Source organism: Thermobia domestica, chromosome 2, assembly GCF_964235325.1.
Source record: "Thermobia domestica chromosome 2, izTheDome1.hap1.1, whole genome shotgun sequence".
In the NCBI taxonomy this organism is placed as follows: Eukaryota; Metazoa; Arthropoda; class Insecta; order Zygentoma; family Lepismatidae; genus Thermobia; species Thermobia domestica.
In genome coordinates this window covers 333,716,688-333,978,006 of record NC_137455.1, presented here as the reverse complement: position 1 = coordinate 333,978,006, position 261,319 = coordinate 333,716,688, and the positions used below count along the sequence as shown (strand labels likewise).

Genomic DNA, 261,319 nt, shown 5'->3' with positions numbered 1-261,319 from the left:
TATATATAAGGTTATGTTCTTCCAGTTTATGTTAAGATCATGATTACTTCATGTATTGGTATCATCTTAGTAAAATCAAGAATAGGTTACAGTTTACTATCCACACACTTGTAAAAATAATTCAGTACGTTCCCCTTCTTTTATCTCATAATAAATATTATCGTAACAATCAAGTCAGATATTTACTTACATTTTATACTTAGATTATGCTGCAAACTTTCGTTGAAGCACCTTGGAGATATCTGCTGGACACAGACACGTAGGACGATGTTGAAAAATTTACAATTGACTATGAATTTGAAATATTTATTACGTTTTACCTAATTTTCCATCGGAAAGAAATACGATATAATTCTACTATAGTATTAGCATTTACCGGGGAGGCGGTAATGTCCAAAGATAAGAAATATATCAATGGACAGAACAAAGTGATATGAGTGAGTGTAAAAGCTCATGCATAATTTGAGAAAAAGTAATTTCTTTGTAAATCTAAAAATTAATGCTGTACAAGATCCATGATTACTTGATATGGAAAAGGAAATATACTCTCATTAAGGTCTTCATTATAGCACTAGAAAGATGACAGTTCACCTATAATTGAAATATAGTCTAACATTAGCGTAGCATTAACTCAAACTTTGATTTTTTACTTAATTGTATTGCTATGCAAAATGACTGACTAATACAAAAGGTACTAGGAAAATTTTGCAATGCAGTTTTATTCATTTAATTTTTTCAAAATAATTTCCACCACATTCAACACACTTCTCTATCCTCCGAAACCAATCGTTAAATTAGATCTGCCAAGTTTCACTAGGGAGTAATGCACACTCGTTGTCCCAAGCCCTGAGATCCTCATAACTGGAAAAACTGCATCCATTTCATCTTCATTTTCACATACAGGAACAGTGCAAAGTCCCAGGAAGCAAGGTCTGGATTGTAAAGAGGGTGCTCAAGAAGTTTCAGTCCTCTAGTGATCAAATATTCGGCGAAGGTTTTCGCGCGGTGAGCTGGAACATTGTCATGATGGAGGAAACAGGTGTCCATTCTGAAATTTGGTCGTAGATTCTTCATAGATTCGATGACTTGTCTTTTGTGTATTTAAAACGGCACACTCCACAATTGCATTTAATTTTAAAAAAATACAACTATCATTTTCTTCTTTAGTGATTGGGATTATCTGACAGCTACATGTGTATCCTCATCATCGAAGACAAACTTTGTTCCAAGTCTTGGTCAGCATATCATAATAGTGCAACCAAATCTCGTCACCTGTCATGATGTTCCCATATCGAAATTGTCCCTTATCAAACATTTGCAGCGTCTCCCGGCATCATGTCACACATCATGTCATATGCTCTTGTCAGACTAAGCGGTACCCAGACACAACAAAGTTTCTTTGTGTGCATCAAAATCCAAACGAAAACGTCATACAAAATCGAATGATCTGCTAATGCATTTAGGCCTAAGGTATCCTCAGTCTTCTGGTAGGTCACTCGCTTGTTTTAATCAAGCATTTTCTTAACATCGGTAATGTTTTCCTTCGTAACTGATGTTCGTGGTCTTCCTGCCCTCTCAGCACCCTCCAGAATAAAATTTCCCCTTTGAAATTTTCTGTTACCACCTGAATATAGTCGTACGATATGGACAGACATTACCCAATGCAAGAGTCATTTCTTCTAAGCACTGCTCTACGTTTAAACCGAATTCGCAAAGTTATACCATAAAATTGCTCGTATCTCATTTCGTGACCAAGGTACCATAGCAAGCACTTTAGACTATCACTGCTAATGAATAACTTAGCCCATCGACTTGGCGCAGCGATTACTGTGCAAGTATGAACATGTCTCAGCATTACACAAAGAAGCAACTCCTGCGACATGTTTGCGTCGTATTCCAAAACTTTCCTAGTACCCTTTGTAAAATAACACCTAAAAAGTAAATTCTAACGCATCATTACCGAGGAAATCGTTAAAAACTCATTTTTATGGTGCTAAAAGTCGTTAGTAACCAACAGCTTTTATTCCGCTGAAAAAGATTGTTCATTTGTGTACTGTATAGGCCCTATATGAAATAAAATATGCTGTTAACTAGAACAATGCATCTATAGTTTGTGTTCTCTTAACTGACACATGTACTCCGAACAATGATACAGATGTTCCTAAAATATTACTTGTAAAGTTAGAAACAGGATTTGCGACTATGAACATATTTAATCCGTTAATATGGAGAATAACATTTTATTGCATTTTTCAGCAAAAACAAAGTTTTCACATACGCGGATTGATAAAATTATACTACAGATCTATATTATACTACAGAATTTCTTACTTCAGAATTCGACATTTTCTTTTAGGGCCAAAGCTAACGTGGTACTTGAAATTGCAACTTAACGTGACAATTCGCACCCTATGCTCTCCCCACAAAGGATTACTCACAAATTCAACGTGGACTAACTCACTCACTCACTCACTCTATGGCCTATAAAACCCGGAGGTTCAATGCCGCGTTCACAAAACCTCTCCAATGACTTCTATCCTTAGCCAACTCGATCCAGTTTCTACTTTGTATTCATATTTCTGCGAGATCCATCTCAATATTGTCCTCCCATCTGCACCTAGGTCTTCCTAATGGTCGTTTTCCGGTTGGTTTTCCAGTTAAGACTTTTAAAAGCTTTCCTACTTTCTTTCATCCTGGCTATATGGCCTACCCACCTGAGCCTCCTAGACTTGATAACTAACAATGTTTGGTAAACCATATAAATTGTGTAGTTCCTCGTTATGAAATTTCCGCATTCCCGTTCCTCTTGGGTCCGAATATTATTCTCAGGATCTTGTTAAATACTTTCAATCTATGTTCTTCCCTTAGAGTAAGCGACCATGTTTTGCAACCATACAGAACAACAAGCATGATTAACAGGCAACGTGGACTAACATTAAAAAAAAAAATAAATAAATAAATAAATAAATAAACATATTAATATTGTTTTCTTATTTATTTCTTTACAAAGTTACATTCGTTTCGATTTACAAAGTTCTTTTACATCCACATTTTCAACTTTTCTTTTTGTATTGTCAACAATATTTTTGCACTTAGTACATCCCTCAACAGAAACGAAGCCAATATAAAGTGCCAACATAAATAAAACATCCTCAAAATCACAACACAATGGATTCACATTCTCTAAAAAATAATTTACTTCTGAATAAATAGCTAACCTGATCTAATGTCATGTATACAAAATCAACAGATCTAATGTCATGTATACAAATCAATAAAACTTGTTTCATAAAAAGATCTAATTCGAATCTACACTTATATATACACAACATTTTCATGATTGACAACCGTGAGCAGTAACGACGATTAAACTCTTAGATCTCATATTTACGTTTCAATAACATAACTTCATTGATGAATATAATTTAGCATTTTACTAATTTACAATTTCATACAACATAAAAAGAATAAAAATCAAAACGATACCACACTCACATGTTGAAAACTACAATCTCTATTTTAAATAACTTTAGTTTTCGTTAAGGTAGCTCAATATTAGAAAAAAATGAAATCTTTTAAGTTTTACGTCCCACTGTTATGTCGGCTAGGCTAAAGGAGACGGTGATTATTGGAAATGAATGAAATGGTGGAATGAAGAAAGTGGGAGGAAACGGGAAAACCCCGAGAAAATCCACGCACACGGTGTTTGTCCACCACAAAGTTCATTTAGCGTGAGCTGGGATTGAACCAAGGACACCATGCATCAGAGGTGAACACTACCACTGAGCCATCACGTCCCCGGCTCAATATTAGAGTATCCTCCTATAATTTCACCACATGGGTGTAATGCGCCGCTATTATATAGTTGAGCGACACATCACAAAACACCCCTGAGGATGTTTTAAAAGGACACCGGTCCGTATCAGATGATCTGGAAATCACAAAATCTAAAAGAAATTAAATTTTTCGAATCGTTTTTTGGATAAACAAACTGATATAAATTTTATAGTAAAGAAGACATTTTCTGAGTTAGTTAACATGCATTGTGTAGAAATGTATCTTTAAAATTTGTAAGCCTCGGATCGATCATCGACGCTATCCCAACTGTAGTTCGTATATAATATTGTGATTTAATTTGAACTATCGGATAGTGCAATGAGTAATTTTAATAACGCGGTGTGATGGATAATTAGCTGGATGATGATGATGCCTACTTGTATATGTTGATATGTGATCCTAGTGTATTATTACTAAATTGGGCCTTCAACAGAATATAATTTTATCTATCTATCTATATATATATGGAAAATAAATATGATAAGTGACAAGTGTATATTAATAATAATAATAATAATAATGTTGAAATTGATGAAGAGGCTGATAAAGGAGTAACTGAATTAATATCCAATAAAATATATCTACACATATGTATACCAGTACGTCATTTATTAATATCATTCAGTAAATATTACCAGGAATCATAGGCTGAATGTACATCTGATATGGAGAGTAGAAATGATATACTGTGGAAGTCTCCATCAATACCAGAACCTAAAATATGACAAACTACGAAGTGTAATAACCCTTCTGCACTGTGGTGAAAGTAGGGCAGTACATGACATAGCAGATGAAAGCTGTTTTTTTTTTTTTTTTTTTTATAGGTACTCCCATTTCCTTCCAATACATCAACCATATAATTTATTAACCTTTATCATGCTCCTCTTTAGCACAAACAGAACCACAGCGGACGTTAAAGATTTGATTTAAACGTTCATTTCTTGATAGTTTTACACAATATCTAAAACCTCAATCAGAAGTCATAATCCAGAGAAAAATATTCCGAGTGTTGTTGCTTGAAGTTTAATAACCAGCCTTAGCATTAAGACTGTATTAGGATGACTAGACACCCCGTTTTTAACGGGATTGTCCCTTTTCATACAGTCGTCCGGACTCTTGAGAAAAATGCAAATGAAACGCAGAATATTAAAAATGAGTCCTATTTTTTTACTCTTAGTTACGTAATGTAATTTTTACATGTTCTTAAATCCTCAAGTTGAGTCTTAGGTTGGAAAGATTTCAAAAATGTTAGGAAAGCTTCATATTTTTCCAACAGATGGCTCCGTGCTTTGATATTCAATAACCTTCCGTGTGTCGATAATCGAAGTTACGCATAAACTCGCTAGGTGGATTATCAAACTACGCCTGCCAGTTTTGCCGATTATCCCCTTTCTCTTTTTATTTTTTAATTTATTTTTTATTTTTAATTTTCTAAATCTGGTCTCCCTAAACTGTTAGACTGACTTAAGTGCAAAATTAGAACACGTGCTTCTGTCGCAAGTCAAATAAGAGATCAGATGTACAAAAAGCACATCTCCTAACCCTTCACTGTTCCACATAACTTAACCAACAATGACGATGAAGTACTTTTATCATTTCACAGCCATATCGCACGGACGGATATCACAACCACTCAAGATTCCATTGTACAATATTTCGCTGTCGTAGTTACTCATCGTATACAGTTGGTTTTCTGTGGAAAGATCACGTTTGTAAAGAAAAGAGTTGATGTACGATACAAGTCTTAGTTAGCATCGAAAATGAATCGAAAGCGGTATCTTTAGATGCTCTAACCGAAGGTCAAATAGGAGGAATCTGGTCACATGCAGGTGCAGACAGTTGATCCAGATAGCAATGAAGTGTGTATATATTATGATACGCATCCATCATGGTTCTCCGGTTTGGTGTAACATCAAGCCGGTTCGAAAACGGCTTGACGGTAACAAGTTTGTCATGCCATTTTTCTCGTGCTACAGAAACGCAGTAACTGAATAATGCGGGACTATACGCCAACAAACCGTGGTATATTTACTTCAAGGCTCGACACAAATATGAGCGCTACAGATGGTGTGCAATTCGACAAAAGCAAATGCTGTCAGTACTGCCGTGAGATTAATATCACCTAAATCTTTCGTCACATTCTGGACAGCAGCTCATTTGGATAAAGCAAAAAATTTGAATATAACCCCAACTTCATTGGAGAGAGACTATTCTGCAGAGGTGATTCAATATAATTTGGATCTGTTAGATAGGAAAACTGATTTCCATATTGTTAACTTAAAAACACTGATGCCGTGACGTTACTTAACTTATTGCGTCAATATGTACGATATCCGTAAAACATTTGGCTCCGAGTTTCTATACTATTATAGTTAGCGACAATACCATGTGTGTAATTTCGAATTTTAGAAGACACTATCGTATTCAGGGACCTGCATGACCTGCATGTTCGACAGAACTTAATGCTATCAAGCGTACCTGGTATACTCTTGACTGATCAACTATTCAGTTTACTCCACCCTCCGAGGAATTTTTAAACCTAGAAAGCAGTCTTAAAGGAGAGGTTCCGTATTCCTCAAGATTTAGATTAACCTTCTTCAGAGTTTGAAAGCAAAATATTACATATATTTCTTAGGGATGGTTACACTCCACTGATTGTTTCACGTAATCTTTGCGCTGTTATACTCATTTTTATCAAATTTCTTTTTTCCTTTTGCACACGTTTGTTATTGGCATACTTCATTCTGATACATAAGTGTTGCTTAATTTATTTATATTTTAGTTTTACATCCCATAGTTCTACTCTTTACGCTAAAAGAGACTATGAGAACATGAATGAGACAGGACAATGAATTACACCTATACCAGAGCAGTTTCGAACACGCAACAGGCAGCTATAGCAATGCTTGAAGACCTTAAGACCCCTCAATCATGCTAGCCAACTAATGTTTCTTAAGTTTTGTGACGTACTGTCTTCGGGGATTCTGCATTAAATGCGACGCAACGTAGTTATATTCAGAAAATTCTGGTTTCGATAGCAATGTCGTCCTTGCCTAACGATGCTTTCTTACATACAATCAGAAAAAAATCTCGGATAAAGTATGTCCAATCTTTCTATAAACAAAATCAATGAACTGGTAACATGCCTCCGCTTGCGCCTGTGCAAACTAATGGTCAACACAATATTTTTGATACGTGTAATCCCGGTTAGGATACAGAATTTTAGGAGCTTACTTATGATCGTGCGGTACTTTGGCAGGTACTTGACTTAGAGATGATAAACTCAGTTTTACAAATTTAAAACTACCAATGAAAGGAGCTGAAGTGCTGACTATACTCATCTAACAAATCAACAGTTGCTCAGCCAGGTATCTTAATGATCAACAGGTTATATTATAGCGTTTAGATACATAACAACGCTCTCACAATGCAAGTGTTCAGTAATGTCGTGTAGCCCATTGCAAGTAAGTTACGAAGACACGAAGGCATGTAACGAAACAGAAGAAAAGCTACGACACAAAACGACTTCAATTAAGTTTTATACCCCTAATAATTAGCTTAAATAAGAAAACTATTTTAAGAATCTAATTTCTTGAACGACGCTCGAGTAATAAATAACATTATGCCAACAACCCGAATATTATCCCGTACATATAGAGATATTTTGCAAACTGAGAAACTGACCTCCCTATTCAGTGGTAACAAACTTAATGATAAAAATTTTACATAATGATATGTTCAATATTAATTACAATTTGTTAAATCGTATCGATCAGAAACGGAAATCAATTATAAGAATGAAATCGAACCTATTACAGGAATGGTATGATACAAAATTGATTATTTCCTCATTTTATTCAACTGAATCAAATCAAACTGACCTTACCAACAAACCTTAATTCATATATTGCATTTCTGAATATCACAACGCAAATTCACAACCATAGCCCATACATGGGTTATAAGCAATGAGTTTATCCAACGAAAGATTTTAACCTCGTTGGTGCACACGGAAATGACAATCAAATATACTTTTTCTCCTGTAACATATATTCAGAAACTATCAACTCAATTTGATATCCTGTGTTACTAACAACCTTTATCTATTATTTTTTTTTAAGTTTGCTTTAAACATTATGTAAAGCAAAGAAAAAGAAACTGTTAAAATCATTATACACACACTCTACTCGCTCACCGCAAAATACAAAGTACAAGTAAGAACTCCCATTATTTTTGACGTTAAGTATAAGCAACAGTTAGCAACAATACGTATAAAACGCCAACAGTGAAGTACTCAACGAAACTAGCTGCTTCTGTCCATGGTCCATTATACCGTGGAATAGTTTTCTGAAGAATCTCACAAGTATGATATCTCTAATTACGTTGTCAATCTTCTTTGGCAGACAAGAATAATTTTTGAACTCCAAACGTAAGGTTACCTGGAAAAGTAAAGATTCGCAATTAAGTACTATAAATACATCTACATTTATGCTATTTACGAAACTCTGGTTCAATGTCACACGAACAAGCTTACCTTGGAGATTATGCTGTGCTAAATCAGCTTCATTACTCATTTCTAAGAACCATTTCTATATTATCCTCGTATCTTAGCTTACCTGAAACTCTTTTCCAAAGGCTTTGCCATTAAAAGCCACACATCCCACGATTATTCCCAATGCGAACATGTTCTAACAATCTCACGAGGAGGTGTCGTAAGAAATGTCAATCTGGAGTCGACATATCGAATAGGTTTAGCACACAACACTAATATATTATTATTATTATTATTATTATTATTATTATTGAAACATCTTCGATGTCCCACATTTGACGAGTCTATACACGTTCCGTCTAGTAATTATTATTTACTATCTTACACTTATCGGATAATAATGGTACAATACATAGGTACATTCATAAAAACCTATACGTAACAAATAAAAAGGAAAATACGTCCCCAAAACAACGTAACATTTTATACTTTGTACTTAATTATATTTTAAGTTAACATACAAACAAATTTAAAGTACGAAATTTAGTTTTTCTGAAGTATCTTTTGCTAAATTTTGGGTCTACAGTAGTTATCAATAAGGACATTTTAAATCTAATTCCATTTTTAAAAAAGCAATTTTTGGACTCTTTTTTTCATACACATCGATCAGTTTGTTTACGAATTCTTCCTTGTTTGATTCAATATTTGCTCAAATGTATGCAAAATATCAAGTATTTTATAAACAAAAAGTAAAATACATTAGAAATTCCCAGGAAATCAGCAATAGTTCTTATTGCCGCCTTTGCTGGCGTCCAATGTCAGGAAACATCTATTCACCGTTTACCTCTGCTGACTGAAGTGATCTCAAAACTAAGTCAGTAGCCTAGAATCTCAGAGAGAATCACAATATTCACTTCCTACGATTCCTAATACGCCGCATCTACTTACCAAGCATTTTCTGAAACCATTGGGGCTTGTTCTGCCAATGTACGCCTAACAGATAGACAGGAACACCAGTGACTGTTATTAGCACTCCCATACCAACTTCTACGGGCCGTACACTAATAGGAAGAATTACTAGGAAGGCACATATGATGATGAAAGTAATTGGAATCCATAAAGATACCTGGGAAGGTAAAATAAACGCACTTCTATACTACATAAATTATGTCTTGTCAAGTATATTAAGTATAGTATTTAATTTAGATGTAAAAGAAAAAAGCTATATAATATTTATGATTTAATTTCATACATTTACCTAAAATCTAGAGCCTATAAAAAAATGTACACACAACATAGTAGGTGTTATTGTTTTCGAAGTTCAATTAACATTACACGTGGTGTGGCCTTACCTCAAATGTCGGTATTTTCATTGTAACATATGGTGAAACAAAGTGGCTAGTATATGCTTGACACTTGAACAGAAGTCCATTTCAAATATGAAATGTCGCTACAGTTTAACGTCAGGAGAAGCATAAAGACGTCGTGTACCGCAGGAAACTGGCTACGCTGGTAAACCTTCGTGAAGAAATTACAGCCATATGAAGCAATCGGCGCGATAACTCGCCGTTGTGACATGTGTCTGGCCTAGGGTTACTAGATCTTACGTTTTTCTGGCAAGTTTTACGTTATAATGTTTTAATTTTCCCATAAAACGATTTCATATAAGTTAGATCTAGGTATTTTAAAAATGTTTTTATAAGTTAGTACAAAAAGTAATTAGAGGAACTAATTTCTCATACATCTTAAACAACGCAGCTCAACTTGTAACTTACTATTCAGAGAGAAAATGCCACATTTTGAGTTTTTATCTCCTGCATAACTGGCACCGCATAAATAGCACTGCACAACAATCGCCGCTGCCTTTGAAAACCTAATTTTTAATCAGTAAATCCGAATTATATGCTGAAATAATTTTTCATCATCTTACAATTTTTTTTTTTTTTTTTTTTTTTTTTTTTTTTTTTTTTTTTTTTTTTTTACATGAAAATGGACGATTTAGTAGTGAAAGTCCAATAGGAAGAAGTTTAAACGAGGAGCTCGCTCATGGCTAGTGTACGCGCTTTTGGCATGGGAGACCCGGTTTGATATCTGGGATAATTTTGTTTGAATCCCACATTAAGCTGTAGATCAACATCTCATAGCCTCCGAAAAAAGCCGGTTTTTTCCGAACCCTTGCATCTCTACCTATAAGGTAACAAATGTGGAAAGTTAAAGTCTTAAAATGATTAAAATTTCAAGAATATATCTTACAAACTGTAGTAGATGAACTAAATGTGTCCTTATCTTTATCTTAAAAACTCAAATACAGTTTACAAGTTCTTTTGCTGAAGTTCGAAGAAAGAACGAAATGACAGTTTAGTAGTTAAGTAATGTTCATCTCCAAATTCTGTATTTTAGTCCCTTTTTAGAAGTTGATTTGGTTTGTTTTGAATTTAATGTCCCACGATTATGCCTGGGCGGCTTAGGGAGGCGTGGATCTACTGATTATAGTAGAATCCGAACCACATTTTTCATTCAACTGTACCCCTCCCCCCTGGGAATCTAGCCCGAGACCACGCACACCAAAGGCAAGCGGGGGTCCATGTTAGAAGTTGAATCTGACCTTAAACCTATCATCTCGACTCTGAAGGGAAAAAAAAAAAATGTCAGTGAGAACGATTGATACATAGAAAAATCTCAGAACGTCGCTATACACAGTTTTCGTTACTCCATCGAGATATAAAACATTGTATTTTTAGTTAATGCAATTAATTTTCTGACCCACATTTTTAATATACTTCATTGTAGAATTAAATAACACTATCTTATTAACTTCCATACGGAATGACGATATGTACTCGTATTGCTGGTTGCACTTACCTTAATTGGCCTCTGCATGTCAGGCCTTTTCCACCGAAGCCACAGAATTCCCGCAACAGACATCATAATGAAAAATGATTCCACGAAGCTTGAGTAATCTATAAGTGCATAGATATCACTCGTGCACAGCATGATAAGAGACAAAAGATTCTGGAGGAAAAAGAAAAGTAAAAACTGTGACATAAAATATACGATTCTGTTAAAAACAAAGTAAAAACCGACATAAAACATGTTAACAGATATAATCGATTAGAATAAAAACCGTAACATTAACCAGAAGATTCAGAAGAAAAAATACAAAATTCTTATTTTAAGAAGTATATATTATTTGTGCAATTCTATAATTTTTAAAGTCAGAAAAGAGAACTCCGATCATACAGTGGGAAGTGTATCAGGATCAAGGCAATATAGCGTAGTCGGGAACACCACAAAAGTTTGGGAAATGAATCCTTACATGAAAATAAAATAATTACAGATTAACATGAGTGCATAAATGCGTCATTTTGGAGTGATAGCCACTTGAAAATTGTTCGGTATAATACAAAATGGGTCGGATAAGAGAATGTAGTAATTTTGTGCCTAGATAAAATTGTACCAACGGATCTACAATGAGCGGCAGTTTTCAGTTCCTGATTTATCATTTTTCCTTTCTAGAACACCTTATAAATCTCTATGTTTTGATGCAAACTCTTCGCCGTTCCAGTTCCACATTCACTGGTTTACTAATGGAATCTAGGCTTGAAATAAGCACTGCGTTCTTTACTCAAACTTGATCCGACATTTCTTTCCTGAGTTATGATCCTTTATTTTATCGTTCCGACCAATTTTCGACGAGCTATAGCTCCGAAAATATGCATTTATGGACCCATTTTGTTTCACAAAGTTTGTTGGTATTGTTTCCGGATACCTTGTACATTTATGTTGGTCGTGCAGATCGAGTGGACAAACGATACGAAGTATGTACACAAAACTAGAGGAATGATCAGCACCAATGACGTATGAGACATGCAACCACAAACAACCCACCAGAAATCAAACCAGCGTACAATGTTGTCTATCTCGAAGTCCACATAGTGAAAAACTCCGTAAGTATACTACCAGTGAGTCGGTGTGTTCCTCACCCAACAAATCACGTATACTCGCTCAAAATATTTTTTCTCGGTGTCATCCTTTAAAAAGGTTGATGCTTCACATGAAAATAACAAAAGTGATATAGTAACACTGGGGACATGTAAAGAGGAATTAGTTTCATTATTATTATTATTTTTTAAATCTTTTTTCCTTCTTGGTTTTAATGACTAGCATGTCGTCATGGGTTTGATTTCCGGTGACATTTAACACGCACTACGGTAGTTCGGATTCCATCTTAAACCGTAGGTCCACGTCTCATGTAGCGTCGGTGCTGGAAAGGAAAGCTAAACTTCAATAAATAAGAAAAAAATCTTATTGCGAATGTGATAGAAGATACGAGGATCAGTCAAAAAGTTATTTGCACTGCTTAAGAAAATACAACAGCATAGAAATTTTACAATAACTTTATTTGTACCGTAAAGTTCCATTCACAATCTACTTTTCAACGTTAATTATCTCCGTTATTTAAGCATTTGTCGTGGCGTGGTACAAGTTTTTCTATGCCTTCTGCAAAGAAATCCCGTCCAATGCCCGATAACCATTTTGGATTGCAGCTTTCGCCTAGTCATCCGAGTGGTATCATTCATTTGCGATTTCGTCTACTGTTGTGTGTCTGTTTGCAAGAATGCATTCATTCACGCGAGCAGTGATTTCCGGATTTGTCGCAGTTGATGGTCTTCCCTCGCGCTCGGCATCGTCAATATCTGTATGTCCGTTCTCAAACATGTTGCAACACTTCCCGATAGCTTGACATGACCTTGCATTTTCCCCATACACTTCATGAAACTGCCGATAAATTTCAGTGCAGTTACACCTTATTTTTGTTCGCAAAAAACGAATCAATGCACGCATTTCCAATTTGGAGGCCACTTGCAGCTGTCGAGACATGTTTACGACTGGTTATCAGAACACCTATACCTGCCTCGTGAAAGCCGCTACGTCACACGATACAGCTACATGTCTGCAGTGTTGCCATACAATTTCATCAAAATAACCTTTGCCCGAAAATATTTACGAGGGAATGCAACTAACTTTCTGACTGACCCATGTAAAATAAGAAAGGGAAGAAAGCAATGGCTGTTGGTTTAGAGTTAGCGTCTCTTCAACACCGAGACCACATGAGACGTGGACATACAGCTTAGCGTGATATCCCAACCATGAGCTTTCACTTGGAATAGAACATGGGTCTCCCGCACCGAACGAGCGTATGGTGGCTATATAGCCATGGAGCTCAAGAAAAAAAGCAATTGACGGGCAATATTCAAGAAGATATTCTCGTAACATCAAAATGAGGAGAAATCTCGGTGGACTGTAATGTATGGAAGTTTTACAATTCGCGGCATGCAACCTGTTACTTGAGGCACAATACTTATGAGAAGTAGTATCCTTTTTCAATGGTGTAAATACGCCATCAGTAGGGAGCAGTATCGACATATCTTCCACTTCTGAATGTAATACAATTATGAGTTAGAGATGGGAATATTAATTTCATACAGACTCGATATTTCTGTTTATAGTAAAACTATTTTTACACAAATCTAGTTTTATATGATTAGAAATGTTCTTATGATCACAGATTACATAGATTTCTTGCTTAAGTAAATGAATTAGCTACAAGGTGTTCAACTACACAATACTTTCTTCTACTTAAAACAAACAGGCAAATTACTCATATACGGGTTACAGAAATGAATCTCGGCGAAAACCTAGAAAAGAAAGAAGAATGTATTTGCATGTTACTACTTTCCACAATTGGCAACACACTCCTCCCTCCCTCCCTCTCTTCCTCTGATACTACGCAACGGAAGCTGTAGTTTAAGAATTATTGTGGGTGTCAGGTAAAGCCAGTCCTGCACCCTCCGCGACAAAACGAAGTCACTTCAAACTTTTCTACTTCCCAAGCACATAAAAATGGATGGATTGGATGTAACTTCCAAAGAGCTTGATATTACCTATGTGAGTCTTAATGTTATCGTCTTCGTTAGGAATCTACATTTTTGGTTCATTATTATGTAAGTTGTTTGAGAAACTCAAACTGTACTCACCTTGCTTCTCTGCATTCTGTAGTTCACGTAAACATGTTAAATGTCGAATTCTCGCTGACTGCTGTCAGCATTGTAAAGACATAGCTAACAAAACGTTTCAATAAGAATACGATGTATGGGTTTTATATTATATATATATATATATATATATATATATATATATATATATAATTTTACAGGAGAACAATTACATACATGTTAATGATGCAAGACGCTGATGATCGTACCTCACGCCAAGTCTTCTCTATCCACAGCGATACAACAATAGCGCAATTTTCCCAGTTTTAGCCGAGTTTCATTTGCCTGTTTCTTCCATATTTCAATGCAAATATGTACAAAGAAAATATTAAAAGCAACTTACGAGGAAAACTAGTGATGGTGTTGGTGTAAACCTATTAATATTGATAAAGGAAAGCATAGCCGGCAGATGACCTTGTCTGGCACCAACGAAACACAATCTGGAACACACAAACAAAAAAACAAAAAAAGTTTTATTTACCATACAATTCCCAGCAATCTTACTAGTAAAATGAAAAACAATTTTTACAAAATTGTGAAATGAGAAATTTTCTCTACTTCAATCATGACTTCCCTTATTAGAATCAACATCAAATAATACTATCTTACAGCGTTATTGACCCTTTGTGTCCCAGTGATTACACCATGAAACCACCATTTTGAATGTTCCTTCTCCGCTTCCAGTATTTCCTGTTGACTACACAGTAAAACCACGATACACGACTGATTACTATTGCCATTTGCTGTACGAAATGCAATTAACTCTTGCCCGGACCAGTAAGAGCAACCACGTAGTAGAACAATAGTGAAGATTTATAAATAAATAATAAAAAAAATGAAATAATAATAATTTCCTATGTAGGAATAGTCTAAGTATCAATTTAGTTACTAGATATATGTTAAAAATTGTTTTTTTCAGAATACTATATTTATGCATGACCCTCAAAGTGTTATATTCCATTGAATGAATTTACATTGTCTCGATCACACATCAAGCGAAGTGAGTTGCACGCGAAGTGTTGTAGTTAGCCTCTCTGATGTTCTGCTTTCTTTAGGTTACGAAGGAAAAGATAACTTCACTGACAACATATGATGTACAACGAGCAAATCCCCTTTTCCATTCGGAGAATTACTTGTCAATGTGTAAGCACTCCAAGCAGTGAACAATTACTAATTCCACACAACTAGGACCCTAATATTGCATTAGGAGAATAACGGGAAATGAATCAATGTCTCTGGAAGAAACTAATGCAAAGAAATTTCAAAGGAATAAAATATTATTCTCCCGGAGACCTCAGGCGTCCCACCAACGTGAAAATCCCAGTTGGATACACGTGAGAGTTATGGTTAGCCATCTCTTCCTAAATCTTAACTTCGTTATAATTTTGAGAGTTATATTGTTCAATCTGAAGGATCTTTCGCCGATCAGAAACTTTCCTAGCTTGCACCATCAAATGAACAAGTTAATGTTTTATAAGTAAACTGGAAACTGTTTTTCGATACGGGAAACAATATAAATTTATTAGCTCTATCAATACATTCTAATCCTTTTGATTCGTACGATTATTCGTAAAGAAATTTTGTAAAGATCTTTGTTAATACCTTAGGCACTTTAAACAGAATTTTACTCTTACATTACATTTTGGTGTTGCGACATGGACTATATTATACTACTAACTTACTATCTAGATTGTTACTACTAAGTTGATGTTTCATTGATCACTTTAAGAAATCTCCCAATCGATCCTGATAACATGTCACTACAAAAATATATTTATTTATTATGGTTTCTCCTATATTGTTAGTTCAATAAAAATTAACGGTAACAACAGTATATTACAAAATTAATACTGATTTCACATGCTTCCAATTAGAATTCCGCTGTGTAATCCAACATCATATATTCGTTAATACAATTTACAATATAATTTATCAATGATGCCTTCATAATCATTCTACCGTATTACAATACTTCTCTGTTGTCCTCTTGACAATTATCTACACTTTTACCTTGACAAATCAATTTTTCTGACAACCCGGCGGAGTTTCTTTACGAACATGATATTTATGTAGCAACTAATTTTATCTTTGATTATACAGCAAAATTATTTAGCATTGAGTATCGCGTCTGTACTACGCAACCCTAATATATTTTGTTATTTTTACGTTTTATTTCAATTACAATTTCTATGAATTCAAAATTTCGAACATTTGTGTCAAACAATAAAAAAATGGAATATTCATACAATAAAAAAATGGAATATTCATAATAGATATTTTTTTCAAAGGATCCCACGATTATAAACTGAGACTACGGGAGACTAATTAATGATTGGATGACTGGTGGAATAAAGAAAGTGGGAGGAAACGGTAGAACTTCGAGAAAACCCACACACAAGGAATGTGTACACCACAAAGTCCACTTGGCGGAAGCTGGAATCGGACCAGGCACCACATGCATCACAGGTGAGCGTTCTACCACTGAGCCACCGTGGCCCCGTATCCATTTTCATATTAATGACATAGCTTATTGTATTAAGTTATTCTTACGCTTTTGAAATTTCCTCAAACTTTTACTAGTCTTGGAAATGTGACTAATATAATGTTAATTATCGACTTTAGGAAGTTACTATTTTAATTATTATGTAGAATAAATGCTCACGTTCAGAGTCACATATGCCTTCTTTATGACAAACGTATAGTTTGGACAATAATTTCGTGCATGAATTGGCATTTTTAAAGACTCCTTTCGTTACAAACACAAATAGTTGTCATAAGGATTGAAAAATTAAATTTGATTTATGCATTGTTTTTGAATTATTCTGATATACTGTTGTATTACATTGTTTTCTTTGCATTCATACGCAATACCACTTAAATAATATTGGATGTATTATATACGATAAACTGAGGATTTCATCTCACATCAGTTCCTCTATAGGTGTGAATTCGATTACATTCAAAGTGAAAAGTGAATGACTGGACAGATTCTAACCTGGGTCTCTGGCCTACCGTGCCGATACGTTAGCCAGTACGTTACCCAGTTCGGTCCTTGAACACGCCATACCATACATTCTATCATTCTTAAAATGGTGATGACACTCAGACCATTACGTAATAGAATGTGCAACATCGACATGGTAAGCCAGAGACTCAGGTTCAAATTTCGATCCAGTCGTACGTTTTTCATTCTTCGAATATCAATTCTAAATGTATCCAAATGCAATCTTTGGAACTAGCTCTTGGGGAAGCAGAGGTAATAGGAAACAATTAGGGTTATGTTAACTGAATTATTTAAATTCGTTAATTGGTATGAAAATCGTCAGAATAAAAGTATCATTGTTTCGTACACCTAATCCTACGGATTATATCATATTTAAAGACATTTGTAAATTAACACTAAAAAGACAAATTAACAAACATTTCTTATACAATCTAACTTCTACATTGAAGATGTGCTTGTCATCGTAATAGTAATCTTTGTCTCAGCTTTTCCCATTTTTATAAGATGTTGGCGTTCGTCTTTTCCTCCACTCTCCTCTATCCTGGGCCCCTCTCCATCAGTTCATCTTGTATCTTGTCCTTCCATATCATCTTGGTTCTTTCCCTCTTTCTTTTACCTTTACTTCCAGCTTCCCAATTCTCTTTCCAATATAGTCGTCGTCTCTTCGTTCCACATGTCCAAGTAATCTCAGCCTTAGAACTTGGTACTCATAGGTTCCACTTGAACAGTACATAATCATACCTTATTCTATTTTTCCAAGTCTACCACAAATCCATCTTAACATTCTCATCTCCGCCAATTACAACTTTTCATGGACCCTTGTGATTGCCCAAGTTTCACTACAGTACATCATGATCAGTCTTCTTACTGTTTTACGAATATATACTCAGCCTTTTAACCTACAATTTACTTTCCTGTCGCATAGCACTCCACTCATCCTTCCTCAGTTTAGCCAGCGAGATTGTATTATGTTGGGGTTTTGTACGTAATCCTCCATTCTGGTCGAAGTATAATTTAAGATACTTCGATTTCGAGGTAGGCAGTAGCCTCTCTCCTTGTAGCCATAGGAAGCTCCTTGCTATATTCTGTCTTTGTTTTACTTATCATTTGCCTCTCTCTCTCTCTTTTACAATACCCTTCTCCATTCTTGTATTTTCTTCTCTGTCTTACCTTTGGATGTACAAAAGTATAAAAACCACCACACGAACGACATTTCTCGTACAATCCAACTTCTATATTGAAATATGTTTCCTTATGATTTTGCATAAAAAGAAGTTCTTGTTAAAACCGTAATACAGTAATTGATTTTTTTTTTTTTTTTTTTTTTTAAGTATACGGAAATGAGAATCTATGATACAATACAAGAAGAAAAGTAACTAGGTTGATTTAAAAAGCCAGTATCTCAAATCCTCATGACATATCCGAAGTTCAATAATAACCGATTTTGTACTTAAAATTATACTAAACCTAAACAGACACGGAATTCATATTAAAAAGTAGAAGGAAGCATGTAACTCACCTGGATGATGTCATAATATGGACACTAAGGCCACCGAAAGCAGACATAGCCACAAACAGAGGCATGATCCACGACATTACGCCAAGTAGCTGGTTACCGAAAGTCTAAAACAAAATTATTTAAAAATAATAATAATAATAATTACAAAAAATAAAATTGACACAATAATGACTATAGTGTTATATACCACTTAAGTATAAAATTCATTAGCTGGTACCATTTATTAATCTCTTCTCCACCAAACAAAAAAGAAATTAAATGTTTAGTTTAACCTCTCATGGATATAAACAGTTCGGTACTTTGAAATCGAGACTGAAGATGTAGGAAAAAAAGTGTAAACATAGATTTTTTTTTTTTAACCTTGGATTATTCAAGTATCCTGCATCCATATATCGCTGTGTCCTAGAAGTCAGTGCATAGAAGGATTGCTGAAGTCCTTTTGTGTAATACTGTTCACAAACCTTGTTGTAGTCTTGTTGATGGCCGTTACATCATCGAAGTACGAACTTTTGAGTGCAGATTTGAGTTTAGCAAATATAAAACAATAGTATGGAGCAAGATCTGGTAACACAACACAATCTCCTTTTGAGACAAACGATCTTCCACAATCACTGCCTTGTGACCTGGGGCATTGTCATGGAGAAGACGCCACTGAACATCACCCCGATATTCGGGCCTCACACGTGTGATATGTTAACAGTAACCGCTTCAGTTACTCAAGGTAAAGTAAAGCATTAACTATCTGTCCTGTAGACAAAATTTCTCATGCACGATGCCCTTACTACCGTAAAAAAACCATGAGCAAAAGTTTGATTTTGGATTTGACTGTCGTAATTTTCTGGCTAGTGGAGAGATTTCCAGTCTGCACTCTGATGTTTTGTCATACTGAAAAACCCATGTCTCATTCCCGGTACCGATATTCAGGAGGAGGTTAGGGTTTTTATTGACGATAACAATCAGTCCTTTGCAGTGATCAACTATGCCATTTTGTTGATATTTGTTAAGGAATCACGCACGAAACAGATGTTCATCGTTTTCAATTGAAATGAAATGAAGTCTAAGTTTTACGTCCCACGATTATACCGGTTAGGCTAAAGGAGACGGCGATGAGAAATGAACGGAATGGTGGAACGAAGAAAGTGGGAGGAAACGGGAGAACCCCGAGAAAACCCACGCACACGCTTCCTTCCCACCACAAAGCTCACTTGGCGCGCGCTGGATCAAACGAAGGACCCCATGCACCAGAGGTGAAAGCTCTACCACTGAGCCACCGCGTCCCCTTGTTTTTAACTGACTCCCGTCCCTCCCTAAAATTGCTATGCCATGCAAATAGACGCGCACGAGATAAACAAGTGGGCCCCATACACTTGTTGCAACATTTGATAAGTTAACGTAGAAGTCTTAGCCAGACGCGCATAAAACTTTATGTTCGTTCTTTGTTCCATGTTGAACTCACGACGTAGCTTAGGAACACTTGTCTACCTCACCACGCCTACACAAGTAACTGTCAACAAGATCAATGCACCTAGTATCAGTAACTCATGAAGCATTTCTCTTATGTTTGCACCACAGTTCATTTGCACAACTGCACCACATGTTGAGAAAAAAAATCAGTCTCAATTTCAAATTACCGTACTGTGTAGGTTGACATACACAAAAGATCAATAAACGTGAATAATCATGAAAGAATTAAGTGATATGAAAATAGTGAGTAGAAACAGACTTCTGGAGAAGTCCACGTAAATTAAGACTTCCATAGTATGACGTGAACTCAAGCGTTCTATTTGTATGCCACCACGTCAAAAATAATGTTTTAAGACATACATAAGAAGTGAAATAATATTGTATCTATTTATCGCAGACGTAAATATTTTTTTAAGATTAAAAATATTACAAAAACAGTATAGGTAGGCAAATTAATGAAACTGTAATACTCTGAAAAAAGAATTTCAACAAATGACGGGATAATTTTCTCAATTACCATGCAAATTGGTCGATGAGAAACAAAAACAAAATAAGGCAGTCTACCGAAAGCTTATAGAAGCTACGAAACGGCGAATACCGCATTGTCCCGAATACAGTAGGATAGTTATTACAAAACAGTATCGTAGAAAACATACTAGTATTAAATTGCAGCCTAGTCCTTTACACTTGAGAGAAACAAAGAAAAAAGAAGAAAAGAAAAAGAAAAGAAAAAAACAGAAAAAGGAAAACAAAAAAACAAAAAGGAAATCAGAAAAGGAAAGAAAAAAGGAGAGAGAAAAAAAGAAAATTATTTCATATTACGCAGAACTGTACCATCTATATCACTCTCCTACGACTCGTGAAAGTTAGACGTATATAGGAAAGATATAATGGTATTGGGCCTTCAATAAACCCTTTAAGGACAATCTACGCTTGGATATACTGACTTGATTCCTGAAACAGAAAATTCACCGACTCCACCAGGAAAACTGAAATCACTGCTCAGTGGATCATTACAGCACGGGCCAAGATTAGCAGTTAGTTTATTGTTAAGAGTTCAAACAATGCTGTTTCTAACGATATGGATGATGGTGAAGATGGACATTTTAAGGGGTGATTATCGATATGGAGAAGAATCCAGTTGTATTTCTGATGATGATGATGATGATGATGATGACAGTAAAAGAACGAAGAAAATTGGAAGCCACCAGAAGGCGCAATAAAGAATGGGATTTAAATCTTAAAAATAGTTTTACCTTGGTAAGTTTTCCATTATCTATCTTAAAAGTGTGTGTGTGTGTGCAATATTTTACGCTAGGTACTTTTTTCTAATTTATTTTTTCATTAAAATCGTGTCAAAAACATGGGGCCGTATTATAGTCTGGGCTGCACTATATATCCGGGATAATATGGTATATTCTTTTTTCAATTATCTGTTTAAAGATCTAGCGTAACCACAGTGTCAGCGAATATTAATATGTCCTGGATAAATTTAAACAATACGTTAAAAATTACATCCTCAACTTCATTACTTTCGATTAAGTACAAATCAAGTAGATACGTTACACAATACAAACATATAAGCAAACTAAAGAAAGTCACAGAACGATGGAAATGCTGACTCACCACAGCAATAGCATCGGAAGCTCCCATTTCCAAAGGAGATAACACAGCAAGGTAGGCAACGTTGGCAAGAACATAGATCAATGTTACTAGAGGAAGGGAGATATAAATGGCTCTTGGAAGATTCCTATAACAAATAAGTTAATTGATAGTTATCAGAAAAAAAAACAAACGAGATTCATTCAATTTAAAACTTTCATTTGCGTTATTTTAATAATTCTCATTTAAGATTTAATAACTAACACATTAGGAATGAATCTGAATTTATCTTCCCTGCAATTGTAACAACAAAACTTCACACGACTAACAGGTTATAGAACGTAAAAAACACATTTTAGCATGATAGCTATTTATGGTATTGTTACTGCATAAGTGTACTGGTATCTTGAAGTTCAAAGAATTTCATTTTATCCAGAAGAGTTACATCGTTATAGAATGTGATCGACTTATTGCATAGAACGATATAATTTCCACTCCTGATGAAGGACAATCGGAGAAATTTGTCCGAAATATTTAATCGTGAAGGTTAGGACTTTATGTTTAAAAAACTCACTTCATGTTTATTAGGTACCAATTTAAAATTATAATCTCTCTTGAAAATTTGACAAAGGTTTCCATTAATATGAAATTCGTGTTGGCAATTTTGTTGTTCATTTTTATTGTTTCTGAGCAAGTACCTAAACGTGTTGTAATAACTTAAAATACTTAAGTTTTCAGTATGTAAGAATGAAAAAGCAAGCACTTAGAATTTAAATAGAAACTTCAGTTCTCCAACAGATGTAAAAGTTGCTAACTTAGTGAAAGAACGAAACTGCATCGTATAAAAAACAAACTAATCTACTACCCTTTTCTACTAGATTTTACATTCAAGTAAGAAATTTTAGCTACTAACTTGATCTAAAAGTAGAACTAAACAGTAATACACTAAATCCTTACCTTACAGTATCTATCTATGTTAAAATAAAGGAACTCAGAAATGCAAATGCAACACATTCAAGAAGTAAAAAATAAACTGGTATTGCGTAGGATTGGTACACTAGCAACAGACAACTCCACACCGTTGCTGAAAGGTTGATAAGGAAAAAAAAAAAAAAAATAATTAAAATTTCTCAAGAAGCAACTACAAAAAGCAAGAAATACAGTATGGTAGAAATCGAGCAGGCTAGTTTAAAGTAAAGCATAACACAAAACAGCGAGTAAACAGATTAGAACTGGAAATGCAGATAGAATATTTCACGTCAGGCGTAAAGTACTGTATTTTTACAATACAAATATTGTATTCAGTAATTACCATATAAATGAGTAGATATATGTCAAGCGTATTTACAGCTGAAGCATAATGTACCTGAAGCACACAAAATGAAGGATAGAACAGAATGAGGAAGCTACTAAAGGATGTGTCTATGGCATTCTGATTCAATATTCTCATACACAGCTACTCACCTGATCTTTAGAAACCATTTGAGATGGATATAAATAGTTTTGTTTTAGTTATGAAAAAACAAAAATTAACGCAAAACTACATTACGCATTTTTGACCATTTCCATCAGTGCTATGATCCGAAGTACTCAACCTGCTTGATATTCGAGCTAATAACATGGATGTAAAATCAGGCAAGATTGCACAAACCTCTCCAGCAATTTGTCAAATGTATTGCCTGAACAAAATTAATAAAAATAAACGAGATTGTGTAAGAATTCAGAAAAATATCCACACAATTAAAAGAAATAAACAATATTAGTTTAAAATTTCTTTGAGATCAGTGGCGTAATTAGGAGGGAGGATATCGGGCTCAAGCCTCCCACCCCACCCTCAACCGAAATAAGTGTTTTTCGCATTCCACGTACAACAATGATCCTTCTTACCATTTCTAAGAATTTCATTGACTTTATATTTTTTTACGCTCTTTGTTCAGAAATAATATTGTATCTGTCAAATTTCATTCCATGTAAGAACTGCGTTCCTTTTTTCCCCTTTCTTTCTTTCATTCATTCTACTCTTCTGTTTCTTTTTCTTAGTTGTGATTTAATTCGGCCGTCGTCAGTAACATTAAAACTAAGGAAGTATGTATCTTAATATAGGCCCTAATCGCCATACTATTCACAAGGAGCTGTTTTAAACAAATATAAAATTATTAAATTAGTTGTGAAAAATTATGTAAGAACAAAATGTTGTATGTTATTTAATAAAATATAGTGTAGTAATATTAATATCCTTCTATTGTTCATAACTGTTTTGTTGTTTGATTATTTCATTCAAATTACACCTTTTCCTTTAAATGGCTTACATTTATTTTCCTTATCGTGGGATCTGTATTTAATTTTAAACGATAGGTTACTTATTTTTCTAAAATGTGCCGGCACCTAATTTCATACCTCTCCCCCTGTCCATTTCCTTCTTGACAATTTAGGTATTATCTTACCTTTCAGTTATTTCTGCCCGCTCCCCACTCTCACTCAATGTTTTCATTCCTCATACCTGGAAGTGTCATTATATAAATATTAAAGGAAGGAAAATTAACTTCATTAAAATTTGTCAACACCCAAAAGGAAAAATACAAGTGCTTAGTCACGTGTTGTTCATAGCCCCCCAAAAAAAATCCTATATACGCCACTGCTTGAGATAAAAGTATTCTCCAAACAATATATTATTCCTTGGTCTTTACAAAGCAACTGATGAGTTTAAAAGACTTGAAAATCAAATTAACTTCCTTTTTATTTCACGGAACACTGAATTTTCACTAGATTTTTTTTCTACACTGATGCTACTTGCTACTTCTAAAAAGAAAAAAAAATCTTTTAGTTTTACGTCCCACGGTTATGCCGGTTAGGCTAAAGGAGACGGTGATGATGAGAGATGAGTGAAATGGTGGAATGAAGAAAGTGGGAGGAAACGGGAGAACCCCGAGAAAACCCACGAACACGGTGTTTGTCCACCACAAAGTTCACTTGGCGGGGGCTGGGATCGAACCCGGGACCCCAAGCACCAGAGGTGAACGCTCTACCACTGAGCCACCGCGCCCCCTACTTCTAAAAAGAAATGAACCCGAAAATCCAATAACATATTAGTCTACTGTGTATGAAATGGTCAATCCATTACAATTATACGTCAACGAAGAGGATATAATTAAGTCAAATATATCGATATGGAATGAAAAACCAAACTTACGTTACTTTTTGCAACGAATTCTCGCTATAAAAGTAATCTTCAACTAAACTCATTAAAAATTTGGGAATAGGCCTATTCTCTTTCATGCATTAAAATTGACAACACGACTTCAAATTAGCATTACTATTCTGCAATTCAAAATGGCTGCCACGTGCGTAATGAACTTGATAGTTGCATATCTCGTATTCAGATGATCCGATGCCTACTCAGGGTGTCTACTGGAATACCAGAAAGTAAATTCATGACTTTTTCATGACTTTTCATGACCTTTTTGTTCAAATTTTCATGACCATGGCGATAAAAATTTACCATTAGTAATAATAAACCCCTACCATCAGTGGTGCATCGGTTAAGATGAAGATCACGTTATGTTCTTATTTGTCTAATGTACATAATGTCGATTAGCTGACAACTAATTTTAAAATGCAAGAGCAATTTAAAAGGCAGTAAACAAATTTTTAATTGCGGTTTAAAAAGACAAAACAAATTATAAAAGAAATTCGTTTTAAAAAAATTGATAATCAAATTTAAAATCTGCAAACTCAAACGAATAATATTATTTGCATACGTCTAAAGGCCCAAAAATACACAATTTACATTTCTTAGAAGTAAAGAAATAGCAGATCTGAAAGTTGGACAGTAAAAAGTTGTTACTATATTACAGAGACTAGAAGATGAAATGGGGAGCAGCTAGGAAGACAGTAAAGTACCAGTTAGCCAGCACTAACTGGTGGGGGATATTCTCACAATTACTGACCTGATACAACTGTTTCAGTACATGCAGTATGAGGTATAAAAGTATGAAGTATAAAAATATACACTCTGAGATTTCAGATTTTCATGACCAGTTGGGTAAATAAAGGACTTTTTCATGGATTTCATGACCACTAAGCAAAATATATGACTTTTTCATGACTTTCATGACCAGTAGACACCCTGCTACTATTCACTCGGTACGTTTCTCTCCACCCAACCAAAGGGTGGAAGAATGGTAATTTTCATTACGATTAGGACTGGATCTTTTCTCTTGCTCAGAGGTGAAGCAAATAAAATTAAAAGTAGCTCAAAAGACATCAGAAATATATACGAAAGCAAGTTTTAAAAATATTTAGAACTATCTATTCTACTAAAAAGCTACGTTTATATGTTTGTGGTTAAAAAAGTTTATATGCTTGTGGTCAATTCTTTTGACAACGATATCTCGGAAACCACAATCCCTAGAAAGATTCAGTTTTCACCGATTGATTGCAAATTTTGTGTAGATTGTTCAGTTCTAATTGAATATTTAAAAAAAAAAACATGGCTGTTACTGTTTTCTTACATTTTTAGGAGTACACTGGAAATATTGAAATTTTAAAAAGTAAAGCATCATATCCAACGAGTTATACATTCCAACACCACACATTTGTATACAGGGTTAGTATATCCCGCCGACGGTTTTTTTTTTTAATGGCAAATGATAATGAAAAACGAAGAATAACCATTTCTTTAGTCTAAAATGAATATAGTAAGACTATTCATGGCTTTGGATTGATTATTTTAACAAAAAAGACTGACCAAAGCTTAAAACCCACTTTATTTTAAATTATAATTTGTAACTGTTTCGGATATCTAGCATTTCCTTCTTCAGACACTATCGAAAATAAATAAAAAACGAAAACAGGCAAGGAAGTTTGAATAGCATAGAGAAAAAGAAAATAATAATAATAATAAAAAAAGCCCTTATAAGAACCAAAAATGAAGGAACGTGATTAATTGGAAAGTGAACACGAAGACTTATGGGATTGGCTGAGGGCCTCAGTAAATAGAAAAAAAAATAAATAAATAAAAAGTACAACAATGACTATATATGTCTGGTAAAAAAAAAAAATTAAACTTTTTCATAACAATGACTATATATATGACGATTAAAAAATTTAAACTTTGTCATAACAATATTTATATGTATGTCTGTATTTTCATTTATTTTCGATAGGACTGAAGAAGGATATGCTAGATATCCGAAACAGTTACAAATCATAATTTAAAATAAAGTGGGTTTTTTTAAGTTTTGGCCAGTGTTTCTTTTGCTAAAATGAATCTTTATTGTTTGGAGTGTTTTGCCCAACGAACACCATATATCACTGTCACTAATTAATTGTGTGTGTAATGTATTTGCAATCACATATTGTATGAAAGAAGAAAGAAAACCCTGATCATACATAAATTAGAAACTCCAACCGGAAGTAGGCTCAAATCTTGCAAATGATGCGAGATACTGAAAAAATAATCGAAAAAATCTCCCCTTTATGATACCCCTTGCCGATTCTTATAAAGACGTCCTTCACTTGTGTCTGTAAAGGTACATATACAGATGATGCGAAGAATAACAAGATTCATGCTCACATGTGAATGATGCGCTGTGTAGAGAGCGCAAGTTCAGCTAGTTAAATCACATAGTTAAAAAATAAAAATAAAAAAAAAAAAACGACAATACGAAATAATCCATTTCATATACAACAGTCTAATACTAAAGAATTTAAGCCACAATACTAAAAAACTTCCTCTCTTTATATTTCTTGCAAAAATGATCCATTACTTACCCGTATTTTTTTCTCTTCAGAACAGAACAAATACTAATAAATTTCTGCAAGAATTCTGTGCAAAGCTGAAGCTAATCTACACTACCATTTTCATCGTTAAGATGTGAGTAATGTCGTTACTCACTAGATAAATCCTCCTTCCTTCGGCAATGTACAGTAAGCAGGCGCAATGGCGTGTGATAATGTCCTCTTCATCTAGTACGTAATGCAGTGTAAGTCATACCGTGCGCTATGCACTCAACATTCACAAATAAAGATGGCGTGAACTGTAACATCTGTGAAAACATTTGGTGTGTCAACAACATTAAAGGCTAAAAAAAGTTTAATATAAACCCACAACCACTACACTTGCTATATGTAAAGCACAAATAAGTATACAAATATTTTCTAAGCAAAGGATAAAAAAAGGTACAAAATTACTTCACCATACATGTGATTAGTTATTCTATAAAATATTAACCACACTACATTTTAGCTCAATCATGCTTTCCTACCGTCATAAATACTACCTCATGTTACTTACACGTAGGGATTTTTCAGCTCTTCGGTCATGAAGTTGAGGTAATTCCTAAAAACAAGAAAGAAAATCACATTTATTTATTTTCTTTAACACTTCTGCGCGACATATCAAAATATTCAATATTTTGCCCATTACTACAATGATTTATCGTTACACAGAACCACAAGGACCTATCCGGTTGCAAAGATGTGAACAGACTTTGGGGGAGATGGCTGCAATTTACCTCAAATGTAGAAGAGATTACGTAGATTTTATATTCTAAAAGCAAATTGACCTAAAATAGATGGAACGTAGTCAAAAAGCACGAAACATTAACATTAATGTCAAGATTTGAGCATTAATATTCGTGTAGCCGCATGTTTAGCCACCTAATAACGTAACTGCATGTATTTGGTACATATTTGGTTTAGTTAGTACAACCACTATCATTCTGTTCATCGACGCGCAGGGCAAAAGTAATGTTTAATGTATTCTTTGGGCTCCACCTATTTTAATATGTCGTTCTTTGATGATGCAGCGGGCCACAGGCTCGGGCTGAACACCTAGTTCTACATTAAGTTGTTTATTGAATGGAAAATATTTCCCTTAGTTTCCTATTATAGCTTTATTTCCTCGTAAATTGCATTAACATTTGCACTCGGGCTGAACAACTAGTTGTACATTAAGTTGTTTATTGAATGGAAAATATTTCCCTTAGTTTCCTATTATAGCTTTATTTCCTCGTAAATTGCATTAACATTTGCAGACATTTCCGGAAGTAGTGAGTACTTAATTCTAAAAAGAAAGAGATCAGTTATTACTTACATTTTTTAGATCAAAAGATCCAATATATTTCAATCAAAAATTTTCTTGTAGGCTTTGTATCTGGAGAACTAGATATGGTGTAGCCAAACCCAAACTATCACTTAACTCAGTATGATATGCTTATTCCGTAGGAAATACGAAAACTCGATTTAGGGACCGTTCAAAAATTTTGTGGCTCCTGATCCAAAAACTAATTATTAGCCAAGATCGCAATCTTTTGATCCATTTTTATCCCCCCCCCCTCAGGAAATTAACTGCTTTCTTTTCAAAAAGTTGTAAATGTGCGATTTTTCCCATCAGGCCCCTCCATGAAATCAAATAAACGTGTACCTTTTTTCAACTGAGATCCTTAATTTCAATCCAAAGCATGTTTCCTACTTATTGTGAAATATGGCTTTTAAAAGAGAAGGTGGCCACGATTCTTTGAGCAAGACTTTACTATGTTTAACTGTTTAAAGTTATATTTCCCATTTCTACACTACACACCACGTTTCAATGATTTCTGTCACGAATTGCATTATTTACAACTCACGAACTTGGCTGCTCTTTAGAATGGAGGAATACAACTATATTAACGGAACTTCATTGTGTTGTAAATTCGCAAATCATGGTCATCCTCTAACAAGTTTTACACTTAAAATATACTCACCATCCGGCATAAGAAAATATTCCTGAATAAAAGGACACCGCTATCTGTCCTGGATCAGTACTGGTCCCGAAAAATGGATCATCAAAATTTTCTGTGTGTCCTATAAAATTAAAAATTCATTGACAGAACTAAGTGGACAATATAGATATATATATTAACATTTTAAGTTTTTTAACGGGACTTTTCCTTTATACCAAGGTCTTAGTAGGAACCTTTTCCTAGGTATCACACAATGCCAAAATTTGCAGAGAGAAGAAATTTAGATCAAACACATACAGTAATAAAATATCTTAAAAAATAATTCACGAACTTACCAAGGCTAGGAATTTTCAATTTTTTTTTTTTTTTTTTTTTTTTTTTTTTTTTTTTTTTTTTTTTTTTTTACGAATCCGCAAATGACCCTCTAATAAAATTCCAATCAGGAAAATTCAATTAGCTATCAAACATCGTCATGAACCTAACAGTGACACAGTTCACGATATTAACTAACCCATACTCTACGAACTCTTTCTCTCCCCAAAGCTGAGAAAAAAAAAAAAAAAAAAAAAAACTTGCCTCACTAATTTTTCTATTTACTCAAACTGACAGATGCACAGGGCAAGATCTATTGATAACTTTCCCCTGCAATAATAAATCTAAAGTTTAAAGTTAAAACAGTACATATGTAATGCACAATTACATAATTGACTCATTCTTCAATATTCAACAGAAAACACTTAAAGATGGATGAACAATAAATATGACAGACAATAAGTAACTAAAAATAAAATTGCACACTACTAATATAGAGCAAATAAGGGTAAACAGTGCCAATTATCACGTACAGTAAGCATAGCATATATTAAAACTTTAAAAAATCCAAAAGAAACAGCAGTTTCTACTGTCAAAGAAACTTTCTGATATTATATATATAATTTTTTTAACTGCAACACCAAGAAAGAATACCATGAAACGTACGGCACACATTCATTACACGACTATAAAGAAATAACTATGATTTCAGAACTGCACAACACGTCCAAATTTGATAAACTAGTATAGTGTGAAACCTATACGTACTGAAACCAGAACCTCTATAAATCGTGATAGCGAATGAAACAGATGTTGGATATGTTTATGAGGAATTGCCTGATAAGATATGGTCAACTGTCTGCTGAAATACAATGACGAACATGATGCCAACTAGCTATACACTGTGCATGTACAACGACGGAAATGTCACGCGACAGGTAGAGCAGGAAAGCAACGGTACCCGCCGTTCCTCAATGATGATTTGCACATTCCGGGATACATGTGGATGAGCACTGTCCTCACAAAAATATGACTGATCCATTAATACTAAACGCCCCTTTCCAGCACTGAGGCTATATGAGACGGGACCTACTATTTCAAGTGGAACCTGAACCACTAGTTAGAACCCAACGGAATCGAACTCGAAACTACATGTACAGACACCACACGCGTAAGTTATGTCCGGAGTTATCTAAAAGCAGGGACTCTTAATTTCCTCGATGAAAATTAAATCTTTCAGTTTTACGTCCCACGGTTATGCCATATAGGCTAAAGGAGACTGTAATGATAATGAATGAAATTATGGAAAGAAAGAAAGAAGCTGGAAACGGGAGAACTCCGAGAAAACCCATGCACACTGTTCTCCACAAAGCCCATTTGGCGCAAAAAGTTTCCTGATGTAGTGATCACTGGTGACGTTGTCCACAATGCGTAGCAGCCGAGATGTGTTGTACCATCACATTTGCAGTTCGGCTCCTACGACGTTCGATAATGCACATTGTCGACTGCTTTCACCACAATAACATCTAACGCGTATATTAATGTTCCTGTGCGAGAGCTTGAAGTAAGATTCGTTCGGAAGCACGAATGTCAGCCACTCAGCATGCAAGCGACGGTATTCATTCGCCCTGAGACGTCGCCATTGTACCCTGAGGTGTTTGTGTTGTTCGTGAATGGAAGCCTAGGCAAAGACACGTAGACACCCAGTCCAACGCTCAGTAGATGCCATCGACTTAGACAAGTCCGCATTTATGCCGTGCTCCAGCGTTGAATGAACTCTGCAGGCAACACTGTGTGATCACAACTAAGCGGACAAGATGTCCATCATCCCATGATGTAACTTATTGCATGATCGTTGCTCTGTATGTTTCTCTTCTGTCCACTCTTTCCCGAAATTCACTGCAATAGCATAACGCTTGTGCGTGCTATTTTCATGGTAGAAGCTGCCTTCCGTTGAGCTGATTATTAGCCCCGTTTCAACGCTGTAGTCTGTTTATATTGCGTCTTTCGATGCCCATGCCGTAGTAACACTTGTTCGTACGTTTCCCCATTCACATTTTCTGAGTGGTGTATAAATCACTCTCCATCCATACTATGCGTACATAATCAAGGACGCTGCTCAGCACACGTTATGTGTCAACTCGTTGAAATCTGAATAGTTCGTACATCATACCCTGTCATACAAACCCTGAGTCTGGATGCATTTCCGTCTTTCTTTCTTGGTGCTGCAGTTTTCATAAATAGCAGTGCATTTAATATGCCATTTCTTGTGATCGTAAGTCTTGAGGCAGGACTTAAAAAAAGAAGAAAGCTACAGTGTTTTTCTATTGTACGTTATCTTAATGTGCTGATAAAGAACAAGCCACACTTACCCAAAAACAACCAACTTAAACCAGCGATAATAATTATGACAAGGGCTGCAATTTTGGCGAACATGAACACATCTTGCAATCTTGTTGTCGCCTTCACGTTGAAGCAATTCATGAAGGTGACGAAACCTAAAACGAGGAATACCATGATAATAAAAATTTGTTTATAATAACCAGTATGACTGTAATTACAAACTCACTGTAATTGACGAGTAGTCACACACTTATCTTAAATGTTTATTTCAAACTCTCAGCGGATATCTCTGGTATAGTAAGGTGAGTTTATAAAAAGAAACTAACTGTGCCCTACTTTATTTGGATAATGGACCCATTTCTGCTTAAAACAGGTTACATGGAACTTAAACAATTATCTTAAAAGACTATAGTTATCACCTATGCTATTGCATTAAGTATATTCTATTACTTTACATGTCACCCCTTCCCTTCCTAGGAACGGTTTCAGTGTCTTACCCCATCCCCCATAGTATATTTTTCTGATGGTAATTTATACATATACTAAATTCGTTTGAAATTCCTCCTAGAGACCATGTTGCATCGTACGGTCCATTATATGCTTTTCTTCTTCCTGACAAGGGATGTACGTGACCCATGACAACTGGATATTTATGAAAATTGGTACCCTGATTAATTGTAGGTCGCTAATCATCTGGGTGATAGTCACTCGGTGCGGAAATGCCTTGTTTACCCGCTACATATAATGTATAATATATGGGCCCTATACATGAAGCAGTGATCGGGTGAGACTGTTCCGAGTTATACCCCAAAAAATGCCGGAAAAAAACAGAAAATGAAAAATGTGTGCAGGTAACATGATACCTACGGGAGGGGGACACGTGACCAAGAACACGGCAGTAGTGCCACACAAGCAGTGTTGCCATCCCAACACAAACTTATAGTTTTGCAAATAGAACTATACCATTTTATGGCATTAAAACAATTAGCATAAAACGTGAAAGAAAATAAGCAAAAGGTGAGTTATTATTGTTGCCAAATAAGGGAGGCATGAGGCTTTTAAGTTGATAAATTATAGGGTCCGTACAGAGAAACGAAGAAATGTACAACAACAAGACTGCAGAAGGAACAAGTGTACAGTAGGGAGTAAAATATGCCCCTGGAACATTTGCTTGCAAATACTCCAAATAAAATGAAATGAAAAATCATTGAATAACATTCATTTCTGTCAGTAATTTTCAGAACTCTGCGCACGCATTACAGACTTTGCGAAGTACAAAACCTATTGCCGTGGTTGACAATTTCCATAGCATTTACAAGGAGCATCTTTCTAGCTTGATGTGGTATGCATTTTTTAAACAAGGGAAAGAATGCAAAAAGGCATTTGTGAAGGTATGGGAACATTGTGACATTTTTTTCTTTATTCAGGCTCAAAAAAGGCATTTCAGAAGAAACGAATGAAAGAGGGTTTTAGAGCTATAAAGCTTGTAAATATGGTTCCTGTTTTCACTGTCTGAATGGAAAGAGTATATTACGTCACATAGACTGCTTTAGACAAGAAGAAGTAAGAGAGAGGAGGGCGGGTTAGTTTGAATACCAGGAGTAGATAGTAGATCAAGACGTGTGTTTCTGAATGCATAAGCACACCGCGCAAGAGTTTGTTAGTAATTTGGACTTAACTTTCTTGTATCATTTTGAAAGTCGCGAATAGTACTTTACAATTACTGTTGAAACTGTCTCCTACCAAGAGGCACAACTCTTCGGCACTGATTTGCCAGTATCACGACAACCGAAGATTGGCATTATTCGATTAATTGTTTGAAGTGTTCCAAATCATCCGGTTGCCCGGAAACACCTCATCTTAACAATATAGAAATGAAGAAGTCACATGAACGGGGTGGTCAATCTGCCGTACCACGACGACCAATTCATTAATCGAAATGTTGATCCAATAAATTACTTACAACACCAAAATGAGGCGGTGCTCCATCGTGTTGCCACGTGAACTGAATAATTTTGTAACGAGTGTTGTTTTCAAGTTCTGGAATTAAAACTTCTTGCAACATCTTATAGTTTGAAGGAATTGTTTACAGTGATACACAAAAGAATGATCCTATGACATCATACTCCAAATACCACCCCACTTAGTGACACCAAGGACGTATAACTCTTCTGTCACAATCACTGCAATAAACATAATTGTCTGTTTACGCGACGGTTCACCTGAAATGAGGCCTTGTCTGTTCATACAATTCGTTTCCATAAATGTTACCGTTCTGAATAAGAAACCACTCGCAGAACTCAACACACTGGTTCGGATCACATTCGTGCTTTGGCTGTTGAGGTTTCATCTTCAAATCCTTTAATATGTTCGTTAACGAGGTACGCGTTAATCCCAGGTCACGTGTGTTCCTTTTGGTAGACTTCTTCGGGCTAGATACAAACCTATGAACAATATATTCAGAATTTCTCTTATTTCGTACACTTTGTGGTCATCCGTTTCGCGGTAGATCAGAGAATCTATAACCTCAAATCGTTGGTTCAGATTTCTCATGGCTTGACATGGTGTTTCCACATCTAGAAATCTGATGTCTGTCACCATATTTGTATTTTTGTTGTGTTTCCATCAAGCTTCTGGCACGAAAACACATTGTCACTTTGTTAATTCGCGATTCATCTCAACACCTGTACTATTTGGAAGAACACTCAAACTTCTAAACAAACAAACAAACAAACAAACAAACAAACAAAAAAAACCGTTCCAAAACACTGGTACCACTTCTAGTGTGTATTATATATATAAGGTGTGTGAGAAAAGTAATGAGACTGGCAACACTGCGGGCGATCTGACAACGTTGTGTCTACCGGTTTGTTTATCCCTTCCAGTTCCTCAGTCCGAATTACAGCTCCATACAGCTAACACATTATTTTTGACAGAGCCATCAGTGAAGTTGTGTTACTGAAATGGAGCATCGGAATTTAGAGCAACGTTGTGCAATAAAGTTTTGTGTTAATCCATGAGTGTGACTTTTGAAAAGTTGAAACAGGGCTATGGGGAACACTGCTTATCAAGAGTACAAGTTTTCCGCTGGTACAAATGATTTTTGGGAGGCCGAGAACATGTTAAAGATGAAACTCGCTCAGGGAGACTTTCAACTTCAAAAACTGACGAAAACGTTGAATGTGTGAGAGCTCTTGTAAGATCAGACCGTCGTTTAACAATAAGAATGAGTGAACAGTTAAATTTAAACACTTTCACCGTACATCAAATTTTGACAGACGATTTGAACATGCGAAAGATTTGCGCCAAAATGGTGCCGAAAAACCTTACAACTAAACAAGGACAATCGAAAAAAATATGTGCGTTGATCTTCTTGAGAGGACTGCCAATGGCCAAGAATTAAATTGTGTGATCACAGGTGATGAATCCTGAATATTTAAGTATGATCCTGAAACAAAGCAGCAAAGCGAAGAGTGGCACACTCCGTCATCTTCTCGGCCGAAGAAATGTCGAATGAGCAAATCAAAGATCAAGACAATGCTGATTTGTTTTTTGACACTAAGGGTATCGTGCACCAAGAATTTGTTCCAGCAGGACAAACTGTCAACTAAGTGTTTTATAAAAGTGTCCTTGAAAGGCTCAGGGAAACAGTGATTCGTGTGAGACCAGACATTGTAGACAGTGAATGCTTCATTACAATGCCCCGTGTCACACGGCCATTTCCATCAGTGAATTTTTGGCCTCAAAACTCATTACTGTTGTTCCTCAACCCCTCTATTCACTGATTTGAGTTCTTGTGACATTTCCCTTTTCCTGAAGTTGAAACATGTCCTAAAAGGACGTAATTTTGGAACTCTAGAGAACTTCAAAAGACTGTGACCGACCAGTTAAAAGCCATACCATTTGAAGACTTCTAGCGCTGCTACCAAGAGTGGGAACAACGATTCCGCCAGTGTATAGCTGCCCAAGAAAACTACTTTGAAGGGACAACATTGTTGTTTGAAAAACAAGGACTTTAGTTAGTACGAAATCAGTCTCATTACTTTTCTAATACACCTTGTATATATAAAAGTCTCGCTCATTTCTTTACTTTGTTCACCTGCTTTAGAGAAAGTGACTTTGTGCCCATCCAATATGTGCGGGCAGTAGTATTAAGCTTTCTTCTTTCAGCAACTCAATATTCATTTTACTGTTCTCAGAATGTAATCGACAAAACATCAGATAATCTTACAGTAATCAGATTATTGTGAAACATATAAACGATCACGAGATACTATTATAAAAGAACACAAACTAAATTATTGTTACTTACATATGGCAGCCGCAGCAAGCATCCTTTTTGCAGCATCTGGAGGTTCACATGTTGGGAAGAATGGCTGAATTACATAATTTGCGAACGTCAAACCCATAATCGCATTGGTTGTAGGCCTGTAGAACAGTGAACAAAATGCACCTATAATTCGGTAGAAACAATTCTACACCAAACGTAACAACAATGACCGAATATTACCAGATAAATTAGGGTTATATTGAAAAGAAAATTAAAAAAGGCTTTTGAAACTCAAATTTATCTTTACCACCAATATTTCTCCTTGTAGCACAAAAGATCTGCATTAACAGGCCTGCAGTAAGCACTAAAATTATGGCTCTTGTTCAAATGCCTGATATGCAATTTTTGATACCTTTACGAAGCAAACTAGGCGAAAGTAGGTAGATAGCTCTCACTTGACTATCCAGTAGTTTTGGATACGAATCTCGCAGCCAACTCTCCCGACTGGGTTTCTCTTCAGCAATTGCGCTATGCAAGTGCTGGTAGATAAACCCAAATCTTGACCTAGTTTCTCTGGAATATTCTTTTCCATCTTCAATTGGTTTAAGAAAATGTAATTCCGCTATACTTATTTTATGAATACGTACGTACGTATCCCATCACTGTAATGTTTTGCAATTACCGTAACATGAATTTTAAAATTAATGAGGAAAATACTATATTGCATCTATGGCAACCTGCCATACCATAGTTACGCCACTACGTACAATTACTTCAAATTATTTATGTCTATTTATATGGCTCGTAATACATTGGCAAACTTCTTATCTGTGAAAGTCATTGTCACATGACCTCATAAAACTGTTTCAAACTCATGCTTTTGAGTACTTTGACTTCCAAACCTACTTTAACTAAAACAATACTTTATAAGCACTACAAAGGAAAACTTACACAAATATCAAGTTAGCATCCCATAAATACAAAAACGCAGGCAACCCGCCGAATGCTTCATGGATATAAGCATAATCTCCACCAGATTTCAAAATCGATGTTCCCAATTCAGCATAACACAGGGCGCCGATCATGGAGAGTAATCCACACATCACCCATACACCAATCGTAAGACCAACAGAGCCAGCCTCTTTTATAACTCCCTTTGGAGATATGAAGATTCCTACAAAGAAATACTTCTGAAATCATATGTAACATATTTCGAATATAAACAAGTTGAGTACCATTCTAATTTTGTCGCCTGCTTAATTTTGCTGCATATGTAAATGAAATCACATACTAGTACTACTCCGTAAGATCCCTTCTGTAACATCTGGGTATTTTGTAAAACAACCACACAGTGCCTACGTTACGCAGTATCATGTATTTTTATTATTACTACAAAAAAAGGTGAATATCAGCAAAGGGCAAATTTCTTTGCAGAGATGTAATATTTATTAATAGTCTACACATGTTTTGTCTCCTACATAATTTTACATGATTTCGTTGTATTTTCACACAAGCAATCCGGCTTTGCTATCAAAATGCTGTAATCACATGTAGTTTTATAGATACAAAACTGTTTTTATCGAATTTTGTGTGACAATTGTTTCTTTATAATTACCGATTTGGCCTACTATTAATTTTTATTACAATTTATAGTGGCATACTGACCTGTGATGAGTTTAATTAGTGGAGAGATGCTATAGTCTTGCCAGGACTTGTTGCGACCTAAACGTTTAATGGTTGATCATTGCATTACTTAACTGTCTCAGCTCTTTTTAGATCCCGAAGTGATCGCAGGGCTATCCTTTATTAGTAGCTATGGTTTGTATATGAGAGCTTATGTATGCTATATATGTGCCTAAACATCCGGATAGTTTCTGTTTTGTGTGGGTGGTGAGTTTACTTTTAAACCTCAAAGAAAGAACTTCATTCTATTAATTCGAAAACGGTATCTTTATTTAAGTTGCAAGGTAGATCGGAACAAGATTGAGCCCCTCATATTTATTGTGTTACTTTCTCAAAGCTTTTAATTCATTCACGATCAGTAGTTAGACGAGGTATTTAAATGCGCAGGTTATCCGTGTTTAAATGTCTATGCGAGTCACTCCTACATACAACCTCCCTTAACTGAAATTAGTTTTACTTCTACACTATAAATCAGAAAGATCTAAAATATTGTGATAATGATTAATATGATTTGATTTTAGTCGGATGAGGTAGGATATATACCAGGGATGTAATGGAGGGTATACGGCGTATACTCACCTCTAATTTTTGGAAACTATCGTATAGCTTCCTAAAATTTAGAAAGTACGCGGGTATACGCTACATTCGATCCATAGTATACTTACTTCATTGGAACAATCAACAAATGCTTTTCATGCACTGTATTTCAAAACAAAAAAATCTCACTAAACAGCTAGTCGTCAGGCTGTTCCTGCGAATGATGTCTAGATTCTTTTAAAATGTTTGCGTTTTCGTGGTGTAGGAATAGAGTTTTCCGAGAATCTCTTCTATAATGGAAAACAGCTCTCTGAACCTGTGTTTTTTCTTCAAGATGTAACATGTCCTGTCCTTACCTTGTGAAAGCTGACCTCTGATATTATAATAAAACAAATCCAAGCTGTTTCCAAATGTTTTTCTTTGAAACTCTTGTTTCTAAAGATTAGTGGGAGATAGAGTTTAGTGGTGAGGAGGGTGAAGAGTAAGGCCTATGATCATGTGGTGACATTGAAGTTGTTCTGTTTTGACATAGTAATGACCAGTTTTCATGCCCTCTTTGATCCAGATTCAAAGTCTGCCAGTTGGATACAATTTGAGTAAGGCAATAAGGGATGGAACCAGTTCCTTTCTAATTGCGGAAGGAGGTTTCGAGAAAACGTGATCTTTACTTTAGTTCAAGGGTTAAGAGGAAATTAAATAAATACATTTGCGCCAAGAAATCGTTGACTTCCACAAAAATAACGAAACATGACCTATCGTAAGTTTAATTTGAAGCATTCACCATCGTTTCCAATACCATCAACCACAACAGCGAACCTCGGATTTGCACTGCCCATTTGTAACGGCAATTGATATCAAAGAAAGCAACGACTGATTTCGATAAATAGCAGCTAGTACTAGTAGTACTTTTTCGCAACCTATTGGTCAAAAAAAAAGGGGGGAGGGGCTAAAAAATAAATATTTTTCTTTGTTTCGTTTGCGTTCAGATAAAAATAATTGAAGAAAATCTGTTAACAGGAAAGGGTAGAAAACAAAAGTCAGGAAAAACTTGTAGCGTATGAGCATGTAACAGCAATCTTTGACCATTTCAGTATAGCCATCACTTCGAAACTGTTTGTTTGGTAGTGTTTAAACTTTATTTGTGGGTTTAGAATTAAGAGTTGTTTCGCAATTTGCAAGATCTCGATGATAATGTTAGAAAATTGGTTAAAAAGGAAAAAAAAAAAGACAACATTTTCCGTCGACGAAAATGTAAAAGCAAAGACATCGAAAAATAGCAACGAAAAATCCAAAGAACATGTTAATTTGCCAGCTCTACTTCAGAGAAAGATGTAAGTATATTTATTTATTTCACATTATAAAAGTTGATAAGGCATCTCCGGCTAGATGACTAAGATGTCAGAAGAATAACATCCTTTGTTAAAGGGATTGGAAAGGAGACTACTTCGGGCTTAAAAGTTAAGTACCATTCCGACACTTACCTCGTGCGAATAATAATAAAAAAAACTCTTATGATATGTAAAGGTTTTTTCACACCTTCTTGAACGATTTATAATTATTATTGTTGGAATTTACATGTGTGAACAGCCTCAGGTTCAAATTTCGCTGGAAACAGCTGTTCGAGTAATTCTATATTTAAAAAATCGATTGCGAGTCACCCTCACTGGTCCAAGCTGTTCTTTGACACATTAAGTGAATGCTGGAATGGTACACACATATCCAAAATGATTGTCGCATATCTATAACTGTCTTCTTGTAAGAAAATAATTTGATCATGATTTTGCAGGCTACTTTTACTACTGATACTGTGTGTAAAATCGGGAATTGTATATTTATGGTAAATTTCATAGGAAAAGAATTATAAACACTAAAATTAGAATGAGTAAAACAAAATATTGCTAAATGGACAAAAAGCTTTATATCCGTTTTATTGTTCTTATTTACTGCTCTTTTGACATGAAGTTTGCCACATACATGTCTTTGCCGATTATACACATACTAACATTATAAGAAATACCGGGCGAATTAGTTATCAAATTACATTACTACAACATATTTATAGACATGCGACAATAATTTTGGACATGAGTGTACATCAGCTTATAAATCCAGGCAGCGTCCTTTTCAAATCCTTTTTTCTGACAGTGTGCTCAAAGTTTAATAATTTAATAAGCAGTGAAAAAACACCTTTCAACTGCTGAGAAAATGTCTGATCACGGAAACTGTAATCTATCTAGAAGATCTAAATATTCGGGTTTTCTTATTTGCTTCCTCAGTTTTAATAATAATAATAATAATAATAATAATAAAAATTAAAAGTTCAAATTTGAATCTTAAAAATGGAAAACTTTCCATTTTTTGTTTATAATTTTTCTTTCTTTTACAAGATCATCGTATGTCTTTATCTCTTTTTCCTTTTTTCCAGAGTGCGTATTTATTTTATTTTATTTAACAATCACCACATACTGCTCAGAGGCTATTTTATACTGGATATCAAGCAAGAACAACATCAATGGAAAAGATTTGGGAAGGTATCGGCCAGGGCTATTATAGTAGGTACCATCCCTGCATTTTCCTGGTAAGACTGGAAAACCCGTCAGGATGGTCGTCAGCGGGAGTCGAATCCACGACCTCCCGAATGCTAAGCCAACGTTCTACTACTTTAGTTACGGTACTTCACTCGGTAAGATTTTGGATTGTGATTTTTTTTTTTCTTTTTGAATCGTTTCTGATAGGAAAACTAAGCCTCAAGTCGAAATAAATTAGTGGATTAAAAATGAAAAATAAAATGAAATGAAATCTTTCAGTTTTACGTCCCACGGTTATGCCAGTTAGGCTAAAGGAGACGATGATTATGAGAAATGAATGAAATGGTGGAATGAAGAAAGTGAGAGGAAATGGGAGAACCCCGAGAAAACCCACGAGCACGGTGTTTTTCCACAAAATCCACACGGCGCGAGGTGGAATCAAACCAAGGACCCCAAGCACGGGAGGTGAACGCTCTACCACTGAGCCACCGCGCCCCCACATTATTGGACTCAAGTTTTAATGGGTACAGATACTACTCGACTCTCACTCCGGCGCTGTTGTCAGAAAATAGCAAGTTCCAGAGTGTGGGGAAAGTAGATACAAAATTTCACAAATTAAGTCAAACTCTCATTTGTGGATTGAATGGGGCAAGATTTAATGAAATATTGCGTAATTTCCTGAACATTTTTCGAAAATAGAAAAGGTTTCCTCTGAAATTCACCATACTGCCCCGCTGTTAATGTTCGAAGTTCAATTTTCAGCATCTTCCCGCGCTCATAACTCGGAAGGGCGCCGCTTTTGACTTCATTGTAATAAACTTTTTTTGCTTGTTTTCATGCCTACTTTCAACCCCCAAGCGCTGTAAAAGGAATTATCAAAAACCCTATATGTATGTATAGGTCCATATTATTATATATATATATATATATATATATATATATATATATATATATATATATATATATAAAGAGTGTGTGTGTGTGTGTGTGTTTGTGTGTAACAAGGAATGGAGCGTATACCCTCCTAATAAATTAGCATTACATCACTGCTATATACTTCAATTCACATTCGACCGAGTTCGGATATGGGTGTAGACCTGTTAACAGAGTGGACAAACTGTTCTTGTCATATCCCATTTACCGTTCCCATGATTTGGGGACATCCGAACTCTGACCAAAAAAAAAATGTAACTACTATAGGGATCTAGTAAAGCTGTAGAAGGCTACGCAAATTTCGACTGTAATATATGTGTGAAGATTTACTTCCTCCACTGTCACTAATTTCTTTCCGGTAAACTTCGGGGCTATAAATAGCGAACACAGTGAAAGCTACTATCAGGATATTTCAATCATGAAAAATAGGTACCAAGGGCACTGGAGCTGAAGTATGTTGGCAGATTACTGCCGAACTCTGAAAAGGGACATCCCATAGGAAAAATATCAGCACTTTAGATACGATTAACTTTATCTTTACTGTAAATCCTATAAGTGTTGAACATTTACCTTACTGACCCAAAATCCTTACGTGATAGGGGAAAACTGCTGTTAGTTCTTTTTAATCAACGCAAATTTTCCTATAAAAAACAGTCAATTTTTTTGGGACAGAAAAAAAGTTTCATTCTGTAAACAAAATAATCTTTCCTGATCTATTTGGTCTAGGAATTAATTCGTGCGGGTGGACAAGAGATGGCGCAACGAACGGAGCGTCCCACAGTTCCGTGTATCCACACATGTGCTGCAAACCCCTGTCATCGCGTATCGTTCGTAGTATAGGGCAGTGGATTAAAGCGTCAACAACACCAGTTTGTAGTTAAGTGAACATGGCGCAATTTGTGCCTGATAAAGTGTTTTTGCGGGGTGTCCTGCTGCATTACTTTAACATGCAGAAAAGTGCGACTGAAAGTCATCGTATTTTGGTGGAAGTGTATGGTGACCATGCTCTAGCTGAGCGAACGTGTCAGAAGTGGTTTGCACGGTTTAGAAGTGGTGATTTCGGCTTGGCAGACCAAGAGCGAGCTGGACAAACAAAAAAATTTCAAGACGAAGAATTGACAGCATTGCTCGAGCAGGATTCGTGTCAAACGCAGGAACAACTTGCAGCAGCATTAGGCGTTGATCAAACAACAGTCTCCAAACGCTTGAAAGCCATGGGAATGATTCAAAAGATGTCACATTGGGTTCCACATGAATTGAAAGACAGAGACGTTGAAAGACGAAAAACCATTTGCGAATTGCTGCTTCAACGACAGAGCAGAAAGGGGTTTCTGCATCGAATTATTACGGGTGATGAGAAGTGGATCCAATACGAGAACCCTAAACGAAAAAAGGCCTGGGTGAAACCAGGTGAACCAGGTCCATCACAACCAAAACGAGATCTTCACTGTGCAAAGGTTATGCTGTGCATATGGTGGGATATGAAAGGTGTGGTGTACTATGAGCTGCTGCAACCGGGTGAAACTATGAATGGAGAACGTTATCGACGACAATTAATGCGTTTGAAGCAAGCTCTGGCCAGAACACGACCAGAATGGGAGAACAGACATGATAAACTTATTGTTCAACATGATAACGCTCGCCCACATGTCGCAAAACCGGTCAAAACCTATTTAGAAAATATCGGATGGGAAGTTTTACCCCACCCGCCGTATTCACCAGACGTTGCTCCTTCGGACTACTACTTGTTCGATTGCATGAACAACGATTTGATTGGACAGCGGTTTACTTCTTCAGAAGATATCGAAACATGGGTCTCTGACTGGATCGCTTCCAAGGATGAGGACTTCTTTCGCCACGGAATCCGTACATTGCCTGACAGATGGGCGAAAGTGGTGGCTAGCGATGGACAATATTTTTCTTAAGGTATTTATGTATTTTGTGTTTGTACTACAGCTTCAATGTGTGCGTACCAACCGCACGAATTAATTCCTAGACCAAATATAATACTATATAACATTTCTATTACTTGACAACTAACCCTATGCCGCCGTATTGTATTATAAATTTGAAATTAAAGTTTTCACACAATATTGAAACCGTACATCACACTGGTGGAAACTGTAAAACTATACAAAAGTGGATTAAACTGAAATTTAAAAGCACTGCTTATGAAACTAAAGGAAACAACTCAAAACAAAAAGTGAATTTGATTCTATCAATCACAATTGACGTTCATGGATATCACTATAAGAAATACGAAGAACACCCTTCGAATGAACTATGTAAATAGATTATTCATTTTACACCCGCTGTGAAAATCTTAGTTTGGGAAATTCTAGCATCTTCAGTTATTTTATCTGGGCAATTTTAAAACCATAACCTATAAAGATATCAACAACTTCAAATTGAAACGTTACATGTAATTATACTTAAAAGTGACCACCAAGAGCGTATCTCAATGTTCATCTTCCCTGCTTAGAAAATGAAGATTTCAAAATTTCCGGTTAATAAAAACGATTTCTAAATTTCTTGATTTCCATTTTACTAATTCAGCTGCTTTTGTTTTGTTAAAAACTCGCCATGAAATCAGAACAAGAAAAAAAATAACTGAAGTATATAGAATAATACTAAGTTTAGAAGATTCCCAACGTCTGGAACTTACCTGAACCAAAGATGATTCCCAGAATTATAGCCACGCCCTCTAGAAGTCCTAGCTCTTTTTTCAGCTTCACCTGCTGCTCTGGTTCCTCATCCGGACTGGAGGGAGCCATCAACTGGGTCTCAGTGGGTGAACCCAACTCCTGTGTCGTGGTTTTGCCCATTGTCCTGCAAATGAAACTCCTATCATTATTTCTGTAAAATTGAAATGACAGAAAAACTAGTATCTTTTTTAATAAGAAAACACGACAAATACGAATTTTGTGTTTAAGAAAAAGAACCTCAATCCTCTCAATTACCAATATATCATGAGTAGAGACAGGATGTTTAGGTACTAAAAACCTGGAAAATAGGCAGGCATATAGGCACTAAAATATTAAAAAATAGGCACTAAAATGTAACTCGAAATAATGAAGATAAATACTCAATACCATTACAAAATAGATTCCAGTCATAGATGTTCAAAGAATATAGAAACATACTTGTTTGTTAATACCCTCATTTATTGTATATACACCCTCCATTCCAAAAGAAACCGAACTTTTGAAAACAAATAGTACCACTAGTGCCATCTGTTGTAATATTTTACCGGTAGATGGCGTAGTCCCTCATTGACAACTGGTATAAATGTCATGACATTTGGATGCACGGCAACAAAGTTATTGCGTTTCAACTGTCAGTGTGTTGTGTACATCGGTCGGAAAATGAGTTTCAAACAACGAGCTGCAATTGAGTTTTGTGTTAAACTGGGTAAAACTTTTAGTGAAACGCACCGAATGCTACAAAATGCATATGGTGATGAGTGTCTATCCCGTACGCAAGTTTACGAGTGGTTCAGGCGATTCAAATCGGGTAGAGAGACGCCGGATGATGACGAAAGATCAGGCCGTCCCAGAACCGGATTATCGGAAGAAAACATCGAAAAAGTGCGTGAATTCATCAAACATAACAAAAAATCGTCGGTGAAAGTTATTGAAATGGAATTAGGCATTCCTCAAACAACCGCATACCGCATTTTGACCGAAGTTTTGGGCCTTAAGAAGGTTAATTCGCGGTTTGTACCACACAAACTCACCGAGGACCAAAAAGTTGATCGAATTGCGCATTGCAAAGACATCGTTAAAAGTGCTCGGCAGGATCGAAACTTCTTGAAATCGATTGTAACTGGTGACGAGACGTGGTGTTTTGAATATGAGCCCGAAACAAAGCGGCAAAGTGCTGAATGGAGAGCGCCGGATGAAGGAACACCCAAAAAAAAGTCGCTTGGTGAAGTCAAAAGTTAAGGTGATGCTGATTTGTTTTTACGATTCAAAAGGAATTATCCACAAAGAATTTGTTCAGCCCGGCCAGACAGAAACTGGAAAGTTTTACTTCGGCGTCATGAAGCGTTTGCTGGCAAGAATTCGTCGTATTCGGCCCGAATATCGCGAAATCGGCAGTTGGGCTCTTTTGGACGATAATGCACCATCACATCGTTCGCGACTTGTAACTGAATTTTTGGTCAAAAATCACATTATTCGGTTGCATCATCCGCCCTATTCACCAGATCTCGCTCTGTGCGATTTCTATCTGTTCCCGAAACTGCATTTGGCGATGAAAGGAAAGTGGCACGCATCGATTGATGCCATTGAGAAGGCGACGACCGCCGTCCTAAAGACCATTCCAATAAAGGACATGGAGAAGTCGTTTGACAACTTGTTGGAGCGTGCAAATATGTGTATCGATGCAGAAGGGGAATACATTGATTAATAAAAATGATTTGTTTCAAAATGTACATTGCTTTTTTGTTTTTTTAAAACGTTCGGTTTCTTTTGGAATGGAGGGTGTATAAAAAGGAAGCTTGTTATGCATTCCATACATACAGGGTGAACCTGAAAGATGTGCACATACTTTGGAAGATGATTCGTGATATTCAAGAGGACTTTTTGTCTTCTTTTCATGTCACGAATCACTTCCCAACGTACGTGCACATCTATCTGTTTCATTCCAATTGTCAAGATTCGATTTTCGATTCCTAGTGGACACCACTGTCAATCGTACACGACACGGAATTCGACAAAATACAAGAGAACTTTTTGTCTCCTTTTCATATTAATCACCTCCCGAAGTATGTGCACATCTTTAAAGTTCACCCTGTATATATATTGTAACGCACCACGTGCTTGTGTTTACAAAGACCTAATATGCGTATATATGTGTGTATTATTTGTGTTATATAAATTATATATTTTCCCAATGAACGCTTATTTTGAAGAAAATGCATAGAATAGGCAACATTAGGCACTAAAGGTCGAAATAGGCAAAATAAAATTTGCTTAAATCGAAACTACATCCCTACATATAAACTGTAAAACGTTATTTTTGAGCATATCTAAAATACACCACATTTTACAAAATTTACAGGTGAAATTTAATACTCTGTATGGAAAGACATGTTTATAAGGAATAAATTACTGCAGGTGGGACAATTCAGTACTAAATAATACAGCTTTATTTTAGGTTTATAATTGTAGGGTTACTAGTGTAAAATTATGACAAGCGTTTTACGACAGTTACAGTGAGTGAGTGCATATGAAAGATAACTGTATTAGATACTATTTTCCACCAGTAGAGTATATCTGCATAGTGTACAAAAATTATAGCATATGTTTACAAATGCTATTGGAAATCGTACTACTGCGAAATACAACATGTTTATCGTAGCGTAGCTTATATATACCCACCATCGTTGACGCGCCCGCTTCTTTAAGATACACTCTACATGGGTCATCTACTTCGCCCTCCCCTGGTTCGATTAAATAGCATTCGTATTTCTTAGTGGCCACCTAGCACTTGTTGATATGCGTTTTCTACACTCTGTCTTAATGCCACACATCCTGACTCTGCATTTATACATAAACCGTGGAAGAATTATAACGTTTCAATGATTATTTTGAGTGGTGTGTCTCAAGTTGATCCGCATGATTAAAATAACAATTGCTAATACAACGTTGAAAACAGGTTTATGCATGTATCATCCGGGACCACTATCAGCGGAACCTTTGCCACTATTTCCTCTATTTCTCGTGTTTACACTTCTTAATACTAGTTTGGAATATCGACGTAAGAATTAGTGGACAATGTTTAGCAGAAGGGGTTCAGGTATTTTTTTTCTAAAAATATGTTACAATTTCGGAAGTTTCTGTTCACATTAGGTTAGTTTAGGTTACTTTATGTTAGATTATATTAGTGTAGGGATCCAGCGTGGTAATAGTTAAGAACAGCTACTTCTCATCTCCCGTGCACGAGGATACATCTTACTGTTGCACTACCTAAACACCCTAAGTACAAGGGCAAGAACTCAGTCTATTACCTACTTTTTAATATCCTAGATAGTCATTGAATAATTTCTGAAAGTATGGCGTTTCTCGTCCTTCCCTAAATGGGAAGTACGGCTCCTTAACTATAACCGGGTATGTTAAGTCTACGTATTTATATCTTCCTCTTTTCCCGTAAATTTTGTCTTTTTTATGTACTTCTGGACCCCTTCTGCCAAACATTTACCGAATTAGCTACAGAACAGTTATCTGAAACAAATCAATGCGAAGGTTACTCAACCTAACGCTTCCTGGGTGCAAAAATCTTCCGAATCTGAATTACAGGTACTTAAGAAATGTTTGTGAACACTTTCATAAGCAAGCTATACAATTGGAAGATGCCGCCTTATTACGCCATGGGGATAAAATCTCAATATTTCTGAGCAAGTGTTTCTAATGGTTCCGCTAATGTACCTCTGTAGCGATTGATCAGGCATGAATTGGTACACCGTATCTTAGAGTACTAATGTGAATTAAAAGAATGACGCAATCTTTCATCATCGTTTTAAGATACCATTCTCAGCGTAAATTTAAAATGTTTACTGGAAGTACATACGTAGAATTAATATGTATTCATTATTAAAACTGCCAAAAAAACATTGTAGGATTGATTTGGATCATATTAAGACAAAACTCGAGTTATCTTATTCAATGATATGTGTCAGTAATGTGTTGTATTAACTAAAGACAAAATTAAATACATCAATTGCCTACCGCTAAAATTTACATTATATTCGCTCTTGCAACAAAAATAGAAACAAATGTTATCAGTCGGTTTTTTTTAACGTACTGCGAAAATATTTGTAAATTATATGAAACTACTCTGAAACTTATATACACTATTCTACTTACTTATTTATAGCTTGAGATACCTTTTCTTTCCATACACAGCTTCAATGAAGATTTTTCACTATATCCCACCTTCCCTCCAGCGTAGGTGTACAATAAGGCCAAGGCCTGCCGCTGCCGCAAGTATCAAATAGAACACACTTCTGCAGAAACACACGTGAGCGTGTTAATTCTCGGGAGCCAAAGATTTTATATTTCGTAAGCGTCACTCTCGCGTAACAGTTTTCTCATTTTAGGACCAACTGAGCACAAAGACTATTGCGTTTTACTATTTTTCAAGAGAATACATTGATCATTTGTGTATATTAATCATTTGTGTAATAATGCTTTTTCTAAGATAACTACGTGCAAAACAGTTACTACCGTTAGCAAGAAATGAAGGCAGCAATATTTATCCGATGTAAGTTGGTATGTTTGGTTATGGAAAGCTGATCTTAGTACTGGAGACAACATCTTCAAAACTGAAACTCTGGAAAACGAATTCTTCTTCTATGGCAGCAGTTTATGACGCAAGAACTACTAAGAATTACCCTATTCAAAGTGTTACTGGAATGAAGATCATATGTTATGATGGTTTTTCTTATAGAATATATGATAAGATCATATTCGGAGAACATTTGGCAGTTAGAAGTTTACCAGCAAATAAATTCACCTTTTATGTATTCTTTTTGTTTTTCTTGCGTTCTTAGAAATACAAAAACTGATTATTTAAATGATAAAAATAACAGAAAAGCAGAAAGAAAAGAATATCAATCAAAACAATTAATTAGTAATAATCATTAATATTGGGAGTAATAGGAAGTATTTGTCGATATCAATAATAAACCAAAATCGAAACTGTCTCCTTAGTACTGCCCTCCCTGCTGATCTAGTGTCTAGCGCGTGAGCATTCCAACGCATTGTGGTGGTTCGGATTCCATAGATTAGATGGTGGACCTACGTTCAGGGCTGGATTAACTATGATGATTGTATCTTCATGATTCTTTTTAGTTAGCCAGTTGAGATTTTGATCAGAGTGGAGGCTTCTGTCCACCTGGAGCAAGGTGACCAGAACTTTTACTTTTAAAAACGGGACGCATACGAATCGGCGACGGAGGGGGGAGGGGTGTGACTTCTACATTGCATTTTGGGACTCAGCAGTGTTTTCAATTTACAAAATACACAAGAATGATAACACAGCGTTTCTAACTTAAGTACTACCCAAAAATACTTTTAACTACTTGAACGCTCAGAATTCCCACTCAATTCCCACTTGAACACAGAACACTCAATTCTCATTTGAATATTCAGAAGTTCTAGGCACGGCTGAACCTTCCCAATGAGTGTTGGTACGGAAGAGCGTAAAATTTGCATTGACCATTTATATTTTGAATAATAATTACGGGACACCTGGGTCATGTTTGCTTAAAAGCGGTACATTTAGGCGTCCCGTTTGAGAATCAGAAAAAACGGGACAACGGTTGCAAATAAGGGACTGTCCCGGCTAAAACGGGACGTCTGGTCAGCTTGACCTGGAGGCCCGGGACCATATCACTCCTAAGCCCCTCCCTCCTTAATCTGGCTCTGCCCACGTCTCATATTATGCTAAAAAGTGTTATAATTATTTTATTAAAATATTAAAAAACTTTTTTTTATATAAATATACAAACACAAACTTTTTAATAGTGTAATACTAAAAAAAAATAACAAAATACGTTAGGAGACAAATAACAAAATACGTCATGAGATAAATAAGTTGTTTGTCACGTAGTTTACTCTCTTCAACCAGTATATAAATTTTAAAAAATTAAAACTTTAAAATTACACATCAACTCAAATCTTACATCATACTTTACATCTATAACCTGCGTTTCGCATTTGGACTAGAAGCCACAACAAAAATGGTTAACATTAAGTTGAGAGAGAGACCTCCAAACTACACATATAAATTTTATCCTTTTAAATAATTTTAATTTCTAAAAAAAAAAGAAAGAAAAGAAAAGAAAAAAGAAAGAAAGAAAAGAAAAAAATTTATGGCAGTCTTCTGCTAAAAACCTTATAAATAACAAATTTTTAAATTTTACTTTATTATTAATTTCACTATTGTAAATCACTGCAAACAAACTTAAACTCAATTAAATATTAACATTTAATTTATTATATTTGCATATTGTAAAATAACATTTATTCTTTGTAATAAATTTATATTTTAAAAATTCCTTCTTTTTCACACATACTACTAAATTTAATAATTTTACTGGCTAACCACTATACTAAAAATAAATCAAACTTATTAAATTAAACAAAAGGGACGCTAAATTTCGGTAAATACTGTAAAGGCAATCACCGAGATTTGCATATATGGGATAGTCTATGGATAGCCACTGTTAAAATAATCGTAACTGTGAATATGTTAACAAATTGCTTGCATTTAGAACAGGGACGTCATTTCAGACCGCTTGGGGGGGCAAGAGTACCATCGACATAAGACTTTCACGTTTTGTACTAATAATATTAGTAGACAATCGATTAAAGTATATGTATTCCTCAAAATCTTGGGGAGACAATTGCCCCTTCCTGCCCCCCTTGATTTAGGAACTCGACTGAGATAATTAACTATCTATTGCGTAAAACAATATAAAAATCCAGTCTCGTTCAAGAGTTATCGTGTAATGACGGACGGCGTTAACGTTAAAATCCCCATTCGCAAGACACCTGGCGTGTCTCCAACGAAATTATACTTATGCCGCAGCGATCCGCCGCAATAATCAATCCTCTTTGATCCGTTGTTTCGTGTGCGCCAATCTCTGGTGACTATTTCACTAATCTCTCTCTGAGTAATATACAGTGTTGCTAAAAAGTTCACACAAAAGTCAGTAAATTGGTGGTGAAATGACTCCAATATGGGTGAAGAGTCGCTATAGTGCTGCCAAAATAACTTGAGCCGTGGAAAAATGCGAACTAAAGCTCACACCCACGCATTGAGCCAATAAGGGTTTAGCTGTTACTAAGCGAGAGAGCCTTAGCGAAAGGGAGTGAAATTCCTTCAGCCGATAGGACGCTTGGAACGGAAGACTAAACGTCAAGTCAAAGCAATGTGGTATATCTATAAAAAATAATATTCGTGATATATGTATATATAGGCGCGGATCCAAAAGGGCTATAGTAAAAGAAGGGTGTTAGGGCACCGTTAGGGCTCCGACCTCATGACCCGTAACACCCTTCTTTTACTTACCATTTTTTACCAATACTATTTTCACAGTACACCTTTAATGTGAACGATGTATTTGTAGTATAAAAAATTAAATTTTATCATGAGTAGAAATATTCTAAGTGAAAATTTCTTATCATAAGTAGCAATATTCTAAGTAGAAATTTCTTATCATAAGTAGAAATATTATAAGTTACTACACGGATTTAAAATTCATATAATTTATATATTGTAGATTATGTCCCAGTCTCTTACTAAAATCCAGTTTAATATTTTCCCTTATCACTCCAACTATAAACAAAAGAATCAAAATTCCACTGAGTCCGAATTCAAAGTAACACACTTAAATGTAGCAGCACGTAGCAACAGCTACATCCTACGGAACTAACTTACACAAACTTTCATGCCAGAAATAATATACAGGGTGGCCAGAAAGTTCCTTTACACCAGAAGTTAATGCGTGTAACAATGTAAGATGTTAAAATATAGATTTGAGCCTCCCAGCCTGATCATTGATACGTCAACGGTATTCCTCACTTAAATTACAACGCGACTGCCGGTGAAGGGAGGAGAATGAAGTCCGTGAAATGACCAGTTCATTGTCATGCCTTTCCGTGTTTGATGAACAACAATGGCAGACACCAGTGACTTCACTTTCGAGAAGTGCTTACTGGCTAGTGTTTAGATCTATGAACGGAAGCACAACAACGAAAATATGCCGCAGATGATGGATAAGTCTCGTGAACAGTTTGGTAATTAGATACCAAGTTTTGAGACTTTGATCACATGGGAGAAGAAAGCTTTCCGCCTGGAAAGTGTTTTGGACACCTCTCATGACGCCACTACTACTAAACTACTAAAGCGGATAAGTAGTAGGATATGGAGGCGTATCAAGCTGTGCAGGGATAATGGAGGTGAACATATGGATGTTTTGGAGACAAAATTTTAAGTATTATTAAGTAATTAATGTAGGAATGAAATAAGTGCAGGTGTAAAGGGATTTTCTGGCCACCCTGTATATATACGCGGAGACATGTCAAAAACAATTGATACAGGCAAAGTGGACTTTGGCAACGGTAGCTTTAATAAGAATTTGGTAAACGAAGTTACGATCCACCTGCCTTCTGGTCGCTAAAGGCTAATCTCAATCTATCCGGCTTCGGTTCGAATACAAAATCAAGCTGCACTAGCGATAGCAGCCCAAGAATCGAACCTGTTCCGAATGTGCTTTACACATTCGAACGGTTCTGGCGCCGTTGTAGGGCGCCATTTGCTAATGGAGATGTTAACGAATTGACTCATATAACAATCTGGCAGATATAATCCCTCTACCTATCTATCGTAAAATAACAGAAAAACTGAAATGAAATCTTTGAGTTTTACGTCCAATAATTATGCCGGCTAGGCTAAAGAAGACGGTGATGATGAAAAATGAATGAAATGGTGGAATGAAGAAAGTGGGAAGAAACATGAGAATCCCGAGGCAACCCACGAACACGGTGTTTGTCCACCACAAAGACCACTGAACCACCGCAGCCCCCTCGTAAAAAACAGAATTCATAAAGTATTAGCTTTTAGAGTGCCAGATGGCGTTACTCGATAAGATGTTAACGAATTGACGCAACGAGCTCGACGTAGATAACCGTTCTAGTTATCTATTGCAAAAAAGAAAATAACTTCCATTCAAAAGTTATTATTACTTGTATAGGATATGAATAGTCACCGTCACGCGTTAAGATATTATAGTCCGGAGGATAACGGAAAAATCGTGCATTTTGGTATACCAACATGAAATTTGGTACAAACGTTCTTTGTGATCATTTGGTTAATTTAAGATATGGAGGCATTTTCAAAATCACGTTAATCCAAATTGGCGACCAATTTTCAAAATGGCTGAACCCGAACGTAATTATTATGAAACAACACAAATGTCATGTTTTTAATACTAATTCAGTGAAATTTACTACATATGTTCTTTGTGTTCCACTTCTAATTTTTACATGCGAAAGAATAATTAGTTTTAAAGCTCCTTATGAAAAATGGAGGGCGGTTTTCAAAATGGCGGATGGTAATTACAGAAAATAGACGGGAAAATTGATAACTTGAAATTTAGATGAAGTATTTTGTGATTGCTGCTGGTCAGTATAAAGAATAAACTATTTTCAAACCATGGCGATCTAAAATGGCGGATTGTAATTTGAAGAAACTAACTGAAATATTGCTCTTTTCGTTTCGAAATATGTTCTACATGTTTCATTTGCAGTTTCACAGTATGAAGATATTTGGAAACAGCTTCCATGTCATCTCAATATCACCGTTAGTACTTTCAAGATATTTTTCTATTATCATTTACTCTGCTTATCTTGTTTATGTATTTATGCACAACAGTTCTGTAATATGAGTCATGCACTAACTCTTGTTCTTATCGGGGCCGCGGAGACTCAGTGGTAGAGCGTTCACCTCTGGTGTATAGGGTCCTGGGTTCGATCCCAGCACGCACCAAGTGAACTTTGTGGTGGACAAACACCGTGTGCGTGGGTTTTCTCGGGTTCTTCCGTTTCCTCCCACTTTCTTCATTCCACCATTTCATTCATTTCTCATAATCACCGTCTCCTTAAGCCTAGCCGCCATAATCATGGGACGTAAAACTTAAAGATTTCATTTCATTTATTGTTCTTATCGCTGCAGGAAATGGGTTACTCCCTGAAATCTTGTCTGGAGAAGTCACTTTTGTGCTTGTATACGTGTGAACTTATGTCGTGAGTGACTGAAATAAATATCTGTGTATTGGTAGTGTGTGAATCTTTGACAATAAAAAGAACATTCCAGTTAATAGATTCACTATACAGTGACTCAAGTAGTGATACTAATTGGGACAAGTGATTCTTTTGTCAGAAGGAGACCATCGAACATTTAGTATGTCCTAGTAATCCTACAAATACGAGAAAATTTTCCGTGAGCAGAAACAGCAACTATGTTTTCTGAAGCAAGACCGTAATATTTCTCTACGCATGTACATCTCTTGTCAAGCGCGTGATGGAAATCTTTCAGAATTCTTCCGACATGAAAATCAACGGTTTCCTCCATCGTTGACAGAAAAAGATGGTTTGATGCGATCCGGTGGAAAGTCTGATCTGCTGAAATGTTTAGAAGATTACCTAAGAAAGAACGAGCAAATCATAGGAGAAAAGGTCGGTCAGTCTGCAAATATGATCATCATTGATGGCGCAGCTTTAGTCAACATGATGGAGCCAACTTTGGCAGACACTTTCGAAAACTATGCAGATAAATTCATCATTTACTTGATCCAAAAAGTCAGCCATCCAAATATTCTCAGAATTGATGTGATTGGACTGACAGCGTAAAAGCAGAGACGCATGAAGTACAACCTTGGGATAAAGTTCCAAGCAAATGGGACGAACTTCTTTGCGTAAAAGCAAACAAAGAAGAGCTTTTCTTACTTTTGGCAGACAGAATACCAAAATCTTCGTTCCGTAGCACAGTTGTAACTTCAGGACAATCTGATTTCAGCTCGAATTTGATCGACGTAAGTGGATTTATGCTCTGCAACCACGAAGAAGCAGAAATTAGGATATATCTTCAGGCTGCGCATGGTCTTTCCAGTGGATGTCGCTGTGTCTTGGTATGAACTGTTTAGTGATGAGTGCAAGAGTCTTGGTCTTGCAGTTTTTGCAAGAGTCTTCCATGCAAGACCAAGACCAAGACCAGGAATACCGATGCAAGACCAAGACCAAGACTCTTGCGCAAGTCTTGCACAAGTACTGATACTACTTGAATTTTTTTAGGGAATGTAAAAAAGGAGAAAAATCATTACATCTTTTACTTGATTTTTTTGGCTTCAGTAAAAATGCCACTGGAGTGAATGTGTTCCCCGCAATCCGTGTGAGTCGATCTGCCCGTGTAGCTTATAGCTACAATATATCGTTTCCTGAATTGGTTGTTCGCGTTTTCTGTAGATATTGCTCGTTTTCAAGCTACACAGGTTTCATCTGCGCCATGTAAGCTATTTTGGTGGACATCGTGTGCGTGGGTTTTCTCAGGTTTTTTCCGTTTTCTCCTACTTTCTTCATTCCATCATTTCAGTCATTTTTCATCATCACCGTCTCCCTTAGTCTTGGTGCATATCTGTGGGACGTTAAACTAGATACTTCATTTCATTCCAAGCATACAAGTGGTGTTCTTCTTCCAAAACTGAAGAGAAATGTAGTATTGAACATCGGTAATTCTACACCATAGGTGCTGATTACATGAGTATGGCCTTGGCTCCGAGACTCAAGCACCCCTTGGAAATTTTTAATGTGTGCTCATAAAATTAATATCGAAATAACATTTTCATGACATTGACAAAAACTTAGTGCATCTGACCGCAAGTTTGATTTCATGGGCGGATACTTATACATTGAATAATTGTTTATCAATATAACTTTTAGTCTCCTTAAGTATACGGCACATCGAGGATTGAGCGATATAACATTATACTACAACAGTAAATCTATATTATAAAATTGAAAGTGACTATGTTTGTGACTCTTAATCTCTTGAATCACCTGCTCGAGATCGATCAAATTTTCAATATAGATCAGGTTTGGGCCTGGAATGTTATTTGTCAGTTTACTTCGAAGGAGCAACGCATGGGAGGAGGAGAAGAGGTAGGTATACAAAAATCAAAATAAATAAAAATAAAAGTGATTAAGTTAGTGACTTAATAATTCTTCAACCACCAGACCGATCTTAATCAAATTTTTACCATGTATGAGTTTCAAAGTTGGAAAGTTTTTTATAGTTTCATTTTGATGATAGAACGTAGGAGAGGGGGAGGGTACGGGGAGGTATATATAAAAATAAATAAAACTTAATAACTCTTGAAACACCCGACCGATCTCGGTCAAATTTTCAACATAGATGAAGCTCAGGCCTGGCACGATTTTTATCATTTTACTTTGACGATGCAACATAGGAGATGGGGAGGAGGGAGATATATGTAAAAAATAAAAGTATAAGTGACTGTCTTTGTGAGTTCATCACTCTTGAACCAGCCAATCGATCTTAATGAAATTTTCAACATAGATGAGGTTCGGACCTGAGATGGTTTCTGCCATATCACTTTGACAGTGGAGCTTAGGGGACGGGGAGAGGAGAGATATTTAAAAATGATCGAAAATGACGAATATTAGAGTGGAGTCTATACTTTTGGGGGTCACTGAGATAAACAGTGACACTTCCGATGCTGTTTAAATCCAAATTCAGCCTCGTAGCTTGGCGGTGGGAGGGGAGATATCTATAAATGAACAAAAATTAATATTAGTGTCAAATTCATAGTTTTTGGGGTCGCTCTTATCAATATCTAAAATTCTTCTTTTTTCTCCTACTGCTAATATTTCCAACACCTCATTCATTTTCCGTTCAACACAGCTAATTCTCTCCTTTTTTCTCCACGCCCATGTTTCGAAAGTCTGCAATTTTTTCCATCGCTTTTGCATAATGTCCATGTTTCTGCCCCATTGGAATCAGTAAAACAAAATCTCAATATTTAATTATAAGTTTGTTTAATACAAAGATTTGCTAATCATGATTGAAAAGAAAAATCTGACGCCTTTAGAGTGTAAAAATAATTTTGCAGTTCATGGTATTTCAATAATCTGTACCATTTTGATTTTCTTTCATTCGTCTCAGGGGTAGCCTCCCCATTTTGGGAAGCAGTGGAGTGTTGGATCTGTCAAAAATATAAAAAGATTACGAAACGTCGTGATTTATCTTATAAGCAGCGAAGCGTGGGCACCCAATAAAAAATAAAGGTCATCACTTATGTTGTACACTATTATCATACTTACACGAAGATAAACTATGTTACATTTAGAAACATACATTGTATTTCCATTACTGTTGGAGCATTGTAGAATTTATTATCCCTTATACCCAGAGTAAAATTTACCTATGAAAAGCATAAGATTTCTTAAAAGCAAAACTTGCAAGACTCTTGCAAGCAAGACCAGGACCAAGACCAAGACTGGGTGTGCAAGACCAAGACCAAGACCAAGACCACCCCGGTCTTGGTCTTGGTCTTGCATTTGCTCATCACTAGAACTGTTGATATGGATGTCGTAGTTTTTGGTATTTGCATCGCTACTAAACTTCAGTTTGAACAGCTATTTGTATCTTTCGGAACCAATACACAGTCATCGACGTGAGTTGCATTGCTGCATCTTTAGGCAGCTAACGTTGTGAGGGTTTACCAGCGCTTCACGCCCTAACAGGTTGTGACACCATATCTAGATTCATAGGCAAAGGGAAAGTATCTGCATGGTCGGCATAGTACTCATTCGAAGCCGTGACTCCAGCAGTAGCAACACTTTGTCGTTTACCAAGCAAGGAAGATATTGTCAAAATATTTCCTGTTTTAGAAATATTTGTGGTTGTGCTTTATGATAGATGCAGTCAAGAACAACACATCAACAGCGCAAGACAAAAACTCTTTGCCAAAAAATAGAGACATTGAAAACCTTCCGAGAACGCAGGATTCTTTGCAACAGCACGTTCTTCGTATGGCCTACCAAGCAGAATATGTGTGGGGACAAACTCTTCAACCAATACAACACCTTTCTTCTCCTAGTGATTTTGGATGGATGTGATCCTCATATTCAAAGGCTTGGATGTCAAGATTCTGAATCTTACTTCTATGCTATTGTTTATTCGTGCGATTGTTTTTTTTTTTTTTTTTTTTTTTTTTTCAGATGGATAACTTTGTTTGCAGCTGCAGAAGCTTGGAGACAGATCCTCAAATGTGCTTGCCTAAAGTGATGTACTGCTCTTTGCAAATGTGTAAAGGCTGATTTAGCATGCACAACACTCAGCCACTACGGAGCTTGTTCTACAGATGACTAAAATGAAAACGGATCACTATGAACTTTTATTATAGCAGGGGTGCCCACAAGGGGGGGGGCTATGACGCAAACTGCGTCATTGAAATATTTGGGGGGGTTAAAATCTATATAAATATGTTTGAGAGGGTGTAAAAATTAATCGAAAATATTTGTTTTCATGGAAGAACACCTACGGATAGGCAATTGAGGGAGGGGGTGAGTCATGGACATGAGGGGGGTGGGCACCACTGATTATAGGCCTACATTTTAAGTGTTAACTGTAATGGACATGTTTTTAACATATGCATTTCCTTATGATGCAATTTTTATTTTTAAACGAAAGATATGATCCACGTGAATTTCCCTTTCTTAAACGCTTATATACTTTTAGTTTTATTTCTAGATATGTTAGAAATGTGTATTGCTTTGGAAGTTGAAATCTTCAGAACACTCAAAGATGCTTAATTAATTTTGCGCCATTTTATGAAACAAACAAATGAATAGATAAAAATACATACAGGATGTCGCAAAAGTAATGGCGAAAAATGAAACCACAAATTCCAGGCACCAAAACAAGAAAAAAAATGTTTATATGACATATAGTTCGGAAATGGACAGGGGCGGAGCTAGACAGCTTCGAATGTGGGGGAAAGAAACTTCACACATGCCAGCGGGATAATGAAAGGAGCTAGGAAGGGGGTTCAGAAAGACATAAAAATTATATCGGCTTGACATGTTAAATGCATGTTATGTAACTGCACCAGAGATTCTCCATACGTTATTTAGAGATTCACAGAATGTCTGTACGGCAGGGGTAATGAAATGGTGCAGTAAAGATGGAAACCACACACATGTACAATTGGAGTCAAAGCAAAAATCACTGAGATGGTTGCATAATCTCAGGGGGCAATGGAAAGTGGTATACCAGATAGAAACTTGCAGAAAGGGGGTAGAAATAAGAACAAGTGTAACTAGTCTTGTCATATAATGAAATAACAGGAAGAATCCACAACGGCCTACTGTATTTGTAACGTAGTTCTTTTACAGAGTAGCAGTAGCAACTACTAGGTCATGTTCTAACAATAAAGGTACCTAATAAAGATGTTCGAAGTGCTGTCCTCTCACATCTATGCAACGTGCTAATCGTGAGTTTCGAATGCATTTCATCACTCCCAGTGTGTGACGTAACTGTTTCCACGTATCTTCAATGTGGTTTTGTAAATTGGCAAGTTCCTTCCCTAAGTGTGAATTTCTTCCCCCCCACACACACACACACATTCGAAACTAGCTCCGACCATGTCCTCTTCCGACCATGTCATATAAACTCTTTCTTGTTTTGGTGCCAGGAATCTGCGGTTTCATTTTCCGCCATTACTTTTGGAACACCCTGTATGTTATATTTCTATTGTAGTTTATTTACGTTTTACGTTTAAAACATTTAAAAGGCATTCACTTTGTAACAACAAATTCTAGATAATCCATATGTGAAAAATGAAAACTTTCTTAAAACAGATGTCCGCCATTTTGAAAATTATGAGCCATTTTCGATTAAGGGGATTCCTAGAGGGTCCTATATATCATATAAATGACAAGAAGTGTACAAAACTTTTCTGTATCAAATTTCAGCCAGTTACCTCGAAAATTATTATTTCCACTTAGTTCTCCTGAATTTACTTTCGGTCATTTTGAAAATTGGTCCCCATCTTGAATATAAGCGATTCTCGAAATGCCTCCATATCTTAAAATTAACAAATTGAGACACAGAACCTGTGTCAAGTTTCATGTTAGTATACCAAAGTGCACAATTCTCTCGAAATCATTCATTTATCCTCCAGACTATTAATGGATTGACTCATTAACAAATTTGGCCTAGATAATCGTTCTAGCTATCTATCACAAAAAATTCAAAAATTCGCTTTCGTTCAATAGTATCGTGTGGAGTAACGAACGTGCATAAATCTTATAAGACACATTAGCGTGATGCTAATAAACGGACAGAATGTGTCAAGTAACATAAAACAACTCCAGTTCACAATGGGTTATGGCCAGCTGTATGTTTATATATATATATATATATATATATATATATATATATATATATATATATATATATATATATATATATATATATAAACACATATATATACAAGTCCCATGGTTCAATTCCAGATATGGTTGTCATAATTTTCTTTTTTTTAAAAAAAGGGAGAAGATATAGGGAATTGTTTACAAAAGGCATATTGAAAGTGATTAGCAACATTAAAGAAAAAAAAAAAAAGAAAAGAAAAATCAGAATCTAGCGATATTCACACACAAAGCAGGATCATTAGACTCCACAAACTTGATTCAACGCGTCAGTATATTTATTATTTAATGCTACGTCATTAGAAGGGGCGTAGTGTGAGTAGTATACATGTATTCCTTGCCACACAGAATATAACTTCTTGAAATGAAATGAAATGAAATCTGAGTTTTACGTCCCACGATTATAGTGGCTAGGCTAAAGGAGACGGTCCCCATCAGGAAGTCGCGGTCAGAAAGAGAGATTACCGCCGTCGATGTTGGCGGGCCGCCGGAGGCAGCCGGCACCCGTCCCCTGCGGCATGACAACGATCTACTTGTTCAAAGTTGCCGACCTTTTGCCGAGGCGTCAAGCGGTCGAAAATCGTAAAATAAAATGCCCTTTGCCGATTGTTGCCGACCGTCAGAGTCGACAAAACAGTCGGAAAGGCCTCCTTCCGACCCTCGCCGACTCCTTATCCCGGCCTCTTTTCGACTGCGGCGTCTGCGCATTTACTGAGCCTTTACGGCTGTTTGCCGACTGGTCGGCAAGAGAACTTTCCAACGGCGGCGCCGGCGCATTTAATGCTCATTTCCGGCTGTTTGCCGACTGCTCAGCAAGGCAACTATTCATCGCTGCCGAAAATCGCGCGGAAAGACGCCGGTGTCCGGCGCCGGCAAGCCGACCGCGGCATCTGGTCGGCATGGACAAATAGTCCGACTATAGGCGGTAGATTTCCGATTGGGATGATGGTGAGAAATGAATGAAATGGTGCAACGAGAAAACTGAGAGGAAACGGGACAACCTTGAGGAAACTCACGCACGCGGTGTTTGTCCACCGCAAAGTTCACTTGGCGCGAGCTGGGATCGATCCAGGGACTCATGCACCAGAGTTGAACGCTCTACCACTGAGCGACCGCAACCCCGAATACAACTTCTTGTTGTAACCAGAAAGTAAAATAATAATAGTAGTAGTCCGACAATGTACACCACGTGAAGGAGTTTGGTTTGTCAGTGTACACAACGTGAAAATTGAAGTTTGAATTTTTGCATTTCTCCTCACTCTCCAATCCCCACTTTAAAATCTCTAGTAAGAAAAATCAATATTTGAAAATATTTAAGCTTTGAACTTGTCGAGTAGAAAGTAGAAAATCATTTAGCTTCATTTTAGCATTGTATTCCACGGATACGTTAGTGTTTTGCATATAAGCATTATACTAACCCGCTAACCTCAATGTCACAGTGGGTAGTGTATAAAGTACGATATCCATAATTCCTATCATAGGAATATACAAAGAATCGATTTTTGATTGTTTATTTCTTGGAATCTACTAAATATATCACTTTCATCAGCGAGTTCTATTTCCAACTTTTGACCCAGTACATCAGCCATGTGCAACAGCGGGCCCCTGAATCGATTACGACCTGCTGAACTCTATCATCCGGCCCACCTGACTCGTTATTGAAAATGTATTTCTTACGCAATCTCTTAAATTGAATTTGGATAATTTTTTCCCGGGTAACTGGTATTTACCTTGAAAATATACTCCTCATTATACCACCGAACATGAACGGTTAAGTTTTACACTAAAATGATAAACAGATATTTATTTTTTTTCCCCTTTACTAAGTAAACATTTTGGATACCGTTATGACGGCTTTTGTGTTCCTGTATTGATAGTATTGATGAACAAATTTCTCCATTGAATATGGCTACTGAAGTTTTGTGAAAATGTTATACATTATCTCATACGACCCTCGACTCCAGTAAGTCCTCTTTATGATTGGCCCACCCATTGTTTTGTATTACAGAAACTCATTTATTGTGTAAGATGTTCCTTCTATCTGTAATTTCATTTCATTTCTTTCAATATTTGAATAGTTTTGTATGAAGTGGTAAATAATTACTTAATAGTTTTACATATTTGTTGAACAATTTATCTACATTCTCAGTCTATGGTGTTCTAAGTATTTCTAAGTTTCTAAGTTTATGAGTTGATTGAATGCCAATATATATTATTGTTTTCATCACTCGTTCTCCATTTATTAATTCCTAGTTTTTGTCGTACTTTCCAAGTTTTCTTTGCATGTTTTGAATCAGTATAATTCTGCGATAAGAGGTCTTCCAAAAACATAGCTTTTTACATCTGGGTTTCGACGCTTGCATTGATGGCAGCCATTCATCAATATGGAGTTTGCTGGACGTCCTGCAAAAGGAGCAGCGTTAGCGATTAGCTCCAAATTGAACGGTTACATGCAGTTTACTCCCATAAAGGTAAGAAGAAATAATTCACCATTTTCAGATGCAGTTGCTTGCAACTACTTTTGAAAATGGAAACATTGTTCAATATTTGAGAGGAGTGGCCTACAATTCGTCATTTTGACAAATAATTCTGAATCTCGCATTTGTTACGTATATATTATCCATAGTGTATGTTGTAGGTATTTTTAGGACGTAATAAATATTTTACTGAACTTATTATTTTTATTTATTATTTTAGTCTTTGTTTCTATTTATATCTCAATACCATTTCTACAACTATTATCTAAAAAAAAAAATCCCACTTTATATTACCCATTACTAACTTGTAAGACATTTTAAATCAATATACAGTACTTTTGCGTTCTATGGTGTACTGTGGAATGACCTTTTAGGTGTTTCTATAACTATTCTCTGAACTTATAGTTGTGATTGTTTTGTTTCCGACAAAAAGTGTCAGATTGATTGTTTGATGAAAACAAATTATAGTAATCCCCCACAAAAGACAGGTAAGCGATATCGGACCCAATGTAACAAATAAATTTTCTTTTCTTGAAACTACGTAACAACATTTTAGACGATTTTAGACCACGCAAATTTTAGACGATTATGTCCAGATTTTCCCGGGAAAATGCAAATGCATAGGTTAGTAACGAGTTTAGTATACCAGCAACTTCTGCACGCTTTGTTGTACTTTTACTTCACGTGATTATTATTTCGCCTTAGTTTTGAGTGACTAGAATAATACTTACGTTAGATCTTTGGAGAGTAGTTTGTAAAATGATAGTGCGAATAAACTACTGTGCTACAATTTTTACTTTTCTTCGAAATGTGCTTTTTTAGAAGAATAGCAGATACGTGAACTCCGGCAGGAATTGTTATCCGTGAAGATGACAAAAGTGAAAATGAGTCATTGTTCTATGACGTATATACTCCAGATGAATATCACCCATCAAGTAAGGATTTTGATGAAGACATACAGCCTAGTAAAAAGAAATCTAAGAGCACTATTCGTACTAAGAAAGCAAAAAAGAACTACCATAATACTGCTTCACCACTATCTATTCCAGTAGTATGGACCAGGTTGGACTCAATTCCACAGGGGGGGCGGTGGCTCAGTGGTAGAGCGTTCACCTCCGGTGCTTGGGGCCCTGGGTTCGATCCAAGCTCGCGCCGTGTGGACTTTGTGGTGGACAAACACCGTGCTCGTGGGTTTTTTCGGGGTTCTCCCGTTTCCTCCCACTTTCATCATTCCACCATTTCATTCATCTTTCACCATCACCGTCTTCTTTAGCCTAACCGGCATAATCGTGGGACGTAAAACTTACAGATTTCATTTCATTTCAATTCCACAGGCCAAGACTGCTTCTCCTATTATCACGCTGACTACTATACACTGCAATAGGTATAATGTAATAAAATGAGATAAGTGAGTCACAACGGGCCAGAAGCTAAGAAGAGGTTGTGTGAGACCAACCTGGCATCACGTGGCCGTAAGGAAATATTTTATGAGACCAATGTGGTCTCAGGTAACACTTAACCTGTTAAAGGTCATCGGAACTCCTACCAATCAACTCAGGAATCCAGAAACCTATGGATTCAACATTAATATCGGTCATTTTCAATTATTTTCATATGTCACAATTTCACACATCTCTTCAGGGTGTTAATGGGAATGAACCTGAACTTAAATGGCATCTGGAATAATTCTTTATCTAAGCGACCACAAAAGTCATGGACTCGATACTAATATCAGTCAATCTTGATGTTTTCACGTCACTACTTCCTTCTGGAGCTTAAAAATGGAGCTTAAATCGGAGTTAAACGGCATTGGGAGTGTCAGTATCTATCTAAGCGATCTCGAAAACTATGAATTCGGCATTAATATAAATCACTTTCGATCATTTTTATATGTATTCCATTCCCATTCCCAAGTAATATACGTAGGATCTTTAGTTAAAATTGCTCCAGGGTTCCAAACTTATGTCGGAACACACACACACATATCTTCATTTGTATACAGATAAGAGAAAAAAAGAGAGAGGGCAACCAAACCATCATCACTTCAATGTACAAAAGCATTTCAGAGTATTGAACTGAAAACCTATCGAAAGACATTCTGTTCTGCCTTCCTTACTAAAGAACAATTTAGTCTCTTAAATGGACTAGTGGGATGTGTGAATTTCCTGTGGACATGGTTTTGGGGATTGAGTTTTCTCTCTGGAACCACGATAAGATTTTGTATATTTTACTTACGATTGGGAGTTCAAGGATTTATCACTGAGCTAACATGAATACTCATTCGCAGCTTCTTCTGACGAAATATAACAGAATTTCCAAGACGATGACATTCATATCCGTTGCAAATGCATTGTTCTTTCTTCTTCGTCTTTTTTTATTCTACTATGGATGCGTAAACGATGATCGCTATCTTTTCTTTCATTGGAAATGTTCTTTTAAGTATGAAAACGTAATGACAAAACCAGCATGTGCTCATATGTACACATATTTCGAAATACTGCATCATTAATTATTTCAATGAATGTTACTTTCTTTTCTTGACTTAATAACATTTCATCATGTCTTATCACACTTAAAAAAAGAAAACATATCTGCACATTTTTTCCCGAACGCGAAAGTTGGCTTGGAGGTTCGAACCTGGCATCTTTGGTTTACTGATTCCTAATGATACCCGAAACTGTACTTAGAAAATTTTTGCCTCAAAACAGTCAGAATCAGTGTATTCATTCTTTTTGTAATTGTGTGTACAAGGGATGTCAGTACAACAAAGATTTTTTGTGTCTCCTGTCCTCGAATAATGGAGAGGATTAACTTACGACCCGCTCGGGAGAGTAATACTCTCGGAAGTACGTTTTTTTCCGCGCGCTACTCTAGCCAGCTGTTTTACGCGCTATCCTAGCCAGTTGTTTTAAGTTGGTCACAAAATTTATATCATGGAGTACAAGGGGAACAAAACTAGCCCTGCAGGGCTTCTAACCCGTCCCTACTACTACTACTACTACTTATCTGCACAGAAGTAAATAAATCACTTTTTTGAGTATTGTTTTCATATTATTTTAATTTAATAAGTGTTATAAAAATGTTAAAAAAAGCAAAAAAAGTTTCCTCGGGCCGGGTTTGAACTCACTCCAAAAGAGACTTTTGCTACTAGCATATAGCGCTAGCCCACTCGGCCACGAAGACCGACCACAGGAAACCTTTGATTTCTGCTATTTAAATGCAACGTGGCAAGAAATGGATAACGCCAACCAATCGCAGAACTGTGTTTCTTGTTCCTACTTCCGGGAGCATTACTCTCCTGAGCTAGTCCTATTAACTTAGTCGAGGAGAAAATGTATTAGAGGATGTTAGAAATGGCGGAAAGAAAAGAACAAGTCTGGATATAATTGAAAAGAGGAAGTGAAACTCGTTGGGATGTTGGCTGAGAACAAACTGTCTAAATAGCCTTTGTATTTCAATTGTAAACCGCATTTAAAGGCAGTAAGAAAGATACACAATAGATAGAAACAGGATAATAGGGCTTTGTGATTCACTACCCAATGGACGAAAATAAAGCAATAGATGAATCCTTTATATTCTTTTCAAACGCGGTTTGCAATTGAAGTACAAGGACTATTACTATATCTTACACTAGCCACAAGAGAGAGAAAATTATCATGTGTATTTGTACTACAAAGAATAAAATAATGTCTCCACGTAAATCGTGTAATTGTTTACAATTAAACAAACTGTAAATGAAAAATCGGAAAATGAAAATCAGGAATAGCTCAATAATAATATAATTGAGGATAATTTTATTATTAATCGTTTGTATTTTACGTGGATTGAAATAAGTAATCATGAACCAAACGAGCTACTCTACTTTGGATCGTTTCTCAATGATTGTGATTATTGAGCTGTATGATGCTAGAGTGAACTATTTGGGATTTCGCCGATTTCTGAGTTGACGAACTCACTTTCGCCGTCTGAATTACGTGTATCCTATACTGAATCTTATGCCACAACAAAGTGTGGAAACTGACGCAACTGTAACGTGAAGCCCATTTCCCAATCGCAGCAGTTCGTGTCAAGTTGTCACTGTTTTCATCTATATATTAAAATGCTGGAAAAGTTTATGGGCCTTATGCAGAGTTGTTTTGACGTATGATTAGCGTCATACTAAAGGCCTGAAACATATGCTGCAGGAAACATATGTTAATCGAACTCTTTAGTATGTCACTAATTACGCAGTAGAACGACTCTGCATAAGGACCTATATAAGAAAAGTTTATATGTTTGTCTCTAATCCTTTCGACAATGAGATCTCGAAAACCACAAGTGCTAGAAACGTGCTGTTTTCGCTAGTCGATTCCAAACTTTGTGTAGATTGTTCAGTTCTAATTGAATATTTAAAAAAAATGTGGGAGTTATTTCTTTTTTACATTTTTTTAAGGTACACAAGAAGTGTTGAAATTTTAAAAAAGTAAAGCATCATATCCTATGAGTTATATATCCCAACACAACATAGTTATATACAGTGGTTGTATATCACTTAGGCGTTTATTTCATGGCCAAATGATAATGAAAAACGAAGGATAACCATTTCTCCAGGCTTTATTGTTATGAATCTTTACTATTTGGAATGTTTTGCCCAATGAGCACCATATATAACTGATATTATAATCAGAGACGTCATTTAGGGGGCAGGAGGGGGCAATTGCCCCCTAAGGGTTTGAGGAATACATATACTTTAATCGATTGTCTACTAATATACTAGTACAAAAGTAGTAGTGGTCCCCGTATGCGCGAATGACTCATCCTCACTCTCTTTTATGACCGGGGTGAAAGGTCAATGACCTGGCCCAGGGTCAATGACCTAGGGGTACCTAGGACCACCCCTCTAAATTTTGGCAGGGGTACCTTGGCCCACCCCCTAAATTTTGGCAGGGGTACATAGGACCACCCCCTTAAATTTTGGAAATTGCCAAATCTAAAAATTTGGTATGGTAGCCTAGGACCATAGTATGTACCTCTATCAGTATTGGGTGTCTATGTCGTTCCCTTTTATGGGTAAAAAATTGCCAAAAATTCAAATTTCGGGGTTTTTTGACCTAATTTATCCCCTTTGATGAGGTGTTATTACCCTATATAGTTATATGGGCGTATACAGGGGTCCATTACCTTTCATAACATATGGGTATATTAATGCACCCCTTTAAATTTTGGGAGGGGTACCTTGGCCCACCCCTTAAATTTTGGAAATTGCCCAATTTCAACATTGGGTATTATACTATAGGACCCTAATATGTATTAGGTTAAATTTGGGCGGTCCACCTCATTCCCTTTTAGGGGTACAAAATTGCCAAAATATAAACGTAAGCAATACGTTATACCACGTGTTTGGTTTTTGGTCGATTTTATCCCCTTTGATGAGGTGTTATTATCCTATATAGTTATATGGTCATGTATAGGGGTCCATTACCTTTCATAAGATATGGGTATATTTGTGCACTCCTTTAAAAATTTGGGAGGGGTACTTTGACCCACCCCTTAAATTTTGGAAATTGCCCAATTTAAACATTTGGTATTATAGTACCGGATCCTAACATGTATTATGATAAATTTGGGTGGTCCACCTCGTTCCCTTCTAGGGGTACAAAATTGCCAAAATTTTAGTACAACCACGTGTTTGGTTTTTGGTCGATTTTATCCCTTTGATGAGGTGTTATTATCCTATATAGTTATATGGGCGTATACAGGGGTCCATTACCTTTCATAAGACATGGGTATATTAATGCACCCCTTGAAAAATTTGGGAGGGGTACTTTGACCCACCCCTTAAATTTTGGAAATTGCCCAATTTAAACATTTGGTATTATAGTACTGGACCCTAACATGTATTATGATAAATTTGGGTGGTCCACCTCGTTCCCTTCTAGGGGTACAAAATTGTCAAAATATAAACGTAAGCATTACGTTGTACCACGTGTTTGGTCTTTTGGCCCAATTTATCCTCTTGGATGAGGGCCTATTACCTTATATGGTTATATGATTATGTATAGGGGTCTATTCCCTATCATAAGACATAGGTACATTTGTGCACCGGGAGGGATACTTTGGCCCACCCCTTAAATTTTGGAAATTGCCCAATTTAAACATTTGGTATTATAGTACTGGACCCTAACATGTATTATGATAAATTTGGGTGGTCCACCTCGTTCCCTTCTAGGGGTACAAAATTGTCAAAATATAAACGTAAGCAATACGTAGTACCACGTGTTTGGTTTTTTTGTCGATTTTATTTCCTTTGATGAGGTGTTATTATCCTATATAGTTATATGGTCATATATAGGAGTCCATTACCTTTTATAAGATATGGGTATGTTTGTACACTCCTTTAAAAATTTGGGAGGGGTACTTTGGCCCACCCCTTAAATTTTGGAAATTGCCCAATTTAAACATTTGGTATTATAGTACAAGATCCTAACATGTATTATGATAAATTTGGGTGGTCCACCTCGTTCCCTTCTAGGGGTACAAAATTGCCAAAATTTTAGTACAACCACGTGTTTGGTTTTTGACCTAATTTATTCCTTTGGATGAGGTCCTATTACCTTATATGGTAATGTATAGGTGTTCATTCCCTATCATAAGACATAGGTACATTGATGCACCCCGGGAGGGGATTCGGTATCATAGTACATGACTCAACATGTATTATGATAAATTTGGGTGGTCCACATCGTTCTCTTTTAGGGGTACAAAATTCCTAAAATATAAACATAAGCAATATGTTGTACCATGTGTTTGGTTTTTGGCCCAATTTCTCCCCTTTGAGGAGGTTCTATTACCTTATATGGTTATATGGTAATGTATATAGGTTCATTTCCTATCATAAGATATGGGTACATTGATGCATCCTTTAAAAATTTGGGAGGGGTATTTTGGCTCATCCACTCGGTTTTAGAAATTGTTTAATATAAACATTTGGTATCATAGTACAGGTCTCCAATATGTACCACTATAAATTTGGATGGTCCACATCGTTCCCTTTTCATAGGTAAAGAACTACCAAAAATCAAATTTCGGAGGTTATTGACCTCTATTTAGCATGTTATATGGATATGTACAGAGGTTTATTACCTTTATATGTTTATGTTCCCTTTTAAATTTGGGAATTATCAAATAACAAAATTCGGTAAACGTTTTCTAAGCCCCATTGTAGATGTTGATGTTCCTCTTATGGCCAAATATTCAAAATTTAAATGTTATTGACCGGCTTTATTATTATTGAATAAGTACAGGATTTATTACTTTTTCATAAGACACAGGTGTATTTGTGTACCAATCTTAAATTTTGGAAGGGGTACATTTCTTATTGTCGTATCAATAATTGGTAATTGGATAGTATTTCATTCATTGGGTAAATCATTAGGATCACGTGATCGGTTATTGACCTATGATGGGATTAGGAGTCCAGGACATTGGTACATTGAAACTTTGTAGGATAATTTGATAATGCGTCATTGGTTTTGATTATTCCCGCCAAATATAAACGTAAGCAAGACGTTGTACCACGTGATTGTCCTTGATGAGGTAGTGTACAGGGATTCATTTCCTTTGTTGTGGTACTTCTTAAGTTTGAGTACACACACACACTTCTAGAAAACAGTTGGTTCTACTCAGGTAAACAATTGACGGACATTATTGACCTTATTGAACATATAATGATATGATTAACTCTAAGACTTAGGTATATCAAGAGAAGTATTCTTTAAATTTGGGAATGGTGATAAACAGAATTTTAACATAAGGTGTGAAATTTGAAACAATACATTGAACTTTAGTCACAGCTCATAGTCTAAGATCATTGGTGGTGATTGATTTGAAATCTGATAGCTAACCTTATTGAATCTTATGATTCATAGACGAAAGGCAATACATGCTACAACAGTTTAAAATTTAATCATAAGGTGATGTAATCTGACACTAGCAAAGTTATTGTTAATGCAATTTGATTGGATGATCACTATCTTTCCTGCAATCTGATTGGTTGATCACTATCTTTCGTGCAATCTGATAGGTTGATGAGTTTTAAATCTTTTTCTGCATTCAGTTTTAAGTTTTGCTTAACATTTAAAAATCTTGGTTTCGTTCAACATTTTGCACTCACTGATAAATATGATCAAAACCGTTTATTTGTTAATCGAATAGTTAAAAACCGGATAAAGTTTGACGGTTAACCGTGAAACGTAAAATTTTTTTAGTTTGAAATTTTTTTTGCTTGAAATTTTTTTGTTTGAAACTTTTCGTTTGAAATTTTTGTTTGAAAAAATTTTTGTTTGAAAATTTTGTTTGAAATTTTTTTGTTTGTAAATTTTTGTTTCAAAATTTTTTTTGTTTAAAATTTTTTCGTTTGAAATTTTTCGTTTCCAAAATTTTTTCTGTTTAAAAAATTTTTGTTTGAACAGTTTTGTTTGGAAAATTTTGTTTCAAATTTTTTTTGAAAATTTTTGTTTGAATTTTTTTTTGAAATTTTTGTTTGACATTTTAAAAGTTTGTGCACTCATTAGTAAAGAACTGGAACTGTTTAGAACTAAAACCTCTGGCAACATTGTGGTGCACGTCAGAACATGATAATGCAACGTCATCAGTTTTGCATCATATATAAGTATCGTTCGAGTTAGTATTCATGATAACGTCATCATGGCTACTTGTCTGCAGTTTCTAAACACGCGTGATGTGATGAAATCATTTACCAAAATTACCGATTTACAACAGAATGTACCTTATAGAATCTTAGCTAGCCAAATGATCCCTACAAAGTTTGGATTAAGAATCGTAGTGAAGCTTGAAAATGATAAGAATATAATTTTACCAGCAAGATATTTACCCATGGAAGCATCAAAACAAGAAGAACTGCTGCGTTTCTTAAATACTGGATCTGTATCTTTATGTTACAAAGGATTCTTGGGTCGAAGTCATCAACTTGAATTTAGTACACAGCCAGATTCGTCAGCAAAATCATGAATCAGCACATTTCTTTCCAATGACGTCAGCCGTAGTTGTATGAATTGGGTTGGTCGGCATGACGTCAGCAACTGTGATGAAATCATGAATCAGCACATTCGACATCAGCAATAACTATAAACCAGCAAATACAGTGTCATCCCACGAAATCATTTGAGCAAGTGCTTTTCAGGAGGAAAGATGTGTACTTCTAACGATAAAGAGTTCATCTTCGCAAGCTATTATCCAATAAACAAAACATGAGATGATTGGTATCAGTGCTAAAACATTTGACCCAGTGATTCGATTGGGCAAAGCAGAACAATTTGGTGTACAACTGACCTTTGAAGAATGGCACGAATCGACCAAATGAACGATTATTTTCATGATGAGCTAAATGTGACCATAGTCAAATCATTAGGCTCAAATCATGAAGTGGTCCTCGAAGAGAAGATGGTGCTGTTACGTAAAAAGAGTACATTTCATGTCCCTCGCAACATGGTGTATCTAACACAAACGGAATGGAACAAATTTATCAGCGTATTTCAGTGTGTGAAACATGCAGTGGAAGTGTGCAACAAAACTAGTATATTCCTGAAAAAGTACTATTTTGAAAAATGTGTTATGCATATTGTACAACATGTATCTAGATATTGTGATGGTTGTCAACATCGTTCTTGGGTGCATAACTGTATTGATAAACAGTTTATTTGTGATCAAATGGACATTGAGTTTCCACCAATTGATATTGCATTAGACCTTAAAAGACTTCAACTGGAATTAAAATTATATGCTAAAGACAAACTAGTGCAAGAAGTTCAAAATACATTGTATCGACAATATCCAGAACCACTATCTGGTATGGATGTATGTGGAGTGTAATAAAATGATCCATTTCAATGAATTGTGTTTTTTCATTTCAAGTACAACCCCAGGTTCTGACGTGTACTATTGCACCACAATGTTGTAAAAGGTTTTTGTTCTAAACAGTTCCAGTTCTTTACTAATAAGTGCACAAACTTTGAAAACAAAAATTTAGAACAAAAATCTTTGAAACAAAATTTTGAAACGAAAAAAAATTCAAACAAAAAATTTCAAACAAAAAAATTGAAGCGAAAAAATTTCAAACAAAATTTTGAAACAAAAAATTTCAAACAAAAAATTTGGAAACGAAAAATTTCAAACAAAAAATTTTAAACAAAATTTTACAAACAAAAAAATTTCAAACAAAATTTTCAAACAAAAATTTTTTCAAACAAAAATTTCAAACGAAAAGTTTCAAACAAAAAAATTTCAAGCAAAAAAAATTTCAAACTAAAAAATTTTACGTTTCACGGTTAACCGTCAAACTTTATCCGGTTTTTAACTATTCGATTAACAAATAAACGGTTTTGATCATATTTATCAGTGAGTGCAAAATGTTGAACGAAACCAAGATTTTTAAATGTTAAACAAAACTTAAAACTGAATGCAGAAAAAGATTTAAAACTCATCAACCTATCAGATTGCACGAAAGATAGTGATCAACCAATCAGATTGCAGGAAAGATAGTGATCATCCAATCAAATTGCATTAACAATAACTTTGCTAGTGTCAGATTACATCACCTTATGATTAAATTTTAAACTGTTGTAGCATGTATTGCCTTTCGTCTATGAATCATAAGATTCAATAAGGTTAGCTATCAGATTTCAAATCAATCACCACCAATGATCTTAGACTATGAGCTGTGACTAAAGTTCAATGTATTGTTTCAAATTTCACACCTTATGTTAAAATTCTGTTTATCACCATTCCCAAATTTAAAGAATACTTCTCTTGATATACCTAAGTCTTAGAGTTAATCATATCATTATATGTTCAATAAGGTCAATAATGTCCGTCAATTGTTTACCTGAGTAGAACCAACTGTTTTCTAGAAGTGTGTGTGTGTACTCAAACTTAAGAAGTACCACAACAAAGGAAATGAATCCCTGTACACTACCTCATCAAGGACAATCACGTGGTACAACGTCTTGCTTACGTTTATATTTGGCGGGAATAATCAAAACCAATGACGCATTATCAAATTATCCTACAAAGTTTCAATGTACCAATGTCCTGGACTCCTAATCCCATCATAGGTCAATAACCGATCACGTGATCCTAATGATTTACCCAATGAATGAAATACTATCCAATTACCAATTATTGATACGACAATAAGAAATGTACCCCTTCCAAAATTTAAGATTGGTACACAAATACACCTGTGTCTTATGAAAAAGTAATAAATCCTGTACTTATTCAATAATAATAAAGCCGGTCAATAACATTTAAATTTTGAATATTTGGCCATAAGAGGAACATCAACATCTACAATGGGGCTTAGAAAACGTTTACCGAATTTTGTTATTTGATAATTCCCAAATTTAAAAGGGAACATAAACATATAAAGGTAATAAACCTCTGTACATATCCATATAACATGCTAAATAGAGGTCAATAACCTCCGAAATTTGATTTTTGGTAGTTCTTTACCTATGAAAAGGGAACGATGTGGACCATCCAAATTTATAGTGGTACATATTGGAGACCTGTACTATGATACCAAATGTTTATATTAAACAATTTCTAAAACCGAGTGGATGAGCCAAAATACCCCTCCCAAATTTTTAAAGGATGCATCAATGTACCCATATCTTATGATAGGAAATGAACCTATATACATTACCATATAACCATATAAGGTAATAGAACCTCCTCAAAGGGGAGAAATTGGGCCAAAAACCAAACACATGGTACAACATATTGCTTATGTTTATATTTTAGGAATTTTGTACCCCTAAAAGAGAACGATGTGGACCACCCAAATTTATCATAATACATGTTGAGTCATGTACTATGATACCGAATCCCCTCCCGGGGTGCATCAATGTACCTATGTCTTATGATAGGGAATGAACACCTATACATTACCATATAAGGTAATAGGACCTCATCCAAAGGAATAAATTAGGTCAAAAACCAAACACGTGGTTGTACTAAAATTTTGGCAATTTTGTACCCCTAGAAGGGAACGAGGTGGACCACCCAAATTTATCATAATACATGTTAGGATCTTGTACTATAATACCAAATGTTTAAATTGGGCAATTTCCAAAATTTAAGGGGTGGGCCAAAGTACCCCTCCCAAATTTTTAAAGGAGTGTACAAACATACCCATATCTTATAAAAGGTAATGGACTCCTATATATGACCATATAACTATATAGGATAATAACACCTCATCAAAGGAAATAAAATCGACAAAAAAACCAAACACGTGGTACTACGTATTGCTTACGTTTATATTTTGACAATTTTGTACCCCTAGAAGGGAACGAGGTGGACCACCCAAATTTATCATAATACATGTTAGGGTCCAGTACTATAATACCAAATGTTTAAATTGGGCAATTTCCAAAATTTAAGGGGTGGGCCAAAGTATCCCTCCCGGTGCACAAATGTACCTATGTCTTATGATAGGGAATAGACCCCTATACATAATCATATAACCATATAAGGTAATAGGCCCTCATCCAAGAGGATAAATTGGGCCAAAAGACCAAACACGTGGTACAACGTAATGCTTACGTTTATATTTTGACAATTTTGTACCCCTAGAAGGGAACGAGGTGGACCACCCAAATTTATCATAATACATGTTAGGGTCCAGTACTATAATACCAAATGTTTAAATTGGGCAATTTCCAAAATTTAAGGGGTGGGCCAAAGTATCCCTCCCGGTGCACAAATGTACCTATGTCTTATGATAGGGAATAGACCCCTATACATAATCATATAACCATATAAGGTAATAGGCCCTCATCCAAGAGGATAAATTGGGCCAAAAGACCAAACACGTGGTACAACGTAATGCTTACGTTTATATTTTGACAATTTTGTACCCCTAGAAGGGAACGAGGTGGACCACCCAAATTTATCATAATACATGTTAGGGTCCAGTACTATAATACCAAATGTTTAAATTGGGCAATTTCCAAAATTTAAGGGGTGGGTCAAAGTACCCCTCCCAAATTTTTCAAGGGGTGCATTAATATACCCATGTCTTATGAAAGGTAATGGACCCCTGTATACGCCCATATAACTATATAGGATAATAACACCTCATCAAAGGGATAAAATCGACCAAAAACCAAACACGTGGTTGTACTAAAATTTTGGCAATTTTGTACCCCTAGAAGGGAACGAGGTGGACCACCCAAATTTATCATAATACATGTTAGGATCCGGTACTATAATACCAAATTTTTAAATTGGGCAATTTCCAAAATTTAAGGGGTGGGTCAAAGTACCCCTCCCAAATTTTTCAAGGGGTGCATTAATATACCCATGTCTTATGAAAGGTAATGGACCCCTGTATACGCCCATATAACTATATAGGATAATAACACCTCATCAAAGGGATAAAATCGACCAAAAACCAAACACGTGGTTGTACTAAAATTTTGGCAATTTTGTACCCCTAGAAGGGAACGAGGTGGACCACCCAAATTTATCATAATACATGTTAGGGTCCAGTACTATAATACCAAATGTTTAAATTGGGCAATTTCCAAAATTTAAGGGGTGGGTCAAAGTACCCCTCCCAAATTTTTCAAGGGGTGCATTAATATACCCATGTCTTATGAAAGGTAATGGACCCCTGTATACGTCCATATAACTATATAGGATAATAACACCTCATCAAAGGGATAAAATCGACCAAAAACCAAACACGTGGTTGTACTAAAATTTTGGCAATTTTGTACCCCTAGAAGGGAACGAGGTGGACCACCCAAATTTATCATAATACATGTTAGGATCCGGTACTATAATACCAAATGTTTAAATTGGGCAATTTCCAAAATTTAAGGGGTGGGCCAAAGTACCCCTCACAAATTTTTAAAGGAGTGCACAAATATATCCATATCTTATGAAAGGTAATGGACCCCTATACATGACCATATAACTATATAGGATAATAACACCTCATCAAAGGGGATAAAATCGACCAAAAACCAAACACGTGGTATAACGTATTGCTTACGTTTATATTTTGGCAATTTTGTACCCCTAAAAGGGAATGAGGTGGACCGCCCAAATTTAACCTAATACATATTAGGGTCCTATACTATAATACCCAATGTTGAAATTGGGCAATTTCCAAAATTTAAGGGGTGGGCCAAGGTACCCCTCCCAAAATTTAAAGGGGTGCATTAATATACCCATATGTTATGAAAGGTAATGGACCCCTGTATACGCCCATATAACTATATAGGGTAATAACACCTCATCAAAGGGGATAAATTAGGTCAAAAAACCCCGAAATTTGAATTTTTGGCAATTTTTTACCCATAAAAGGGAACGACATAGACACCCAATACTGATAGAGGTACATACTATGGTCCTAGGCTACCATACCAAATTTTTAGATTTGGCAATTTCCAAAATTTAAGGGGGGTGGTCCTATGTACCCCTGCCAAAATTTAGGGGGTGGGCCAAGGTACCCCTGCCAAAATTTAGAGGGGGTGGTCCTAAGTACCCCTAGGTCATTGACCCTGGGCCAGGTCATTGACCTTTCACCCCGGTCATAAAAGAGAGTGAGGATGAGTCATTCGCGCATACGGGGACCACTACTACTACAAAACGTGAAAGCCCTATCTCGGTGATGCTCTTACCGCCCTCAAGTGAAGTCTGAAATGATGCCCCTGATTATTATTAATTGTGTACTAATGTATTTGCTTACTACATATTGCAAGCAAAAAGAAAGAAAACATTGATCATACATGAATTGGAAACTCCAACCGGAAGTAGGCTCAATCTTGCAAACGGTGCGATATATTGAAAAAATCTCCCCTTTATGGTACCTCTTGCCATTTTTTTTTTTTTTTTTTTAATCAAGATGTCTTTCACTTGTGTCTGTAAACGGACATGTACAGATGTTGTGAGAAATTATAAGATGATTGATGCTCATATGTGAATGATGCGCTGTGTAGAGAGCGCAGGTTCAGCTAGTAAATACTTATTTTCGAAAGCTCGAAAATGTAGTTAGTTGCTGGTTTCAATCAGCTCATACTTCCCTAATTAACTGAAAAATTAATTTCCGAATGAATCTTAACCTACATCTTCTAATTTAGTACCCAATTAAGGAGTAAATCACAACTTACTTCTACAAACTATTATTATTATTATTATTATTATTATTATTATTATTATTATTATTATTATTATTATTATTATTATTATTATTATTATTATTATTATTATACAATTTTAAGGCCACCCAATTGATAGATGTATGCATCCTCTAGTTCTGTTTCCCGAACACCTAACATTCAATTTACTGTAAACTATAACTTCCAAATTAATCGGCGAATCATAACATACCCCTTCCAAATATTATTTTTGGCAATTCTTTATATATCGAAGGGAACAAATGGACTAGCCAAAATTACAGAGATATGTACGATAGTCATGCGCGACATTTAGTAAAGTTTATTTTTGGCAATTTCAAAATTTAAGAAGTGGTCTACAAGTCCTGCTAAAAATTAAGGGAGTGAACAAACAAACACCGATTGGTCCATTGGAATACATATACTTTAAAATTTAGAGGGATTGTCCTAATAATCTTTGGACCATTGTCCCTTTAGGCAAGAGCCATGGCTCCTGAGCCAGGGACAGGCCTACAAAAATTAGACAAAATACCGCATATAAAACCGCATCAAATTGAGCACCCTGCTTGTCCCACAGGACCCTGGGGGTCAAATGAAAATTTTAAAAAGCAAAGCAAAATTTTAAAACACGATCAAAAACCTATTTTTTTAAAAAATAAGAAAAACCATTGCAGGAAAAACGTTTTACGTATATGGCACCATTGCCACTGGTTAAGCTGTAAATCCGCGTCTCATAAAGCGGTGCTGCTAAATGGACACTAAACTCAAATCCAACAAACAAAATGGCCTCAATTGAATTATGAGTTCATGCAGTCAGATAAAACACCCAAATTATAAATCATTAACAGCTGGAGATAAAATTATGAAACAAAAAGTGAGATAGAAAAGTGTTAGAATGAGACGTGAAATAGCATACTGCTTTTATCTGACTGTGCAAATATTCACGGTTGAATTGTGGCCATTTTGTAAAATGTCTCACATGAAATTTTTTCCTGCAAAAATTGTTTAGAGCTTCCTCGTTGTTATATAGTCGTCGCGAAAGACCAGGGTTCGATTCCCGGCAGGAGCTCATGTGTTTCGGATTCCATGTTAAACTGTAGCTCCACATCTCATATAGCCTCCACGCTGAAAGGGATATTAAATCCCAATTCAATCAAACAAACAATCAAAAGTTGTTTTTCCACGGTCCTTTCAAAGAATTGCGTATTTTGCTATTTAAAATTTTCGGGTGATATCCCAGGGTCCCATGATAAGAGATTCTATGAACAGTGCCGTGTCATGGAAAATCAGCGGCCGGGGCGAGAATACACATCGGCACCCCGTACATATGAGTGATGTCGACAGACCAGCCACGAAGCGCCAACATGATTGGCACGAAGCATAAGAAAATTTTCAAACATAAATCCTGTTTTTCCTTGATTTTGAGCATTTTTATTTTTTTCCTTCCATTTTATATATTTTTTTCATTTTTCCTCCTGAATTTTGCGCCCCTTATTTCAGCGCCGGGGCATCGCCCCCCGCAACACGGCACTGTCTGTGAGACAATGAAATGAAATAAAATCTTTGATTTTTCCGTCCCACGATTGTGCCGGCTAGACTAGAGGAGACGGTGATGAGATGAATGAAATGGTGGAATGAAGAAAGTGGGAGAACCCCAAGGAAATCCACGCACACGGTGTTTATCCACCACAAAGTTCACTTAGCACGAGCTGGGATCGAACCAGGAACCCCATGCACCAGATGTAAACGCTCTATTACTGAGCCACCTCAGCCCTATCTGTGAGACAAACAGAACACTTCATTCAATTCATCCTCTGACATTTTTCTGTCAGTTTTTGCTTTATCCTTTTAACAATTTTTGATTACTAAGCACTGAACATTTTATCTCAAACTCCCTGCGTGCGTATCCCTTTCTTCGACATGGTAATTATTATTCCCCTTCACGATTTTTTTTAAAAATCTATGACATAAAGACATGGCTGGCTCTACCGTATATGGATCAACGCAAAAATTTGGCATAAACTTTACAAAATTGAAATATATATGAAAATGAACATGAAATCGTGGAAAAAATTTGTTTTGCGAATAGGAAAGCACATAGATTATATACATGTATATACAGCAATGATCCACTTTAAGAATGAGAGTCTAGTTAAATGTTTGTGCTTTTATAGTTCTTCATTGCACAAGATGAGGAATCAACACGAGTCTGTTGTTTTCAATCGACAGCGACGACAACTTGATGAGACCTTTGACGTTGGCATTATTCTCATAAAGCTTTTTATTTAGCTTTCTATCGAATGAATGAAGATACATAGGCTTATGTTATTAAACAAAACACTCCGGCTGTTATGTAACTTCGTGCGTTCTTACCAATAGCACAATTCTTCTTATTAACAGCTTATTATTAGAGACCAGATTTCAAGCAAACTGCTTGTTGCTATGTGTTAGAGCAGTGGCTCTCAAACCTGTTTTTACTGCGACACACATGAAATAATAAAAAAGTATTTTGTAGCCCACCTACTTTTGTTCAAATACACAATTACATTCTATGTAATGGTGGTGAATTTGAAGGCAATTACATTTTGTAAATCATGTCTCTAATTCCATTTCGTTCAATAACAGTTCGTTTGAGTAATTGTCATGAAATTTATTTGGGGATGTTGTGAATACCCCGAGGACTACGAATGTTACAAAGTAGAGTTTGAAAATTTAATAAACCAAAATTTGGTTGGTTTCTTTTATGTCTCTCGTAAATATCTCACTTTCAAACTAAATTGTAATGTAAAATGAATATAGTGGTCCCGTCGGTACAAGGGTATCAATCGGTGACGATCGAGCAAATGAAACTTAAATTTCCTTGTCAATATCATAATGAAATTGTATGCACGTGCAGAAAGGGTTAAAGTGTTTCCATAGAAAGGTATTGACACTACTCCAGACGCAGTGCCCTACCCCGTGACAGATTTTGACTCACCCACTCTTTTTCGATCCTAACCCAGCATCTCGGCTGACTGTACAACAGAGCAGAGTTCTGAGTAACTACTTACTCTTTACCTCATTAACAAACACTTCTAATTTTCATTTTCTGAATAGTATTTTACAACATATGTTTCTGTATCAAAATAAAATTTTCATAATTAAAAGGAAAAGCTTCTTGCGATCCACCTAAAAACGGTCTGTGACCCACACTTTGAGAAACAGTGTGTTTAGAGTGTATGATAGAAATGAACGTACTGAAATTCATTTAGGGAGTTCTTGTTTCAATTTCTGCAACATTTACTTTCCTGTTTCACTCTTTGTTGGTTATTATTTCTTAAGCACTCAATATTGACTATTTTAAACATTTCTCTAAAATTAGTATCTCATTGAGATAGGGCTAGATTTCTATCAGATCCAAGAAACTTTAAAATAACAGAGGGTACGTAACGAGGTGTTAAGCTTGTTGGATTAACACACCCATTTTTTTTTTTTTTTTACTATGAACTATTTAATGTAATATATGAATCACTTGTGCTCCTACCGGGAATCGAACACAGGTATTCAATGCCGATTACGCATTTGCTAACCATATATCAATGAAGAAGTTTCAAAATCCGCAAGATTAGCAGAGACCGATCTTAATAATAGTTCCCCGACATAAGCCTACACTGGGCGACTTTACAATTGACTATTCCCTACTTATTGACTTTTTCTTAATTATTTATTTGAATTACAAGTGCTGCACTTATATTTCTCTGTGGATTCGCATGCGTGTTTTCACAGTAACATTTCCGAGGTAAATCAATTTAAAATAACTAACTAACTAACTCTATGGCCTATGGAACCCGGAGGTTCAATGCCGCGTTCACAAAAGTTCTCCACTGACTTCTATCCTTAGCTAACTGCATCCAGTTTCTACTTTGTATTCCAATCTCTGCGAGATGCATCTTAATATTGTTCTCCCATCTGCGCCTAGGTCTTCCTAATGGTCGTTTTCCGATTGGTCTTCCTATCAAGACTTTGAAAGCGTTTCTACTTTCTTCCATTCTAGCTACATGACCCGCCCACCTAAGTCTCCTAGACTTCACGACCCTAACAATGTTAGGTAAACCATATAAATTATGTAATTCCTCGTTATGAAGTTTCCGCCATTCCCCATTCCCGTTCCTCTTGGGTCCGAATATTCAATTTAAAATGTAGTTGAAAAATATTTCTACTTTTTCTAAATGATTGCCGAAAAAATCCATTAAGAATTATATTTTTCCTCTTTATAATAATTTGTATGAGTTCCGCAAAGCAAACGGAAGCAAGGAGGTACAGTAGAGATGAGAAGTTTCCAGTAACGATAAAAACGTGATTACTTTGTATCTAATACGTACGGGCAGGAATTTAAAGGACTTTTGTATGAGAATGGCGAACGTCAGAAAAAGCTAAGCCAAAACACATGAACAGGGTGTAACATTAAGCATCGTGTCTTGCGCTATGATGCCAAATCTCTTCATGAACATCAATCAATGTTGCAGACTTCATAGTAAAATAACTAAAAATTTTGTTCCATTTCTTATCCTTATACAGGAATAAATTTGTTTAATATATTTTTATCAGTATTCATTAGGAAGACACGTCACTTCGTAACTTCATTTTGGAGCCTTCTCTGAAAATGGCGTAGCCAAGGTGCAGACCCGGCTCAGTGCATAACAATGAAAGTGTAATTGGATGAATACGCAATGCCAAGTGTTCTCGGGACCCGTAGCCCCGTATGGATTGACCCTATATGAAGTTGCTTGGCATTAATGATGGTTGCTTCATCATTTTTAATATACTATTACCATATCCATTGGCAACTTTTTTTTTTTTTTTTTTTTTTTTAGTAGTTTTATTCCCAGCTAGTTTGTAAGTGGCGGTCATTTTTATTGAGCACTGCGTGTTAATAAGTGACTTTGCAGACGTTAGCGTAAACTTTTATATCTTAGTGCTGGGTTATTAAAAAAACATCGCAACACAATTTTCTTCAGCATTTCCGTATCTTTAATTTTTGACTTTCAGCAGGAAGACCTCTAATTGAATCCTAATAGGTGAAAATTACTAGCTAAATTTAATATCGAAATATAAATTCTACTTTTTAGAGCTGAGGTTTGTAATGAAGAGGTGAAATATCAAAGTTTATTTTTTACGATAATTTCATATGGTACTATAGTTACTATAGCTAAAGTACACTGATACATTTTTTTTAAAAAATACATTTTGTAATTTTTGCAATCTTTGTTGTATGAGACCTCTTGTGGGACATTGAATTAACAGATATATATGAGAAAACTACAGTAGGAATTTCAACTGTGATAGGGCCTATTTGATCGTAAACGAAGTTGCGAATTTTCAAAAATTGCACGGAAAACATATATATGCTACTCTCAATCATTTGTTTCTGAACTACATATTTATTCAACTTGAATCACAAAACACATTGATTTAATTCATTATTTCTATTTTAATGTGGAATGACTTACACCTTAGAATAACCTATTTTCTTTAATGATTTATATATCTCTATAAGTGCGAATTCAATCATTATTATAAGAAAATTTCTGAAAACTGATCGCATTTTCTAGGAACTATTTTTTTAAAATCTAAATTTCTTATATTCACTATTTTTATCTTATTCATAAAATTAAAAAGAAAAAGAGAAGCTTAAGACGATCATCAAAATGAACAAAATCACTGATACCAATATGAAATAGACAATGTACTCGACCCAATTTAAATACACAATAGCCCATGGATGCTATGTAACAGAAAACAGAACATGGTCAATGAAGGAGAAATAATATTTCAACATATCAAAAAATAAATCGTTTATTCAATTACGTTCACATCTCTCACATACATTACAATGCAATAAATTAACAAATGAATACATAATTATTACTTTCATTTGCAATAGTTGCTGACAGACAAGTGTCTATGTAATATCTTCTTGTTTGAAAAGAAAGCGATTTCATTGAACCAAGTTACATAAAGAACATGAATTATTGTTCAATTAAAAATATTCCGGTATCGTCTTCCACCTAAAGACCGATCAACTGCATCGTTATCGCAAGTTCATCACGGAATCAATCAATAATGCCATACGTAAGATTTTCTATATCGGCACAAGTGCACTGATGTTACCTACTTTTATATACACAAACTTTATAAATAATTTCAGAAGGAATGAGAATAAGCTCCGTTACTAGTGACTGAACTGTACATTTGTGAAAAACGGAGATAAGATTGTAAGCTTAATATTACAAAACGCTCTAATAACATATTACTTTCAGCTGATGTCCGAAGAGTAATTTATTAGCACAAAATATTTGCTCGAAAGTAAAACATTCACTCAAAACAACATACCGAACAAAGGACAAATATTTTCGGATAATGGAGATCAAACACCACGTCATTATGGTATAGGTGATCAAGAACAGTAAAAGGCCTAGCCGGTTTGCCATAAGCACCAGACTGTCACGTGATCAGGTCAAAGGTCACCTTGCGTTATGAATCAAGTCTGGAAATTCCAAATCAAGATGTGAGATATTTCAAGCACGTAACCACCGCGTGGGGCGCCTTGGGTAATTCGAAGAAGATACATATACTTTATAATTATTACTGGCTTCATTCAAACAACCTGACTTTTGACAATGTTCTATCCACATTTACCCTACGTGCTGTACATCATTTCTAAGCTCTTCACTATGTCTTTGCAATAAGCTTTCTATTAGCCACCACCTTATTACAGCTTTTGAGATATGTGGACGATTTCATTTTTTAAATTGATTTTCATTGACTTTAATGTCAATGTTTCGTGCTTTTTGCAATGTTCCATCCATTTCAGGACAATTTGCTTTTAGAATATAGAATCTGCATAGTCTCTTGTACATTTAAGCTGAATTTTAGCCATCTCCTCCAAAGACTGTTACATCATTGAAACCGGATAGGCCCTTTTACACTATGGTAAGTTAGTATTTCAATAATAACTCTTTTAATGTAGACCTTGTTGAACTAGAGTTAGAGCCACGAAAGTAGGAGACTGCATCATCATGAATGAAATTGAATATCGAATCATAAGATTGTGCATCTCCACAAACAATCCATGAAGAGATGTCAGCTGTGTATAGTAAAGGATGTCGATCATATGATATTGCAGAGAATTCAAACATGAACTGATTGATGTGTGTTTACAAGGAGGCTACATAGGACAGTGGGGTCTGAACCAACTGTAGAAGGGACATTCAAACGTAGACACGCAGGAGAACTTCCACAAATACAGCCACAGAACAAAGCATAGTGGCAAAACTGGAGAAGATACTTCAAAATTCACGTGCGACGAGTAGGTTGGTAGTAGGGGGTCTGTGTACAACATATTCCCGTTACAGTTTGCTGAGTAGCAAGGTGACTGCAAGCACATTTCCAGATTCCTGTACCGATACCACAAAGATGAAATCTATGGTAAAGCCATAGCAAGTGAGCATCAATGGAACTTGGGAGTATCTATTTGATCCTGAAATGAAGGGAGTATGGTTTTATCCCTCATCACCTAAGATTCATCACCCACAGGGTTCCTATAGTTTCTGATAGATTAAAAAAATCCCTAACCTTTCTTAATAATTTCATGACCACATGAAATTCTTGTAAAATCATCCTCCACCTTCTCTACAGCCAATCGTTCTTCACCAATTTGACAATTTTTCCTTGGCAAGTTTTTTATACTGACTTTTCTTTTATTTTCATATATATATTGTCACTATGTTTTCGTTTTTTAGAGTTCACAACTGTCTACAAACAAATACAACCAAAATTTTTACATAGAAATGGAAAAGCAGTTTATTTTAGACAAATAATTAGACTATAATCAAAAACAAAATCGTAATCAAACACTGACCTTCGTCCCAAGGAGTTACTGAAATTTCATTCAAAGAAGCCCCTTTTCTTCTTGATCTCATTCATTCGGTATCAATGGTCATTTTCCATTGATCACTCACTCGTTTCAGACGTATCCTCTATTGCTGGACGTTTCTCAGTTGTGCATCGAACATTCTCTTCCCAAGCTTTCTCTGTGTTGTGCTCATTAATCTCTTTCTTCTGCTTTAGGAGTACTCTTCGTAGCGTATCCTGGAACCTTTCACGTAACGCATCATCCTTTTGGTGAACTGCACGTGTTCAATACCTCCTGCCTCTTGTACCTGGTTATGAATATGTCTTTGCGGTACAATAGTCTTTTCATGCATATTCTCATGATTTATTGACAGCAAAATCCTCCATCGACTGCTGCATTTCCAAGCAAGAAATAACTCATTAATATGCAAAGACTACGTTCTATAGTTATTTGGAGCTGAATTCAGTGTTTCGTAGAATTATTTATGGAAATACTGGCGGCAAGCCAGAGCAGACCAGGTGTTTAAACGACTCACCAGCGCCAACCATATCACTCAGTCCGTTTTTATCTCTACGTTCTCACAACCAAATTATCGTGTTTTCTGCATTGTGGCCAGTGAACTGTGAATTTACGCAAATTCTTTTAACATTTAATTTGCATATCCATACAGGTGGCTTAACCTGATTACATTTTAAAATGGACTGTCAACATTGACCAATCAGTCAACCCAGCTCATACCTAGAACACTTCAACTCTAGGAGCTTTCTCTGTATGTCAAGATAGCCAACACGTTGGTTTAATTCACTATAGAATTAAGTAAACAGGCATACGTCTCATAGCCGACCAAAGACTTCTACAACGGCTAGCCCCCCTTTAGTAAAGTCCCAGGTCGGCAGACCCAGTGTGTATAAGTAGTAAACGGGCCTACCAATGTCCTAATTATGGAGTGTGACTGCCTGTTTTCATTCTGCCGGATACTACCGTCAACTTTTTATGGATTCTTCTCGCAGCAGCCAGGAACTTACATCATGGGATTACTTTAATGTTACCTCACAGTGTTAACCCCCACGTGCATTAGTGAATGTGTGAGAAAAGTGTTTGTGGTGAATCCCCTCAAATAGAATATTTCTTTTATATACTGTATATATGTGATACAAAAGTAAAGGGCTATAACGTCGTGAAATGTGAAATGTAATTTTATATTAGTGGAAATAATTGAGTGTTTACGTCTATATCAGTGTTTAGTGTTGTCATTGTTTTACTTTCTTTTCTTTTCTTTTTTTTTAACGCATAGTGCATTCAATAAAGAAGCATAGTATTATTCTATTTAATGTGTTTTCGTTGCATGTGTGAATGATATTTTTGTGTGTCGTGGTCTGGGTCCAAATTTAAGACCCACAGCCGGAAATCGTTTGATATGCTCTGCAATATCACCAGATTAACAGCGTTGCAACCCAACATAAAGTTTTTTTTTTTTTTTCAAAAGATACTACTTAACAATCCACAGGTTAAACGAAAACTACGATATAGTCTGTGCTGGATCATCTAGATGTGAGGGTTTCGAGACGAGACACCCGAACCTATCGGTACCTGATGCTCATCCCATTGTTGAGACCTGGGAAAAGTTCTGTAATCCCTTTTTGGAAACGTTCTTTGATGTCTTAACGAGGTAAGTTGAGATCTCCTGAAAGTACTCGTTGGTGGGACAGCAGGGGGACAGATCCGGAAAGCCGTTACAGAAGTATGACTTAGTTTACAGCAGAGAATATGTTTTCATTATTTAATTTAATCGGCAGAATTGATCTTTGATAAAGTAAAATAACCACATACATTCCGCATTACTAGATTACAAGTCACGTAAGGCTGATCATTCTGACTTAATACTTCTACAGTAGAATTTGTAGAAGTTGCCCCTGAAAGTTTTTTTTTTTTTTAATAATTCCTTTATCAGCTTTTCTTTACTTAAGTTGTTCTTACAACCATTAATATTTTAAACAAGCATTACAAATTAACTTATATCGTATTTCACTACTTTTCGGAGTCCATCATTTACAACTGTACAGAAATACCAACATGTATTATTTATTATTTGATTCACGATATACAATTGCCACAAATGAGACCAGTTTAGAGTATGAACACAAACTGATAACCAGTATAAATTATTTAGCAGTGCTGTCTGTATCACAAAACACTAATGTCATTTTCAATCGTCATCTGGTATTTGATTTGATTTAGCTCCGATATTAACACTAGTAGCCAAATCTTCCTGTCCCTTTTTCAATCTCTCTCGAATTAATTCAGCAATGGCCTTTTGCGTTCTCCTTTCCAGGCGTTCCAATTTCTTAGCTACATCTCGCTTCAAATCCCAGTCGGGTTTCCGAGGAGCCAAATTAGCAAGATCCTAACAAATTAACAAACAAAATAATATTAGGTACAATTAACTTCTGGTACATGAAGTGAACACAGAAAATTAGACCAAAAATTATTTTCATTGACATTTACAATTCTACTATCCCCAGGAAAGTTGTGTAGCAGTTTGGAGACCTTGAGCAAATGACAAGTTGATCCACATAATTACTAGAAAATGATTATCATTCTCTAATTTTGCCCTTACGGACAGGGTCGATAAGATCTTAAAACAACAAGCTCGTAGGATATGAAAACTCTTTCCGCTCTAACTCTTTTCTTCCGATTTGTGCAGTTAACTAAGCCTACGACGATAATCATTATACCTTACATATTCCCATGTTCGTGGTCATTTCTAAAATATAAAGCAGAACAATTTCAAAAATTATATAGAGTACAGGGTGGAAAATATCTTGAAACGCTTAAATTTTAAACTAATAGATAAGAATTGCTGAAATTTTCCAAAATTTAAGATCGACAGTCGGAAATCGTTTGATATGCTCTGCAATATCACCAGATTAACAGCGTTGCATCCCAACATAAAGTTATCTTTTTTTTCAAAAGATACTACGTAACAATCCACAGGTTAAACGAAAACTACGATATAGTCTGTGCTGGATCATGATGGCCACATTGTGTGGTCTTCGCAGCTGACCTAACAGTTGTGTCCGCTTATTAGGAACAGTGTAACTTAATTTGCGGTCCAGAGACGTTGCCATATTTTTGCTCTCCTGTGATGAAAAACGACTGGAATCTTTTAAAATATGGGTGTGGAGAAAAATGGAGATAATTAACTGGATCGAGCGGAAAGCCAATGAGACGGTATTAGAAATAGTGGTGGAGAAAAGAACAATCTTAGACATTATTGAAAAGATGAAGAGAAACTGATTGGGACATTGGGTAAGAAAGAACTGTATCATGAGGGACGTGCTGTAAGGTATGGTGGCACGAAAGAGAGGGAGAGGGCGAAGGAAGCTACAACTGATGGACGGTATTACAACAGAAAAATTCTATGTGAAGTCGAAGATGTTAGCTGAAGACCGTGGAACATGGAAGCTTCTCAGTTGTGACAAATTACCTGCCAATAATGGCAGAATACCTATGATGATGATGATAATGATGATGATTTAACTGTGATGAATGACTTACATACATAGTCTTTCTTTATTTTCTCTTAGTCCGATCAGTGGATCTTCACACCCTTTTGTGTTAATACCAGAAAAAACCTCCTACCGTAGACTATCATACCAATATTTCAGAGCCGTGGACTACATTTTTATTGCTCTATCCTGTCAATAGCAAATAAATTATGTAAATAATTAATGTGTACACTAATTTTCTTACAAATGTCTTAACTTTACACGGAACCCAATGTCAATTTATATCAAATCAATTGGTTGTTGATTGATTGATTTTGAGTTTTACGTCCCGTTCAGCAGCGAGACTATATGAGACGTGGACCTACTGATTAACGTGGAATCCGAACCACATGAGCTCACGCCGGGAATCGAACCCGGGTCTCCCGCGCCAAAGGCGTGTACGCTAACCGCTTAGCCACGGAGGAGCTCATCAAATCAATTGGAAGGCAAGGACAAAAGTCTCAAACTTAAAGAAATCAAAACTGTGAAGAACTGACTTGACTTGCTGTTTAAACGATTTTTAAAAAAAAGGTAAAATTGTACCACATTAAATAGTTAAGAAAGAAGAATTAGCCGTCATTCTGTTTTCTATGTTTTTCGGTTGTTTCAGCATTGTTTCAATAATCTATAAAAATGGTTCTATAACGACCTTATTATTTTTTTCCCTGAAATCACTGCAGTATACACTATAATCTATTAGCTATAATTAATATGAAATTTTATGATTGGTAGTAGTAAAGTAATAAGATTTTGGGTTTAGAGCCTACGAACAAGTGTAACAGGCAAGGCTGCTTTTAGCTATGTAATGTGGGGTCAGCACACTGCTTCGACTGGCGTTACTCTAGACCATAGTTTCTCGGAGGTATGGTGGTTCCGTGGTAGAAGGCTCACCTCTTGTGTCATCGGGTCCCTGACTCGATCCCAGGCTAGCTTAGTTTGTGGTGGATTTTCCCAGGTGGATTTTTCCCAGGTTCTTCCACATTCTCATTCCACCAACTCTTTCACATTTTTTTTATTGCGTAATTGGAAATTACAGACTAATAGTCCATTTACAATTCCAAATACAGTACATAAACAAAAAACAATCATACATACAATAATATTAAATAAAGAAATAAAGATTACATACAATAGCAGCAGACAAATATATCACATGAACACAACTAAAATTACAATAAATTATTATTTAAAAAAGGCATGCACAGACAGTGTTGAAATTAATATTATCTTTTTTTTTTAAATATACATCTTGACCTTTATACCTATTTTAAAAGATATACAAGATAAACAACAAATTTTGAATAGTTAGTTATAAAAGAAAAACTTCTTCTAATAATTTTCCAGGAGGTAATGTACCTAAAATGGAAGCCACATTTCCTTGCTGAACTGCTATGCTGATACGTTGTATCAGGAAAGTAGTAGCTCGCTTGTCACCAGTAACGTGTGCTATACGTTGGCCTACTTCTTTGATGAAATTGAGCCCTTCGAGGCTCCAAATGCCGCTCGATTCAATGGCTACGGGCACGAACATGTATCTATTGAGCAGATATTTATATTTTCTTCTTTTCTCGCATTCTCTGCGGGCTGCAATAGCTCCTTCTCGAGATGAAGAAAGAGTGAGATTAGATGACGCGAAAGTGTCAGAGCAGGTGAAATCCCAGAGAAGAATCCTTCCCCTCTTCCATGGTACCAGCGTCATGCCATCTGGTCATTTGCCATCAGATCTGTTACTTCCCACAGGTTCACGAAGAGATGGAACTTCCGCCGATGTGAGTGCTCTCCAGATAATGTCATTCACGTTCGAATGCCTTACATGTCTTCCGGAGCTAATTATACAAGACAGACCGTGTAGACCATTCTGCTTGACTGATGCACCACATTTAGAGCAGTTGTGTGATTCACAGATGTCTACTCCTAGGCGAAGTGCAACTGCAATACGAAAACTTTCGTTTGGAAGGTGCAGTCCTAGGGTGTGTGAAGGTTATGCCTGTAGCCAAGCACCTGAAATTGCTGATGAGGAGGCGAGAAGTCTAGCCTTATCCTCTTGACTGTGTGCTTCTTGTAATAACACTGACTGATGTAATTTGATGATTGGCTTGTCCCAAATTGATTGCGAACTTCTGCCCGTTATTTCAGGAGGGCTTAAACTAACTAGGTTAGACCAGTCAGATATGCAGTCTTGGACATCAGATTCTATGTGAGGCTCATTCAGTTGGTTGAGGAGTATCTCAATGGTATGCCGGGAGCCATAGAACGACGCTAAAAATGAAGGATACGCCAAATCGACAGCCCGACGAATACCAAGACCTCCAGAATCAACTGGAAGGGAGGCCTGTATCCATGCGTTGCTATTTAGGTTACAGTTGAGTAACGATTCCAGTCCACATTTCAGAACGGTGTCAAACTTCTCTAGTAAATCTACTTCACGCCAAGAAGTAGAGCAGCGTAAAAAATAGATTATTCTTGGTATGGATAACGACGCACGAAGGAGATAAAAAGCTGAATGTGCGGAGACTAGGGCCAGACGTGACAAGAAAAAATCTAACTTTTTAGTTTTCTCGACTAACAAATTACGTGTTGCCTCAGGTGAAAGGGCTGCACCAAGTAGAAAGGCTGACGAGGTTGTGATAAGTTGTATTCCCGGTGCTGAATTTTAAAATTGTGAATATAATACTTCTATTTGATCTTGTGAAATTCCTAAAAATCCTACTTCACACATCAGAAAATTTAAGTGTAGTCCGATGTCTGCTGCCATAGTTCGAATATTGTGTAGTTCACTTATAACTGTGTCAGGATCTCCTGCTATAGTGCCATCATCTAAGTACCATATATTTAATTCAGTGTTAATCCTAGACACTATGGACTGAATTGTCATGGCGAACAAAGCGGGACCTAAAGGATCGCCTTGTTGTACTCCACGTTGCGAGAGTATAATCTTATCACCTAGAAATAGGTTACTTGGTTGCGCATAACATTGATATACATAGTGATAAATCGATGGAAAATTAGTTTTAACTGTGAGTAGCATAGCGTCTCGGTTCAGTTCATTAAAAGCGTTACGAAAGTCTAATTTCAGAAAAGCCTTTTGTTGTGAATGGGCAGTAGAAAAGTAAATGCGAGCTGCATGTGCTGCGGCTTCGGCTCCATTGGGAACGCATACTCCCAATTGGTGAGGGTAAAGGAAACTTAGAACGGATTCTTTAACTCTGGAACATATAACTTTTGTTGATATTCTTCTCCAAATGTTCCCCACTGCAATTGGTCGAATTCCACCGCTCTTCTTATTAAGCGCAATAAGTGATGCTCCAAAAAAGATTGGTCTTATTTCCTGAGGTATATTACCTGAAAGGATTAAATGAAGTAATTCTAGAATCATCATAGTTAATCTTTCTTTTGAATCTGACTCATGATGTAAAAGTAGATCCTTAAGAATCGAGGGACGGAGACCATCAATACCTCCAGCTGATCCAGATGGGAAGGATTTTACAGCGTATCGTAATTCAGAAACTGAAACTTTTGGTATATTAGGGTGATCTTTAGGAGGGTCTGGTAAGAAAAGGTGTCTGAATGTGAAGGATGCTTCTCCTTAAGTGCTTCTAAAACAGATGCATTAGGTGTGGCGATGATATCTTCAGAAATTAGTAATCTGACTGCACCTCTTATGTCTCCATCGTTGAGTTTGTTATCTTGTAATTTAGCACAATTACTAGCATAATTTATAGCACGGTAAATTTTCAAGTCATCAGCATACATGAGAAATTGACAATTGATATTTTCTTTAAGGTCATTGACAAACAAAAGAAACAAAAGTGGACCTAAATTAGATCCGTGAGGAATTCCAGAAAAAAAATATGTATATCAAAAATATGACTTTATATTTTACAACAAATCTTCTACAAGTTAAGTATGAGATAAAGCATCTAATAAAGATTGGTGATAGGTCACATGAATAAAGTTTCTTGATTAATAATATATCATGAGGAAGTTTGTCGAAGGCCTTAGAAAAATCAAAATATGTTACATCTATTTGTCCTTGAGGTTTTACAGGAGGAATACTATCATACATAAAGCATGTTAGATTGGACAAAGTAGATCTATTTTTCATAAAGCCATGCTGTTGATCATAATTTCTGGAGAAACATGAATTTAGAGATAATTGTATACAAGCTTATCAAACATTTTAGGTAATATTCCCATAATAGAAATTGGTCTATAATCCGTATAATCTTTCCCATTAACCTTAGGAATAGGAGAAACAAGAACAATTTTCCAACTCTCAGAATAAGTAGAGGTATGTATACTACAATTAAATAATGACGCAAGAATAGGGGCTATACTATACACAATTCCTTTAATTATAAAAGTTGGTATACCATCAATTCCACAAACATTAATAACCTGATCAACTGTAAAACTAGGAAAAATGTACTATTTCCAGAATTACATAATAATTCAGTTTCATCATAAGACGAATGTCTTTGATATATAGATTCAAATAGCTTAGCCCATGCATTGACAAGTTTATTAGTGTCATCTACATATTCATTATCGATCATAATACCATTACAATCGTTCGTAAAAACGGCCAATAAGGATACATCTAGGCCAAATTTCTGGAACATTAATAATACTATAATCACAACTGTTGACTTCTATATGAAAGGATGCATACGAATCATATTTAGTTCTTAATTTAGTACATTTAAAGTTATTCAAATGTTCTTTTACTATATCTTCAACATCAGCAACGGAGGCAGTTGGACTAAATCTAGTGACAAATAGAGCTTTTTTCTTCATACTAGACACCAAGTCAGTTTTATTGTTGTTACAGCCAATATTCAATTTACGCGCAATCTTTTTAACATCTCTTCCCAAATTTTGATTAACAACTATAGTTGTTTTTTTATCATTAATTTTCTTTTTATTCCTTGATAAAACTTCTGTCCATAATCCCTCACTTACTTCTTCAATATCTTTATTATTATCTAACTTAAGTTCATGTGAACCATCATCGACCTTTGACTGAGATACATGATTAAACTTATCATGAGACACATTTAAATCTTTACCTAATACCAATCCTGAATTCTTTACATCAGCTATGTTAAACTGCTTGTCTCTAAAGAGAGCTCTAAGTTCCTTATTCTCTTCTCTTAGACTGGCTATTTCAGATTTCAATGCTTTGATTTCATTAAGGAAAATATGCTTCATATTAACAAAGGACAATTCAATTTGTTTTTAGAATAGCTACCAAGGATATCATTTCATGTTTTTGATATTTATTTTGGTTACCAAGTTGAGGTACCACTGAATTTTGGCTATCAATAGTCTGAGTACTATTGTCCTGATTATTGAAACTAAATGCCTCACACCCATTTTTAAGTTCAAAGTTTCCTGATTTTCACATTTTGTACATTTAAAATTCATATATAGTATTTCTTTTGTTCCTTCGCCTAAATTCCGTAAACATTCCAAATGATATTTGCCAGAACAAACATTGCATTTAACAGCTCTTTGCCTTCCATAAATTGGGGCATTACAAATAGGACAATTACCTGATGCCGGCATGCTTAAATAAAACCCAAGTAACTAAAATACACGGAAACAAACTAAAAGAAAGAAAACACATAAACACTTATACACATCCTCTCCACTCTAGCTCAAATAGAGAAGGAAAAACAACAAAAAAAGAAAAGAAAAAGAAACAAAGGAATCGCTTCTCGACACTGCTAGAGGATCACTAAAATAATGAAAACCATACGACCCTTCCAAAACCACCAGAGCCTGGACAAGATGGAAAGTGTTCCTGATTAGCCACCACGAGCCCTTCAGCAACACACAATCATTGTTATAATAACAGCAACCGGTTGACTAACGCTCGCAGTGTTACAGGCCCCACCAGCTAAGAGGAAAGGAGGAGGAGGAGGAGGAGTAGGAGTAGGAGTAGGAGGTGGTGGTGATAATAATAATAATAATAATAATAATAATAATAATAATAATAATAATAATAATAATAACTATACCAGGCGGGCACCCAGAGATTTTTGTCGGAGGGTCCGAAATCGAAAGATCGGAAAAGGATCGTACCAAGTGTGTCCCTGGTGTAAACAAAACACAAGTGTATTATTAAAAGTTTTTCGGTTGAGGGTTCGGACCGGTCGACTCCCTTTTGGGTGCATCCCTGGCAATCACTAACGGAAGTCAACTGCCACAAAATGTGATACTTCAATACGCTGTGATCTGCTAATCTTTTAGCACTGAAATAAAATTTAACCTGTTTAATAACGTATATCAATTGTAATTTCTCCTTCTCTTCTTCCTTTTGTTATATCCTCTATCGCATTCATCACGATACAATTTCTTCAGAACCGTCTCCACATTCATTCTTCTTCTTTCTCTTCTCTACTTTTGCCAACATACACACGAGGGTCTAGGACGGCATGCTCTACATTTCTCTCTTTCATGCAACTTTGGTTTACGCAATACTATGCATCTTTCTTGCATTTATAGAATAACGAAGAGAAAGACAAAAATTTAATCAACTGTTAATGCACTCTACCAATGTTCTCCTGGTATCACGAGGCAAGATGAGTGAAAGAAAATTTAATAACGACCTATGTGCTGGTGCAGTTTTTTACAAAAACAATTTATGTGAAATGTAATGTAATTAAAACACATTATTGGTAGATATTTTGGTCTTTTGCCGCCTTATCTGTTATGTAAATGAGAAAAATAGTTATTCCTTCATCATACATTTCAGGTATTATTATTTGATTTGAATTGAAGAGTTCTTTGTATATGTAGATTAAAATCTCATTTTTGTACTTCAATAAATGCATTCATGTTTATAGCTTTTAGAAAGATGTCCACACCATAGCAGATTTCTTGCCTTACTTCTTTCCTTGATGAAATGAAATATTTCAATGTAACGTCCCACGATTATGTTCGTTAGGCTAAGGGAAACGGATGATTAAGGGAAATGAATGATGGAATTATAATGTGGGAGGAAACGGGAGCACTCCGAAAAATCCACGGACACAATGTTGTCAACCATAAATTTACTTGGAGATCGAACTAGGAACCTCACGCACCAGTAATAAGCGCTCTACTACTGAGCCACCCTGTTCCATTCTCTCATTGATGAAACCTTATATAAGGAGGGAGGAAATGAAACACACTGGCTAACTTGCCTGCATACGGTTCGTTTCTTCTCAATGTAAGAAGAAAGATTATCTATTGACAGTATCATATAACAAAACAGGACGAAACGTTCGGAATTAATAGGCTATGTTCTTTGCCAAAACATTTAAGATATTCCATTTCTTACTCAAGTAACACACAAACACAGCTTTTACTCATCCCCTATTCTGGCAGAAAACTGAAACCCAGTTAGAATTTGTTAGAACACCGAATTTCGAAATACACACACACATATATATATATATATATATATATATATGTTTCACTATCATATAGTGGACAGAGAAGACTAGTCGGTCAATTTTCTGGATCACACAATAAGAATGTTAAGATCTTATTATAAAAGCCTACCGTATGTATTATTAAATGTTACGAACTAAGGACACTACAGTATCACAAACTTTTTTTTTTTTTTTTGAGAGAGAGAGAGAGAGAGGCTTCTGCAAACAGAAATAACGCAAGTGAGACTATCGAGGTAATGCATACAAGAAGTACCTTACTGCCAAATACGCATGATATGATTATTTCGCATAAATAGCAACGAAATTATAAGGAATTAAAAATCTGACTTTTCTCGAAAGATTTTGAATCGAAAAATTGTCAGAGAAATATTACATCCAACGTTGTATAGACGTAAAGATGTAATGCCGTTTACTGCAATATGATAAAACATTGGTAAAGCATGCAATACTACTTAAAACTGCTTACCATGATGCATTTCCGAGAGCTTGTTTTAATTATAACTGAAAAAAAAAAAACTACTGTAATTATATTACAGAAAGGATGTGGTCTGAGTGAAGAGAACACCGACTTCCAGTGAGAAAGTGTATAGTTGTTCTGGGAGCGGAGTGGATAGAGTAGTGATTAACGCATCCGTACGGTACGCCGAAGACCCTGGGTTCGAGTCCCGGTCCATACATGCACTTTTTCATTCTTCGTGTATTATTACTTAATGTTATAAAGACAGAGGACAGTTATCATTTTTAAGAATTCCCACAAATTCGTCATTTTACCAGTATAGCACTCGCTGCCATGTGTTTTGTATGTCATAAACGGTTTGAAGCATCACATGGCTGTAAACGACATTACACCTGCTGAAAATAATCTAAGTGATTGGACGTTATACTTATCTAAGTATATTTTCAAAATGAAACACACACACACACAAAAAAAAAAAAAAAAAAAAAAAAAAGTTAAATTTTCAATCTCTTGAAAGAATGGTCCTAGCATTCGACACTAAGATACTTTGGACGTGTACTGCTCCATTCGTCTCACTTACGTTATTATGCACTTTGAGGCGCTGTTGTAAATGCCTCCAAAGTTTAGATATTTGCGATATTGTAGTCTTTAGTTTGTATCGCTGAATAATAAATGTGATATTTTACGTTTTTATTTAACATGAATACTTTAAATGTGATAATAATCTGTCGTAGTGCAACTTAAGAGATACAACTTTATGTTGGGTTGTTTCTCTGTTATTGTTATTCTGGTGCTACTTCAGAGTATGTCCAATGATTTCTCCCCATTGATATTTAAATTGCACAAAATTTAAGCGTTTTATACCTATTAGTTCAAAATTTATGAGGGCGTTTCAAAGATAAATGTCTACTATGTATATCTGCTATTAACGTAAAACTGTATACTTCAAACTACTCAATATCACAACTACCTTCTTCTTTCTCTAAAAACTTGGATTTTGCACATTTCCCATTTAAGCCCTTCCCTGTGATCTAGCGACTACCGTGCGCCTTTGGTGTGCGGGGTAACAGGTTAGATTCCCAGTGGAAAATATACTGAACGCATTAGTTTGGATTTCAACTTAAACTGTAGGTCTATGTCTCATATAGCCTCAGTGATCACAAGGGACGATAAACTTCAACAAACAAGCGAATACAAATTTAAGTTCGATTTCTTGTTATTTGTAACTATATAAAAATTTGGCATTGATGTTTATCGAATGTTGAATTGTGACCGCACAACTAAGGATTAACAGAATTAAGTTAAACAAAACTGAATCATTACAAGCTTTCACGAAACAAGTACAATTGTGAAGCCTTGCAAGACATATGAATGACGAGAATTATGAATGGCTGAACATTATTTTTAATATTACGCCAAATTTAACAATAATGCTACTATCCTTCTCATAAAACAATCAAGTCACTTTTAAAGATATTCTAGTTCCGTATATTTATATACAAATTTTAATCTACCTTGTTCTTTGTTTTAGACGTGCAAAGTAGTAGAATCTACCAAGGTTACTTGCAAACACTAACAAAAATCATTTACTTATTGAAGCTACAGGATATATATTCATAAGAAATGTAGATTTATCTTATACCTTTGTCTTCTTCCAATAATTGGATATTTCGACCTACGTAGATATATTTTTCGGTACCAGTTTATGCTGCGTTACCGGACTCTTCTTTTATATCTTCTAATGTGATTTTGAACTTATTTTAAAAATACAATTTTACTAGAAGTAGTAGAATCTACCAAGGTTACTTGCAAACACTAACAAAAATAATTTACTTATTGAAGCTACAGGGTATATATTCATAAGAAATGTAGATTTATCTTGTACCTTTGTCTTCTTCCAATAATTGGATATTTCGACCTACGTAGATATATTTTTCGGTACCAGTTTATGCTGCGTTACCGGACTCTTCTTTTATATCTTCTAATGTGATTTTGAACTTATTTTAAAAATACAATTTTACTCAAAGTATTCTGTAAACTTTGCTGCAGTTTATACTTATCATCTATTCACTGACACTATAATTTTGCCTATCCACTCAGTCACTTCACGTACAAAACTGATCGATTGAATTAAAGATTTGTGAAAGTCCACACTTGTCTTTTTCTTTATGTTATTGATGAAACTGTCTTCACTTAAATTAGCTTTGGTGCTTTTGTGATTAATGTGAACACTTATGAATATATACACTTGTATTACTATACAATTACACTATTCTAATTGTTTTTGTTAATTCGGTGCAGGTTAAATGTATTTTAAGTCTTGATGATTTTCCAGAACGTTTTGGTGTGGTCTGGTGTTCGCTGAAGTGAATGGATAGCCTAAACTTATAGTGTCAGTGAATAGGTGATAAGTATAAACCACAACAAAGTTTATGAAGTATTTTGCGTCAAATTGTATTTTACAAGTTAGCTCAAAACCACATACAAGAAAAAGTCCGGTGACGACACAGTATAAACTTATGCTAAAGAAGATTTCACGTACGTCGAAATACCTAATTAATGGAAGAAAACATAGGTACAAGCCAAAGCCACGTTTGTCACTAACAAAGAACGTTACAGAGAAGAAGTAAAAGTTCCTGCTTACGCAAAGATCCAGCTAGAAAAATGAGATCAAAACACAATGAACAGGAACACCAAAGTATTAAAGGAAAATCAGGACTTTAGGAATTCGATTTCTGGGCTTTCGGCATCTATGGTCATGTTAGCCCATCAAATATGAGGGATGACGTCTCTCGGCGATTACACTATACGAGGAAAAGGAAGGAAGGAAGTGGCCTGGGACCTATGTTAGGTACTATTCCGGCATTTGCCTGATGTGAATGTGGAAAATACAGGGAAAACCTCACTCAGAATAGATGGCCTGAAAAACTTTTTACACTTTTTCGACCGAGTGTCCCCATCGAGAATCGAACCTGGGACCGTTCGCACCAACGACGAGAGCGTTAACGACTACGCTACGCGGGGGTCACTCTTAAGGAAAATTCTACTGACTTCCATTATCATCAGGATAGCAAGTTGGTGAAGTATCTCGAAAGCAAAACTCAACTAGATTTTGAAAATTAGATGGATATTTCTCGATATATACGGAGTCTAACTAGACAAATTCTACAGTGTAACTTTGGTGTAAAAAACTGATTGGATACCAAAGATTGGGGTTTTGATCACGTCCGGACGCTGGAAGTGATCAATCTTTAGTCCATCGAGTGAGATCCGATCAGAAATCTTCAGTTCAAATGCTTTTGTATTCTAAAAAATGCGTCAAGTGCCAAGATTAAGACTATAGTAGAATGAGAAAATAGTTTCACGATGCAAAATTGCAACTGAGGATGTCACTAATCTCCATATCTGCAAAAATCTAACAACAATAGTGAATTAATTCTGTTTAGTATTAGGAAACTATATCTTCTGAAACCAACAGACAGACAAACCAGAAACATTTCCGGGATTTCCAACTCGAGTATTGCCACATAAAGTTGGCCGTGTGAGAAGTAAGGGATTCTCTCCCCCAAACTGCGGGGCTGAATTTAGATTTAAACATTGGAAGTGTCACTGTTCATCTCAGCGACCCCCAAAACCATGAATTCGACACGAATATCGGTCATTTTCGATTATATATATATATATATATATATATATATATATATCCTCCACCTCTACGTTGCATCGTCAAAGTGAAATGACAAAAAACATTCCAGTCCCGAACCTTATTTATGTTGAAAATTTGATCGAGATCGGTCGGGTGGTTCAAGAGTTATTAAGTCACAAACATACTCACTTTCGTTTATATATATATATATATATATATATATATACTAGCCTTGGCTAGCTGGGGGCTCCCCCCCCCCATTTGCTCAGCTTACGACCTCGCATGTCTTATGTATCAACCTTTGCATTAACAGTGAATTTCATGCATTTGCTCTTCATATTTCCTGAATTTGCACATTCCCACCTTTGCTCGGCCTACGACCTCGCACCTCTTAAACCTACAATTCTACCGAATTTCAAATTTCTTTTTGTATTTCAACTATCTAAAAAAAGATTTTCTATCCCAAGAAAACGCGTATTTAAATAACATGGGAATTTCTTCATCCCTCTTTAGACCCCTTAAAAATTAAAAATATTTACTTTTTGCAATAGTTTCGGAAGGCTGCAATCATGCAAAATTTCATCATTCTAATCTTGCCGGAGGTGCCTAAACATTTTGGGGTGTAGAAAATGTCCTATTAAATAACACGGAGAAGATTTTTCAGTTCTCCATAAAACCACTCTAAAGTTGGAAATTTTTATTCTTATTGATTTACTTTGGTAATGGCAACGAAAACGTACGAGCATACCGAATTTTAAGTTTTTATTCAAATTCCAAGTACCTAAAACATGAGAAAATAGGTCCAAAAAAGAAAAAAAGTCCATTTAAATAACATGGGGAAATTCTTCATCCCCCTTTAGAACCCTCTAAAAATTAAAAATATTCACTTTTGGCAATTTTCCTTTCGGTTAGTCCCGGATAGCTAGTCATGCCAAATTTCAACTTTCCACGACAACCGGAAGTACTCCTGTAATTTATGTCAGTTCATGTAGTTTTATATATAGTTAAGATTAAGATAAGATTTTAGGAAATGGAATGGTGGCGGAATTCCCTGTTGTCTTTGATTAAACATCTCACCACTGGAAGTAAAATCCGAATAACAACCAGAGCACATTTTACTGGTTCTACCTCGCTTTATATAAACATGATAATGAGAAGCATAATAATATTTTGTTTCCACAACAATGCTTACCAACTCCTCTATAACAACTTTTGCCTGTGCTGATCCCAACTGTTCTTGAACCTCTGCCTCCACGTCCCCTGGCTTGGCATCCGGCAATTTGCTTTCTTTTAAAGTTTCATCCTGCGGGTTGTAGCTCCGGAACTTTGGCCTAGAAAAAATAGTGATAATACAAAAATCAATGAAAGACTTACTGTAGAAACAAAAATATTATCCAAATAAACATCACATCGAATAATGTCTTTTATTTCATAACTAGCTGAAGTTTTCAACGCTGGCATAGGAAGAATAGCGTTTATGCAAAATCCTTGAAAGTAATGTGTGAAATACAGTACTGCTCCTATTGATTCTCGGGCTAGCAACCTGCACCGCCGTAGAGTAATATGTAATAAACCCTATGGTTCACTTCACGTTTTGGACATACATGTACTATATATTTTGACATCCCCAATGCCCCCTTGAGTAGAAAACGAAAAAACGACTTCGTACGAGATTAGACCTCTTGAAGTGTTACGTGTATAAAAAATATGGTGGCTCTAGTTAACTCCCTTCTATGATAACACCTAATGCTAGACATATATACACTATCATTTTACTTATTAGTAAGATCTTAAAAATTAACAAAATACTACATTACATTTAACATAATCAGAAAACAGAGAATGTAAATGGCATTACACTTAATTTTTGGTCTATTGCATTAATAATTTTCCAATAAACTTACAGCTCATCTATGATTTACAGAAATAGCAAGTTCAACACAGAAGAAGTTCACTGTTTACGTCAATACATTCTAAGGAGGAATGTTATTAACTTGTGTAACATTTAGCAAAGAACACTATTTGCAACTATTTAAATCTTGTTCCGTTGCTATCATGTTCACTGTATTAAACTGCTAAATTTGCAGTATGCGATGTTGTACCGTCCTGAGATAATACAGCTAGGGAAGATTTGCGATTTGGTGAGCTTTAGTGTTTTAAGGAAGCTTAATCCATATACACTAGAACAGACACTTCTTTTCAAATTGTAATTGTGAATTCTTCGTCCTTTTTCTTCTTTTAAAATCGGACAATCGATAAGAACAAATCAGATAGACGTGTAACATGACCAAATATTGTTTTTTTGTTCTGGTACTGAGATAGGGGGGGGGAGGGGCGAAAGAAGGGAAAGTTAACATAATGCAATTTTTTTTTTCTTTCTTTAATTTTAGAGTTTAACCCCCTGAATATTAACGGAACGTGTGTACCCTTCAAGAAATTTGCATGCATTGGGATAATAATTATTAGAAATATCATTCGTCTTAAGTTTTATACGCTGAACATCACTACAGGGTTCCCACTTATTTGGCGAGCACGAATTCCCTGGCTTTTCCAGGTTTTCCACGTCAGAATTTACAAATTTCCAGATATGTAATGGAAAAACAGAATCTATATATTTTCCAACCAGAGTCCCTAACCTATTATGCATGTATCTTCATGTGCAAAATGATTCTTGCATATTTATAACTGTCTCCTTGTAAGAATATAATTTGATAATGATTTTGCAGGGTACTTTTAATATTGACACTATGTCTATAATCGGGAAAATGTATATTTGTGGTAAATTTCATCGGAAAAGAATTATAAATACGAAAATTAGAATGAGTAAAACAAAATGTTGCTAGATGGACAAGAAAGTTTTATTTTCGTTTTATTGTTCTTATTTACTGCTCTTTTGACATGAAATTTGCCACATACATGTCTTTGCCGATTATACACATAATAACATTATAAAAACTACCGGGCGAATTTGTTATCAAATTATATTCCTACAACAACATATTTATAGACATGCGACAATAATTTTGGACATGAGTGTACATGGATATAGTGTGTATATATAAGTAGAGACGTTTTGCAAAACAAACTAATTTGTGTTATAAAATATCCCCTTTAAATAGCCGGGTAAGGTAAAAAGAAAAATGTGCTCTGAGAAGTAAAAAAAAAAAAATTCCTTGACTTTTCAAGATTTTTTTAGAAATGAAAAAAAAAAAATGAAATCTTTGTTTTACGTTCCACGCTTATGCCGGTTAGCCTAAAGGAGACGGTGATTATGAGAAATTAATGAAGTGGTGGAATGAAGAAAGTGGGAGGAAACGGGAGAACCCCGAGGAAACCCACGAGCACGGAGTTTGTCCACACAGCGCGATCTGGGCTCGAACCAGAGACCCCAAGCACCGGAGGTAAACGATCTACCACTGAGCCAACGCTCTACCACTTTTGCACAGATAGGTCTGCACCATATCTAATCGGATACAACGCGTTTTTTTTTTTTTTTTTTTTTTTTTTTTTAATTCGATTTTCGATGGATTGGAGGAGGTCAACATTTAATGTATCGGTATGTTATTGTACAATGGACCATACTGCCTGTCAGATACGCAAAGAGTTTTCCCTATCGTCCCGGTTCCGTAACTTGTATTTTTCTATCGTCCAGGTTCCATGCCTTCAAAATTCTTTGAATTGTTTTCATTAACCTTATTAACAGTTGTGAGTTATCAGTTAAAAATAAATATATAAATAAATAAATAAATAAATAATAATTAAAAAAAGTCATTGAGGAAAGTGTGCAGTACTTATTGACCAAATCTTGCATTAACAAAACTATGGAGCTTAGGCTCCGCAGACGAAAGCAAAATAGTACGTTAGAAATATGTTAGGTAGCTTTAATACATTTTAATAAACTTCTATGTTTTCGTAGCATATACGCGTTCTCATGCATATATTTCCTTATCTAAAAACGGGGTCTACAACTCCGTCAGGCTATCTCCTACACCATTACATACTACGACCATCCTATACATCTGTAAATAGTTCCACATTACTACTCGATTTTCTGCATTCCACGTCACCTATTTCCTACGGCACATTTTCCTCCCTCCTTACAATTATACAACTGCTTATACAGATTATGATTATACGCTTTTCTGTTATACAGATTGCTTCTCTGTAAATTTTAGTTATCACGGTTCCAACTGTGGAAGTTAACTCACTCTTGCAGATTAGTTCCAAATAATGATGTATTGCGAAGAAAATCTTACGCAATATAAGATAGTGTGTTGTAAGTAAAGGAAACTGTAATTCTGACTGACCCCGCGCCTTCGGCGTCCTAATCCTCTATACTATTCGCCTACCATTCCTCCCAGAGGTCCTACACTCCCCAGTGAATTTGGAAATAAATCCCTTTGTGCAGCCACTACTGTGTAAGTTTGTAAGGTTTAAGTACCGAAGAACAGATCTGAATAAGAGGCCTAATAATCTGACCCAGATCTTACTCTGCGGCACAAACACCCAGCTTTCCACTCTCTCAAGACTCTTCATTCCAAAGTGGGTCACGAGGCACGCCCCCTTGTGGAAGTAAGTAGATGACAGTTATTTAGGTTCTAGATTACTGGTCCCCCTTACTTTTGTGTGGTACAGCCAGGTATTATATGTTGGGTTTATAGAATTTGTGCACCCTTCTTGATTGTGTTTATGCTTTCGGTTGGTGCATTTACAGTATATCGGTAACGTAGCGTTACAGTTTTGTCTTTTACAGATTTCATTAGGTTTATGCACTTTTCACATTCAAAAGTTTGATTTTCACTAGGTATTAATCCTGTTTTGAAAGAACTCTATGCATTCGCTATCTGTTCCGAGTTTTTTTCCCGAAGTTCACACATGTTAGATCTTCGATGTAATCTATTGTGTTTTAGCACTGACTATTTTGTGAATGAGTTGGGTATGTTTTAAGTTTTTGTGTGGGTAATTGTGTTAGGGGGGTTCGTAATATTGTTATTGGTTGAGTATATATATCATTGTCATGTGATTTTTTAAAAGTATTTTTTGTTTGGTTTTTCTAATGAGTATTTAGGTTAACTGCTGTATCGCCGGACCAATTATAGGAAATTTACCGGGTTAATTGGAAAATTTATTTAAGTTTGTGAGGAAGAATGAGTGAAAGTCAGGTAAGGGGAATAGTATAAATTAAGAAAATCGTTGTATTATTTGGTTGTTTTTGATTTTATAAGCGGCTCTGTATGTGGAGGCAGATGGACTATTTCGCGGAGAAGTACACTTGTTTTACTATACGGATCCATAGATTGTAAAAGGGGCAAGAAAAATTTGGGCTTCTTTAATTTGCCCATTTCATGTCGAGAACAGAACCCAACTAACCCCTGTGGGACCTCTAACCCGTTCCTACTACTACTACTATTATTATTATAGATCCGTTGAGTTGATTTTAGTTTAGCGTCCCTTTCAGCAGCGAGGCTATGAGACGTGGACCTACTGATTAACGTGGAATCCGAACCACATGAGCTCCGCCGGGAATCGAACCCGGGTCTCCCACGCCAAAGGCGTGTATGAACCGCTTAGCCACAAGGGAGCTCTATTATGGATCCGTATAGTAAAACTATACGCCTAATAACGCAATTTAACGTAACGTAATGTAATCCAACCAAATATAACCGAATGCAGTACATTTTAGTACTTTTTTCAATTTTCAAATTGGTCCGGCGATACAGCAGTAATGCCGAGTATTTTATTATTGTGAGAGGTTAGGGGGGCTTGCCTCCGTATATTTTTGAAGAATACTGTTACTCCCTTTTTGGAGAGTATATTACGATTTTAAAATAACAATATGTTAGTCTTTAAGGTTAAAGGGTTTTGCGCCATACGTGTGTAGGCGCAAAAATACTTTAGGTTTTTTGAAATAGTCGAAGGTTGTCCTGCTATACTTGTAGAGAAAATTGTGTTAGTGTAGGGGGTTAGGGAGATGCGAGTCAGTGGTATAGGTGACCCGGAAGATCCGAAAAAAATGTATTATTTTCTTCTTGTCATCTAATAATACAGTTTTACGGCTCTTCTCGATCATCTATATCACTGACCTGCATCCAGGGAAGGGGGACCAGTAATTTAGAACCTTGCCGCAGTAATAGTAATAGACGAATTTTGCAATTTATAGCTACTATGATATGCCGTCCTAAAGTCAATCTAAATCAAATATTGTAACTAAGCAAATAAACTACGATTTTGTGAGTACTACTGTTGCTTGTAAGAAAAACCAATGTGTAAAGCCTACAGTAACTGTGTATTAGTAGTTTTATTCTTTAATCAGCACCGGATTCTTCATTGTTACTTAGCTTTCGAAATGTTTTGTTAAAAATTTGGCTTTTATCTTCATGAAAAGATACTTATAAGTTTTATATACATGTGAACTACTTACCGTGGCAAGGTCTGTTTGTTCTCAGTTTGTTTACTTCCTCCCTCACCTGATCCTGACTTTTCTTCATGTTTCTGCTTCAAAGCTTTCAGACGCTCTTTTCGTTTTAATGCTTCCAACTCCAAATTTCCGATAGAATTTTCACTTCCAACCATTATTTCTATCTTAATAATCACTTCCAACTATAAACGCTAACATATCAAGTTTGAAAATATTCTCTCTCCGACAATATTTACTTTCTACTTTTCTAAGCGCATATCGTGCTTCATATGTCATTTTCGTCAGTGTTGTTGCCAGGTCGAGGAACAGAATTTAATCATTCTATTATATTGGGATTTTTTTTTATTTATTATTATTATTTTTTTTTATCATTCTCGATATCTTAATTGAGGAGTTTGATGCAATAACGGCGTAAATCTGAATGAAAATTTAAGTAGTGTTTTTTCTTACATAAAACAATGTAATACGCAGCATTTTATTCCGATATTGAATTGAAATGTTACCAGGAGGCTAAACAAACATGGCAAAAGCGACAAATGTGTTTGATGCAAAAAGGGCGTAAACTCGCTTACGTTCTTATTACATCAAACTCCTCAATTTCCGGAGGACACTAAAACGATACTATACGATGTTAATGAACTATACCGACAAAGTGTAGGAGATGATTCCTCACATCAAAATAAGAGAAAATACTCATATGTACGTACCTATGCGGAAAAAGTTAATAGTTTCTGGGCTGCCCAAAATCGTCAAAAAGCTAAATTTCAACACGTACTATTTAAAATTCGAGAAACCGCGAAGTGGTGGTCCATATTAGTGTCAAGGAAGTCATACATACGCAAATCAAAACATATATTTCATCAACGTGCAATGGATGTGCAAGGGATTCTCTACAGGGTATAATTCCATGATATGTTCTCAACAGAATTCTCAGTTAGGTCAATACTACATTATGAGATAAATTCTAGAAAATATCTTTCGATTTTTCATAGAATAAAAATTTCAACGTATATGTTATCAGACCGCATGTCATTTCCTATGTTCTGAACGATCCTATGAGATTTCTCTTGTTTAGAGCACGCTCTATTTGGGAAAGAAAATTCGTAAGATTTCGATTTAACCCTCTTAGGATTTCCAGTTTTTAAGGTAAATTTTAGACCTTCACTCAAACAGCTACTGCTTCCTGACTATTTATCGTAGGATCGTGGTTCATGCCTCGTTTTTTTCTTTCTTTTTCAAGACAGAACACACTTTCCAACGGTACCACTCAATTGTCCGTACTATACACCAGAAACAGGAAAATCGGGTAAAACCGGGAGACTTTTCGAAAAAAAAAAAACATCGAAATTTTGAGCCCCTCTGGCCCGGGCCTGCGATGTAGGGATCCGATATTTTAATAATAATAATAATAATAATAATAATAATAATAATAATAATAATAATAATAATAATAATAATAATAATACGTTGTTGTGTACAAGGGTTTGACTTTTAGTAATGGCAACACTGCTATATTATACTCGGGAACAAAGCAATCCATTATAATTCATACCAGCGGTAGGTTAGATGGCGACCCTCCCTCAGAGCACATGTACTCGCCTGCTGTCCCCTCCATGCGCGCGCAGCGCCAGCAGTTAGAAAGCAGTTCTGAGTAATGGGGCGTTTACACTTGGTCGATTTAGTCACACGACTAAATCGACTCGCTGCATTTGTCACTAAATCGAAGCAACTAGGCCGAATCAGATCGATGGATGTGTTCAATTATTTCAACCACAGAAAATAGAACGTCTTTCAATTCAGTTGCCAGTCGATTAGTCGCCTTCGATCAACAAGCGATTAAGTTGAATTCCTGTTTACACGGTCGATTAAGTTGAAAGTGACGTCAATTCAACTGAATCGAACGCAAATCGACTACTATCCATTTCATAAAGATAGGCCCCTGACTTCGCGGTGCTGCCGTGACGTCCAGTCATAACTTATATTACATTGTCGTACCTCGTTGGAATTGTTGGAATGTTGTCTTTTCAATACTTAAGACATACAAATTTTCTTTGTACTGTGTAGTGAGAAAAAAATAGAAATTAATGAAAAAGAGTGTATTTTTTCGTACTTTTATGGTAAATCAATGTTTATAGGACTATATCTCGGAAAGGAGATAACATAAAATAATTTCCTGTGCACCATATGTAGATGCATATGTTACCTGTAAGTTCTGAAAATTTCATTACTGAACTGTACTGAACTGTAGTAGTTTTCTTGTTATTCAGTAAAAAGTGAGACATCATTATCTCTGAATTGCTGCGGTGTATTAACAATCTTAAAAAACTTTTAGAAAGATCTTAAAGTAGCTTTTTCAACCAAACTGTTTTGACTTGTTTTAAAAGATAAACAATCACAAATATGACATTATGATTTTCTCAGCTTTGCGCCCTTCGCTATCGCAGTTTATACGGAGTGCTACGTTGCCACATTTTCCTGGCGCGTATACACTCTCAGACAGACGGGTAGCTATTTAAACTTGTCACGCACACTGTCCGGCACTTTTTAGATATATTTTTAAAATTTTATGTCTCCACAGATTTTAAACCAATTTCTTAGAAATTAACAGGATATACAGAAAATGTGCCAAATGTTCAAAATTAGAAAAGCGAACTCTTATTTTGTTTGGATTTGCATGTGATGGTCTTCGAAACTTTGTTGCTTTTTGTCAGTTTTTCAGTTACTGCACGCAGTACAAAATACACTTGCACAGAAACAAATACAAGCATAAACTTTATTATATGATACAACCTTAGTTGATATGTAATATTGAGTTTACACTTCACAGAAGATCTGTTCCACCACTTGACAGACATACTAATAGCTCTTGCGTAGTTGATTTGTAAAAATCGCGTAAAGCTGGCTTCCGTGCAAGGCTTATGTGAATAACTAGTGTAAAAAGTTCCTGGTTTTTAATTAAAGTAACACGCTTTCATTTAGAAAACAAAGATTTTTGTTTTAGTATTTTTTCTTTTTCTCAATCTGCTGCTTTGCGTATTGATTCATAACTTTTACTACTATTCCTGGGAGAGCTCATGTAGTTTGGATTTCACGTTAATCAGTAGGTCGACGTCTCATATAGCCTCACTGCTGAACAGGACGTTCAACTCAAAATCAATTCAACTTTTTTTTTTTTACTATAAAACTTCATCGGTAAAAACAGCTGAAACACTTTATATGCGGAATACTCTGTAGATAACCCAGCATTTTGATCAATTCCCGGGATACCACTAAACAGGGGTTTTGCATTTACTTGAATTTTATTGCTCCAAGCTACATCAGAATCTGTCTTTGAATAGGAACGACACGTTTTTTTTTTTTTTCTCTTTCCCGGCGCAGCCGCAGGTTCACTTGAAACAGAGTTACTATCTTGTTCACTCCCGAATACGCCACTGAGCACAGAATAATCAATGTCATTACTATTCATTACTAACTCATAACCGTCTGAATCGGAGTCATTCATCAGTTCTGCAATTTCATTATCGCTAAAAATTTTACATCTTCTTTTTGTAATACCGCCGCTCGTAAAGGAATATCCATATATATATATATATATATATATATATATATATATATATATATATATATATTAATCAAAAACCACGACATATACTAAGGAAAATATAAATGCCCATTCGTCCGTCTCATTGCAATGAACCCATATGGTGTGAGTGATAGTCTAAGTTTTTGACGCCTACGAACCGAAGGGAAGTGTTGAAGGCGTAATCAGTGCAACGTGATTAGACGCAAATACAGCCCTCGTCACCTACACATTGCATAGTTTTCTTTCGTTGAAGGAAAACAAAAGACCCATTCTGTGTTATTGTATACATTCGGCAGGGGAATTGATCGCAGAACTTGGGTGAACACGTGATTGCCAAGGATACATTTCTTTTTAACCTTTAACATGTTCGTAAGCTGGAAAGTGTGTATACTGATAGATCTTGAGGTAAAAATGGAGCCATTGTTAATAAGTGTACAGGAAGGTAACAGGAGCAGCGATGAGTCAACAAACCCATTACGAAAGTGAATGAAGTAAATAGATTAAGAGATGAGTTTTTGGATGTTTTACTTCAACGTTTTATTTCGATTAAATTGAGATGTGTAATGCATTATTATTATTTTTATGATGTTGTGAAAGGTTATAATAAATACTTTTTCCTATTACATTCTTATGAAGTAAGCTTCGCGCTACAAGCTTCCTGAACGCGACAACACTGCACGACAGCGTTGCCGCACTTCCACTTACTGTATGCTGTTTCTTCATATAAGCGCGGGGAATTTAAAGATTGGGTTGCAACATGGCTCACCGGTTAACGCAGAGAACATGTTGAAGTAAAAGATTTTTTTTTAAAAACAAATACTCTACAACTAAACCCTTTTTTGTTAATAGTTCCAAATATTTGGAACACTAGACTTCCAAATTTTCGAGCAGTGTTTTGTACGTTTCTCTAACTACCATGGTAAAGGAGATCAGAGCGTCGCACATTTGTTTTAATTACACAAAAAGTATCAAGTGATGAAAATTGAAATTCTCACAACTTACAGTTAATGGATGCATCTACATATTGTACACAGGAAATTATTTCACGTGATCTCTTTTCTGAGATATAGTACTATAAACATTGACCTACCAAAAAAGTACGAAAAAATACGCACTTTTTCATTAATTTCTATTTTTTTCTCACTACATAGTACAAAGAAAATTTTTATGTCTTAAGTATTGAAAAGACAACATTTCAGGAATTCCAACGAGGTACGACAATGTAATATAAGTTTTGACTGAACGTCACGGCAGCACCACGAAGTCAGGGGCCTATCTTTATGAAATGGATAGTAAGTGTAAACGCCCCATAAGGCACTATCGAATACTTGTTCCTATCGAATGATCATTCGATAGTTGCTTGTAACTATCGATAGTTTTTATTCGATAGTCCGATAGTTTTTTATTCATTCAAATATTGTGTTCCTACATGTTCTATGTTAACTAAACGTTCATTCGATAGTCTGACTGAAAAGCCTACACTCCCCTCCCCTCTCTCTTGTGGTGACACGATAACGTTCCAAAATGAACATACGTATGCAGTCACTTCTTTCCTCAATTCTCCATTGCCTACTATTGGCTGAAATTCATTCGATAGTTTTTAACAGTCTACTATTGGTTAAAATTCATTCGGTAGCGAAGAACTAGCAGTGATATTAAGCATTCTTAAGGGCCTCATAGCAAGACACTACGGCTCCTGAAGTCTTAATATAACTGTCGATAGAACCAAACATTTCAATAGAGTGGAATTCCTCGCTGCTGTTCAAAAACATTCATTTACGCGGCTCGTTCTACTAGGCCCGGAAGAGGGCGTAATAACACTGCTGGTTTCTCCCTTTCAACATACAGTAAGGCGGCAGGGCCACTGAGACGGTAAACTATCGATAGTCTGGTTTGGAGAAGGAAAGCAGTCTCTCAGATAATTAAGCTTGTTTCCCTCTACAAAGAAAAAAATCATTCGATAGTCTGCCGGGCCTATCGAATACATTCGATAGTACAAAACTATCGAATAATTCTATAATATTCATTCAATAGCACCCATCACTAGTTCTGAATGAGTGCTCGTGGACTACAGTCACACTACGTAAGTGCTCGCAAAATACAGTCATGTTTACGAAGCAAGATCAGAGGAGCTGGTTGAAAATTGAATGTGCTAGAGGTAGGAATGCAAACCAGTGCTACGAAGTATTGCAAGATGTTTGCGGTACAAGTGCATTACCATACCGTACAGTAGCAAGGTGGGTCAAAGCCTTTAATGACAGACGACAAAGTGTCACAAGACATGCCTCGCTCCGGCTATCCTCCTGTAAGTGAAGATGATGTGTAGAGCGTGAACGCGTTAGTGCTAGCGGATCGGAACGCCACGATTCGTCAATTAGCCAACGATACAGGACGAGAGCATTCGACTGTACTGAAAATCCCGAAGGAGAACCTGGGATTGCGTAAAATCGCCTCAAGGTGGGTTCCACATGATTTGACTAAACAACAGAAGTGTTTGTGATATGATGCCGCTCGAACACACTTGGAGCGGTATCAACATGAAGGTGAGGCCTTCTTACGGCGGATCATTGTTATTGATGAGACCTGGGCCAGAGTGTATGTACCACCGCTGAAACGGCAATCAAACGAGTGGCGTCATCCTGTGTTACCGAGAAAAACAACAGTTCGGAATACCCCAACCAATGTAAAAACTATGTTCATCGTTGCGTACGACTGGGATGGTGTAATCATAAAACATACCATTCCCCAAGGACACACTGTTAGTGCAGAGTACTACTGCAATTTTTTGCAAAACAATCTGCGAGCAGCTATAAGACGAAAACGACGCCACTCTCTAACGAACCCACCCATCATTCTGCATGACAATGCAAGGGCACATTCAGCAGGTGCGGTCACTGATTTCTTGCAACGTTAGGGCTGGGAAGTGCTGTATCACGCCCGTATTCTCCAGATTTGTCCCTGCGACTATGACCAGAAGTCTGCGCGGATGTGGATATCCGCATCAAAATGGGTACTTGCGCATATATATTTCTTTTCTGTGCGGATAGCGGATAAAGTTGCGGATATGGTTTCCTACATCTTTTCCCTACCTAAAAAAACGCTATGAAATTTGTGATGTTGGTGGAAAGAGCACTAAGAAACGTTTGTTTTGAATTGAAAGTTTTAAAACCGGTTGAAAAATAACTAAAACCAAAATATAACTGTTTGGAGCTTATGATTCAGTGACAGCAAAAGAACAAGAAATGACACGAGAAAATTGTCCTTTTATTGCTGTTTTCAATATTTTTAGCAGCCGTTTTGTAGGTGAATGAAACGACAGGCCCCTTCACTATTCCTCAAGTACCGCTATTTACTGAAAAAACAAAAATACCCCCAAAGCCCTTCTGATAAAGCCAAAAATTTTCAGATCATTGGCCTTGAAGATGAAGAAATGTCTTCAAAATAAGTTGTTCTAGTCTGAGAAGTCAGGAACCAAAACTCTAATACACCACATACCCTTCCATAAACTGAAAACTAGTCAGCAGAATTATCTTTGCCTTTTGTGACAAACTAAAGAAGCGCGTAGATCACCGAAATATTAAACAAATTACATCATTCTTCAGCAGCTAAAATTTAGAAAAATACGCTCATCTTTCTCTCTCTCTCTCTCTTAAAAAAAAAGAAAAAACTTCTTTACTGTTTTCCTTGAAGTACAGCAGATACTGAATGCACATTTACGACTCCGCAGATTTCTCTCTTCGGAGAGGTACCACGGACCTCAATGAACATCCCGACTTACTGGAGTTTTATTACAATAATTTTTTTCTCTCTTTTCGTGTGTGTATGTATTAGAGACTTGCACGGGACGAACTTTTCGGCCCGAGCCCAATCCAGCCTGAATGTACCTAGGCCTGGCCCGAAAAGTTTTGGAGATTTTCGGCCCGAGCCCGTCCCGTCGCGATAAGTTTACTTTAAATTCTTGGCCCAAGCCCGGCCCGAAAAATTTTAAGTTTCTGGCCCGACCCCGGCCCGATATATTTTTTAAATTTAGCTCGAGCCCCAATCTTTCTCAAAATTTAGTATTAAACTTGACCTAACCCTCAGAAACATTTTCTAAACTCTGGTTCACAACCTGACGTTTGCCTCCCGAATGGTACCATTGCCTGCTAGAACTTTGCCTGGCATCGACAGAACAAAAACTCCATTTCCTGTAGCAAAAATCTAACTTAACCCTTTCACTGCTAAATCTGTTCTCGTGGCCCCAAAAAATATTTATTGTTGTTTCTGGATTGTTTGTTAGTCATACGAACATAATATGGAAAAATATCCTGAAAAAAATTATATTTTGCGTAATAAGCTATACCCTCACATTTGTGAGGGTAGCCACTTACAGTACACAAATGTCTATTATTTCTAAGAAAATACTTTTTATTGCAATTTTTTTTCTGTTGATACTTTAACTCTTTTGAATTGTGTATTTGTAAATAAATAAATTTTCAGCAGTTTTGGCTTACTTCAGTACACTTTATTCAAAAATTGTTTCATAATATCGATGTTTGGACTATTTTCTACCTCTAAGATATCACATATGTGATTGCAATGCAGAAGGTGCACATATTTTGAAGAAAACGGATTTATCTCTTAGCATGGCTCTAGAGTGGAAAATTATTTATAGACAACTAGAGTGTGCTCACACTTTGAAAAATTGTATCTCGAATTGTACGTGGTAGATACTCCATATCACTCCAGAGGCATGCTATTGTAACAGTTTTTTCAAACCTGTTTGTTCTGAAATCGTTGGAAACAGTTAGTTGCTGTCTTTTGTCAAACATAAGAATACATTGCACTTACTGCACAAAACCCCAGATCTCTTTTTGTATCCTTCTATCGTGCAGCAAAGAGAGTTTTTGAGTTTCTGTGGTATTGCCAAGTGAGAGACACAACCGTACCGCACATCATGCACTGATAGTGCTAAAGGTCTTTCTGCTGAATTATTTGACTCAGTTTCTTCTTGCCCTTCGTCGGTACTAGGTCTTCCTCTTTTTCTTGGTGGCAAGTGAGAAAGCATTAAAACTTCGACCAAACACATCCTGAAGTGAAAAAAGACCCATGACTTTGTTTTCTGGAACGTGGCAAGCCAAGGAGTCCCTCTTGTATTCTAACCATGAGTTACACACTGCCATATCAATAAAATGGAAAATGACACACAGGTACCACTTTTTAGATTTCAAATGAATTTTGTAATAGGACATGAGCTGATCTATCTTGGCAACTCCCCTCATACTTCTGTTGTGCAGATTCACAACGTCTGGCCGAGTTACTTTGTCGTACTTTCCTCTTTCTTGCTGTATCTTTCCCTACTGTCTAGTCTACTTCCCCAAAACCCACAAAACTAGATAACATTGTGACTGCTTTGTTGTCAAACCATCTAGTAACCACTAAGTTCCCTTCTTGTGTTACTATTACGATGGCTACAGTTTCAACTTACAATAGTCGTATGAATGAGGAAATATTCACTATATACCTATCAAAAGCAACTAGGTAAGAAGACCTCAAATACTACTACTACTACGAAGAAATATTAATATATTTCAATACACTGTGCTAATACCCTGTCTAACATTATTTGTATTACCTTTTGCCTGACTGTCCAAAACAAATACAAATAAGATTTTACAGGAAATTACTGAATTTGTACTAGAAGCATAATTTAAAGAAAAATCCTCCAAAGAACTTTTTTAAAAAAATGATTCTATTGTTTTCAAAAGACACCAAAATTTGCTTTCTTATAAACAAAGAAAAAAGAAATTTCTAGATTTCTGAAACAAAAAAAAAGTACTTTTACTGGCTACTCTCACAATTGTGATGGCCGAAATTTACGACGTTCCCGCCAATTTGATAATTACCGTGTAGACGTAACGAATAGCCCTAATGAAGAAATACATCTTAATTCACAATAAAAGCATATATACTTATCAAATACACTTCAGACGATGAGTAATAGACTTCCAAAACTATGATTCTCGAGGGTTTTCTTCAACTATGCAGAATACACTACTCATAAACGTTGTAATTTCCAATATACTCAACAGATAGCAATTCAATACCTGACTGCAATATGTTATGTGCTTGTAGCTAATTTGTGTACTAAAATCCTTTGATTGGCATTTTTTTGTCAGTGAAAGTAGCACTCACAATTGTGAGGGTATCTGCTGAAAGGGTTAATTGATTTTTAGTATAAAGTGAAGATGGCAATATTGTTTAGCGACAGGCAAGACTTTCCCACCCCTTCTTGTCATATTTTGGGTTCAGTGAAGATCTAGATCAGAGCTCACTTTACCGCGCAATGCCTGCAATCCTCTATAGTGAAAGTGGAGCCGCTAAGCAACACAAACTGTAAATAGCTATTGCATCCTTTGTAACATTTTTCACGGGCACACTTCTTCAACGTTTGGCTTTATTCCAATTATCGTTTAACGAAAGTCAATAATTATTAAAGAATTGCAATTAATCGGCCCCAGCCCGGCCCGACCTGAAGAGAAATTAGTGTCGGCCCGTGCAGGTCTCTAGTATGTATGTTCTGGGCCTCTGGTAAAGAAAGAAAGAGCAACCAATGCGTTGTTTCTCCAACCCTTAGTATGTCCAACACTGAGTGGGCGCTGCAAAGAAAAGCAGTAAATTTTAAACTTCTCTATTGCCTCTTCCCAAAATTAAAGGCATAGATCTCCTATTTCTATTCAAAGTTATTTTCACTTCTAGTTTCAGTAAAAGCGTGGTCGTGAAGCAAGCAAATTGTATTGCGTTAGTTTCGTCACTTTATTTTATTTACGAGTATTTATTTATTTTAATTTAGTGCAATTGCTGCTTGCTGGTGCTAGTGTCAGTTCGAGATCCATGTGTTTGCAGTGCTGTGATTAATTTTTATTTCTTAATAACGATTCTTTTTCTATTTCGCCTTTGTGTTTTGAACAGATGTTCCTTTTTTATGAGTAATGATGAAGTTTAAAAACTTAGTGACGTGCTCTAAAATTACTTGATATAGGGAAAATCACCTATTTGCAGTAACGTAGCGTGAAGTTTTGAAATACGTAGTCTGAAATTGGATTCCTAGCTAGAGGGTGGCTAGGAGGGGCCCAGTCCCCTGAAACTTGCAATTGTTTGTTGTATGTATATATGAGTGTAAAGTAAATTCAAGTTGCGCCCCCCCCTTCCCCCCCAAAAAAATTATCCCGCCCTTATTTAAACGATCACGTCTTAGTGTTCTGACTACGTACCTGGCTGTAATGTTTGACAGAAAAATACTAATTCATGCAATAGATCAGCGTTTCCCAACCGGTGTGCCGCGGCACACTGGTGTGCCGCGAATGGGCCGCTGGTGTGCCGCGAGGAAATCGAAACAAAATTATTAATTCTATATCAACCAAATTGCAAGCTGACATACAATCATAGTCAACGTCTTGCGAATAAAATCAGAGAAATAAACACATTGCTGAACAAGACTGCACTTATTTAATATAAAAACACATTTACACGTGACGTTTGGATCTTCTAGCCAAGATCCTCATCATGTCTGGAGTGTACGTCCTCATCATGTCGGACTGTACGTCTGGTGAGGATCTTGGCTAGAAGATCGAAACGTCACGTGTAAATGTGTTTTTATATTAAATAAGTGCAGTCTTGTTCAGCAGTGTGTTTATTTTTCAAATTGCAAGACATAGGAAAAAATGTATATTTTTGTATTTCTCATTACTATGAATTTCTACCACGGAAAAATTACTGTAATTGTAATATATTATTCTACATCTATTACTGAGTAGCAGACAGTATTTCGGCTCGTACACATTTCCACGGTTAGCTGCTATGTTACACTTCAATTGAGAGTCATACTAATATCGAGAAATGGAATCACTTGTACGGTACGCGTCAAGTGAACGTTCGTAGAACACTCATTCGCACGTGAATGACAGAACAACACTTTGTTCAACAGGTGTGTTTTGACTTCGACGCATCGCAAGCTGTGTGATTGCAATAACGTGCACCGGTTTTGTTTAAAACAGCAAAGTTAAAAGTACAAGACATTTGTTTGTTCGTTCGTTATTTAGTGATCTTCGTTTTTAGTGAAAGGTTGAATAGTTTTCGAAAAAGAAAGCGTATTTTTAAAAATCTGAGTCCTATATTTCATTGCAATTGTTTTCTATTTTAAAATTAGAATAAAAAATAAGCATAATGAATTAGCATAAGGAAAAACCAGTGATCGAGCTTTCATCTCTGTGAGAAGGAGATCAGTAATCACAGAAAAAAATTACCATGGTATTTTATATTTGCAAATAATAATAATGATATCTATGAGTGTGCCGCGAGAATTTAAGTTACACCCGTAGTGTGCCGCAAGCTGAAAAAGGTTGGGAAACGCTGCAATAGATTTTTCACACAATGCAAGAAAAAGTATAAGAGTAGTTCTGCTTCATATTTCCCTTACATATGCGATACTCGCACATCACACATACACTGTATTACTATTTCAAAGAAACAAATAAAAACGGATATAGGGCTATCTTAATTTTAAATTGTCCAAATCATAGACACAAACTTAAGAACTTCACCCACTACAACACCTATCAGCATACTAATGGAAAACAGTAGTGCTGCAGCTCACAGTTTGATGCTTTTTACAGAAAAAGCTAGTTTTAGAGGAACTTTTTACAGAAAAAGCTAGTACAAAATAAGGCACTATACCTCATTTGAGGCCTCATTCATATCGCTCTTCGCAAAACTTGCGGATCAAAACACAACAAGCAATTATAACTGCTGTCAATTATCGCCAACTAAAGTGCAAATTTTACGCTGTGATAGCGGAAACCGATACGCAATAAGATCCCTAATGTATTAGTACTATTCATAGTAAGATTTTTAATCTCCCTCTCTTTTTTTCTCTTTCTCAGAACTTATTACTGAATGCGAGCTCCTACATTTTTCATAATATCTCTGTTTTATACTTTCTTACAAGACCGTGTCCTGTCGGTTTTGTTTCCCCAAACACCTGAAAGGCTAGCCTTTCGTCAACATTCGTCCACGTTCGTTGCATCGTGTTGAATTTGTGTATTGCTCATGGTTTTCATCTGATGAGGGTGACGGGAAAGCGGTTGTCACCGCCCCATTCTCAAGATTACATGAGAAAGGCGGAAGGCTAGCGGCTCATAGCCTACAATGCGTTCTTGCAGAAGCTTCAATCTATTCTCGCGTGATATTTAAACAGCGCATCATAAAATAAATCCATTTTAATAAAATTAATTGTATCAATGTCCAAAAGCAACATTTCAGGCTGATGTATAAATAAATGGATAGGCTAAGCCTTATAGCCTCAATGGACACTACGTCCCTGCCTATCTGGCATTATTTTGGTGCAATATCTGTATTTGAAGACCTTGGCTAAGTACATAGATCGTTCATTAATTTCTATTTCTAATTCTAATTATATTGCATTTTATTTAGCGTAGTTGGTATTTGATCACGAGGAAACTGATATATACTGTATTGTTTCGTTTGATTCAGAAAACTACAAGAAATAGCTATTAAAAATGTGTTTACAAATATTTTCGAAATCATGACCATTATAGAATATGTAAGTTGTATATATTTGCTACCTCATTATCTGCGGATGCGGATGAGTATGCAATATTTTGTATCCGCGCAGACCTCTATGATCACTCCCCAAAGATGAAGGAACCACTTCGTGGGACACGCTTCCGTACAATTGATGGATGATCTCCGGGCGACCGATCGCTCTATCCGCACTATCCAGAGATTAGGCACTGCCAACGGCATCCAGCAACTTCCACACACACACATATATATTATTATTTTATATATATATATATATATATGGCAGATCCGCAGTGATGTAATGCTAATTTGTTTAGGAGGGTATACGCTCCATTCCTTGTTAAAAAAAATATATATATATATATATATATATATATATATATATATATATATATATATATATATATATATATATATATATATATATATATATATATATATATAATTACTAATTTCGTAATTACTATTACAGCGCTTGAGGATTGAAAGTGGACAGGAAAACATACCAAAAATTATTACACCGAAGTCGAAAGCGACATCCTTTCCGAGATATGAGTGCGGGAAAGTACTGAAAATTGAACTTTGAGCATTAATAGCGCAAAGACTAATAGTGTTAGAAGCAGTATGGTGAATTTCAGAGGAAACCTGGCTTGTATTTTCGAAAAATGCCACATTCAAGATGTTCGGGAAATTACTCAAGATTTCATTCAAGCTTGTCCCATTCTATCATGGGCGGCGATTAGGGGGGGCAAAGGGGGGCAGTTGCCCCCCCACTTTTTTTAAATGACCCATTAATGTATATAGTTTCATTTGGAAATATTAAGTTTTTGTATGTATTAATGGTTCATAGAATAACAATTGTGCCATAAATAGTTGCCGTCCCGTGAGTACGTATTGGTTGTCTTCCAGTTCAGTTAAAAAAGCTATAGGAATTGCGTTTTAATTACCACGAAAAATGGCCCAATAAATTAACCTATTGGAGCGCCATAATTCAAGTGTACTTTCATTCTTCTTACAAGGGCTCAATATGTTAGTCAGCCGCTTTGGTACAAATTAAGATAACATTTCGTAAGAAAAAAAATCATTCACAACTTGTGAATCACAAGTTATTCTTTAATTGCACAAAAATCGAAAGTTCCTAAAATGTCTTTTCATCTTTCTAATACTAAGGAATATTTTGATTTCATTTTTTTTAGTTTAACATCCCGTTCAGCAGTGAGGCTATATGAAACGAAGGCCTACTGATTAACGTGGAATACGAATCACATGAGCTCCCGCCAGGAATCGAACCCGGGTTAAATTTAGTGAATTCAACATAATTCTAGGTTTTAGGATTATTTTGTATAACTTGAGTGATTCTAAGTATTGTTGAGTTTTGATGTACGTATTCCAAGAAAGTGAAAACTGTACAAGCAACGAACATGCTTCGGGAAGCTGCAAAAGTACTTCTTTAAATGTCGCAGCATATGCTTCTAGTATTTACTATCTTTCTAAGAGTAATAACATACATTTAATAGCATGCGTGAAATTAAAAATTTAAGTTGTTCGTTAATCCCCGGTTTCAATGTAACTTTAGCGAAACAAGCCTCATTTTTCATTACTATTCGATTAATATTATTTTTTCTGTTTATCTGTTTTGCAAATTTGTTATTAAATAAGCCTCTAATCTGATCACACAATTTTCCAGACAGAATTTTAAGATGTTCTTGAGCAAGGAATCAAATCTCTTCTTACACCTTCGTTGTTTAAGAGTGAAAGGGCTAGTATCTACTTGCGTTGCCCTTGTCAATTTACTTAATAAGATATGAAACATGATATTCGGTATTTTAACTGAAAAAGACAGTATCCTATTAGTTATACAACCTTTCGTCAAACAAAGTGTTACAAGCAACCAGGAAAACTAACATTGATATACAAATATTGAGATCATGTCTTGCCCCCTCACTTTTAACGTCCAATCGCCGCCACTGCATTCTATCCACAATAAATCAATCAAGAAGGTGTAAAAAGCCTTTGCAGACCAGCTGTCCTAAGAGAGGTTTTTCTTCACTTGCGCCAGGCAAATGTCAGAATGGTACCTAACTTGCAGACCCCACGTAGTCTCCTTTCCAATGCCTTTAACGAAGGATGTTATTCCTCTGACTTCTTCACCAAGCTGGAGATGCCATAACAACCTTCATAATTCTAGTAAATCTTCTCGAGCTATCAGCCAGATGAAGATATTGACATCCGTTTCGAATGTAGTCATTGCATTCATCTACAAGGATTGTGATGAAGAGACCGGAGTCAAGTGAAGTCTGTTTTCCCCCCGAAGGGGGAGAGACATCTAGCCTTTAAACGTCTACCTTGTCCAATGTGTATATTTTCTGTTGATATGTTTATTGCGGTCAAAATGTTCTGGGAGTTAAGATATATTTTATTTTGTGTAGATACAATTTGATACTGGAGACAAGGTTGATCATGTTAGGTAGTTCTGAATCATATTCTTAAGACCATCGAGATTGAACGCCCGTACACACGGAGAACAGGCAAAGCCCAACACGGATTCTCGGGCTAAAGTCTAAAATCCCTATATATGGCATGTGTTGGAGTTTTTGTTGTTTCAGCATAGCTGTTGATAGAGTTTGGCGAATCTGAGTTAAGTGAAAATGAAGCGTCCAGTGGCATCTCTTCATCATAAGAAGGTACTCTGTCAGGTGTGGTTGATGTCCTCTCAGGAGATAACTGTAGTGGTCTCCGTTGTTTTAGGAAGGGTCTCCTGAGTGGTTCCTCTTGGTTTGTCTATTGTATGAGATTTCTTCTCCTAATACTTCGTGTAATCTTCATGTTTCTTGGTGAATGCTTCTTGATAGCTTATCTTTCAGTATTAGGGGAAGGTTATACTGTATGTGATTTGTATATGTAAGCAACTCCTTGGTATCTGGAGTTGCGATGTTGGATATATGTGTGTTCTTGTGTGCAATTCAGATGAATCGTCCCGTTGGGATATGTTTATCCTACTTGCACTCCGACTGTCAGCAATACCTGTACATACATTAGTGCTTACTCTGTGTTCGGTCACGCAAGAGGGACAAGACTGCAAATAGTTTAAACTCCTCCTTTCGGTTTGTCAAACGTCAACACTGTCGGGGAGGGAAGAAATACGTTGGCTCTTGCCTCTGAAAAGAGCCGGATAAGTATTGTTCTTACAAGGACAGAACGATTCTTTGTTCGAGTCTAAGTATGATCTTAATAAAGATTGACAAAGCCTATAATCTTAGTCATATAAGCTAACCAAACGTTCGTAATTCACATTGGTTGTTGGCTCGGGTGATTTCTCACTAACGAAAGTGTGCTGACTCGGTTCAATCCGCGCTGGGGTTTCAGTGCGAAACGGCCTATACACACGGAGCAGCTTCTGTAATACTATTATAACCTGCAATAGATAATAAGGAAGAGTAAATACGGTGTTCCCAAAATGAAAATAAATCTGAGTATTAATTTGTTGAACCCGTTGTTCCAAAATTGGAACATTTTTTACTTTACTTTTATTTTTCATATTACGTGAATAATGGTAACAATTTTTGTATGAACCTCTTCATTTGGCACCAATGGTTTAGTAAATGACGTATCTTTGTCTTCAATTGGCGCGAACGATGTGTATTGTCGATATTAGTTGCGTTGAATAAGAACAAATTATGGCGACTCAAAGGAGGTAAGTAAATTTTGTTCGTTTATGAATTTTCTACCTATATAATACTATTTGGGTAGAAGTAATATTAAGTTTTCAGTGCATGTGAAATACAACAATTGATTATGATTGTTATCAATAAAAACTGGTTATAATTTTGAATGTTCCAATATTGGAACAACGGGCTCGAACGGGTACATGAAGTTTGTATTTTGTTTGTTCCATTATTGGAACAACAGGTGTAAATGTATCCATAAAGCTATAGAATATGGTAATTTTATTGAATGAATTAGTAATTGTTTCGTACATTTTATGAGAATATTTTTATTTGATTTTATTTGTGCCGCTTTTGAGAACATTTTGCGCTTGCATTCGGAATTTATTGGTCTCATAGAGGAGGGGAAATTTATACACAAAAATTGATTTAATTGTTACACCCATGCAGTACACTTTTCAGTTGAGTTGATTATGAATTTAACGTTCCTTTCAGCAGCGAGGCTATATGAAACGTGGCCTACTCATTAAAGTGGAATCCGAACCACATGAACTCCCGTCGAGGATCGAATCCGGTCTCCCATGCCAAAGGTGTGTATGCTAACCGCTTAGCCACGGAGGAGCTCTTTTTCAGTTGAAAGATGACAGCCAAATAGAGTTGCAGATGTCTTGATCGCTCATTTACTGGATCGTACATTTATTTACCTATATATAGGAGTTGTTAGGAATGCCTGATTACATTTTGTAACATTTATTATCGATTTCACCTTACTGCAATGAGATAAAAATAAAGCATTTTGGACATAGATAAAGGCAAAATATATAGTTATATTTTACATGTACCGAAGGGGAATCATCAGCAGCCTACACAATTTTACAGGCCCTAGCCGCCTTCCTTTCACTTCCTTCCCCAATGTTATCATTATGTTGATCACTCCAGTGTAAAATGGCCTTTGAGCTGTATCTGGTAGCTTTTAAATAAATAAGTATATTATGTTGTTTTATATTTTACATGTGTATTTCACAACTTCATATGGGTTTTATTTATTTCTAGAAATACTGTTTTATTTCAGATTGAGTGCGAGCGGTCCCGGGTTCGATTCCCGGTGCGGGCTCTCGGTCGAAAAAGTGTAAGAAGCTTTTTAGGCCAGCCATCCTGAATGAGGTTTTCCTGGCTTTTCCTCGTTCACACCAAGCACATGCAGGGGTGGTACCTAACATATATGTCCCAGGCCGCTTCCTTCCTTCCCCAACACCTGCTTCCTTCCCTTTCCCTAGAGTGTGTTCTCGCCAAGGGACGTCATCCGTCAAACGTGAAGGGACTAACATGCCACAGATGCCGAAAGCCCAGAAATCTAAATCCTCCCTCCCTATTTCAGATTGACTGTTGACGAAATTATCAATATACTTGCTAACGGAGAAGATATTCTTGCTGCAGATATTGTCATTGCACCACCAAAAAATGAAGAGTTCTTGGAAGATGATAGTGCGGAAAAAGATGAAGCAGATATAGAGAGGTTATCTAGAAATCAGTTGATCGATAAGGGAGAAGCTTCTTTTACAGTAATGCAAAGCGGCCAGCTGAGAAATGAATTTATAGGCAGGAGTTTGTTTGATGATGAAGTTCCAAAACCTAGTACATGTAATGAAAGTCAGCCTTCTGCAAAGTCACATAAGAAATGTAATCCCAACAACGTGCAATTGTTGGGAGACCTATTTCGAACGAATTGCGACCAGTCAACAAAGAAGCAATAAATGAAGTGGGATATGACAAAGAATTACATTTCATTCTCAGAAAGACAATCAAGATGTGGACAGTGAAAGTAACACTACATGGAAGTGCTTCTTTTACTTCCATCAGTAGTAAGAATGTGATGTATGGGAAAATAAGTATAATGTAAAAAATCTATTATATAGATATGCATAATATTAACATGTTTCAATATTTGTATACTTTGTATGTAATGAATATTGCAAATTATTGTAAAATCTGTATCTTAAAATTTTAACGAAATAGGGTTATGGCACTATATATCGAACTCTTAAGGACATTCTTATGAATATTTAATCATTATTTTCTATCAATGAGGAACAGGGCACTGTTTTAGCGATAAAACTGTAAAGGTGTTATTTATTGGCGGAATCCAACTCTTTATGACCATTATAATTAACAATTTTGAAATCTGAAGAACATTTAAATAGCAAAGTTGTATTACTTCATATATCGAACGGGTTGTGTTATATATCGATCAATGATGTTTTAATTATCGAACAGGCTGTTTTATATATTGAAGAGCGGGGTTTTAATATAGAAACAATATTTTATTTTTAAACAAGTTCACTTTAAGGACAATACGGATGTAGTTTCATTGTCAACACATTGCAATAATTCTAAAATATAAACTAAGATAGCAAACGCAAAGAGAAATACATATTAAAATATTCTAAGCTACAAAATGTTTGTTTCATATCGTCACTATTCAGCACAGAGAGGAGCATCTTGCGTTAATCTTTTTGGTTGCCTTTCTTCTTCGATTCTTTCCGGTATTCCTCGGAAGATATTGCATACACTTTCTTCAGCTTAAATTGTTGGGGTTTCTCCGTGGCTTCAGGAAGTTTGAGAAACTTTTAAAAAATCTTCACTACTACTCGAGGAAGACGAGCACAATAATTCCGAAGCAATCTCATCTTGATGCAATATTTTGACTTGTGAACTTTTACTCCAGTTTTCGAAATGATGGCACCTAGAAGATCCTTCTTGGGTGAAGGTGCGTACATATTTAAGCGTTCATTATGCCATGTGAATTCACGATTATCACTTTCTTACTCTTCGTTTTCTTCTTCTGAGCTTCAATCATTTGTTGTTTAGTTTTTATCAGCCAATTTAGTTTCATGTGTCACACTGTACCGGGTTTTAACACTTTTCCAATAAGCATCCAAATCTGAATAACCATCACTCTGTTCCTCTTCGTCACGTCTTAATTTGTCACGGAACATATTAAGAACACGAGGAAGCATGAATTCTTCCAGATCATCAAGCACGAACTTAAATTTTTGATGAAGAGTAGGCAACTTTTATTGAGAAGATGAAGGGGTACTCTAGTCACTCTCTTGCTGTGGTTTTCCCACTGGGATCTTCCGAATATCGTCAACACACTTGGTATAGTCCACAGCAGCAGGACTCAATGGATAAAGACCACACTTACGAAATTCGCTTTTCACAATTTCTGGTTTGACGGCATCATTACAAACTTTCTTCAATTGGGGTGCAAAATTTACCTTCCTTACCGAGAGTTTTGATTTTCTCGTCCTAAAGGGCATTCTTCAATGCTCGTTTCAAGGGTGAAAATACACCTACACCTGCTGGTTACAGAAGATGAGTGGCATTGGGGAAAAGACAATACACCAGTATTCGATAATCGTGATAATATCCACTGATTTGAAGTGATAGATGATTCCTGAGCCCTTCAAGAAAGATAAAAGGAAGTGTGATTTTCTAGTTTCCAGCCAAAACCGTTGGAGGTAAGTAAAAAATGTTGTAGTCTTCATTCAGCCACTTTCTGTTTTCTCATAGATCCATAGCTCAGGTACATTCTTCTTCATAATTTGTTTAAGTCGTATTTTGCTGTAGATAATCGTGGTTTGGGCGCAAAGCTCGTCAGCACAGAAATTGGCAAGTACTGTTATGCCCTCTTTTTCTTTAGATGTTGCTGTAATTTGACGCTGTACCTCTCTCGCACCAAGGCACTTTCCTGAAACCATGTGGAACAGAAAGTTTATTTTGTCTGCGTTGAGGATTCTTCTTGGGTCTTCCATTATTGCACTTAATCCCTGATTCAAGATAGCTCTAAAGTTCAGCAAACCAGCCGCGCATTCTCTCTTCCAAAACCGCAGCCCTGCCCTTGCTAGTAGTTTCAACCTTCTTCTGAGATAGACAAGGATGTCTTCCCATAAAACACCTGCATCAAATTTTCCCTGGTCTTCCATGTTTGAACGATGTGCTTCTTCCTAAAGACTGTACAATTTCCTGAACAGTGTCCAGTAAATTACTTTTCTCAAACGGAAATCCTCTCTTTGCCATGTTCATTACCCATTCAGAAATTCACTCTTCTTCTTGTGGGCTCAGGAACGTCTTCCGGCCAAGAGCAATCTCAGTCTTCTGACGTCCAGATAATTTATCGTTTAAAGTTGTGATAGGAACCTGGAAGGTTCTCGATGCCTGCCTTTGGGACACCATACCGGGCCTTACCTGCTGAACAGCTTGTCAGGGCAGATAACGAATAAAGGAATAGTTTCATTTTCTGACAGGTTTGATTCTGATTTTCGGGACACCTTCCTTGTTGGGTTTCTTAATTTTGCCCATTGTCAAATCAGTAGCACTAGTTAAGGATACTTTGCCCATTGTCAATCCTGAGCAGTAGTTAAGAATACTCAACAAAAATGTAAACAATTATTTATGATTAACTTCAATTGGGCTACTCGTCTATACATTGAGATGATGATCCCGGGTCAGAAGTGTGAAATAATGCGATCAGCACGACGTAAGACCTCGATTAGATAGGCTCTCTTTGACGAAACATTACTAAAAATTGTAAATCTAAATATTTTTATAACGGTTTGAACCCATAAACTATCAGATACAAGCTGGATGGCTTAAAATTCAGTGTAAAACTCGGTATTCAGTGCAAAAGAAATCAACAACTTAGTTAAATTAATATTTAAATCACCAATAGCCCTTCCTATTACAATAATGTTCGATACTAAAGAACACTTTTCCTTAAAGGAACCTCTTTCATCGAACGGCATTTCGATATTACGAAATGGGTCTCGAATATCGAACATTATTTTATTTTCCCTTCAAATAAGATGATAGCTGAAAAGAAACATTTTAACAAATAAGTATACATATATTGATATTAACACATCGTATTATTAAAAGGATGCCTTGTAATGACACCATCACACAAGGGAAAAAGGATTATTACTGCGGAGCTGCCCCTTACAAAAAATATAGGGATTCCTACAATCTCCCACCAAAACCAAAGGCTAGGAAACTTTCCCGCGTTCGCTAATTTCGAAACGTATCGACCTATTGTTTTTTATAAGGCCAGGTTTGGAAGGGTGTGTTCACAAATTTCAGATAGTACGCAACGTTTTTGGTTTTCTTATTTCTTAACGAAATGACCAAGGTGTTCGATATTTAGTGGGCGTTTGATATTTACTGCCATTACCCTAGTACTTTAGCCTGGCTAAATTGAAATATTTTGTTTCAGAAACCTGTACCCTTTCAGGCCCGTTGTTCCAAAAATGGAACATTATCAAATTAGGGGTCCATGACATTTTCGTGAACCATAATGTATTTAAATATGTTATTTAACTTTATTTCTACCAATCTGGTAGGAACCAAGATTAAATTCGACAAAAAATAATTTGGGTTTAAATGGGTAAACAATCAAGGAAAGTTTTGTCGAAATAAGAATACGAAAATGAAACTTACACACTGAGGAGGGTCGAAATTCAGTTCTTTCTCGGCGGCCCCATCATTTCGTAGACTGACCGCGATCCACGCTGACCGACTGTTTTCATGAAAATATCTGAATGAGAGAATTTACATAGCAAAATACTAACGATATAAGATTTGAAACTTTTTTTTTTTTTTTTTTTTTTTTTTAACGAAGCGATTCAGCTAGCAACAGCGGACGTACTGGTAACGCAATTCCGGTTCCAAGCCTGATTTTCTGCGTAAAGAGCAGATCTTTCTATAGGAAAGGACTAGGCTTTTAAATAACAAAACCCATTCAGGCTGATTAACATTAAATACCATTCAGAAAGATAGCGAACTGGAACACGGTTAACAAAGCACTTCGATTTGTTTGCTTCGAACAATTTCTTAATTCTCACAATTACACTGAATTTAACCACTGAGCCAACTCCAAGAACTAACAGAACCTCAAGGAAAGGGCAGTATTCAATAATTGAATACATAGGAGATTAAAATACTCCAATTATAAGCGGGCTTAAAAAGCAAGTCCCACTTTGTCCCCTTGGCTCCGGCTCCGGCTCTTTTTCCACGACTTTAAGAAAGCACTCCAAAATGGGTTAAATTCACTAAAGACACTTATAAGTTCGAAGCTAATATAATTATCGAAACACAACACGTGATAGTAGTTACTTTTTTCTTCTTGGCACACACTTCCAGTCTGTTCGACGCAGACCACTTTAACAGCGACGCAACTGTACAACCAAGGAACACAATAGACAGCAGCGAAACATGAGATCCGTGCCTCACTAACATCGAAGAAAGAGTCAGGGACCAGAACAAGTCTTCCTGACACGAAGCCTCGCGCTCTAAGCCACGTCCCCTTTAATTCGAATGATTTCCGTATTCTCTCTAGTAAAGGCGCTATTCATATTTTCCTCTCATTTTTTTCTTTTTTTTAATATAACAAATTTTTGTTAAACATTTTAACATTAAATTACACTTCCTTTTTTTTTTACAGACTCTAATGTTAAATTAAGACATAAATATATCATATATCTATTCCCTCATGAAAATTAATTTATACAGTTTATTGTATTCAATTAAGACATTCTGGAACGAGTCCATTGTTCCAACGGGGTATAAGCGATGATCCAGAGGCGATTTCATCCGTAATGGTCGAGTGGTGACTCGGTTGATAATGGTTGGGTGGCGACTCGTTACATAAGGAAGTTCCAAACGTACAGCGCTGAGTTCAGTGTTGTATTCACTTCTTTCTAACAGTTAACACAGTTATTAAACTTATTGAGAAAAGTATATATAGTAAAATATATTACTATCAAATTAAAGCAAAGGACAACTGTCTATAGTACAGTCATAAAAGTTCCAGATTTTGTTGCCACGCAAACCCGATAAGATGATGATGATGGCTTCGAGTTTTTGCAAACAAACTAATTTGTTTTTCTCTCCTCTTTCCTCTCTCAAATTTCAGTGACCGAACTCTAAAAACAATTCTGTCGAGATAACAAAAGAATTTGCTATCTGTTGTACTCTACTGGAAACATTTGACTACCACTGCAAGGGGTAAGACAAGATTAGTAGACATAAATAAACTCTTCAAAAGAAATATTTAATTGTTTACCTCTCCCAGAAGAAATTATCATTCACACACACAAATACAAGATTACCCCTCTATTTCGAAGAGTTGAAGAAATAACCACAGAGGAAACAAGAAAGTATATACACACAGAACTTGAAGCATGCACTCGCCTATACCTATTTTCTTTCGCAAATTTAAGATAAGTACGCTGAACTAGAAAACTATTAGGTAGGTATATGCCGTATAATCTACATTTCTAGGGGACCTTCACAAAGTTTGACTTGGGGTCCGTAAATTTTATAGGCAGTCCTGGAGAGGGGCAAACATGTTTCGTACATGAGGGCCAAAAAGGGTGAAAATTGTACTTCTACTAAATTACAGAAGAGATGCAGAATTGAAAATTATTTGAGTGGCTCAAAGTAGGTTAAGTGTCGAATTTGGGGTTACTTAAGGTTAAATGGGCCTAAGAGTCCCAACTTCAAACCTCTGCAGCGTCGATTTATTTGCTTCCAATTTGAACGAAAACACGTTGCTTTTTTTGAGTTGAACTTACTTAGCCGAACAGAATGAATCACACAATATACGAAAAGTGTCCGGATAGATGGATTAAAATACGTGAACGAACTGCAATAAGTAAATTTATATTATATCCATGCAATGTTGTTTCAATATATATACAAATCATGTGCATTTAACCTACATTACAACAAATTATCTCACAATACTGTTTGAACACAATTTTCTTTACATTTATTCACAAGTGGAATGGAATATAATACATATCTCTCCCACACTAACGGAGATCCTCTGGATTGAACATACCCTGTAAAGTAAAGAATACAGAGATTAATTTATTGAAAAAGAGAAGATAAAGGACCAAAGTTTCACTCACAAAACAAACAAGAACAAAAGTGTAAAATACATTATATAGTATTACATAAATACTAAAGGTAACGGTAAGTTGTGGTCCATATATAAACATTTACAAATCGACTGAACTGTTTTGAACACATAAGCTAACATTTAAGCCAAGAATTGGACTGAAATGAGAGTACTGTAATTATACTTAACTAGTTCCAATTGTCTTATTACTGAATAAGTACAAATGTTTGTGTCATATCACGACACGTAATACATGCAATATTGTGTTTTAACGAATGTAGCAGTAAACGAGAAATTAACCCAAAGGTAACAAAAAACCCTTTTGAAAGAGTTGCATTTTATGGTCATATGTTTCTTGCGAAAACTCAGGAAACACATGAAGCAAAATATTATCGTAGTGTAACCATTCGCAAATGAACAACAAAGTACAAACATTATCCAACCTAACTTTCATATTCAGAACTGTGACGAGAAAATATTGAAAATATGCTATTTAAATACATAAGCATGCTCTAAGCAATATTTCGTGTTGGGTTGTTGAAAAGAAATAGTTTGAAGTCCTAAATCAGTCACACTTAATGTAGTATTTCTAATAAGTCAGAACTCTGTCCATGTTCTTTCGTTTCCTTAATACGAAGATGACAAGTGTCCGTTTCTTTAGGTCCTTTGTTATTATTTGGCAAACAGTTTCCTTTTTCACTTCCAAGAGGTTTGGTATTACCTTCAGACTTGTATTTTGGTCATTCAAAATATCCTGAACTTTTATTAATCATTTAATTTGTTCTGACAGATCTGTTTGGATCTCGGCGCTCATCATTTTCCACTGATTCTCTTCCAACACTTAACTTATGTCATTCGAAAATATGGCAACTGTCCCCACAAACCTTCCTCAACGTTTCAAATGTTTCCGGAGTCTTCCATAAGCGCGCAGCGGACTTGATATTCACTCTTTGTTGTATTTTAGAAATACTGATAAAGCATCACAACATTAAGTCTATACTTAGTCGCGTCATATACCACAAGGTTGACCGCCTGAGTTGAAAATTTCTAAATGTCTTTTCAAAGTCACACCCAAGATTCACCACTATAAAAATCTTCCGTACGAAAACTAACTTCACAGGAAGAAGAAAAAAAAAAGTCTCGTTACCGAATTGCTGCGCTGTGTACTTTCATCCCTTTTCATGTGCCGTATTCTCATTGCACTTTCTAATATACTATACTTTGTATTACATACATTAACAGCTTTATATGTAATCCTAATGTATAGTATGTTTGAATATTTGTTGAGTGCAGCACGTCATGACATACTGTTCATTTATTATCTTTGGTACTAAGGTAGTTGTTACTTCCCTAATCATCATAACTGATATTCCCACAGGAATTATATTAAAATATCTCTTTTGCTGGTTACGTATTTTCTACTGATAGGAGGAATGAAAGCAAACTTCCCAGCAAGGTGTCCTGTAGTTTGTACATGATAACCTTATTTATAACCATAAAACTACTCAAAACATAAAATTTTATGGAAATAAGTGTATGTCCGCTTTTCTCTGTATCGCATACTAATGAATAAGGAATTTGAAGATTCAATCTAACTTGACCTGCAATAGGAAATTTTGCAAATTTTGCAACTCACATATTTAATTATAAGAATACTATTGTTAATATTTGCCAGCAACAATAAACTAGCTGCTAAGTATATCTTAACGATATCAACAATCACACAGTTGCTAAGAGTTCAGTTTTTTATTTATCATATTGAACATGAGGATCAAGATGGCTGACGGACAGATAAGTATGTGAGTATCATGCTTTCATTTTTTCTCAATTTTAATCTCAATCAATTTCTATTGTAGATAAATTTACTGTTTAATACATTTATTAAGATATTTAGCATAATATAACTATGTACGGCGCCACTTATCCCCCTTAATTTTACATTTATTAGTGATCACAAGTTTACTTATAACCGGCCAATCGTTCTCATGGACGGGTCATTTTAGAAATATTTAAATCAACTTTATACTAAAACAATATCAGCGACTTGGCTCATATAGCAGCGACCTTATATCTATTAAAATACCCGCAAGGGTTTAAAGGAAAGGAACATAACGCGGAGTGTGATCTGTCTTTCTTTTATTCAATCCAGTAATATGATGTTAGAATGTTACTACCAATGAGTGTTGAGCTAACTAGAACTACATCAAATAAGATTATAGTACATAAACAACTTAAAGATTATTTAGGAGCAAGAACCCTCGGCACGTAATTTCTGACGGTTATTTACCTAAAAGGTATCTTCTTCAGACTGCTTTTCCTTTGTAATGGCCTACAGGCGCTGAAAGCCTATATACAATTAACTGGCATCTTTTCAGGTTCGGAAATTTCCGAAAGATGTCTATGTAGAGGACAAGGTGGTAATACAGGAGAGGATTCTAATACAGGAATCTCTACTACTTAACGCCGATAAGCCCTGGTGAAGCATTGTTATTGTGTAAAACAACAACGTATGATTCTGTATTTAACGCTAAAGGCGCTGCTATAACTTGTTATAAAAACGTGGACGTGAGTGAGTATATATTGTTTCCGGTGTCATCAAAACTTTTGCAAGGAGAGAGACTGCTTCATTTTTCTTTATATTGTGAAGCAGATAAGATAGATCATAATGCTGCATGTTATAAATTACAGATTGGTGTAAAAATATCAATAGCATTAATACACAATAACATTTCGAGGGACAATTTAGGAAGGTTGGTCAAAAACATGGCGCGGGTAGTAATATGGGAATAAGCGAAATTATGATTTCCGTATTAAGCCTTTTTCCTTTACAGGTCGTCGTTACCTGAAAGATGGCCAGGAAGAAGCTAGAACCGACTCCTCAAGGAAGAAAAAAATCATGGAATGAGAATGGTATGAAAGAGGCAGTAACTGCGATTAACTCTTTGCGGCACGGGAGCCAACGTTATTTTGTACCCCTTGCTGCACGAAAAAATTTTCTTTTGACTTTTTTAAAATTTTCATGAAAATTATACATATAGACAATCTCAAAACACACCAAATAAATTTAATTTTATTTTTCAGTTAAAAGTTGGACGAAAAAAATGAATATCAAAGGTGATAAGCAGAACTTCCGACCGTGCCTCAAAGAGTTAAAAAAGGAATTAATGGAAGCATCCAAATATTTCAAAATGCCGAAATCAACTCTTTTTACGCTTGCGTCTACAGCGAATATCATCCCTCACGAGTAGTTTCTACAAAACTGGGAGTGCAGTATCATTTTCACCTCAATAATTAGTATGATTGAATTTTTCCTTGTGACGTGATTTTAGTAAGTGTTCTCGGGCTTTTAGCCAGAAGAAGATATTAACATCCGATGTTTTGAATGTAGACATTGCATTTATCTTCAAGAGTTGTGATGAGGAGACCGAAGATATGTGGCTTTTCGGGACAGGACTAGCAAAGCATAGCTTAGAGTTGGGACACAGAATCGATTTTACAAATACCAGCATTAAATTCATTTCTCATAGCCAATCAGGAGCCAATATTTCCCTTAGTCAATCATAGCTCCCTCCTTAAATAGTCAAAACAAAACAAACAAAAGCAACTCTCTCTCTCTCTCTCTCTCTCTCACACACACACACAAACACACATATTATACATCTGGTATCTTCATCACAATTCCTGAAGATAAATGTACTATTTGCATTTGAAACGTCGGATGTTCACCTTCCTGATAGCCCGAGAATACTTAATAAGAAAAGTGGTATGGCTCTCGTACAGCACCAACTTTTAGATTGATGCAGAAATTATTTGTTTCTCTCTCTATTTTCTCGGTTAAGTACGCATGAAATTTTTAGCTCAACAAGGTTTATGGATTGATATTTCTCATCTTCAGACATTTTTTTCTTCCTTTAGACGTTAATTATGTACTTTTTTTTAAATGAATATCACTATTGGTAAGCTAATTCACTTGCTTTTCCCGCTTTGGGATTCCTTTATTCCAAACTCATAGAACGTAAGGGATATATTTTTATATTTTCACTACTCCCTCATATGCTCCCTCTTGACAGATTTATTGTGAATTACTATCTGTGACATACAAAGTGTGATCAAAACGCACGGTGAATGCCATTTATCAATGTTGTATCCATTTCAACTAGTAAGCCCGGTAGCCTAAACATTAGATACAGCCACTGTCGAGTTTGAACAAGTTGTGACATGTTAGTTGGCTTCCAGAGGCAGAAGAGTGAGGACATATTAAGAGTGTCTGTTGCGCTCCAACATTAAGTTTTGTCCTAAGCTGCAAAAAAGTGCCAAAGATCACGACATGTCAAAATCAGTGTATGCTGATGAAGTAGTGGCACTGAAGACTGTTTACAAGTAGTGATACAAAAGCGACAGGGAGTCGGTTGAAAACCAGCAATAATCGAGACGTCCTTCGACGTTAACAACAGATGAAAATGTGCAGAAAGTGGCACAAACGATTTGTTCAAACAAGCGAATGACTATTCGAGAGCTTTCCGAAAAACTAAACATCTCGTATGGGTCCGTGAAAAATATTTTAATTGCAGATTAAATGGGCAAACGGCTTCCTTCTTCACTATGAAAACGCGCCGTGCCACACCTTGCTTTTGGTCCGCGAGTTTTTGGTAAAAAAAAAAAAATACTCCTGTCTGTCCACATTTGCTGTGCTCTCCAGATATAGCACCATGCAACTTCTGGTTCTTCCCAAAAATTAAAACCGTGCTTAAAGGAAAACGTTTTAACACCATTCCCGACATTGAGAGGGCAACAACAGAGCAGCTGAATTGCCCTTCCAACCTAAGCTTAGTTAAGTAATTAGATAAATTCCGCAAATTCCAATGCAAAGACTCAATAGTGAAATATATGGCATCCCTAATTGCAGAAAATAATAATAATGATACTAAATAATAATAACAATATATAGTAACTGAGCTTTTCGACCCATTAATTAAAATTTTATACAAAAATAACAAAATATTGTTAAAATACAGAATAAGCTTTAAAATAGTAACAACAATATGATATTTTAATTTTGAATATTTCCTAACAAAACAGAATAATACCTTGGCCCTTCTTAAAATGGAATCTTTGGATGCATCGTAAGGATGATCTTTTGATGGAATCTCCAAAACTGCAGGAATGGGTTGAGCGTGACTGTCCACTACATGTCGAATCATCTCACAAATCTAAAACACATAAGATATTTTATTTAACGATATTTATAGTATACGTGTGTGACTGTTAAGGAACTACAATGCCTGTTTTAATTAGTAAATTTCACTGTATTCAATAACAAACATTTCATCTGCTGTAATGGGGTTAAGTTTAACCCCCCCCCCCCTTAAAAAAAATATTGTAAACTAACTTCTTTGGAAGCTTCTCTCTGTATCTTCATTATATTTTATTCATAGTTCGTATGTTATGAGCTACATAATTTACAAGCTTAAATCAGAATTTTCTCGAAATTTTTACGAAAAGAATTTAAAACCTTCTGGCCGCAACTAGTAGGGCCCAGAGTTCTGGTATGTGAAAAAGTAACACATATCATTATGTAGTAACGTTGTTCCGCTGTTCAAATTATTCGTACTCTGATCATTTAGATTCATGGGATTTGTATGTATTGAGAATGAAGAAGGATTACGAATGATACAACTAAGGCCCATAAATTCGAGAATTTTCCCTTTTTAATTCGTTCCAACGGTCAGGCATCCCCAAAAATACTACGTCCTAGAATATAATATTTGCCACATTCAATCGAAATATGATTAGGTGTACGAAGATACAGAAGTTTAAAATAGTTCGCAGAAACAGTACTCAGCAATGTAATTAAGTATACATCGGGACAACTTTAAAGGGCTCTTTCCCCAACCACTGCTTCTATTCACCCCCACAACCCTCGGTTAGTCCTCGCGAGCGTTTAAGCTGTCACTGCTCTCAGTGTTACCGTACCTCCGATCAACTTGTGTAGTTAAAAGTCCGGCAAAATAACGAGAAAGCTTTCCTTCCTATTCTGTTAACAACAAAAATTAAAAATCAACTACGAAAAAGGAATTGAGGCAACATTGGTTTTTAGCCAGAAGGGATCATAAATCTCTACCACGTGTCGCGGAGACTAGTTAGCGGAAGGTTTAGAGGGGTGGACAGGGTTTTCAGAATTCCTGGAAAAAGAGCCTCTCTTTCTGTCCCAATGTATACCTCATTAATTGTCATTCATAATCCCAATTGATGCATTGATTTTAAAAGGGTTAAATGCTCTTCAAGATTGTGAATCTCATATTTTCATCATTTTATTATTTAATGTACAATTAATTTTTCATCCTTATCCTTCCCTGGACCTGAACGCAGAAGGGTTGATTGGAAGACAATTATCTGGATATATATATATATGTCGTAACATAGTTGCATGACAACATAAAGCTAGACACACTTTCTATGTAGCGTAATCTACGACACTTGTAAATTCCTTCACATACTTTCCCTTTCACTTCTGGAATTTATTTGTCGAACGTGTTCATTTTAAATGCTAGTAATCTTTTGATTTCAGTTTAATAAATGAAGCAACAAATAAGTAATTTTGAGAAAAATAAAATTTTAATTTTTATCTGCTGCTCTTTACTTTATGTTTTTCACTTTTAAACTCTTACTGCAAACATTCAACTAATTTTGATACAAGTTATGTCAACTGCACCACTCGGGTTTTAATCTGAGATTAGCAAATTCAGTCAGGAATCGAATCTAGGGACCACACACGCTAGCTACTTACAGGGGCAGTATTGTAAGAGTCAGCATTTTTTGAACCACTATAAGTCAAACTGATAAGTGCAATGCGTTCGCCTAGTTATTTTTGGTTTGATTACAAGAAGCAGTTCCACGCACTAGAGGCTAGTGCTCTATTACTGAGCCATTGTAGTGTAGGTGATTGTCAGGGAGGTCTTGGTTCATATTCCAAATATTTTCAGCTCTATTAAGCTAATGCCAGGATGAAAACTTTTACAAATTAATTTCCACCACTTCTTTTTAGACCTTTATACCAATGGAATCAGAGCTCCCTCGTGGCTAAGCGCTTAGCGTACGCGCTTCTGCGTGGGAGACACTGGTCCTGTTTCCGGCGGGAGCTCATGTGGTTCGGATCCCACGTTAGGCTGTTGGCTCACGTCTCATAGTCTTGCTGCAGAAAGGGACGCTGAACTCAAATCAACGAGTCTGAAATTTTGTTCATAAATACATTCCAGAAAGGAATGATCATACTTATATTTTTGATCTTCAAAAAAACACTGATTACGGTTGATTTGGCGTGATGCAAGGAATCCTTGAAAGATACTGAAAGATGTGCAGTGATTTCCTTTCTGGATAAAGAACAGAATTTTCGAAGATGATCCACGACCATAGGCAGTTGGAAAACTACTTGAGTTAACAGTTGGGCTCATATATTTTCGAAAACAAAATACGCGACACTTTTCCATGACAGTTAGATGGCACAATAGAGAAGCAATTAGTCCTCAGATTTTCTGTGAAAACACATTTTCTTCGGCATTTTCAAGGCACCTGAAATAAGAAAATTAATTTCAACTCACAGTAGATCGCAACAGTGACCGCTAGTGGCACTATACTCTCAATATAAAATTATTGCCAACTGGACTATAACCAGGGTGGAAAAAAATCATGATTTTTTTTAAAAAAATCATTTTTGTTGATTTTTTTGATTTAAATCGATTTTTTTGATTTAAATCAAATATTTCTCCTCGTATAATACAACTCAAGAACTGAAGAAAAACATTAAAACTTAGTATTAAATGTTAATTATGCCATTTAAGTGAAAGTATTGGGGTTTATTTTTGAATTTATCTCCAATTGTTAACCTATTTCAATCCCAATGTTTCTTATGCATTATGGAGAAGTACAGCAACGTTTATCAACATTAATTTTGTTTCTTTTTACAAAGGTTACTGATATTTGGCAGGGGCATATATTTATAATAGATCAGAACTAGCTAGCGGCATGAAATACATATAAAGTACATAAATTTCGACTAAAATTAACTAACTAACTCCATAGCCTATAGAACCCGGAGGTTCAATGCCGCGCTCACAAAAGCTTTCCATTGACTTCTATCCCTAGCTAACTGGATCCAGTTTCTATTCTGTATTCCTATTTCTACGAGATGCATTTTAATATTGTTCTCCCATTTGCACCTAGGTTTTCCTAATGGTCGTTTTCCGATTGGTCTTTCAGTTAAGACTTTGAAAGCGTTCCTAATTTCTTCCATCCTGGCTACATGACCTGCCCACCTGAGTCTTCTAGACTTGATGACCCTAACAATGTTTGGTAAACCTTATAAATTATATAGTTCCTCGTTATGAAGTTTCCGCCATTCCCCATTCTCGTTCCTCTTGGGTCCGAATATTCGCCTTAGGATCTTGTTCTCAAATACATTCAGTCTATGTTCTTCCCTCAGAGTAAGCGACCATGTTTCGCAACCATACAGGACAACAGCACGATTATCGTTTTATATATTTTAAGCTTCAAATTCCTCGACATAATTCACGACGAGAAGAGATTTTGAACTGAATAATTAGAGGAATTCCCTGCTTTTAGTGGACATTTAATTTCTTCGTGAATATCGTCTTCGTCTGTTAATATTGATCCTAGATATTTGAAAGTATCCACTTTATCAAAAGTATTATTCGACATTTTAACGCATCCAAAATTTCCTGTATTACAATTCCGAGGAACTTCTATGTAGGGGAGAGTTCCCGATATCGCACCTGGTTCTAAATCGCACCACCCCTAGTTTAGAAAGAACCGTAGTACTAACAAGCCATCTAATAGTTAAATAAAGTACTTAAGCATATTTCCATAATTACAGAGTAAAGTGAAGACGTTCAGTAAGTTATGTGTGTGTGCAGTTGCAGTATAATATAATTGGAGTATTCCTTACTAATTTTCGGGATATTTCACAGTAGAATACAGATTAAGGTAAGAGAATTAGCTTATGTTTCAATAAGTAATAAAAAAAAAACTAATATTATAGTGACAAACTCAAGTTATTATTTTTTAATTTGTGAAGTATGTAAAGAATATTTTTTTTTTTTAAAAATGATGTAGTTTCCCAAATCGCACTACTACCGTGTGTCGAAATCGCATCAGTGCGATTTTGGATCTCATGATGAATTGTTTTTCGGTTACAATTCACACAAGGTGGGCACATGGCAATATGGAAAATGGTCTCCGGAATCTATGAATCGTGCTTTGAAAAAAATATATAGAAAATAAAGTGACGCTGCCCAGCCCAATAATAGGAGGAAATAGAACTACCAACATGCAACCACAAAAAACAGAAATACTCTCATTAAGTCCTTACAAAAAACGGCAAAGGCAATCAAGAGTCCCCAAACATGTGGAGAGATCTAATCCTTCTGAACCATCAGCTAGGTCTGTATGTGCTTCAGGAAACCTTAACACCAAAAAGTGTATTCGAAAAGTAGATACATCCAAATCACGATGCTCCGAGCTACATATTCGCAGTGTTTCAAATGTGGCTTTTGAAATCAATGAACGAGATTGGTTTTGCGTCATTTGTCAACAAAATTTAGTCGAAGACATGGTACAGAGTGTTTTGTGTAAAGTCTGGATACATGAGCCTTGTGCGGGTGTTTCAGGAGATGAACGTGCATTCCAATGTGATTTTTGTGCACATAAGGTGTAGCTGTCTGTTTTCCATAAATATACATACTTTACGTTCCATAGGATTATGAACAATATTGCTCATTGGATCAACAATATGGATATTTTTTTCTTCCTCGTATTAAGAACACTGAGATAAAAGAATGTGATATATCATAGATATATTAATTTGTTTTACTTCTAGGTTGCATTTCTACTTAGCTTATTTCTAAGGTGTTATTTCTGTGTTCGATTATTTACATTGCAGTATTTTTCTCTTTAAAGATGTATTATACTTCATCTTAATATAACATAAACAAAATAAAGCGATATTCCATGGAAATAATGATTTGTTTTACCCATATGCATTACTGTAAAATTTGCGTGTATTCAAATGGCGGTGCGATTTGGGAAACCTGTGGGTAAATCGCACCAATCACAGGCTTCATCATTTTTATCATATCAAGATATCGTTATGAAATCACTGTAAAAGAATTGTAAACTATAAAGTTCAATACGATCAAAAAATCATTTTAAATTTCTTCAGAATTTTCGAATTAAAGCAATTTATGTAAAAAGTGGTGCGAGTTTGGCTATTCTCCCCCATTTAGTACATAAATTTCGCCTAAAAGTTTTAATTTTTTTTCGGAGATGGGATCGGACCCCTCTAAATACGCCCCTATTATCTGGAAACAAATAAACGTGGACACAAAAAAGAATTTTCGACTTAAATGTCCATGGTGATTTCCCCGTTGGAATAGTTAACGGTTTAAAAACCCTATGTTACTAAGAGAAGAAAGCAGGATTCACTCGTTACCCGTTCAAAACGGGTTTTTCCCTAATCATTCTCTGCATGATACTCGTTTTCATACTGTGCTTACATACATTTGAGTCTCATTGCATTATGATTATTATTTTCCATAATCGAAATAACAGAACAGAAATGAGATTTTATTTCTTTTCTCTTTAAATTAATTTATTTCGGAATTTGATTTAAATCAATGATTTTTATTTAAAAAATCAAGTGATTTAAATCTTGATTAAAATCGTGATTTAAATCAGACTGATTTAAATCAATCCACCCTGACTATAACTATCGATTTCTTGGCGACAATAGGTTTTAAAATTTAAGAATGAGAACGTTAAAATACAAATTAACAAATTACGGGACAATTCTGCGTTCCGAAGAATTCTGAGGAATACCAACACACAATCACAGAATAAAGAACAATCCTGTAAAATACAGGGTATATACGAACCTTGATCAACAGGCAATTTTTTCTATCAAGAAATCAACAAATAACACTGACTGGAGCCGATTACTGCTCCCTTTTTATATGATAAATTCTGAAAATTTCTCCGTTTTCTATTAAAACTTATTTGGAAAGAAAATAATTAAATAGAATATTCAATTGTTTTAATGTTCCCTAAGCTTGTTAAGGTACTGTGTGTAGTGTATAACATGTCCTACCCTAAATGCAACTCTGATGCAAATAACAGAAATAATTAACCAATTAAATCGAAATTATAATATATATATATATATATATGCATTAAATACATAACTATAAAAGTAAATTATATTCAAAACTGAAATAATAACTTACATTTTGATTTATGAGAATAATATCGATGTCATCTCGTTTTATGAATCTCTTAAAACATTCTTCAATTTCACTTACAGGAGTATCTGAAAAGAAAATAGCAGTAAGTATTCATATGAAAAAAAAAAAAAAAAAACTGCTTTATACGCAAACTTAATCATGTATTTTTGTTATTCAACAAATACTTTCCCCAATCTTCACAGACGTTATTAACAGTTAATTCGACTACTTATTACTCGTAAATACGTATTTTAGGTTTTTATAATCTTCCTTTACAATGCAGTTAATTTTTTGGACTTATATGTGAAATATTCACCATAAATATGAAAATGAGCAAACAGTTCATAATAAAAATAATTTAATCTTCCAGGTACGATGACGGCACTTTGAAGAAATTTGTCCAGAGTGAATCCCTATTCGCTCATAAGTTGAACTATTTCTTGGCGATTCCTTTCGCTCAATAATGTCGTTTATATATATATATCTGAATTCATCACACCCGATTTCTCCTAATTTGCACTTGTTTTCTCAATTTATGCAATCCAAGATCTAATTATTTAATTTGCGTTACATCCAATCAAATAATCCGCCTTTTTCCCGCCAGTTGATAATATTACGAAACATTTTTTTTTCTTTATCCCAAGAATTTCAATAGCTTAACCTAATAGTTCTTTCAATTCTAAGTCTGGATCTTTCACTCACGGATTTGATGAGATAGAACTATGAAAATATGGGTAACTTTATATTACTTATACCTGCAGAAAGGTGTTACTTCAATGAAAACGTTTATGAAATTTATTTTTAAAATGCTTCGATGTACAATTTCCGCTTATATTTGGTGTCAAGAATATCCTCTCATCCGACATACATGTAATCAGCAAACATCCATTGATAAGTGAGAACTGTCTGATGGGTAATCGCTTATAGTCCGCGGGTTCAGGAGGAAAAGTAAGTATTAGGCGAAGTGGGTTTTTACGCTATAATATGACGTCAACAAGCTTGAAGTAACTGCAACAATTTTCTTACTTATGATTAAAAACAAAATTTTTGCAGCTCTTCTTAAGTACCAAAAACGTTTCATTTTTCTTCCAACGATTGTTTTTAAAGAACTTTTAATTACGAAAAGACTTCGTGATTTCAAGGCCATTAACAACCAATTCTGGAAATTTTCTTTCTTAGATACTCGAATTCTCGGTAAATTTCGTCCATATTTTTACAACATTCTTGACAAGCCTAAGTTTTAAATGCACATAATATTTTCTCAGGATCTACAGAAGGTTGTTTAATTTAGGACACCGAAACTGGACCAATTTTGAAGAGTACTTACCTTATGAGAAACCTTGCCACTATCAAAACCGATAGTATTTTACTGAAACCCCCGCGTGAAGTACGGGAAAGAGAATTTGGTCCCACTCCTTCCTGTAAGCATTTGAGACCAGGGAGGGTGCACGGATGCCGATGTTGGAAATTCTTTTAAACAGCTCAAAGTCGCAGAAATTCATTGGATTGGTTTAAGAGCTCTTCACACGCATGTCTTAAAATGAAATGACACGAATTTTTAATTCTAATTCCATTTCCTGATAGAAACGTAAAGGTGTTCTGGTGGTATGACCTGACGCCTTCTCCATATGGATCTTTACCTGGTTACCGTCCGAATCGTACAATCAGAAATAAGCGTCATAAAGGATTCTTGGAAGTATGTTACATTCAACTGCAAATTTTCTGTCAACCTTGCGTATCAGCAACTTCCCTGTACAACTGAACAACCACAAACCCACGCGGGAAACTCCCGGCAGTGGCAACTCAAGCAGTAGCGGTCGTTGGCATCGGTGTTATGGTATGTCAGCGCCCGAATATGGCCACTAATAGTAAAATGGATCTATGGTTAGACCATTGTGAGACTTTCTGTTATTTGCAGCCTGCCAGGTGCTTTTCATATAGTTTCCTGGAATTTATTCTTCATTCTGCAATGTCGCATAGCAGCATGTAGTGTATGCAGGACTTACAGACTCCCTGTGACACTTGCAGTGCTACTTTCCTTGAAGCCCTCTTTCTGGTACTTTTCGTGAGCAACATTTTCACTGCGGGCTCCTGGTAACGGGCACCAATAGCTTTAGCAATAGTCCCCTAAGTATATACTTGTTCTGCCGACATTGTTTTACTATGCGTATATAGGAAAAACATGCATGGGAAAAAGGGTTAATTTAGGTGCTATTTGGAGACACTTTCCACCTACAACTTCAGACTCACTACTGCCCACGATAACAGATACGTCGTTCTAGTGTAGTTTCCAGATGGCAGTGCTGCTACTAATTTCGTCAGGTATAAACCGATCAATATTCTGCATAAGAGATTAACTGACAACACCCTCCATTGAATTCAACGGATGTTGGCAACATTTACGAAGTTCACCCTCTTTCTTTCTTTAAATACTTTTGACACCAATAGACACAGGATGAAGAATATATTGGATTTCAAACTGTAAGCGATGGAGAAGTTTTACTTACAGATTCAAACTATGCGCGCGAAAATATAAACGACAAGGATATTTTTTTTTTTTTTTTTGCCCGGGTACAAAATGATTGTTTACTAGTATAACCATCTACATGCACCAACCTTCCTTAGTTTACAAAACGTATGTTAATCAGACGATTTAATTACACAGGTATTTCCCACATAAGCGAAGGCTTTAACCCGTTTTTGTCTATTACTATTAAAAAAAAGTTATTTTCCATTCTTAAATTTGTAAACTAGATCATTAGTGCATTGGTATTGATAATTTTCAAGAAAATTACCGACAAAACACAAATAACCACTATTTATAATCATCTAAAAGATACATAAAGTTTCCGGGTAAGTAACACATTTGCATTCTAAGCGCATGGTCCCTATGGAGCATATATTAAATTACATGTCCAATCTGACATAACCTCGACGCTAAAAAGTGATTTAACACATTAGATGACAAAAATTTATTCCTATTTTTGTTATAATTCAAATACATCTCTATGGCGTAGTAATTAGCCACGCAGTGAAACAAATTTCGTAAAATATAAGCCACCATTACTTTATCTGCTCACAACTAAACACAAGAAGGGTGGAAATCACTTGTCTTGTTGAGAAAAACATAACATAAAAGGCACCTATAAAAGGCAATATTTTCACAACACTACATATGACAATTTAGTGCTAAAAAATAAAGACTTTAAACAGTCGAAGACGATAGCACTATTTACAAGTATATAAATGTATGAAATAAAGGGCTTTTTAAAGAATGGTGGATGGCCTGGATTTTTTGAGAATATTCACAAGTTCACATAAGCTCTTGAATCAAGATACAAAGTACGTATACCTGAGAGACATGGCCTCTAACAAAAATCTGATTATGAATCAGATTGATAGGAATGGAAGCTAACGTATTACTCAAATCAAACAGAGGATAAACAAACATTGGCATTAACCTAAAACAGCGCAGTTTATTGATCAAGTCAATACAAATACTACACAACTCTCAAGAAACCTGATAGTAAAGTTCAAACAAAATAACATGTTTGTATCATCGTCGAGCTGCGTATTTCCGCTTAGAGAATTAACAATATGATCTATTTTCTGTATTTCCAGACTGTTTCATTCATTCTTAATACAAAAAGTACCCCAAAAGCACTTAAACTAAATCTAAATGTGAACGTTTCAGCAAAATGCTACTGCCTTCTTCAGTACATATCTTTTCAGGAAACTAACGCTTTTGTCTTTGGAATTATATCTTCTCAATACTAGTATTACTTTTCTTGCTTTCCGTAGTTCTCCCCAAATTTCTCTTCTTCTAAATACCGTCTACCTAAATATTCTTCTTCTGAAGTCAAAATTTGAGATATATACCCTTTTTAATCACAACATTCTTTTATATTAGGAACGTAATGAGTCTTAAAGAAAAGGTAAATTCTAGATTGAAATTTCTTACTTCACCCATCTTCATTTTTTTTTTTTTACTTCAAAATTTTAGATATTATATTGACCAGTGGCGTACGCAGAATTTCAAGGTGGTGGTAGTAAGTGTTCAAGCTCCAAAGTTCATATCATTCCAGGTGTTTATATAAAAATCTTGATATGGTAAATGCTTATTTTTGAATACTATTTTGTTCTATCTCCGAACTCCCCCTCCCCTCCTTTCCTTTCTGGGTACAGTACTGATGTTGACACCTATACAACTTTCACATCGCTGACTACAGATGAAATGGGTGAAGCTTGTGAGAAATGATGAAGTTTAAATTACTGGTGTCAACACTTTTCTTTGACCAATTCTGTTATTAGTAGAGAGAAATAAAACAGGTGAAACAAATGAGACTACTAAGAATTCTCCTTTAATTATTATTAATCAGTGACTTAAGATATTGGTTAGTGATAGTAAAGAAGAATATTTGGGCACAAGGGAAATTTGTGGAGACCTGCTGGAAGTAACAAAAAGCAATACTATTAAGAAGAAAGCAATCAATAGATGTAATTTAAAAGGCAACGTTAATTTTCTGAAAGGATAAGTGCTGAAGAGGGCAATAAATTTTTGCCAAAAGGTCCACTTGAGTTTTTCTGGAATAAGTATTTTTTAATGAGTATTGAAAATGTATTATATTAAATCAAGTAGACTGTTCTATACACTCAATTACTACAGTTACAATGAAATAATTTAAAAATATCACACTTCACGACTATGCATTTCTGATGTTAAACTCGTCCATATTTACCATATTCCAATTTCTTGCCCTCGTTCTCTATATCTGAAAGCAAGAACGCAAGTTTTACAGCAACACTGAAAAATTTATATAAGTTTTATTATTATTATTATTAAAAGGGAACTATTACATTTACAGGATCCAGCCCATATAAAATGTGAGAGCACCAAAATCTAATCGTATTGATCATATATGTGTGTATAAACTTACTTTTGTCTACAACCATGAAATTGGGATGTCGGTTCTTATTAATTTCTCCAACACCACCTAACAGAAATCCAACACACGTATCCTGTGAGAAAATAAAATATAACGAAATTAGGAATTCTTATTTACATCTAATACATGAACAATATTTCTATTTATAAAAATACGTTTAGTACTTAACTACAACATCAACCGTGTTTACATGCAAAAATAACTATAAACACACACTTCAGCTCACTGAATGAGTTATTAACAATAATTTCGAAGATTATCATCTATGTGGCGGAAGGTTACACTACGTACAAAGATTCCTGCAGAGTAAGAGTTCTGTAATAATGTGCTTTCTTTCAATAAGAGCACTAATGGAAATCCTTTAAATTAGTGCAGTTCTGGCTTCATAAGCCGAAGTGGTGTAGTCGGTAAGACATGTCCTAGTGTCAGATCTTGCCGAGAGGATACTATTTATGTCCCGTTCTACCTTTGTTCCGATACTGAATAATTTCAACTGTTGACGCTGCAGTCTTCGTTGGAAGTTGATGCGAGTATGAGTTAAGAGAACATGCTCAATTAACAATGCTAAGGATAAAAATGAATAATTTATTTCTAAACTAAGTCGATTAAATTCTCGATTTGAAGAAATTATTACGAAGTAACTTGCACTACACTCAATTAGTGTTGATTATAAACTTTTAACTCATTGAAAAAGAAAATGAAGGTTGTTGCTGCTGTTATGCTTTTTTTTTTTTTTTTTTTTTTTTACAGGCTTGGTAATTATTACACCTAAAATATCTTCCACAATTAAAGAATTTGTACACAGTTCCAAATGTTTATATTCAGTTCCGAAAACTTGAAATTTTTAATGAATTTTTATTATAGCTATTTATAGTAATGTTCGTATCCTTTCCCAATCCATTAACTATGTTTTCTTTGGGAAGGGGGGGAGGCTATAGAAACATTCAACTACATTTTTTTCCAATCTGCTTTACACGTAGAATACAGGGAGTTCATAAAGTCCTGCAGGAAAGTAAAACTTGGAAAACGTTACGTTTAAGTGTATAAATTTTTGGGGTTGGAAGAAGGGAAGTTTAAAGTTTTGTTCTGGCCACAATGCTCGATGACCTTTCCGCTGGTAATCACGTGACTTAAGATAGCGTCTATTAAAGAAAAGGCACAATGTGTTTTGTGGTTTGCGGAATTAAAATCTTGCGTTTCAGTGCGGAGAAAGTTCCAAACAACGTATGGGAAAACGCCCCCAGCAGAAACAAGTATCAAGAGGTGGCACCGAGAAGTTCAAAAAAACGGGAAGTGTGTCAGATTTACCACGCAGTGGAAGGCCAGGAACGAGTGACGATGTGATTCACATGTTGCAGGACAGTGTAGGCAGTCCAATGAAGTCGCTTAAACGTAGGTCATTGGAACTGGGAATACCGAAGTCAACGTTACACAAGGCACAACAGCCGAATTTGGGGGGTGGAAAATCCACGTGAATTTGAGGAGCAGAAGCGGGGTAGTCCCAAAGTCAATGTGTGGTGTGCTGTTTCAATGGACCACATTATCGGCCCTTTTTTCTTCGAGGAAGAGACGGTAAATGGTAACAATTATCTGAACATGCTACAGACATTCCTTTTGCCAGAACTCACTAGATTAGGCATCCTTAATGAGGTGCACATGCAACAGGATGGGGCACTATGCCCTTCAAGTTCGACAGTTTCTTAACGAAGAATTTAAAGAGAGATGGATTGGCCGAAGAGGACCCACATCTTGGCCTGCAAGATCATCAGATTTGTCGCCTTATGATTACTGGCTGTGGGGACACGGGAAGACCCAGGTGTTTTCGCAGAAGCCTGCTAATCTGCACGATCTCAAGAACAAAATAACTTATGTGATTTTGAACATTCCAGACAAGCACCGCCAACACGCAATTCTTGGTTTCCCAAAAAGACTGCAAGAGTGTTTGGCGCACAATTGGAGGTTTGGCGATGAACCTTAACTAGCTGAAACAAAACTATGAACCTTTCTGTAAGTACACCAAAAAGTATTTGTCAATACATTACGTAGTTTCCAAGTTATAGAGTTTTACTTTCCTGCAGGACTTTATGGACTCTCTGTATGTAGTACAAATACCGTAATTATACGAAAACAAATGCTTGAAAAAAATTAAATCGTTACGTTTTACGTTTCGTGATTATGCACTACAGGGAAAAGGACACGATGGATAATGAAAGGAATTCATTGATGGGAATAGAGAGACGAAATGGGAGAACTCGAGAAAACTATGTTTGTGCACCACAAACTCACGAATCCCTCGCACTAAAGTTGAACGTTTTAACACTGAATCACTATGCACTCGATAAATGCTTGAAATAACCTGACATGGTAGAATTTCTTTTCCTCGTGAATCTCTAATATACCCTAGATTCTGGCTTTTATACTACGTTCTGCTAATATACATCACATTCCGATTTCATTTCATACAGGAGGACGCGAATATTGGTCTACGATGTACTGTTAAAATTAGTAAAAGCCTTCTCAATATTAGTAGAATGTATTTTTTTTTCTTAAAGTTTTAAGATATAGTTTTTTGCTATTATCTTAAACCTATATACTAATCTTAGATATAGGGGACGGATATCCAATTTTCCATCCTTTTGCGTTTTTTTAAAAAATAAAATAGAAGTAAGGTTACCTAATATTTTGAAAATAATATATTACATCACTAATACTATTAAGTATTCTCTAAATACTCTTAGGTATCACTCTTATTTTACAGAACAGTACATTAAATACATAAAATGAACTAGAAATAAATAGGTTCCATAACTGTCAGGTTATGTTGAGAAAGGTCACAGTGTTGATTGTAATCAATCATTAAATAAAACATAGCTTCGGATAGAAAGATAGGTGTTCTGTGTTTATATAATATGTACTTAACACCTGCAATCAGTAAATTTAATCCACACCTTCAATTCGTGCACAAAAACTTGCATATAACATATACGGTTAAACTTCACTCACTCGGGTATATCTTGAAATTTTTTCAAATATTAATACAAATTTGATGCGATATATCGACTGGTACAGGTTCCGATCTCTGAGGGTGGGTGTGCGGATTATTTTATTTCTCGGCACCTACTGGTCACAACTAAATTACATTTGGTGGGCAAGTAGTCCATCATTAAAGGAATAAAAATCGCTATATTTGATGGCTGAATTCAGCCAGGGACAGGCCCGGCTCGTCTCGCCTTAGAAGTTGTACCTTATTTCTTGGTAATCATTGCCCAGACCTGAAGGAAATTTGGTGGGCAAGTAGCACATCGTCTAATCAATACAAATCACTATTTGATGACAGAGTTCGGCCAGGAATAAGTTTTGCTCGGCAAGAAAGATTGTGTTCCACAGTTTTACACACCAGGAGCTCCTAAATTTGGTTCAACTATTAAACAAGAAGGCATTACTGCTGTATCGCTAGACCAATTTGAAAATCGAAAAAAGTACCAAAATGTACTGCATTTGGTTATATTTGGTTGGATTACATTACGTTATTAGGCGTGTAGTATTACAAGTAGTAGGAGTACAGTAGTAGTAATAGTAATAGTAGTAGTAGGAACGGGTTATAAGCCCCGCAGGGGTTCGTTAGGTTCTGTTCTCGACATGAAATGGGCAAATTAAAGACTTGTCCAAATTTTTCTGTGCATTTTACCGTCTATGGATTCGTATAATCAAACAAGTGTATCTCTCCGCGAAATAGTCCATCCGCCTCCACATACAGTGCCGCATACAAGATCAAAAACAATCAGCAAATACAACTACTTTCTTAACTTTTACTATTCCCCTTACCTGACTTTAACTCATTCTTCCTTACAAACTTAAATAAATTCTCCAATTGACCCGGTAACTTTCCTAAAACTGGTCCGGCGATACAGCAGTTAACCCAACAAAATGAATGCTCAATTTAAATTAAATTAGGATATATATTAAATTTACTGGTCACCTAGCACAAGTTGATTCCTATGCACTAAGTATTTTTATGAAATATGTTCACACGCTATACTTCCTCTTTAAGTTAATCAGTATCCATTAATACAACACCTCTTTTTAGAAATACCTTTTAAGGCACTAAAAGTATATTTCCTGCTAAAAGAAGTCAATATTCCACTAATTAAGTATGCTCCCATAAAATGGGACAGTACGAAAAAATTACTTCAGGTTTTTGAATTATACCTGGTACAGGCTTTACTGTGTTAGCACTACCAGCAGCATAACCCCACCCACATTATCATTATAAGCTGACTAGCGTTATATTTTATTAAAAACTACAAAAAACTTAAGCATGAAGAAAACAGTTAAGTACACTTCTGAAAATGTGTTCTCTGAATATAATAAATCTGGTTACAAAAACCTTATTCAATGAGTGCAGTGCAAGGAAGACACATATCACATATGTTCTAACTTCAAGCAAAAACAATTAACATTAATAAATACATTGCACAAAAACATACTTCATCACCAATAACAGCTACCAGCTTTCCTTTTACAGCTGAATGCAATGCCATTTTTGCTCAAAAACTTGGTATTCAACCTATTCCTTTACAAATATCCGATCATATGATTTTACTTATTATACTAATGTTGGTATGCGCAAATTCCCTACGAGTTGCAATGTTGCTACATGAGAAGTAAAATTCCCTTTATAAACAATTGTTAACAACTGAAAATTCCCTTAATTGTCACAGGGCCTCGGACTTCCTTTCACACTACGTAAATTTGCGATTCGAAATTTAATGGATGTTGATTATGCTAACTAAAATTTTTCTTTTGTTGACGTAAACCACTACGGATTGAGACCAAAGATATAGTCATGTTATACCGTATAAGCTATCGGAAAATATTAGTACCTGAACGCAACGCAAAATATTTGGTAATACTCTATGAAAAATTGTTCCCATAACGTAAAGTTTGTGTCAGTGTTGCCATATTTCAAAATAAATCTATGATCTGGAATACCCGAAACAGGCACGTACGCAATAATTTATTTCGTGAGGGGTCTAAAGTGTTTGGGGGAGTTTAAATACAATTTGAGGCTAAATTACATGAAAATTTCTAAAATTGCCCCTGAAAGTATCTACATTTACAAAAAAGTCGGGATGTCGGAGGGGATCGGACCCAAGGATCCACCCCCTGCGTGCGCCTCTGGCCCCAAACTAAAACATATATGGCTTTGAGTTCACGCAAAATTATACCGAATCAGGGTATTATTATTATTATTATTACGAGATTGTATCAACGTAAGAATTAAATATGCATTTCACTTTGTGAAAATTAGTATATCGCTTACAATTACTTCATCCTGCCTTTGCGTTGCGTTTCAGTTTAAAAAAAAATTGTGAAGACTAGTACGACTTGATCTTCTCAGGATCCAACCCTTTATGATGACAACATAATACTTTTAGTGATTGCAGCTCTGGTAAGGAATGGTCCCCAATAACAGTTAAAAATTCCTTACATCCTACCGAAATAACTGTGTGAACCTATGCAAACGAAAATATAACCATTCGTTTGGCACATTCTACTGGTCAAATTGTTCAACAATCTAGTGATATTTTGAATAAAAATTCATGTTGCAGTGTACTATCCAAAATATTACACTGTAAGAGCGGCAGTGGAAGTGGAAGTACGAAAATGAGGTGTTGGTGAAAATAATATAAGTATATTTCTGGTTTATTGTGGAATACGAGTAGGTTTGTTTTTTGGATTACAGCTTTCGAAAGTAAAAAGGGTAAAAAATTTAAAAAGTACGATAATTAAAGTATGTAAATCAACTGAAGTCTTCGGTGAATGTGCATCGGTACAGTGCGCCAGCAGACACGCTGTCTTTTTATGTTTCTAACTTAATAGTGTGAAGAATGGTAGTGAATTTGAAGTGAATTGCGTGAATTGAAGAAATTTGGCTGTATAATTATATGAAGAAAGGTTGTGAATTGAAGTGATTTTTTTCTTGGAAGGCAAGTTTTCCGTTATCAGTGGTCAGTGTTATTACGGTATAATAATGTAGCTTTGTGAACACGAGTGTTATACATAAGGAAAAGCAGCGATTATCAACAATTCCAATTTAGTGGTCATAAGTGTGTAAGTGGATATTTTGAGCCTTTGTACTTATAAAACTTACATAAGTAAACAAGGTTTTGCCAAGGACCTGAGTGGCCTACTTCGGAACTAAATAGTGAAGTCTAAGAAACTTACAAATAGAGCAAGGATTCTTGAAAATTCTTTCACAAGAAAAGAACACAAACTAAGTGGTAAAGTACATATATAGATTTACATAAAAGGGTGTTAACTCAGATAGTACCGGTAGATATTGTAGCATGTGGATCGGGTGTGGTAAATACTTTCTGATATAGCTGATAATATATCTTAGAAACTTAGTACTTTAGTAGATAAATAGTGCATGTTTTGTTTCTGAATAACAGAAATTGGGAAAAGAGTTATTATACTTTAAGTATAAATTTAAATATAAATATGGATAAAAGTAAAAATACCTTTTGTTTTCAAAAATGTAAATACAAAGGAAAGGACAGTGGAGAGAAAATGGTTGCTTGTGATCTGTGTGGTAATTGGTTTCACCTACTTTGTATAGGAATAACAGCTGAGGAAACAGAAAGTAGAGACATAAAAATGAAGAAAGTAAAACGAAAAATAGACGAAAATGAAATAGAAGGCTTTTGGAGCTGTGAAAACTGCAAACGGGAATGGATAGACTTAAAAAAGGGGAAATATAGTAAAGCGGAAGACGTACAAAACCTATTAACTGTAATACAGCAACTTCAAACAGAAATAGACGAACTGAAGAAAGTGATACAAAAAAAGAGATGCACGTGTGGAGATGAAACCAGTCAAACAAATACAGGTATGAACTTAGAAGATAAGAATTCAGAGACGGTAGAGGATAAGAAACAAGACAAAACAGAAATGAAGAATCCAGCAATGGAGGTGCCCAAGCCAAGCAATAAGGAACAAAATTTCCAAGAAGCCACAGAAGGAAAAAGCTCCGAAGTATGTGAAAATGTTTGTGAAAGGAGACAACAGAGAGAGAGCATATCTGGAAAAGAAACAGGTAAAAGATTCAACACCAGACAGAGTAATCTTGAAGAAATAACATACATAGAGACAATTGGGGAAAAAGGAGAAAATGAAGTAAAAGAGCAGGGAAAAGAAGAAAAAACCAGGGAAGAAAAACAGCAAGTTACACAAAATCAGAAAGAACAGGCAATAAGTGAACAAGAAGAAAAATACTGGAAAATAGTAAAAAGAGGAAAAAGATCAAATGCAAATATAGAAAGTAAGCAACAAAATCGAAATATTAAAAATATCTTACAGGAAGAAGATGTATTGGTAATAGGAGATTCAATGTTGAAAGGTGCAGCGAAATTCTGCGAAAAATATGGAGTAAAGACCCAAGTTTTCCCAGGAATTAGGATAAATGAATTAGAGAAAATGATGGAGAAAAATAAAAAAGAATATAAAAATCCAAAAGTAATTGTAGTGCATGTAGGAACAAATAATATAGGGAAAAGAAACGGAAAGCACTTGATCCAAGAAATGTGGGAGTTCCTAGAAAAAGGTAAGGAACTATATCCTGAAAGTAAATGGGTCGTAAATGGATTAATATATAGAAATGATGTTTATGAAGATACTATAGAAAAGCTAAATGATGGCATAAATTGGGTCTGTAAACAGTTAGAAACGGTTTATGTAGATGCAAATAGAAGACTAACCAAATATGAAGCAGCAAATGATGGAATACACCTTAACTGGAGGGGAGGATGTTTCTTAGGACAACAAATCTTGGAAGAATGTGAAAAAATCCTTGAAATAAGAATTATGGAACGGAATTATTGACTGGAAGGGAAAGCAAGATGGAGTAAGGTTGCCAGAAATGAAAAAGTAAATAAAAATAATTCTGTAAATATAAAAATAGGTTGTTTAAATATTCAGGAAGGGGGAATCAAACAGAAAAATGGAAGGAAATTATCGAAAATATGGAGGAACTAAATATAAACATAATGCTAATTACAGCAACAAACATGAGGGATGAAATTGCTCCGCCTTTGGAAGATACTAAGTACACGTGGGAAGGAAGAAATAGAAAAACTGGGGAAATTAAAGGAGGAGGAGTTGGAGTTCTAATAAATAAAAATATAAGTATAATAGAAAACAAATTAAGATGCAAAACCAAAGATGTAAAGGATCACTTATGGATAAAGGTAAAGCTGGGGGAAAAGGAATTATATGTAGGTGTAATATATTGGAGACCTGAAAAAAATCTAGAGTGGAACACGGAAATATATAATTGTGTAAATGAAGATTTAAATGAAATAAGAAAAGAAAATGTAGATTACATAATAGGAGGAGATTTAAATGCGCATTTGATAGAAACGGAAGGAGAAGTAAACAAAAATGGGCAACTTTTATACTCGCTAGTAGAGGATTTTAATTTAGAAATAGTGAACATAAGACAAACACCAGTTAAGAAGACATACTTCAAAAGAGAGATAGCTACTACTATTGATTACTTTCTTGTTAGTGAAAAAAGCAGGAAAATGGTTAAAGAATTTGATGTTGATGAAGAGGGAATTTACAGTATAGGAAGTGATCATAGATTAATAAAAATGGAGCTATTTGATCAAGAGGGCAAGAGAAATTACCCAAAAAAAATAAATAAAAGAGATCAAAACAAACCTACTATTAGAAGACTGGAAAAAGAAGAAGAGGTAAAGAAATATAAAGAGAAATTAGAAAAAGATTACACAAATGAACTAAGCTATGAATCTTTAGTAATAAAAATTAAAAGTGCTGCAGCTGAAGTTACAAATGCGAAAGAAGGAAAGAAAGGTTATAGAGAAAGTAGAAAGTTCAATTGGACCAAAGAAACGGAAACAAAAATTAATATAAGAAAAGAAAAAAGCCGAACCCATAGACTAATACTAAAGAAATTCAAGAAAGGAGAAATCGGGAAAGAAGAAGTAATTCAAGCATGGAACGAATATATAAACAGCAAGAAAGATGCACACATAGCTAAAATGAAAGAAATTAGAAATTTCAATGAAGAAATAGCAGAGGAAATTAAGTCAGGAGGGAGAGAAGCAGGGAAAAGATTCTGGAGATATGTTAGACAAAAGCAAAACGAAACAGAAAAAGAAATTATTCTTAGAAATGAAAAGGGACAAATAATGAAGGACAGGACGGAAATTGAGGCGTACTTAACAGATTGGGCGATGAAACAAAATTGTGAAGAACCGAAAAATGAAACAAATAAATTAGCAAAAATGAGTAATGAGAGTGCAGAAGAAGAAAGTCAGGACTTAACTAATGATATTGAAAATATGGAAATAGAGAAGGCTAGGAAAAAGCTAAGAAGAGGAAAAGCAACAGGAACAGATGAGGTGTCAAATGAGATGTTAATAAACTTAGATAATAAATATTTGGAAAGTTTAAAGAATATTATGAATAATATACTTGAGTCAAGAACCATTCCTCCAAGTTGGAAGCAAACGAAGATTAAGTTAATATATAAAGGAAAAGGTAGAGATAAACATGATATAAAAAATTATAGACCAATAGCGATTACCAGCTGCGTATATAAGTTTTTTGCAATTATTCTAAGAGATAGGTTAATGAACTGGCTAGAGAAAAACAAAATTTTAAGTGAGTTACAAAATGGATTCAGAACAGATAGAAGAACAACAGATAACATCTACATTATAACACAACTGATAGAAATATGCAGAGAAAGAAAAGAAGATTTCATAGTAGCATTTATAGATATTGAAAAGGCGTATGATACAGTCAAGAGAAATATATTATGGGAAGTAATGGAAAACATAGGAATATCAAAGAAATTTATTATGCTCCTTAAGGAATTATATAAGAACAACAAATACAGATATGAAATGGGAAACGTAAAATCAAAATGGATAGAAAGTAATAAAGGTTTGAAACAAGGATGTCCTCTATCACCAGTTCTATTCCTCATATACATACATGAAGTGGAAGAAGCATTGATCAAAACAAACAGAGGGTTAGAATTAAGATTGCAAGGAAAAGAAAAAGTAAGAAAAATCCCTGGCACTCTATTTGCAGACGATGTGGCTCTGATGAGTAATAATATAGAAGATATTAAGGAAATGTTAGAAACAGTAGTTAGGAAAGGAGAAGAAATTGGTCTAAAAATAAATGAAGAAAAAAGCAAGTTCATGGTTTTTAGTGGAGACATAGAGAATAAAAATATACAAGCAGGAAACATAGAAATAAGCAGGACTGAAAAAATAGAATTTTTAGGAATCACACTTGAGGAAGGAGAACAATACTTAGTTGAACATGAAAAAAAACTGAAAAATAAAGTACAAAAATATACAGCAATTATAAAAAATAAAGCAATGTGGTCATACAATAGATATGAGGTATCAAGAATATTATGGAAACAAGTAGCAGTACCGGCGCTAACATATGCAAATGAAGTAATAACTTTAACGGAAAAAACCAGGAGTATTTTACAACAAGCACAAAATCAAATAGGAAGGTTTGCCCTAGGAGCAAATAAATTAAGTGCAAATGTAACAATAACAGGAGAAATGGGATGGAGTGATTTTGAAAAAAGAGAAGGTGTGAGTAAAGTAAAATATCTTGGAAGATTAAAATTTATGGAAGAAACAAGATTAGTAAAAGTGGTGCATGAGGCCACTAAACATATGAGAAAAGGGGAGAACACGAAATGGTTTAGGAGAGTTAGGAAATTAGAAAGAAAGTATGATCAAACTACCCGCTGGCATAGAGAAGAAAATTATAAAAATTGGGAAAAAATCACAGAAAAAACATTTAAAGAGAAAGCGCAGGAAAAGTGGTATGAAGAAGTTGTAAAGAAGAGCAGTTTAAAAGGAATATACACACATAAAAAGAGTTATGAGAAAATAAATTACATGAACAATGATTTAGGAAGCATTTTACTTTTCAAAGCCAGGTCAGGGAGCCTTGAAACAGGGGTAAGACTGAAAAAATTTAAAGAAGTGAATGAAAAATGTCAATTATGTTTTAAAGAAGATGAAACATTAGAACACATATTGCTAAAATGTGAAGAAACCCAAAAAATCAGGGAAAAATGGAAATGGATCGATGAAATGAAAGAGGAAGGAAATTTGGTTAAATTAGCTTGGAGGCTAGGCTTTAATGTAAATGGAAGGGAACTAAGTGAAAAAGAAATGGAAAAAACCAAAGAACTTCTTGAATTTTGGTGGAAAAAGAAAATGGAAAACGTTAAATGAAAAAAAAACAGTACTTACTTTTTTTTCTTTTTTTTCCAGGATCCAAACTTCCGAAGAGAAGGAAGGAAAATACCTTGAACCTGAACCTGAACCTGAAATTATCTAAAAACCAAAATTTCCCGGTACAAAAATTCGCTAGGCGTGAATTTCCCTATTTAGAGTAATGTCCTACGTAATGCGAGTACGTTTCTGTATTCAACGTTAGGCTATGTGATCTGTGATTCAACGTACAGAATGAAGGTCAACAAGATGAATAAGCAGAAGCATTTATTGAATTTATTTTTCAAACATGTAAGTTTTTGTATTTTTTCTGTCTTAAGTAAACCTATGTTTTAATAACGATTATTACCTTTCTTCATAATTTTCGTAAATTTCGATGACAGTGTCTTTCGTCAATCGGAAAGATTTATCAGCTGTAAGGGCGTGATTAGACGTATGTTTGTTTATTTACGTTGTGGAATGTTTATCAGTCTGATAACAAGTGTTACATTTGTTTTGACTTTTGTAATAGAAAAATAGTTTTATGGAGTTTTAACAAAGCAAGTTATCAATTCTATTAAGTTTTAACATCGTGTACATTTATTTTCCATTGGTGGAAACGAAAAATGTGCATGTTTACCTTTAATTTCCTGAAAATTCAAAGATGTGAGATTTTGCAGATGTATCAGGAATGTAGCCTCCAGATTGTTTAATTTCTTCTGAGAATTACTTGATTTATATTGTACACCCAACTCCTTAAAGTAGTAGAATTAAGTGCAAGGCTAATTATTATTAGTATAGATTTAGGGCATTACGCGAGCAACGGTTCTACCAAAGTTTGATACATTTTTTACATTTTCAGGTTAGGTTAAAGTTTTCTGTTTCTTTTAGCAGAGCTTACACTCCGTCAGTGCTTGCAGATTGATTTCAGGAAGGGGTTGTAAGTGGATATTTTCGATCCACTTACTTGTAATAAATTAACTGTAAAAATATATGGTTTGAATATAGATATATATAATCTAATAGTTTTTAAGTTCATTAAAATTCCAGGCCTGGATAATTATTTAGGTGCTTATATATTTATATAGTTTATAATGTTTATATAATTTGTATAACTTATCTGTATATAATTTGTATCATATTTATCATATTTTTTTTTTATATAGCATTAGAGAGATTGCCTTTAAAGATTTTCTGCTTAGATAGATACACTGTTGCATTTGCTTCCATAGTCTTAGGATCGGATACGTGCTTGCTAACTGTTAGAACTTCATGGGGGGAGGTTGGTAGCGTCGGTTATTTCAAATTTTTAACGAACTTTCTTTATTTTAGCTGGAGATCTTTTCGTTTTTGGATGCTGCCACGTGTGAGCCGAATCGTATATATACCGAGCTGTTTCGCTTGGTAGGGGTTCTTCTGACACTCTGGACCACATGGTTACGTTCGACCGACGGTCCTAATGTCTGTTGGATCAACCACTTTTTTTTAGCTATGCTGTTTAAGGCTGGCAGGTTAGGATGGTCTCTCGGAATGACCAAGGATAGGGAATAGGTTTTTGTTTCGCAAATAACTTAAGAATAGTTTTCTGGGGAGAATTTTTTTTTTTGTTTTGTTTAATAGGTTAAATTTTAATCACGACGAGTACGTGGGGATATCTATTAAATAGGTTTTTGTATTTGGAGATACGTTTTAATCTCTTGGATAGGTCTATTTAAGAATTCTAATTTCGAGCTCAAATGGTTTTGGGTTCGAGTCCCCTCTGGAATGAGAACATTGTTTCTCAAGTTAAAGTTTATTGTTTTCCTTTTTGATTCCCTGATCCTAATCCTGTGTTAGTGATTATCTCTTGAAAAAGAGATAAGTTTCTGGTCTTTTAGAGCGAGACCTTATTTAGGGCAAGGCCTAGTTTTGGTGGCCAGTTTATTGTCTCGAAGAGAGAGACTTGGTTAGGGCAAGGTCCACTGCACGGGCCAGTTTATAGTCTCATGAGAGAGACTTATTTCTTACCTTAACTTAACCTTTCACCTTGTATTATTATTCAGCCAGGGTTTCCTTTTCGCAGGTTCTCTAGAGTTCTGGAGACCTGTGTAGATAGGCCAAGCATTTTCTTTGATTCAAGGAATTGCTTTTAAAGTTAAGGCAGAGTGGAGCTGTTCCGGTAGAGAGGGCAGAGAAACTTATGCCACAGGACCCTTATAAATTAGAGCATGAACTAGCATGTATTTGTATCTAAGTAGGGAGTGACGGGTTCCGAGTTCGATCCCTCACGGGTAAAGTTTCCAGAGTCCTAAGAGAGAACTCTTTTTGCTGCGTCTCGTAGAGAAATTTTAATTCTTGCTCTTATCTGGTCTACTAATAAAATATTAAAAAAGCCTAAGTAATGTTTCGTTCTTTAAAACAAAAATTTCCCTGTGCCCGGATGTAATAAGAATACATTAATCATACCCTAGACAACTAAGTTTTTTTGAGAGGAGCCAGTGAAGAAGGATTGATTAGACAATCTTTTGTTTTGTTTTTTTCATTTATGTAGTATATTGTTCTTGCAGTTCAGTTTTAAGAAGACTGTTAGATAGAGAGGAAATAAATGGTTTTTTTGTGCCAAAGTAGTATTAGAGATACTACTTAGTAGTGGCGTATATATTTATATAAAGAGTTTTTCCTATTTATTTTTTTATATACTACAGGGGTTACTGTAAATTCAGTGTGGACGTATGGCATAAAAACTCCGGTGCATAAAATACTAATCAACTTGTGGTAGGTTGCCTGTAAAAAAGCACAAATGCTATCCAACGAGTCAGGGCAGGAGGGCCCAATAAGTAGCGACGACGTGAGTCCGTAGGGAGCAGGCGCGTCAGCGACGGAGGGTATATGCATATATGAGGATAGTGGGAAGAGCACATTTTCACATACAATGCTTTCACTATCACTCAAAATTTATTTCAATATGTTGTATACTAACAGTGTTACTTATATTCGCACTCTCATTCCTTCACGAAATATGTTTCACATCATATTTTACCCGTTATTGTTCTTTTTGGCAGAACCCTCTGCTCGAGTGAACCCAGAATTTGATGTAATTATGTGCAGTGGACATCCACTTTTAGATATTAGCAAATGAGATATCGATGAACGGGTTCATTCGAGCAGACGTTTCTATCAAATAGAAAGTTTATAGGTGAAATAAGATGTGAAACATTTTTGGTGAAGGAATGAGTGTGTGAATATAAGTAATTACTGTCAGAGCACAGCATATGGAAATGCGTTTTGAGTGATACTAAAAGTTGTATGTTAGTGTGCTCTTCCACTGTTTACGTTTATGCGTTTACCCACATCGCTTATGCTCCTGTTTCCTGCGGACGGCAACGTTCTAGAACACAGGTCCCCCAATATAGGTTAATAACTAGATTGGTTCTTTTCTGTACCAAAGTTTAATATTTATTTATTTATTTATTTGCCATCAACACAACAGGCATAAGCCTAATTATAGTGTTGGTGTATTACATAATACATTTACAATAGTTTCCTTAAACATAGAGTTCATATTGCAGATGTCAATTTCTTTGTGTTTGGTACATATTTTGTTGTAAGTAGAACACATTCTCCAAATTGGTGATTTCAATAATAGGTTGGTCCTTGCTTTTTTGCAATAAAACAGACCAGAGTTATTAGCACGAGTTTTAAGTGTTGGGACATGAAAATTTAATGTTGATATGAGATCCGTACAATTAAATTCGTTTTGTACTATTTTATGGAGAAAAATCAAATCTGTCACATTTCGCCTTTGCTCAAGTGTAGGGATATAGAAGTTGTCTATTAATGTTAGATAATTTTCATAATATGGATAGATTCCAGTTGTCTTGTACATCAAGTATTTGATAAATTTAGATTGGACCTTTTCCACTTGGTGTCTGTATTGCTGTTGTGATGGGTTCCAAATCACAGCAGCATATTCCAGTTTTGATCGGACATAGGTATAATACATTTTTGTTAGTGTAGTACTATTGTTAAATTCCTTTCCAGTTCTAATTATGAACCCTAACATCTTGAGAGATTCGTTACCTATGTTCTCTACATGGTTATTAAATGTCAGTTTCGTATCAAATATAACTCCAAGATCTTTGACTGAATTTAATCTATTTAGTAAGATCTGATTCATTGAGTAATCAAACTCTATTTGACTTTTGTTTCTGGTAAACGATAAAATGTTACATTTGTTTATGTTTACATTAAGTTTGTTAAGAGAACACCAATTAGCAATATTTTCCATGTCACGTTGTAAATCGAGACAGTCATGGATGGTCTTTATCCTACCGTATATTTTGAGGTCATCAGCAAAAAGCAATTTGTTACTTAATAATATATGATCAGGGAGATCGTTAATGAATAAAAGGAACAATAACGGACCTAGATTAGAGCCCTTGGGAATTCCAGAATATGCAATATAATCAGATGATTTATATTCCTTGTAGATAACAGTTTGTTTACGATTATTTAAATATGATGAAAAGAACTTGATCAAGGGAGAAGAGAAATTATATTCGCCTAGCTTATGTAATAATACCTTGTGAGTGACTCTGTCAAATGCTTTTTCAAAATCTATATATATTACATCAACCTGACATCCTACATCTAACGAATTTGCTATAAAGTCTGTGATAAGTGCAAGGTTTGTTGTTGTTGATTTGTGTGGGATAAAGCCATGTTGATAAGGTGAGATTACGGGTTGGATGTGGTCAATTATCCGTCAGTATAAGATTTGTTCAAATATCTTTGCAAAAGTAGGTAAAATTGATATAGGCCGGTAGTTATTTATTTCGTGTTTATCATTGGTTTTTGGTATTGGGCAAACTATAGATGATTTCCATTTATCCGGAAAAACGCATGTTTTTAAAGCGAGATTGAATGCAATCCTTAGCGGATATGTAAACGCATCTATACAACCCTTTATGATATAAGGTATATGAGGTATTCCATCAGGGCCAACAGCAGTTCTGGGCTTTAATTTTTTGATTGCCATTATTACTTCAGATTGAGTGATTTCCTCAATGGTAAGTGACTCTAGTTTGTTACTTACATAAGTTAATAAATTGTTCGTAGGAATGTCAGTGAAACCTGTATCTGGCACATATACTGACGAGAAATACTGTGCAAAAGCATTGGCTATTTCATCATTATGATAAAGTTCGCGTCCCTCATAATTTAATTTCCCCCCAAGAAGATGCTTAGTCTTATTTTTTATAAAATTCCACAATTCATTAGCATTGTTATTAATGTTATTTTCAGAATCTTGTATGAAAGCTCTGTATGCCAGCTTAATTTCTTTCTATATTTCCTTACGCAATTCATTGAATTTATTGAGATAATACATCTGGTGCTTGGGGTCTCGGGTTCAAACCCTGCTCCCGCCAAGTGAACTTTGTGGTGGACAAACACCGTGTGCGTGGGTTTTCTCGGGGTTCTCCCGTTTCCTCCCACTTTCTTCATTCCACCATTTCATTCATCTCTCATCATCACCGTCTCCTTTAGCCTAACCGGCATAACCGTGGGACGTAAAACTCAAAAATTTCATTTCATTTTTTTTATTGAGATAATTTACTTCTTTATTACATTTGTATTTTTTATGATACCTTGCTTTAGTTTTGATTTTTTTGATAATTTCATGTGTAAACCAGCACGGATAAGCTGTTCTTGAGTTCTTTTTAAGTGGCACGCACTTGTCAAATACACTATAAATAATAAATAGAGATTATCAACTAGGTCATTGGCGTTTTCATATTTCTTTAGGCATAAGAAATTAGCTTTCCTATAATTATATCCTGATATATTAGTTTTCTTTTTAATCTTCGCGCTCTCCTGCTGCAACACGTTTATTACTAAGGATGGATGATGTACATCTTCTGGAATTAGTGGACAATATTCCCTACTGACTTCTATATTCGTTATATTAGAGAGAACCAGATCTAATGTACGATTATTTTCGTTCGTCACATTATTTAATGATTGTAAATAGGACATAAATTCATATAAATTCTTACATTTAGAAGAGCTTGTTTCAAAATTAAATTCCGTACCGTTTATTTCCGATAAATTGAAATCACCAATCAGGAGAACAGGACAACCTTGAGGACAATTAATTTCAAGTCGAGTAAATAAATCATTATACAATTCAATATTAGATCCCGGTGAGAAATACACAACACAAATCTATATTGTTTTCCCCACATGTTTATTTTGGCAATCAAGCAGTCATAATTATCATCACACCTGTCCAATAAGAACATGCAATGTTTACTTAGGGCTGCAATAAGAACACCCCCACCCCTTGTTTTACAGGTTTTGACAGAGTTTCTGTCTTGCCTCAACACAGTATATCTGTTATCAAATAACTCAGCATCATAATTACAACGACTCACCAAAGGTAGCCGTTAACCCTGGTTCGGCTAATAATATAAGTAAATCTTTAGTGGGAGTAATCGTTTACACCTTAAAATATCTTCCGTAGTTATATTCACTAGTATTATCACCTTTTCTATTGAAATTACAAGTCCATGATAAGTGTTAGATGATTTATTCGTTGATTCTCTTTTAACGTATATTCACACAAACTGTCTTGCAATCATACATGTTAATTATGTATGTCTATAAACAACTACATAGCAACCAACTATACAATAATGTATATTTTTTTACATATATTAAAAACATTCTTCTTTTGTTATTTTTAAGTAACATTATATCAGGTATAGTGCTTGTGTAGAAGCACTTTCTGCCCAAGATACAAGTAATTATCGACCGATACAAAGTATCTCGTTGTATAAAATGTCGCCCGATGATGGGACTGAATATAAAAGTTGCAAGGTAGCTTGATTTTTATATTTAAGAACCACTGGTCCGTTTATAATAATGGTATTATATTAATTGTGTCCTTTACATTTTGATCGCCCCTCGTATATAACTTTATTAAGTTTCCTTCATATAAATACATTTATAATAAGTCTTTTACTCCTTTAATATTTATCTTTTATTATAAAAACGTCGTCGCTTACTAATATAATCAACGAAGGGTGCGAAGTCACAAAAAAAGCAAGAAATAATTTCATTTTAAAACACATTACAATGATCAACAGTTTCCATCATTATTAAAAACGGTGATGATAACAATGTTTGATCTTTCTAGGGCGCATTATATAGTAATTACTTTAGATGATATTTTACAGTATACATTATATCAATAAGGCGTCATAATACAGAAGAATCTTATGCAAGTAACATATAAGGTGGCGCATGTAGACAGTCGTCGGATAATTAGCTTAATAGAATGAACCTTATACTTAACATAATCCTTGATAATTAAGTTTCAACACAAATCAATATACTATAAATAACCTTTGCTTTTAATCAATTATGAAGCGAATTATAATTCTTCACATTAACAAGAAAGAATTAAAATCATTTGAAAATTATCATTTATTGAAACAGACGTAATAAAGTATCTACGTGTTCATTACCTACTCCTTTAATGTGTTGTACTTCAAAGTCATAAGGGTTGTTTTCATTATTGACATTAACACATAAATTTGAAGATAAATGTTCATAAGAATCTATAACTGATATGGGCTTAACCCTTACTGCATCAACTGCAGTCAGTTTAAATTCGTACTTGCATATGATTCTAATAAAGTACATTGTACTGCACAATCATGATTATGTTCCGCATTATTTTGTACATGAATTGCGTCATTGTTTTGATTTTGATACGAAGTGCCATCTCTTGAATTACGATTACGTCTATCAATGTAGTTTACTGTATTTCTGGAATTTCGCCATGTATTTCGACTGTTTTTGAGTCTACTTCGATTAAGTGATCTGACATAATTATTGTCACGATTGATTAGGTTAGGTGGATTCCCAACATATCTCTGCCTATTTTGCTCGTTCTGATTGTTTAAATTTACTCGATTTAGGTTGTGTTCCGTATCGTTCACATTACGGATATTTAGATTACGAACAGGTACAAGGTGATCTGAATTGTTTTTAATTTTACCTATTCCCGCTTGATGATTCAGTGCCTGGTATTGAGTTTCATAACATTGGACAAGCATTAATAAGTGATTAAAACTCATGCACTGCGTAGAAAACAGGATCTGTTGTAATTTAAACGGTAGTAGATTTCGAATAGATGCAATCACTCTAGATTCCGATTGCAACGGATTTACGACTTTTAATTCGTTATACGTATTTACAACAAAATCAACAACAGATTTGTGTAAACGAGGATTAAAAGGTTGGTTTCTAATTGTGGCATCTCTGTTTGCAAGTAAAAAGTCGTTTTCGTAATTTGCAATCAGCGCGGCTTTGAATTCCTCATATGTATTGACGTGATCTCGTACTGCTTTAAACCATAAAGAACATGGTGGGAGTAATAAATGAGGGATTAGTTTCATATATTGCGATTTATCTATACACATTATACTGCACTCATCCTGAAATTTTTATAGGAAAGAAGTAGCATTTTCATTACATTTACCACTAAACTTACTCATAGCACGTATTTCGCTCATCTTTACACTTAACTTTACATTCCTTTCACCATTTCGTGTTCGCGTTGAGTGACAATTTCTACCTACTGCGTTATGCGTGGTTCCACCATCTCTTTTACGCCCATCTGTATTCCTTGGATGAATTCTTTCCAAAATAATGTCCTCATCGGATGGATTACTTGAAGAAGAGATAACGTAAGGTCCACGTTGATCTGCTGTGGGTGAATGCGAGGGCATCTCTTGTGAACAAGGGAACTCCAAACGATCATTAACCATGTTGTTGTGGCATGCGTTGTCCTTAATCTGTAACGTCCTAATTTCCTCTTGTAAGGTAGATATCAATTGAGTATTTGCACGTATTTGGTTAGAATTATCAGTGACCTGAATCTTTTGCTGACGAACAGAAGATTCTGATACTTCCAAATCCTTTTTTACACAATTGACTTCTTGGATTACATGGTTGTAATTATCCTGGCAATCTTCAGATAATCTTTTTAGCTTTTCATCAAACTGTAATGTGATGTCTCTCACCGCCTGGATAACAGATTGTTTCGTCTCTTCTGATTTTTGATCTATTTGCTCTAATCTTCTACTCAATTCTTCTGACTTTTGATCTATGTGCTCTAATCCTTTACTCAATTCTTCTGACTTTCGATCTATGTGCTCTAATCCTTTACTCAATTCTTCTGACTTTCGATCTATGTGCTCTAATCTTCTACTCAATTCTTCATATTGTCTACTTGATTCTTCGGATTTCTGCTGTACCGTCTGCTTTAATTCGTTGGACATCTGAGCCAAATTTTGCTTCATGGCTTCTAAATCGTCTTTTCGGCTTTGTTCTTGTCGCTGTAATGCCATTAAAATTTTGTCTTCTAATGTCAACATTTCGGGAGTAATGGGAGCTATATTTTGCTCGTTGTTAACACTGTCAACAGTTTCATTTTCTACTATCTCACCGATCATAATTTGTCTTGTGATAACTCTGCCACTTCTGAAAATAGTTGAGTTCGTATTCATGAACCTTCTTACAGATGTAAATTCACCCTTACTTTAGACTTCGGGATATGAATTTACAAGAATCCCGGGTGAGGTAAACCAAAAATTTTACAACGACTCACCAAAGGTAGCCGTTAACCCTGGTTCGGCTAATAATATAAGTAAATCTTTAGTGGGAGTAATCGTTTACACCTTAAAATATCTTCCGTAGTTATATTCACTAGTATTATCACCTTTTCTATTGAAATTACAAGTCCATGATAAGTGTTAGATGATTTATTCGTTGATTCTCTTTTAACGTATATTCACACAAACTGTCTTGCAATCATACATGTTAATTATGTATGTCTATAAACAACTACATAGCAACCAACTATACAATAATGTATATTTTTTTACATATATTAAAAACATTCTTCTTTTGTTATTTTTAAGTAACATTATATCAGGTATAGTGCTTGTGTAGAAGCACTTTCTGCCCAAGATACAAGTAATTATCGACCGATACAAAGTATCTCGTTGTATAATGAGATTTGTTAATCCATGTCTCAGTGATTGCAATTAGATCGTAATTGTTAGTTAATACACCACAAAAGAAATCACATGTTCGACCACGTAAGCTACGAGCATTTTGATAGAATATTTTTAGAGAGTCTTTATCTATACTTACACTTTCTTGGTCTTCTACCGGAGCCTTGTCACAGTTATTTCATTGTTTCCGTACGAGATATTCCGTACGGGAAGGGGGAGGAGTTTTGAGAGGGGGATAGTCCTTCTGTTCATAGAGTTCTTGTTTACTCGCTTGACGGGTGGATGACCTTAGAGCTGGAGGGGGTGGAAATGCGTTTTCGCTCTCTGCCGTTGCATTCGAGATGGAGGTTGAACATTTCTTTTCCTCTTTTTGTCCATTATTTAGGTCTGCCTTCGCCGCGGGGATTGAGGGTTCTGGTGGTGTTTCTCTTCTCTCTCTGGGGACCGCTGCCTCTCGCGTGTTTGGTTCAAGGTCGTACAGACTATAACGCTTGCCATCGATGTAGAGATAGCGATAATTTTGTTGCTATTGGTCCCATACATGCGACTCATTTCAGGAAGCTACTAGCAACAGTCTCAATTACAAAGTTTTGAAAAGTTACTGTTCCTTGACATATGACATACTGTAGTCAACAATGCTATTTAAGGACGACTAAGCCCTCAATAGGTACACCAGTAAAAAGTGAGTTCCATGGTCATGCAACTGTAGCGATACATTGTTAAAGTGAAAAGTCGATTGGATAAGTACAGTAAATAGCTAGATCTTTCGTGGCATATAACTGCATGAAATAGCTACCTCTTTCAATACTTACGTCCCATGAATATGTCGTGTAAGCTAAAAGAGACGACGATGATGAGAATGTAAGAAATGGTGGAATGAAGAAAGGAGGAGGAAACAGGAGTACCCCCAAACTATGCACACGGTGCTCGTCCACCATAAAGCCCACTTAGCGACAGCTGGGATCGAACCGAGGATCCCATGCATTAGAAGTAAGCGCTCTACCACTGAGCCACCACGGTAGCTTATTCGAAACAAGAAAAATGATGTAAAAATCACTTCATCAAGTTGTCCGCATACTCTCAATTTGCGTAGAATATGCATCTTAACGGTGTTGAGCTTACTTGATTAGGCATTACTCGAGCAGACAGTTCTTCCAAATTTTGACACATTTCTTACCTCGCGAACTCTGTAAGAGAAGTCTTGTTCAATATATATATTTGTGCCTCGAAGTTTGTTCCTGTTTCTTAGGACAGTCTCTTTCTTTTTGTCCGAGAAGAATTTGCAGACAATTGGGCGCGCATTGCCATTTCTCTTCCTTCCGGTACGGTGCACACGTTGTAAGTCATCATCACTTAATGAGATTTTTAATCGATCATTTATTGTGTCCCTGACTTTTTTCTCAGTTTCCTCCCAAGTTTCACCATCTTTTTCCGGAATGCCAAATGTACTAAGTTCTGTCATCGCGATCGACCCTCAAGATCATCAAGTTTATCTTCTAGGTACCTTGCGTAATCTTGAAGATACCTTAGTTCTCGATTCACAACTTCGAGATCACTTTCACTAGTGAGTTCATTGTAGCACTAATTTGCTTCACTTCTTTCACCAGTACCTTATTAGAGGTGACGAGGTTGTTCAAAATTTCTTTTATCTCGGCAATTTCACTTTTTCCACTTTTTTGTGATTGCGGGGGGACGGGGTGGGGTTCGACCCCTCCTATGATTAATAGTGCGAGAATCACTAAACCGTAAGATAAGAACGCCTGTGATGCTTTCATTTTCGGAAAGTTTGAGATCGGAAGTTTTCTCGCAGCACTACAAAACAGGCCAATTCTAGCTCTCCACTGCTCGGTTGAGATTCCCATTGCGTAGGTCACTGAACTTACGAGCTTCACGAAAACACGTCCGCGCTCGACAACTGACAACTTTAATTCACATAGTATTGCCGAGCGAGCATAAGCGAGTGAAGGCGAGTTAGAGCCCCGCATGGCACGTTGTTTTCTGTCTTGATTACAGTTAAGTGGGAAGGGGGACCTGTGTTCTAGAACCTTGCCCCTACGGACGCATCACCTCACTGGTGCTTTTTTGCCCTGACTCGGTTAGATAGCATTCGTGTTTTTGGTGGCCATTTATCACAAATTGGTTCTTTTTTTATGCACTGTGTTTTCGTCCCATATCTCCACACTGTCTTTATACTGAGCCCTCTTGAAATCAATCTGCAAGTAGTAATGGAGCTCGTCATTTAGTGCATGCTCTGCTAAAAGAAATAGGAAGCTCCGATCTAACCTGAAAATGTAAGAAATGTGTCAAAATTTGGAAGAACTGTCTGCTCGAGTAATGCCTAATCAAGTAAGCTCAACACCGTTAAGATGCATATTCTACGCAAATTGAGAGTATGCGGACAACTTGATGAAGTGATTTTTACATCATTTTTCTTGTTTCGAATAAGCTACCGTGGTGGCTCAGTGGTAGAGCGCTTACTTCTAATGCATGGGATCCTCGGTTCGATCCCAGCTGTCGCTAAGTGGGCTTTATGGTGGACGAGCACCGTGTGCATAGTTTGGGGGTACTCTTGTTTCCTCCTCCTTTCTTCATTCCACCATTTCTTACATTCTCATCATCGTCGTCTCTTTTAGCTTACACGACATATTCATGGGACGTAAGTATTGAAAGAGGTAGCTATTTCATGCAGTTATATGCCACGAAAGATCTAGCTATTTACTGTACTTATCCAATCGACTTTTCACTTTAACAATGTATCGCTACAGTTGCATGACCATGGAACTCACTTTTTACTGGTGTACCTATTGTGGGCTTAGTTGTCCTTAAATAGCATTGTTGACTACAGTATGTCATATGTCAAGGAACAGTAACTTTTCAAAACTTTGTAATTGAGACTGTTGCTAGTAGCTTCCTGAAATGAGTCGCATGTATGGGACCAATAGCAACAAAATTAATTTTTACACTATCAATAGAGCTCATGTCAAAAGACTTCGGAATTGTTTATGTTATACTGGAAATGAATGTTCTTCGGCATTACGACATATTACAGTATCAATGACGATGTTCCTTACTCTTTATTTGTATATATATAATGCAGTGCGTCCCACTAGCTTTCGAACCCGAAAAAAACGTTATAATTTCCGAACAAATATACATAGGAAAATGAAATTCACAATACACGTACCTTGTTTCATGCTGAATACATGACCGTCACAGCAGGTGCTGAAAGTGTCCTCCCTGGACGTCAAGACATGTTTGTACACGGCGTTCCATATTGTGAAAAGTCCGATGTAGAGTCTCAGGTGTGATCTCATGAATCGCATTCTCAATGTTGTTTCGCAACTCCTGCAGTGATCGTGGGTTGTTTCTGTAGACACAACCTTTAAGAAAACCCCATAAAAGAAATCAGGTGGTGTCAGATCCGGGGATCTTGGCGGCCACGATCCTTTGGAGATTATCCTGTCACCAAAAAAGGACTCAATTTCTGCCATGGCCACGTTGGAAGTATGGCATGTTGCTCCGTCTTGTTGGAAATAACCGCAACGCAGTTCTTGATCGTCCAGCTGATTCACAAATTCACCGAAGATGTGTAAGTAAACTTGTGTGTTTACTGTATCTTCAAAGAAGATGGGTCCAATGATACGCTGTCGGGAAATTGCACACCAAACTCCCGCCTTCAAGGAATGAAGTGGAATCTCATGGTACACATGCGGATTTTCGGCGGCCCACACCCGAGTATTCTGCGAGTTCACACATCTGTAGTCCTCAACTGTAACGCGATATGGAAACAGCTTGGCTCTTTTGGCGGCTCTTTGCACAGTTGACTTTGACATCCCTACCTCTTGTGATAATCGACGCAGGCTCTTCTTAGGGGACTGCAAAAGACGTTGCCGCATATTCTGTACTGTCTCCTCGGACATCCGTAGACGCGCGCCTCCATGTCCCGTAAGCAATGTTCCTGTTGTTTCGAACTTCTTCACCAAATGATGTATTGATGATTTCGATACATCCTTTACGGCACCCAAGTTCACGGCAAAATTCACGTTGAACGGTCTGATACGATCCCGATATCCAATAATTTTTAACAATGAACACGCGTTCCTGTACGGTGTACAGAACCATCCTCGCGATGCAGCGACTCCAGTCACACTAACGCACGCGCACCACGCCAAGCAGCACTTCCCCTGGCGCCACCTATCGTCTTTGTTTTGACGTATGCGCTTCTGTTTAACCCTTTCTCGTGTTTAGCATGAAACAAAGTACGTGTATTGTGAATTTCATTTTCTTATGTACATTTGTTCGAAAATTATAACGTTTTTTTTTTGGGGGGGGGGGGGTTCAAAAGCTAGTGGGACGCACTGGATAAGTAATCTCATCTTTCTGGAGACTCTTACACAACTAAAGAACATCTAAATGTAATTTTGTAATATGAACATAGTGAAATGATCTTAACTCACTGTAGAGCTCTTCTTAACATGTTCATTTCCATTCATTTACTACAGTTCTATTAGTGACTGAAATTTTATAATTAGCTACTTCTTTTGCCTCCTTTGTATTCCTGAACTCGCATGGCGAAGCAATGAATCGCGTTGAAAATTCTTTGTATAAATGCCTATACATACCTAATTCCTCAGCAATACAATCGCGGCATTTCCTACATTATCGTCAATCATACGAATTCAGATTTCTAAATTTCATTAATTTTTTTTTCTTTTTTCTTTTCTTTTCTTTTTTCTTTTCTTTTTTTTTTTTTTGCTTGGTCCAGAACTACTCTCTGATCTTCGTTTCGGCATTTTATTAAAAAAAAAATAAAAATAAAAAAGATACAATACAAAAATGCTAAACCACGCCAGACTTCAGACTGCTACCACAGATTACTGCTTATAGGAAATCATGGAATACTCATTCTTCTTCTTCTTCTTGCAAAATGAACAACGACATTCTGTTGTTTTACCATAACTCACCAGTTTACACCAGGCTGATTCTTGTTTATTGATACGTTTGTTGATCTTGTTTATTGATATTGTATATTGATACTCATTAGTACACCAGATTTGTTCCATAACACATCACGTCTTTCCAGTAATAAATAACTCACAACAAATGAAACTACTGGGCGGAAATTTTGCGAATCAAATTCGACTCGCGGCTTAAAATTTTACAAGTCGACAAAATAATATATTTACACGTCAATCGCTAGGAAACGCGAGCTCTGTAGATATTGTCATTGTAATTAATTTTTGTACAATTTTTATTGTTGTTATATTATGTATTTTTAACGTAATCCATCCTCTTCCTCTAGAATATTAAAAGCAGCATTGATCTGGTACTTTTAGATTGTTTTAATGCGCTTTAGCTATAACGGAGCGTTCATTCTAAATCCGGCCTATCGAAAAAAAAAAAAAGTTTTAAAAAAAATTTAAAAAGTGTTTTGGCGAGAATCCTGATATTAAATGTATACGAACGATATCCTTCCAGACAGTAAATGTTTACGAACAAAATAAAAGGAAAAGATCCTTTTGTTTTTGTAGTAGATACTTGCGTATTAGTACAAACAAATAACAAAATATCTTTCTCCACGAATCAGTTAATTGCAAATCAAAAATGCTTCACTTAGAAAAGAATATTACTGAAGAAATATCTCTGTCTTCGTAACACTAACAGCAATCGTGATACTCTCGAATTATTTTTGCGTACCTGGTGGAGTATGTCACATATAGTACGATTATTGTTATAAAACCCTTTAATCGTAAAATCTATTGTAAAGAAACCAATTGGAAACTGGAAATGAGAATTTTAAGAAGAATCCATTTCCAACATTTTAGTTCTTCCAAAGAAAGAAGAAAAAAAAAACACAAACAACAGTCATTTGGTAAAGCCGTTTTTTTTTTTTCTTTGGCACCTGAACTTGAAGTACTATCCCATTATTTGCCTGGCGTGTGTGGAGGTAAATTAAAGGAATCTTCAATCAGGATGGCTGGCTTTAGGAATTTCTATCCTCAGCAGGGTTGGCTGGTTTAAACCAAGGTGGTTTAAACCAGCTGTTTTTTTTTTTTTTTTTTTTTTTTTTAACAACTAGTTTAAACCAAAAAACGAAAAATGTTCGTAAAAGTGTAAGTGTTTGTAAAATCTTGATGAACACACATTTGTGGGTTATCACGTTTCACTCCCGTATACTATTCTTATTATATTCAGACCTAAATTCCTCATTCATTACTCAAAAAGATTATACTACAAAAGCAACTTTTGTTTATAAAAGTTTATAAATGTTTGTTTTGTGATCTTTTTGTAGTTGTTATTATTGTTATGTAATTGCAATCAAAGAAAAATTCTAAATATTGTTTCGTTTCAATGTTTACTATTGATAAAATACATCGAAATGCCGTACTTTGTGTGTGTGTGGGGGGGGGGTCATACAGACCCCACGAGAGGCATTTAGTGAAATGAGAAGTATCTTTGGTATCTATTTATGTATAAATGAGTCTGAGCCTAAGTGGACTCAAATAATTCTTATCTTTATTCACTTTTCTTACTTATATGCAAATTAAGTCGTTGTATTTATTTAATTTGGACCAATAAAAGTCGTTGTTAACTAACTTGAACTAAATTAGTTCTTCTGTATTCCGTAGAACTTTGTAATTGTCCATATGTAATTCTGTATAATGGTTTCGCTTGTGCAACTGTTTATCTTTTTGTCCTTCTGAAATGACTCTTGACAGTTATATTAAGAAGCATGCAAAGATCAGTACAACGTATTTTTATCAGGATTCCTTCGTGAGTGAGTCGGCAGACGTATCGCATTTGTGGCCAATTAGTGCTGGTTCCGAGTTCAAATGGAGGACAATTTCTCTCGGATGTAACTCGTGAAGCAGGTTTTATTCCGCTTTAAGCTTATGTGACCCCTTCCAGCATAACCCGGCTGTTGCATAATAACATCAAGGCGAAACAAACTTATTTCTGTCCATATATGATATGAATATATAGAGCAAATTATTTAAACCAAATAAACCTGGTTTAAACCAAAAAAAAAAGTTTTTTTTGGGGGGGTTTTCAATAAAAACCATGGTTTTTGCCAACCCTGATCCTCAGTGTATTGGAGATTGTATTCCTATTATATTATATAGAATTACCCACCTCTTTGTTACTGTAGAAAATTGTCTGTTTTTTTTTTTTTTCTTCTAGAAATCGAAATATAAGAGAGTGTCAGTGCCACAAAGTGAGTCCTATGAGACGCTCAGGGGTCTTCAGGGATTCCCTTGTGCGGCATTTCCTTTTCTTTTTTATTATTTATAAGTTTAGCTCAATGACTTATGTTTATGCTTCAATGCTAAAGGAGACGGTGATAACGAGATAGATGATAATTGTGGGATGACAAAAGTGGGAGGAGACGGGAAAACCTCGACTAAACCCGTCCACACGGTGTTTGTCCACCACAAAGTTACTTGGGAGCGAACCGGGAACCCGCACCAAAGTTGAGTCACCACAGTCCCACAAGGAAATTCCATAGTTTCGTGTGTACAATAGAACGTGAATAGTTAAATGTTATTTCAGGCAGAAATATAGCTTTAAATATACGTACAAATTTAATAAAACACAATTTTGCTCAATAAAATCTAATTTTACCCAATGAAACCCACTGGGCTGTTTTTTTAATGAGTTTTTCACAACAATGATTTCTTACTAATATTGTCCATGTTGTTCGTAATTACAACTTAGTGATTTTTTTTCACTGATTTTCTAAGTTATTGTAAAAAAATAAAATAAATAAATAATGAATTATGCACTGGCTACTATGCAGTGAAGTAATAGAAGACAACATGATATTTGTACTGACATTTTCTATACGCAGAACATAAGACGTAAGAGCCTGCTACTTTAAATAGATAATAATTGTGAAAGAAAATGTTCCTATTCCTTCTGTAATAATGTTTCTATCTTTTTTCTTACAGGTATGATATATCATGTAAGCAATGGAGCGAAACGCCGTATCGAACTTTGCTATGCTCCTCAGAGAGAGTGGGGACAAGGTACTTGATGGAAAAGCCAAGTTATCCTTGTCTGTACAACTTCTTCAGTATTTGAACGAATCCTTTCAGCTCGTGATTGATCAAGACATACACTCGTCCTTTCAAGTGTTGAGTACCAACAGTTCTCGTAATGAATTTCTGTATAACTTACAATTTCTTCACGATTTTGTGCAAAAAGTTTGCAATGTAAAAATTAGCAACCCCATATCAACACTGGAAGAAAGTGTCGACATTACGAAATTCAAGAATTTAAAATACCTTGAGTTGAGTAAAGTTCCTATACGTTGCGTAAATGGACTTGAAAATGTTCGAAATCAGCTGAAAGCAATCGTGTGCTTTCAGTGCCTGCACTGGCTGTCCGATCTACTAGGAACATGTGGTGGAGATCAGAGTATTCCAAGCTCATGGGATGAACTCAAGGAAGCCATATTTAGTTATAATTCAATTGTTTCTTTAGATCAATCCTTGACTTTTGTTCCATCGTTAGAAGTGTTAGATCTAAGCCATAATAAAATACATACTGCTCAGGGCATTCAGTGTTTACCGAACTTAAAATATCTGAACTTAAGCTACAACAGATTAGATGCCATACCACCGTTGAACAGAAGTGCTCAAAATAAGCTTCGTGTGCTTTTCATCAAAAATAATTACTTAGAGGACATTTCAGGTTTGTATATTAGTTTTTTTCAGTGTTATAATTGTCATAGAAAGCTTACGTCTATCTCTAGATTTTCCAAGATAGTTTGTATTAGGAACCAAAAGTCTCCTTAGTTATCGAGCCGCCTTTTGTGCACGGGGCTCCAGGTTTGTTTCCCAGTGGGAGAACATTGAATGCATTACTGCGGTTCGGATTCCAGCTTAAACTATAAATTCGAGTTTTCCATAGTCTCTGTGCTGAAAAGGGACGTTTAACTTGAATCAAATCAGGCATAATTTTGTAATTATCTCTTTTTCTGGTGTTCTCTTTTCTCTTTCATAGGATAAATAATACCTTACTCCCTAGTTTTACATATAGAAACTTCGGCTGTCGCAAGTAAAAGTGTTTTCCCACTGCTAGTTTTCCTTTTATCAATACTTCGGAATAAATATAGAAATATGAAAATGTTTTCGGTAATGTGCACAAAAGTGTACATGCTTTTTGCATTAAGAAAACTGTCAGTTTATTGTGCTATTTCAACATAAAGATAAAATTAAATATGAAAGAGAGAAAATGGTTGACGAATTGGGAATCGAATCCGGGTCCAGTACGTTAAACACTGCGCTATCCATTTCTCCCATTACGCTACTCATAGTAACAATTAGGAGATGGAAATATCCCAAGAAAATATAAGCATACATGTTTGTCTATTGTAAAATCCTAGTAGTGCAACCAGAGCTCGAGTGTGCGAGCCTGCGTTTCAAAAATGAACTTTGTGTAAAATATTCATTTATATATTCATTGATTTTTTTGTAATGAAGTTTGTATGTCTTAAAGGACCACTTGTTTAATGTTGAGTATTATCTTATTTTGTTTCCTTCTAATATGTCTAAACCATCTTTAATAGTAATAAGTGTTTTGAAAAACTACGCTTAAAGTTTGGTAAATATAAAATTAAAATAGAAAATATACCGAACATTTGTACCGGGGGAACATTTCCGGTATATTTTCTATCAGATTTGTTTCTTTTAAGTTTTTATTTACCAGAATTCGTGCATAGTTAGTATATACACACTAGCAGGAACTTTGTATTGTACTTCATTTTATTTATGGGGGCCGCGGTGGCTCAGTGGTAGAGCGTTCACCTCTGGTGCTTGGGGTCCCGGGTTCGATCCCAGCCCCCGCCAAGTGTACTTTGTGGTGGACAAACACCGTGTGCGTGGGTTTTCTCGGGGTTCTCCCGCTTCCTCCCACTTTCTTCATTCCACCATTTCATTCATTACCGTCTCCTTTAGCCTAACCGGCATAACCGTGGGACGTAAAACTCAAAGATTTCATTTTTTTCATTTTATTTATTTATTTTTATGTTGATAGGATAGGAGGATAGAATTTAGGGTATGAAGGGCTAATATTACGTACGCATAAAGATATTACTTCTGCTGAGCTAAAAAGTTAATTTTGTATGAAATTTTAACAAACCTTGTATCTCTGATCTATAGTTACGCACGTTCCTATTCTTTTCTTGCTCCAAACAATTTATATTTAATTCTAATGTGTAAATTTATTTGCAGGTCTTGTAGGTCTAGAGTTTTTAGAACAACTAGATCTATCGAATAACTGCCTTATTGATCATGAAGTGTTGTCCCCAATTTCCCAGCTGCCGGCACTTCTTTTTCTTTGCCTCACAGGAAATCCATTGAGTTTCCATCCTAAACATCGCCTGAGGACTGCTGTTTATGTTCATCCACATGCTGCATCCAATAAGGTGAGCGAGGTGAGACCTCAGTTTTTGTTTATTTTATTTAATTTTGTATATACGAAATGGGACAAAAAGAAGTTCTGGACTCGTAAGCTCTGATACAGCATTGCTGTCTGGTCGGTCATCATCTTTGAAGTAGTCTCCTTCGGCATTCGTACGCTTCTGCATTCGTTCCAGCCACTGTTAGTAAGCAATACTGGAAGTCATTTTGTGAGTTTTCGACTTAATTTCTACAATTGAGGCAAAATGTATTTCCTTGAGGCTAGATTGAAGCAAAATGTTTTCCCTTGAGGCTAGACTTTAGTCTTGGGTAAAAGTCAAATGATAAAAGTAAAAGCTTGTGCGTGGGGTGGTAATGTAACTATCTTTCCATTTGTTTCTGGAAGACGTGAAAGAGTCTGAGAGAAAGATTTTAAGGATACTTAAACGGAAGGTATGGTGGAATGTACTGCTGTGGTGCATTGTGTTTTTCTTTGTAAGGTCGATAGAGAGTTGAAACGCTGCAGAAATCGATGAAGATGCGTTGCGTAATTGTAGATGTAGCTCTGAAGAGATGCTAAGGGCTTCTCCGACAGAGAAAATAGGATAGCGAATGCAGGTGCCGCGGTGGCTCAGTAGTAGAGCGTTCACCTCTTGTGCATGGTGTCCTTAGTTCGATCCCAGCTCGCGCCAAGTGAACTATGTGGTGGACAAACACCGTATGCGTGGGTTTTCTGTTTTTTTATCGTTTCCTCCCACTTTCTTCATTCCGCCATTTCATTCATTTTTCATCATCACCATCTCCTTTAGCATACCCGGCATAATCATGGGACGTAAAACTTAAAGATTTCATTTCATTTTTATCAAAGAAAGTAAGTGCGTTTAAAGTTATAAATGAGATTGATAGAATTGTGAATACTAGAAAGTGGAATATATATGTTACGCCTTTGTAGTGGGATGTTTAGGAGTCAGACTTCTAACTGCTTGTTCCGTTTCATATTATTTAGTGCCTTCTTCTTAAGTTTCTGGCTCCCAGTTTGTATTTTATTCCTCTTATTTAATTTAATTTTGTGTATTCTTTTGTGTATATTTTTCTTTTTTGTTTCTTCATTACACAACTTCAAATGAAATTTTGGTTCTAATTAGTTGAACACAGTTCATTTCTTTCTTATGCTCATAATGCTTAGATTTATGAAATTAATGATATTATATAGATAGATAGATAGATAGATAGGGTGTATCAAAAGTACGACATTGTAAGCTTTACTTTGAATCCTTGTCGTTTATAATTTGTATATTTTGTCGTACAAAATAATCTAAAATTTAAAAAGTTTATTATAGTAGTCCGAATAGTGAGCAAATCAGTTAAAATTTGTATTGGAATCCTGATTAAAGGATTTTGTGTATTTCTGGTGGATCGTAATGTGTGTGTGTGTTAAAAAGATACATCTTTTAGGGCTCGTTTAAGTTAAAATAATCAGTCGAAAACCATGGATAGTCTTATCGTTTAAGTAACTTCACAATAATGACTGATAGAACGTATGGAATACGTATTTCAAGATTAGAATAATACTAATCTTAATTATATTCCAACAAGCAAGAAAAAGCTTTCCGATAGTACGGATATAGTAGTGAGTATCCTTTGTCTTCTTCGGTCTCTGATTCTCTACAAAGGATATTCTCTGGCATATTCAAAATATTGGAAAGCTTTTTGCAGCTTCTAGGAATATAATTAGATGAGTAGTATTCTAATCTTAATTTTGCGATATTAAATCATAATCCCTTTCTCAGAAGCTACTTCAAAAATACCATTAATTATTCATGTGTGGTCGCTTGTAGCAAAAAACATATGTGTTAAAAGAGATATGTGTGAGCTTATTTTTAGAGATATTCGACGACAAAATTTGTAGATGCACAATGAAATGTTTTCTAAGTCTGTTACGTCAAGAGTGATAGATGTGCGTGTATATATATATATATGTAGCAAGACGGTTCATGGCTTTGGATTGATTATTTTAAGAAAAGAAATACTGACCAAGGCTTAAAACCCACTGTATTTTAAATTATAATATGTAACGGTTTCGGATATGTAACATATCCTTCTTCAGACACTATCGAACATAAATGAAAATAAGGCAAATATATAGTTATTGTTATGACAAAGTTTAAATCCCTTAAACATGTATATCTACCCATTGTTATAAAAAAAAATTATTCTATTTTATTCTATATATAAATAATATAGAATAATTTATTGTATATTATTTATTCTATATATTACACTAGCAGAATATCGGTTCTTCGCAGGGGAAAATAGTTTCATTTTAAACATAAATTAGTGAATTTGGATTTAAACGGCACCAGAAGTGTTACTGTTCATCTCAGCGACCCCGAAAACTATAGATTCGACATTAATATCGGTCATTTTCGATCATTTTTAAATGTCTCTTCTCCCTCTCCCCTAATTTGCACCGACAAAGTGAAATGATAAAAAACATCCCAGGCGCGAACCTCATCTGTGTTTTGAAATTTGATCGAGATCGGTCGTGTGGTTCAAGAGTTATTAAGTCATAAAGGTAGTCACTTGGTTCAAGAATTAAGTCATAAAAGTAGTCACTTGGTTCAAGAGTTATTAAGTCATAAAGGTAGTCACTTTCATTTTTATGTATTTTTATATATCTTCCCGTCTTCGTCCCCTAAGTTACACCGCCAAAATGAAATGATAGAAAAACCATCCTAGGCCCGAACCTCATTTGTGTTGAAAATGTGATCGAGATCTGTCGGGTGGTTCAAGAGTTATTGTCATAAAGGTAGTCATTTTTATTTTTACTTATTAGAGATAGGTCAGGTGGTTCAAACCGTGCGAAGTCACATATATATATAGTGACTTTCATTTATATATATATCGGGTGTTCTAAAAATGGCGCCCATGGACCACAGAGCTCTCTATTCTACAGGCCAAAATAAAGCGAAAATATTACATGATGGTTTGCTCTCCGGGGCCTCCTTCAGCCGCTATGGGGAATCAAAATTTCCCACTGTGGTAACGTCGTAGATCAACTTGAAAAAATTAGCATCACTCTACAAATGCATCAAGCAGTTAAATCGCTTGCTACACTAATAAGTGATAGTAGTATCAATCTATATTGACTTCAGCTGCCATCTGGAAGTAATCGATGCAATTATTTGATACATTGATAGATCTACTCTATGGTTCTTTATTTGCAACGTTGCCACATAGTGTAGTTCGTGTCTTCAGACAAGGATCCGAAAGATATATATATTGCTTTATTATGACTTGTAGAATAGTTCTCTGTGGACCCTGGGCGCCATTTTCAGAACACTTGTGTATATATATAGGGTGCATCAAAAATTCAGTACCATGGGCCAACTCCATTATGAATAAAAATACGAAGAAATGGAAAGAGAGGAAAGCTATTGGAAATAATAGTTACTTTTCAATCTAGAGTGATAGAATTTTTCCAATCGCGCTGTCCGTTTGAGCTTCACACTTGTAAGGCGCCCTATATTAAATGAAAATGCAACGTATCCAGTTCATCAGACTGTTCGAACGGAACGTGAGGGCACACAAAATGAGACGAGAAACGTTGTCATTGTTGTGAGGGAGCCTAGAACACTTCGAGTCTGTTTCCCAACAATGTTGGATTGGTATGGTGAGGGTCAAAGGGGACAGAACCTGCTGAACAGGCAAACGTTGCTTTTATATTATAGGGCCCTTTACTAATGTGGAACTCAGACAGATGGCACGATTGGAAAAATCTCTCCACTTTAGATTGAAAACTCCTGTTCTGGACAATTTCCTTTTCTGCCTATTTTTTCGTATCTTTACTCATAATAGTTTTTCTGTGGCCCCAGACTTTTCATACACCCTATATATATATATGTTTGTTGTGTTTTAAAATTACACAACAAATGTGTGGGAGGTGATTCCTAACATCAAGATAAGACAGAAAGTGTAGACCAATCTAGATGTAGAAATGCTTCCTTTCGCGCTAAAAAAAAGGCAATAGTAGCTATAACTCAAGAGCAAAATATCAGACTGAAGTCGGGTAAAGAGGAGTGTCCATTATTTTTGGTCATGGATCCTCTTTATGCACAATTGGAAGTGCCGTGGGTGGTTCAAGGCTGATACCTAAGGAAACTGGATGATTCCTGGGATATTTTATCAGAAGTTGAATAAAGGAAATAAACAAAAAAGTACAATATTTCAGCGAATAATAATAATAGTATATCGTTCAAATTAGAAGGACACTATTGGAATTCAAAAGAAGGAGAGATACATATGTGTGATTGACTTACTTTGTCTCACTGCAGAATGAACTCTCAGAGGTACAAGCTTCAGTTTGTGATTGATTTAATGATTTTATTTATCTGTTGTTTAGGTGTCTGTAAAGTGTTCATGTGATGTAACATGCATGGCAACTGATAAATCTCAGTTAAGCACACACCTGATAATTTCCAGTTGATGTGATTGTTCTATAACCTGATTACGTGAGTTGTTCTATAACCTGATTACGTGAGGCACAATCTCAACACAAATCTCTTTAGATAACTTAGTCAGAGTCCACAGAGATGGTTGCTTTCTGATATAACTCTACACTCTTTCGGGGGGCGCTGTGGCTCAGTGGTAGAGCGTTCACCTTCGGTGCTTGGGGTCCCTGGTTCGATCCCAGCTCGCGCCTTGTGGACTTTGTGGTGGACAAACACCGTGCTCGTGGGTTTTCTCGGGGTTCTCCACGTTCTTCATTCCAGCATTTTCACTCATTTCTCATTATCACCGTCTCCTTTAGCCTAACCGGCATAACCGTGGAACGTTAAGCATAAAGATTTCATTTCATTTCATTTCTACACTCTTTCGAACTTTGTAAGATGTTTACAGATTAAGTCATTGATGGTGATGTTTGGATTTTTAAGCCAAGGTATACCGTATTTTACGGACTATAAAGCTCACTTTTTTTCCCTCGAAAAATTGCCTCCAAAATTCAGGTGCGTCTTATGCTCCAAAATTAATAATCTTTCAAGAAGTGCGGCATAAGTAACGCTCTCGATGGCAGTGAAGACCATCTTATATATGAAGAGGACAACGATGACGACGAAAAGGAAGAAGGAGAAAGTTCAGATGATGATTTTCAAGGACTTTAAAGATCAGCTTGGTTTTATAAACTAAGATTTTTTTAGCCTGGCTTTACAATTTAATAATAAAAATGATAAAAATGTTATTTTCAAAAAATGTTAAAAATGAAGGTACGTCTTATAGTCCGTAAAATACGGTAGTTCCAGTCTCGGAGCGACATGGAGACAACGTCTGATATGAAATCTAGTTACACACAATGCCATCCCGGCAGCGCTATAAGGTTTTATACTTTTTTACTTTTGCTGAGATTGTTATCCAAAGTGGCCGTGGTTATAACGTAGAGCGACGCGCTCAAGAGCCAGACCCATAAATCCGGGTACCATGTACAAATCGGAATCGGTCACATGGTGGAAATCTGTCAATGCAAGCTTTATATTATGAGAAGCTCATTATGTAAGTTAAGCTGTCTTTAGCACACAAAACGAATTCACAGACGGTATTTTATAATAATTCTTAATATTCTACAATGATTAATATAAACATGTAATTATGTGTAGAAATCTTTTTTATTGTTTGTTCACTTTCTTCTTGACAGACGATATTAAATTTGAAAGTAAGGTACAATGTGAATAAAAAGTTTAGATTTGACCGGTTACATTACATAGATGGACACACTGTTTAGTTTTATAGTTAATGTATCCTTTTCCTTTAGTTTCTTTTAGACAATGTTGCCTTATCGAAGAAGGAGAAATCCGTGGCTGGATCTGCTGTAATAATCCCCGAGCCAGTACTACCGCCTGTGCTACCGTCAACTAGTGCTTCCATATCCGAGGATGAAAGACTATCCTTGTCATTTGATGGCAACGTTAGTTCAGATTCTGGAAATAGTGAGTATTTGATTCCAGAGTACATTGATTCAAATCAAATTCCGAAATAAATTAATTTGAAGTGAAAGTAAGTGAAATCCCGTTTCTGTTCTGTTATTTCGATAATGGAAGATAAGAAGCAAAAATATAATTGTAAAACAGCCAAATTGCATAATTATAAAGTATCAAATTTTAGAGCAGTGAAATCATATCGGTCAACTTATATGCTAAGCTTCGAAAATATTTGGTCTAAGTCCCTAAATGCAATATATTTTGTAATTAATTCAAAATGTATGTACAAAAAAAAAAAAAAAAAAAAAAAGCCTTATAAAATTTCGTATATTCTTAACTTTTCATTTAGCTTTATTCACGTTACAGAGTACAGACACATTTCTGTTTCGGCTTTGCCACTTAGCCAATTAATTTACTGCTAGTGTTATCTTTCTACTAAGAAAATAATACGGTTGGTTTATCATTAGAAATTATTAACTTTACGCATACGGTTTCTAAATTATTTGGTGTGAAAATTAAATTAAACAAGCTGTATATTAGAGTGGATCGAAAAAAAAATCAAAAGTTGTCCAATTAAACAGCACTAGATGTCGAAAATTGTGTATTGACTAGTATAACATTCGTGATTTTTTTTTCATAATTTTTGTACTTCATCTTCATTCCCCGCAAGAGAACTAAATGTTTTCAATTTTTATGAAAATTAGAATTTTTTGAAAGTATTGAATTTTTTTAAAGCTGCCCAATGAAATCGAACTAGTTACATAATGACTAGAATGACTACACCATTCATGATTTTTAAAATAATTTGCATTTTTATGGTATGATTCTGAGGTATGGTTTTTGCACGCTCCATATTTTGAGAACTACGTATATTGTAGCCAAACCAAAACTAACAATTTACTCAGTATGATGTGTTTATTCCGTACAAGATATGAAAACTCGATTTAGATGCCGTTCAAAAATTTTGTGGCCCCTGATCAAAATACTAATCATTGGCCAAGGTCGCAATCTTTTGATGCATTTTTTGGATCATTCCTAAAATTTTTGTTATAAAAGGTTTGATATTTTTGTATTAAGTTCCCGAACATTTTGATAAAATGCAGACAAATTTCCATACTGTTTGGCCTCAAAGTTGATATTCGTGTTATTCATTTTTTTAGCTGTATGATCACCTCCTCTCAACGTTATAGATTACGTATCATTTATATTTGTTCTGTTATTTTCATTGTTTACCAAATCAAGCACCAAACAATATTTCTCCCATCCAATTTCCTATAAAATTTCTCTTAAAACAAGTACCCTTCAGGCCACATGTTTTCATTGTTTACCTCTAAAATTTAAATAAAGTGAACAGTATGTGTCATACCTGATTTTAAATTTTTAAACACATTTCATGGTAGTTATACCACTTGGTTTTTAAAAAATTAAATCCACTGTTTCATAACAGGTTACTTTGGGGTCGAATCTCGTCACAATCAATGCTTGCTGCTTATCTTTTAATAACTTTAAGTGCGGTATTTGATTTGCATTCTTGTACCATTCTAGACTTAGCCGTGTTCTGTACATTGTAATGCGATTGACCCCTACTGCTTTCACTTACAATAGTTTTTTTTTTTTTATTTTATTTTTTAAAGCCCTTAGACGCACTGATAATCACGGTTTGAAACTTTGATATTGGTGAATATTTACGGCTGCTGTTGTCAGTTGTGCTTGCCTTCTCCTTTACAACCTCGGCTTAAGAGTTTATTGTTTAGTTTTCGATGATAGCTGATTACGTATGATTTTGTTTTCAGTCCTCAAAATTTTTATTTCACTTTTAAGATCACTGCTTCTTCCAGTAGTTTGACCATATTACTAGCCAGTTTGCTTATTGATTTCACATTTCCACAGTTCAAAGATTTATCGTTCGCAACTGCATTTGAATTATTTAGTTCTAATAATCTAGTCCAATAATTAGAACTATCAATATTGTTATATTCTGCACGTGCTCCTTTACAACTACTGCTACGAGCAGGCAGACGACAGGCAGGACACGTAATCGAAGAACAGTAGCGCCGCCACTGTCCATGAAGAGGGTATAAAACGCGCTGCAGTACCTCTATCGACATCAGTTTCGACTGGTCTCTTAGCTTGCCTGGATCTCTGAGGTTCCTTGCCACCCAGGCTTGCCTAAAGCTCTGTGGAACCTTAACCATTCCCCTTGCTTGCCTGGAGTACTGGGAGATCCTAAAACACGACCACCTAGCTTGCCTGGAGCTCTGCGGGATCAATAACCCCTCTCTTTGCTTGCCTGGAGCACTGGGAGATCCTAACTCAACCACTTAGCTTGCCCGGAGCTCTGTGGTATTCTTCCCTTGGCTGCCTAGGTCTAGGGACACACATTTAGCCAACAAAGAATCTACATAGAGATCATTGTATGGGTCTTCGGACCCCAATTAGAATGAACTGTGTTATATTTGTATATAACAAAACTTTTATAATAGAACATTGTGGGAGAAAATCCAAAACCCCGTGTACTAATTGCTCTAGCTATTGTTTTAACAAGGTAATATTACAATAAGTTTGTCACTTTCCTTGTCTTACCTGAAGTGTTCTTTGCTCCTTGATATAGAGATGTTTGAACAGGCGAGTCAGCCTAACTGCTGCGTAGACACCTGTCACATTTAAATACGAATTTTCCATTTACCATGAAGACTTACTATTAAATTTTACTGATTTTTAGACAGTTCCTTGAATTGAAAGTTTTTTTTTTACACATGCAGCAAGCTAAAGCAAACTTTTTCCAAAAATTGGCTTACTACAGAGGTCACATATACTCTCAGCCCGGAGCTACTTGTATAATCATAAGAGAGGTAGAGATAATAATAATAATTACCTTTTCTTTCTGACTTTAATCATTATCACATTATGTTATCTCTTAGCTGGTCTGTCTCCAGTGTATTCAATATTCACGGCTATAAACGGCTATGTGTACATGTAATTAGAAATTGTTAAAAATTCACGAATTTTAAAACTTAAAAGGTCGAAATTTCATTAATTTTAAAAGTATTCACAGTATATCCTTGCTCATATAAGGGATAGCTGTGTGTAGTTCGACCATTCTTTTCATAATATAATTTAAACATTATTAGTATCACATCCTTTCCGTGTTCGGTATCTTACCTTTTATTCATTATTTTTATCCTTGTATTTCAGGACCATTGAGTGGTAAAGTAAGAGGGAAGAAGAGCAGTCGTGTTCGTAAAGCAGTGATTGCAGAATGTAAATCATCCGAAGAAGTAGACAAAACTATTCCAGAGCCTCTGACGACTAGTATAGGTAATTATTTCCTTCAATCTAAATAAATTAATAAAAAGGATACTTGTATCGAATCGAAACAAGAAGCAGGCAGAAATATTTAAATTTTAACTTGGCATGTGATGAAGGTTATTGGCATTATCGAAGTAATAAAATACTTTGAAAGAATTTGCTCATCGTGTAGCAGGATGTCCATTCCATATAATTGTTTAAATGGCATCTAATTAAGCAAATATAGATGAAAACGAGAGGACCGTAATTCAGTACCTATGGTGAGCCATCCTGACAAATGCTCCTCATTGCAGGTAGCTTATTTTCGTTTGGTAAGTTCCGGACGATTTGCTTCCCAAAACGTTCATTGTTAATACGAGGCTCATATGAAAGTTCTCTTTAATCACTTTTTAGTATGAAACATAATTTGCCTCGTGATTTTTTTTTCTTCTTCAATGTAGTCTCTCTTAATAATGATATTCTTGGTCCAATGATGTTCTAAAGTATTATACCATCGTGAAAACTGTGGATCCCCCGAGGTCTGTAAATACTTCTCCAGTTCCATTGTAAAGGTGGTGGTTGATAGTTTATGTGAATATCCTGCTGGAAATAGTTCGATTTATATTCTTCTACTTTCCAGTGTTCAGTTAATTTTTTACGTATATTTGAATAATTATGTGTATTTTTTTCTATTTTAACATTGTCTTTATAGCATTTTAATGAAAAATTTGTGAATATTCTCTAATTGCCCTACTTTTAACAAAGGGAAAAGGACCACACAGTACTGCAATACTCGAGAACAGGTCTAGCAAAACTAGAACAAAACTAGACAGTTACTAACAGAAACAAAAACAGAACTAGAAAATTATTGACTTACATTGAGATTTGAAGAATTAAAAAAGTAAATTTGGCGAATGGAGCTTAACAATTTCAGCTCCTTCTTCCGGATTGAAAAATATGTTCATTGAAACAAAAATGTGCTGAGTAATATACATCTAAATCAGATAGTGATTGCAATTTGCTTTGTTACATTTTATTAGTAGAGTAGCAACGAGGGGCTGAGATAGTGTGTATTTCAAACTTTGTTGTATTTTTGTCGATCAATATTGAAGATCAGTATTAAGTTTAATTTTTTCGCTCTAGAATCTGCAAAGCATCTGGAGACAAAGAAACAACTGGAAGAACTGAGGCAAACGTTCGGAGAAGATAATTGGCTCCATAGTAAAGGTGGAAGCTGCGTCCGAGACGTACTTGGGCTAAGCAAAGTAATTGCACCTGGTACTCCGAAATTGGAAACGTTATTACGTCGTTACGAGTTGGAAGAGGCGATAAAGCAGCAAGAAGAGGAGATAGACCAAGCAATGAATGATACCAAAGAGACTGAACCTATGATGTCATCATCGAATGGGCCTGACAATTTAAAATCAACAGAGATTGAAGAGGCAGCAGGTTTGGATTCTAAAATTACAGATTCTGCTTGTTCTGAAGACAGCTTGTTTGAAAGTAAGACTCTGTCGCCAGAACCCTCTGATGGTGCTTTAGAAGAAGACAATGAAGGTATTGTACTTTCTTCGTTGTATGAAAATGATATGGAAAGTCGTGGGGGGAAAAATGATTGCTTTAAATTTTGTTAGGAATTTGACCTATTTTTTCCTTGCCTTCTTGCCAAACTATGAGGATGGCGGCATTATTTTTACGTGACTCTTCTATGCTGCCTTGAATAGTACCTGGGTTTTCTGAGCTTTCTTTTTTCAGCATGTTTAACATTTTTAACTTTTTTTTTTAAGTTTAACATTTCACAATTTTGCACCAAGGCTAAGGGAATAATGATGAGATGGAGATAATGGTGAAATGAAGAAAGTGGGAGGAAATCCCGCGAAAACCGACAGACATGGTTGTCCATCGTAAAGTCACGTGGCAACAACTGGGATTGAACCAGGAACTCCATGCACCAGAGGTGAGCACCCTACCACTGAGTCACCGCGGCTCCAACCTAAGTCCTGAAGCAGGTGTTGAATCGTCCGGATTGAAATATCTTTAAGTAATTCGTGTGCTTTCTCTTACAAAACCTGTAGCTGTTGTTGATGGATTAGGCATTCATTACTTCACGTTTTAAAATGTTGTTAGTGTATGTGTAGTCTTTGGCCTCCCTGAGTCAGTTTGTCGTTATGGTGTTGTGTTATATGGTACAGAACAAGCTACCTTTGTCAGAACATAGTCTATCTTGGAACTCTAATTTCCGAAGTATATGAATCCTTTAATGTAAGAATGTTAAGACGCATATTTTCTCTTCCCGTCATTTGCTACGAGAGCAGAGATATTAAGTATCAAATTATCACAAAATTATAGAACTTCTGTCACTATATCAACAAAGGATAAAATGTTAACATACTTCAACAAAGAAAGCTAAGAGAGAATTGAGATACTGCTGGCAATAAGTTCAGGAGTGCATAGGAGACTTACGTGAAAAAATCGCCGTCACCCTCATAGTTTAGTAGCAAGGGAAGAGAAAGGTCATTCAGTTCCTATAAAGATTTAAACATGTAAAGATTTTTTTCAAGAATGTATATTTAATTTTATTTTACCATGTTAAATAACATTCAATTCATTATTACTTATTGCATGAAATAATTAATAGTGCTTATGTCGCTCCATTTACTATTTATAGACGACTATATGCTCAACTATTATCTATAATAATCTAGCCGCAGACCACACGGAGGTGAAAGGAGAAAGTAGTAATAAAGGAAGGTTCTTTAACGATATTTTCCCAATCCAAATTATGTAATAAATCTGATGAATAAAACATTATCGTAAACAAATATTATACTACAATATTTTGAGGGAAAAAAAAATAGAGGAAGCCTTCTATTCCTCCCAGTCCTTTCTTCCCCTTGGTGTCAACCTTCGGTGCGAGCGGTCCCGGGTTCGATTCCCGGTGGTGCCATTCGGTCGAAAAAGTGTAAAACGCTTTTTCAGGCCGGCCACCCTAAATGAGGTTTTCCTGGGTTTTCCTCATTCACACCAAAGAAATGCCGGGGTGGTACCTAACTTAGAGGTCCCAGGCCGCTTCCTTCCTTCCCTTGCTTTTTTTTTTTTTTTTTTGCTGCGGACTGTACATTTTGATACCGGCGTCACTAGCACCACTGTTGGTTTAGTGCAGAAAATATTGCATATACCATTTTATTTAAATCTCTTTTGAAAGTAGCATGTATAAGAAATATAAGATCATATCATCTTATTTGTTCTCATTTTGTCACATCAGTCTAAAATCCAATGTGTCTTTCAATCATTGTGGATAATTGAGAGAAATAAGATGAGATCTTGTTAAATTGTGTCTCACGTTTATATTTATATATTCAAAATGAGAGAAGACTTTCATTTTTTCAGATGAACTAGAAGAACAGTTGTATATAGTTCAAAGGGAGTTCCGAAATCCTAACAAAAAAGAGGTAGATGGTGTAGAAGAACTATTACTTGTCGTCACCGAAAGGTTAGTACTATTTCTTTTACTAAATAATTAAGTATTATTAGATTTATTCCAAGAAATTGCATATAAGATTTTGTTTTCTGTTTATTATCTATTTCTTTGCTTCCTCCACAGCGGAATCAAATTAAAAAGAAAGGGAGGGGAACTGTAGAAACTCAGTGATAACTCATGTCTGGTATGTAGAGCTGTCATTCAACACCAAGTCACTGCATGTGGTCTTTCTGATGGACATATACCGGTGGTGTTCGTAAATTATTTCGGAGTAGTTTATTTATTTAGTACTTCCTATACTTAAATACTTAACATATACGAACTGTGCGTCCAGTGGATCTGTATGTGCCCTATCGTGCTCTACACACAGATCTATGCATCTGCATGTTCTTCTTACATTCACTACGCCGTCTGTCTTTGACACATCCTGAAGCAAACGAGCGTTTCTCCCAGTTGGGTTCTTGCCAAAGCAATTTCCAAGAGCACCTGTTACCTGTGTCATTTTTTGCTCTGTGCGTGGCCGTTCGTGCACGCACCCCGTATGCTATTATCCGTTCCTCAACTGTAACTACAACCACTCACGTCAGCCATGGTTTTACAGCTGACATGCTCCACATGATTTTGAACGCAGGAATACTAGACAGTACTGTCTGTGGCCATGAAAGCAGTGTTACAAATACTACAACTGAAGTGTAACTGACATTCTTCTTTCTGATACTCAAACCTAGGGGTACAGTCTACTCGTACACATGTACAGTAATTTGTAGAAAGTATACCTTTATGCGGTCTTGTGACTTTATTAGCATTCTTATTTGTCGTAGATTTCTTGAACTAATTTTTAAATATGTACTTGCTAAATATTATTTTAACACGTAAAATATTCTGGTATATTTTTTTAAATAAAAATGAGACATGTTATTGAAGACTAATTATAATTTTTTTTTTTTTAAGTTATATAAAAGAGCGAGATGCATTGTCCACCAAGCTCAGAGTGAAGTGGGAAATCGATAGTCTGGAAAGTTGTGTGAGGCTGCGTAATGATCCTGTCACTGTTCAATTGACATTTGACACTATACGGCAGGATCGAAAAGAGAGGGTGTATATCATGGAGGAAGAAGACGCTCAAGTAAGTGTTCAGATACTGGCGGAGTAGAAATTTAAAAATAACAGAAACGAACTTTGTTATAGTCAAGGTCAAACTCCATCCCAATACATGGAAAGAGTGTTGCTTCACGAAATGTAGCGAGTTAGTGCGGATAATAAGGTCTTAGAAATTGAAGAAGGAAATCGGACGAGCACACAAAAGATGAAAGTGTTCCAGTCCGCGTGTTTTTGAGTGATTTTTAAATATGGCTCGATCATATAAGTGAAAATAGAAAGATCGTTTTAGATTTTTTTTTTAATGTGCTATATGATCAAAGGCATAGTTATTAATTGACAACTTCAAAAATACCACTTTTATCGTATGAAATCTAAATTAATTATACCTTGTGACGGAGTATCAAAATGTACTAAATGAAAGTATACGTGATAATTTAGCTACTTATTCGAAAACAGTCAATAATTTCTTTCTTCGTACTTTAGCGTGTAAAGTTCTGTAAACGTTTGGACTGGTATGTGAAGTAATAAAATGCTATAAAATGTGCTTATTGCAATTTAATGTTTCTTTTTTGAGAAGATTTTTCTTAAATTATGATCAGGCATATATGTCTTTAAATTATTTCAAAACTACGCATGACTTAATTACAATTTTGTATGTCATTAGATGTTTATCTTCATTATTTCGACTTTAGTGCCTACTTTACTATCCATATTTTTTATTTAGAAATGTCTATATGGCTGCTTTTAATGCTTATTTTTTGAATTATAAATGCCTATTTGCTTGCCTTCTTAATGATTATTTCTCAGTTATAAGTGCGTATTTGCCTGTCTAGTTTTTACATATTTTTAGTGTCTGAACATCCAGTCTCTAATCATAACTATTTTGCGCTATCATTGAAGCTCTTTAGTATCAAATTTAGAATTCATTTACTGCAATGCTTCGCCAATGTTATGAGGTGGATGTGTAATAATTAATTTAAAAAAAAAAAAAAGCTATTGTTGACTGCACAGAAAAAAAAAATAGTAAAATCTAGAAAGATGGTATAATAGTAATATAAAACGCACAAAAGGCTTAATCTACTAGATCTTTGAAATTTGAGTTAATAAGCGTTGAAATGATTGATTTCAGGTTAGCAGATTAGCATCCCGCTTACTTCGAAAGTTTGTTGGTTTCCTGTGTACCATTAGTCAACTGTACAGATAATTTCCCATTAAAGGTTTCGAATGTTTCTCTTCCATCTCTTTCCCAGGTTCCTGCTAATGAATGCAACTTCTTAGACGGATCTAAGACAGTGGCTCCCAACCGTTGTGTCGCGACATACTTTCCATAGCATTTATCGCGAAATATTAGAATTTTAAAATCATGAAGCATTTAATAATTAGTTAGAATCAATTTTGAGACAGACTGCACCAGTCAACGCCTCAGGCGGTAGCAGCAATTCTCAGTACTGCATGCAGTCACTAATAGAATCTTACGGTGTTACACTATTATAATTTATATTTTTGTATCAAAAGATCCAATATATTTCAATCAAAAATTTTCTTGCCGGCCTTATATCTGGAAAACTACATATAGTATAGCCAAAGGCAAACCTCACTTAACTCAGTATGATGTGCTTATTCCGTAGAAAATACGAAAAATCGATGTAGGGACCGCTCAAAAATTTTGTGCCCCTGATCCAAGATCCAATATATTTCAATTAAAAATTATCCTGTAGGCCTTGTATCTAGAGAACTACATATAGTGTAGTCAAACGTAAACTTCACTTAATTCAGTATGATGTGCTTATTCCGTAGAAAACACGAAGAATCAATTCAGGTGCCGTTCAAAAATTTTGCGGCCCCTGATCCAGAAACTAATTATGGGCTAAGATCGCGATCTTTTGATGCATTGTTTTGGATCATTCCTAAAATTCTTGGTCAAGATCGCAATCTTTTGATCCATTTTTTTTTTTTTTTTTTATCATTCCTAAAATTCTTGTTATTAATAGAAAAATCAAATAACTATGTCCCGATGTAATGGGTATTCCGTGAAATGTGTCATCAGTCAAGAAAGGCTGGGAATCACTAAAGTAGGTACCTTCGAGAGGACAGGTTAAAAGGTATCAGTGAATGAATTAATGTGAAATTAGCAAAATAATAAATTACAACAGTAGCAGTGCGAAAATCTTCAGTGCACATTTCTTTGGCGACGAACACTAAAGTACAAAGTGTTCTTACTAAGTTGGGGTCTTCACTGGCAGGTTTTAGGGCACAGATTGCGCCCATAAGAATATTTGGGAGAACATAATTTTTCATTGAAAATCATACAAACAAATTGGAAAATGGCAACTTTGTGGAGAAAGAGGTATACTTGGGGACCAGAAAGGTCAGTTTGGTGGAAGAATGGTAAATTTGGAGGATTGCCTAAACTCCTAGGAAAAGAAAGATCGGCGCCCTTGTTACTAAGATCCTGTTCTAAAATGATCCGAATTGTTTCTGATGTCAAACTTCCGTTTCATATCTTGGTCTCGTATTGTCAGTAGCTGTCTTCGTATGCAGCTTTAATGATCCAGAATATTTTGGTTGCAGTTTTGCTTACCTTGAAACGAAACTGTATGCCCACACATTGCTCCAGTTTTAATGACTATGTACTGCAGAGGCCTCGTAATCAATATCAACATCAACCAGAGAACAAGTCCGATAGGAGCAGCCTACACAATAGCTTTAGGCATCGATCGATCTACGTTTCGTAGCAATGCCACCAGTTACGGCAGTGTTGATGGCGACAGTTTACAGATTTCGTAATTGTTTCGTTAATATTATGTTCTCGAAGCTTTTCATTAGTCTTGTGTGTGTGAAAAACTGTTAATGAAGAGCAACCTATATTTAAGCTCATTTATTTTTCAGAAACTCGTTAGAAATCTTGGAAATGTGTTGGAGTCTCGACCACTTCACGCAATGAATCAGAAAGTCTTCCGCTGTATGAAATGTTCTACACAATTTTCGCACGAGCTGGGTCCGAAAACCATGTTTGATGCAAGTAGTGTAGAAAATGCAGGTAAATATTGTGTAATATTCGATAGAGGTTATGCGTATAAAACTTATTTCTGCAGTAATTTTAATAAAGTTTTGGAATTAGTGACTTTCCAGCTTCAACGCTGTATAAGAAGTAAACCTGAGATTTAATGTGAGCTTCCATAGTGGATCGAACTTAGTCTTCCGTACCGGAAGCTTGAACATTAACAATTTAACCATGAGAACTACATATTATTGTTCAGCATGGTATTTGTCGTGGATTTATATTTTGCTTTAGTGATATACAGGTAAAAGAAATTGTTAAAGTAGTTGAATTATTTAATGTGAAAGTGGGATTTCTTGGGACTTGAATTGTGAATGTGATATAATGAAAGATCGAGCTTGATACAAAAGTAATAGTAGCAGGAAAATGTTATATAGATTTGCAGAAGTATTAGCTTGTAAAACAATGTTTGTTTCGACTCAGTTTCAAATATAAGTTTTATACTTTTCATAATTATAAAAATTAAATTATCTGTGAATTTTAATTCAAACTATGCTATAGTAGTATAGATACAGTTACGTCTTCTGTTAATATATAACTCATTCGTTGAGTTGAGTTGAGTTGATTTTGAGTCCCGTTAGGTCCCGTTCAGCAGCGAGGCTATATGAGACGTATAACTCATTCGTGTAATACTGATCGATATAAATAAAAATTACCGTGTTCTTTGTTTAAATCATATTTTCTTTCCTTGTAGGGGATTGGGTGTCAAAATTGCATTGTCCGGCGTGTGGGAGTACGTACGTTTTTGAAACAGATGATGATCCAGAGCCATCACAAGAGAAGAGAGCTCTTGGAGAAGCAGAACCCGAAGTAGGAGTGGAAGCTACTACATTGCAACTCCCTGTTAGCCTTCTGACACATTCGTCTTCTCAGTCCAGCATAGGTACTTTAAGATTATTTTTCCGTATAATTCGCATTATATATATATATAATTTCCATTTTACATAGTCTGTAGTTATTAATATTACAATGTTTTACGTATTAGTAAACATACGTGTCTTAGGTTTAGAATGAAATAAACAATAATATTAGTTACAAAACTAATGTTCATCGTTATTTAAGGATATGAATTGACGGATCTTTATAATAATTGCTAAGCGTACTCTTTTATTTACTGTGTATAATATTTCATGCACTACCAGTTGTACTGTTCCGTTGTTTCTGGACACTTTCCTCAGCAAATGTAGCCAACTTATCTTAAGCTTCCTCTATTTCATGTGCACGGTAAATAGTGATGGGGTCAAAAAACTTGTTAGTATGATATTGTAAATTCTTTGCACTGAAATACTCGCCTTTTTAAAGTCATGTTGCTGCGAAAAACATATGCAGAAGATTTTTTATCAAGTTCATGCTAGTTTGTAGAAATCTTACTTCTAACAGACACTTAGTGGGGATGCTGTTATATTCTTTAATTTACGATTAAACGTTAAGTGTAAATTTCACGTTAAACTTGGAAGTGTAAATTCTACGTTAAACTTGGATTATTACACACTTCTTTAACTTGTGAAGGTTTTGTTAAAAACATAAATGTTTACTGATACATAAAGAGCGAAAAAGTGCATGATTGAACCGGCGTACCGTTCCGATGCGTTAACCACTATGTTACCCAGTCCGCTTCCAGAACCAACCATACACTTTCTTTCTATTCTGTTCCTCCGTCCGTTAATAAATGTTTACATTGCATCTACGTCCTAGCTCCACTGGAATACCTCTTCTCTTGAGATCAGCAAGTTAAGCAGTGCAGGTTTGGTTCGAGGGAGGGTGAGTGACCGTTCGTACTCACCAGATTGTGTTGATATTACAGCGTCGTGAGAACAGTTGAGGAGCTACTCGAAAAACAAACAGCGAACTAGTTTAGAAAGCAAGCATTAACGGCGAAGGGAGCCGATCACCTCTGAGGGATGAGTGGCACAAGCTGGCTGATAGATCTTAAGGGCTGTTGCAACAGGATTTTTTCTTTAATGTTTACATTATATAGTAAATACTTAGCCAATTTACTACAAAGACCACTATAACTATATGTTTTTGAGTATTGTTTCTTTTGTTTGCTAGATTAAAGTGTTTTTATTTATTTATTTTTTAATTTCATTTTTTATTTTATTTTTATTTATTTATTTATCTATTTATTTATTTATTTGACAAGTCTTGTGTTTTCTACAAGTTTTCAATAGTAATTTGATCTGCTGAGGAAAGTGCCAGGGAATACTGAGTGTACAGTTAATAGTACATGAAGTAGTAGATGCAATAAACAAAAGAGTATGTTTACAACATAATGTTCATTGTATTATTTGTTAATCCGTTAAACAGAGAGAGAGGAAGAAATAGTGAGAAAAGGAAAAAATAACTGAGAATCAGTCAGGGGGACATCATGTTGGAATTCAGGGTTCCCTGTTCATTCTATATGCTCTTTTCGTGTATGTGATTGTTTACACTATTTTCTGGTGAGTAATGCATGAATATATATAATGTAACTGCGATAGTGTAACTCGAAAGGCATTTGCCTATTAACCGGCATTCGATCTCCGGTGGGACAACAAACTTTTCTCGTTCCTTCATTCCAATACGGCTATGAGACAGCCAAACTGAGGCGTTTGCTGGCATTTCGTCTGTGTGAACTAAGGATAGGACACATTGATGGCAATAAGCAGCATTGATTTTAATATTATTTTCGACGTTTGCAAGTCTTGAATTTCTCTCTGCAACAAGAGCCAAGAATAACTAACAAACCTTTCGAGAAATTTCTTTGCAGTGACTTACAAAGTTACATTGGCGTTTTTCATGAATACCTCTTAGGTGATGGCCAAACTGAGGTCACAGTCTCTTGGATAGCTCCATACTCAGTCCATTGTCACAATAAATTTCCAGCTGCCAGCAACTAGGTGACGCTCATACAGTCTTCTGTCTTGATCTTTCGCTCCACGGTATGCCGTGGTATTAACGCATGCAGGCTGGCCTTGCGGACAGTTTGCAGCCTCAATTTGGCATGGATTGCATGATTCACTGTTGATTGGCTCACATGTAGTCGTTTGATCATAACATGCTCACAGGCCACCATTTCATGAATCTTCTTTACCACATGTCTTGAATATCACTGACTATCTCTTTGGTTGCGACTTCCTTGGTAATGTGAATTGCGAAGTAGGCTGCTGTAAATAACGTTCAGTTATAACATTAACAGTTACCTATGCTACCACGAAGCCATGATAGATACTGGAGTTTGTTCTGTAATTATTTTTCTTGAGAATAATTTAATTTTCGTGTGATTATAGTCTATCGTCGATCGCAACTCGAAATAAATTTGAGATAATCGCGGCCAATCATAAATGAGTAACAATCTTACCTTAGACAAATATTTAATGCTTTTATTGGATGATTTTAAAAATCTTAATCCTTTTGTAAGTTATTCCGAAAAAATCCACAAAATTAGTTGGAGGTTATGACAAATTGATTTAAGAACAAGACAATTATTTTCCTAATAATTTTAACCGACTCATTGCAGATACTGGACTTCAGTAATGCTCTTTATACGTCATATCATAATCATAGCAGTCAACAAGAGGAACTAAGGAAAAAAATATTCTGTGGTGTAATTTGTGGGAAGGAAATTTTACTATGTACTAAGGCTATTAAAATTTAAGGATGTTTATAGTCTTACTAAATCAAATAGTTAAAATTTTATAATTCATAGAATAAACGGTAAGCGTGTCATAGAATCTTTAGTGACAAGACTTGAATGTGCTTGCATGTTGGTGCATATGTTTCGTATAATTATTCATATTAAATAATTTTTGTATACACATAAATACATATAATAATAATAATAATAAGTAAAATAAAATAATAACTGTAGGGTCAGTCATAGACTTCTGTTGCTGTCGTTGTTAAGTCTTTCACTGCCACATAATGAACTCAGATGATCTTTATTCAAGTCAAATCGTGATAGTGTTTTTAGTTTCTATGCCAAAATCTCTGCAGGTATACATACATTTATTTAAATATTTTTGCATGCATTATTTTCTTCACCATATAACACAGACAACTCACCCATTACATAGTTGGTAAATTTGGTAGTTTTTTTCTTAATTTCACAATTAGTAAAGAGCATGGTTAGTCACAAATTATAAATCGGTTTTGCACTGGAAGTAGGTTATAAGTTTTATTTACAGAATTAGTTTTGCACTACGTAAAACAATAAAGTAGATTTCTTATTAGTGTAGATAACGGAAACAAGACGATACTTGTAATAATAAATTTTAATTTTAATCCTTTTGAATCGAATGCTTAATGTTAAAACAATTTTAAAGCTCCCCATCCACAGTCGAAATATCTTGACCAACCTGTACTTAACTTCCAACCCAAGGGTGAACCCAATATTTTGTGTGCTCCATACGTTGTCGAACTTCAGATCGAGTTTAATGGTACAACGTTAGTTGTGCAATGTATTTTGAAGCGGCTGTACCTGTATGATGTACGTAAAAAGAAGAAAAGGAAACCTCCCACGCGCGTGGTTTGCCTTTTCTAACGACTTCTTGATGCAGTAAGTCGTAATACCACAGATCAGTTCATACGCTTCATTTTGACCCAAGATCGTTACCTGTGTTTTAAGTTTTTTTTTTTTTCTTCTTTCTTCAATGCCCCTGCGTAGCGTAGTCGCTAACACTCTTGCTTTCACTGCGAGCGATCACGGTGGGGACACTCGGACGAAATAGTGTAAAAAGCTCTTACGGTACGTAATATATAGGTCCCAGGCCACTTCATTCCTTCCCTTTCCCGGTATAGTGTGCTCGCGAGGAACGTCATCCTTCATACGTGACGGGCTAACATGGCCATTGATGCCGAAAACCCAGAAATCTAAATCCTAAATTTGTATTTTTTCAATTCCCTTCGAAAGAAAGCCCTGATGAATTATATTTTGCATTACAAACTTTACAACACAATCGGGAAACAATTCCTTTCCATTTTTCAGTCAGCATTGCGTAACCTTCTTTCTGCACGTGTTTATTAGTCTAGTTTTTGTATTTCACATTCCAACACGCGCTACTATCAATAGAGTTCTATAAATTACGTCCAGAATATTTTGTTGTCATTAAACGGCATTTGCTGTGGTAAACGCACAACAGATACAGTACTTCACACGACTGAAAATGAGGCATATTGAGGCACTATCCGGTGAGCCGCTCGACGGTTCACTATCCACATTCCAACATGGGTATTGGGTTCGAGTAGGAGGAACCTGTCGAGCCGAGCACCCAACCGAACAAATTAGTCGTGCATGTTGGAGTTGGAGTCCATACTTTGTCGAACATATTGGGTGAGCTTCTCAAACTAAACAGATTGCACCAATATGTTCGACTGTGGATGAGGGGTTTTAAGACCTGCTATCTTAGCTTCAAGAAGACGGAATGGGTACGAACAAGGCTTCTAAAGTACAAGAGATCTCGGTATTTAGTATTTTACCATCATCATGCACTAACTGTATTGTGAAAAGTTTAACCGGTAAAACTTCTGGATTTTCCTATGAAATTCAGCAGAATCGGATAACTTAAACGCTATTGTAAAATGTTCTTTACATTGGAAGTACTTTAGTAAAAACATACACTTAATTCATAAGAACTTTGTGATTTTCATTTTAACACAATTCGTGTTAGATCTTTGAAATTAGACTATCACAAAGGAAATTTATGTAGCTGCGAGTTTTCACTTAATAATGAAGAAAATATATTTTTGTATTCATTATTGTTACTGAGCGTTACCAATTCCCACGGCAACAGCTTTAGTTATAGAAAAATCTCATAATATTATATTTTAATATTTACAAATATATATATATATATATATAAAATACAAATATCCCTTCACCCCCGAAAAAAATTATCGTGTCTTCTGAAACATTTCCATTTTTGATGCGTTTGTTAGGTTAATCTTTTATAATACTGTATGCAGAGAAAATAGAGTTATCTTTAATGAGTGATTTCTGAACATTTACGATTTATTCCCTTTTAAATCAGGTACGAGTATGAAAACTAAATAACATTTAAATCCACCTTCTAATCTTTATTTTATTTGCTCCACCTTCTAATCTTTATTTTATTTGCTGTAGTTTTCATTAATTTTAAAATTTTAACTCTATCAAAAGGTCTTTAATTCTGCGTAACACTTTTTAAGTTGTTTGATAAATGGAAAGAATCTTCATTACGCCAAAGATATAAAATAATAATAATAATAATAATAATAATAATAATAATAATAATAATAATAATAATAATAATAATAATTCGTTATCCTTCTGTAATAGCTCCTACATTAATACTTCTATTTCGATTGTTTATTGCAGTCTTTTCCAAAGAAATAAATTTAGATGAAAGTACAAATAAAAATGAAATACAGGATATCTTAATGATGCTTCTCAGTTGCCCTGTGTTCAATGTAATTTTGCAGATACGCTACGTGTTCTTTGATCGTTTTTATTTATTGCCATTTTTATTTGTCCGAAAGTTCTTGGGAAACCAGAGGCAAGTACCTGGCGCTTTATGTGCTCTTTAGAGTTCTCGTCACCTGTGGCAGCTCGCATTAGTAACTACTGAATCCAGTCTTTTAAAACTTTAAGTGCTAGGCTCTGAAGTGCAGGCTTTCCCAAGAATGCTGGGCTTTTTTTCTCAACCTTTTAAAAAAATATATCTTAAAATCTAGTAAAGCTAAAATAATACAACATCCACCGTTTGAAAATTTAGAGCTTGCTCTTTATTCTTATATATACAATATTATGTATTCCAACCACAAAAAAACATTACAAATCACAAATAACATTTACACGTAGTGCAAGGAAAATTAATGCGAATATGAGGATTATTATCTCAAGGTTACTTACCTGACATATCTGCTATTTCTGTTGCTACATAGTCTGGATCATTCTCATAATCGTCCAATAACTCTCCTTCAAACAAATCACCATCACTATCGCTCAATTATGCTTCTAAACTGATGCGTATTAAATTGTCCGAAGGCTCGTTCCCGTCATTTCGACGGTCAAACAATATGCATATAATTTTTGAATCCTGACGGTAACAAGGTATTAATTAGAATCTTCACGCCATCTATTGACAAAATTCCGAACTACGAAGTCCAAGGGATATTTTAAGACTGCTAACTCCGTATAATAAAGGAGCAAAACCATTGAAATATGTGTTGAATCACATCACGCATAAATCCGAAGTCCGAAGTCTACAAAAAGATCAGCTACTCCGAGGTCATTCGATATGAATTCAACACAGTGACACCTGACTATTTCAGATGTTAATGAAATTTGGTACATAGATATCCTCTAGATAGATTAAGAAAAATACCGAATTTCAACTTTATATATAAACCAGTATTGAAGATAGGACTGTGTAAAGTTTGAAAAAATCCCAAAATAGCATGTTCAATGAATTTTGAATTTGGAAATGCAGCTCTCCTAATTGAGCTAGAGAGTTGGTTGAAGTGTCATTTTACAGCATTTTTCAAGCGCTTTCCCGTGGTATACAACATCATATAGGCTAATACAGACTTTTTTTTTCAAAATCAAAATTTTATTTCAAAATTTTTCGAAAAGTACATATTTTAAAATTTTGAAATTAATTCCGTGAATAGATACTATTGTTGTAAAGCACCTGGCAAAGTATGAATATGGGATGGTAATGGGTTCATTGTTAAAATAATTCAAAACTAATACTTGATTTTTCAAGAATACTGTGTACGTAGGGTAATAACACAAGTATGCTAAGTTTTACACTTCTGTGAAAATAAAAATAAACACTTACTTGGAGAAAGAGTATAGTTGAGTCCATAGTAAAACTTTTCAATAGGTAGTAGTATCATTTGAAGTTTGAAAAAGCTACATTTATTGGGCATACATCACTTTCAAGGTGAACATAACTTCTTCCAGTGGGAGTTACAGGATTTACTTTTATCAGAACGTTCACTACTAACATCCACAGAATATCAGCATTTCTTGGATATGAGAATTATGGAGATGGCCAGGTGGATGAAGAAAAGTTATTTTTGCTTCATCAAGTTCTTCATTTTTCTGTAAAACATACCCGAGCCAACAATTTCCTTCATAGAGAGCGGTGACATAGCCTGATATGTCTTCTAATTGAAGATTATTTGGAGATTTTGACACTTCCTTTTCCCAGCCCTATAAACCATCTGAAAATGTTAATACAATTTGCCCTCATATTGAATTTGAACCCCCCTGGAAAGCTGTGCATCCCCGGAAATAAATTCCTACGTACGTCTCTGATAACTAGTGTGCCAAAATAGCGTTTATACAAACAATGAATGCTGGAGTTTTAAAATTAAAAATTTAGTATATGAGATATTACTCAACAAAATTAAAAAGTCCAATTGATAAGGTACAGATGTAGTCGATAAAGTTTGCCTACTTTTTATCAATATATTTAAGCAAAGTTAAAAACATTGATGACTATGAAACAGATATTCACGCAAGCAGATAAGATAAGATAGAATTTGTTTCGTTAGCAGGGGCGGCTTCAGGATTTTAATTTTGAGTAGGCCAATTTTTTTATTTTATTTTTTTTAAATATAAAAATGTATAGGATTTGTTCCTTGGCAGTAAATATATATTTATTATCCTTTAGACATTTATATTTTTGACAATTTTTGGATAGGCCCGGGCCTACCCGATAAAGCTGCTTTCAGTTCATTTAGTTAGTTTATGCTTAACTTCCTTACGTAACAGCGAGGTTATAAAGGATTGGACATATTAAGCTATGGAAAGTTCAAGAGTCTGTCCAATCTATAAATCAGGTAATCCTTTAGAGGTAGGAAATTACAGACCCATTTCTGTTATTTCAGCCCATCAAAAATATTTGAAAATATATTATACAGAAGAATATATAATCATGTTAAACCATATACATCTATTAATCAACATGGTTTTTGTCAAGGAAAATCCACTGTAGCAAATTTGGTTAACTTTGTTCAATATATAACTCTTTTAATAATGGAAACATGCTTGGCACAGTTTATTTGGATTTTTCAAAAGCTTTTGATACTCTGGATCATGATATTCTTCTAAATAAATTGTCTAAATTTGATTTTTGTGATAATTTTTTAAAACTGATTTCTTCTTATCTGAGTGATTGACAACAATTCGTAACATATAGACATACAAATTCTTACATATATAAGGTAAATTCTGGGGTACCACAAGGTTCCAATTTGGGACCTTTATTTTTTTTATTATTCATTAATGACTTACCAGATACCTTCAAATACTCCAGGTGTTTGTTATTTGCTGCTGATGTCAAGTTATTTAAAGAGATAAAAACTCACTGGCTGCAATGAATTAAATTCTAATTTATAAAGGGCATACAAATGGAGTTTAGACAATAAACTAGATTTTAACTCAAATAAATGCTGTGTTATATCTTTTTCTAGAAAGAGAAAAGCATTATGTTACGATTATCAATTGTCTGGAAAGAGTATAAAAAGATGTAATGTTGTAAAAGATCTTGGAGTCATATTGGATGATAAATTAACCTTTGAATTTTATATTAACAAAATGTGTAATGAGGCTTTCAAATTACTTGGGTTTATGTTCAGAAATACTCGGGTGATGAAAAATGCATTTGCTTTGACTAATTTATTTAATAGTCTCATAAGAAGTAAGTCAGAATGTGCTAGCCTGATATGGCTTCCTTATACTAGAAAGAAAATAAGTTTCTACGATTTCTTTATTATAAAAGATACAATTTATCTTCGTATTTTGAAAAGATTTCTTATAAATCTTTACTCGAAGAATTTGGTGTAACTTCTTTATATACCAGAAGAGAAATAAGTCAACATATCTTTCTGTATAAAATTGTTAATGGTGTTATTAATAATCCCGACTTTCTGGGTTCACTTTGTTTTAATGTGAGGAAAGATGTATTGCGTATTAGGTTACCCTTTTATTATGGTATCTCACGCTCTAATTTTCATCAATTTTCACCTGTCATAAGGCTTAGTAAAAACTTAATGAACTGATTTAAAGTATATATATAAAAAATTAAAGAAGTAGTTTAGATTTTACTTGCTGTTGATATTCCATATAAAGATTTTATTATTATTATTATTATTATTATTATTATTATTATTATTATTATTATTATTATTATTATTATTATTATTATTATTATTTTGATACATATCTAGGTAAATATATTTAAAATTTGCTGGAGTGCAAGTAAGAAGTTTGTTATAAAAGCAAGGTGGAAATGAAATTGATAGTAACTTATTTGTAATTATAAGTTGTAAAAGCATTATGTATTGTAGAAAAAATGTTTGTATAACTGTGCATATTGCAATATTCTTTTCGATTATTGTAGTTAATACTGTAACAGGCACTTATATATTACGTCTTCTTTTTCTTTTCTGTTTTTTTTTTCTTTTGTAATAGTATTTTGAAACATATGCTTGTACACCTATTATAATTGGGGGGGAAACCTCTGTTATAGGTAATAAATAAATACATAATTATTACTTAAAGTGGCATCTGACCCACTCTCGGTTTCCAACTGGGAGAAATTTTGTGGCTCATCGGGACCCCTTAATTACAAAGTGAAAATTAGATTCAACTAACATAGATGATTCGAGATATGTGAAAACGTCACTATGAAATTCACACGATTTGTGGCATTTTTTAAAAATTTACACAATAAAAAAAATTAAAAAAAAAAAAAAAAAACTGGTTTAAACCAGCCAACCCTGCTGGTGAGCTACATGTAAACGTTTTACAAACCATGTTTATTTACAGTAACATTTTTTTGTGAAACTTGTATTCTTTTATTAACTTCTATAAAACTGAAGTTCAAAAGTATCATCACCTTAACTTAGCTTAACTAAGTTAAAGTTTTTAGAGCATGAGATAATAGATGTTGCCAGTAGATTATAAGTCTGTATGATATGTTTTAGACTCATTACTCAACACTTTCATGGGCAGATTTATGAGGGTCATTGCTTCCCAACTTTTTAACAAAAGATAAAAATGCCACCTGTTAGATGGTCACCTACCGAGACCTCCGAGACCGACCAAGAAGTCGGCTTCCCTACTGCCCCTTCCCCAGCAGACAATTCCTTGCTCCGCCTATGTACTCTTCACATTTTTTCCCACAAGTAAAACAAAAAAACGTTGTATACTTGTATTTTTCAGCTAGATACTGGGTATTAATGAAAACTCTAGTGTTAGTTTTGAATTTTTTTTTTAACAGTGAACCCATTATCATCTTCAATTCATATTTTGCCAGGTGCTTTACAACAATACTATCTATTCATGGAATTAATTTCAAAATTTTAAAATATGTACTTTTTGAAATTTTTTAAAGTAAAATTTTGATTTTGATTTTGGAAAAAGAATTCTGTATTACCATATATGATGTTGTACATCACAGGAAGGAGCATGAAAAATGCTGTAAAATGACATCTCAATCAGCTCTCTAGCTCAGTTAGGAGAGCCGCAATTCCAATTTCAAAATACATTGAACATATTATTTTGAGCAATTTTTTCGAAACTTTATATAGCCTTATCTAAATACCGGTTGATATGTAAAGAAGAAATTTGGTATTTTTGTTAATCTATATGAATGGTATCCCTGTGCAAAATTTCATGACAATCTAAGATGGTAGGTAAATTTTGTCTTCAAATTAAGTTGATTTGACCTGGAACGGCTCTCCGTAAGAGACGGAGTTAGCACTCAAAGTGTTAAACGAATGCAAAGCTACAAATTCCGCAGATCAAATATACGCTAAATTGGAACATAATTATAATTGGAAACTTCTAAATGTTGTGTGTTTAAACTTTTCCTTTAACTTATCTAGTTATCTTAATACGAGTACGAAATTGCAACAATGTTGTAAATTACACAATGTGATGAATACTCTTTCGCTTGCTGTCAATCAACAGTAGCAACAACATGCGTCGGAACTCCGCTCTGAACGACGTTGCTGCTTCTTCGCAAATAGTTGCAGTATAGATGGTGTGAATGTTCTGCTGGCGTTCCATCAAAGTAAGAACTACGTATGTACTCAATGGCGAAACGGGGAATGCTTATTCGATTCTATAGTAAATGATCGCAATTGACGACCGAAATATTGGAATCATTGTAGGTGTTATTTTGTAGTATTTCAATATGGATATTCATTTATTCATGCAAGAACTTGTTGCTGTTGTGCAGCGTAAATACTATACTGCATTTATAAATTGATTTCAAGATGGCGTCTACTGGATAGCTTTTTTTTTCCTTTAATTTTGCTTGCTGCTTCTTACCATTCCTGTCTAATGAATCATTTAGCGAAAGATCTTATAGTGTACCTTTTAGTATTGTGAGATAACGAAGAAAAATAAAAAAGTATAGGACAAAAAGCTAGCTGGTAACCAACTTGGAACAGTCACATGGAAGGAAGAAAGAAAGAAAGAACATATAATACTAGTCTTTAGATGAACAGTGACAGGAAAAAACAATGTAGAAAATTGATGTAATCTTGTTTCTACTTCGTTGAAAGGTAAATTTGATTCCTCATTTTTTAAACTTCGTTTTTTTATTCCGTTTGGACATTTATGCTTGAAAATTTACGAATGTAGGTCACTATAAGAGGGGCCATCGTAGTCTAGTGGTTAGAGCGTTGGACTTATGTCTGCGTGGTTCCGGGTTCGACCCCCGGCCGATGCTTCTCAATTTTCGGCGTCCACCCAACGTCGTGAGGCAAACTGGGGAGTCGCGTTAATGAAAGACGTCACGGCCTTTAGGTCTAGAAAGCTCCTGATACGCCGGTTACTGACAGGGCGACACAGCGTGGTGACCATGTGCTCGTCCCTAGGCTGGACATAGTTTAGCTGGTCGCTGACAGATGGCGTTGGAGCGGCTCAGGCCCTCGATGGGCTGTTACGCCAAGTGGTTTGAATTTAGGCCGCTATAGGCTCAGCATTGTTTTTTTTTTTTTTTTTTCATTATTTAAAAAGAAACTGTGGGGAAAGACTATAGTTTTTCTTGAAACCTCTCTAAAGTTTGTTTCTCATCAGTGATGAAAGCATAAGTGAGAGAGGGCATACACCTTTGTTGAAGACATCATCTGACATTTGTTTTACACAACTTGGTGAAATAAACAGCTTGATCTAGATAGCTAGAACCGAAGAGCTAAATAAAGATTTCCCTGGAAGTTTGACATAGTTATTCAAAAACTGATTTCCTTTATCTCAGTTAAATCTTTAAAAGACTAGATATTAAATTACCCCTTCCTTTGGATAAGATAAGTTTTATATTAAAAGTTTAGTATATTCTGTGTGGAACCTTGTATGAATGAATTTGTGTAAAATGGTTGTTGACATGACAGTTTTACATACCCATTCTGCCATTCGTTGCTTTTTTGTTTTATCTGGTTGAACTGTTCCTTATTTGTATTCTGGTTTGTTGGTCTTACAAAAATTTATATATATATATTTTAGTATGATCTTTAATGAACTCTAACCCAAAAGGCTAACTCTGAGTGCTGTGCATGTTGCATGACTTACAGGAAAAAGAAGAGAAGAGGCCGGACAGAAGCTCCACGTAGTGGCGGATGTTCATGCGGCTGAGCTTGGCGGCAATTTGGAGCAGGAGCACGCATCTGAAACAGTTTGTAAGAACATTGCAGTGATTTATGCTTATTAACACTCTTTGTGCTGTGGGTAGTAGATATGTGAGCTTGCTTTAGATTTCCTAAAATAAGTACCTGGGGCAAATTTAATGCTGAAAAATAACACAGGAAAATTAAGTGTAAATTCTCGAAATCGTATCCACTTTGTGCTGGGCACATTAATTGCAAAGCTTGTGTAAAGTATTGGTGGAAATTATCGAAAGTAATGTCACTTCACTACATAGTGGAAGGCATTTGCACTTGAATTGTTTCGATATCATGCATGGTGCAGACTATAGTGACTTTCTTTGTGCTTTTGTAATTACATTATCATGTTAAGTGTATACGGTAAGTTTTGAGTAGAATGAAATACTGCTTTAGATTGCTTTCTTTAAATGTTTCTGATGAGATTAAAAATTATATAAAATTATATATTTATGTCATATTTTCATTATTTGTGTACAACGTGAAAGAAACTATAAAGACTAAATTTTGTGTGCAATTCTGTTTTTGTTTCCAATGATGATAGGAATCATGCTGTAATTTCGAGAGTTTTAGGTACATTAAAATTTTGGTACGTCTTGTATACCTCTGGTATGATTGAATGTGAAACGTAAGATTTCTAAGCGTTTGTGTGACAAAGCTGAAGTAGTCACTGGTTTTGCATTAATATTGATTATTTAGTGGTGGTAAAGATTTTGGTATTTTGTGTTCACATTATTTTAAAATACTATTTTGCTTAATAGGCAAGACAAATACCAACTTGAAGTACTTGTTAAAATATTATTTTTTGTTCCTAGGTTCTGCTGTTTCTTTAGGCAAATCCTTTGAGTCAAACCCTGTTGGAATTATAAAGCGATCTGACAGCGATATTGAGGTGCTCAGTAACCCTAGTCAAAGTAGTATTGAAGTATTACCTGTGACAAATGACGAACAACGGAGGTGAGTTCAAATTTGATTTATTCTTCGTTTTTAATATACGAGGGGCAGTCAGAAAGTTAGTTTTGGCATTTATGATGCAATCACAGTGAATCTTGTACAGTGTAGTTCTTACGTTGCCTACTTATGAATATAACTAGTGTGACTAGGTCGTAACAGTTAGTTTGCGAGTAGTATAGCTAAACGGATAAGTATATGGTGATCAACTGGTGTAATGTCGCGGTTCAAACCATGCATAAACATTAAGTTCATGAGCAAATTGAAGAAATATACTTCAGATGCTTATTTTGATAACCGTAAAATCAATGTAGGGTGTTAGTGCTTTAGGGAAAATATCATTGATACCCCTTTCGCCACCATAGAAGACATCAAAATCAACGCGACGGTTGAACTTCGAAACATACCGAAAGAGTACTTTCGTCGGCGTTTTCAGCAATGGCAGGAGTGGTGGAGGAAATGTGTACCTTCTTTGAAGGCGATCAAATAGACGTGTACTTATGTTGTGCTAATAAAGAGCCACAATAAAATTCCGGGAACATTTTGACTGCCCCTCGTATAAGAAAGCTGATTATTTATTAAAAGAACGGAAAGTTACATGAACTTCTAGCTTTTAGTATACTTGTGATGATTTAATTGTTTTTCGGCTTTCGCCGTTCTTTAGAATATATGCAAAGTATGTTGTATATTAAATAAATGGAACTTCAAATATGTAACATAATAGCTAACTTGTAATATGTATAGCGTTTAACAAGATGAAACTTTTTCGATAACTGTTCCTGTACACTTCTTCAGTCGCCAATAAACGTTATCTAATTGTCACATTCTTATTATTGTCGTGTTTTGCACTCCATTGTAACACGAGTTACTAGTTGGCCAACTGAACGTCCAAGCACAACAGTAAGTTGTGGTACTAACCATATAGTCGGGTGAAAAAACATCGACTTCAAGAGTGAGAGTGTATGGTTGTTCAGGGAGCGGACTGGGTAGCGTAGTTAATGTATCGGTACAGTACGCAGAAGATCCCAAGTTCGAGTCCAAGTCGTCATGCACTTTTTCACTCTCTGTGTATCATGTTCTTACTACTTAAACATACTTAAAAAAAAAAAAAAAAAAAACCACTGTAGGTTGACCAGATTCTGCCAAGCGAAAAGTAGGACAAAAATAAATGAAATCTTTAAGTTTAACGTCCCACAATTATGACGGCTAGGCTAAAGGAGACGGCGATGATGAGAAATGAATGAAATGGTGGAATGAAGAAAGTGAGAGGAAACGGGAGAACCCCGAGGAAACCCACGCACACGGTGTTTGTCCACCACAAAGTTCACTTGGCGCAAGCTGGGATCGAACTAGGGACCCCATGCACCAAAGGTGAACGCTCTACCACTGAACCACCGCGGCCCCGAAAAGTAGGACACAAATAATATAGTATATGATAGTTTACTGCGTCGACAATACACATATCCTTATTTCATTTAGCATTAATCTTAAGTTTTTTGGTAAGTACTCAACAAAAATATTGAAAGAATCCAACACAACTCCAAATACTTTCATGAATAACAAGTACAAGATTGATGAAACAGTTTTAAATAATTTGATAGAATAACATGAAGGAGTCACTTTAATTAAAAAGAAAACTTAAATAAGTTGAAGCATAAAATTTTAATCTATATATATAAAAGAGAACGTACAAAATCCTTTGTCCGCTCATCACGCTAATACGGCTGAACCAATTTCTTTCATTTTTGGGGGGTTATTAGGATTTGGACCCTAGATGGTTTTTATCATATCACTTTAATTTTTAATTACCAGTGTCTTGAGATAATTGACCATTCAAGTGTCCATAACGTACAAATCCTTTGTTATTAGTTCATCATAGGTAAAAATAAACGTATTTATATGCAACCCGCATGACCGTGTCACTCGGCGGGTTAACATAAATGACAGGCGATATACAGCGGAAAATAGCTTGAATCTTCTGTTTAAAATTTTTTAATTGATTTGCTTATTTTTACAGACACTTTTACAATATGCCAGCACCGGGATGACCGCAGCGAAGCGGGGCGGGTTAACATAAATGACAGGCGATATAATGTTAAGATTTACTGCAATCTTCTATGGTTTTTATCATATCACTTGAAAGCGAAAAAGTAAAAATTATCTAAGTAACAAAGTTTATTGCGTTCCGGGGTGACCGCAGCGAAGCGGGGTGAACGCTGCTAGTGAAAAATAAAAATGTAGTTCGTCTTAACAGTTATTCATCAATTACCTTGCAAACTTTTTTCAAAAAGTTTAACAAATTCTTTTCATTAATATGTGACATCTGTTTACCAATTAAACATCAGTACATTGCTCGGTGACGTATTTTTCGTTTGAATGTACAACGCGCAGTTACTTGCTGTTTTGCAAAATCATGTCATTGAATTCAGTACAGGTAAAATTATAGCTCGCGCCGTGTGGACTTTGTGGTGGACAAACACTGTGCTCATGGGTTTTCTTGGGGTTCTCCCGTTTCCTCCAACTTTCTTCATTCCACCATTTCATTTATTTCTTATCATCACTGTCTCCTTTTGCCTAACCGGCATAACCGTGGGACGTAAAACTCAAAGATTTCATTTCATTTCAAGCAAAATTATAGTAACATTTGGTTGTTATTAGCTGTTTAAGAGTTTCAGTTTTTAACTGAGATTTTTCATCAGTCACGAATTATTCATTATAGAAAATACCCTCTCAGTCGGAGAATTTGTGGTAGGGAAGGACATACTGAACTCCACAATATCATATACTTGGAATATGGAATAGATTTTCTTCAAATTGCTTGAATGATTCACTCCAGCTTAACTCTACCCTCATTTGAACAGTGGTCTATTCTTTAATTTCTTCCAGAAGTAGCATATTTCTTTACATTTGTGATCTCATATAACAGATAATAATCCTTTGCTTCTTTCCTGACTATTTATTAATTAATTCTGATGTGAATTCAAGTTGATGTGAACATTATCCAATTCAATTACTGAGTTAAGTCTCGTACTTGTCTTACTGATATCTCAACAAGACCTTCTTAGAGAAAGCAGTGTATTCCCATTGTTTACTTATTGTTCTTCTTTTGAGGATTGTTGAAAAACACAGATTCCTCATTCAGAGAAAGAGTGCGTGTTGTTCAAAATGTTGTGAATAAAGAATGAAACATTAAAATATTGCAAGTAAATTAACTCGGGTCATTTCGCAGGACATCTTAAAAAAAAAGGACATTTCTCGATTTTGTAAGCGTCTTCGCAACAAGCAGGACAGTCCTTTAAAAAACAGTACTGTACTGCGAAAAATCAGTACGTCTGGTCATCCTAACATACTGATAGAGTTTTTTTTTATTATTATCTTTTTTAATATTTAGTATATAGTTTTAGGATTATGCTCCGAGTCTAAGGAAGACTGTGATAGTGATAATGAACGAAATTGTGAAATGAAAAACTGGGAGAAAACGGGAAAACCCAAGAATATCCATTCATACGGTGTTTGACCACCACAAAGCCCATTTAGCGAGAGCTGAAATAGAACCAAGGGCTCTATCCACTAGAGGGGAGTTCATACAATATAGCACTGAGTTGATACAATATATCATTATATTAACACAGGTGCACAGAATAACGGAACCACAGTCCATGAACAAGTTGCTGTTATGTAGCTCCTTCGACCATGTGGGAAAAAAAGTTTGTGGGCTAATGGAACCCAAATTTTTCTTAAGGTTGCCGTTATCCAAATTTAACGTAATATATTTGCTTCTTACGAAATAAGATTCTAATAAAGTAAAAAGTATCAGAACCCGCATAACGCTTAAGCGCGTGAATGAAGAGAAATGTAACCTGTGGTAACTTAAGGGCAAGATGCATCTTAGGTCATTAGTAAATTGTAACGGATCACCAAACAGGAGAATCAGGGAGACGGTAACCCAAGAAGTTTAAACAGCAACGCCTATCGAGTAGGATATTATTTGCAAGGTAATACAAAGTGCAGAAAAACTATGAGAACTAGAGATTGTATCATATTTCTATCCAAGGTGGCGGCTATTACAAATTAAAGCGCAAAAGTATCAATATATCTATGTAACGCTTATTAGTAATATAATAGTAAGTAAACTTAATGTACAGATATGATATTTACTGACATAATTCTTCAGAACTAATGCTCAAACTGTGTCCCATTAACTGTCTGGCACCATCCTGGCATCGTAAAAACTTGAAGTGGTTTGTTGTGAGATTAACAGCCTAACTACAGTCATCTGTTCCAATATGCGAGGTCTATGTCGTCGAAATTGCGTAGATTAATTTTGTACACTTGTCTTTATTGTAACTCCAAATAACGTAGTTGAGTGGTGCAATCTATCTAGATAGAGACTTTGCTGTCCATTCTATTGTAGCTCGTTGTTCTTGTTTGTGAATTTAAATATTAGCAAACGTTCTGATCATAATGTGGAGGTTCTTCGTCTTGTTCGAATAAAATGTCCTGAAAGAGCATTATAACTGACTACAGGAATGATATGTTCTCGGGACATTTCTAAGCACTTTGTATCAGTCAAATTTAACATAAACAGCTCTTGAAAGACACGCGAACTCAATGGAAAATCGCTCACATTTGGTATGAAGATCCCTAGCTGGATCTCGGCTCATGTGAGTTTGTGATGCACAACATTGTGTCCGTTAGTTTCTCGATTTTTACCATTTTCTGGTACATTCTCATTCCACCAATTCTTCCACGGTCATTCGCTTTCATTAATTATCCTCCTCTTTTAGCCTGAAGGACATAATCATGGGATATTACATTGCAGATTTTCATTTAATTTCATAAACAGCGCTTCATCAAAGAAAACAATATTATTTAAGCTAATACTTTGTTATCACTGTTCGTTATCATTAAATCTCAAAATTCAATGCGATGTTCAACCATACTCAGATATTCATACATTAAATTAAATGACTTTTGTTTGGCTTGATGTTATGGTTTCGTATAATTCTTTGCCTTATTGCTAGGGAAATTTATAACTTCCACAACTTTACTGGTTGAGTTATGGAGTTCTCAAACAAACGAATGCAAAACATCCTTTAATACTGTATTATTAGATAGCTTCGTTCTACCTGACACACGCTCTTTTACACGACCTCCTGAAAAAGATTGAATTGTTCTTTCAACAGTGAACCTGTATTTTCGATTTAATCTGTAAAAACTATAAATTAAGTAAATTTCACACTTTATATATGGTACGATTGTCAAAACCATGCATCATTAACAAAGTATGTTCTTTCATGGAAGGAAAATAAAAAAGAATGTTATCTTGTGCAACATCATCACACCTTTGAGTTGTTTCAAACACAGTGGCTATCGTGGTCCTCCCGTCGATCAAGTTTCTAGCGCGTGCACCTTTGATACTCGTGATCCCGAGTTTGATTCCAAATGGGAGAACTCAAAAAATAGTTTCACCATCATTCTGTTTCATTAGTGATCGGTTTCTTTTAGCTTAAAGTGCGTAATCGTGGGACGTTAAACTAAAAACAAGTTAATTTCATTTCACAATACCTGTCATGAGCAGCTGCTGGTATGATTTCGAAGCAAATAGTGATAAAGAGTCCTGTTCCAATAAGATAAACGTAGACAATGTTAACCTGAAAGGGTGATCTTATCTCTTAAGTTTATGCTGATGGTAGTTACGAATATATTATTATTATTGTTTCCTGTGGCTACATTAAGTTCGTATTGATTCCATATACATACGTATGTACTGAATTAAACATATAAACTGCACTAGTCAAACAATGGTTTGGAGAAGCTACTTCCTTTGTTAGACATAACAAGCTTTGTTAGACAAACTGCAGCCTGTCTTGAGAACTAATATCACCTGCAACATCCGGTGAAGCACTTCAGTGATTTTATCATGTTCATGTCTATTTCGTTTTCTTTCAAACTAATGTCTGTCTTAGGTGGATGGGAGTTAATATTTCTACTTTATGAGTTAGCTCTTGATTCCATTTTTGACCATCAGTCATAATTGACCCCGATACCTTAAGGTAATCTGTTTCCCACTACGAAATTTTTCACAAATTGCACTTGTCTCCATTCAACCGTTCAAGCGTTACACATTGTCCCGATATTTTTGCTTACACCGTATACACTGACCAGCCGCTAATTTTTGAGCGAAGTTGTTAGGCTGACGTAAGAAACACGGTGTACAGCAGAAGCGTTCGTCAGACAATAATAGGGACCTCATTCGATCAGTCAGTGTGGTGTGTGTGCATAAAATGGAGAAGGCCGGCAATATATTTGAGTTTGATAGTGGTCAGAGTGTGATTTTCAGACGGCTAGGAACGAGCATCTCGGAAACGGCGCGACTTGTCGGGTGTTTGAGAGCTGCCGTGGCTAGTGCCTTCCCAAGGTGGGAGAAGGACGGTGAAATCAGCACCAAACTACAAGGCGTGAGGCGGCCACATCTCGTTAAGGATGTCAGACGTCATAGACTGTTGAGGTTGGTAAAAAGACTAAGACGCAAACTGTGGCATAATTAGCAGCAGACTTTAACAGTGGCCAAAACACGAGTGTGTATGAGCACACAGTTCTCCGTACACTGTTAGATATAGACATCCGCAGCTAACGTCTGGCACTTATACCAATGTTAACTACACGGTCTCGTTGATTACGTCTGAAATGGGCACGCTTCCATCGTCATTGGACAGCCGAGCAATGGCCCAACATTGCATGGTCCGATAAATAACGATTCTGTCATCATCACATCGATGGCTAGATCAGAATCTGTCGTTTTCCAGGGTAACAGCTGTTCGAGACGTGCACAGTAGGACGACAGGCCGGTGCGGTGATAGCTCATTGTGATTTGGGGTACCTTCATATGTAGTACGTGTGAAAGGCACCGTGACTGGGCTAGTCCTAGCTGTCGGCAGGCCATTGCTGATCATGTATACCCATTCATGCCGGCCATGTTTCCAGCTGGCTGTGGCATTTTTCAGTAGAAGAACACAAAGCCAACGTTGTGCTGAAGTGGTAACTTCCAATTGCTGCAATGACCCCCACCTAAATGAATACCTTTGGGGTATCATTGAACATCATATTTGAGGTCATCGCCTTCCTTCGCGGAGTTTATAGGAATTAAATTAGTTGTGTGTGCAGATGAGGTACGCCATGCCCTCAGCCACCTGCTAAGGCCTCCTTATTTCCATGCAAAACTGCATTGTTGATGACCTGCGAACCCAAAATGTACATATCAGGTATTAGGTAGATGGTCATAATGTTTCGGGTGCTGAGTATAACCCTTCATGTGTGCTAGTCTGAAAGAGCGCTAAGCATGGTATATAAAAATAAAAATTTATTTCTTCAATATTTCATATTATATGCTAAGAATGGATTTTATGTGTTTTGCCCGTCATCCCATGTTGAGTGTCGTATTGAATTTTTATACTCTGAACATCAATTATTGTGTATTATAATGAAAGATTTTCCTCTGTTTTTATATTTTTTTCAGTACTTTTTCATTTTTATCTTTTCCTGATTCTCCTAAAATATTACTAGTGTCTTTCCGTGCCTGAGTGGTTAATTTACATAGTTTCGGGTTCGATTCGCGATGGAGGTTCGTGGCTTGGATACAAATCTGCCTAGAGGTTTGGATCCCACTTAAACAAGAGGTTCTGTCTCTTACAGCCTCGGTGCTGAGAATGGACATTCAACTTTAGTTGACCAACTAATCGAAAAATTCTAGAAATAAAAATGTAGTACTATTAAATTCATTCTTTATTGGACTTTTTTTGAGGGATATCCTTCTTTGTGGCTAAATCGTTACCATTATTGACTTAAGTGCAAGATCCCCGAGCCCGGTTCTGTTGAAGGTTACGTAGCGTGGACTGCATGTTGCCGTAAGTTATCTCTCATATATCCCCAGTACTGAAAGGGATAATTCAACTTCAAAATAACCGCTGTTTTCATTAACTTGTGTTCCTGTATTTCCATTCTCTGTAAATCTGCATGCACATTCTTGTTGTGTGAACTAACACTTATTGAATGAATCCTTTACTGTAGGTCGATTGATAACACTGATACTACAGACTGTGATTTGAGAGCAGATCCGACTCAGACAGTAGCTCTCACTCCTGATCTAGAAGAAACCAACAAGCATGGGGAAAATACAGGTCTTGCGGACAGTAGCTCTTCAGGTAACTAACTCCTTACTTCTCCATTTATTTAATGATACCTCATATTCAGTGATTTTCAACTATCAGTCCACGGATTTGATTCTGATTCTTTATAAAATGTACTATTTTACATGTAAGACAGTTCTTAGTTTAAGAAAATAAAATATGTAGCTTTGTAAACATATTCTATTATATATTAAGCAGTAAATAGTTCTGTAAGCGAGTGTGTTTAAACATTATTATAAGCATGCAATCAGTTCATGTACTTCGATAAGTAAATTTAAAAGCAGCTTGATTTTATCCCATGCTTTCTTGGTTCGCAATTTTTTCCTTATGATTTTCTGTTTCGCGAATATCAAAACGTTGAAAGCCACACTTCTAAACTATGTGTATATGATTTATTATTTTCTTTCCTTATGGTTTACATTCAGTTTTTGCTTTACGTTTTCATTTTCTTACAACTTTCATTTTCATTACAGTTAAACTAATATTAATAGTAATTATAAGGGAATTATTTTAAGGTGTATACTAATCTTTCTTTTTACATCCTACCATTTTTTATTAGCTTAGAAAATTTCTATTTCAGTGTATTTTTTGTATAGTAATAATAACATTGTAGAGTGAATTGAAATTAAATCAAATAGGAAGTCTTGATTGCACTAAGTAATAGTTCTGTGTAGACTAACCAGCTTGACTGACAGTTTCTTCCTTAACATTTTTTAGTCGTAGTTCATTCTTTCTAAAGGGTCTCCACACTGTAGAATAGCTTCGGCTCAGAGCGTGAGAATCCTCTTCGAATCGCCCTCATTTTCCATTAATTGTCTTTTGTTTTAACAATGGTTCACAACTTGCACGTTAACTATTTTAGCACAATTACTAATACCTCATTTTGAAGATTATGTTAACTTTCTTGAGTCAGTGGTTCAGTAGTCGTAAGAAGGAAATTATTGGTTAATAATTTGATGTATTCCTGACGTCAAATATGACTGAAGATACTTTCATGATTTCGCGTCAAAGGTTTGAAGAGCAGTATGTTTGTGTGCCAAGTTTGGAAGTCAAAAAATCCATATTTAAGCAGCGTACAAAGTATCAAACTTAAAAAAATGAAATGAAATCTTTGAGATTTACGTCCCACGGTTATGCCAGTTAGGCTAAAGGAGACGGTGATTATGAGAAATGAATGAAATGGTGGAATGAAGAAAGTGGGAGCGAGGTGACAAGCACAGAGGTGAACGCTCTAGCACTGAGCCACCGCGGCCCCATATCAAACTTGAAATCATGACATATATTTTCTGTCTACTCCTTGAGAATTTACTTAAGGAGGAGTGTGTTCCAATCCAGCCTCGATTTGTGTATCGGATACTCTGACCCATTCCTACCTAGTGTGCAGTTGGCTAACCGTATATCATCCTGATGATGATCATCCAGCATATTCTTGTAAAATATTCGGAGTACATAGACCTCTCAGATTTCAATTTGTATCGCAATATGTAAATTTTGTATCACATTTTCTGTACTGTAATGGGTAATTATAGATTCATAAAAGAAGTCCAATAATTACGAAAGTACTTCACAATTAGGCTCAGAAAAACAACGCATTGACTTGCCTTTCCGTAGACGTACATACACACACACAGGGGTGTTTTTTTGCGGTGGCGTCTTTCGAGGAGAAATCTTATGTTGGTTTTTACAGTGGGTGCAAAGCCTAATTCATGTTATACCATATATCAGCTACGTCTTAATATAGTTTGAACTTGTTTTCTCTGGTGCCAATGTGCTTTTTCTTAAAGGGACATGTTTTTTTTAATTACACGCTCAAAAACAAGGATAGAATGACCCGAAACCTGAGAAGGTCTGGAGGATGACCCACTAGCAACAAACCGACAAAGGGAAGGAAAGACAGAATGGAAAACTGTTTTGTAACCCGAAGTCGAGGCATTTTTTCTTACAGCAACAGACCCTTGAAAGAGAAGTTTCTTGAAATAATAGTAATATTTTTTCAGCTTGCTCCTTATTTTAGCTTCCGTGGTAATAATGAAAGATGCATCGCAATTTGCAATACATTTTTCAATTTGTATCTCATTTCGATGCTTTTGCATCGCAAACTGTGATAAGATACCACTTAAAAAAACGCTGATATATTGTATCCTCGCTTTTATTCATGCTGTGCAATTTCTGAACAGCCTCTGAATATTTTGTTTCTGTGCTCGTTCTTGTTTTTATCATTTATTATTATTATTATTATTATTATTATTATTATTATTATTATTATTATTATTATTATTATTATTATTATTATTATTATTATTATTATTATTTCTGTTATCTAGTATCTTCATATCCAACTGAATGTTCTGTGACGTCACAATTTGCTGCTCCCCTTCTCAGTAACCCGTACAGAGAGCGGAAGGAGCTGGCAGGTAACTTGACACTGGTAGAAGATAGTGATAACACACAAACAAGAACATCGATAGCGTAGTCGATGGTTTTGCAGGCTGCTACTCGTGGGTCTATGACGGCGTGTTCTCCCAAGTCTTCACCTTTCCTCATTGTCTTTCTTTTTCTCATGTTGTAAAACTGTGCTCCTACGTCATACGTCGGTGAGTTGAAAATGACTGATCTAGTACTACTTATTATTTAAACTTTTTTTAACGCCCTTATCTTTTATCTTCTGTTCCATTTTACCGAAATTTTTAACCCTTAACAGTTCACTACCTTTAAAAATTATCAAAAAATTATGATATTTGCAGTATATCGTCTATTTGGTTTGTATATCATTTGAAAATAGTTTTCTAAATTTTCCCGCCAATAGTTTTCGAGAACTGAGCTGTGTCCAAATGGTTACATTGCACAGTTTTCCGCAAAGTGATTTTTGAGTACTTGTAGCCATATAGTAATAAAGAAAAGTAGTCTCATAAGAAAGGAGAAATAAATGAAACATGGTAAGAGTTGTTTACTTTATAGGATTTAATATTTAAATCTGGAATATTAATTTATAAGAAAATGTAAGGTACTATCTATGAGTCCAAGTAGAAAAAATAATAATATTTACATTTCGCTGAAAATACAGATTGAATAAATATGATATTCAAATATATGCGTAGTTTTATAGAATATTATTATTTTTTATTTCATTTTTTATATTTTTAATTTGAATATATCAACGTAATGTAACAGTGACTTAGGGGTCTAGAAAGAATATCAATTATCAAGTGACAAAAACATTCCTTATCGTGATACATATACTTACAGATGGAACTGCATAAATTAATTCTTTAGTGATCTTGTTACTCCCGACTTACAAAAACGACATCTTCCCTTAGATGTCTAGGCTGGCCAGTGAACAACAAAATATTTTCTTGTATCATCACATGGTTACGTAGCAACAGGTCGACATATTTTCACTTGAGGTTCGCCCAAGCTTTCTAAAGATAGTCTTCCTCGTTTAGGCTTTCTGCATAATACTAGTGCAGATGCAGTATCAGCCTGAAACACTTTAACCCTTTCACTGTGGAAGGCGACGGAAAAAATTTCCCTAACCTGCGAATGTCGATTATAGTCGACGTGTTAAAATTTGTCTGTATCTTGGTTTTGTCGATTGTAGTCGCCAAAGGTTTTCTGTGTGATTTCTATTGTTTATCGAAAACAATAGAACACACACACACACAAAAAAAAAAAAAAAAAAATGAACGGTACAACTTTGGCGACTACTCTCGACAAAGCCAAGATACGGACAAACACATTTTAACACGTCGACTATAGTCGAAATTCGTATGTTAAGGAAATTTTGCTTCTGTCGACAAAAGTCGACTTCCTCTGAGGAAAGGGTTAAGATGTCTGGATGATTTCCCAAGTACGTTACATTCTCTTTTGTAAGGTAGCTAGCTGTTTACAACAACTAAATCTAGCATGTAGCCAAAAATTCTAAGACACCATCGTTTTGATTTCATTGGTGTACGGCAGAGTTCTATGAACATGTTTGACTTGTCTACACTTCTCATGTGTTTACCTCAGAAGATAAGAAAAAATATTATCATCTGCCTCCTAAACGATTTTGTCTCATTGTTGGTAGAGTTGAGATTTTCATTACATCCTTCAAATATTGCATTAATTTCACACTTGTAAAAGTTATCAATGTACATGATTAAAAACTCAGACTCCTCTCTCTTGAATGAGAACGGTGATTTCCCATAATTTTTCAGCAAGACGGAGCTCCAACTCACTATGCCTTATGTTCACGCCAATGGCTCGATAGACCATTTCCGGGACATTGGAATCGGCGACGGAGACGGATAGAGTGAGCGAGATTTTACGCCACTAGAGATCTTCCTCTGGTATCATCTGCTGAACCTTATTTATCAAGAACCCACCCATGATATTCACCATCTGATGCAAAGAATTTTGCAATGTTGTGAAACCGATGACATGTTGCGAATCCATGCGGATTGGCAGAGGCGCTTTGCAGTTTGTGTTACTGAAGGATAGCACATAGAGCAAATAATGCTGTAATGCCAAATTTTCACATTACTCCATAGAAAGTAGCGTAATAAGATTATTATTGAAATGAGCTGATATTTATACTGCTAAAGGGTGCTGCAATTAGTGCTATCATTAATGAGTACAAGAATCATTTCTAAGTACCTCAGGCCGCGAACTTATCAGCTGCTCCTCATAACTTGGACTGATTGCATGTAGCTATCACACCTAATACTTGAATGGAAATATTACTTATTGTTAGGAAGTTCAACAATTTTTATTGTATTATATCATTCATTTTCTAGACAAATCCGAGCATCCTCGTGTATCTTTTTCCAACACCTTTTTGTATGCATAGCTTCAATAACTAATTGATTCATATTAGCTTGCTGTCTTAAATAACTTACACTAAAATTACAAATCGATGAGCAAAACAACATTTATTTATTAATTAATAAATGTGTGTCAGTTTCGCCAACTAACAGAACATATTGGCTTCATCAGACACTGTAGAAGTGTGATGAAACTAATATGTTAGGTTAGTGGGCGAAACTGACACATTTATTACTTAATAAATAAACGTTGCTTTGCTCATAATTTTGTAATTTTAGTGTAAGCTTCAATAGGTTTTACCTGAGGATGAAATTAGTTTAAATTTTGTTAAACAGATAGTTTGTGAGGCAGAAACTAGTCACAATTACTATATTTATGAAAAAGGTTGTTTTATTTATGCAAAACACATGCAGAACCAATTATTGTATATGTTGTACCATCATCAGTGCGACAAAGCTGAATTTCAGGTGCTTACTGGTAAACACTTCTAAGGTATTCTGATAGCCGGGAAATGACAGCACTTTTACTCTTCGTATCTCCGCTTTACCCGTTATTCTTGTATGTATGCACTTTATTCGTGTTCCGTTACTTTTTCTTTGTTATCCTCTACCGTCTCTGGTAGATGAGTCACGTGATGCATAAGACTTCGAGGGCATTGAGGTTAGTTCTGTACATTCCTGTTTCTTCACCTTCCTGACACTCTGCTGTATATTGGCCGGAATTTTGTCGAATTAGCTTTTCAGTATTATAAATTATTGGTAAGTTAATTCTCCAACGGATATTGTGGTGATTAGACAAAATTATAATCGTATAATGCAAGGTAGATTTGTTCAGTAATCAAAAATCCTTACACTTCTTTATCGATTACAGGCTCATTGACTGAGAGTGTTTGTACTACATACGAAAACAGAGCAAGTTCTTCCCAAAGCTATCATTCGGCGTCGGCAGGAAAGTCATCCAACGATGAAACCCTGTCTGACAGTTCTAATCTTGACAAACCAAATGCTCAAATGAAGTCTATTGATAACTCCGGCACGTTAGCAATTCAGCAAAACTCAACAAAGACTTCTTCCAAGATAAATGGCTCATCACCAGTATCAGGAAAATCGCCATCAAAATACGGATCTGTCCTCGACGGATTGCTTCAGTCAATTACTAAAGTAGCGTCTAGTCCTCCCAAAACGTCCAAGGTAGAACGGAAGAAAAACGGAAATCACATCCAAGGTGGAGAGAAGGTTGAATATTCGTACACAGATTTCGCTGCAGTAGATCACAGAGTGAAACTTTATTTGTACGCAACTCTTTTTAACGAAGAACAAGAGGAATTGATCGCATTGTTAAAGGTAAGAGTCGATGGTTTATATTTTATATTTAGATCTACTCTTTGGTGCTGTTTTTTAAATTATGTGCTTGACTTCAAACACATTATGTATATATTCTTTTGTATTAGTGTTATTAAGATTGTTAAGGACACGGGTTTTGGTCGAGGAAAATGAGTGAAATTTTCACTAAAAATTTAGAAATCTCAAAAATGCTGCTACCGTAGAGTGTAAGTCATTAAAGTTAGTTTTATTAATGAAAATTAAAGATTTATCTAAGCATTCATACGTTTCAGTGATAAATTCTTGCCATCATAAGTGAGTTTTTAAAATTAAAATTTGGTTACTTGAAGAATTAAATTTTTGATGAACAGTCTTCCTGTAGAAATACTCGGAAAAATTTCTTGTTGGTTTTCTTTCATAATAACCAATGATATCTTCCTATTGATACTTAAAGTGAAGAAACGCTGGACAGATTATCTATCCGTGTAAAAAGTCAATAAATTCTTCGACGTCACTATCTTAGAAATACATTATTGTTTCATTAAGTTAGTTAGTTTTAGTTTACGCCACAGTAATGTAGTCTTATCTCATAATGTTCAGATGGAATTGTTATTAGATTCTGGGACGTGCAACTGCAAAGAATCTTTTGTAGAAATTGGACGAAGGACTGAACCTTTCTCTGTGCATACATAGCTGAAAATTCTCACGATGGTCCTAACGTAAACTCTAGTTTTTACCGTAAATCCAAATAGTAATATTAATATATATGCTCTCGATTATAATAAGCCGGGAACAGTGGCGTGGTATTGTAAGCAACTCTCTTTTAGGCTAGAAATTCTGGTCTATACTATGAGAGTCGATCTTGTAGCATCTGCTAACTGCATGATGGTCTGTACACCTGCTGATTGCATTGAACGTTGTTAATGTTAAGTCTATTCTAGGTGTTGCAAAAGACATAAAACAAAACCTCAGTTCAGCTCCATTATCATAAATGGAGATAACATTGAAAACTGCTCTTTTCTCACCTAAATGGAATATATATTACTATTTTGAGGAGCATCTATATTTCCAAAGGCAACATTTATCGTCTAGCAAGTTGATTTCACCAACAGGAAGTATGGATTAAGTTTGGTATAAGATGATTAGAGAACGTTGATCAAAGGCGACAGAACGTTGATTGCTTATATTTGAACATAATGAAATTGAGACATCAAGAAGAAAAACCAGTCAGTGTAAACGTGTGTAGAGGCGTTGGTTGCTGTCTAATCTGGACATGTGAGACATTTATGCGAGGATTTCAAAGCTTAAAGGCGTTGGTACCTGTAAATTTTAATGAAAAGCTCGTTGAAAGTTGGGAATCTGATACTTTGTCAAGGTTGTTGAACTTGAGCTTGTCAGACAGGACAGATATGATTTCAGTCAATAATGTTGTAGGATTTAGTGCGAAGAACATTTTAAGAAATTGTAAAGATACACAGATGGTGCGCAGTTTAAACTACATTTCTAGAAGCTGATTGTTGCCTTCGTTACCAACTTAAAAATAAAGAATTCACTGAAGTTTTCGTGTTAGGGTAATAATGTGTTTTGACCCCCAAAATAATTAATCAGTAACCAAATTTAGCAAAAGCTTTTCCTTACGCGCTAGAACATGTATGTCAGTGCAGTACATATAGATCTCTTGGCAAAATCATTGGCTCCTTGCAAAATGAATCTTTTAATTCACATTAAATAACTTTTCGTGCTCGGTAGACATGTACGTAAATTTTCTTATACGCAGAAGCGGAAAATTCACCTCATTTCATAGAAATCGTTCGAATTTCGATACATGACGAATAGAATTTCATCTCCAAAAATGAATTTACTCAGGGTGTCTATCGGTCACGAAAGTCACGAATGTCACGAAAAAGTCACGAAATTTAGCTTTTGGGTCACGATTTGTTTGTCTGTATACATATAAATACTGACTGAAAAACTTTGTTTTATAAAACGTCAAAATTCACCGCCAAAAATGTCTATATAATCTTTAGACGCTAGCAAATCGCAAGTAAACCCTGCTTCTATCGCATACATGAAAATTCGGCCTGATTCGCACCTAAATTCGCTCTTAAGAGTGCTACAAAATTTTATGGTTTGGTAAAGAAAAGGTCATGAAAAAGTCACGAAATATTGTTTTGGAATTTTAGTAGACACCCTGATTTACTCGATTTTTTCCTTCCAAAACTAGTACTTAGCAAAATTGCTTTGTAGCACCTGAAAACTGTAGTTTCAGCAATTTTGATAAAAATTGATAGCCCAAAGTTGCCGATTTGCGTGTAGTTTACTGCAGTAAGTATTTTTGTATTGTGAATGATAATTTTGTGTCTGTGAAGCAGAAATTCCCAGATTTCATATTTATTGCCGTTACATCTGATAGTTCAAAAGTTACATTTTGTGTGTCTAAAGAAACCCATCTGCCTCCGCTCTTAACCTGTGCGTTTCCTATATTCGTGCAAGTAAACTCCAGATTTTTATTCCTCCGTCAAAAGCAAACAAAAACGAAGTACCCAAATTTTGTTATCCGGCTGTTCAGAAAAAGTGTTTCCACCACTACAGTTCTCTGTTCAGGCAGATTGAATTTGTACAAGTGAATGACTCTCGTGTCGTCTGAAACAGAACAAACACACCGACAGAGGTCGCGGTGGCTCACTGATAGAGCGTTTGTAACGTTATTCTTCGTTACATTCCCCATTTCCAAATATTAAATAGTTAGTATTTATAAAGTTCATAAGATTAAAATAAGGCACACACCACGATTATACACTTTAGAATATATATATTAATAGCAAATACGATACCTTAAAATAAGGAACATCAACTTCATACAAGATGGTCTTACGTTATATCATATCTTAGTTACTTTATAAACAAAATAAAATGGTTATCATAGCAACCAAAACAAGAAAATAAGCCGATGCAATAACAACTATTAAAATTAGTTCTATATATATATATATATATATATATATATATATATATATATATATATATATATATATATATATATATTCTTCTTCTTTTCAGTAGCTTGTGCCCTTTTAAACAGCACTTTTACCCCTAAATAGGAAAAAATACTGAAAAGAACATACAAATACACGTTCACTTCTTGTGCATGGGGTCCTTGGTTCGATCCCAGCTCGCGCCAAGTGAGCTTTATGGTGGACAAACACCATGTGCGTGGGTTTTCTCGGAGTTCTCCCGTTTCCTCCCTCTTTCTTCATTCCATCATTTTCATTCATTTTTCATCATCATCGTCTCCTTTAGCCTAGCCGGCATAACCCTCGAACGTAAAATTTAAAGATTTCTTTTCAAACAAACAAAACTTCCGAACATGAATTTATTGTTCATATCCAATAAGGATATTGTTCATATCCATAAGGATTATAAACCACTTGGTCATTTTGAAGTTCCTTAGGGATGAGTTGCTTTAATAAACTCTTTTAATGACAATCTCTTGAGTCCAGAATAACAGCCCTGCCATTTCAACCCATTTGGTAACTGATTCCGAAGATGAGCCAGTTTTAGTGTTTTCTTTTATACATGTGTAAAAGCACCATATACAATATGTACCATATGTAATGTATTATCCAGTAATCAATATTTTACTGTTTCTACCTTTACTTCAATCCTCCTTCTGAGCCACCGATATTAAATTGGTTCAATTGAATAGTATATTCGCGTTGTGTAAAGCAAATGATACTCTAATATCATATTTTATGCTGTCAGTCCAATTAAAATAAACTAATATTGTAAAAGTTAAGCCCATCAAATAAATGACGAAACATTAATATTTGTTATATGCAACGTACTGTGGAGTCAATCCATTCCAAGTGATCAAGCAGGTGCCGCTCAACATCTCCAAAAAATCTGATTTTTTCATGAAGGTTTATCCTATATCAGAGTACTTCAAAACCACAATTAATAATTTTTATACAGCATCCCATGGCGACTCAGCGGCTGCCGCAATTTTGCTTTTTTTCGATTTTAGGCGTTTACGTTGTTTTGAATATCTCAGCATGTATTTGTCCTACCAAATTGAAAATTGCTGAACGTCTCCAACTCGAGCAGAGCTAAAACTTTGATCTCTTAACATTTTGCCTAAAACCACTTGAAAGGGGTGAAATTAGGGTCTATAGTAGCAACATTTTTGGACATTGAAGACATGTTTGGGAAGAGGAAACAATTGACGTAGAGGTTTGAATTTGTGTGTACATGTAGTCCGGGGTCATAAGTTAATACACAAAAATTTACAGACCTGTAGCTGCTCTCAAAGCCATGAAAAAGAATCGTAAAGTTGGGGAATTATGCCAATTTGGCATGTTTCACTGTCCAATATCTTCAGTGGGCCTGGATCAGTGGTCGAAGTGAGACGGTATGCGGTGGTATGCCATACCGCCTCTGGTTTTTCTGTAATGAGGACACACCTTTTCTGGTTTTTCAGTGATCAAGACAAAATGTAAATAGCCGGTATATTGAGTCAAAATCATAATAAAATATACCGCCTCTGTTTTTTCCACTTCGAACACTGGCCTGGATTAAAAAAAAAAAAAAAAAAAAAAAAAAAATCTGAAATGTTGGGAATAGTTAGTCCTTTAGCATACCATAACACACAACAAAGCGCATTTTGTGTTTTTAAGCAGAAAGGAGTCAAAGTATTAAGGGATGACGTCATACACTAGGAGGTATTTTGTTCATAAATTCAACTGGAAACTTGTTGTGAAGTAAAATAAAGTAGGATGAATGGTTAGTCCAGTCAAGGCTCTCAAGCTCGTTTTTTTCCTCTAGTTGTAACATTGTCTTATCACACACACAGCAGGACTGGTGAAGAATGCCGCTATCAGCAGAAGGCGAGGAAAGTCAAAATGCGCACTTGACAGAAAAGTCCTTAAGTATTCCTTGCTCTTGCTGCTTGCTATATCAATGATATTCAGTCCTGTCTATTCTTGTTTTAACTGTCAACTCATGCAGGAGACTTGTTCTTTCGTTTGATCTAAATTCCGCAGTCAGTGTTTACAGCGAGGAAGTGTTCTTTAATACTTTGATTACATGCCCACACAAATTCAGACCTCTACGTCAATTGTTTCCTCTTCCCAAACATGTCTTCAATATCCAAAAATGTTGCTACTGTAGACCCTAACTTCACCCCTTTCAAGTGGTTTTAGGCCAAAATGTTAAGAGATCAAAGCTTTAGCTCTGCACGACTTGGAAATATCCAGCAATTTCCAATTTCATATGATAAATACATGCTGAGAGATTCAAGACAAGGTAAACGACTAAAATCGAAAAAACGCAAAATGGCTTCAGCCGCTGCGTCGCTAAGTGATGTAAAAAATAATTAATTGTGGTTTTGAAGTACACTGATATATGATAAACACTCATGAAAAGATTACACTTTTTTTAAAAGGCCGAGCGCTAATTTTTCTTTTTTCTCTCGATCACTTTGCACGGATTGACCCTGTGTTGTGTATCGTTTCAGCAGTAATATGTATTAATAATCTAAACGTGTAAACGAAGGATCAGGGAGTTGACTGGGTAGTGTACTGTTGACATATAGGCACGATAAGCTGGAACCCTGGCTTTGATTTTCGATGCATTTTTAATTCTCTTTATTGGAATTCAGAACTGGAAAGAATTCGTGTGGGAAAAAATCCGTTCTTTCGTTCATTTCTTGTACTATGTAGTTCAATAGTCAGAGATATGCTCTAATATACATAGACACATGATTGTCCAAGCACAACAAGAGTTATGCCATAGTCATGTGGTCTAATTCGTACTATAAGTTGTTACATGTGTACATGTTGCAAAGTACTTTATGTTAATTTCTATAATGTAACATAATATACCCCACCTCTCTCTCCCCCCAAAAAAACTACTTCAAGAGTGAAGGAGAACCTGAGTGATCAGAAATCAGGCTGGGTAGCCTAGTAAAGCCTTTCTGTTTCAAGTGTGCTCTTGCTGGCGCTGCTGTCGATGTGTATTTTCCCGTACCTCCCTCGACAGAGGAGGGACAAGTTGCTGTGGCCGAGATCCATCAATAATTGGATGCGGACAGCGTTTCCACAGTGAATTATTTCACGGACCTCGCTGTACACTCTCTTGTTAGCTATTCTAGGTAGCCTACGATCTTCACTCGTCAAAACCAAACGATTTACAAATTAGCAACACAGCCAATGTCATTCACTTCTTTCCCTAAGGCAGAGGGAAGGTTCCCTCCATAGGACGGTGGCGAGGGTGGAGCCGAAGTATGTTTCACCATTTTCCGAGGGTACACTTGAAATAGAAAGACTCTAGTTAAGGCGCTGGTACGGTAAGCGGAAGACAAGGATTAAATCCTCGGTCTAATTTTGCAGTTTTTAACTCTGAATATCGAATTTACTATGAAGGAACTGATCTAAGAAAAAATCGGGTATTTTATCAGTTAATCATATATGTAATTTAGTGTGTAGATTTATACGATTTATTAAATTAAAAATACTTTTGTTTAATTATAGGCTCAGGTTTTAAATAATTCAAACAGTACAATGTTTCCTGGCTGCTTAGTGATTTCCACGAAGAAGGCTTATATCCTAGAAGTAACTGGAGAGGAAAGGTACTCATAAATTTGAGCATTTATGATAAGTCGCATTTTTTCTGTATTGAAAAATACTATCTTAGTAAAAGCACAAAATATTCGGAGGAGAAAAGGAAATTAATAGATTAACAAATATTGCAATAAAAAAAATAAATTCAGATTTATTAAAAGATAAGTGAAAACAGTAACTTCGATCACTGCATCTGTATGATTTTTTCCTGAACTGCATCGGCCACTTATGCCTTGGCCTGTGTTACGAGGTTAAGTCATTCACATGACAATCAAATCACTCTATAAACATATTTTGCATTTGTGGTGCAAGGTCTAAAAATTGTAATGAGATCTTTTGTGTTAAATTGGTTGTTTATATTTTTAATACCAATATGGTATTATTATTATTATTATTATTATTATTATACGGCGATTTCTTTATGAAACAACTTACGATTTACCAACTCTTCTGTATATACTAACAGTGTAAGAGTCCTGTAAACGGCAACAATATGAGAATCTTTTTTTTTTTTTTTTTTTTTTTTTTTAAATTTCTGCTTCTTTCTTTCTTGTAACTTATGACTTCAGTTTAAATTTCTGTCCAAAACTTATATAATACAAGAGGTGTTCAATAAGTTTTGCACAGATGGTTATATTATTATTAGTTGCAATATTATGATGAAATTTTAGGTGAACCTTTGATCCATATCACACAATGTAACCTCCATCTGCTTTTACGCATCTCGTCCAACATTCTTTCCATGCCTTGAATGCACTTTGGTAAAATTCAAGTGGCTGACTTTTACACCTTTGTTTTAAACAAGAAGTGAGGACCTTGTGTCTATCGAACGTTTTTCAGATGACTAAACAGGAAGAAATCTGAAGGAGCGAAGTCGGATTGTACGGAGGCTGAGGGACGACCTCCCATTCCATTTTCGTGATTTCTGTTGTGTCATCATGACTATGTGGGGCTTGTCATTGTCATAATGGAGTTTAATGACTTTACCTTGCAGCTTCAGTCTCTTGATCTGGGGAGTACTTCGTACCTTATCCAATGACAAACAATAACACTCCTTGTTAATTGTGAAGCTATGTTTTAAGAAGTCTGTGAAAACGACACCGCACTGATTCCAGAAAAGGGAGGCCATAATTTTCTGGCTTGATCTGGAAAATCGAGGTTTTTTAAACCTCTGCAGCCAACGTTGGATACTGGTGCAATCCAATGTGTGATCCTCCATAAACCGGAAGCAACTTCCCATAAAGTGATGTGGCTGATTCATCACCGATTTTGAACAGGAATTCCCTTACCGACTGTTGTCGGTTTCTGATGTCTAATGTGGTTCAGTGTCCATTGCGGTTCACCTGTAAACAATAGAAAACAGCAATTATTACCATTTTGAAGCCAAAGGATCAAAGTATTTTCACCTAAAATTTCATCATAGTGCAACTAATAAAAATATTATATCCATCTGTGCAAAACGTATTGAATGGACTTTGTAATTAGTGATACAATAAATTGTTGAGTTTGTTACTATTAGATACACTGAAACTCAATAATAATAATAATAATAATAATAATAATAATAATAATAATAATAATAATAATAATAATAATAATAATAATAATAATAATAATAATAATAATAATAATTAACGTTAACACGTAGTGGGTGATCGCTGCACTACTAAAAACATTCTTTTGTTGTAACAATGTTTTTGGTTGTTGCCAGGTGAAGCTGTAAGACAGAAAACAATTTTGAAACCTCTTACAGGCTCAATGAGTGGAGCTATTGTTTACACTTATCTTTTAATAATTTGATTTAAAATATGTCAGTTTCTATCTATAAATAAAATTCAGATTTAAGTGATCAGTTGTCTCGAACCTTTGATTAGATTGTTTCATATGTGAAAGGATGTAATGAAAGCAATCCTGTCCCATGTTGAAGAGTCACCAGAAATAATAACAGATATATCAAATGCTACGCTAAGTACAAAAATATTCTCTGATTTTGTAACTGAATATCTTTGAAATTCGCAAAATATGTTTTTTCATTATTTCTGGGCATGCTTTATCGAGACGAACGACTTAAGAAATCAACATTGTTCTAATTATTTCATTCTAATGGTGTGTAGAAAAGTGAATATTTTCATTTTGTGCGTTTTAACAAAAGATTATTTTTGTTGATTGGCAGCGAAATTGCATGAGACTTGAAGATAGTTTCCGTAGGATTCGAACTATACTGGAAAAAGGTTAATAGACTTGATACAACTAAAAGAATTTATTTAAAAAATAAACAAAGAAAATAAACCAAAATGCAGAAAAAATAGTTTTGTTTAAATTTTGAGTATTAACGTTTTAGCAGAAATACGAAATTTATCCCTTATTTTTAACAAACTGGGGGAATGTTAACTATAACAACAATCAGCGTTAAAATTAAATTTGCTGAAGATTTGTTGCAAAATGCCATGAGATTTCAAAACTTCAGCTTAATCCGTAGACTAATATTTTAACTGGTAGAAGCTTAGTAAATTAAAATTAATACTTTGTTCATTTTAAGAAGTGAATTTTCCTTGTGCTGACTATGATTCTCATCTATTGTAATTTACGCTTACAGAGATGACCCTGATATTTGGTTAAAGAAAATAGAATCGAGTTATTTGAAAAATGTATCGAATGTCTTTGCTTTGCCCTGGCGATTGGGCGTTGGTATTGAATGGACGAAGAAAGGATGCAGCCCATATTTGTTTTTCCTTCAAGATGCATTACGAACAACCAATTTTTTGGCCTTTTTGTCAGGTAAGATTAATGTTTCAATTATTACTCTAGTCACTGACAATAACCAGCAATGTTCCTATTGTGTCTCGCATTAAAAAAAAAAAAAAAAAAAAAAGTAGAGTTTACAGAACTGGAGACAGTATATGCAAGAGCCATGTTAAATATTAAGAACTAAGTCATAAATTTGGCCTATAAAATGACATGAAATAATTAAAACCTCTGAATGATGTACTTTCCAGTGTCTGTTGACACTCCTTCACGTATTTGTATTACATCTTCACCTATTTGTATCTTACTTCATATATATGTATTAAAATATACGGTTTCAAGGCTTTTCTGGCTCCTTCTTTGATGTGAAATATTCTTGTACGCTGCTAAACTTTTGATATGATGAATTGATTTTTCTTTCTGGAAACAACCAGAACTAGAATAAAGTGAAAACGTACACCAAGATTCTTGTATTACAACAACCATGGTATAATAATGAAAAAGTATATATATTTATTTTTCTTTCTTGTACTTCAGTATACATATAAACAACAATAGCGTCATAAATTTAGTTTTGCGCGATTTCCATCTTATACATGATATTAAAGTAACATGGGTTTATATACAACGAATCCTCCCAACGAAATAATTCGTTGTAGCTTTTCATTTATTTATTTACGTTTATGCCTAGAGGCTATGGTAGGGTTGCCATTCGTCCCGGAAAATCACGGACCATCACGGAATCGAGATCTGCGTCCAGAAAATATTTCTCGGGACGCTTAATTATCCTGGATTTCAGCGAAGAAGAAAGGAAAGGAATATTGTAGGTTGCTTTTTTCACAGGATTAAATATAGGCCTATAATCTTTTCTTTTCAACTTCTGAGTATGGCAATAAAAAAATAAATAAAAAAAACTTGAATACATAAAACATAGATTTAATTAAGTTCACGATTTAACTACTTTGACATTGAACCAAGCATTCGTTTCATTGTGCCAGGGACAAAATATTTCACTGCTCAATCTTATTGTTACCTTTAGTACTCTGTTTCAAGCTGCATCTTGCTTCTAAAATATTTTAAGCAATAATCCCTGACCAATATTTTTGATTATTTTCCGCTGACCATTCAAGAAGAAAAATATGTTTTAATTAATAAAACTGAACAGACAAGAATGGGAAAACGTTGGAGTAATTTTTTTTAAAAAATAGAAGCTTATGAGGTGAGGGAAAACGTATTTTTTGTATTATTTGCGCCAGATTTCTTTTTCTTTCTTTTTACTCAACAATACTTACGCGTTTCCGTTGCTCCTTCTGAACAACCACTTGAAAGAGCTAAAACAGTGAAACAGATCCTGAGAAATTAAAAAAAAAAAAAAAAAAAAAAGATGGAAAAGTCTACTAAAATGACTAAAAATTTGGTTACGAAATACTTAAACAATATCTAATGGAAGAAAGTAAATTAGTGTATAACACTTCTTTACATTTTAAGCATTTTGAAGATTTCTCGTAATTAAGTGGCGTCCAGGATTTTTGTATTTGAAATATGGCAACCCTAGGCTATGGTAGTCTATAATAAGGAGATGGATGGTAATGGTGGAATGAAGAAAGTGGGAGGAAACTGGAGAACCCCGAGAGAACACGCACACAGTATATGTCCACCATAAAGTCTATTTGTCACAAACTGGGATCAAACCAGAAATGAGCGCTTTCGTTGACAATATTGGCATTGCAATGAAATTTGTCTTAGATGACAACGACTTGTTTTACAATATGTACGTCGTTTACGTCGCTGAATAAGAGGAATATAGTGTTCGAGGAAATGACAGTAGTAATCAGTTGTAACGCTTCTAAAAATATGACGTGCTATAATCTTTAGAATCATAAGTAATAATTATGAATTTCGAATTACTTACTTGAAACTTGCAGAACTTCTTCGAATATGATGATGATGTGTGTCATCACCATATTATGGATTTTCAATTATAATTCCAGATGCTAATTGTTGCAGTGTGAAAGTGGATAGCGAAGAACAGAAAGCCGATCAGGGAGATTTACAGCAACTTATTTTGTCATCCTCACGAGAAGGAGAAGTTGATCTCACGCTGAGACTTTGTACTTTGTGTTCAGCTTCTGTCCGCGAAAAAGACAACGAGGAAGGTAAGCAAAATTTAATTTTTGATCATTTTCATTTCCTGTATATTCAAGAAAGCTTTGAAGAAATTTTGTCTTGATTTCAAAAGTGATAAAAAAAAAAGGGTCCCCCGTTTATTCATTTGTGGGGCTCAAAGAGATAAAATAAAATAAATAAAAATAGTTATAATGAACAGTTGAAATTGAAATTAAATATTTCAGTTTACGTCTGACAATATGCCCTTTAGGCTAAGGGAGACGGATGATTAAGGCAAGTGATAATGGAAGAATCGGTGAAATGATAATTTGGGAGGAAACAGGAGTACTCCGAGAAAACCTACGGACACGATCAGTTGCGTACGCAGGAATTTATTTTGGGAGGGGTCCAAACTCAATATGAGGGTATTTTATATTAAAATTCCTAAAATTGCCCCTAAAATTAGGCAAAATTTACACAAAAGTCGAAATTTCGGGGGGGGTCCCCCCTGCGTACGTCCTTGGACACGATGCCGTCCACCACAGACTTACTTGACCGGGGATCGAACCAGAGACCTCGATAAAATCCAAGGACACGATGCTGTCAACCACAAACTTACTTGACCGAGGACCCCATGTATCAGAGGTACGCGCTCTACCCCTGAGCCATCGTGTTCCCCATAATAAACAGTTGAAAGAGAGGGAGGCGAAACATCTTTTTGGATGTAACTTTTAGAAGATAATTTAGCACTGGATTACAATTACTTTATGTGGATTCTACAAGAATATTAACTTACAGAGGAAAATAGTTTTCAACATACTAATTAATAGAGCTCATTAAACTGAAGAAAATGATGTGGGTGAATGTAAATTCTCATGTGTAGTTTTTTTTTAAAAAAAACATAATTTTTGTTTAGGTAAACAAATGTTTTTGAATCCTAAAAATTGATGCCACACACTAATCGCGCCACTTATTCTTATCAAGCTTTTTATTATAGTACCAGCAAGACACACTTTGGCGTGGGAGACTCGGGCTCGATTCCTGGCGGGAGCTCATGTGATTCGGATTCCACGTTAATCAATAGGTCCACCTCTCATATAGCCTCGCTGCTGAAAGGGACGTTAAACTGAAAATCAACTCAATTCAACAACAGTGCACAGTATGATTAATGAATATAAGCCAAAATTATGATTTAACTATTAAACTTTATTTATTTAATTAATTTATTTATTTATTGCTTAACTTTTAAAAAATGAAACATGTGTCAACCGATAGATCACATTAAGCTGAACAAAATGCTTGAAGATGAATTCTCCCCTCTGGTTTTCGAAAAAAAATATGTCGGCAAAAGTATATCATTTCTTTTCAACAATAGCTGATAGTTTTTATAGTACTGAAAGAGATTATTTACATATTTATGTACAGTGTGTGTGTGAAAAATATACACTTTTTAACATTGTATCTATTGTTTGCCTTCTAACGATGACACGTACTACTTGTTACCTAGGTTTTTTTTTCTGCTTGAAAATAATAATAATAAGAATGGCTAGTCTTCAACAAAAGCATGATAATTCGTTTTATAACTGTTTTAGGTAGCAAACTACGTACTTCTCCTTGTTAACTATCATGTTTTCAGTTTTTAACACGTAAATTAAAAGGTTGACCAAAGGTGATGGTAACCGAAACTTTCTTAGACATCTAAATTGCAGTATTTTGTTTTTAGAGGAATTTCTCAAGTGATTTTGTATTACAAGAATTTATGTTCGTATTTTGATGACGAAGGGTAGTCAAGGAGCACTTTTACAATATGTAAAATGTCACACAAAGTTGGAAAAATCTCCAGAAAATATTCTTTTTTCATATTTGCTAAAAGTGTATTTTTAAAAAATTTTTTTACTTACTTACTTACAAGTTTTCAGATTGTTGTGTTGACTATGATGCTTGCGAACTCTTTCATTTTCTAAAAACGAACTATATATGTAGCAAAAGTGGAAATGAGAAGTTTCCCTTTCCGGGAAGGGGAAATGTATAGGTCTGAGTTAGGCAGTTTTACCCAATGTTACGCAAAACTTTGTTGCCACTTTTTCTTTCGTTGTCAAATCCATAACAACAGCACCCATTTACACCCTATTTACATCAGTAAAACTACTGCAGTGAAACTGATCTCAGTTACATATCTCACTAACATTAAAATCATTCTGTGGCTTGAAAAATGATAGGAAAGAACGTTTATTTATCTTTCTTTCTTTTTTCTTTTTTTTTTTTTTTTTTTTTTTTACTTACCCATCTTTAAGCAAAAAGTTAATGTTTTAAAGATTAACTTATTGACATATCGTGAACTTGAATTATGATAGAATGAATTTTAGAATGTTAACTTAAGACTAAATATAATTTATTATTTTGCTGTGAAGCTGCTACTAAAAGTTTCAAATGTATCTCAATAAATAGTCACAGATTTGTGAATTTGATTCACTTTTATTTTTGGATATTTCTTGTCGTTTAGGTGAACATAAATCGTTCTGTGGATTGCTAGTAGTCAGTGTAACTGACCTGCTTATTTCACAAGATGATTTGCGGTGGTTATTTCCTCATGCGACGGTGAAACCGGCGATTCGACATCATCAGAAAATAAGCAACTTAACACATGCTGTAAGTAAAATTCTTTTGTATTTAAACAGGCAATGTATACTACCTCCTTCGCCCAACTATCTCTCTCTTTCTCTCGGTGAACTCATGTGTGTCTTTTTCTTAATTTATTTGTGTATCTGTTTTATATACTCGCTTTCTACTTACCCTTTCAACATTTCCATACCATTTCAACCTCATAATTTCTATTCTGTCAAAGATGTCTTATCCTCAAACTTTGTTTGACCTTTTATTCCTTTCAGCAACCATCAGAATTGTTGCTTCTCTCATAATACTGATCGGAATGTATCTTAAAACCCAAAGCCAGGTTGTACCGCGTACACAATCTTATTTACCTTAATGTTCGTAATGTTAAACGTGATTTAGCTACCTAGCTGTGATAAACAGGCTTCTGTATTCAGTACATTAAGTAGGGATTTAATATTCATTAAATGTTGGTTGTTGTCTATGTATGTGTGAGTGAGTTACGGATCATAGGGTAATATACATATTTGTAAGGTAGGATGGTTGACAGATAACACTAGTCTTTGTTCTGCTGCTGTATCCAAAATGTAGCCCAGCATAGTTATTTTATTTAGGATAGGTCCGCCAGTTACTTTTCTCTGACTCTGAATTAGGTATGGATAGAATGCTTATACGGAAGCTTTTCGCAGTGCAACTGTAGCACATCAATAGAATCCGTATTTTCCTAACACACATAGTTATTATATTTGGAATACATAGTTTGCTAATAGATTCAAAGTGGAAACTTCAAAGATTTGAGACTGCGTGTGAATGTTCTGGTGTTGACTGAGTGTCAGTCTTGTTGCAGGGCAATTTAACGTCCCTTTTCCATCTGTCTCTTCTAGCTTGCCTCTATGTTTTTGTATCGTTGAATATAGGACTATGTTTTATATGAAATTGAATGCTGAGTTGTTCCACTCTTGGTACAACAATTAGACGTATAATTTGATGTAATATATTATGTATATTCAGATTCTTGGTTGCGGAATCTATACTATAAAAAGATCAAATGTTCACATGTTACATAGAAAGAAACAATTTCATTACATAATATTGGATTATCAACGTCTACGATCTCATTCACACACGTGTTACATAAATGATTTTACGGCAGGAGATATAAACAATTAGCTGTACATTTTCGTTTTGCAACAAATTAATAAATCACTGAATGTATTAAATTAAAAATGTATTACATCAATTATATATATATATTTTTTTTAAATACTTAACTGAGAGTAAACATAATATTCTGCCCAAATAAGATTTTATGTCAGTGATTTTCACCCTTTTCCGTACCGTATTACTACACATAATTTTACATGACACCGATTCATTGTTTTCTTCCCACATATCAAACACTCCGGTATAGGACATCCTTCATCACTACATTGAATCCATTTTTAGGTATTCTTCATTAAAAAAAAAAAAAAAAAAAGTCTCACTTTCCTTTTTAACAACATTAAGAAAAGAGACGTCTGGTACTATCTTTGAATAGTACAAAAAAATGTGGAAAATCAACATCTCGGTCACGCAGTTAATGTTAAAAGAAATGAAAGAATTTTTAGTATTATTTTATCATAAGTTCTTCTTTCGTTTAATGTTCTGAATTTGTAAAAAACAATTTCGCGAGGCACCCTTGTGCGTCCACACGACGCGACACCCAAGTTGGAAAACTGTTCTATATTATTTACTTTTCACCTAAAACAGCGTTTTTCAAACTGTGGTCCTAAAAGTCTCTGTCTTCGAGGTCCTCGTAGATTGACCATTTAAAAGAAAATCAAGTGAATTGTGTGTCAATCTCAAACAGGAGTTACTTTAGTTGAGAATCTCAAACAGGTGTAGATTGTGTAAATAATTTATTATACAGTTTAGTGATATGAAGATAATACGAATTCTAATAGCTTATAGAGATGTATTATTATAAAATATTCTCGATGGCCATAATTGATTTAAAAGAAAAACTATATATGTTATCTTCTAACTTACTTTCCGTAAAGAGGCGTTACTATGCATCTGTTCCAGGAGATTATGCTGTCATGAGTTCTTCCACTTCTTTGTGATTGGTGGGTTTCAAATTTAAGAGTTCCTTTCAGCATCAAATCTAAATGAGACATGAATCTACAGTGTACGATGGAATCCGAACCACCGTAAGTTGTTCAAATTTCAACGCTCTTTCGCCGAAAATCGAATCCCAGGCTCCGTGTACCAAAGGCGCGTGCGCTAGCCGCTATCTGGTGGGGATGACCCGTTTCATTCTTGTGTTCCTACTTCTATAACTTTCTCCCAACATTATATTTGTTCTCTCTTTTCTGATATTGCAATTCCATGTCGTGATGCCTTTATTTTATTTCTTTAAAACTCGTTGAAATATATTATTCAAAAACTTTAAATCCCATGTGAAAAAGGAAGTAAACTTTATCCTTATCGAAAGTTTAATATTTAAAGACAAGTTTTTGGAATGTGTTTCGTAATAACTAGATGTGCCACGTTTAATATAGAATCTATATTGCTCCGTTCTTTAATATTTCCTGCATATTCTTTTTTTATTCTCGTTCTAATGATTTGTTTCATGAAAATAACCGTCATTGTTCTGAATCCTCCATGCTTCCTCCTGTTCTCCTAACATCACAAAATACGTGAATAACAAGACATTTATTCAAAAAATAATCGTATTAAAGTATACATTGAGTAATTTTTACTATTACAGCCTATTATGCAGTAATATTTTGGTACCTCTCTTTCCTAATTTTTCTAAGCTTATTTTTTATTTTTGTTATTTATTTAAAAACTTATTTTTTGTTTTTGTTATTTATTTACTTATTAGCAGAATACCCGTTCTTCGCACGGGGAGAATACGTTTCAATTTAGACATAAAGGGCTGAATTTGGATTTAAAGTGCATCGGAAGTGTCACTGTTCGTCTTAGCGACCCCAAAAACTATGGATTCGGGTATCAGGTCAGATGCTCAAGTGTGTTTTGCTCAACTATTAAAATGTGGGACATTTGCTCAAATGTCTTATCTTGCTATTGATCATGAACTGGAAATCCATCACAGGCGCGAAAATATTGGCTAATGGCCAGAACGGGGGTTGAGATTTTCATATATGATAAAATATGTGCAGGGTTGCCACAAGTTAGATATCATATTTTCCATATTATGAAGGCAAAACATTGTATCTGAGCAATTCAAGGTACAAACTGGATTTCTTTTATTGCTTAAAAGATTTAAGAAAAAGAGAATAATTAATTACAAACGATACACAGTATGTACGAATTCTTAAATAAATAACATTAATTTCTCAGGTTATGTACAGTATAATTCAAATGAGCTGTATTGAAGGAGATTATATTAAATGTTCCATTGTTTGAAACAAAATGTTTTATGCGTAGAGTATAACAACGATTAAGAATAGTAGGCCTATTAGCCAAGAGAAGAGATTTAAGGCTGTTTCGTCTTAAAAAGGAGGCTTGAAAGTGTTGTCTTTAAAAATGAGGTTTTGGAAGAGTTCGGTGTCATCTCAAAAATTCTCTCTCGACATTATGTTGGGTAACACTAATTCCATAATCTATATAGTACTATTATATACAAGAATGGAAGTGATTCTCTTATCATCGCCTAGATCATGCTTCTTTAGGTAAAAATAAACTGAAATTTTTGACAGAATATTCCTCGGGTGTACTCCACTAGCGCACAAAGAAATGAAATAAAGTGCTTATGGTATTGCGAGCACACAATATTCGATATTGCGTTGTCATGGTTAGATTTGTTTTACAAATTATGGCTATATAAGAGATTGTTCCTGTTACATAGAGAGGCAAATATCAAGAAATATAATAGACGTTTATTATAACACGATTAATTGCCACATTTTGATTTGTGAAAAATACGGGAAGATGTTTTGTATGAAAAGGTAAATAGCAAGAAGTATAACATATACGTAATATTATTATATAGTAAATTTTATATCCACGATATGTCTTTAATTGACGTTTACCCATTTTTAGTTAGCACCTATAAAAAAGAGAATAGTGAACATCACCGGCTAGCACCACAGTATAAGTGCCGCTAAATGTGTAACTTTCGTGAAGGGGAAAATTTAAGTTTGTTTGTGTACCAGTTTTAGACAATTTAAAATAGGATTCTTGAATTTCATTTATGCACAATTATTCTTGCTGTTTACTTTGAAAATGATACCATATGTTAATAGAGAACAGCAGTTTACTTTTTTAAAGAATATGCTGACAATATGAAAGTATAAAGACGTGACACGTAATATGTTGACCTATCTCCAAATTCTGTTTTCTTCTCCAGCGCGAAATAAATTAACTAATCTTGTGTTCAGTGATAATGCAATATTTGTTTCGAGGGTGGAGGATGGTGATTTTGAAAAAAAAAAAAAAAAAATCACTTGCCAAAAACTGTTTTACACAATGGAGTATCTTTGCATCATATTTTGTGCACTCGAGGTTTCTTATTCGTGTCATGATCGCACAGAGGCCTTTATTTGAGCACTCCCGGCCTACGGCCTATCCCTTTTATTACGGAGGCAAGAGATAAGAAAGGATTTTTGGAGCACGTATTCCAAGGGAAATAAAGAGGTTTTTAAAGTTTTTTTTCTTTTTTAAAAAAAGAATTCAGTATCTCACACATTCATGAAATTAGAGAGATGAAACTCAGCATATAAACTCTTCTTTATAATAAGAGAATACGTATTTTTAGCGCTTTCAAAAATGCCGTTTCTAGCGGAGACATTTCTATAATATTCAAACTTCTCTTTCTTTCTTCAGAGACTGTCGAATGTGAAGATTCGCTTAAGTTGGAGATGTGGAATTCAGTACATAGATTTTTAGTTAAAAATAAGGGAACACATGTTTCAAGAGCAAAAAGAAGGTCATATTTATTATATTGAAAATTCCTTTTATTTATACATAAAGTGCCGAGTGTGACAATTTAAATTTCCGGTATTGTATTTATTACACTTTATCTTCCTGTAAGGAAAACAGAAACTTCTGCTACTGTATTTATAATCAGAATACGATAAAATATGTATTTAATAACTAGCCTTCGGTTGTCTGGGGACTTCGCCCAGAAACCGCCGTGTTTCCTCAGCCTACGGCCTCACATCTCATACACCTGCAAGCATACCGATTTTCAGTTCAAACATCAAGTTTCATGTTTCTAACTTTCGGGATCCCTAGATATGAATGTATTATTATAATCCGTAAAGAGGATTACGTAATATTTTATCATTTAATATTGAATTTGGAAGTTGTAGTATGGTTCTTTCAATTCCGGTTTGAGTAGAAAGATTAGTGTTGAAATGGAATATAGGCTATTCTTGGGACACTTAATTGATTAAAGAAAATTGCTTCTCGCTATCTATTACCATTTTTAATTTACAGTGATCAGCATTATAACCGGAAGAGAGTAACTTCTACTTCCGGTTATTCTAGAATGTTAAGGATGAAGATGAATGTTGTCCTTGAAACGTTTAATCGATTACGAAAACAGGTTTTCGCTATATATTACTGTTTTTGCTATATAGTGATCAACGATAAAAGAAGATGTGTCTTATTTCTACAACTTGCGATTTCACTAGAGTGTTAAGGATGAAGATGAAAGTTGTCCTTGAAATTTGTAATTGATTTCCGAAAACCGTTTATCTCTGTTTATTTCCGTTTTTCCTCTGATAAATGTGGAAACCGGAAATGGCTCATTTCTACTACTTCCGGTAGGCAAATCACCTCCATCAACGAACTCCCTCGAGATAATCACTCTATCTATCTATGGCAAAAAACAGAATTTAAAAATTCGCATTCGTTCAAAAGTTATCGTGTGGAGTAACGGACGTATGTACTAACATTGTAATCTTATAAGTACCACTACGTGATCCTAATAATAGTAATACTTCGACTAGCTAGGTGTTTCGCCCTCAGACTCTTGCATATGTTCAGCCTACTGTCTCGTAGCTCATAAACGTACAAGCACACCGAATTTCAGTTCAAATACTAACTTTCATTTCTCCAACCATCCTGAATGCCGAAATACACTGATAATTTCAAGTACCAGGCGACTTTGCCCCCAAACCTGCGTTCGGCCGGCCCACGGGTTTACATCCCATGAACCTATAGAGTACCGAATTTCAGTTCAAATACCAAGTTTCATGCCTCTAATCTTCAGGGATCCAAAAATATGAACATCTTATTGTAATTGTGATCCTCACCTTTTCCTTTTCTTCTAGGCCAGATGTAAAAAATACGTATAGTGACATCTTATCATAATAATTGCATTCCCTACCTTTTCCCCACCATTTTTCTTCCTCTTTTTATTAAAATATCAGATGTTTCTAACCTTCAGAGATTCGAAATATCGATATATAATAATTGCAAACCCCCACTTCTTTTCCACTTTCCATTTCTTTTCTTACCCTTTTAGTAAAATATCAGAAAACGCTGAAAAACAAAGTATCACATTATTTTAAATGAAAAATCTCAATACCAAATTTCAAATCTGTCACTTTAAGGAATTCGGAGATATGGCCATCTTATTAAGTTAATTTCCATTCCTATTTCTCCCCCTTCCCCGTCGAATTTCCAAAAATTCTTTTTTAGTAGTACCCTATGTCATAAATCTTACATATTGTCCAAATTTCAAGTTTATAGTTTGAGCAGTTTGGTCTGTGGGTTGATATATATTTGAGAAGTTTAATTAAGTGCAAACTTTTTAGTCCAGTATGTAGGAGTCTGAACTAAAAAAAAAAAAAAAAAAAAGTAACTTAATTAAACTTGCAGGGCAGCTTCTTTCCATCAAGTATAGGCATATCCTGGAAGTGCGCTTTAAGCTTCAGCAAATATGGCTGCCATACCTAATTTGGCCGCCTTTGTCTATAGAAGAATGATGCTTTCCTTGATTTCTTACTTTACGTTCAATTCTACGGTCTTGAAAGTTATAACAAAATATTTTCGAAGTAAAATTTCATTTCGTTTGATATATAATACATTTTTGTAGGTTAGGTAGATATGAAGTTACAAATGATAGAGTAGGCTTGTGTCTGTTTCTTTCAAGAGTAGTTTTCTGATTTTTTAAAACTCTTTCATAAAGAAGGCAGATTTCATCAACCAGTCAAAATGTATAAATACATGAAATTACAGGAGGAAGTATGGGTGATGTAATACTGTTTTCACATTGGGAGCTCCTCCGTGGCTAAGCGGTTAGCGTACGCGCCTTTGGCGTGGGAGACCCGGGTTCGATTCCCGGCGGGAGCTCATGTGGTTCGGATTCCACGTTAATCAGTAGGTCCACGTCTCATATAGCCTCGCTGCTGAACGGGACGTTAAACTCAAAATCAACTCAACTCAACTGTTTTCACATTAATTTTCAGGAAGTGACACGACTTTGTCTCTGTTCCAGAAAGAGAACAAGACTTGTTAGAAATTACTTGGGAAATAGTTAATTGCAATAAGTTGTGAGTATATTCAACAAATGTACTTCGAATCCGAAATAACATTTCCAATTACACTTTTGTGCATCGTATGATGAAAACGCACTGGCTTTGTATCTATATTTCTTATACAGAAGATTTATTTCACACCAGTCACCCATTTCTCAGTTTTTACCTATAAGAGCAAGTTCGAGCAGACGACACGTATTGAAGGTGTACCATCAGGAGAAAACTTCACTAGAGCAAGATATTCCAGCAATTGATTGTAGATCGGAGGAGTAAATGAAGAATATACTCAATTACTTGTTTGGACACACCAGCACCAAACTTTTTTCTTTTTCTGAAGCTTGTGTATTGCAAGTGTAATACTCTCATGTACTTAATCCAACTATTATGTTAGTAATCTTCGAGATTGTACATGTCGGCGTTTTATTCAGATATGTTGGCGTTATATTAGTGTTGAACTACCCTCGAATTATACGTTACTTTTATGAATCTTTCGAAGTTCCTTCTTTCTTTTTAATTTTTCATAGTAATAGGTAACTTTCCTGTTCTGAAAGAAGCAGAGTTTATTACATGAAACCTAAATTACTAAAATAGAAACGCTCTGCTTAAAACTCGTCGTTTCAACATTTTCCATTTGAAGCAGCAGTGGGTCTGATCCAACTCAACTGTATCGCTTATGTCCCAGCAGTGCACCTTACCAGAGATTGGTTAATTTATGTGTCTTTTATGTACTATAGATACTTTTATAGTTTATAAAAAACTGAATTTTGCCTAAATAACGTTTTCTCTTCGGACTATTTGCTAAATAAGTTTATAGAAATTTTCGCATAATACCCTATTATTTTCAAATGTACCATATTTTTTATATATAAATTCTAATTATGGCATGTTTCTTTCATTCTTTCATTCATCAATGTCTCCTATAGCCTTTGAGCGTAATTAAGAGAAGTTAAATTTGACTATAGGTCTATATACTACATAGGCTTTGGCAGAAATATTCGATGGGAGGGGATATGTAATAACTGTGATAATAATAATATCTTCCTATTGTGTTTTGTAGAGCGCATGTTCACTTCTCTTCCTGATACTCCCCCTCTCCACATAAATATGAAGAGTATGTGGGACGAACGATAAAAATCATATTTTCACATTTCTGAGATACTTTTTTTTAACTGTTTTAAATTGCAAATTGATTTTCATCGTTCTTCTCGCCTACTCTTCATACTTTTTCTCCACTCCCTGATATTCAGGTTCCAAATACCAAATCCCGATATTCTCTCTCCCCATTATTTGTTTATTTAACTAAAATAAGTAAATTTGATTTTCCTTCTTTATTTACAAATAATAAAATATTTGGAATTTTATCTTATCTCCCCCTTTCAAAAGTTCTTGAGGTACACTATGCAATACAATACCCCACTCTGGAAAACATTGGGAATGTATAAAATACAATCGGGGATCTCATCCAAATCTCCTTTCCAATGCAGTTATGGTGTGGTGCTTGAAGTAATCGTCTCTACATTTCCTTCACGGTTTGGTTAAAATATCCCTTTATTTGGATAAGTATATACTGTAGCCTGTTAAAAATTTTCTGAACATTTGGAAGCAATGTAACGTAATGCCTATAAATTAACCCTCCTCCACACATTAAGATTGTCACTTTTCCAAAATTTAAGTAATCTGAAATCCATTCTATTTAAGTAGTAATTAAAGTTTAATCCAAGTCGCCCGATCCCTCCCGCACCTTGGATCCACGCTTGCCTGGATGGCCTAACCAGGATGTACGGACTCGGGATTTGAACTCGGAATCTTACGATTAGTAAGTGCAGCACAAACTATGTACCATATACTATTTTAATATTGTCTTTTCTTCTTAATTAAGATTGAAGGAAATTTTGATAGAACTACTAGTAAGAGTTATGCCTAGTACGTAGGATAATAACAAAACATTTGACCAAAGAACGTAACTTTAAATTAAAATTGAACATCTCTTTCGAAACAATAATAATAATAATAATAATAATAATAATAATAATAATAATAATAATAATAATAATAATAATAATAATAATAAAACTGACTTATTCAGCATATATTTGAAAACTTGGTCCTAATGGCGTCAACCCTCTGGTTCGTGGGGTTTCTGGTTCAATTCCAGCCCGAGCAAAGTAGGCTTTGTTGTGAGCACCGTGTGCGTTGGTTTTCTCGGATCCTACCGTTTTCTCCAACTTCCTTTACTCCAGCATTGTGATCCGTCTCATGCTTGTGTCCTTTAGCCTCGGTGCATAATCATAAGACGTTAGGCTAAAAAAATAAAATAACGGCGTCAATAGAAATTCGATACTTAATCAACATAACTTCTTATTTTTGCTTCGCTTTCACATTGAGATAATTTAGTCAGTACTTTTAGGTTGTGATATGTTTTTAAAGAAAAGTTCAGTTAATTTATTGTAAAACAGACATTTTATATTGTAAAGTCTTAGTTTATGCTTGTTTTTCAGTTGAACTAGTTTCAACTATGCTTAGTTTACCATAGTTTTAAAAGCAACACAATTTTATGTGACACACTGCAACCCTGTCTATCGGAGATATTTCATAATAGCCTGCAGCGAAACCATCCATCCCCTTTCTGGTATTTGCTAAGAATGCAGCAGGTGTCCCTTCTGTTTCGGTTGATGATCATCAGATTAAGAAAAAAGATAACCACTTTAGGAAATGACTCTAGTTTAGAGACTTGAGGAAATAGACACTTGGGCAAATGACCCTATTTCATGGATTCGACACTAATATCGGCCCTTTTCGATCGTTTTTATAGATATATCCCCCTCCTCTTCGCCCAAGTTGCGGGGCTGAATTTGAATTTAACCGGCATCGGAAGTGTCATTGTTCATCTCAGCGACCTCGAAAACTATAGATTCGACACTAATATCGGTCAATTTCGACCATTTTTATGTATCTCTCTCCTCCCCTTCTTCTAAGTTGCACCGTCAAAGAGAAATTATAAAAACCATCCCAGGCCCGAACCTATGTTGAAAATTTGATCGAGATCGGTCGGGTGTTGGAAGAGTTATGAAGTCACAAAAGATTATATATATATAGATTACCCTAGATGACACTGATCATTTGGTAGACAAAAATGTACGATTGATTCTTTTTGATTTCAGTAGCTTCTTGTAATATAATATAATATATTTTAATTTGACAAATTCTCAGCATGTGTATACAATTGTCTATAATTACCTTCATTTTTGTGGAAACAATTACCGTATTGACGTGAATATACGTACTTGTTAATGAAAATATATTATCCAACATAAAATAATACACACACACTTTGAATATGTTATATTAATAAAAAACTTACCAATTAAAAAAAAAGCTCTTTTTAAGATTTAAATACCAGTCTTTGTTGCATTTTCTTCTGATGATGATGATTATCACTCTCAGTCTTCACCGTCTCATCATCATCATCATCTACAATCTCATCTTCTGAAGTGAAATTGGGTTCACCTGCAGATTGATTATCATCCCATAAAATTTTCATCTTCACTGCCATCCATATTGTTAGAAATAACATTTTTGTGAAAGTCCCTAAAAATAGAGAGTGATATAGATAATACCGTCCTGCGTGGTATGATTTTTATTTCAGGCCTATAAAGCTAAGCTTCGGCTGTAGTACGAATATGTTTTTTACGTAACTATTTTTATACTAAAAATATTGTACTATATTCTGTACTGTAAAAATATTGTACTGTATTTGTATATTTTTTCTCCTTTGGGATAATCTTTCAAAACTGTTTACTTTGTAACTTCCAGGAGCTTGGAAGCCAGTCCCCGTTTACACTTGTGTTACAGTTTCTTGAAGAGGAAGCTGGACCAGAGGAATTCTGGGTGATCAGCCTAGAAACTGAAGTAGAACTGCAGCGTGTAATCGAGGCGATTCGTGAGCCTTGGGAAGATCTTTTCTCTGTAAAATTTTTTGTATGATCTAAGTCGTAGAGACATCAGTACTGACTGAGCCTTTTTTATATATAAAAAAGCAGTCTCAGGAATTAGCTGTGATTGTAATATCCTTTCTAAACAAAGACATTTTTTAATTACTTTTGAATTGTTTATCTTATTGAATTATTTTCGATGCCACGGTGCCTAACCATAAGCATATTTATAAGTTTAATAAGATAATTCGTAAAGAAATTGTAATTATTTTATAATAAGACCCGTAGTGTGGTTTTGTGAACAATAGCTGTAAAATTTATGTATTTTGCGAAGACGTTAACGATAATGAGTATTGGATATTAACGTGCTTTAGTTGTCGAATTTTAGTGTTAAAATTAACAAACATTTTGGAAAATTAGGATCATTTCCATTAATGAAATCCGTAATATGCTTCAGCCTGAATTGGCCTAGTCAATTTGTGATCTTGCAGGATATCATAGGGTGTATATGTTGAATGGGATATGTTATACAGTGTGTGATAGCAATGTTTGCTATTTACGTTTTATTTATTTGTAAGCTTCAACTAGTAACATATATTAGAGAATATTTTAAAAACAACTATGAAACATATCAGTTCGCTTATAGATTCAAAATATGATAATGAATTAGATTTGTACAAATATTTGAATGGTGGGAAGAAAATCGTGATACCACGTAACATAAATGAGATTGTGGATTATTTCATTCTAAGGTGTTTTTTCCTTTTACAGGCAGAATTGATTAAACTGAATTGTATTTTTCTATCACGTGAGTTTTTACCACTTAACACTGAATGGAGTAAAAATCACACCGCACGTTTTTATTGTGATTATTTCAATACTGATTTGAAAGTATTCTTATGATAATTATGCAAAGGATTTTTATAAATATTCATGTGATAGTTGAGTTATTAGATTAATCGAAAAGAAAATAGTGTATATTTTCTCGATTCTGTTCTGTAATTTCTTTTTTAAAAAAATGAATGACTTTTATAGAATTCGTTAGCGTGTAAATACTATATGTTCATATATGATACTATTTTGTTCCTGAACGAAATTTTTACTTACTCTCAATTTTGCAATCAGTACATGATGAGTGCTTCCAGCAAAATGATAATCTATGATGAAATATTCTGTCAAAGTATTTTGTTTTCGTGTGTAGTTGTTGAAGTTTTACACATTGAGATAAAAGTTACGTTTGTATATAATTGTAAGATTTTATTTTGTGAAGAAAATTATATATATTTATGTATGCAAGTTATAGCAGAATGCTTGATTAAACTCATTAATGTTTTTATTTCTTTAGTCGACCGTAAAAAAAATTTGGGGGCTATTAGAATTCAAGACCTTTTAACATGATCTGTTTTCAGATGTAGAAACGGAAGAAAAGACAAATATTTTTGTTTGAACCTTAGTGTAGCTTCGAACTGTAGTTTTTATTCTCTTGAAGTAACTGAGATACTCATACATTTCACCTAATCACGGTTTCCAAATTTTGGCTTTAAATAGATATAGTAAAATCTGTTTTAACATGTGATTTCATCTTATGTGAATCTTCGTTATATTTACAAAATCAAGAGAGTATATGAGATTTTGGTTTTAAAATTTCAAATATATATGTATGTTTAAAAAATCTGAGTATTACATTAAAGGTTTCCAACCTTTTTGGCTGATGACAGATATTAGTGAACTACTATGTTGCGACACACTTAGGTTCGGTTAAGTTAGGTTAAAATTGAGCATTATTACTGCTGCTGCTGCTGCAGGCGTTGACTGACACAGTCTGTCTCAACATCGTAAAGATTTCGTGGAAAAAATAAATAAATAAAGTGTTGTATAAAGTCTAGAATTAAGGAACTTCTGAGTACCACAAAATTTATTTTTAAATTCTGAAATTTCGCAACACTCCAATTGGGAAAAGCTACGGTCTTTAAGTGGCTATCATTAGTATATACTCCTAAAAAGCATTGGCAAGGAAAACAGATTTTCGTAGTTTATCTTCAGAGCAGAAAAAAATGTAAAAAGAGAAAGGAAGAGAAGAAAGAAATCGGAGAGAACATCAGCCATTTGAAAGCTATTTGATCGTCTTATAATATGTAGCAAGTCATTATCAGAATAGAAAAAAAAAAAAAAAAAACCTGAGTAGGGGTAAGTAGAGAGGACCCTAAAAAATAGGAATCATTTCAAAACATCATTTGTGTTATTACAAAAATGTTTGAAAATCGGGGTAGAGTTGGAGAACTCAACGCTTTAGAGCTTACATAGCACTATGGATTAGAAAATGAAATTAAATAAATCTTTGAGTTTAACGTCCCATGATTATGCCTGTTAGGCTAAAGGAAACGTTGATTAAAGCAAGTAAATAGTATTGGGAGAATTGGCGGAATGAGAAAGTGGGAGAAAACGGAGTACCCCGAGAAAATCCACGAGCACGATGTTGTCCACTACAAACTTACGTGGCCGGGGATTGAACCAGGAACCCCACGCATGTCAGAGGTAAGCGCTCTACCAACATGAATTAGAGTGGTAATAGTTTTCATTATGTTTTGCACAGCCGAAGAATGGATCATGATCATTTGACGTCACACAGTGACGTATTGTTGAGATGTAATCATGACTTAAGAAGAATTTTGCCAATACTTTTCACAACATTTCACAAAGTTCTAGGACGCTATGCGAGCGAAATTTAGTTTTTTGGCCTTTTCCAGTTTTTCCCTTAAAACATTGACATAAATTCGAATGAGAATCATTATCTTCGTCATGAGTATTCTGGTGTCACTATCAATTCACTTGGTGCAATTTCCGAAGCCTCTCTTGTTATATGGTGTATATCTGTTATCTTCAGTGTGACGTCATATTTACAGAACTAATATATACTGACTTTTATACTTTTTCTCCTACTTTGTAGTTGATACAGACCGGTTCATTCCAATCATATTCGTGAAAAAAAAAAAAAAAATGAAATGTGAAAATATTCAGTTTGCTAAAGACAACTGGATATGCATGTATATATTCGAAATCATACTGAAGGAACACATTGTACTAACCCAGGTATTGTTATGTTCATAAGTTGATTCATTAAGTAATTTGAATTTATTAAATTCCTACAGGTAGTAATCAAGCATTCTTAACAATATGAAAACGCACAAAACTGAATCAATGCAGTAAATGTATTAACATATTCGTTCCCTTGTTGTTGTTGCTGTTATGTAAAATTCAGCATGTCAGTCAGCTCAGCCAACACAGTGAAGCTCTTCAATTTTAAATAAATCTCTCCGGATCTGTTTGATAAAGAAAGTTATTTTCTGCAATAATGTACAATTCTTAGTTAGCTTTTCTGTATTATAATTTGATTATTGTATATTTTCAGAATAAGAATTGATCTGCCATAGCTGTGTAGTGTTGTTCTCAAGTGTATACTTTCATAAGTAAACATAATTCTCTGCTTACCACTAATCTATAACAAGATGGGTGACTTATAACCATATGATGGATTCCAGTTCTTCCTTAAGGGGAACAAACACATCACTTCAATTCTATCTTGTTTACATGATTGAATGTGTAGAGAAAATTTCTAAACATTATTCTACAACTTTGTTCTTAGAAAGTATCTTTTATTTACGTTTATTTTATATACAGTAAAACCTGTCAGCTTGGCCACCTGCTCATGGCCTGGTTCGTCTTGAACCTGCATTTTCCCGTAAGATATTCGTTACTTATTACTCTATAAGTTGGCCACCTGTCTATCTTGGAAGTTGGCTACATTGAAGTAATATTTACCCTATGATGATAATGATAAATTTACCTGCGTATCTTGGCCACGCAAAATACCATTTTGTTATTTCTCTTAACTCTTTCATATTCCCATATGAGAGGCAGACGTTCTGTATTTGTGACTGGAGACAAAGAAGCATAGATTCCCACAATTTATTTTTGGAGATCAATGGTCAGAACACTACCTTGATGAAGGGGTGATGAAGGAAGATGTGAATAAGAAAAAGGACGTACAGGAATTCAGAATATGATTGTACGTATTTGTTTACGCATCCTGTTTTGGTAAAACCATTAGATATATCGACTTCTTTCATTAATGGGGAGCTTTAGTAATTCCGGAATATTTTCAAGGTTAAATCTAACCATCTCAATTGTCAACTATTGGTACCTGACAGCTTGTCGAAAGGTAGCGGAGATTTTGAGAAATAAATTCCTTTAAGATTTTCTCAAAACATCTTTTGCTCCGAGGGAAACTCTTGTAACTCATTGACAAGAGGTAGTTAACTACAAAATTAAAATGTGCATATGTGCTAAAAAGAATAAGAGAAATACGTCTAGAATGAACCACCAGAAATAAATTTATTAATAACCGATTCGCTATTTTTCGAAAGGTATCCACAGAAAATATTTGTCACTGTTTAACCAGTTCAGACGAAAGTTTCTTACACTGCTTACTGTACATATATTAAAGATACTGTAGTATTTTTTCTATGATTATTCTATATACATTATTTAAAAATAGCTGTCATGCTATTGCTTATTAAAATTTTACAATCAAGTAATAGTAGAAATTCTGTTCTAAAGATAAACAGTCACACTTATTTTCTGTAAGTTGGCTACTTTTTAATGGAACCGATGGTGGTCAACATAGACAGGTTTCACTGTATATTGAAAGAATAGGAAAGAAACGATTAAAGCTTATTGATTCAATTAAGCCTATGGATAACTTGTACTCTTCGATATTCATATTAAGGTAACCATTCTTATCATTATGTGCGTGGGCTTCCAAATCAATTTCTTTTCTAATGTTTTTCCCCATTTGGGTTATGTCACTGTTAGCAACTTGTAATTTCCTATATTGGTCAGATTCTAGGGTTGCGTCTCATACAGCCTCCATGCTGAAAGGAACGCTAAATTCCAAAACAGCCAAAATTTCCAAAACAGACGGAATACACGAGAGGATTTAAAGATGCTGAGGGGGGGGGGGGCGAAAGTAGTAGAAGGAAAAATACGAATTAATTATTTTTTTAAATTTATTTACACTGTGGACGAATAATATGTAAATGATTTGGAGGAAGGGCATTGTCAAGTAATATTTTTTTGTCAAATATTCAGTTTTTTATAAAATAAAAAAATCCCCAAAAGCTGGGACTGAAGAAAGTATTTCGAATGGAAAGTTTTGTTTGTAAAGTATTAAATGTATGTATAGCAGAATCACATGTACTATAAATTATAAAGTATTTTAAGCGTTTAACGAAAAAAAAAGTCCAAATATGAAACTTAGTCTAATGGATACACGAGGGTCAGTCGAAAAGTTCCCGGAATTACATTGTAGCTCTTTATTAGCACAATATAATTATACATTTACTTAATCACTTTCAAAGTAAGCACCTTCGGAACACACACACATACTTCCTCTACCGCCTCTACCATTGCTGGAAACACGGACGAAAGACCTTTTTCTAATCACCAAATACTCCTCCGTTTTGGCACATATACTCGTAAACTGACTGTTATGACCTGTTCTCACTTGTCATATTCATAATTAGGCAACCAGAGGACTGTGCTGTACAAGAATCATTATGATTGCATCACAAATGCCAAAACTACAACAGCATTCCCGGAACTTATAGGCTGTGGGCTCCTCGTATATCATTAAATTAAAATTATGTATGTCAGTGTGTGCAGTTTTGGAGAAAATCGAGAAAAGTTTTTTTTTTCTTTCTTTGTTTTAAAGATGAACTCTACGTATTAAGATGAATTGATGCTGAAATATTTCCTCATCAGCGTTTTCATTATGACGCTAGCAAGACAACAGTCAATAGTGTCGTTAATAAGGTAAAAACATTCAAAATTATCAAAAACTCTCAAACTTTTAGTATCTGTTGAAATAAAATAAGTGCAAAGGTATCGATATCGAGCTGAACAAAATGGCATAACTGAGAATAAAAATCTCATGCGTCGATTTCGAAAAAACAATTTTCATGGCACTGAAAAGTGTTTCCCTCGTCAGTGTTATGCAGTTGATATTTTTATTCTGCTGGAATATATTGTTTATTTATGTACTGTAGATAAAAATATATAACTACCAGATTATATTTACTGTTATTTGATTTCTTCTATCAGTTACACATATACTTCTTGTGATTTTGAAATTTGTTATCAATTGCTGCGTGAAAACTCAGTAAATTCCATTGTTCCCCTTCTACTTGGAGGCATTTATGACAAAATGATGCACAGTAATATATTATTTTTTTCTGTTAGTAGGTTGATTGGTTTTTAGAGTAATTTTTCAGCATCAAGGCTATTTGAGACGTGATTTACAGCTTAAGTGAGATCCCAACCTCACGACACTCGACCTTAGATCTTTCACACCGAGGACGCGTGTTCTAAGCACATAGCTACGAAGTAGCGCTTATCTGCAACTGTTACCAGATCAGAGAAAAGCCCAAAAGTATAGTAAATTCCTCTTTTTTGGTATGTCTAGCAGTGGTCGAATTAACGGAGGGCGAATAGGAGAAATCCCCCTCTCGTCAAAATATATGCCCAGTTCGTATTATTCAATAAGTGTCTTGTCAGGGATAATTTTTCCCTGCCTCGTAAAAAATGTTATTGCAGTGTTATTGTGTAAAATTGAAAATTAAATTTTGCGAGAGTAAAAAGTGAGTATTGATTTTTTAGAGTAGGCCTAACCCTTTACTAGCAGTGCTCTTTAATTGCTCCTAGGGGTTCATTCCATACAATTATTGGTTTTAAAAAAAAAAAAAAAAAACGTAACGCGACGTAAAACTGGGATGCCTATTATCGCAAACTAAAAGGCATACGCAAACAATAGAGGAAAAAATCATTCATTTGATAGTACAGAACAACTATCGACTAATTGAGGATGAAGGTTAGGTGGTTGATCCGTGTAAGATGGCGAACAGTTAAGTAGCAATTTTGTACTCACCTTTAGACTTTTGAACAAATTTACTTTAGACTTCATGGGCCTTATGCAGAGTCGTTTTTAGCATTGCATTAAACGCTTGACTAACGCGAGATGTTAATTTCCCTATTTAGTAACGTGTAAGTGAAGTTAGCAACGACTTATATATCGAAAATATCCAACCACGACTTTTTCACAGGGTTGTCCAAATACAAGAGGAGAAAGTAATATAAGAAAGAATAGGACTCACTTAACTTGATTTCTCCTAAAGTGTCAAGCTCTTAGTACATCGTTAAAAATGACTGCATAAGGTCCAGGACCCTTGTCATGTGCATAAGTCATTGTGCCCCAAGTGAAAGGGACTGATTCAGTGGCGAAGTGTGCTGTATAAAACTGGGTACACACACACACACACACACTATATATATATATATATATATATATATATATAGAGAGAGAGAGAGAGAGAGAATATTCTATTTTTAGTTCTGATATTTCGTACTGTATAAAGGATGCTGATATACACTCATCACTATTCCAAGTAAGATGATTCCTGATAATTCATAAATATAAATTAATGTTTGAGTTTACAATATTCTTTGCAATATATGTTTACTCTGTTCTTTTTGTAGTATAAAATTTTATAATTAGTTAAATTTGGTGTATAGTATTTTTTTTCGAAGTATAGATTTCTGAATGGTACCACATTTGGTTGAAATGGGGGCATTACTTCCCCATACCCTCTTTAGGGATGGTCATTTCTAAATACTTTAGAAATGAGCTGTAAAGTAAAAAGAAAAAAAAAAAAAAGAAGTGAAAAACAAATATCTTACAACATTTAACCTAATACTTAATACCTTACAGTCTTGTATATGAGCTCCATACCCTGTTGTTCATTTCAGCGAAAATATTAATAGCTCTTTCTTTGAATTCAGATATCCTAGAAAGTTTTCACACCAAGTTCTTTATTGTAAGTGTCCGTAATTCAGAAAATCTTTTGTTTGTCATATCGCTTGAATTTCGCACTTGTCACTCGCGAAAAACATAAAAGTGATAGAATTCCAATACATCTCAAGTTTTCGTTAGGAGGGTCTTTTTTTTTTTTTTTTATTATTATTTAATCTGATGTTGGAGACACATAAGGACAATACATATACACTAATGTTCTTCAAGGGTACGTTATAACAATTTAACACTTTATAGAGGGAGCTCAAAAGATGATTTAAAATAAAAACAAATAAGAAAAAGCGGTCTGTTTCTGTCACTTACAAATCCAGCTTACAATAAATAAGATAGGCATCCCTGTAAATGTAGACAGAACAGCAAACGTCTTTTCGCAAGTACTGCTACACAGTGCGAGTCTTCGGACTTTAATTTGTCACGTGGCTATTTCTCCTACGCTTTTACAGGTTGATGCAAGGGAAATGGATCCAGCAGAGGAATAATGTTCAACGTTTTGCGAGACGCTCTGCTCTTTGTCTTTCATATGGAAGCATGTTCTAGAAAACTATCTAGTTTCATCCCAGTCAAAAACAAAAAAAAAAAAAAAAAAAAAAGAATAAATTATAGGAAACTTTTAAGTTCAGAATCTTTAAATTATAAAATTTTAAGTTAGTTATTCAGGCGTAATGGCTTAATACATATAAAATTCTAAAGGGTATAGGCTGTCTGCCCTGTCTCCCTTCAAGCCTCGCCACTGGATTCTTTTACTGATGAAATAAGTGAAATTCTGAACTGTACGTTCCACGTGTATGTCCCATGGCTAAAAGAAACGTAGCACAAGAAGTAGGCGCTTTACTAATGAGCCACCACGCCACAAAGTAAAGGGACTGGTTTATCACTGATGAAATTAAATTTTCATACATTTACCGAATATATGG

General features: G+C 35.2%; 4 protein-coding genes across 7 annotated transcripts; 1 reads left to right on the top strand and 3 right to left on the bottom strand.

Annotated features, from left to right (window-relative positions):
- Nucleotides 1-2,980: 2,980 nt before the first annotated feature.
- gb (solute carrier family 7 member genderblind) lies at nt 2,981-49,358 on the bottom strand. Of its 2 annotated transcripts, none has more exons than XM_081749152.1 (13): nt 49,174-49,358; nt 44,970-45,133; nt 37,575-37,797; nt 36,666-36,781; nt 32,383-32,508; nt 29,720-29,819; nt 28,270-28,314; nt 21,999-22,122; nt 18,909-19,012; nt 14,729-14,825; nt 11,192-11,341; nt 9,278-9,455; nt 2,981-8,276 (listed from the first exon to the last, which is right to left on the bottom strand). In XM_081749152.1, the coding sequence occupies exons 2-13, from the start codon at nt 45,127-45,129 to the stop codon at nt 8,224-8,226; spliced, it is 1,476 nt and encodes a 491-aa protein (XP_081605278.1). In that variant the 5' UTR covers nt 45,130-45,133; nt 49,174-49,358; the 3' UTR covers nt 2,981-8,223. The 2 variants fall into 2 exon arrangements, with proteins under 2 accessions (XP_081605278.1, XP_081605277.1); XM_081749151.1 differs by having other exon boundaries at nt 49,194-49,355.
- A 35,447-nt stretch (nt 49,359-84,805) lies between these two features.
- On the bottom strand, nt 84,806-108,661 carry LOC145678718 (coiled-coil domain-containing protein 12). Its single transcript, XM_081749150.1, has 3 exons — nt 108,397-108,661; nt 103,168-103,306; nt 84,806-89,286 (listed from the first exon to the last, which is right to left on the bottom strand). The coding sequence occupies exons 1-3, from the start codon at nt 108,546-108,548 to the stop codon at nt 89,089-89,091; spliced, it is 489 nt and encodes a 162-aa protein (XP_081605276.1). The 5' UTR covers nt 108,549-108,661; the 3' UTR covers nt 84,806-89,088.
- A 24,261-nt stretch (nt 108,662-132,922) lies between these two features.
- Vha14-1 (V-type proton ATPase subunit Vha14-1) lies at nt 132,923-154,064 on the bottom strand. Its single transcript, XM_081749149.1, has 5 exons — nt 153,908-154,064; nt 149,412-149,493; nt 144,478-144,560; nt 138,271-138,393; nt 132,923-133,124 (listed from the first exon to the last, which is right to left on the bottom strand). The coding sequence occupies exons 1-5, from the start codon at nt 153,959-153,961 to the stop codon at nt 133,095-133,097; spliced, it is 372 nt and encodes a 123-aa protein (XP_081605275.1). The 5' UTR covers nt 153,962-154,064; the 3' UTR covers nt 132,923-133,094.
- Nucleotides 154,065-160,868: 6,804 nt separating this feature from the next.
- Nucleotides 160,869-258,612, top strand: LOC145678715 (serine/threonine-protein kinase 11-interacting protein). Of its 3 annotated transcripts, none has more exons than XM_081749145.1 (19): nt 160,870-161,014; nt 178,719-179,463; nt 181,005-181,198; nt 186,979-187,153; nt 190,340-190,462; nt 191,576-191,989; nt 193,823-193,925; nt 194,865-195,039; nt 197,904-198,054; nt 198,770-198,958; nt 211,627-211,731; nt 212,529-212,670; nt 220,735-220,868; nt 226,527-226,999; nt 233,506-233,603; nt 236,192-236,373; nt 238,332-238,496; nt 240,950-241,095; nt 252,363-258,612. In XM_081749145.1, exons 2-19 carry the CDS (start codon nt 178,740-178,742, stop codon nt 252,531-252,533), a joined length of 3,864 nt encoding a protein of 1,287 aa, XP_081605271.1. In that variant the 5' UTR covers nt 160,870-161,014; nt 178,719-178,739; the 3' UTR covers nt 252,534-258,612. The 3 variants fall into 3 exon arrangements, with proteins under 3 accessions (XP_081605272.1, XP_081605271.1, XP_081605270.1); XM_081749144.1 differs by having other exon boundaries at nt 181,005-181,207; XM_081749146.1 differs by lacking the exon at nt 211,627-211,731 and having other exon boundaries at nt 160,869-161,014; nt 181,005-181,207.
- Nucleotides 258,613-261,319: the final 2,707 nt, after the last annotated feature.

Excerpts from the sequence above, each read along its gene's own strand:
- Vha14-1 (XM_081749149.1), bottom strand. The coding sequence starts at position 153,961 with ATGGCATTGCATTCAGCTGTAAAAGGAAAGCTGGTAGCTGTTATTGGT. Across the intron at positions 144,561-149,411 it reads TTTCATGGTTGTAGACAAAA|ATACTCCTGTAAGTGAAATT; the intron begins GTAAGTTTATAC and ends TTTTCTTTTCAG. Across the intron at positions 138,394-144,477 it reads TTATTCTCATAAATCAAAAT|ATTTGTGAGATGATTCGACA; the intron begins GTAAGTTATTAT and ends TATGTGTTTTAG.
- LOC145678718 (XM_081749150.1), bottom strand. The coding sequence starts at position 108,548 with ATGGTTGGAAGTGAAAATTCTATCGGAAATTTGGAGTTGGAAGCATTA. Across the intron at positions 103,307-108,396 it reads AACAAACAGACCTTGCCACG|GCCAAAGTTCCGGAGCTACA; the intron begins GTAAGTAGTTCA and ends TATTTTTTCTAG. Across the intron at positions 89,287-103,167 it reads AAGTTGTTATAGAGGAGTTG|GATCTTGCTAATTTGGCTCC; the intron begins GTAAGCATTGTT and ends TTAATTTGTTAG.
- gb (XM_081749152.1), bottom strand. The coding sequence starts at position 45,129 with ATGGGCAAAACCACGACACAGGAGTTGGGTTCACCCACTGAGACCCAG. Across the intron at positions 37,798-44,969 it reads GGGAATCATCTTTGGTTCAG|GAATCTTCATATCTCCAAAG; the intron begins GTAAGTTCCAGA and ends ATTTCTTTGTAG. Across the intron at positions 9,456-11,191 it reads ACATGCAGAGGCCAATTAAG|GTATCTTTATGGATTCCAAT; the intron begins GTAAGTGCAACC and ends TTACCTTCCCAG.
- LOC145678715 (XM_081749144.1), top strand. The coding sequence starts at position 178,740 with ATGGAGCGAAACGCCGTATCGAACTTTGCTATGCTCCTCAGAGAGAGT. Across the intron at positions 191,990-193,822 it reads TTTAGAAGAAGACAATGAAG|ATGAACTAGAAGAACAGTTG; the intron begins GTATTGTACTTT and ends TCATTTTTTCAG. Across the intron at positions 236,374-238,331 it reads TTTTTTGGCCTTTTTGTCAG|ATGCTAATTGTTGCAGTGTG; the intron begins GTAAGATTAATG and ends TTATAATTCCAG.